Source organism: Ammodytes marinus (assembly GCF_949987685.1).
Source record: "Ammodytes marinus genome assembly, chromosome: 11".
NCBI lineage: Eukaryota > Metazoa > Chordata > Actinopteri > Uranoscopiformes > Ammodytidae > Ammodytes > Ammodytes marinus.
In genome coordinates, this window is record NC_137215.1 from 21,050,233 (window position 1) to 21,262,950 (window position 212,718).

The 212,718-nt window shown below is 41.6% G+C and overlaps 8 protein-coding genes across 8 annotated transcripts; 3 read left to right on the forward strand and 5 right to left on the reverse strand.

Annotated features, from left to right (window-relative positions):
- Positions 1 to 5,578: 5,578 nt before the first annotated feature.
- Positions 5,579 to 12,959, reverse strand: b3galnt2 (beta-1,3-N-acetylgalactosaminyltransferase 2). Its single transcript, XM_080036378.1, has 12 exons — positions 12,769 to 12,959; positions 11,934 to 12,060; positions 11,423 to 11,523; positions 9,714 to 9,913; positions 9,384 to 9,479; positions 8,860 to 8,970; positions 8,674 to 8,752; positions 7,920 to 8,103; positions 7,467 to 7,592; positions 7,154 to 7,313; positions 6,947 to 7,003; positions 5,579 to 6,571 (listed from the first exon to the last, which is right to left on the reverse strand). The coding sequence occupies exons 1-12, from the start codon at positions 12,875 to 12,877 to the stop codon at positions 6,434 to 6,436; spliced, it is 1,488 nt and encodes a 495-aa protein (XP_079892504.1). The 5' UTR covers positions 12,878 to 12,959; the 3' UTR covers positions 5,579 to 6,433.
- A 5,347-nt stretch (positions 12,960 to 18,306) lies between these two features.
- Positions 18,307 to 28,286, reverse strand: gng4 (G protein subunit gamma 4). Its single transcript, XM_080037232.1, has 3 exons — positions 28,108 to 28,286; positions 26,565 to 26,671; positions 18,307 to 18,443 (listed from the first exon to the last, which is right to left on the reverse strand). Exons 2-3 carry the CDS (start codon positions 26,661 to 26,663, stop codon positions 18,315 to 18,317), a joined length of 228 nt encoding a protein of 75 aa, XP_079893358.1. The 5' UTR covers positions 26,664 to 26,671; positions 28,108 to 28,286; the 3' UTR covers positions 18,307 to 18,314.
- Positions 28,287 to 28,934: 648 nt separating this feature from the next.
- Positions 28,935 to 88,589, reverse strand: lyst (lysosomal trafficking regulator). Its single transcript, XM_080037028.1, has 54 exons — positions 88,457 to 88,589; positions 88,202 to 88,425; positions 77,436 to 77,527; positions 70,518 to 70,716; positions 67,901 to 67,991; positions 64,816 to 66,937; positions 60,788 to 61,727; positions 60,516 to 60,677; positions 58,346 to 58,502; positions 56,582 to 56,793; positions 56,409 to 56,475; positions 55,737 to 55,846; positions 54,640 to 55,009; positions 54,390 to 54,546; positions 54,119 to 54,292; positions 53,527 to 53,687; positions 52,457 to 52,647; positions 51,550 to 51,795; positions 50,740 to 50,913; positions 49,799 to 49,948; positions 48,856 to 48,993; positions 48,571 to 48,769; positions 48,332 to 48,460; positions 47,222 to 47,852; positions 46,364 to 46,544; positions 45,663 to 45,832; positions 45,315 to 45,545; positions 44,956 to 45,122; positions 43,863 to 44,015; positions 42,986 to 43,177; positions 42,661 to 42,872; positions 42,167 to 42,376; positions 41,613 to 41,789; positions 41,381 to 41,457; positions 41,092 to 41,280; positions 40,753 to 40,898; positions 40,546 to 40,642; positions 40,052 to 40,113; positions 39,773 to 39,828; positions 39,516 to 39,668; positions 36,229 to 36,473; positions 35,211 to 35,277; positions 34,953 to 35,109; positions 34,346 to 34,486; positions 34,014 to 34,231; positions 33,694 to 33,924; positions 33,384 to 33,573; positions 32,946 to 33,082; positions 32,719 to 32,817; positions 32,108 to 32,247; positions 31,853 to 31,950; positions 31,589 to 31,745; positions 31,420 to 31,491; positions 28,935 to 31,291 (listed from the first exon to the last, which is right to left on the reverse strand). Exons 2-54 carry the CDS (start codon positions 88,280 to 88,282, stop codon positions 31,153 to 31,155), a joined length of 11,517 nt encoding a protein of 3,838 aa, XP_079893154.1. The 5' UTR covers positions 88,283 to 88,425; positions 88,457 to 88,589; the 3' UTR covers positions 28,935 to 31,152.
- Positions 88,590 to 91,972: 3,383 nt separating this feature from the next.
- On the reverse strand, positions 91,973 to 106,076 carry nid1a (nidogen 1a). The gene is made up of 20 exons (XM_080036349.1): positions 105,725 to 106,076; positions 103,598 to 103,900; positions 103,117 to 103,343; positions 102,732 to 103,030; positions 102,474 to 102,614; positions 101,492 to 101,743; positions 100,993 to 101,193; positions 100,235 to 100,468; positions 99,893 to 100,030; positions 99,228 to 99,356; positions 98,602 to 98,745; positions 97,429 to 97,548; positions 96,692 to 96,922; positions 96,344 to 96,516; positions 95,303 to 95,429; positions 95,019 to 95,190; positions 94,165 to 94,322; positions 93,957 to 94,080; positions 93,219 to 93,331; positions 91,973 to 92,560 (listed from the first exon to the last, which is right to left on the reverse strand). Exons 1-20 carry the CDS (start codon positions 105,926 to 105,928, stop codon positions 92,430 to 92,432), a joined length of 3,621 nt encoding a protein of 1,206 aa, XP_079892475.1. The 5' UTR covers positions 105,929 to 106,076; the 3' UTR covers positions 91,973 to 92,429.
- Positions 106,077 to 110,030: 3,954 nt separating this feature from the next.
- Positions 110,031 to 115,236, forward strand: gpr137ba (G protein-coupled receptor 137Ba). Its single transcript, XM_080037088.1, has 7 exons — positions 110,031 to 110,577; positions 112,189 to 112,238; positions 112,395 to 112,617; positions 113,467 to 113,613; positions 113,878 to 114,006; positions 114,404 to 114,525; positions 114,659 to 115,236. The coding sequence occupies exons 1-7, from the start codon at positions 110,194 to 110,196 to the stop codon at positions 114,771 to 114,773; spliced, it is 1,170 nt and encodes a 389-aa protein (XP_079893214.1). The 5' UTR covers positions 110,031 to 110,193; the 3' UTR covers positions 114,774 to 115,236.
- A 1,075-nt stretch (positions 115,237 to 116,311) lies between these two features.
- egln1a (egl-9 family hypoxia-inducible factor 1a) lies at positions 116,312 to 140,876 on the reverse strand. The gene is made up of 5 exons (XM_080037366.1): positions 139,877 to 140,876; positions 122,482 to 122,601; positions 117,475 to 117,611; positions 117,320 to 117,387; positions 116,312 to 116,873 (listed from the first exon to the last, which is right to left on the reverse strand). The coding sequence occupies exons 1-5, from the start codon at positions 140,582 to 140,584 to the stop codon at positions 116,818 to 116,820; spliced, it is 1,089 nt and encodes a 362-aa protein (XP_079893492.1). The 5' UTR covers positions 140,585 to 140,876; the 3' UTR covers positions 116,312 to 116,817.
- A 6,381-nt stretch (positions 140,877 to 147,257) lies between these two features.
- tsnax (translin-associated factor X) lies at positions 147,258 to 154,299 on the forward strand. Its single transcript, XM_080036248.1, has 6 exons — positions 147,258 to 147,564; positions 148,374 to 148,457; positions 148,542 to 148,656; positions 148,995 to 149,125; positions 152,851 to 152,960; positions 153,666 to 154,299. The coding sequence occupies exons 1-6, from the start codon at positions 147,549 to 147,551 to the stop codon at positions 154,050 to 154,052; spliced, it is 843 nt and encodes a 280-aa protein (XP_079892374.1). The 5' UTR covers positions 147,258 to 147,548; the 3' UTR covers positions 154,053 to 154,299.
- Positions 154,300 to 157,560: 3,261 nt separating this feature from the next.
- disc1 (DISC1 scaffold protein) lies at positions 157,561 to 200,545 on the forward strand. Its single transcript, XM_080036280.1, has 14 exons — positions 157,561 to 158,081; positions 161,755 to 162,773; positions 163,812 to 163,881; positions 165,693 to 165,849; positions 167,456 to 167,555; positions 168,365 to 168,597; positions 172,917 to 172,971; positions 174,673 to 174,775; positions 174,960 to 175,148; positions 182,316 to 182,376; positions 188,719 to 188,962; positions 191,256 to 191,300; positions 196,628 to 196,750; positions 198,880 to 200,545. Exons 1-14 carry the CDS (start codon positions 158,012 to 158,014, stop codon positions 199,093 to 199,095), a joined length of 2,685 nt encoding a protein of 894 aa, XP_079892406.1. The 5' UTR covers positions 157,561 to 158,011; the 3' UTR covers positions 199,096 to 200,545.
- The last annotated feature ends 12,173 nt before the right edge of the window (positions 200,546 to 212,718 follow it).

Consider the following 212,718-nt stretch of genomic DNA (forward strand, 5'->3'; position numbering starts at 1 on the left):
ATCCTCTGCAAACTTTGGATTATTTATCACTGGGCTGCGCTGTGTCTCTTGGTAGCACTCCAATAGATATTTCATAAATATTCTTGGGGCAACAACTTATTGAAGACCTCATTGACAATTATAAAAACAGTTGTATTCCTTTACAAGAAGAATCCCACCGACATGGCTGGTGAACTCTTTAAATGTGACTTAAACTTCATAATCGAACCATGCTTCACAATGACAGATGTTTTTAAGGAGAGAATTGTTCATGTGGTTGCAGCTACACTGAAGGTTAAGGTGGTTATATGGTCAACACAAGCAATCAAAAGACCAAAACCAATTCTTTACGCTTCCCCAATTCCCCAGCTCGTGCATCTCAACCCATTCATTCCAACTGAAGCCATTTAATCCTAAAATTTTACAAAAAAATACATAATGTATTTAAAAGATAAAAAGAAGCTGGACACTTGTTGGGAGACCATGTCAACCCCGGAAAAGTGCACAAGTGAATATCAATGACAGCAGGAGTGTGTACAGAGTGACATGTAATGTACAAACCTGTTGCACATAATACTTTTAAAATAGTTCTTGGACATGTTTGAAGCTCTACTGTACAAACAAATGAGCTAAGTCGGGCTTTTAATACACACATTTCTCATAAGCAGGATCAATGTATTGTTGGTTTGGTCTCTTCGTACTTATTAAAAATCTCCCTGCAGTTTGCGATACTCATGCAAGTGTGGTTGTGATATTCATGTCCCTGTTCCCAGAACACATGCTCTCTCATGCATTATTCTGCCCTAATTTCCCACTGGGGATAAAGAGGAATAACAATGTACTCACTTCTTTCCACCTGCACTCATTGCACCCGCATGAAACAGTCTTTGGTTTTTAAAGTGACTGTGTACTGATTAAAAGGGGCACTCCAGTGATTTAAAACATTAAGCTCAGTTGATTCATTGTGGGGAGTAAGAACTACTCAGCCTGTGAAAACTGTTGAATAATAACCAGCTTTCTAATGTCAGAGAAAACATGAATGGAAAAAAAAGAAACCACTAGGGGTTTCTCAGCTTGTATTTGGAGAATTTTATAACAAAACTCCTGTGTTACAAACTGTGAATGTGGAGTTGGAAAAGACGTGGGAGTTTATCAGGTAGGAAAGTCGAAGGAATGCAAATGCTTTCGGGTTACATTAACGTCGACACAGGGATCCTTTGTTGTAAAGGAACTTTAACCGTACTATTTACATCACCAGGATATCTCTGCCTTAGCTGCATCACTACTTTTATATAGTTGTTTATTTAGTTTATAGTTTATGTGGTTTCTTGCAAGTCTCCCAAACTTGTGCAATGCTAAATTGCTGGAGTACCCCTTTAATGTTGGACTGAGGGTAAATTACTTCTGTTAGCTGACACATTTCTTCTATATATTTTGCATCAGGTCACATCAAATGATGAGTGGTTTCAAGGAATGTCATGATTTGACCGATGAGCTTATTCAAGATCCTCTCGTCTGTCAATAATGCCTAAATGACTAACACTCAGGCACACTCATATCTGCCATGTCACTGCAGCAGGGCTAATTTAACGCCATGATTCACTCATTTAAATCACTTTGTGAGAGACAAGTGTAATTACATTCACTGTAGCCTATATTAAAGCCCTTGTAAACCCAAATCCACAACATCCTTCTAACTATGTAACTTTGGATCAGTAAGAGTCAGACATATATATCAATCCAAATTAAACCAATCATGGTAGTTCTCTGCCTGAATGTTCGATAAAAATAATGAATGTTGTCATGAAGACCGTTTGATACGGCAACGCCCACAGTACAGTAAAAAAGCTGTTTGTTTAACTAAGTTTTATAATATTTATCAACATTCATTTTCAGTCAGATCGTTGTAAAAGCTTTAAAGATGACACCCAACGTTGTTATAATAAATTGATTTAAACTATTTTAGACCAGGTTTCATAATCCTAACAAATGTATCATCACACCGATCCACAAAATCCCACATTTTACAGCTGTGTTTTGCAAATGTTTGCAAAAAGGGACAGCCACTACCGTACCAGGCTGCAACACTGCAGCTTATATGGAAAGTAGCGAGAGCTCTGTGGGTGCGATTTCAACTAGGGAGTGAAAATGTTGCCCCATTAGGGCATAGTTGTGTGTCTAACAATACCCACTCATTTCCCGGGAATCTGAATCTGTCAGAAATACTGGTTTTAGATGCCGGATGTCATGAATAAATGATTTCCTTCCCATTTTGGTGCACACTGAGGAGACGGAGGGGGGAGTGTTGGAGAAGAGTAGGCTGATTGACAGCAATGTGTAATGCTCTGGGAGGAGAGTGAATCTGGAGTTGTTTGAATGAGTATGCAGATGCACTCAGCAGAGTGTAAGCTCCTCTAGGATCTGGGACAGCTGTGCCTGATCTGAATCATCACGTTTTCACATTGACAAAACAGGAAAGTTTTAATTTTATCCATCATGCATATTAACATGGTTCTGTAAAAATCAGACACATAGTTGCTACACATGCCTGCAACTAGTGGAATATAATCTATAAAATGTAAATTTGTCTAAATTGTTACTGTGTGAATTGTTTAATTCAGAGAATCCCTAAAGTGGTACTTGTACCCCACAGGGTACTTCTGCAGTTGCAGAATATGCTACCTGATATTAATTAAAGGTGAAGTAAGCGATTTATTTATGTTATAAGTATTAAATCGCTCTTTATTCATACAGTGATCACTTACATAGTGTGCACGTTTCATAAAGCCGATTTCTCAGTCAGCTGCTCTGCATGTAATCGGCAAATACAATTCTCGGGGATCCCAAAATGGATAACCAATCACAAGAGAGAACGCTACAAACCGACACCCGTCTCACTGCCGGTGCACGTGCAGAGCAACAGACGGGTGAATGTGAATGTGCCTACAATGGCGGAGCAGGTAAAAATCCTTCCCAATGTCTGTTTTTATTATGTTTTATCACACTTACTTATCTGAGATGGTGTTAGATAACTCACTGTTTGAAGATGTCAGTGCATTAATGTGGTGACGAGGGAGGGGACCGCTAACTGCAGTCAGTGACAGGAAGTTAGCTAAACTGACCATTCCGCTTACTGAACCTTTAACTCAGCTCAATTAAACTAGCGCAACAATAATATGTGCACTTGAAGGAAATAAGGATATTAATAATTAATAAGGTATCAAATTGGTGTGATGCAAATCTTAAGTTTAATAAGCAGCTGCCCATTATGTGTCAGTTGTCACTAGTTTTAGCAAGCAGATGTTAAAATAGTTAACTATTGTAAAAGTAAATAAACAGATGAAAGTTTGTCAAAAGTAAAGAATAAATAGTTATGATGGTTAGCTTAATCTTTAGCTAAAAGTAGTGAACCTTTGACATAGATAGCTAAAAGTAAATGGTTGCAATAGCTTAAATTAAAGAATAGCTGAAGTTAGCTGAAAGTAAATAGTTAGCTATAAGTAAATAGTGGAAATAGATAGCTCAAAGTAAGGAATAACTGAAATATTCGGTGTTGACATATTTAACGTTTCTTAAACATAACAAATGGAATTTATCTAGTAGACATTTGGTTTTTCTGTTGATGTTAGGTGCTAGTATGAACTACTTCAGGAAAATAAAATTATCAAATAACTTCTTCAGAAATTGTCAGTGTTGACATATCGTGGTTGTGACACAGGACTTTCAAGATTCGGAATGTAAAATATTCTAAAACTACAACACTTATCAGAGCCTGTCTGACTCTAATGTACTCTGCAGAGGTAGAATTTGACAAGAGGTCCTTCAAAGTGACAGCTGCCCCTTATTATACCTGATTTTATTACATTTTACACAATGAAATGTCTGACAGTGTTGACTTACAGTTAAGTGGTCCCACCACTTAGAATCCTTATAAAACATGAACGTGTTGTAGAAAACCTGTTTTTATTGATATGAGAGATTATTTAGAGTTGCTTTTGATGAAAAAAATATTTTTAATCATTAAAGTACATTTTTTAATAGGTTTAATTGCATATGAAAGATTGAAACCTTCTCTTGAGGACACAATGTTTTGGACATCGTGAGAAGATAACAAGTGCCATATATTTGACATAATAATGATAAAATTAAATTTAAGGGGATAATTGTGCTCCAGACATTCTATTCTTAATCCCTAATAACTGTTTGCCAAAGCATCAAAAATCTACTTTGTAATGTCAACACATTCTGGTATTAAATCTGCAGCACGAGAAGAGTTTCAGAAAGGAGGGAAGACTCCAGATGAAAAGGACTTTATGAATTCAATTAATTCAACAATTTAATTTGAGTTCTCTTCATATTCTCAGAGCAGTGCTTGTCACAGGCTAAATGGATGATTGCACTTTCATAGCCAAATATTAATAGAGTGAAAATAAGTCAGTGGCTCAGGGAATTGTACCGTTGTCATCGTTTCGAAAAGATTACACACCGCCTTAAGGGCAAAGAGACCATTCAAAATGTGTGGGGCATTTTTTATTTATATTAAACATATGGATGAGTCAGATATTCTGGGACACCTACATGAGCTGAGATGTTCTCATTACGTTTAGTTTTGTTGTCATTTTTTTCTAGTTCTTTAACCATCCAGCTTTGGGAGCAATTTCAGGTTGAGAAATATTGATCTCGGAGAACAAAATAAATCTTGAGTGGTTTCCCCTGCTATGACTACCTTATTTTACACCTTCCAGCTCTTGCTAGTGTCAATGCATGAACAGTTTTTTCCTCCAAATATGACACCATTTCAACACAATGGTTCTCTCCACATTACATTGCATATTGGCATGCAGCCAGGGACCAAGGTGAGAAAACATCAAAAAGTTGTGAGAAGCTAAATTACAAGCCAAAGAAGACGGATAACATCACTGCTGTTTTCAGTAGAGTTGTCTTAACTTATCACGGATAAGTGGTTGATGTGATTCGATCACCTGGTTGAATGGCTGTGTATGAGAGAACAGTGCGCGGACATGCACAGGGAATAAAGCAGGGAAAGAAGGTTTGAAGCATATAAGAAATGCTTATAATTTAAACATATTACTTCAGTGATTGACAACAACATCCCCGGAGTGCCCATCAAAGTCCAAATTCAATAACTTCTTCAAAAGAAGCAGCCGGGTAGAAACTTGTGTTATTTCCACGCTTCCCTCTCGGTTCACAATAAAAGGACTCGGAGCCAAATCAGCGAGAGAGGCTGATGGGGTGCAAAATGCCGTGCTTATCTATGCAGGAGAGTGGAACAGATGCGGATATGACTTTGCTATCGTGCAGCTTGCTGAAACAGGGGAGGCGAAAGATGGAGAGAGGGGGTTCTGAGGAAGTGTGTGCTCCAATGTCAGGTAATTTGCAGGGACAGATGTTTTGGTAAGATGGACAATAAGGAACTGTGCGTCTCTCTGGTGCCGACAGAGCCGCATTAATGGCCAACACGTAGATTCTGACACCAAATCTGTGGCACCAGCGAGTTTAAAAACAACACGGAAGCGATTCGTCTCTCCTTAAGTTTTCTTTATTACCTGTGAGGAAGGTTTCATAAAACCAGTGTTAAACTTGTGAGTCTATTTCCGTCGCGTCCACAGCTTCATAAAGTTTCAAAACTTTGTTGCAAGTACACTAATGTAAATCTGCGTCGATATCACAAGTGTTAACATACATACAGTATGACGCCTAGCAAGTACAGTAAGGCCACATCACTATTTGCACAATGACAGGTACGGTAGAAATGGTGATTGTGTGTCTTAAGTGTGAAAGTTCGTCATAAACCTACAAACAGTGAAGAGGATTAAAAGCTTATGACAGTGATTTACAAAATATAGCAATGTCAAGCAGTCATCTTTAAAATCCCATTAAATATCCCTTTTGAATCAAAAGTTTTTGTTTCAAGTATCAGCGATAAGTAGCAATAAGTATAATATAACAAGTACTTAAGTGTTACAGCAATGATTGTGTGCATGATGACCATCACATGCCGGTATTGCACATGGTCCCTTATCTGTTCTCACATTACTAAAACATATTTCAAATCCACACTCTTTTTCACCATTGTCTGTTCCAATGAAGATATTTTCAATCTCAAGTTTAATAACCAGAGTTCCTGATACAAATACTGACAATATGCTACAGCTAAATATGAATTTAACCTATTTCGAAGCTGCAAATGGATTATAATGTTGGCACAGCCTTTTTGTTGATATTAAAAAGAGATGGATTCTCCAAGATGTTAAGATTATTTTTTGAGAACAGAAGTCCCAGAAGTTAAGTTAAATCACATAATACTTCATAACAGTCTGAAACGACTCAGTTTGGGTTTTTGAAGGAAACCACAGAAGCTGAACTGATGACCAGTGTTGAGTGCATTTTACCCCCAGCGCCACCTGGTGAGTGTGGTGTGAGCCAGATTTAGTTAGTGGCCCCAGGGACAACCGCAGGGGTCTCCACAGGCCCTCTTCCTGTCCCAGAGGGTGTGCAGCTCCTGGGACGTGTGCTGGGGAGACGACAGCATGTCCAGGTAGCACTCCTTCTCACACAGCCAGCCAGGGTCCTAGCAGTAGCATAGGAGCAGGGCAATTGGCTGTGTTAATATGCAAGGACCGGCCTGACTCGTGTTCCACTGTTAAAATGCACCTCTTTCTGCTGTCCTACTTATCTTGTTTCAGTCACTTTGAACCAAATTAACTTTTACAAAAGAGATGGCACAAATACATTACAGTTCTTACAATGAACATGTTTTCTTAATGTTTTTTACTATGTTAAAATGTGTCAGATATTGAATCTCTTCTAGATAAATGCTGGTGGATGGAAAGTGTACAACATGACCATTTTATCCCTGACTGATACGTTGTATTTTACAAATGCATGACATGAAATAATTGGACGCTTCAGTTTGCAAATCTGGATGTTATTTCAAGCACTTTACCTGATATTTCTGTGGTCCCACAGCTGCCATCCATATGCCCATGCTCACATCTTCTCCCTGAAACAACACATCCAGACATTTGATCATTACCACCGTACCCATCTTGGGTTTTATCCTTATGTATACTGTTATTGTCATAACTCACTGTATTTTTAAGAGTAATAACAATAAAGAAAGAGAAGACAAACTGCTCTTGTGTTACTATACCTGGTAGGCCTTCAGTGTATCTGCATTGCTGGCAAGCCACTGGACCAGGTCATGAGAGACCACGTAACCCGAGCCGCAGGCAAACGCCGGGTAGGCTGGACTAGCGTACTCCAGCTCCTGCCACTTCCCAATGCGGTCCACTGCCCAGCTCTGCCTGAAACTGGGTCAGGACAGTAGAAACATTATCATCACTTCTTTGCCTCCCTTTCGCCTGACCCATCATTGTTTTGACAAGAGCTTCCCAGTTTCTATCAACAACAGCAAAATATGAACTTTGGTAGCAGAATCGGACTCCAACTTGTAGCCTACTTACTTCCCCCACCAGAAATTGCTGCGCTTGAGACCTTTGTGGTCAATCTTCATTAATACCGAGTCCACGTCGATGTAACAATCATCATCCGTCTTCAGCAGCAAATTAAAGTCAATGTTTTCCACGGACCTGCCAGATAGAAAATTTGCAAACTTAATTAAAACCTACCATCTGATTTTTTGGCAATATCCCCACAGTGGATTTTTTACTTTCAACTCCACTGAGAGTGAAGTTGAGGAGAAAGTTAAATATACAGTTGCAAAGTCAAAGTCGGAGACCACTGCATGTTTCACTCACTACCTGATGACTGATTGCAAGTACTACCGTGCTTCTTAAAGCGAGACATTTTGAGGCAACTACGACGACACACTTTCATTTCAGGTGGCTGATTTCCTCAGAGGGCCCAGGCAATTTGGAGAAAGAAAATCGAGTCATTAGCGCTACTCGGCGGCATACCATTTATAGAACTGAAGAAGTTTGGAAGGCACGTTCCTGTAGGTGTCTACCACGTCCACGAACACCATGTCCCCGTGCCTGAGGCTCTCCTGCTTCAAGGCAGCGTCCTCCTGCCTCAGCCCCGAGGCATGGTGCTCCATCCTGGCTGGACGGCCCCACAGGAGCCCCGACAGGCCCTCTCCATCTGACAAGATGGGTGGTTGTGGTGGTGGTGGTGGCAGGCAATGATGGAGGTAATGGGGCGGAAAAAACAGAGAAAAAAAACGTAAAAAAACTGATTAATTGTAGGAAAGAGTTTTTGCCCAAAATGAGATTTAAAAAAAACATTAACTTCTTACCCACCTGAGGTCAGAAATAAATTAAGGCAACTTTGAGGGATAATGGTTTCAATCACTGACTGGTTAAACTAGTCCACCAAATCTAAACACTTTTACAAAATGGATTATCAGTTCTGTTCTCAGAGATATTATAAGGTTATTTCATTATGTTTTCCCCCCAAAATGGCTACAAATCCATTCTCAGATCAACAGAAAAATGCAAACACATGCAGGAGTTCCGATCAATAATGTAACACAACAGGGCAGAGAGGGATAACTAAAACAGTTACTTCCATTTGGCACTTACACAAGAGCCCTGAGGCAAAACAAAAAAGGAAGCTACTCTCGTAACCTGCCAGAGTGAATCAGTGTTTTTTTTTATTTTATATTTTACATAGGGACATAGAGCTCAGAATTCATTCCGTTTCTGAACCAACCATATATAGTAAATGTGAACCCTCCAGCCAAACCAGGAAATCCAAGCGCACTCCTGTGAGGCAAGGTGCCCTCTGCGATCTGCAATTAAAAGGAAAAAGCAAAAGTTTCAACCTACTGAAATGTCGCTTGACCTTAAACTTGAGAGAGAACATTCTTTATATGTCTGACAGCACGTCAGTACGTACAGAGGAGATCTTGAGGACACCTCCTCCATCACTGAGCTGCACACAGGAGGCGTTGACTGTGGTCAGTCCAGCAGAGTCTAAATTCTCCCAAACCAGAGTCCCTTCAAAACCCTGGATAAAAAAACAAAACAAAATAGACATTTCCATCTATGCACGTGTAGCAGTGTTGTCGTACGACTAATCCAACATTATTTAAACTCAACATTATACAGCACGCAGGACCGTAGCCACCACTGTGAAGACATTGATGTCATGCCCTTGGTATTAGCAAACTTGCGGTAGTTCACCTACAACATTTAACGTATTCCACATTTTAAAATGCACTCCTCTATAAGGCTGATTCCAGTATTTCTCCTACGCAATTTGATAAAAAATTAACCAAACACCCCTGGGAAAAAAAAGTTTTTGCTGAGGTTTTACTCCTTTTTTGCAGCAGTGATGTACAGATGTACTCCAGGACACTGTTAGGGTGTGATTTGCAGGTGCATTATGGCTACGGCCCTGGGCATAAGTTAAAAACTGACCTTAGGCAAGATGAACTGCTCCACTGGTTTGTACCACACCCCGTTCACCATGGTTCCAGTGCTGATGGCACTGAAGCGAGCGGTGACCACAGCCTCCTGCAATAACCATAGGAATTCATGAATAATTTTTACCCATTTTTACCTTCATCTCCTCGAAACTACAAACTGTTATGTTAAACACAAAGGAGTTCCAGTTGTGTGTATCTAACTGTGGCAGTAAACAGTCCTCTAGCTGCCCCCAGGCTGTGTAAGTAGCGAGGCACACCACAGTAGAGAAGCAGCATACGGGACACATTATGCTCAGAGGTCGGGGGGGGGGGGCTCACTTACCTCCTGGTCTAGTTGGAGAAGCTTCACCGTCACGTTGCTCTGAAGCTGGGGCTGGCTCCCAGAGGGGAACACCCCCAGCCTGGTGATCACCACCGGGTGGAGGACCTTGAAGTCCAGGGCGATGGCAGAGACGTCAGAGGGGACCAGCTCCAAGGGGTCAGACACCGTCACTATCTCCATCTCTGCATCCTGGCCCTCCACTGGCACAGAAGAAAGGCACAGATTATTGCGCAGGCCAATACACAATTTATGACGATTTCAAAACATGCTGACCGCCTGTTTTCAGTGATGAAGATTCGGGGAGAGCGCGAGTGGAGAAGATGATAAAGCTACAGCATCAGCACTTTGAGGAGCTGCTTCTTTAGGACTGCACGTCTTCAAAAAGCGGCCTTCTGCTCGTGAGTGTGGTTTCTTAATTACAAAAGAGCAGTGTATTACCCAGGAGATCAATGAAAAGATCAAGGCTGTTAAAAAGGGGAAGCAGGCTTTTTACTTTATATGCGTTCTTCTTATACGCGAGTTCTGCTGCTGACTCCAAAATTAAATACAATTAGAGTCCGGGATGCACAGACGATGAAAAAGAAGCACTTTATCAACGCAAACGTGGTTTTATCACATTGAGCCGAGCCGGATCGAGCCGCATGTTTTTACAAGTCAGTGAGGATATATTTAATATTCCTATGCTTACTAAATATAAATTACTTGTTCATTTTGATAACTTGTTATAACTAATTTCAGCAACAGATCACTGGTTTGTTCTGGGGGGGAAAAGTATAGAACTTTCTTAAATAATAACCAGTATATTTATTGTTTTATTCGTTGTAAAAAAAAGGCTTTATATCAGCCCTTAAATCGAAATAACATTATGATTTGTACTTTCTCACCAAAGCACATGAAACTGTGAAAAAAAGGCAATTAGCATTCACCTTAATGTAGTCCCAAATCCCTGTGATGAATGCAGCAAACAAACACATTTTCACAACAGCTAATTGTCCACTTAATTCACGCTATGACCAGAATCCACTGCAGCAAAAGCAGCCATTGTCTTCTCTTCCAATCACACCGAGCATCTCACACCAACGCCTGCAAATTCTGAATCAAATCACGTCAACACTTCACAACCATTGGAGAATGGGGAATGGACAGGGAAAAAAAATAAAACATCAGTTTGACCCCAAAGGCCATCGCATGAAAAAGCCTGTTCCGATTGAGTAGCAATTATGTTTTTTTTTGTGAAGCCAGCAAACATACAGAGGCAACCCGGGAAAAAGTAGTGGAACGGCTTAGAGATGGACGGGCTCTGTGAAGGTGAGAGACACAACAATTACTGTGGACGTTCATTGTGACAAGTGAGCCTGTAACAATTATTTCCCTTTGTGAGTGTGTGTGACAGCTTCATTTTTTTCCCCAGTGTCAGTACAGCAGCTCTAGTTGCGGCCACAGCAGCTGTGTTGTTGACTGCGAGAGATTTCTGCTCTGGCTTTGGGTACAGAAAGAAAGGAAGAAAAGAGCGCTGTCCTTGAGATGTGGGTGAACAGGAATAGAAGGAGCTTCACTTTGTCTCTGAACACGGATTCTTCTCATTCTCTCACTTCATTGCATTTTATTTCATTCTGCATCACCTCCACCACTACTGATAATTGCACAGAGCAAGCAGCATACAGCACACGGAAACATCTTTCCATTATACAGCTGAAAATGTTTTTTACCTGGTTCTGTGAAGTTCAGGAGGGAGCAGGAGTACGGATCCTCTCTGTCCTCCTCTGGAATGGGACATCCATGTTCGCCCACGATAAACTTCACCCCCACCCTGAAAAAAATAAGCACAAACACAATTGCATTGCATTTGTCTTGCTGCAAGTGTGTGTGTGCAATATTAGGGCAGGGCTGCAAAGATTTCTAAAGGCTTGTCCATCTATCCACCCCTGGTTGCCGTAGTAACCAAGGGTTTGCTTAAAGGCCATCACACCTTATCTGCGAACGGATTGTTGAATGAGAAGGAAAGGGACCAACAAAAAAAATAAAGGAAGAATGAAAGACAGAACAATATATTTGCCACTGGTCAGGTATAGAGATAAAAGGGGTGTTCCGATGGGACGGTCAGTTCTGTGCTGTCAGCCCCAGGTTTATATTTTTCAGCTGTATGTATCTGGCCTTGGAACAGCAAAAAGAAAAAAGCAAGAAAACAAGGAGTGAAGTTTGGAGCTGCTCCCCACAGACCTGTGCTGGAAGTGGGGGTGATCTCGGAGGTAGCCCAGCCAGGTCTCCCTTATCGCCTGCCGCAGTTCATGATGGTGTCTCGCTGACAGCACTCCCACCAAAACTTCATAGAAAGGTAACGATTCATCTGGACCGGACACAGAAATTCATGTTTAAATATTTTAAAAGAGCAGGATTTAATTTTTTTTTCTAACAAAAGGATGTGTGGTGTTTAATGGGAGGAGGAGGAGGAGGAGGGTGAAGTATGACCTACAAGTCGGCGACAATGATAAGGCAGCAACAAGAGATAGAAAAAAAGAACACTTTGCATGTTTGATTTATGCTTCACATTCCTGATTCTGGTAGATGTTTTTCCTCTCATATGTCATTTGCACTGACTTACTGTGATGCATCCTATGACTGCCCCCCAATGTCAATTGTCTTCATGCATGAAAATATGGTTAAACTGTCAATACATTTTAATAAAATAAAATAAAATAAAATAACGGGAAAACCGGGTCCCCCCTCCAGCCTCCCCCTCCAAATCAGTGATAGTCAATTTGAAAGCAGCACAGAAGAGCTCGCGCCCGTATCCCTTTTTCAGCCCGTTTCCAGGCGTTAAAAGATTATCCCAGCAACGCCCAAACACTACAGAATTGTACATTATTTCCCTACTGAAACACATGAAGGCACGCGCGCATATACACGAGCGAGCAAAAACTACCTGTTCTCACTCAAACTAACAACCACCACCGAACAGACGAAGCAAAGTTAGCTCGCCACTCAGGGTGTAGAAAAGAAAAAGTTGCGAAGGTTTTGGAGGAGGTGAAGCCCGGGGTTGTGTCTGAAAAAGTACCCGAGTGTGTGTTGTTGTCCAGCGGGGTGGAGGAGGGTCGTTGGGCCAACCACAAGTGCACCAGGACGGCGACAGCACAGGGCAGCAGAATGAGCGCTAGCCTCCGCATGGACGGAGCCCTTCACTCAGCCGGAGCAGCCTTCAGCTTTGGCGGCACGGAGCCTCTTCCTGAGCCGCACGGCACTTCACTGTGTGAGCCTCTCAGTGTGTGTGCGCTTCTTTTCAGCTCCGCCGCTCTCCGCCGCTCTCCGCCGGGCTCTCTCTCACCACAGCACAGCTTCATGTCTGCCTCCGCTGCTCGGAGAGAGACGGACCAATTGAAGACGAGGTCGAGGAGCCCTACCGCGGTGCACTCTGGGAGATGAAGTTCGACGCTTTCTCGCCAATATACATAACTATCTATGATCGGAACAGAACAGTAATAGATAGATAGATGATAAAATAAAATATGAATATATAAATAGTTAGGCCTACATGTTTGACCTCCAGACGCTCATTTGTAATTATTACATTTTTGCAATAGAACTAGTAGGCTACTAATTGTAATGTTATTTTGGGGAGTAGAACAACAAACAATACATAAATTAAATGAAGATGCCAAAAACATAAAGGTTCAATCTGAGTTTGCATTTAAATAAAGTAGCTTTCATCTTGGAATATTGAAAATAGATAATGGTTATTAAAATAATTTTTATGTAGGCCTATAATGAAAAGGTAGAAATACAATGAATAATAATAATAATTAAAACAATTCTTTCACATCTCGTTTAAAATTGAGCAGCATCATGCAGTTTCATTCTTCTCTCAAACCAGCTAAAGTTAAGGTGAGAATATAGAAGCACAATAAATAGTGTATTACATGTCCTAGAAGTAAATTGAAACATTAAAACATTGATACAAACCAAGTGTCAGGTTTTTTGTTTAGGTTTTTTTCGCTTCGGTCCACATTGTAGGCTACATTTCTAATGAAGTGAGATCATAGAAAAACATGAACATATGAATAATGTTAGGCCCCTTAAAACCCAGGTGACACGCTGAGGCTTTAAGATTAGAAACGCAACTTTGTTAAGCCTGTTGGTTTGTGCTGCACATAAATCATTTATATGGAATCTATTGTGCATGGAGAGGGACGTTTGAAGAGGATTTCTTCTGACTCTGAGAGCACCAGTGTTTCTCCTGTAGAGGAAGAGTGGGCCAAGCAAACAAGATTGTCCGCTGCCAGGATTGTAAACATTTAATTTCTGTTATTTTGAATGGTTCCACTGTTGCATAAATGTTACCTTAGAGACTACACCAACCCTTCTTTTTTTTGTCACATTCATAAATATACTCATTACAATGATTAAGTTCTCCCTCTGCAACACAGTTCTCACCGGATATCAGACCTGCGTCTATCCCAGTTGGTTGTTCATGTTCTCAACTCTGATTAAACTTTGTATGATGAAACCTGTTTTTGCTCTCCTTTTTTTGCTTTGAATTCAAAGCACTCACTGCCCTAGGATCTATATAGATATATTTTGATCTATTCAAGAAACATGTGCATTCGGCATAATATTTAAACCTACCTCTTGAATCTCTCATTTTAGTTTTTGGTAAATAAAACTCTTTACCTACATCCCCCCCCCCCAGGAAATTCTCCTTCTTATCCCAAGTGAGGGTCTAAAGAAAGACTGCAAAGCCTTCTGTGAAAAATGTGTGATTTTTTTTGACTGATGTATCGATCTGCAACCTCAATTAGTCATGGCTGAATGATCAGCAACTCAATTTAAAGTTAGGAAAATAACTCTCTGATACTCTCTGAAAAAACTCAACAAATGTGTTGATATTGACCAACCAAACCAATACACCTTGATCATACTGTTGATACTGATCAAATGTTGTTAAATCCTGATTGGTGCATGGAAGTTTGTGTCATCACGTTTCTCCCACTGAGCCCCACCCACTTTAAAGCATATTTGAAGAGATACAAATACAGAAATCCCTCATGAGAAAAAAAACGTATAGTGATCTGTTAGGGGGAGACAAGGCTGATTTCATGTAGTAGCCCATCATTCAAAGTAAGCAGCTGACTGAGAAAACAAGTGTCCGGAGCCTGAAAATTATCCACACCAAAGCTGTGCCAAGGCATTAAAATCTTTGATTACATCCTGCTCCGTTGGAATTGGTTCAGAGAAATCAATAAGGGATACGTGACTCCTCTTATCAATGTCATTCATCCAAAGTGTCCACACAGTCTTATAGAGTGTGTTCAGTTATTGACAGTTTTTCAAGCTGGACCTACATGATAGGAAATCAGCAGCTTGATTTCTTTTTGACTCATTTGGGCCATGACTCTGATTTTATTACCGGATCTTAAACCTGCAGTGTGTAGAATTTTGGGTTTTATTTCCTAGCAGATTTTGTAGAAAGTAATTATACTATCCATAAGTACATTTAATTTAGTGCATAATAGCTGAAAAAAATGTTTATAATTATAATTTTTTCCCTTAGAAAGGGTCTCATATATGTCCATATTTCTGCATATTTTGGACCAAGGCCTAGTGCCGCCATCTTGAAAGTGTCATAGTTGGAATGTCATCAGGTGCATTGTTTAAAATTTAGAATTGTTCTTGTCCTTGAAGGCCACTGTAGCTTCTGTTATAATTCGAAAGAGTTGGGGTTACCCAGGGAGTAGTCTGGCTTGACCACTTCAGCCAGCGTCTATTAAGCGCTGGCGTCGGCAAACAACGCTACGCCTCCATTGGCTGCTTCCCGGGGTTAGCCCCGCCGTAGATGATTGTGATTGGTTTAAAGAAATAAAAACAGGCCAGCCCAGTTTCCCCCCGAATAGACGGCTCTAAACGGAGTGCTTCCAGACCATACTACTTGCTGTAGTTTGGTCTGGCTTTGCGAGACTACCCAGGGAGTGTTGCATTCTAGAACTTTGTAGAACTTTCTTGATGATGTCATATTACACACTGCACCTTTAAAGTGCAGTGAGATAGTGTCTGAAAAGAGTTTCAGAATAAATAACCATCAACAACCAAACTTGCTCGGAAGCAGTAATTTCAGTCTATCTATTCCCACAATGGAAACTTTAAATATTGATATAAGTCTGGATCATCATTCATTAGGGTCTCTCGTCATGAGACCCGTGGTGTCGCCTGATGCTTTTTTTTTTTTCAATTGACAAAGACAAACCATCTGAGGTGGAAGTGATTCACACTCGCAAACCTAAAAATAAACAAATAAAATAAAACTGGCAGGAGGCAGGAACAGTGCATCCAGATGGCCTGTGGTTCAGCTTAGCCACAGGAGGTCTCCACTACACAGCACAATATCATGTTCCTCTGTGAGACCCGGAACGATTGGCAGCGTCTTTTTCATGTCGTCAGTGCGATCAGACGAAAAGACGTCAGCGAGAGACACCAGAAATATTACAGACACAGCACATTTGGGATTTGCCGTTTTCCTTTTATTCATTTGATTCATCAAATGATTTACAAAGCCTGCTATTTAAATGCTATTTATTTTTTATTTATTTTTATTTATTTTTTAACCAAAACGATAATACCATTCATGAATACAGCTGCACATTGTCGACACATCCGGACTCCAATTACGTGCAGAGTAGCACCCATATAGTCATTGAAGAGGCAATATTTCATATCATAATAGTTCTCTCTGTTATAGATAGAAATAAATCCATGCAATATTCATCTCTAGCCGTTATATTTCTTGTTTTGGATTTGGCACCATCCCTAAAATGAGGTCAGTGAGAGCGCCCTGAGGTCAGTCTCAGGTTTTTTCAGATAGGGAATAAAGACAGTAATCATCCTGAAAACAATTTGAGCCCGATAAATTGTGTTGGTGAGAGTTCAGTATCAGTTTGATTTTTAATGCGATGGCTGTTCAAGTACCAAGAGGATATTCTTTTCAATTTAGAGATGATGATGATGCAAAAAAGCCTGAACAACCGAAGGGATCATATTATGTAAACCGACCCTTACCATTATTTAAAAAAAATACTCAGATAGTATCAATAATTGCATGATTTATAAATGTGTTTTTTTTTCTTCTTCCATAGGTATCATACAAACTTAGTAGCACTACACGTCATTTAGCTGTCAGTGCTGTGCAACAAATATTCAATAATACTACTGATAATAACAATATTGATAACGACCATAACAATTCATCGTAAAAAATAGCAAATGCTATTCAACTACCATGTAAAGAAATGTTTCGACAGTGTGCTTTTTCTTCAAAAACAAACTAAACAGAGGAGGAAGGGGGAGAGAGAGAAAAAAGGCTGCGGGCCTTAAGTGTGGAGATCGCACCGCCCTCACAGAAATTGGCACTGTAACATACTGTACACTCTAAAAGACTGACGGTCCCTCTGAAACGGAGGTGGCTGTCGAAAAGGAGCAGAGAAAACATGCAGGCCTCTGGTTTGGCATTAATGTCAAAGGCCTTGCCATTCACTCTAGGACAGGCAAAAAAAGAATCAGGCTCAGGAAACATGCCCAGAAAACAAATGTGACCGTTAAGGAAGAGATCTCCTGCCACTTTAAAAAATATTCCGGTCGGGGGCTGCGGGATTAACCGATAGTGTCTCAGATTTGAAGTGGGTGGCGGGTATGAAGTGTGAATCAAAAGAGAGCTGCAAAGGTAGAAAGCACAAGAGCGGGCCTTGGGAGGAGTTGACAGAATCATCAATCATTTTTTGACTTAAGGGGTCATTTGCACAGTGATAACTCCAAATAACAAATGTACGCTGTTGAAACATCATCAGCGAATGACCCTTCCAATAGAATGACCCTTCCAATAGATAGAAGATTTATTTATTTGCAGCGGGGCTGATAGGCAGCCACCACCCTCTTATTACAAGAGCCATTGGCGTAATATGAAATAATTTACTCTGTAAAGATAAGGGTCCTGTTGGTCCGTGCTCTAATCTGAATTCGACTGTACTGCAGTACTAAAATGAGCAGGTTAATTGTTGGTGGCTCTGGATGCAAATTAGAATAGAAACAAGTGGGGGAGGTGTTGAATCTCAGTGATACTTTCAGTCAGTGTTGCTCCAAATAGTCAAACCTGTGCACTGAAAGCAATTAAAAAAATGTACTAAAATTATGCTCAAGATAATACAAAGATGGATGCTTTTTCATTCTGTCCAAGGTCAAGGGGAAATAAATGTTTAAAAAAGTCGTAGACACTGGGCAAATTTCTGTTTCCTGAGGCAGGTTAAGATCTAGCACGAGAAAAGAAAAAAGGGAAAAAAGAAAACATCTCTCTTCTCATTAAGCACTGAGCAAGGCTGTTCTCTAATAACAAAGCAATAACAAACCTATTTAACAAGACATGATACTCTCACTTGGGTTGCCAGTTTGGTAGCTGACTCCCCCAAAAACCTTCAGCCAGCAGGACAGAGCTGACCTACAATAGTGTGTCCACCTGGCAAAACACTCAACTCAACGCCTACGGCCAGTCGCTTCAGGTGTGGTGAAGACAGAAAAAGCCAGGCAACGCCGTGCCTGAACCCGTACGGTTCTACTGGCAGGTCATCAGAGGATGGTGCAGAAGAACTTCTTCTCCCGGAATGGGTTCTCAGAGGCGGGGACGGGCATGATGAGGGGGTCCTCACGTATGTGGGCGTCGCAGTACGCCATCAGGTCTGCAGCGGCTTTGGACACCTGAAATGTTCAGACAAGTAAAATGTGGTCAGACGTTCTTAATGACTGTGATACTTTATGATTGCATAAACGTCAAGGCCTGTAGATGTGTCCTTCATTATCAGCTATCTCGCCTCTATATATCAAGGCGGTGTCTGACGTTTTGTTTTCCAGTTGTTGCTGCACTTCTCTCTCCCCATTATTTTCTGACATCTCTCCCCTGTGGCTATCTAATGAATAGTAAAAAATAGTTGTATTGAAGCGCCGCACTATGCAAGAGCTGCAAGTAGATTTATGAGCTTGCACACTTTATGGAAATCCAGTCTACATAAAACCTGTGTCTCCCCTCCAACATACCATAAAGGAATTAAGAAAGTGTCTTTGTCAAGGGAAAGGGAGACAAAGAGAGATTTTGAGGAGAGGGAGGACTTTTGGATTTCCAACTTGGCACTTTTAAGCACCAACAGATTCAAATAAGCACTAGATGTAAAGCCATTATGTCTAGAGGCACTCTAGCAGCTCATTGAGGCTAACTAGAATGCTAACATGCTTACGATGCTAGCGTGCTGATTGACCTTTTTGGTTCAGCGTGTTAGTTATTTTAAAGTGCTGTTTTTGTGCTATGATGATGCAAGGTGATGCACATTTTCGGAGGTGAGAGTAGCTACTGGTGAGAAGCTGTGTGTGACTGAGCTTTAATTTTGACGGACTTGATTTGAAGCTAAACGTGCTCCTGTCCAAAATGTGGGCGAATGCTGCGTAGCTCTGCTTTCTTTAAAATTGTACGATGTCTGTGTAACCGATTTGTCGGTGCCTGTGGTAGTGCACTGATGCCTGAGCCTCGGGGAAATAGGAAGAGACAGCTGGTGGAGATGAGTGACAGGTGTGAAGGCAGGACCTTGACTAGCTGAGGGGGTGGGGGTGGGGTTGGGGGGAGGGGGGCTAACAATACTCTTCCTGCCTCAAGGCCAAAAGTTGCATATTGTATTGTTCAAAGTCAAACGGAAAGTAGGTTTCTGCAGAGGAGCAGCTGCATCAGAGGGAAGGTGAGGGCTCTGCATGGAGGACAGAGCCATCTGATCTCCTGCCTGCCTGATCTCCTCACAAGAGAAAACGCAAACAATCCATCGCGCTGCCCATAAGCTTTAGCCTGAAACATTGATTATATTGAGAAATATCCCCAAAACAGCTGATTTCTTCAATTCAATTCAGGTGCACTATGCTGTTTTAGAGGAGGGGTATTTGTTTTCATGTTTAGAGCCTGCAGTACACAATTGCTTCAGTGCAACACCTGAAACAAATGGAAACACTGGAACTAGTTCTGCATACTCACTTAAACGCAAAAGGAGGGTATATTATACTCAGCTGCAAAACTTGGTGGGAATGTTAGCGCCAGCATTTATTAGTGCAAATTATTTTGTGATATGGTGCTGAAATGGAGCAGATTGGTAATGCAATTTCTACTCAACTCATGGTGCTACCAGCGAGCACAGTACATTCTTTGTGAATCTGGCCCAAGGTATAATGTAAGGCATAACCTTAACAGCTTAGACACCTTTCCATGTCAAAATATACAGCTATTAAAGAATACTTAACCACACATTTAAATGTGTTTTTCTTGTATCTCTGAAGCAAAATCCCCTTGGGTATCTGTACTGTATCTTTTACCTCTTCTACCTGGGGTTTCTGGGCTCCCCCATGGAGTCCACAGTTGTTATTTTTTTTCTTGTGAAATACGGGAATGCTTTCAGGGCATCTAGAAAATTTTCAATTGAAAGCCATAACCTGTGATGTGGGGGTCATTGCTTCATCTCAAGGGGTCACACAGAGCAAAAAGTTTGGGAACCACTGAGGCACCTCATGCAAGTTTGAAACTAAAGTTAAGAGTCCACAGTCATGCTTAACATTTGCTGAGGACGATTGGAATGTCATTCGTTCAGCAGGGATTTGGTCATAAACCTGCTAAAACTAAAACACTCACTATAAAACCTCTTCTGAGGACCTGACTGCTTGATTTTATTAAGGTCATAGTCAGAGAACTGGTAGGGGAGAACGGGGTAAGTAGGCACACGTTTTACTCTAGTGAGAATTGCTCATCACCTAAACATCTTTCAATAGTCATTCCTACATTAAATTGAAGCTTACGGTGTTGGCTTGAAATGTGTACCCCTCACTTTTTCTATCTTATTGTAATAAAGAAGAAATTAATCATCAAAGACACCCTTACACATTGTGACAACAAACCCCATCAAGGGGTCGGTCGTCAAACACTATGGGGTTGTTTGTCACAATGTTATCTTAATGGGAATAATCTTAAAAAGAAGGCAAGAAAGTAGAACTAAATTTTAAAGTTTAATTGCATTGTTAAGTTGACAAATAGGCCTACATAACTTACTGTAGCCTTGGCAGCTGGTCTAGTTTGGGATGCACTGGGTTGTTTTGATTTTGTTGCCCTTTTTTCTTTTGCATGCTAGCTGCCTTTTCTTTCCTTCTCTGGGGTGTCAGTGAATATACAGCTTGACAATTTCTTTCGTTATTGGGTTCCTTTTCTGGCTGCAGCCTTGAGATAACATGTGACAACCAACCCCCCAAAAAATGTGACGACCAACCCAAACTTGAATTTCTTGCTAGCATCAAGGCCAACAACCATCTGACAACTAATTAGCTTGCTAACCACAATCTAAACTATAGTTTACCCTTCACACTTTGTATGGGTAACAAGTGTTTTGTTATAAACTCATTGTGTAAAAGCCTAGAAGAAAAATACTGAGGAGCTAAATATTTTCAATTTGACATGAAAAACACAAACAGTCGTCTCACCTCAAATTCAGCAGTCTAACTCCAAGGAAGACTATGTAGGTGACCTCTGATCCCAATTCTGGATATTTACATACCAAAATTTCACAGACAGCGCCTTCTGGTTCCGAGATATAACGATTGTGACAACCAACCCGTGTGACAAATTACCCCGTTCTCCCCTACATTAGTTACATTAGAAGTGAGTCATATTAAAAAGTATCCACTGACTCAGAATACACAAAATATTATAAACGTTTCATTTGAAAACAATATTTAAACTAATCCCAGCCCTAATAGCAAGTAACCAAGCCTGCACAAAGTGGATACAGGAGCAAAGGGTTTCTATTACAATTGAAGTAAACAGCTTTATTGTGCTCACAACTAAAGTAAATGCAATGATTTTATTATCACGCAACTGCAGCTTGGATTTATGGAAAAAAAATCGACAGCCCTGCAGGAGGAAAAGTGCTACTGCACGGCGTGTGTCGTGCCCTGACTGACTGTGATTACACTGCAGCCCCATGATGGAAGGAGAGTCCTTCTAATTAGCACATATCACATTCCTTTGGCTGATTGAGCAATTAATGAGAATGTGTAAATCCCTCAACCAGCAGCACAGAGGCCGCTCTCGTCACTGATACACACTCTTCCCTTAATTAAATTTAAGAGATCGCCAGACGTTGCCGGCTGTCTGCTTTCGCTTCTTTTTTCTCTGTACTTTTTCCCTGTGTTTTCATTCCCCCGGCCACGTTCTACTTCAGTGGCTCTGGGGCGGGCTGTTAATAAAGAATTACTTGGATCTCCACGTCTGAGGTGCCAAGTGGGTATTGAAGCACAAACATCTGCCTGCCTATCAATCATCCGACAACTGCTGAGGAAATAATACAGCTGTGAAATAGTGCTATAAGAAAAAAGAACAAATACATCCTCTGAGGACTTTAGTTAGTTTTTCACTTTTCCCACATTTTTTAAATTAATACATAGAATGCAATTTTTATAAGCAGACCCGAGGCCTTAATCAGTACAAATGTTTTCCATCCTTGTTGCATTCAGTAAGTTTTTATTTTTGAGCTAGTCATTGGGCTGGGAATTTGAGAGGAATTACTATTTTTACAAGAGATATCTAAGAAGTGTGTATGCTGTCCACATGATTTAAAGTTATAGTGCATAAATGTACTGTTTCAAATAAGGAATTCTGAGGAATTAAAACAACACTGTCGGAACATCTACGTGAGGTAAGCCTTCGTTGATCACGCATGGATTTTATACCTTCTGCTGAACGTCCAGGTTTTTTCTCAGCAGTGGAATCAACAACTGAACCATTTTGTGGGCGCTTCTTGGAATTTTTCTTAGCACCTGCCCCAGTGTCGGGGGGTGACACCAGTTTTTAAATGCTGCCATACTGAGCAATACAGTGAATTTTGTCCAACTGATAGTCTTAATCAACTTTTTAATCAACTCATTTGGCAATGGATTGAATGTAACCTGTCAAAGTTATGCACTATAGCTTTAAAACTTGTTTTTTTCTCACATAGTGCAACATGCTGCAGACAAATGAGACGTTCGAGGTCAATTATTCAGACTATCTTACCTTTTTGTCAGACCCTCTGTGGAGGTGAGTGAAAGCTTTTCAGATATAGATCAGACCTGACATTTAAAAAAAGATTCAAGTCTGATGTGGCAAATGTCTTCCGACGCTACGTGATCCGGACAGCTCAGCTCATTTAACATTTACAGCTTAACATCGTTTAACCATCTAACAGTTAGTTTACCTTGCTCACTATGTTGGGCATGACAGAAAGGCATTGAGCGAGCATGCCTTAGTTTTTTGTTCCAAAAATAAACATATGGCTTAAGATGTGATTGGAGTTCAACCTTGTTATGCTGGAGGCTGCTGCTATGTGGTCTTGCTCGCTGACCCATACTTCTTGGATATTCTGTTTTGTCAATCCATGATGGCGACCACCACTAGTAGTAACATCATTTTTATTATTTCCAAATCCAAACTAACTGAAGATGGAAAATGCATATTAGTGGTTCTCAACCTTTTTTTTTCTGCTCCTCAAGCTGTGTCACCTGTCAGTTTGGCACCATCATGTGAAACAGCTAGAGAACTGAATAGTGGCTTGAACGATCTGTCTGAATGTGCAACTGACGACAAAACAAAGCCTATACCCAATATGATGGCACCTAGACAGATTGGTGTCCAAATGTCCAAACTCCTTTAATAGTTTTATGGTGGCTGCATATCAGCCGGAATAATGATAATGAGTACGCCTTTGGAACCATATTGCCTTCAGCCTGTTGACACTTCTGTCTTGTGCACACACCTCTGAATTACATCCAGGTTTGTGTCTGATCACCTGAAAGTCCTCTAAATGTTGAATCTTAACTAACTGCATTTAAAGAAAACCACTGTCAATGTTACGGTGTATATCAACTAGCTATAAAACTATAACAAACACCGCTGATCACATTGAAGCTTCAAGATTACGTCATATTTGGAGAGTGGCCACAATTTAATTTAAGGGCAACAAATGACTTTTTGATTTATATGACATGATATGATATGAATCATATCCTCCTCTCATTAAAATAAATTTGCCAAAGTAATGGAAAGATTTTAATTGTTGTTGTGCCTTGTAGGTTAAATCCGGGGTCTTGGTGTTGTGTCTTATGATCCCTGATTACAAGTTGGACATAATCACGTTGCCTTTTTAACTAGAGGAGGTTGTCCGTTAAGCAGCGGTTGTTGTGCTGAGTTGGGATGATCAGGATGGTCTATGGCACGCTTCCAGGCCCCGGCTATAATGCTGAGCTAAACAGCTCCAGGGCTGTGGGCCAATCATTCCCTGAGCACATGAGGAGCATACCCAATGAGATGATGACATGGCCTTCTGAGTTTCACAAGGAAGTGGCTCATGATACGCTGTGGAGACGAGCCCACCCCTCCGGAAACATATCAATGGGAAATCATCTTTTATAGGAGTGAAGACATCACACAGTAAAAGCAATGCATTTTATAAATGGATCTGTCCAATGAATGGAAGTAATACATAAATCTCTATTTATAAAAGTATTATGACATTAATTAGACCATGGCAACTGACCTCAGCCATAAAGAGTATACGAGGCTAAAGAGTCAATATTTAACCAAGTGTTGTTAGATGATAACACATTCTCTTAATGAGGCCTGAACTGCTTCACAATAAAAGTCGGGTGGAGCTGCAGGAGGTTATTGGTATCAGGAATATGACTTTTAAATGGAACTTGGGATCATTGGCTAATTTTCTTTGCTCCAACGAGGAATTTGAACCTCCAGCTGGCGAACCCGCTGCACGCCTGCCAGAATCAAACACGGGCAACGTAAGATGAGAAGAATCCTGTATGAGAAAGACCTAAGACCTCAGAAAAGATGACCCAAATTAGATAACTAATGTCAGAAGTGGTCAGCGATCACCGCGGCCCACTGGGCTTGTCGCTAGCAGATACACAGCCGTGCACCGTCAATACCAAAGCTTTCAAGGTTAACTGAGATTCCATGTGACGCTTGTCAGAAGATGGTAAACGCTAAACTAAGAGCTGAGAAAAGCTAATTTTGTTAATATGTGTCGCAGCCGGCTGTTGTAATGAATTCAGCAGATCGGGAATGTTTATGTAAGTGAAAACAAGTTGTATAAAGTGGAGATAGGAAGAAGTGACCTCCGAAGCCCACTCCTCATCTCTGCTTGAGGCCAGCGGCTCCAGGCTACATGCTTAGCATCCTACTAGCAAAACACACCTGTTTTTTGAGTGTGAAATGGAAACAGTCTCGGTTTCTGACTTTGAATGTAGGGAGTAGACCCAGATTTTGGGAAATATGCTTATTTGCTCTCTGACAGAGAGTTGTGAAGCTAGAACAAGCTGCCGACTAGCTTTGCTTTGCTTAGCATAAACAGGTAGCCTAGCTGAGGCTGGAGGTAACAAAATTCACCTTTCCAACACACGTGAAGTTCACTCATCAACATTGTTACACCTTGGTTGTTTAACTTGTACAAAAAAAGGGCAAAAGCAGCACTCTCGAGGGGTTGTGTAGGCTACTGGGTTATATATTTAGGCCTACCTGGGAAGATAGCCTACTAGATACAAATAAAGAATAATAGAGTCATTTGGGAGCTTTAGAGGTGATAGCATGCAGATTGTGGCAGCTTTTGACAGAACCAGGATATCTGTGTTTACAGTCTTTTTGCTATGCTAAGCTAACTGACTGTAAACAAACTGTAGCTAAATATTTATAATAATAATAATAATATTAATAATAATAATAATAATAATAATAATAATAATAATAATAATAATAATATTTACTACTATTTTACCATTATTGACTCTCAGCAAAAATAAGCGCATAACCAGAGACTTCAAACTGCTCCTTTTATTTATTTTTTTAGGTTGAAAAGGTCAAGATGGCAGAAGGCCCTACATGGAGTTTGTCGCAGAGGAAGTGATGGCTGAGGCCATGTTCAGGCACAAAGCCCATTCTCCTTTATGAAGGTTTAAAAAGGTTAAGCTGGCACAATTCTATATTGTTGTTATTGTTATAAATCCCATGAAACAACCAAAATCAATGGTGTGAAAGTCTGTCACAGGACTTAAGAGCGTTTTATTATGGGACTCATTTGAACGGTGCATCAATACACATTCGGTGCACTATTGAGTATTTGGGGTGGACGTGTGCTTGACTAAAAACTAACGTGACGAAGCAATGTGTCAGCTAGTGCGAGGGTGCAGCTCATTGATTAACTTAATAGTGTTTTTGACCGGCAGTTAAGTTGAAGGCTAAGGGATGTTTTCATTCCCATTAAATTAGATAAGCCTAGTAAAATACTGTTGTCAATTCTACATGAGCGAAACAATTTTTTGAGCTTTGTTCTGACATAACAAGGATAAACATACAATGTTTGCTGTAATATAAGAAACATCTCTCACTGGTCGAAACACTTTGTAGAAATCTGAAGACGTTATAAATAAACAGCGGGTATCACATTTATTCAAAGACCTATTTCACAGCAATTGATATCAGCCAGAGAAAATATTAAATGTGTCTCAGTTTATGTGATTTTTAATTAATGTTTAGCAAAAAACTGCTATTTCAATCATATGTTGAATGAAAACATGTATATGTTTGTCTGTAAACTAACTACCAAAGACAGTAGTTGTGTGAAATGGCAATATGAGTGAGTTTTGAGACGAATGAACACATCGACTAGGCGATTTATAAATCTAAATATTAAATATAAGTCACAGTAGACACCCAGACACAAAAAACAAAAAAATGTTATGAATGAATGAATAGCTGTGTACCTTTATCCTGTCCATGCAGGCCTCCATCTTCAGCTGCTCCACAGCTTTCCTAGCGTGGGAGATGCTGGCTGTGCTGTTGTTGGCGATCCCGTCCTTCATGGTGTCTCCTGTGACGCCAGAGCACAGGCACAAAGAGGGACATAGAGTCAGTGAACATCACATTAAGTCCACAAAGCAGCATCCCCCCCGGCGGTGTCTCTGGCCCCCCCTCGGAGTGTGTGTGTGTGTGTGTGTGTGTGTGGGTGGGGGGGGGGGGGGGGGGGGGGGTTATGATTTACAGCAGCTTCATTTTCTATAAAGAAAAAGCTTTGGAGGCAGCAGCTGGACAGCGGGTTGCCATTTTTCAGGCAGTGCTCCTTCACAAATATTTTCTTTTGGTTGAGAAGTTACAGAGGCTGGGAGCATTACATCATCACACACATCTTTGGAGATGCATGTTCACCACATTAGGGCTAGGGGGCTTTGCTCAAGGGCACTTCAGCAGACGCTTGTAGCCCGATTCCCTTTTGATACGACCAGATCGAGGTAAACCATATAGGCCTACCTGCAACTTTCGGCTGGCTTGACCGCAGTCTTTTGCCCCTGCGAGCACTTCGAATTGCCTTGTGTCTGTATTGTTCTTACAGATAAATAAACTTGCCCTGGATTGCCTTTACAACCTCCAGACCGGAGCAGATCCGCCCCACTCTTCACCCTCATCCTGCTTGTGCATCAATGACACTGCAGTGTATTCAAACAGCTCCATTGCATTCAGCCTTACTGTGTATCTAAATGGCTAAACCTTGATCTCTTTTTGAGGCCCCTTGACCCCCTCACTCCTGACACACGTCCCAGTGTGGCAGCCAGCCACAGAAGGGAGATAGATGGTTAGCCTACACCTTGCCACAGAGATGTGTTTTGCAATGATGTGCATGGAGACGATGTGAAGCATTTCACTGAGGTGGGGTGCTGTTGAATCCATTCACTAACAATGTGGATATTTCTAGTTTTTTGTAGCATCGATTTGTTTATTGCATTTCAGTCGCATCAGGTTCGAATTTAACTGGATTTAAACGCATGTTTGGGAAGCAGAAGGGGGATGCGGACGGTGCATTAATTTCCCCCAATCCCACCCTTCTTGGCTCCGAAGCCAATTTATAGCCTTTAATCCCACCCTCGTATGAAGCTATCAGGCCTCTTTTCCATTTAGGTTTCCCATTGATTCGTCCAGCCTGGAGCTCACGCGGCTACACCTAGGGCTTTGACGGGCTCCACGCCGTTTTTATCCGAATGTAACGATGCTAATTGTTGATACGGATCTGTCAATACATGGGCGACTCTTTATTTCTAAGGGGGGATTCAATCGTTGACACACACCGTGCGAGTTGCGGCCCTGGTTAGAGCAGAAAACAGCAAAACCACACATCATTAAAAGACAAGACAAACGATTATGCATGAAGGAATTAGGCCTACATTAATACAAAATAATTTAAAAAAAAGCTTCGCTGCATCGCTCGGCTATGTGCAGATTAATGTGAACTATAGGCTACAGCAGCCGACCTACCTGATATGTGCCAATGGTTTTCCAATTTGGAGAATTCCGGGTTGACTCCACCCAACACACACACGCACGAGAAAAAAAGGGGGATCTGTCAAATATCAAATGGTAAGAGGAAATCCCAGCCTCGTTTCGGTCTGGAATGAACTCGAGGAGGTGAATCCAGGCGTTTTTAAATTTCTTCTCAGCGGTTCGCTCAGTGCGTATTCCGTGTAGGAAGATGATGAGATCCAAGCGGCGAGGTCTTGGCGAGCACCACGGCGGCTGGACTTGGAGAGATGTTACGCATGCAGCAGGGGGGGAAACCTCTGTATGACGAACAGATACAGGCTGTGGGGCAGGGAGCACTCGATCAGCGAACCAGGAGCTGCAGCAGCAACGAGCCAGGAGGACACGTTTCCACTGTACAAGGTGGCCCTAAACGCACCGAGGAAGGCTATTACTCAAATTTGGCATTTGCCGATTTTTACAATGGGTTATGCTTTATTGATTCACAAGGCACCCGAAATCTGCAGGCTTCCCGGTTAATTTTTACATCAGCGGGCCCCTCCCACCATCTAGCCGATGGGCCTCATCCCTCACAGCGTTTGGGGGAATTTCCATCCGGATGAAAAATACTATTTAATAATAATTACTGGAATCCATCCATTGGTATCATAATTGTTGTCATATTCGTGCCACACAGTAACCCCTTTGTGTTTTCCTGCTTGCAAATGCCCCTGAACGCACCTTTACTCTCCAACAGATACAAATAAATTGACTCAAACGACATGTAGTATTATTTCTTCAAATATTTATATATATTTATATATTTATAATATACTCATCACTTAGTTTGTCCATCCATACACGCACAGACATATATACAAACAAAAATGAAACATAAAACATGACCTTCCAGAGCCTCTCAGTCCATAGTGCCAAAACCACCAAAACCAGCCCAGAGAGGTCAAGTCAGTGATTCAATGACACAATTATTTAAGTGACCAAAGACAATGATCTTAAATTATGCATAGCTTAAGTTATCAACAGAAAAACAATATTTCCTTCTGTGTCAAAAGGCACACAAAAATATGATCCGTTTGCACTTTTTCCTATAATGCTTTTGACAATTTCTTCAGAAAAAAAGGGGATGGGTTGGGTAGAAAATAACAACAACATTCGTCCAATCATACACATGGATTTTCAAGAGAAAAGGAAGGTCCATGACTTTTATAAATGTCAAGGAGGAAATGTATGTACACATGCAGGCATGAAACGCAGTAAACAAACACAGTAATATCAGGTCTTGTAGAGGCCTTACACAGAACACAACAAAAGGCTGAGCACTGAGAAGAAGACAAGCAAGAGACACCAACACAGAAGGAATGACGTCATGATATAAGAAGAAATATTCCCTTTCTCGTAAACAAGTCAAACACCAACCGGAAAACGTAAGACATCATTTTTCATCAATGAAGGTTTCGATGCAGTGACCACATGGGCAAAAACTACTTTTTCAGTTTTTTCCTCACATCTGTGTTAAAAACAAACTCCTGGTCTTTCTTCCCATATGAAACGCGAAAAAAAAGCAACTATTGCATTTTCTGATATTGCTCTCAGGATTAGATTTATTAGTGGAATGAAAGCAAAAGCTCAGTTCATGTTAAGACCACAGATCGTTGTCTCTCCTTGAATCACATGGTAGCTGATAGCTTTAACCACCTTTTCACACATAATAACAGACAAAGTGCTGGAAGTGAAGAGGGAATGTAAAAGAATAGCTGCATGGATCCATTGGCGGGCTGAGGACAGAAATGGTTGTTTGATGTTTTTTTTACCCGGATTGATCAGTGTAGTGTATAAGATTCTGAAAATAAGCTTGTGAACCTTATCAGTGCAGGAGAAGTGAAATGCTTCAACCTCAGCTTTTTTACTGGACATGATGCTCTTCACCACACCCTCCCCAGTCCTCTACAAGCTTCTTAGCAATGCTGCACTGGTGCGAAGCCTCGTAGATCAGCATTCAGAAGATTCCTCTCAGGCTTCTTCTCCGGCTTCAGGCGTCTAATGCTGTTGATACAATATTAAGTAGTGAAAAGCTTTTAGTGCATTCGATTGGCAGAAAGTTAAAGACTGCAAAAACACAAGAGAAGCAGAGATGAGCCTCCACTGTGTTTCTAATAAATAAATGAATATCAACATCGCTCAATGCAAAAAAAGAAAGGTTCAACCAAGGCAGGCCTTCATAACAGTATCATGACATGAGAAAATGTCACACCCACATTCACACAGTCAAGGTCAGCATCATTCAAGCATGCAAAAGGTAGAACCGAACAACAGGCAACACAAGGAACACATTCCACCCAGAACCCCTCCCCCCCACACACACACACTCAATCCCTCCATTGAGCTCAGATACAAAGTGATGCAGGGCCTCGACACTAGTGTTCAGACGTGAGTGGAGTAGACAAGCCCAGCAGAGCGGCGTCTCACTCCCACAGAGCGGCACGTCTCCCGGTGTCAGACGTGAGGAGGGGCGCTACTGCAGCGTCAGCAGAACCCAGGCAACAATCTGTCAGGAGGCACGCCGCGGGAGATCTGAGCATCGCAGAGGTGAGAGACGGGGGAGGGCGTCACACTTTCAGTGTCTGGCCTTTGGCCCAGACCATAGCAGCTTACCAGGGGAAAAACAGCAATATAAACATCAGGCAAAAGATCTTTGCACAACAAAAACTGAACAGCAAGAAACAAATTTCATGAAAGACTTAACAAACCAAACACACTCAGGAAAGCATTCTGTATAAAGTGTCTGTTGCAGCCTCAGCCAATCGTCCCCCACACTAACATTCCACTTCAGTATGTTTATAAATATATATTTATATACATATAATACTATTTTCATGTTCATTCCTTGATGCTGGGATTTGCAGTGGTAGAGCTGGGGATGGCTTTAGTCAAACGTCAGGGAGGATTCTGGGAAGTTGAGGCCATGCTGACAGGTTGAGGAGGGCGATGGGCAGTCTCCTCTTGCAGGGAACTGGACGGTTGTGAACGTCCGACAGACACACGTCAGCCTGCGGCATAGCTGCTCAGGAAGGAATAGAACATGGGCAACTTCATGCGCTGCTGGTCCCGCCGACACCACGCCATCACCGTGCCCTCGCTGTTGGCTGTGTACAAGTGGTGGCCATCGCACGAGTATGTCAGGCTGAGGCACACAAGAGGGAGATAGCCTCATCAGAATTTAACTGCATTTTTTTTTTTTTTTTTGCAATGGTGGAAAGTGTCATCACAAAAAATGCAAAGAACAGTATGGGTGTAGAGCTGACAAGATACCTGATGATGGGTTTGCTTGACTTGGAAAAGGTGATCTCTCTCACTGGTTTTAAATCCCAGGTGCTCCACAACCTAAACATATTTCGGGTGTCAGTGTGAATAATTCAGTATTCAGAGAGAGAGAGAGAGAGAGAAAAATCAACAACAACAAAAATGTGTTTCTGCTCACCTGACAACACCGTTCTCCAGGCCGCCTGCGATGACATTGACCGACACGCCCTCGGGCTGGTTGGAGAACGCCACGGAGCAGATGATCTCTCTGCAGTGCACGTGGCCTATAAGGTCACCGTTCACCGTCCACAGTCGCAGGTCGCTGCCGCCGCCCACTGGATACAATGAATCATGTGTTAAATCAAAGACGGTAAAACTCAAAGTCTGGGAAAACACAATGTAATTCCTTCTGAGAGGACACAGAGCAAACCCGCTCACTCACCTGAGTCACAAACCGTTGCGATGTCACCCGTGGTCTCGCTGGCCGACACCGCTGTCACCGGGCTTTTGTGGCCGGTGAGGCTTTGCACATAACACAGCCTGAAAGGAAAAAAAATACAGAGCAGCTGAAAGACAGTGCACGCTCTAAATGTTGGAAAAAATGATGAATGTTGCAGCATAAAAGATGTGATCAAAGCATCTCACGCACATGCGCAAACACACACACACACACACACACACACACACACACACACACCTGTTGAGGTCCCAGAGGATACAGGTGCCGTCTTGGCTGACACTGATGAGAATGCTGTAGGGTTTGCAGACAAACAGGCTGGTAACTTCCCCTGTGTGGCCGTACAGGTGAACCTGAGATTCAACCTCCATCTCTGATGGCTAGGGAGAGACATTAGAGACACACATTAGAGACCATACACATAGCGGGCATACAGATCTGAACAGCTGCATGTGGCTCAGTGTTAGCAGGGATGAGGCAACTTGGTTTTTGCAAATTTCCTAATCAATCTTCAACTGAATTTTCCAAAGAGCACAAATGTATCACTACGTAAACACCACTCAGAGACGGAGAAAACAGGAAATGCAAATGCCTATTGGTGGGGACGGATGGAAAGTCTGAAAGCCTCTGTGATGATTGACTCCCAGACCTCTAATCCCACTTGTAGGCTCGCTCGGTGGAAATGCATTTCAAGGGCAACTGTGATGTGACTAATGAAGCTGAGCGATTGAGCATGGTGGGGCTGTCTAAAGAGGGAAGGGGGGGTGGCTGGGTAATGGGAGGTGGGTGGGTGGATTGGGTGTTGATGTGGAGGCGGAAGGTTAGAGTGGGACGTAGCCATGGAAACCCACCGTGGTGCTGGTGAAGCGGTTGCTGTAGGCGGTGATCACTCCACACTTGCTTCCCGTGAATAGCTGGCAGCCATCGGGCACCCAGGCACAGCTGGTCACCTGGAGGAGACATGGAGATGGAAACACGCCATACCAGAACTTAAAGCTTATCGGTCCAGTCCTAAACAATAGAGTAACACTGAAGCGAGGGCCGGTATGGTTGCACAGGATTGGAACTTAGTGCTCACCTGGTGAAGTTGCGAACACTGAATGAAGTTGATGGGCGGCTCGCTCTGCTTGCTCTTGAGCCTCAGTATGTTGTCGGCGTAGCCCCAGCTCAAGATGGCCGACCACTGGATGTCTGTGCTGTGCATGCTGCGAACGCCTACGGAGCAGAGAGGGTCAAGGGAACTCTCTTTAATTTCCACTGCAAATATGCACTTTAAAACAAGACCAAGTAGAGACTACCTATTAATGCAGTTTTCCTTTACACATGTGCTTTTACTGTTTTATTGAACTGTTTGTGTGATTTTATTTGTGTCTTATGTTGTTTGAGCCACAAACTGAATGCAATTATCTGTCTTTACATGTGAGATAATACATTTTACATTAACAAGTTAATGGAGTCAGCAAGACATTATGCATCCAGGTTGCTGCCCTGTGAACTGATTGGTGGAGCGTCCTACCCTGCTCCTTGCTGTAAATCATCATGAGGCAGAACTTGCGGGAGAGTCCACAGATGGCCCGCGTGGGCAGAGCCAGCAGCGAACCGAACCTCTCTCCGTGCGGCTGACTGAAACACACCACCGGGTCCGGAGCAGAGGGCGAGCCCACGTACTCACCCCACTTCAGACCTTTGATCCACGGTAGCGGGCTCTATTGGGGGGCGGGGGTGGAAAGGAAATGGCCAGTTGAGCAGTGCGTTATTGAATTGGGCGACACATTAAGTCAACTCAGCACACAGCAGACTGCCATATATACTTTAGAATAGATTACCGGGCAGATTATTTCCTTGGCCTGTTCTCGGGTTTCTCTGAAGGCCAGCTGAACCAGCAGACCCATGGCTGCAGGCAGCTCCCCCTCCATCAAGAGTTTGGGGCCGGCCCTGCCGACATGAGAGGCGTTGAAGAGCTGCCTGGGTGTCTGTCCGTATGTCTTGATCATTGTCTCCAGGGCCCGTCGCTGCACCGGGTCTTCTACAGCAGAAACATCCATGCCGAAATAGGTCTGTGAAAAATGTTAGCAAAACTTTAGCTCTATTGTTTTCCCAAGATTTGAATTCTTTAGCAAACGTGATGAAATAGTCAGGTGCTTACAGCCGGGTGGAAGACGTTAATGGCGTGGACAGCGGCTTTGCCTTTCTGCTTGAGCCCAAACACCAGGTCGATCCACTGGCACAGGGTCTGGGAAACCTGGTCCGACTCCAGCGCTTGTCGGTGGATCAGGATGAACAGACGTGGGTCGTTTCGGGCCCAGGGCGGCAAATTCACATGATTCACCCTCTCTCCATTTTGACGAAGACCAAAATCAAAACCTGTGAAGTGCAAATTATTATTATTTATTTATTTTTTACTCATGAGAACCTATGTCAAATGTATATGGGTACAAACGATAGGTGCAGAAATGAAATGGAGTGGAAAATAATTACCCTCTCTGTTGACCAGGAATTCTGGGAGGTAAAAAAACTCTGGGATGAGCTCTTTCACATCCGTCATGGACTCGAAGGAGGACAGACGCCAAGTGGTGTTCATGGAGTGAAACGTCCGGTCCGGGATATCAAAGCTCTGGTCTAATTAGGGCCAAAGACAATCTAATTACAGATTCCGCTCACTGATTGAAAAGATCCCCTTTCATGACCTGAGACGCCACGCCCGCTGAATACATTTACGATCACATAAAACGCCGCCTCGGAGGATCAGAGGAGAGAGACGGGCAAATGAAAAAAAGAATTAACAAGAAAGGGAGAGATAGAGAAGCGAAGGTGAAGGGCGCCGAGTTGATCAGAGAGAAGTATAGAGATGGAGTAGCTCTTTTCATGGCTAAAACGTGTGATGCAACACGGCTACAGCGCAACATGCTGCTCAGTTAGATCTAATAGCAAGATGTTTCAGAATGTTAGTACTAAAAAGCCTCAAAGCATCCACCAAGATGGAGCCGTCAGTGTGCAGATAAAAGCTCTTTGGAGATGTGTGATAATTATCTGCTGTTAAAGAGCCCTTGACTGACTAGTTAACATTGGCCAAGTCGTGACTCACCCTGGTATGCGAGGAACATCTTAGTAAACGGAGGCATTCGGACCAAGAAGTGAAGCACAGTGCCGCTGTTGGAGTAGTGTGAGCCGTAGTGATAAGGTTGGACGGGAGGCATGGGGTCGTCCTCTCGAACGCCCTTCTTGTATTCGTCCTCAAGGTACTGAACAAACACACACACACACACATAAGATGAAGTGTTTTCTTACCGGAACATCCAGCACAGTCATGGAAGACCATCTAAAATATACAACAGGCCCTTACCTTGTAATTATCCACATAGCGATCTTCCTTCTCTTTTGACTGGACCGCGATGGGTTTGTTTAAGTTCCTGCGTGACGATAAAATGTCAGCAAAGCAGCGATGAACCATATTGTTGTACAGTGACAAATTCAATACATTTTCCAATTAAAAATGATTTAGGTGTAAGAAATCTTGACTTCAGAGAGACCCTATTTGTTATCCAGTTTTACAATAACACATAAACAAATGTTATTATGGTGGGGTATAGATCTGGTGTTAACAAGAGCAGCAATTATAAAAAATATCTGGGAGCACTATATGTAATTTGTTGCGTGAATTATGCTGATTTTCAGATTCAAACTTAACTACTAACTAACTAATTTGTGTTTCTACTAAAAACTGTTTTCATGTTGTAGTAGTGTCCCAAAAAAACCTTTATATTTCATAGTGCCATTGCTGAATCTCCTCTTTTCAGGCTCTGTCTGAAACACTCCAATTGAGTGCCTGTCTCTTTAAGCCCTGACTTCCAAAAAGACCAGTCTGATCATATTGGCCCTGAATCTAACTGCCAGGTAGATTCAAGGGTATCGGGAGGTGCGCTTATCACAGGTGGAGATAGTGCAAAGGTAGGTTGGTAATAAGGGGGAGTGGATTCTCCCTGTATGACGTCATAAGGGGAGATAAATCTGACAATGGTTTTAGAAACGCAGGTTTTCAGATTTCAGGTGGAGGTGGAGAAAAAGAAAGAAGGTTGTTATTTCTCATACTTTGGGAGTTTCTAGTCACAACACGGACCCATAATAATGTTGAAAAAACATGAAAAAGAGCATTTTGCATAATAGGTGACCCAAGGACACTTAGGATCGGATCAATGATGAATGACAGAGGAGGTAAATGTTAAAAATCCTCCATAAAATGCCTTCATCTTTAAATCATCTCACAATGGCATTTTTTTTTTAATTTCCTTTTCAAAACACATAATAAATAAAAACCACAACCTTTCCAAACATATGGAACAAAGCTTCCGGCCAGCACTGACCTGTAGATGCCGGGTTCCTGCAAGTCGAGCGTCTCACTGGTGTAATCGCGCAGGATGAAGGGGAACACCGGGTACTGCATGAGGTCGTTGAAGGAGCGGCCCGCGTGCTTGTTGAGATGCGTGAGGTACTCGAAGTTGGAGATCTGCCCAGAGCCCCACAGCTGAGTGAGCGCTGTGATGTTGCCGTGCTCCAGCAGGTTGGGCAGGTCAGACGTCAGGATGTTGTGGTAGACGTCATCCCGGAACTGAGGCGGGAACAACAACAGAGAACCATGAGGTGTTTTTTTTCTTTTTTTTTTTAAAGATATTTTTTGGGCATTTTTATGCTTTATTGATAGTGCAGAGAGACAGAGGTGAAATGGGGCAGAGAGGGGAGTGACATGCAGAGAACGACCGCGGGTGGGAATCGAACCCGGGTCTGCTGCTGGGCCCGGCCCGGGAGGGGGACGCCTTACCAACTGAGCTAAAGGCGCCCCCACCATGAGGTGTTTTAATTATTTATTTTTTTATCTCTAACTCGCAAATGTAATCCGAATGAGACAGTTGTTTGAGCAAGTCCTGTTGTGTGCCACTCATTTCTGGAAAAAAAATAGCCTGCTGCCTTAAAGTTATAATGCATTACTTTTCCATATGAATGAATACATGCAATCCATTTTTCCAAACAAGTGGGCACACAAAGAGACAGCGAGCAAAATGATTGGTTATTGGATGTAGTCAGACGTCAGTCACTCAGCTACGGTCAGATCTCGTTGTGAATAAAGCTGAGCAGATACTCAGTGATCCTACCCACCCCTTATATAGGAGGTTCCAACTCAGCAACCGTGGCAGTAGCAGGCTGCAGCAAAGTTATTATGTTAAAAAAAAATTATGAACTGTTTTGTCCACTCTTGCAACACTGGGGTTTTCTTTTTATTGTCTTTAATTTAATTTGGAATGTTGTTTTAGGCCTATGTGTTTCAAGCCTGCTACTGATTGACTGAACTATTTATTCCTAAATTTGGTTGTGTTTGTTTTGTGTGTGTGGGGTACCTACTTGTATGCCTATAAAGTACAGGTGAAACTCAAAATTAGAATATCATGCAAAAGTTCATTTATTTCAGTAATTCAACTTAAAAGGTGAAACTAAAATATTATATAGACTCGCTGCATGCAAAGTGAGATATTTCAAGCCTTTATTTGTTATAATTTTGATGATTATGGTTTACAGTTTATGAAAACCCCAAATTCAAAATCTCATAAAATTAGAATATTACATGAAATCAATAAAAAAATTATTTTCAATACAGAAATGTCGGCCCTCTAGAAAGTATAATCATGCATATGTACTCAGTACTAGGTTTTGGCCCCTTTTGCATGAATTCCTGCCTCAACGCGGCGTTGCATGGATGCCATCAGCCTGTGGCACTGCTGAGGTGTTATGGAAGCCCATGTTGCTTTGATAGTGGCCTTCAGCTCGTCTGTATAGTTGGGTCTGGTGTGTATCATCTGCCTCTTGACAGTACTCCATAGATTATCTATGGGTTTCAGGTCAGGATAGTTGGCCAATCAAGCACAGTAATACCATGGTCAGTCAACCAGTTACTAGTGGTTTTGGCACTGTGGACAAGTGTCAAGTCTGGCTGGAAAAAGGAAATCAGCATATTCATAAAGCTAATCAACAGACACAAGCTTGAAGTGCTCTAATATCTCCTGATGGATGGCTGACTTTGGACTTGATAACACAGTGGACCAACACCACCAGCATGGTGCCTCAAATCATCACTGACTGTTGAAACTTGACAGTGGTCTTCAAGCAACTTGGATTTTGTGCCTCTCCACTCTTCCTCTAGACTGTGGGACCTTGATTTCAAAATGAAACACAACATTTCATTTGTATCAGTGATGATTTGAGGTATCATGTCATCTGCTGCTGTTGGTCCACTGGGTTTACAAGTCCAGAGTCAACACAGCCCTCTACCAGAAGATTTTAGAGCACTTCAAGCTTCCGTCAGTTGTCAAGCTTTATGGAGATGACCATTTCCTTTTCCAGCAAGATTTGGCACCTGTCCACAGTGCCAGAAACCACTAGTAACTGGTTGACTGACCATGGTATTGTACTGTACTTGAATGGCCACTATCCTGACCTGAACTTCATAGAGAAACTATGGGCTATTGTCAAGAGGCAGATGATACACAACAGACCCAACAATACAGATGAGCTGAAGGCCACTATCAAAGCAACTTGGGCTTCAATATCACCTCAGCAGTGCCACAGACTGATCGTCACCATGCCATGCCACATCAATGCAATAATTCATGCAAAATAAGAACCCAGACCAAGTATATAGTAGATGAATGAAAATACTTATGAAAAGAGCGACATTTCTGTATTATAAATATTTGTTTTGATTGCCTTATGGAATATTCTAATATTTTTTATTTCTGGCTTTCATGAGCTGTAAGCCGGAATCCTGTACATTTAAACAAAAAAATGCCTGAAATATATCACTATATGTCTAATACATCTAGAATATATGGAACTTTCACTTTTTGAATGAAATTAGACTTAAAAAAGAGCTTTTCCATGATATTCTAATAATATGAGTTTCACCTGTATACTTTGACTTTGAGTTGAAAACACTGTATTTCTCAGTATGGCAGCTTTTACAAACACAATGTCTGGGGTTTTCTGTCCACCTTTGTTTTAGTTGTTCCCCATCACTCTCTCCTTTTTCTTCCTGTAATGTTTCTGCAGTCGACTATTAATAAAGTCTATGCATATATTACTGGCAAAAAAAACCGAAGTACAGCTGTGTGACTGATGGAAATGTCATTAGTTTGGCAGATATTGGTCATAATCATAAACCATGATATTCTCCAGTAAAGTAAAATAATAACAGCTTAATGGTCCTTTATCCTATTATCATGATTGATTCCTGGCACCGAACACTACAGAGCTCGGGAAGAGACAGAATACCAAAAAGGTAAATTAACAAATATTTCCCATTGCAATTTCTTTTTGCAATATTTGTGATTTTGTACTGATGCTCAAAGAAAAACATGTATGAATAAAGATATATTTCTTTGTCCATCCTGTCTGATTACAATATTATCATATTCAATTGAAACGTGGTCTGAATTATCCAACTTGTAATCTTTTGGGAAGTCCAGTTATGGCTGATTAAGTCAACTCAGTTCTTTGAGCAAATTCTGCATTAATGTCAGCAATTGTTTCCCAAGTAGCTGGCTCTCCAGTCACAACATTGCTTCTTACATTTTATTTCATGTGATTTGTGATCCTGCCTTACCTTGGTGTTGTCAAAGGCTATCAGCAGGGTCCTGCCGTTAGATAGGAATATCTCCACAGCGTTGTCTCTGAGCTGCCACCAGCGCTTGTGCACCTCCTTGATCTCCTCGTACGTCCAGGAGAAAGAAGGTGCCTCCGTCTCCCCGTGAAGGCTCTGTCCAAACACATAAATACATCCGCTGTTGAGTGAGTACCCACACAGACTCACGTAACACTTTGGCATCCCGAATAATCCCCATCAGGCTTCTGGGTCTTTACCTGGTTGTCATGAGCATCGGCAACGTTGTCCTCCACAAAGTACATCCCAGACTTTCCTGTGAGACAGCACATGGTGGTGAGTGAGATTTGGAGTACTAAGAGCAATGCAAACGAAAAGCTTTGACCACTGAATGACTAACACCTGTGTGCGAGGAGGGAGAGAGCAATATTCTCTAGTGCCTCGGATAGAGCGCATTACTCTTTCTTCCTTGTGAGCAGCTGACTATATGATATTATGCATGGAGCAGCTGTGTGAGGTGAAGTGGTCCAGTGTCTTACCCAGCAGTAGCTCCCCCGCTGTCTCTCTGGAGGGGGCCACGCTGATGCATCGCCTGGTGAACCTAAGGACAAAAAGACACTTTTCTCAAACAATAAAATACACCACCTGAATAAAGCATACACACTTCTCAGTGTACACATAAGTTTATAAAATACATTTATTGTGTGCTTCCTTCTTTAGATTGCTCTGGCTTCCTGAGAGGGATATGATGTTTGCTTAAGGCTAGTCTGGCTTGACCACTTCCGCCAGCGTCTATTAAGCGCTGGCGTCGGCAAACAACGCTACGCCTCCATTGGCTGCTTCCCGGGGTTAGCCCCGCCGTAGATGATTGTGATTGGTTTAAAGAAATAAAAACAGGCCAGCCCAGTTTCCCCCCCGAATAGACGGCTCTAAACGGAGTGCTTCCAGACCATACTACTTGCTGTAGTTTGGTCTGGCTTTGCGAGACTAGCTTAAGGCTTACAGGCCAGCATAAGAGGTAAGACAATGATACCTGATGGACTCGCTGGTGGCTTTGTCTTTGACAGTGGAGGAGAAGGAGGAGTGGGTCTTATCCTCAAACAGGAATGACAACGCTGGCTTTGCTGCATCTAAACAAGACATGGAGGTCAGAATAAGAACACTACAGTAGACAACCGCACTAGTAGTAGGACAGAATTTTGTTGTATTGCGACGATTAAGCATAAAGGGGTTTCTTCACCTTCGGCCTTGCGTCTGTCTTTGAGCAGGTATTTGTTAGGGATGGTGAGGTAGCATCTCTGGAGCCGCCGCCGCTCCCGGTTGGGACCTTCAGTGGGGTCCAGTTGCCAGGACGTTGGGTACGATGTCTGGTCGTACCAAACCGCACTGAAACAGAACAAAAGAAACCTTTCAAACTCTCATATCGATTAGGGAGAGAGCTGTGGGCGTGGCTGTTGACTCTAAAGTCCTGGGTACGGCCCTTCCGTGAAAAGTTTGCCTTATTTTATTTTTAACACATTGTAAAAATCTGTTCCCTGTTCCAATTTTAGGTATGCGAGAGTAACATTTCCATGCCCACCGGTCATGAGTGAGCTGCTGTACCAGCTCCTGCCAGTGGCGGCTGGCGCTGAGGTCAGTCTTGTAGAGTCCCCTGATGTGCTGGATGACTTTCTTTCTCTCCATGCCTTGCCTCAGAGACACATTCTGAGTGATATCAGCTGCAATCTTGGATATGTCCTTGGACTTTCCGTCCAGCCTCTGGATAAGACTGCATAGAAATAATTAAGAATTTAATAGATATAAAAGCGGGACAAAGACACGATTCTTAAAAGGATTCTCATATGAGACAAAAAAAAGCCTCTACTCACTTCTTTTGAGTGTTGACCGTCTTCTTTTCCCATGCCCCTTTGCTTGTTTTCTCTTCTGCTTCATACTTGAATTTTTCCTGTATGAATAAAATTACAAGTAAACAAGATGTATATGTATTTTCTGGTTAAAAAGAAGCATTTATGGACGACCAAATGTCGAGTTTGACTGAAAAGGCTTCAAAACAGTTTTCCTTTCCCTTTAACAACAGCTGTGTGTCTTTGTAGGACCTACCTCTTTTATTGCCTTGAGCAAGTCTTGTTTGTGTGGAGAGTTGGGTGGGATGCAGCGATGGCCGCAAAGCTTGAGCGAGGTCATGAATACGCCCACGGAGTTCTGCTCGTCTTTGGTGAGGCTGTCCTTGTGATCGTGTAGCATCTCATAAAGGTACAGTGACAGCTTGGGTCCGTGCTGAGTGAAAGAGCAGAGAAAAGGAGAATCTAAAGCAAGTCGCATACAATGATAAACAAGAAACATATCTGGATAGTTGATCCGCAGTGAAAGCGGAGTGAAAGAAGACTCCCATAGCAATGTAAAGGGGGGCTGAAGAAGTAGCAGGAAAACATCCATCAGAGTTATTTTAATGCCACGGTTAGACAGATCTTTCGGAAACCTGCCTGTAGGACTGAGTGTATGCTGCCTTACTGTAAACTCACTCACCCCCTGAAAGAAGAACATCTTTGCTACATTGCATAGGTAGAAATGAGCAGAAATATGTTAATTTGGGAGTTAAAAAATAAAGCCAAGGAAGCAAATAGAAGTTGATGATGCATTTTCTTGCCACTCACCTCCAGACCAGGGCTCAGGCTCTCCTTGAGGATGTCCAAATGTCTGGGATCAAACACAAACTCCAGCGCCTCCTTCCTGTCAGACAGGGGGAGTGAGGGGCTGAGCGTGTGCACCAGCAGGCGACCGATTTGGACCCGGAAAGTGTCCCGACACGACCACAGGATCCTCCGCCACTGCTGATTGGGGGCCCCTCCTCGACCCGTGCTGCCCTGTGAGATCACAACCATTAACACCAGGTCTCGCAATTAAAGCAAAAAAAAAGAAGTAGCCTGAGGTTTCCATCTAAATGTGATCAAGTCTTTTGAAAGTTTGCTGGAATTGGTAATTGGAAAGTTATTACGAAGACAACACAGCTGATCAGTCACCTGTGTTCCATGTTTCGTATAATGTAAAAAACAACTCATGTAAGCGTTAATATTTTTTGCTCCATATTTGAGCGTTTCCATCTCCCATTTGTGTGTGACAGAAACCCAGCCAATGACTGTTGCCATACCAGGCTGATTTTGATCCCATCCATCATGAGTCGGAGGATGTCTTTCTGAAAGCTTTTCTTGCTGGCAGGCGGCAGGGTGAATGGAGTAGGAGAGTGTGGGACTGAGGCAGAGCCGCTCTCGTCCTGCGATGGATCGCCTGGATCTGGTGTGAGAAACTGTTGGTCTGGAGAGTCGGGAATGTTCAGCAGGTCAAATAAGTCCTGACTCACATCTGAAACCAGAGGCACGTTCACACAAAGCAACACATTTGGTGAATGTCCATGTAAGGAGAAGGAGAAAATAGAACAGAATAGATGGTATAAGAAGTGTTAAGAAGTTTGATACCATGGTAAATAAGTCTGTTGACAGCGAGGACCACAAGCCTCTGCAGTCTTTGGACGAACTCTGTCTCATTGGCGCGGATGGGGTTTTCCTGGCTCATCCTCCTCTGCATCATTTGGTTGAGCTCGTCGCTGGCTACAGAGCGCATCCGCATCAGGAGAGAGTCAGTCTGGGCCAGAGAGAACCGGCGCCGGCCTACAAGCAAAACATTGGTCTGCGATTAGTTGTGCGTACACGTGATGGGGGGATGGTACGCCATTTGTAAGTTTAAGTACTCTTGCTTCAAATTCAAATTAGGGTTATGCAAATATCTCATACATCATTTAATACAGAGAAGATTACAAAGATTGAGAGATCCAAACGCAATCTGTGCTCACATGCTTAGCACGGATTTAGTTTCAGCATTCAAACATGCACACACAAAAGGCACCAGTAGCGCTCAAGGGGTACTGGGCAAATTAAGCCCAGAGGTTAAGTGCCAAGGAAAAAGGTTGAGTGCACAGCAAAGAATGGAAGGCATGCCCCCATGACAGGGAGGATGCTCTCCGCTGCTACCTGCGTCGCAGTGGAGCATGTAGGATGGAGCCCCAGTGGGGGAGGGGAGAGGGGAGTCCTGGGACAGGAAGCTGAAGGGAGGGGGCATAGGGATCTGGCCATAGGAGCAGTAGTGCTGTCTGGGGATGCGGGGGATAATGGAGTCTTTCATGGCAATGGCAATGGAACCTTCAGATTTGGGATGAGGAGAGGATCAATGAACAGAAAGGTGAGAGTGGAGAAACTAAACGCCTGAAAACAAATGGTGGTCAATTCCAACTCGACATACAGGATCAGAAAAACTGCAGATGAGATTTTTATTGCCGCATCATTTTGAAATACTCACCCGCGATGCTCTTGCGCTTCTGGTATATGGCGTGGTGAGGAGAGCTGAGTGCGTTGACAGAGCTGCTCAGCTTCTGGGGTTCCTGATTGGCTGTGGTCTTTATGAACTCAATCGCGGACTGAAGGACGCGGAACTGCAACGCCACTGCCATCTCTGGGAAAAAAAGAAAAAAAGAAGAGACAATGAACTTGTCATATATGAAGTGAACCTGATGCTCTTCATTTGTGACAGGTGATGAGTTTCATGTAAGAACGACATGTTCAAACTGATTGGTGGCAGAGAATTCTGTCTTACAGTATGTACAAACGTAACTTATCAAGATGATGGTGAAGATAAATAAACTTTGATTAAGGAGCATTCGGGAAACACAGGATGTTCAGGTCTGCATGACGCAAATCATTTTGTGTAATTTCCTGAGAAATTGTAGCTGTGCAAAGGCATTTATAATTACTACCAGTATGTAGAAATAGCATTTTCGCTGATGGACTCGTTTGCTGTTACAGGTCATTTTTCATTGATGATCAGCAGAGGAAAAATGAGACTGTATCATAAACAATTAAAAGTTCCTTGTAGGAGCTTTAAATTCTTCTTTTACTCTTGGCTAACAGTTTCATCAATGAAACTTCCCATCAAACAGAACAGTAAAAAAGTAAGAGTTTGTTATTGCACGAGGCCCAATGAGGCCTGTCAAGTATAGTAACTATAATGACAAACTACCAGAAAAAGGGGCCATTTACAGAGCCTTTGTAATGTTTCTGTGTTCATAGAGTGATTGAATCAGATAGAAAAAATAAAGAAATAAGTGCTAATGGAGAAGAGATATTTTACAGAGAGCAAGTTTAGGGACAAATGAGCGAAAACCATTTGCTGTGGAAGATGGAGACGTGAGATATTTCTCAAATTACATTTGTTACATCAAATGACTTTCCCCTCTGCAGTTGTAGATAATGAAGCGACAGCACAGTTTCTTCCTGCAGCAGAGCATGTCAGCTTGACATCATCCAGAACTGCAGAGCACCGTTGATGAACAACGCTGATGTGTTTTTTTTCCGCGTGTGTATTGAATTTCAGGAATCTTGTTCCCCCCCCTCACCCTGTGTGCGACGCATTTTGCTGGTCTGCATGAAACCCAGCAAGGTAATGAGGTCTTCGATGATGCGGAAGTACTGGGACCCTGAGGAGCTGCACGAGTGGATAGTCACAGCCACTAGCAGCTGCTGGATGTCACACACCAGGAGCTTGTAGTCGTTTAGGGGAATTCTGCAAGAGGATAAAGAAAAAGAAAAGGAAATGTGAAGCACAGGAAGTGAGTACACCGCTGGTATATACTCGATCAATGAACAGCGACAGGATTAATGATTTGTTTCACAGCTCAAAAGATTCGAGACAAAACCCCGTGAACCAATGGAGGCGTTTTTAACTAATCATCCTCTGTTTTCCTGGCAGCCGTACCCGTTCTCCATGCCATTGAGGGTGGAGAGGGTGTTAAAAAGCACGTAGAGCAGCCCGTGGTCTAGCAGGATGTCTGCCAGCTTGGGACAGGCGTTGAGGAGCTGCAGCAGCATACACAGGATGTTGTGCACTAGCGAGTTCTCGTACAGGGAGTTCTCAATTAGACCCAACACTGGGATGATGCAGCGCTTTCTGAAGGGTGAGATATTTTCCATTTCCTCCAAGTCCAGACTGAAAAGAAGCACAGAAAAAGAAAAATGAGTGGTACAACGCGCACCATGCAAATCCAGTCACACAGTAAACAACCCTGCATAATGTATACTATTATTAGTTTGTCCATGGACTCACTCTTCCTCCAGGCCCACAGGCCGTCCGAAAAGCATCTCCAGGAAGCATTCGACGAGCCCCTGGCTGCCTTGGTGGATGTACAGCTGGTTGGCGAGCAGCGAGAAGCCGTGGTTCTTCAGGAATTTCTCCTTCTGCTCCTTGAGGGCTCTGCTGAAATAGGCATCCAGCAGCTAGGACAGAGGGCAGATTAATATGAGGTGAGTCATCAGAAATGCACAGCCATAGCAAATTACGTTTCCGCTGAGCAGTACGGTTTGGTTCGGTACAGTAAAGCGTTTCCACTTTCAAAAGTTGGGAAGGGTACCAGAAATAAACAACCCAGCCTTTCGTACCAGTGCAGTCCATTAGCGCTGTGTGTAGACACATCGGAAAGAGTCTTGTGTTTTGAGAAGAATGTCAGGGCTACTATGATGTGATCGTCTCGATACTTACATAGCTGCCGCGGCCAGTGCGGCTCTGGCCCCATGCTCTGGTTATGTCCATCGCAATACAGCATATACCCTGCTTACCAAGTAAGGGTATTGTCAGCAGTGGAAACACAAGCCAGATCTACAGTAGCAATACTGTAACCATTATGCACCAAACCATACCATAGCAAACCGAACTGTACTGCTCAGTGGAAACGATTCACGCTGGCACCAATTTGAGAGTACAATACTCCAACAGTACATTAGACTCACTAGAGAGGAAAATGAACCAACCTTCATGACTCCTTGCTGGATTAGGGGAGACGAGTGGTTGACCAGGACAATGAGAGCCTCTGGCTGGATGAGCTTGTCCATCACCTCCTCTAGCATGAGGTCAGGCAGCAGCAGCAAGATGCCCCTCAGAAGATCATAGAGTCCACAACAGATCAGCACAAGGCAGTCCTCAGTGCTGGACCTGAGAAACGCAGCTTAGGTTTTCAATGACTTGGCACAAAGACACATTTCTGTATTTATGAATGCAGACTAGTAAAAGAAAAATTCTGCACACATAATCTACAACAGACATTTGTTTTGATAACTGAGCTTGAACTTTCTGTTCACCCAAGTGTAATAAAACTTGCATCGTTCAGATGAGAAGCTTTTTTATCAATGAACACACAACAACCTGTTGTCCAGTAAAGAGACCTTTAAAAAAGGGATCTACTGTATTTCTATTAACACTGCCAGAGCCATTAAATAAATCTGGACACAAATAACACCCGACATGAATTCTGATGAGAACCCATTATGTTTTTTTTTCTATAAAGTTTTATGCACAGCTTAAACATTTCTCAACAAATCTCACAAGTACGGTAGTCCTAATGTCAGACCAAGTTAGCATTCTGCTGGTAGGTAGAAATAAACTGAAACGGTCTTTATCTAAGAGAACGTGTGATAGAGGTCTATATGATTTTTTTATTTAGTTACTGTATGTAGCAGAAAAAAACCCCAGATGGAAAAGCAATTAGATGGAATGCTGCAACAGACTGATAGACTATAGATTTGCAAAGGTTAAGTATGGGCAGACCTTATCAATATTATAATAACTTATGATACTGATATCAAACAAAAGGGTACTATGGCAACGCATACCTGTCATTGGACTCAGTCTTGCTGTGCGCCCTCTCGTAGCCAGGAGAGTAGGTGTAGCTCTCCCAGTCGTCGGGCACGGAGCCTCGGTCGGCCGTGCTGGGCCAGCGGGCGACTGCCAGTGAGCCGTTAGGAGCGGGGAAGGCCAGGCCCAGACTGGCCAGGTTACTGTGGCTCCTCTGGAAGGACTGGATGCCCTTCAAGCTGTCAGGTCGGCGCGGCGCCTCGTCACTAGCCCAGTCGAACCTGTCCTCGGACTCAGCCACGCCCACGCTGCCCTCAGCCAGGCTGTCCACCTCCGCCGCCTCGTCGTGGTCCTCCTCCACACTGATGGAGGGAGGGCGCAGTGGCCCGGCCTCGCCTACGTCCCTAGAGTCACAGATGGTCACGGCCGATTCGCAGCTGCTCAGGAGCTGCTCGTCACCTCCCCCGCCCCTCTTGAGCGTTTCAGTGCTACCGAGCCCCTGCTGAGTGGCAAGGGAGACCCCGTCGCCCACGCCTGCCTCGTTGGGGCTACCGTGTCCCAGTCGAGGTGTGAGAAGAGGGGAGGAGTACGGGGACGGCGCCAGACTGGGTGGCCGCAAAGACCGGTCGTGATCCCCTCCGTGTTCAGGGGAGGGGGCGTGGAGATGGCCTGGAAAAAAACAAAAAACAAAACGATTCAGCACGTATGCATTATTGGACTTTATAACCTAAGGTCGCAATGGGATTTTTTCTGTTTTCAGGGAACATTAACAACACTCACAGTCCAAATAGAAATATTGATGTACTGGTAGCTGTAATGAATAACAAGATGCTGCAGAGCTGTTCATTCACATTATTGTAAATTTAATAACTGCGCCGAGACACAGACAAATATCTTGGTATGAAGAGGGTCAGTGCAGGAAATGTCAGTTGTTTTTGTCTTATTGAATTTATTGCAATTAATTGTGGACAAATATATTTCATTTTTACAGCCCTTTCATAAAGTTATAAAGTGGTTTACAAGAAATGAAAAGAATACAATTAAATGAAAAGGTTATGATAATAAAATAGGGTTATTACTGTAAAACTGGAGTAGAACAGAACAAGACAAAATAAAAAGAAAGTGGTAAAAGAGAAATGTTTTTGAACCTTCATGGGGAGCATCGGTGAAGACAGTCGGGGAGAGTGACATCACAGAGCTGCTGGCGGACTTTCCTCCGCTGGTGGAGTGTCTCAGGTACATAATGGACTGCACCTTCTCCTGGTACAGCTTCCCATCTGACAAATAAGGAGACATCAAAAGAACTCAACGAAATGAACAAAAGAGACGAATGGCACTTTGATACAGAGAGGGGAGGCTGCTTTTAAGTTGCACTGCGTCCTCTCACCTATGTGTAGTGAGAAGTAGAAGCTGGATGGAGTGTGGCAGACGTAGGTGTTGGTGGGTGGGTGAACAGCCAGCAGGAAGTTGTAAATGAGTTTCAGCAGGTCCATGTCCGGGGGAGACCCGAGCACCTCTTGGATGATTTTGACGAAAGACATACAGACTTCCTGTGGGATGGCGGTCAGGTGTTCGTCCCGATGCTCCTTAAGGAAAAGACAAAAGCAGTTAGTAATGGACCCTGGGGAGAATCAATGCTAGTGTTTACAGCAGATTAATGAGAGCGACCTACCTGTAACACCTGGCAGGTGAGCAGGAAGCGATGCACCACTTCAGCTTTGAGGAACTGACGGATGTTGAAGACCTGATGAGGGTGGTGAACCCTGATGAGGATCTCTAATGCAGCCAGCAGTGTCTCCCACACTCCACACTGACACAAACAACACAAACAGTGAATGACAATGAGATGCAGACACAGTGGAGCTGAGAGTGCCATTACTCCTCAGCAGAGCAAAATATACAGGACTCCTTATTTTCTTTTTCTTTTTTTTTTACATAATAAATGTGGTTTGAAACTATAGTTTAAAAAAAAAACGTTTGCATTGCAAACACTTAAGTTCAACCATTAATTATTTATCAATCCAGACTGTGTGATTGGCAGAAAAGTACTGTATAATGTAAAATCAAGGCGAAAATGAGTTCAGGTCATTTTAATGTCTTTTAAATTCAGGGTATAATTTAAGAACCATGGTAGAAATTGAAATTGATGAGCCTATGAGAGTATCTCCTGAGGTGAGTGAATATATTATGACCCATCATTAGATGATGATGTTTTTACCTTTCATCCCCTCATGATGAATGGCTGTCAATTAAATAATAGACCTTGGGAGAAATTATAAGTGGGAATATTCAGTAAAGCCCTCTTTTCTGTGCTGCTGTACCATCAAGTCTGACTGGAAAACCAAATATCCAAACTTGAAAGAATATTTGAAGTTTACCTCATCTACAGTAATATATCCCAACACTAGTTTTATTAATTTTTTAACTGAAATATAAAGAAACATTTATTTATTGTCCAAAATCAAATTAATTCACCTAGTTCGACATGACTGCTCTTCTTTTGTGTGTGCTTCATGCATGTCTATTTTGTCATGTGTTGTCTACTTTTGTTAGACACTGTGTTAGGTCCCATGTCACTAATGAAATAGGATGCATCCTGTGATGTTTGTGTTCACCTCAGCCTTGGCCCAGATCTTCCAGTCCAACAGGACGTCTGAGAGAAGCATGATATCCAGCACCACAGCGACTGACTCTGTGTCCAAACGGAACTGCCCGTCCTCCCCAAGTATGAGGATGGGTGCGCTGCAACATCCATCCAGTAAAGTCTAAAAAGAAAGAAAATGGCCACCACTTGAGAAAAACTAAAATATATAATAGAGTGCAAGTCACTGTCACCAGACATATGGATAAATAAAAACCAACTCTCCAGAAATAAACGCACAAAGCAGAAGCACACAGCATGAGAATCAATAAAAAATAAATTGTAGATTTTTTGGAGTTCTTATCACTCTTTCTGCTTGGGCAGCCCTGACTGTATTAATCAGAGTCCATCATTTGTGACCAGCTGTACTGCAGTGGTGATAAATCCTGCAGTCCTTCGGGTCTCTACACTTAGGTAAGATAGAGGCATGCTATTTTATACACGGTTAGGTACATTATCAATCTGTCAGAATTCAAGTTTTGCAGCATAAATAGAAAGCACAAATTAAATAAAAAAACACTATATCACGGCATGTTCCTTTTCATAAAGGCATGATTATTTGTTTAATATCACTAATCAGTGCAGTCTTGTGCTCTGCAATACAGTATGTGGAAAGTCTAAGGTGCCAAAAGGCAATCAGAGGTGCTGCGTGACTCTGCGGGGGCTCAGTGTTTCATCAAGTCAGACAGAATCCATTTCCTGCACACAGCCATCAAATGGCTCGATTACAGACACAGCCAGAGGGCTCGAGTAACAGCAAGGCCACCAACACAGAGAGGCACCGGTGTATGCCGGGCCGGATCAGGTTCACGGTAATAAAAGAAACAAGTGCAGGGGAATATGTTTTACAGCACGGATCAGCGGAGGGCCGTGGGTGCCAAAGAGGCAGCAAAGAGGTCAAGGTGTGTGACTCACTTTCAGCATATGATATCCCACGATGCATTTGGACTTGATGAGGACCTGATGGATCATAGAGTAACCATGGTAACAGTCCATTTCGTGGATGCGGTGTTGGTTGAACTTGGACAAAGACAGCAGCACCTGCAGGGCCAGAGCCTGGGTCTTCTCACAGTCACTCAGCTCCACCGTCTGGAAGCCGCAGCACACACAGGAACGAGGGACGGGAAAGAACAGAGAGTAAAAAAAAAGTCTACATGGCATGAAGGTGGCGTGATGCGCTTCCTTTTCTAAAACCTTGTTTGACGCTGTTCCTGCTGGTTATTGTTTTTCTCACAGAAGCACACACCAACCTCATATAAACACCTAAGAATTGTCTTGTTCTGACATTGTGGTCTAACTAACACAATAATTAGACCACATTGTCAGAATAAAATGTTGTACCTTAACTTATTTTAACACAGGAAAAAGCAGCAAATTATCAGATTCTGATTCTGATTTCTGAACCATGACTTAAAAGATCAATTAAAATACAAATCTATACTGTATAAACAAGTCCTGATGTAAAACCTCCTTTCCTCTGATATCCTACCAGCAAGCATTAAGACTTTTAAATGGAATCCATTAATTTTGTATATATTTTTTTGTTGTTGTTGCAAAATTCAATTTTTTAAAATTTGTATTATATCAAAAATCTAATTGTAACTTCTCCCTATCTGGAATCTATCCATCTTAATCAGCATCATTCCAGAAATAACACCACAACTGGGTATCACAAACTCTTTGACTCAGCTAGAGAGCCATTTCAAATCCGAAGATCCACCCTACCTGGGCGAAGAGGAAGACGAAATTTCCCGTTCCACCGATCTTGTGCATGACGCTCTGCAGGCCTTGGGTTTCTGTGGGGAGCAGAGCGCGGAGAGAGTTTGCCTCCAGCGAAACACTCTGCACTTCCTTGGAGCTGAATGGCCGCTGGGTGACCACCGTCTTGGCTTGACCCTTCATCCTGATCACAGGCTCATAGATAGTGTAGAGTCTGGGGCTGCTGGGAGCATACACTACGGCCAGGCTCTCCTGCACAGAGACGCAATGTACACAGTCTTCAGGGCAAAGAATTCCATCCAGTAACTTCTAGTCATTGAAAGTTTCAGGTATTTAATGTAGTAGATCTCACTGTTGATATTCAATTAGACTCAAGCAAGGAGCCAAGCTAGCTTGGGGCTCTAATTTCCCAGCATAGATTTGGACCTGGGTATAACAGAAGTTATAAAGGTGACGGATGGAACATTATTCTTTTTTCTTGTCTTACTTTCTTTTTCTTCAGCAGAGCTATTATCAACAAAGCCATTAGCATTTAATGGAAGAAAAACTATTTTCAGCCTCACTGAAATAGTTACAGCTTAACTGTAATAGCTTTTACCATTGGGGAAAAAAAATTACTTCCTACCGTGCAGTGTCGTTAATGACAGCTAATTGGAACAGCACATTACTCATACACCGTGAAATGGAACAATAAAGGAGACATAGAAGGGAATTTGCACTTGAATCACAAAGTACAGGGTTTAACAGCAAAGTCAATCTGCTTTTTGGCTGACATGCAGAGATTGATAACTGACAGAACAACAGTGATTGTACATCAATCTTTCTCTGTTTATTTTTTTTTATTACAAGCGAATGTTTGGTGTTGTGATTGGGATGTTGGGTTATTGTTTCTAACATGTAAACAAAAACTTACGATCAAAGCTGTCGTGTCCACATCATTGTTCTTCATCAGAAGCTCTCGTACATGCTCACACTTGAGGCCTTCCTCAGTGACAAACTTGGAGAATGTCCCACTGGGCTTGCCATATTTGCAGGGCATGATGGAGGTGAGGTCGGGCCCGCTGGTGTACAGGTAGAGAGCCTCCTCAGACCCTATTCTAGATCCTGAAATATGGCGGCAAAAAGAGTTGCAATTAATGGGACAAAACACTGCAAATTTATGTTATCTAGAAGCCGGGAAAACAGAATTGGGCGAAATCCAAAATTGTCCATTAATCAACTCCAAAAATCTATTTTGAATTTGTTTTTGAATCTTGTTTTCGTGTTTTTTCTTTTCTTTATGTATATACTATGTGATGTAAAGCGTCTTTGAGTGACCTCCAAAAAAGCGCTATATAAAACCTATCAATTATTATTATTATTATTATTATTATTATTATTATTAAAAATAAACATTTGTCTTTTTTCTATCAAGAATCTATAGAGTAATAATATTTAATGTGATGCAAAGTGAGACCCTTGAGGAGCCATGATGCACCTTAATGTTTTATTTCTTGTTTTCATGAAACTGCTACCTTTGATGAATTCCAACAACAGGGGAGATGGGCTCAAGCTCATCTAAAGCCATCAGTTGGGTTCTCAGGCTGGGCTCACCCAGAGGCTAGCCACTCACAACCAATTAGAGGCAACAAGAGAAGTATTCAGTAAGAGTCCCGAGAGAATGCCGGGAATCTACAGCATGCCACACATCACACCAGCAACAACCTTTTAGGGCCAGTGGACTGAATACGCTTTTAGAATACAATCAGCCATAAACTATCAATGCACATTTATGTACAGGGTATACTGCTTATGTGGTAATCAGTCCACCACAAGGGAGCAGCACTGTGGCCTAACAGATACAATTATATAAAGGATTAAAACAGATTGCACAAATGCATGTAGAGTAAGATGATGATTGACCGAGTGGGATTAAGTTTGTAAGAGCTTATAGACACATGACTCCAGTCAGATAAAGGAGATAAGAGTTTTCAGGAGTCCCACCGTTGAAGAGAAGCACAGTGCCCATGTTCCACCGTCCGCATGGCTTCAACAGCTCCCCAGAGGACGGCATGCAGTGGCCCAACATGCAGAAGGTTTTGTTGCTGTCGGATGATAAACTGGACTTTCTGGGTAGGGTGTAGTCCAAAGAAACCTCACATTTCCTAAAACCGGGAGCAAAAATCATACATTTAGTGTACAATTGAAATATTTAATATATATATATATTTTTTTTAAGATTTTTTTTTGGCATTTTCAAATGGGGAGACAGAGAGAGAGAGGGGGGATGACATGCAGTAAAGGTTTGAACCCGCGACCACTACAACGAAGGCCGGAGCCGATATGGTACGCGCTCTATCCACTACGCCACCGGAGCACCCCGTTATATTTATTTTTTAAGGCAAACATTTATTTGGGAAGTGCAAAACCATTTTTCTACTGTACAATGCTGACTTCTGCTACAGTGACTGCGCTGATCGCCTTCTCTATAAAGGTAACAGACTATGAATAAGTACCTCATACAACCCCACCTCAAAAATACTGACCTAACCCCTTAAGAACATACTTTACATTTGTTATTTCAAATGTTCCTCACCTGATGCCACAAACCCAGACAACCACGTGGCCGTGGATGTTCTTCTTGCCCTCTGGCTGCTGGTTGTAAGTGAGGCCAATGTGCTGCCATTGGCCCGCTCTGAGAAGCTCTTCTCCAGATTCTGCCTGCGCCAGCAGCCCTGCTTTAATCTCATCATTTGGATCTATACAAATCCTGCGGGGGAGACAGCACATTACAGTACTTCAAGGTCCATAAACTATAAATACTTCATAAATAGTAACTCATTCTTGTATTCTATGCTGGAGCTCACCTGAATGTGAGAGAGCCTGTGGAGAAGTCTGCCCACACTTGAAGCATCAGCGCTTTGGAGCCCATGGAGAGAATATGTATGAGGCCTTCCTCTACTGATCTGGCTCTAGCCTGTGAGGAGCCATGGTGAGATTCAGCTGCAGGAGGGTGACTCTCTTCTGGAAAACAACAGAGACTAAAGAATCTCAAAAAAAGTTCATGTTATGGACTTTAAGCATTAACACATCTATAGTGAATGATCTGGTGCTCACCCTCGCCTTTGTCCCCGTCTTTCTCCTCCTGCTCTGCCACCCTCAGCCACATAGAGGCACTGAAGCCGCTGGCCATGTGTGGCCAGCAGTTCTGCCCTACCAGGGGCAAGTGGAGAGGAGCAATGTGCCAAGGAGAGGATCGGAGGTGACTGGGTCGATACTCGGCGTCCCCCTCCCTGCGACCAGGAGACAGTTTGCCCTTCCAGAGCAAACCAACACTTTTCCCTCCGGCGGCACCGTTCTGTCTGGAGCCGGTGGACACGCCCCCTGGCGTCAAAGCCCCGAGGATTATGGGAAAGGTCAGGAAGTGAAGAGGTTCAATATTCATGTTGGCTTTGACGATTTGTTGGATGCCTTTCAGTAAAATCACCTGGCAGGTAAAGTCAATGGGAAGTGAGAAGGTCTCAATTATTTTAAGTTTGATAAAGTAAATACTTGACAGATACAGTATGTGCTAACTCTGAAGAAAAATTAACTTGCTTTAACAGTGTGAGCCATCTGAAATAACTCAAGAGTTTAACCTGTGGTAACCTTTTGAGGGTAAATTAAGAACTGATAAAGAAGCCATAAATTATACACAAGAATGTAGGATAACACAACATCCAAAATAGAAAAACTTAGTTAGCAGTACAAAAAGATCTACACATTATAGAAGGCCACTGCATTAACTAAGATGACTCATTTTTATAGAAAGGTGATGGAGGTCACATGTCATTATGTTCACACGGTTCAAAATAAACCGCTTCTCTTCCCCTTTGGGAACCTATTTCTTGGAGAAAGGTTATTAATGACGTCTGCTGCCGGATTCCAATTAAACACTAGTGGTGATAAGTTGTAGCATCACATCTGTTCCGCGAACATTCATGTTAATTGTATACAGACAGAAGTGAGCCCATGGGAGCGTTACGTGTTGATGAGCTTTATCTAACAAAGAAGTGAGAGGAGTGTGCGACAGGAAGGATGTCTAACAAATGGGTTCTTGTTCCTGCTGAAAAATTGAATGGGCAGACACTGTGAGCACATGCTATGAGTGTCAACACTCTGAACCCAAGCTAACAGCGCATTTGTTGAGTGACTGATGTGCGTTTGCTATTTACAGTAGGTGGGGTCTTCTCCAGGAAGAGGCGAATCAATAGAGCCAGTTCCTCCGACGTGATTCGCTGGCTCACCATGGCAACCAGCAGCTCCACTAGCACAGTCTGGCAATCTGAATGTAGAACCAATGAAGAGCAGATTACGTAAACAGTCTCTCATTCACTTGGGCATGCACCAGTGAAAAGCAAAAAGACAGCATCAACATCACAGCATCACTGCCTGCTTTGATCTCAGCAAAAAATATCTCAACAAACAAAAAGGTACAAATGTGTAACAGATAGAGAATAATACATATGATATAGAGTTTGAAGATTTTGTACAAATAATCTTAAGAATTATTGATATAATTCGCAGAGTATGCACTGTGTTAGACATTAGAAACCAGTGAAAATGTGAGGAGCAGGGGAAATAAGCACTTCAAGAAGGGTACACCCAAGATAAATGACAACATCTTACAATGTCAAATAAGATGGACATTAAATATAAAATATAACTTCCATCCGTAGGGTACAGATTTTCCCATGGATTTTTTATAGTATGACGTTTGAACCCTGAGGACCCAGCCAGTCACAAAGTCAAGGGCAAGAAAAACTAAATCCCAGTGTATCCAGACACATGAATAATATCCAACGGTGTCAGATAGGGGCCAAAATAAGCCAGCGGTAATAACAAACCTATGTAGGAGGGGTCTGTTTGGCTGAGAATGTTGTGAAAGCCAGTCAGGATGGTTTTGACTCCTCCCTGTGTGGAGCAGAAACAAGAGGTTAAGAGAAGACTTAAGAACAAATACAGGCTGCTGAGGGCGGTTCAGAGTAGTACAAAGACAGGAAAAAGTGGTGGGTCTGACCTGGTCATAGAGCAAGGCAGCGTTGTGGCGGTTGGCGTGTACTGCCCCCATCAGGCTGTGAAAGACATGGCTCAGAACCTCCAGGTCCGGGGAGCCTGTGGCCAGAAGCTGCAGCTCCATAGTGCAGATCTGTGGGAACAGCAACACGCCACGACCGGGCCCGTCCGTCACCACCGCAAACTCACGCAGCACCGAAGACTCCACCTTCACCCCTAAAGATGACAACCACAGACACACACCAATGTTATGTTAAGTGGCACGGCAAATGTTCTAGCCCAGGCACACACTTGCAGTGTTGTGTTGCTTCAACAGCTTCGTGATCCACAAGAATTCCCTGCTTCAGCTGCAACCTCCCATCTTGTAGGCAGCTCATAAAAATGAGTTAGCCTCAGCCCTGTGCTCAGCATCCGAGCAGCATGGGAGTCCCCTCATGATTTACAGTAGAGCAGCCCAGCAGGCTCTCGCACAGCTTGTTGGACCACCTTTTATTAATGAAGCTAGCTCTCTCCTCCTATGCACACAGCTACACAGGTTGCCTCAATCGAAACACCCACACATCCATATAGTGCTTTCGGTAAATAGAAACTGAAAAGTGTTCACCTACAGTCATTGTTGTTCCCTAATACAGTTTTGTGGAAAATGTATACTGTATGCTTGTGTTTGGTCTAAGATTGAATTAAATTACAGTAAACCATTAATTACAGTTTGTTTCTTATGCAATTTGTTCACTGCCAAATGTAATCTTTCATTCACAAATCAGTTTAGTGTACCCTCTCCCAAAGGTTGTATATGAGATATATTTTTCAAAAACACTACTAATAAACAAAACATTGCAAAACATACATTTAGCTGCTGAAAATCCTACTTTTTTCGTGTTACATAGAGAGGTTGTTTTAGAGGAAGGAAAGAGAGGCGTGTTAACAGAATAAATTAATACCGCACTTGTTGTGGTTATTTAGTTTTTCCCGGATGTAAAATCTTAGAGGAAGTTAAAGTCTCCAATGGATGGGAATTTTATAGTCACAAGACCCAGCTCATGAGGTACCAGAGCGTAGCTGCCTGCATATGTAATACGTCTAACAATGACTCTATTCTGAAAGGGGGATGAAAAAGGAAAAAGAGGTCTAATCAGGCAACGTTCTCAACCTGCGAGACCAGAGTGGACAGGCAGAGCTGACACAAGAGGCTGTTGTGAGAAAAGAGTGCTCAGGCTCATTTCTGCCATGTCATATGTACGCAATAAGGACTAACCACTTGTTATTGCCCAATATCCTCCACAGCTAAACCAAAATGAGGATGTGGCTTTTTACACAGCAAATTGCTCAAAAACCATGACATTGATGATACATTCAGCAAGTTGTGTTAAGTTATCAATTCAACAGTGGGAGAGGCAAGAGATCCCATGGCTTAAAAATCAACAGGTTCAGAGGTTGAGACGAATACATGACCTCTCAATCCATCAAGATTAGTCTGTTGACATTTATCACCAACAAAAACAAAAAAGCTAAAGAAAACATGTAAGAGTGCATGTAAAAGTTATTTACAGTTTTCTTAAAATGACTCCAAGGATGAAAAAAGTGTAAAAAAAGAAGAAGAAGCAAGTAACGTTTAACCAGTCGAAGCTACTACTACTATTTGGAGTAGTCAGGAGTAAATGGGAGTAAGAGACTGTGTGTGTGTGTGTGTGTGTGTGTGTGTGTGTGTGTGTGTGTGTGTGTGTGTGTGTGTGTGTGTGTGTGTGTGTGTCAGTAAGTGTGGACCTACCCTCTTCCTGCTTGGCCATATCCTCAGGGTTGCTTTCGCTGTCAGCGTCGTAGCCCTCCTCCTCCTCCGGGGGCTTGACGCCAGCGCTCTGCACTTCGTCTACCTCCTCAGACAGATCGCCTGCTGGTGCCGCCCCCTCCGCCAACACCTGGAGCTTCTGACGGAGAGAGAGAGAGAGAGAGAGAGAGAGAGAGAGAGAGAGAGAGAGAGAGAAAAAGTGGTTTGAATCCAACACTGTCTGAATAGCAACCAAACCAAGATGATGGTTAACTCGCTTAAAGATAACATTAATTTCCCAAGAGCTTACCCTATCCTTTTTTTGTTTTGTTTTTGTCCCAGACTAAAATAATACAGAGAATGACAGGCAGCGGACCCACTGCTAATACAGTGAATAAATTGCCAATGAAATGTTTTCACGGGACGAAGGGGGAAAAAAGTTCAAGATTTTCGGTCATAAGACAGATATCAGCTGACTTGCAGAACACTCACACAGCCCAATTCCTTGACGTGAACAGTCAGTCATCATATGTGCAGTGTGCACGTAGGCAAAAACACTCACACATCGACACACATCTACACACACACACACACACACTCGCCCTCGTGCAAACAGTCGAGCTTTAACCAGTTTACTAGTTCAAAGAAAAGGCTTACTGTAATAAACACTTCTCCTCCTATGTACATACACAGTAATACTGTGCACTGGCAGCTTTGATATTCAATTCTAAGGGCGAGTGAACATTTCAAAGAATAGGTCTTCAGTGGACAAACTTTGTGGTAGAAGACTAATCTCCAAGCTCCGTAGCACATACTTCAAATGGTTAAGTGAACATCACACTCTGCTGGAGTCTCTGAGAAAGAACTAAGCTCTTATGAAATAGGTAAATCTATTATATAAAACGCTAAATCCTCCTGTGTTGGAACAGGCTTAGCTGGGCAGGGAATTTTAAGACTTGCGGAAAAACACGTTTAAGGCTGTGCGATATAGGAGGCAGCCGCTATAACAGGCGGGATTTCATTTTAGCCAGGAGTAAATTATTTTCAAAGTGTTATTTTCAATTATTTTTATATTCGTCTCACTTCCCGGAAACAAATAGTTGCTTGCCCTGTCCTGACCATATATGGTCCTGAAGATCATTCATTGATGTAGCTCACAGGGATAGTAACACCGCTGAGGAAGCGGGAGTCGTGTGACTGAACGATTTTCTTTCTCATCCTTCTCTTCCTTATTGTTAAAGGAATACTTCACCCATACGGAACCAGCTTTCTATCATTATAAAATCGCTATTATAATATAATGAATGAGGTTTTTCTTCCCTCAGGTCTTCCCTTGGTCCAGCTGTCCTGTTAATCCTAACCCTATATTTGACCACATGTGATGTAACACATGGTCAAATGTAGGGTTAGACAGTGAGACCATAAACCTCTCTTTCTGCCTTTTCTCAGGCTAGGATGAACCGATTTCTAAAATGTTTGCACATTTATACTACATAGGATCTCAGAGTTCAATACACCTTCATATTACCACCGGTGCAGCAGGTCTTTAAGTATGGTAGATTTGTGCTTATATTTCAACCAATGTATTCTTCATTTGTTTTTATGATACATTCACACATAAACATCTTTAAAAAAAAAAACTATTGTCAGAAGTCTGTTGGGGCTCCACAATGAGGCCATGCTTGTGTTTGCGTCCCCTGCTAGGTTACCATTATTTACGTGTGCTGTTTTGTTGTACATCAACCAGATAACGGTTGCTTAGCAACATAGATTGAGTGGTCATACACAGCCGACCTGAAGCTTGACGCAATTGCCGCTGGAAAAAGGGTTTTCATTCATTGTGCAGTTGCCTCCTAAAATAAACACCACAACTCTTTATATTCTCACGTGGTGTTTCAGCCAAAGAACGATATGTGGTGTGACTGAACACAATCTGCTTCATCAATGTTAATATCATTGTGTCGCGCACTAAAGTTACATAGGAAAGTAAAGATGGGGCAGTAGAGTAACATTTCGCCAGGATAGCCGCAGAGGAATTCAAGTGTCTGATGGCTGACATGCAATAACCTGCAATAACCTGAACTTGCCTTTTTGATACGAGTAAGAAAAAACTTGAGAATATAAAAAAAGATTCAGTAGCTTCACTCACAGTTTCTCCCAAGGCCGGACTCACCCTGTCTGACTTCTCTTCAGGGGGATCAGGGACGGACGCCACCTCCGCCAACGCCACCCTCAGGAGAGAGTCGAACAGAGGGACGGCGAGCTCAGAGTTCACCACACCTGAGCGAGAGAGCTGGTCCCTCACCTCTAACAAGGTCTCTTCCACTGACTGGAGCTACAGACCACAAGAGACACAACAGTAAAGCCAGGTTACAAGTGTTTTGTTTGTTTGTTTTGTTAATGTGGTCAAAGATAAGCTGATCAGTGACTTAGCAATCTACATACCTGATAAGAAAGCTCAGGCTCTATCCTTTGCATGGCTGAGTTAGCACTGTGCAGACAAATAGCCAGCAGGGCTTCCAGGAGACGAATACTTTGCAGCTGCCACTCTTCCTCCAGCTTCTTGGCTGGATCTTTGGTCTTTCCGTCGGCTGGACCGGTGCCTAGGGCGTCGGCTGAATCTTGCGTTGTCTCCCCGAGTGTCAGTGTGGTAGCTGGGGGAGCCGTGAACTCGGGGCTGCCCTTGCCCTTTCCGTCCCTCTTCTTCTTTGCTTTCCCATCCTTGGTCTTGCACGAAAGCTTCTGAATAACCATGGCCATGAGCCGCAGGCAGACATCCAGCCCTCCTAGCCTGAAGAACTGCCTCTGAAACAGGGGGCTGGACAGATAGATCCACCGGCACACCGACCAAACGTCGGCGGCGCGTCGCACCTGCTCTTTGGAGGGCAGGGCCACGCTGTCCGGGGACAGGTAAGGCAAACGCCCGCCGAGGGGTTCGCTGGCCGTGCTGTCGTAACCCGAGGTGTCCTCCGAGTCGTTGGCTGAGTCGCGGTCTGAATCGGCCTCTTTGCTGACGCAGAGGAAGGCCACGCACAAGAAGAGGTTGATGACGTGGAGGTGGGTCTCTGCTCGGCTTCTGCCCTGCACACCACGGCCCTTACGCCGCGGACACGCCTCCTTTAGGCCTTCGTAGAACTTAGTGAGGCTCTGCGGGCCTTCTCCAGCCCCGCGGGACCCCAGCTCCTCAGCCAGGCCCAAGCTGGCCTCCCTCTCTTCAGCATCAGCGTTCTCCAGCTCCTGGAGCACGCCGTCAGCATGCTGGTGTCCAACGCCGATGATCAGAGTCTCAAACACCTTCAGAGCCAAAGAGCGCGTCTGGTCTAGGTACACAAGCTCCGTCACCTGATTGAGCCCGTTACAACTGACGAAAAGGTCTCGGATCACCCTGAAAAAACAAAGAGGAATACAGCTATGTGTGTGGTGGAACAAAGAAAGGATTGATATGGTGACAGAAGGGAACAATGTGAATGCAATTAAACTGTCGATCTTCCAGCAATAACAATAAACGGCATCGCTCAGTCTTATGAACTCTACAGCTAGTCAATCAGAAGGAAAAGCCAATCACCCAGAACCCTTCAGACTACTTCACTTATTTAATTCCTTTCCATCAGGCTGCACATATAATTTCCCCCCTGGGCACAAAAGCGCCTTTAAATAAGTAAATCAACTTCTATTAACATGATAAATTCCCTTTGAAGGATGATACACGCTGCCGTTGCACATGAACACACCTGCTATATGTAAGTTCCCATTTTCATATTGCATTTGCTTTGTTATCTCAAGACTTTTGTGTATACCCACACGGAAAATGTTAGAGGGGATATGCGAAAAGACTCATTTCAATGTGCCTTGTGTACAATTGACTAAATTGACTTACTTAACTTACAACTGACCCTAAATGACTCAATCAAAATACAGGGTCAATTACCTCAAGGAAATAAATTGTCACCTCCGAGAGAAGGTTTAATCAACATTTGGTAAGACAGAACCACACTCTAAAGAGAGAGAAGAGCGACCATTTTACACTGATTCAAAACAAAAACTCTTTAAATCACAGCATTGTATTGGTGCTTGGTATGTTAAGGACCCGTAAACAATGTTCAATTGAGCTTTGGGCTCCGTGCCTGAAATAATACATTTCATAGATTTCATAGTGTGCAAGTCCATCATGGTGACTATTCATTAGCCTAAATATGTGATGCGCTCATCTGACAACAGTTGAAGATGACATGCGATATGTCAGATGATGTAGTCTTTAGGTAGAGAACATGTATGTTCAGTTATCTTGCAACAACAATGTCTCTTGTTGGCATGCTTTTAAATTAACGTGTACACTCTATAAAAAGGAAATGTCAAATGAAACCTCTAGTATAAGTTGATAGATTCAGGCAAAGGATAAGATCACCTAGGCATAACAAATTCTGTTATCATCTTTGTCATTCAATAACCTTCTAATGTTTATGAGACCAGCAGTTTGAGCCATCTCCTCCAAAACTACCAAAAATCACATGTGCGCCTTGGGGATCATAACATTTCTGATTTTGTTAATGTAATTAACTATGAATACACTTAAGGTGCAATTTATTTGCCCTCACAGACAATAATTTGATCTCCAACTTGACAAGCCATTCATCTTAGACCAAGGCCAGGACAATGTTTAAAATAAGGCATACTACTGGGCATGGTGGGATATTTATCTAGGTTACATAGTATAACAGTTTGAGATAAGGATGAGATCAGAAAGTATCCTGTGGAACTTATTTCAAATACCCACACATACTTTATTAGCAAGAACAAATACAATCATTAGAATATTTAAACATAAATATGGATCATGTACTGATATACAAGCTGGGAGTGTGCACTATCCGCGTGGGCATTTATGTCAGTCATACTTAAGTTAACAATACAAATAATATATTCTATTTGGGTTAGCTTATGTTGTACATATATTCAAAAAGAGTACAAAATTAAAAATGTCACTGGCCCACCAGATGGAGCTGTATAGCCTCACCTAGTAAGAGCGACAATATATGCAAGGATGGGTGGTTTCGCTCTCTTCAGAAGCAACAGCTCAGTAAGTATGCTCATATAAGTCATTCTGATCTTGCCGCGCAGTAAATTGTGCTATTTGGTTGTGTCCCATGCAAAACTGAGAAATTTAAAAAAGAGTACATCACATTTAGGCTGCATGAAGCTGTTTTTGACAACAAACTAAGCCGAGAATAATGCGATATGTCATAGGGACAATAATCCAATACTATTTCGTGCCCTCACAGTGTGGTAGACATTTTAGCCGATATTGTAGTCTATCGAGTGAAAACCTGTCCCTGAAAGCCTGACACCAAGCCAATCGACTCTTGGCTCTAACCTTATTCACATTTATATTGTATACAACAATGGACCAAGTATTTTGTTATAATTCAAAATGAATCTTAAATGAAAGTGCTATTCAAATGTCCATCCCCGTTACTACAATTATATTAATGAGTTTCCTCATGTATGTAAATTACAAAATGATTGAATGATCAACAGTAGCTTGGTGTTAAAATACATTGAAGGTACATGAAGGTGAGTTTTATCTGAATATGAAGACCTGTGCTGTATAATGATGCATTTTAAACAGTCACAAGGGCCTAGAACAGCCTCTGAAGTGTCTTTTGAAAAGGCTTGGATAACAAACATCTCAGCCGTACAAAATGAGTCAAACCCGCAGAGAGCAGAACAACAAACTCTGAATTTTAAAAAGGAACCCCATCAGTTCACTGCTGACAGGCCACCACAAAGTATCCATCCATCCATTTTCTATACCCACAGATCCTGTTTAGGGTCACAAAGAGATTCAACCTATCCCAGCATGCATTAGGCAGGAGAAAGAATACAACCTGGACAGGTCACCAGCCTTAACACATGAACAGACAAACACATTTCCACTGTTCACATAACCTGCATGTCACTGGCTTGTCTTAATGTAAACCAGTCAATATTCAGTTGATTATATCTAAACCAAAACTAAAACCTAATTGATACGGTACCATACCAATTCAATTTTGTCAGCATTTTCTTAAGTGTATCCACACAATAACCACAAGCACCTGTTTTTTCCACACCACTGTACTCATAACAGTGTTACATAAACAGTCACTTATCTTCCATCTCTCGCTCAGTCGACAAAGCTATCATAAATAATGGATTAGCATCAATTAGCAATGACGTGGAGAAACGGATCCTATTGCAAATAATGTCCAAGTGGATTAGGTGTCTTGCTTTGGCCTGCCTGATTATATTTGATGAATGCGATGGTTAAAAAAGGTGAATAATCCATTTTTGAGTGAAAGGTTTGAGCAATTTTTTTTTCAAAACAACGACCGTCATCACTTCAATTTAACAAAAGACTAATTTGAATGCAGATTGGAAACAACAACAACACGCAAAAAATGAATAATAAATAATGAATAGATGAAACAACTCACCTTGATTTGAGAAGGGCAGGCAATGTTTGCATGTAGATGACTAGTACCTCCAGAGGTAGACACTGCGAGTGATAGTTGCAGACCTGAGTACAGACAGTTGAAACGCCCAGCTGCTGGGCATGGTGGGCCAGCTCCACCCCTCTCTGCAGCACAGGGTTGAAGATGTGTGTGTAGAGCTGCCACTGCACTATAGCGTTGCCCCTCAGGGTCAGGTGGCAAACGTGGCCCGCTATCTGCTGACTCAGCGCCCAGTCCTCACCAAACACTAGCTCCTGGTAAGCCTGCAGAGCATCCCACTTCCACAGCATGTCCTCTGCACCGCCTCCGCTGGGCAGAATGCCCTGTGAGCGGTAGCACAGACTGGTAGAAACGGCCGAAGGGTCCCCGTGCTGCAGGGTCTCCTCCAGGCTCGGCAGCTGGCTGCTGTCCAGAGTGCAGATGTTACAGGAGGCAAGCTTGGCTTTCTCCGAGGGCTGTTCTCCACCGAGCTGGTCTAGGATCAGTCTGCCCAGAACACTGAGAACGTGAGACTGGTAGCTACGCAGACCTGGAGCTTGGAAGGCATGCAGCATGGGTCCTACAACTGAGCGGGGATCCATACAACAGCAGATTCCAACAGCCTGTACCCCGGCCAGTACCTGCAACACAGCCGGCCCGCTGGGAGACAATCGCTGCAAGAGCCGCAGACATTGGTGAGCGCATGCAGCAAGGCAGCAGCAGCGCTCTGGGTAACGCACCGCATCACCCTCCGTCCCGTCTTTGCCTTCTCCGTCCTCTTCAAAGGGATTGCGTCGAGCAGCCTGCTTGAAAGCAGAGACGGGCAGGCCGGACAGGTCTCTGTGGTGATGGAGAAAGTGGGAGTATTCACAGCGGCGGTGACGCCGTCGGGCGCACACCGACTGATGCAGCTGCTCTGACTTTGCCTTCTTGACAGCGCTGATGATCTTGAAGACGCCTGCGATGAGACCCCGCAGCCGCTCCGAAGCCTCGCCCACCACTTCAGAGTCCATGGCCCTGCCCAGTCCCTCCAGCCGCAGCACCGTGGTCTCGAACAGCTCCAAGCCGTGGTGCTGGACAAACTCGTGGATGAGTTCCAGTGCCTGGCTGAAGAAAAAGGGGTTGGGTGTGGAAGCCTGGAGGCAACCCAGTAGTACTTGTAGCACTCCTTCTAGAAGCTCTGGTAGCAGCAGCGCCCTGTGACGATAGCGGGAGAACGAGAAGTCCTCCTGGACTTCTTGCAGGGTCTTTTTAGGCCGCGGAGCAAACGGGTCCGTCTGTCTTTCCAAGCAGCTCCGGATTTTGAGGGTGGCCCGCAGCAGGTCCGTCAGGCTTCGTCTCAGGCTGTCCGGGAGGGTCTCGCTCTGACTCACGTCCACCGACATCAGGTGCAGGATGGTGCGTAGGAGCATCCTCTGGACCAGCGCGATGGGCTCTTCTGTCCAGCCTCCGGCAAGCTCCTCTGGCCCTGTTCCACCTCCACCTCCTCCCCCTGCCCCTGGATTACAACATTCTCCAAACTCAGTCAGGATCTCCGTGAGAGTGGGTACGACACTGACCGCAAGGCCCGGGTTGTGGTTGATGCTCATGTCAAACTTGCAAACCTTCTCCAACAGGGAAAGCAACACGTGGCAGAGATCGAAGGGCGAGTTTTCCATGCGGTTGAAAATTGATATTGCAGCGGGGTCTGTCAGGGTTTCGGTGTCCGCCATCTGGGACCCGGGGGCTCGTGGGTGGGGGTATGGTGCACTCATGGTTTCTCTGGTGGCGGCGGTAGTGGTGGTGGTTGATGTTAACTGCGAGGCCTCTGAACGATGATGTTGACAGCTTACCCTGATGGTGGAGCCATGTGACCTACGGCTTCTCGCACCACCAGGGCCCAGGACAGCTTTGTCTTCGGGGTTGGCTTCCGAATCTGAGGTAGAGACCTGGGACTTCCGAGCATCCTTTACAGAGTATCTCTGTGCTGTCCTGCGCGACCTTCGCGATTTCCAGGTGCCGCTGCCGACACGGGACCTCTTCCCAGAGTTCGGTTCATCAGTCGCAGCCTTCTGTCCTGCTCTAAGAGGGGCGGCCTTCACCTCCCGGCTAAGGAATACCTCCAGTAAGGAAGGCAGGGTGAAATCTGGCAAACGCAACAAGATATCTTTAAGTTTCATTCAGGATATACATTTAGACCTACATGGCACATATACATACATACTGTTATATTGAGTCATACCAAACTTAAGTTTTATACTGAAATAATATTGGAAAAATGTATTATCCATTTTTATCACATTTCAGGATTGGAGACTTCAGCCATTTGTAATTTTCAACTCCATAAAAAGTATATGCAAGTCAAGTAAGTGTAAGATGAGCAACATCAAGCTAAGCTGTATGACAGCAGTCATATTGTGTTTGTTAAAACACACTTGGTGAGTAGGAATTAATTAAAGCAAAAATGTCTAGGGTCCTTGTTAGAGGGGATCAACAGTCTTGTACTAAATACCAGTGTCATCCTGAGGTCACTTGCCTCACCAAACACTAGTCTTCTCCTTTTGTATGCTTATGTTGAGTCAGCATAATGAAGAGTGAGACACTGACTACAATGTTTAACAACGGATTAATCCATTTCAAAATGAGGACAGGACAGAGTGTGCGGTCTTAAGCAAGTAAAACTTAAACTAGATTAAAAATGAAAATTAGAAATATGTTAGGATCATCGGACACTATTTCCAGTCAAAACTACTACTTGCACTGCATTTACATAAATCTGCCAAAACTAATGCTCAAAACATTGCTCAAGCTTAATAAAGAATAAATTGAAAGTTGTGAGATAAAATAACTATATTAATAAACACAGAACATTTCTAGCCATGTCAATAACGATATTACTGTACAGTGCTGCAAATCACAGAAAACTGTAATGCACATAAAATGTTATACTCGTAAAAATAAAGTATGCACATTGAAATCATGAGTTACAAACCAGGAAAAAGACACAGTCACATGCCATTAGAGCTGGGCAGTGTGAGGTATGTGCTGTTAATATCAACATCAACATGAACACAAGCAAGTAATAGAAAAGGATTTTGCTGCTTCTGACCTGGGGCTTTTTCCTCCTGTACAGGGATCTTCCAGACCAGTGGTAGCAGAGACAGCAGCAAAGTAAGCAGCTCCTCGCGGCAGGTCAATTCCTGAGAGTGCAGTAAAACACACTGTGGTTACTAGAAAGCCTGCCTGCCCTCTCCCTTTGGCCACACTCTTATGTCACACCCAGACACACCCAAGACCTACTCCTCTCCAGACTCCCTTTGCCCATAGTCTCTTAGACCCCTTTTCCACCTAGCACCACTAACATGTGGTTTTAGATTTGAATACAAGTGGACGGCTCTAAGTACAGGTGGAAACACTCTCAGGACGCATTGAAGACGCATTGAGATCGGATCACAAAAACCACATTCGGAGATGGTTCACGTCGCTTGTTTCCGATGTGTCCGCATTCAAATCGTAGTATAAACAGCTATGTGACTTTTGTCCACATTAGGGACTGCCTACTCAAATACCGCCCCTTGCCTGAGCGGAAATACATTGAAAATGCGGCTGCAACTGGCGGCTGCAACCACAAAGTATTATTAGTGTCTATTTACTACTCTCAAGATTTGTTTGGGTCTGAATTAATTTACATAAAAAAAAAAGTATTCCCGGAACTAGTAATTTAACAACATGTATTTAATTAGCTGGCTAGCTAATTGGACTTCACTGCAAGTATATCAGGGAGCAATGTAGCATCTACATAACAGCCTTACTTCCAAGAACTAGGGGATCTCATGTCTATCCAGGGCATTCCTCACAGCAGAGAGAAACAACTCCTTCAAGTGTTAATTGAAAATATAAGCTCATTTCCACTCCACATCTTGCCAAAGTGTTCTTGTTTTTCCTATAATGGAAGACAAGTAACACTGCTAATGGTACGCAGATCCATCAATCATTGAATTGTCATCTGTAAGGCAGTGAAGAGAGAGAGAGAATGACAAAAGGTGTAGTTGCTTTAAAGGTAATGGGTCTGTGTTTTGTGGTATTGGCATAGCCATAACTGCCAGAAATTACCCATGAGTTAATCATCAACTGTATGCCACAAATCCAGCAGGCTTTTGTGTTAGATATTTCCTTCTATTACTCTGGTTATTAGCATGAGTCATTTTGGGTGCATTTAATTACACTTTTTGTAGCTTTAATTATAGTCAAACCAATGCAGGATTTGAGAGGCTGACTGATTTATAAACCGGCCAATAGTATTTTTTTTTTAAACAACATCTCAGTCCGGAAAGCGACAGGGTGGCACAAGGTGAGAGTTTAAGCGAGTTTACGTCTTGTATTTTTAAAATGTAATTTAATTAACATGCTCTATCACTATCAAAATAACAAATAAAATAAAATAAAATAAACGCACAGTGGAACCAAACTCCACTGAAACCAAACTCAAAAGTATATACTTTCTACTACATTTAAAATACAAGCTTTACGATTTGAAACCATGTTTTGCAGACCACAAGCGTCACACACCACAAATAAATACATGTTTATAAAATGACTTGTCTTGATTGTTACTAAAGGATTATCCAGGCCACAGCTGACGCTCACAGCTGGAGCTTGGAATGACACACTCACACATTAATGCATTAAATCTGTAACGAAAGCTCCCATTGAAAGAGACTATATAATAAATCAGTGTAAATGTAGCTAAAATATATAAACAATCAAGGCAATGGGGATTCTGACAAACACATGCCCACAGCAGCAGAATGAACAGACCAAGTACGTGCAATCAAGCAGTATATCAAACAAAGTGTGGGCGCTGCAGAGCTCATTTCCTCTTTGGTTATGGCAACCCTGCAAGTTGTATTAACAGCAGAGGCAGTCTATTAGCAATATAAGCCATATGGTGGTATAGTACTTGCGTATAGCTTTTGTAAATCAAAATCTTTCAATCAATTTTTTATTGTCTGAATATGAGAAAAATAGCTTGCTCAAAGAAAAGATTGGGAATAATGTAATTATTGTTAAATTCCAAACCTACGATGTACGTGTTATGCGTGTTTGAACATGAGATTATAAAGCATCATATCATTGCATAACTTATTTTTCACCCGTGGGTTTTATCGATCTGAGGTAATTAAATACCACTTGAATCTAACCTGCTGACATCTGCTTGATGTTTTATAATCTTTGTTGTTTTCTCTTTCTACTGTATCTATATTTTAAACATTGTCTGCATTTTCTTTTTGATGAAACAATATTTTTATGTAGCAGAGGTTACACTTGCTCAAGTGTAGAAATAGGAACTTGTCATGCTGATATAGAACAGATGCTCTGTTCAGTAGATTAATCAAAAAATGTGGCTGAGAATGAGAAACCAAAAGCAGTGGCTTTCAAATGTGGTGTGAAAATCACTGAAGCAAACCACAGTGTTAGAATATTATATATATATATATATATGCCGATAAGTATATATATATAGTATATATAGTGTCAGATGCTGAAATGTTGCTTTCGATAGCTGAAATGAAAAACTACAAACTCAGCAAACCTCCCCAGTGCTGAAGCTACAGTTTAAATGCATGTACTTTATGACTAGCTGGCTTCTAGGGGAAGACTGCCGATAAGTGTTGGATTTTTTTTCTCAAGAGGATATGACTTGGTTGGTGTTGAAATATCCTCACCTGGTCAATGATGGAGTCCAGGGTGCTCAGCAACAGGAAACCCCGCCCCCTGACCAGGTACTCTCCCAGAGCCACCATGTGACTCTCCTCCTCGTCTTCCTCCCGGGCCTCTGCTCTCTGGGCCACTGCGCTGCACAGCTGATGCACATCGGTCAGGAACTCCCGCGCCAGTGTGTTACTGGCCCCACTCATGTCTGAGCTGCAACAGATTAGGCAAGACATCAGAAGGATGTGGCACAATCACACTTGCCACACACAAACACACACAGGCTCAAAATAACTATTGTCAATTGAATTCACAGACTTAGGGTGTATTCACACATGCCGTGTTTAGGTCGGTTGAAACAAACTCAGATGCACTTCCGCCGTCGGTGCGCTTCTTTTAGGCAGGTGTGAATACAGCAATCGCACTCGGGGGCAGACCAAACAAGTGGTCCGAGACCCAGCTGAAGAGGTGGTCTCGGTACACTACCATACGCACTCTGCTGCAGTTCGTATGTGTTGTGAATTTGTCCGGACTCGTTCCGACCCAAATGCAGGAGGCACTGTGCCTTTTCTTTCTTTTAATTTTTAATAAATTGCCGTCAGCTTCACATTATGGGAAAGTGTTGTTGTCGTCATTGTTAGGACGATAAGTTGTGATTTGACCGGGAGCCCAGAACAATATATTACATTTGATCGAGAGGACGCGTAAAAATGCTGAATGTGTTCAGCGATCAGATGAAGGAGAGGGGAGCGTCTCTCGCACAGTGCCAACAGGTTCACGCTGCGCAAGAAGTGTGTGTTTTTATTTTGCTTCCCATGTACGGGACCGTCAATACTATCCCCGTGTCAGTTTGGAGCTGAGCTGCGCCGAACGGACACCCAGCTGATACACAGTTTAATCATCTGAGTGTCAGCTTGAGCCTATTCTTCTCGCGAGCCGCACTTCCAGCAACAAAAATACAGTAAACATGATGTTTCACATCGTAGGCTTCAAGCCACATAACGTGGCATTGTCATAGGGCTACATATTATAACCATATGAAACAACAATAATTTGATGTTTTTCTTCTTTATTTATAGGCTAGATGTAGGGTTTTTTATTATTTTTGAACCCCATATTATATCAATGATATATTTCGCAGTTTTTACTTGGTGCTTCCTGCTTCTCTCCACCCCAGAATGTCTGTCCAATGAATGAATGACCTCAGATCACTTGTGGTTTTGCTTCATAATGCTGGTTTACCTGCAAAAGGGGCAATATGAAAGTGGACCACATCAAACAAAAAAAAACTATTTGGTCTGGACCAAAGCAAGTGAACTAGCGGACTTTCCCTGTGTGAATACACCCTTAAAGACCAAACGGCCCACTCGAAATCAGACAAAGTCACACACTTTGCTTGTATCACGTGGCTGATTTAACTCTTCTGTTAAACACACTGACAGTCAACCCTGATGGATTCATGAAAGGTACAGATATGGATGTAAGTTTAAGGAAAACCAGTAAGTTAAGAGCTTATTCAGTCTCACATCGAACATAATAATAACATTTCTGATGTGAATTAGAATGCGTATGTGGAATTTGGTAGAAGCAGACACAGATAGCAGAAAAGCATAGTATTAGTGTTAGTTTATTTGGAACGTCACCTGTAATTGTTAAATGGGACAAAGCTGCAGTTCAATCACATTAGTTATTGTGTTAAGGTCAATTGAAAATGCCTGAAAAAGACTCACATGTTGTCAGTTTAAGCTGTTACAGAGTTTAAGCTGACATGTTGAAATCTACACAATCTCCATCTCAATAAGCAAAACCAACCACTGGTCCAGTTATGCATGTTTTAGTCTAAACTTAACATGGCATCACGTCAAATGAAGGTTAGTAAGAAGTACTTCCTCCTCCAAGCTTATGTCCACCACAACCACGTGTTTCTCTAAAATGTACCAAACAATAACTTGTAAGTCTCAACTTCAGACACACACCTCACACCATTGGCCATCAAAGAAACACACACACTTTACAGGACAATCCTAGTAACAGAGCTCGACATAAGTTTGACGGTCCCTCAGGACTGAACCAATAACTGATTCTACCAGACAGTCCTGGACCAAATAACGTTTACTAATTAAATAATGTTTATCCTCTGCTGTTAAAATGCTGCTCTGATCTAAACATATGTACTACATAATATTATAATTGCTAGAAGTGTTCGGTTAATGATGTCTAAAACAAGTATTTTGTTAAAAAAATCTCACAGTAACCAATACATAGTCGTTCTCATCTTACCTAATGTTACTGGGCCAGTTTCCTTGCGGTCATCTTGCATTTGCTCCAAGCATGACTGCAGCTCTGCTGGCTGTGTCTGCATACCTCCTCACACGACTGCTGACTGAATTTTCTGTTCTGCAGCGCAAATTCCATTAAATTGGAATTTCAAATGGAAGCTTTCCAGATTTGCAGCAGTTCAGCGTATCACATGAAAGCATGTGATGTCACATGGTGAGGGACTGGCAAGCCCCTGGTGCCCTGTAGAAGACCTCTGTAACCCACCATCATTCATGGAGTACTACAAGCCCTTGGGGGAATTTCTGTTTTAATGCACAATAGCTAAGAACAACTGGAGGAAGCGCCAAAAAGAGTGTGTTGGACTCTAATAGAGTGTTAATCCTAATAAAGAATACATTTCTTGGTATAAGCACTTCAAGATGAAACCCATACTGATTTGTTTTATACGCTGTCCATCATTTCTAATTCAATTTTCATCTCTTAACAAGCAACATAACATATCAAAGTTTCTGAAAACATGGTTTAAAATCTTGCGTTTAAGTTTGATTTGCTCCACTATGCTTTCAAAAAAAGTTCATTAAGATCTGTATACACAAACCATTGCAGCTCTATTCTAGTTTTAAAATGGGAGCACAAGGTTTCCGAAAAATAATTGGCTAAAGACATTATGCTAAATGTTTTTTTAATGGACTGGAAGAGATCATTTTTCATTTATTAAAGAGTCACTGAACATTTTCTAAGCCATAGCAGTGATAGAAAACAGCAGAGAGAAGGTACGCACCAAAAAACAGCCTCTGCTAAATAAGAGTGTAATTCTCAACCATAACTTAAAAGGAGAAGACTTCATGAGAATTTGGTCGGAAGCAGATCATGGAAGAGGAAGATGATGTTCTGAAGCGGCTGGAGAATAATGAGAAGGATGTGGCAAAAACAAATCCCTAACAATGCTTTATGCAATGCATACATGTGTTGACCCTTCCTGTACACAGCATATCTCCTTTATAAGTACCCAGTCAGGGTACCCATTATGGCGTGGCACAAGACAAATCTGAGAAATACTGTCCAAATGAAAGATTTTGAACAAACTATTTAAACACAATTACTAATAACGGCTTTTGTTTCACATGTGTGAAGAAATGTGTGTAAGGCAATACACAATAATAGCAAACAGTTTGCTGCACACGTGATCACCGATTTGAACCATATTGACTCACCCTGACTTCTACTGAATAGCCAGAATCACCATGATAATTAACTTTTGCTTTAGTCTGAATGAAATTCTGAATTTAGTCTGTCCACTGAATGGAGCTTTTTTAGGTCAGAGGTTACTCTCAAACAGACCAGATGCACATCTGCCCACATCTCTACTTAAGACTAGCAAAATATTACAATTGTTTTTTATCTTTACAAAACACACAGTATTTAAACGTTTTGGTATAGGGAGGGAAACGACCAGACGATGTGACCTTACAATACTTTATCGCTCGGTCAGGTTTGACTTCTTACTGTGCAACAGCCACTTTAATTTGTTATAAAGCCAGTGTTTGCATTGTATTATCTAAAACACACATGCAGTAAACGCCTTTAACAGCTGTGATCAAAAGGCCCATACTGCATCCTGTAAAGGCTCAAACACAGACTTAATTAACTAATGGCTGGGAGAAGTGTATTATGTGATAGTAAGTAAATTAAAGCCTAAAATAATTAAAATCAATATATATTATATCAAAGTTGAGAGTCTCAATAAGCTTTTACAAACATCTGATTGAAAATAAATGTTGATAAATATTATAAAACTGAAATCCAAGAAACAGCTTTATCACAGTTACCTTTGACAGGACTGTGTGGGCGTGGGCGTATCAAAGTGTCTCCATGGCAACATTCATTGTCTTATAGAACGTTCAGGCAGAGAACTGCAGTGACTGGTTCAAAAGACTTAATTTGTCATAAGAACCAGAGCATAAGAGTTTATCGAAATAAAAATATCTTTAATTTGGATTGATGAGATGCCTAACTCTTTTCAGATGCTTAATATCATGCAATTAACTCTCCAAATGACATAGTTAGAAGGATTTTGTGGATTTGGGTTAACAGGGGGTTTTAATGAATTAGAAAATTAAAACATATTGACATTTAAGGCTGTATGAGACATTAAAAAAATAAATAAATAAATCACACAACAGTCTTTTAAAACTCAGTATTTTCTTGTCAGATATTTAAACCAATATTCTGACTAAGTTCTTCACCAGCTGTGCGCCAGCGTCCTCCCTGTCATTTAATCATTACCACAAGACAGTGATTAGAGACTAAGTAAACAGAGACAATCCTCCTGCTGCACAAGACACATTTCACATTTTGCGTTTCCCCTCTGGTTAATTATTGTGATGTTCTTATCCCCAACTGAGTAAATGACACAGTATTCAGATCTGTTAGTTTCTGTGTGGGTTAAAGAAAAGATTCATTTTGCCAAAGATGCAGTTTTCACCAGAGAGAAAATAACACATTAAGCAAGGGGTAATATTGCAATGTTGTCTCGGTTAGCATGGCTCTAGCTCTATTAAGAGTACATTATACTATTATTTAACCAGGATTTCCCTGTGCACAGTTCACTGAGTAATATAGTGTCGATTTCACAGAGGCAAACATGGTTTATCCTTCTGATAAACTGCATCCGTATGTCTGTCTACTGCAAACAATACAAAATTAAGAATGTGCACGCACAGGGTGTGTGAATTTGATGTGATTTTTTTCCACTGTGGATTATTTACTCCTGTAGTTTGTTTGGTCCAATCTGTTTAAATAAATTCACATGTGACTGCAATGAGCTGTGACGGTCACTTGCAAATGACAACAAAGTATATCATGATAATGAATTAATTAAATATATATTTTTAGTTGTAGGCTTATTGAAGCCAAAAGAGGCTTGTTTGATAAACAATTAATATAATAATTATTCATTCATGTGCTTTTTAGACATTTAAATCAATGCCGATTGTGAAAGTTTTACGCAACACTACAATTAATATAAATGAGAAAAAAGTGTGGGGCTTATCTTTGATTCTGTTCCTCCAACATCACCTACACCTGATGGCTTTGAGATCATCAGGGTCACACGGCACTACACCAACCGAATTACAAACGGATAATATGAAATTGCAGTGCAATTGGAACATCAAAACTTTGGATCTCTTCTTTATAAACAAAAAGAGATGGTGGATGGTAAAACTTCAAGACAGTTTACAGCAGTGTAATGAATGCAGTATTTTGTTACAAACCCAGTGTATTCATTTCTATAGCATTAAGTGCTTAATTATTGCAAAAGCTAAACAAAAAAAACAACTATAAAATGGAACATCCATTGGGGGATCTAACAGAGCGAAACATTGCTGCATCGAGCTTGCTTTCAAACCAGGACCATTACTTCAGGCTTTTTAACCAAAACCCCATTCAAACAATCACTTTTCGGCTGAGGGAACACATAGCGCACGAATGCTAATGCCCTCACTTAATTCTAGGAAGTGTGTGCGGTTTGACTTATTTACTCTGCTCAGAATACAAACATGAGACACTTGAGGTGCCTAATGTGATGTCCCACAATTTTCCACCATCAATATGTAAATCTATGCAGCGAGAGTACTCCAAAAGCTAATGCACCATGATTACATAATGTCTGCAGCCTCTACTAAAAGTGGTGGGACATAACAATTATGGACATTAAACTGTCACTTCTGCAGTTACTTTTGCTTGGGTCAGGACTAGAGAATACACCCAGTCAATGTCACAACCTGACATTACTTTCATACAACCATTTAGATACTGTATATGAAGTCCCTTTATTGGTTACCCACTATATCACTGATCAAGTGCAAAACTGTCATGAGAAGTGATGTACTTTTTGAGAGTGCAATTGTGTAAGTTAGGGGTGTGAACGTTTACAAAAATGTCTAACCGTGTACAAGACGGGATTTTTTTCGTGTACACGGTTTACCGTGACGTCATTGTCCTTGTGCGCACAACGTCTTGTAGGCGCGCACGCACACACACACGCGTTTGTTCACCATTAAACACACAGTTGACATGAACTACGCTCGTTTACAAACACACCTCTTATATTAGGTCCATGGTACACACACACACACACACACACGTTCGCCTGTCATGTGTCCGCCGTCATTATCGCCCTTCATTAATTTCCTGATTAATATAGTCTATCGCAAAGTTCTACATGTCCACGTGTATGCAGGTTGAACAGGTGTTATAAAGTTCGGGCTACCTAAGCGCGTCGTTCACGTCAACCGGGCAACTTTAATCTTTAGGTTATCTTTCATCACTCGTCCGTGGCTGTGACTCGAGCCCGAGCACGGCGACTCGTGTGTGTATGCGCCGATACACACACACACACGCCAAGGGACAGACATATTCGGCAGACTAGCTTTTATCTTCCCCGATTAGTTTATTAGTGATGTAAAATCAATAAATGTGTGTCTCCAGAACATATTTAAAAACTTTGAAAAAATAAATTAAAAACTGTTTTCGTTTATTGATTTTTCCTAAACGGTTAGGATTTACTAAACGGTTACACGTGTACATGTGTATACGTGCACACCCCTACAGTTAACAGCACAGTTGTTAGAATAATAAACAAGACCTACCAAAAATTCAGTGCATATTTCTTGCTGTGGTTGGGGTGATGCTGCACATAGTGGAAGAGACAGAGGAAATTCTCCAGACCCTGAAGGGTGACCTGCCAAAGAGACAAGAGAGACGCAGATAAGACACAAGAGCAGCGACATCAATCATAGTCAGATCAGGACTATAAAGAGTACCCTTTCACTTGACAACCCAGGAGGACATTACTCAAAATTATTGGATGGTTTAGAGTCGTGCTGCATTCAATTAGATAGTGACGTCACGTAACATTAATCTCATTTTGCGGAACTATTACTTAATGCACAAAGTAATACATAAAACCACATTTCATACATTACGTTTAACCTCTGAAACAAACATGTCTTGATTTTATTTATTTTTTTTTTTTATTGTGGACAGCAAAGCACTTAACAATTTAAATCAGCAACAACAGAATACTACTGGGAAAAACAAAGACCATATTATGAATAAATCAGCCAAGGAGAAGGAATCTATCACCACCAGAGTTAGCATTGCAATGGGGACTCTCCTTAATGTAAGCCATATGGTTGCTTTTAACTGCATTTCTGCTTCCAGGGAGGTGTTGTTAATACCTTCCCAGCAGACATGCGATTCTCTAAGACAACGTCCTGCCGTCTAACGCCTCTGCTAATCTGACACCACTGACTGGTTTCATTCAGGCGATGCTGATCCCTGACTGATGTCTGGGTCACATAGCAGAAGAAAAGACACTGCACAGTACCGGGCACATTGCAAACAGTCTGACCTGTGACATTGACAGGATACTGATAGGATGGAAAAAGAAAAAATCTGTAAATAAAATGTATTTAAATTAGTGGATTTAGCTCAACTTGTTAAATCTGTGGGTTCTTTCTAAATCTGTCAAGCTGCTGTGCTCGCTCAACAGTATGCCCACTCCTTTCAATTATTAATAGGTATCACATTGTTTAGTCAGAAACTGCTATAAAGTCTGTTATCAAAAGATTATTTTATCTTTCAAAGGCCCCAATTTAAGACGCCAATTTCATCCAAAAAGTTTTTAACTGAACTGCAACAAAATGGTATGCTGAAAACGGTCAGCCTATCCATGAAATCTTTAGAAATGAATCAAGCCCAGCTTTTCAAAAATCCTCAAATGAAGCAGTCCAACCAAATAGTTACATCTCCGTTTAGATTCTACTAAAGTTTGACCTAAAGTTGGTTGGGTGAAAAAAACAAAAACAAAGCAGTTGTATTTCAATCTTGCGACCTATACACTTTTGTTCTTAAAAGTAACCCTAGTTAGTAGCGCTAGGGATCAATGAGAATGCAAACAAGAAAGCACATGTGCGTGCACACCTACAAAGTAGTCTGCCTTCTTGCCAAATGTATCATGCTATTCTACGGATCAAAAGTTAGTGGCGCTCAAAGAAGTGTAGCAAAGGAGCTGTGAAGGAGAGGACTGCTAGCAGGCAAACAAGAATGTGAACATGGCAGGGTTTAAAACATTACAAACATCGATTTTATAATAAAAGTACACATTGATTCAACAATGCGCCTATATTCCATGATGTCTCCCATATGCGTTTATGCTTTAATGTTTTTATGTTCTGTGTTTTGTATTTATTAAGATTATTTTGTTGTGTGACATTGTTAACTACTGAATGCAGAACAAATTACCCCTCGGGGACAATAAAGATTTATCAAATAAAATCATGAGAATTTCTTTTAAATGAATAAAACTTCAAATTAGTTTACAAGAAAATATCACAGAGCTTCTTTAGTTCCACTTTGCTTTGAAAAAGTATGCATCAACTAACACTGCCACTCAGCTTTACAAGAAGTCTATAACCAATACTTCTCATCTACAAAGAATAAAATACATGTGTTTAAATTTAAGCGAGCTTGCAACTTGCAACTTAGTATTAGTTTGCACCTTTGGATTCCAAAAAAACTAAGCGAACCGTTCGCATACATCTTTTGAAATTTAGATACAGTGATATCTATAACAAAGTAATGTCACATGGACACCACAGAAAAAAAATTGTGCCGCATGAACATGACTTGTACATGGACTCCGTCTACTCTATCTTGCATTACATAAACACAAGCATAAAGTGACCAAAACAAGTAAAAGTAAGTGACCTACAATAAGACTTCAATTAAACTTGTAGTGTGTTTACTACTATTCCAATTCCCTGCGTCTACTTTACATGTCCTAAAACAACTATGCATATCGGTGAAACTGATTTTCTCACTCTCCGTGACTAAAACACAAAAGGGAAATCTTTCCAATCGGTTGTTCATATGCCTGCAGTTGTCACACCTCAGTCTTTTCGCTGCAAACAGTCATGGTGAGGACAGGGCCAAAATGCGGCTCGTTATGTAAAGATACGTGGTGGTGAGTCAACATCCTTCCTGTGTTTGAACTGTCAAAAGCTGTGTTGTTTCTTTCTATATAACTTGCTACCACTATGAATAGCAGTACAAATATGCAATACTGCAGACTAAAGGGTGAACACAACACACATATTTTTCAGGTTTACTCAAACTTAAAGCCTCTGGAAACCTGGTCTAAAACAGTAAAAAAAATCAATGTATGATATCAAAGTTGGGTGTCTCAATTAGCTTTTACAAAAATCTGATTAATAATAAATGTTCATACATTATAGAACTTAGTAAACAAAACACCACTTTTTTTACTGTCTAGACTGTTTGACTGTTTTTTTGGCAACAGTAATGGTTTTTATAGAATTAATGTTCAGGAGGAGAACTGCCGTAATTGGTTCAAAATACTTATTGTGTCAGATGAACCTAAGCATAGCCCGCCTCATCTCAACCTAATTTTCCGTATCAAACGTAAATGACAATATCTTTAATTTGGATTGATAAATATGCCTAACTCTTTTCAGATTATCACTATCATGCAACTAACTCCCGAAATCACATAGTTAGAAGGATTTTGAGGATTTGGGTTTGCAGGGGCTTTAAGGCTGCAGGTGATGAAGGCGCAGAGGTGAACACACACTCACCAGGGTCAAGGAGGGGCAGAGAGGGGGACACTTCAACAGCTGAGGCATCAACCCAACCAAAGCATTGAGGGGATGGGTGGGTGGACTGGGCAGGTAGGTGGGTAGGGGTGGGTCACTGGACACCGGGGGACTGGACAACATCACACACCAGAAAGGGAAGAGGAAGAGAAAGAAATGCATGGATCATGAGAGACGGGAGAGGACAGGCGGTAAAACATGGAAGCTGACAGTAAACATAAAAATAGGTAAAAAGAAACAAATGCAGTTACAGATGACAGCAAAGATAAACAGTGGGAGTGACTGGCAGGAAATCAAAGCTTCAAGGTTGCCAAAGAAGAACTATTATTAGTTTGATAAAAAAGCCTTGGGGGCGATGCTAGAGCTGTGCACTCAAGTCTATCAAAATTAATCTCCCAAAATGAGCATCTTTAATGACTGGGTTTGTCCTTGTGTTATCAGTGTTACCTGTTGTATAGGCTGTGTTCCTCACATGGGAAAAGGGAAACCGAACGGTTCACGATAACACTCATTTCCCAGCAACTGGGTTGTTTTTTTGCCTCCGAGGCTCTAATCCAATATTACAATGCAGTCGGCACGGACCGGCCGCGATGATTTGATAATGAAGAGACTGCCAATACTGACTAATACAGCTTTGAGGGGAGGAGGGGGGTGGGGGGGTCAAAAGTTCACAAAGCTCCAACCACACATTGCTGTAAACAAAAAGAAAAGCTTTGACCTTTCCTCTGCGTCGATGAACTTCTTCATTTGTTAATTTTTCATATATACGTATACACTGGATATCAAGCTGTTGAGACAAACAGCTATGGATTTCGCTGTATGTTCAAAGATATTTTCAGGCATTTATTGACAGAAGAATAATTTTTTTGTCATTTTGGATGATACGGACTTTTCCTTTTTTTCCCCTGGGTGCTGCTTAGCCAAAGGAAAATCAACTTAGTAATGATTTTAAAATAGAAATTTTAATCTATAGTTCTTAACTTTGGAGATCGGTTTTGTGGAGCTGATAGGCTTCATCAATTATACAAATTAGTTATGCACTATACCTTTAACTTATAGAATAAGAATAAGGGAGACGCAAACATATAGAATAAGAATAAGGGAGACGCAAACATATTCATCAGAATTTCACAGAACAACAACACTCTTGCTTTTAACAATATCTAATACTTTTTTCTTGCAAGGGAAACACACTTGCTCAAACGTTTCTCTATACCCATGTCTTCTTGTTTTTGTTTTCAGAGGGTGGATTTACACGAGAGGCAAACACGTTTAAATAATGAAAGCCTGAGGGAGGTTTCCGTAAATGCCCCGACATGGTGGCTGCGACCTGTGTCTTTTACACTGCCTTTACCCAACACGGCCATCACGGGAGGCCTAGTCATGGCAGTCTGACGGCTGAGTCACCAGGACTCGCACAGACTTTCCTCTCAAGCTCTCTCTGTGGATAATTGGCAAACCGGAATACAACTTGGCAGGGACAGCGAAAGCGATGTGATCCTGTCCTCGTGAGAGAGGATGCGGGGCGTTTGGTTATGCAATGTTTTTTTTCCCCGATTTTGAAATCCCTACTGATCTAATTTGACATTTGGGTGATTAGCATCATGAGGAGCCCTTGACGTTCCACATTTCCTCACAAACTACGATTGAAAGAGCAGAGCCACTTCAAACACACTCACAGATAAACCTTAAGACGCATGACAAAATGTTAAAAAAGGCGACCATTAAAAAGCATGTGTGTGTTTTTGTCACAATCAGTGACCTTTATCCGAGCGCAGCCACTGTGGAGGAAATGAAAATGTGTTGCTCGCTTCACTTGTTTTCACTCCAGAGAGACAGCACGCAAGCTGCTGTTGGTCAAAATTACAATCCAACCAGACCGCTCCCGCCTGTCTCTTCCCTAGTGGAGTGTTTTCGAGGGAGATATTTGACTTAATAAAATGCTACAGGGTGGAAAAAAGCTGAGACAGAGCAACGGCTGGAGTCTGACTCAACTGAGAAGCAGAGGGATGAATTATTCATCCATTCAGCCAATCATTCCGAACAGCCCTGGAGGACAGAGGGAGTGGGTGTTAGGTTGAAACTAAGGACGGAACAATAGATGCACATGTGAAACAAGGCCAGTGGTCAACCAGCAAGCCTAAGAGAGGAACCTACTTGATATAATCATTGGTTCACAATGTCAGAAGAAACACAATAGAAATCATGAAAGTCGCACCACACACTGTACAATTAAACTGTTCAACAAACTTTGGTAAGAGTAGTGTGACACAGTATCACAGGACATCATTTTGCTATGTTCGGACTGCAGAACTTGAACTTCACTCAAAGCACAATAAGCTTGCCGTATTCATTGTGAATCAACTAACAATTGAAGGAATATTAATAGCAAACTACAGCTTCATCATTAGGGGTGTGAATCTTTTGGAATCCTACGATTTGATTGGATTCCGATTCTTGGGGTCACAATTCGAATCAAAATCGATTCCCGATTCAAAATCGTGTTATTGATTCAGTTCAAAGCAGATCAACATTACCGGTGGCAGCGGAATACATAATATAAATATATTTTTTAAAGTGTATCGATAAATCGCAGAAGATGGGAAACACCTTCTTTTTTTTTAAAAGATAATTTTTTGGCATTTTTGCTTTTATTAAGACAGTTTGAGAGAGACATAGATTAAATGGAGTGATGAGGGGATGACATGCAGAGAACGACCACGGGCCGCATACGAACCAAAGTGACTGACACCTTTATAGTGGCACATGGGATATGGACAGGAAGACTATTCAGGGTTTGAGATCACAAGTTATGAAAGAAGGGCTTTTGGTGCGAAACTCCCTCGTCACTTAAGGTCAGGCGTTACTCACATTGAAAGCCTGAAGGCCGAGGATGCAGTTTTAGTTCAAGGGTTTTTCCCTTTAGAAATTATTGATCTGGAAAAAGGCCCATCATTCTCCAAAAATGCACTAAAGCAGTGATTCCAAACTGCTGCTGATACAGGTGATGCACTGTAGGGGAGAACGGGGTAAGTAGGCACACTTTTTACTCTAGTGAGAATTGCTCATCACCTAAACATCTTTCAATAGTCATTCCTACATTAAATTGAAGCTTAAGGTGGTGGCTTGAATTGTGTACCCCTCACTTTTTCTATCTTATTGTAATACAGAAGAAATTAATCATCAAAGACACCCTTACACATTGTGACAACCAACCCCATCAAGGGGTCGGTTGTCACACACTATGGGGGGTTGTTTGTCACAATGTTATCTTAATGGGAATAATCTTAAAAAGAAGGCAAGAAAGTAGAACTAAATTTGAAAGTTTAATTGCATTGTCAAGTTGACAAATAGGCCTACATAACTTACTGTAGCCTTGGCAGCTGGCCTAGTTTGGGACGCACTGGGTTGTTTTGATTTTGTTGCCCTTTTTTCTTTTGCATGCTAGCTGCCTTTTCCTGCTCTATTCTTTCCTTCTCTGGGGTGTCAGTGAGGATACAGCTTGACAATTTCTTTCGTTATTGGGTTCCTTTTCTGGCTGCAGCCTTTGGATAACATGTGACAACCAACCCCCCAAAAAATGTGACGAACAACCCCAAGTTGAATTTATTGCCAGAATCAAGGCCAACAACCATCTGACAACTAATTAGCTTGCTGCTAACCACAATCTAAACTATAGTTTACCCTTCACACTTTTTATAGGTAACAAGTGTTTTGTTATAAACCTATTGTGTAAAGAAGAAGAAAAATACTGAGGAGCTAAATATTTTCAATTTGACATGAAAAACACAAACAGTCCTCTCACTTCAAATTCAGCAGTCTAACTCCAAGGAAGACTATGTAGGTGACCTCTGATCCCAATTCTGGATATTTACATACCAAAATTTCACAGACAGCGCCTTCTAGTTCCGAGATATAACGATTGTGACAACCAACCCGTGTGACATATTACCCCGTTCTCCCCTACTGCACTGCATGACCATTAATGTTTTTACGTCACAGAATTAAAGAATGGTACATCTCACATTGTTAACATGCGAACATTATCAATTCAATTTGGGGGTTGAAGGTGGAAGCAACAGAGCCCCCGTTTGCTGTCTCCTCAGTATTCACCACATTTTGCTTTAGCTCGACAAGTTTAATCTTCTTTAGACAAGGTTTGCGGGGCTTTGCCACAGGAGGAATGTTAAGCACAGAACAGAGTTGGGAAAGCTAATGACAAGTAATGTGGGAGGAATGCGTGTCCAGAGTTGTCCTAATTCATACAATCACTAGATTTAATCAGCTTTACACACACAAATCAGTTGTCAGAGATTAAGTGACAGTCAGTGTACAGTGTATAGTGTACAGTCAATGGACATTTATACTACAGCCCATCATGATACTAATAAACTTTCAAAAACACAACTAGAGTTACGGCAGTTCCTGAACAATACTTACAAGACCCACCATCACCCTGCAGGAAATTGTCTTTTAAAGTCCAGGTCATCCATTTTTATGCAAAAAGCAAAATTCACTCAGAGTTCACGTCCGTAAAAGATTTTAACTGATTGCATTCAAAGTGAAATAAGTGGATATATAAAGGCAGCAAAGATCAGCTTTTGAAATTTCCTGTTAGCTCATAATGAAACTAAAAGATCCACGAGCAGGAAAACCTGTTCTCGCTTTGCTTGGTTGCAGGCCAGGTTACCATCTACTACACTGACTCTGCTGATCGAGATTCAGAGAGTTTGGACAGCATGGGAAGTGTCCTCACAGATACTCCAAGAAACCAAACCCAAATCAACAAAATCCATCTTCCAGATGAGGCGGGCTATGCTCCGGTTCTTATGACACAATAGTCATTTTGAACCAATCAGTGCAGTTCCCTGCCCGAACGTTTGACTGTTGCCATGGAAACAGTTTGAAACAGCCAAGCCCACACAGTCCTGTCAAACGGTCTAAACAGTAATAAAGCAGTTTAACAACTAATTTTTTTATATTTATGAACATTTATTTTCAATCAGATTTTTGTTAAAGTTGAGACACCCAACTTAAATCATATATTGATTGTACTATTTTAGACCAGGTTTCCAGAGGCTTTAAAGGGAGTTCTTTAAGAAGGGAAAGACAAGGCCTGACGCAAGTAATCCCGAAATACTGAAGTTATCATACGAATGTACTTACGTAAAGTGAATACTACAAATAAAACACAATACTGTACTGTGATGAGTGAATTCCATGTATGTTGTGTTATCTAAGCAGCATTAATGGATGTAATGAATATAGCAAGAAGGTTGACTGGTGAGACAGGTTGGAAACTGAACCAGCACTCCTCCTTTACGAACATATAATGCAGATCAACCTATTCAGACTGACAAGACCCCAAAGAAATACTTGAGGCAGTAAACAAAACAATGCAAAATATTAGGCATTTCTGCTTTCTCAGAAAAGTACTTAGTGAAAATGATAGTCACAATGGTACACAAAAAGAGGAACACTAAGGCTGGACGTCAGGTCAGGGTCACATCCCACCCAATGAATCATCCCAGTTCTGTGCTGGGAATAAGGGGGCACTCAATACAAGTGAGAGAATATTCCTTATAGAAAGGCAGAGAGATGGAAGACAATAATGTAAAGAATAAAAGATGAGGGAGGTAGAGAAAAACAGCAGGGCTGCAGAATCTCATACTTTCACACAATTTTTATCTCTGGGAACCTCATTGATTACTGCAGGGGAAGGTGTTTGTTTCTCCCCCCCCCCCCATTACATCTGACTGTAAAGTGTGAACACAAAAGAAGACTGGATGCAGAGCAGAGTCTTGTCGCGTGTTAAAAACAGGGGCCTTTCAGTCGTCAGAACAGTTTCCATGATCACTTGCTGTATACAGACAGCAACTAACTAGCAGACTGTATCCACTTGAGTGTCACTTTGTGTGATGTGAACCCATCCGATTTAATCAGGAGGGAAAGCTACAGTATCAGCAAACCAGAGTGTACAGCTGTGCTCACTTAACCATCTCTCTGCATCACACACACACACAAAACACTTTGATCACTGCGACAATGTCAAGTGGAGCAAACACGTTCGTCCCAAGAGAATTGTCAAAGTGACAGAGAATGTTACCAGTTATAGAATGGCACCAGTTATGGAAAGGCAGAGCCGGAGTCCAAGCTTTAGTATTATGAAAACTATGAGAACAAGACATCTCTATAGCTGATAGCCTAACATACAGTCGCACACCAACATGATTTACAAGGCAAAGGAGCATAAAACCCAAACAAAGACACAATAACAACAGAGGAAGGAGAAGAAATTGTTATTACCCAAAAATAAAATAACCCTACAGGCTTAGCTCTAAAAAAATATATATAGCAGGTCCTTCTTCTAACTTGCGCATGATAGATTCAAAATGATGGACCATGATAAATGAGCGTGTGTGTGTGTGTGTGTGTGTGTGTGTGTGTGTGTGTGTGTGTGTGTGTGTGTGTGTGTGTGTGTGTGTGTGTGTGTGTGTGTGTGTGTGTGTGTGTGTGTGTGTGTTTTAACAAGGCAGATCCCTCCTGATCCTAATCCGAAGTCTCGTGATCCGGCTGCTGTAAGTTCTCTGACAGCAGGAGGGGGGAGAGAGAAAAAGAACTGCAGTGGGCTGAGAGACATTTTCAGAACCACTGCCATACGTCGACACAGGAACAAAAGTGCACCAACACTACACTCATAATAAGCAATCTGTAGTTCACACCTGCCTCCACATCTGCAAAGTGAGTCACTGCTCGTGTTTGATGTGATTGTGCATCATTGAAATTGTTTGCTCTGAAAAAGGGCATCTAGGGGGAACCTCCAAGATTCATGTCCCAAGCAGAATCAGAACAAGGTTTATTGCTGAGTTAGTTTACACATACGAGGAATTTTTCCTTTGTCTGGGAAACGGAATCCTTTACTTCAGAGATATTTTTACTGCTTACTGCTACCACAATGACAAAATGACTCTCTCCACCCTGTGGTTACTCTCTCAAACAGTCTCCTCCGAAAGGGGAAATCTTATACTGCACAAACAAACATCTGCAGTCCCCTTGAACTAACACTTTGGTATTCTAATCGTAAAATATACTGTTTTTCTATTCAATAATCTATGTACTACAGAATTAAAATGTGTTATTATTTTGACACATTTTTATTGTATCGATTTTTACAGCTTCAACATTTTGCAGCAGGCTCTTCTAGCTACTGGGTCACTCACTGTTTTTTTGCTACTGTATGCAAACCACATAGGCCTATCCTTTCGGGGAAAATACAGATTATCAAATCAAATCAAAGGAGCAGACAGAATGTCTACTAACAATGTGTGCTATTGTTGAATGATATTAGTCTACCTTAGTGAATATTTTATTTAGCTTAGAGTCAAGTAAAATATCATAAAAACACTATACAGCCTACAACTTTTTTAGATGCAGAAAGGAATACATATTTGGATTTAAAAAAAGAGTAATTGTTAATTATGCTGCATTCGCAATCAAGTAGGCCTAGCCTTTATAATTCTCTCATTTTAAATAATAATAAATAGACCAGTTATTCAACTTAATCGCGATGAAAATAAATGCGTGTCTCCATCAGAATAATCAGGTTAAACCTAATTGTATACAAGACTTCCAAATTCAATGCCTAATAATCCTGGGAAATAAAAAGCAATCATCACCACCCTGGCCACCCATGACAAACCCCCGTGAGGTGAGCCTGCATTACACCGGCTCCTGCCTACCTGCAGATCCGCTCCTTGCAGCCTACAGTCCATGTACTTTTCCCACGCGTATGACAGCTCAGCCTGCTGTGGACTGGCCATGTCGCCCACAACGCCAGGTCCAAACACCGGTCAGGGCGTTGAGGAAGTCAGGAATGACAGATATCTCCTTTTAGTTTCCCTCCGAATCCTCCAGGAGACTGAAAGTGCCCCAGACAGCACCGAACGAAGCCCTAACTGTTCTCCTGAATCATTCATAGCAGAGTCATGATTCACTGCGCTGCTTTGCCCACTTTTAAATTGTGCGTCTGCAGGAAAAATAAAAAGTGTAAAGGGGTTAGCAGCAACACACAACTAGCGGGACAAGACAATTTTCGCTTACGACCTCAGACACACATGCAGTTGTAGGACCTATATGACGCACCCGCACCTGACGTGAACCCAAAACTTCGGACTAAGGAGGCCGACACACTGTAGCATTACCAAAACAAAACGGGCTCAAGCAACACAGTCAAGCTAGCTAGCTATCTGCGTCAAGCGTCAGGTAGAATCAAGTAAAATATTTCCGGTAAAGGATGTTGTTTTCAGAATAAAAGCAGTAACGTGTAGGCCTACTTGTAGGACCATAGTATATTACAATCTCACTAGAAACCCCAACAAAACATTTAAATTAGATGTTGCTACTATACTATAACAAAAAAGGCTTACAATGCTGGCAAATACAATTACTTCAGGGGCAGCAATAATTATACACATGCCTACACGTTTTTAAAACCTATTCAAAACATTTATCTTCTCTACATTTAAATTAAAACATCACACATCACAAATGTCATATTTATGGGTAAACCAACATATGAATAGTAATTTTTGGTGGTAACACTTTACAAGGTAACACTTTACAATAAGGTACAAGATGAAAAAAAAAATATATATCTGTTCTGTAAAAACTGTTTATGAAATACAGATTTTAACTCTGGCTTTATATCAAAAATAAAGATTTCTGTTTTTTGTAAGATGTATGCATAATTTAGTTCTATTATTTAGTTAGATATTGTCAAAAATGCATATTTATTCAAACTTTAAAAGAAAATAGTAATACAAGAAGAATTTTGTTCAAATTGTTACCCTATTCATCTGCAGTGTCTCGCCTTCATGACAATTTATATTTTGATATTTTATCAGCATGGTTTCTTTCATACATAGCCTAATTACACATGCAAATACGATGGTGTTAGCGAACCACAAACGTCATCGTTCTTTATAATGAAAATGTCCATTAATTGATTTAATTAGTTCTAATTGAATTGCTACTAACTCATAGCTTCTCGGAAAACGTTGTAATGAGCGTTTTATTTTGAAAGTTCTTCTCGTTAGCTGTCGTTTGTGTCCTAGAGATAACTTGACCACGAAAGGCATCGAGATAGCTCTATAATTTCAACCATAATATTTACATGAATATTATATTCGTTCCTCAGCCGCTAAAACTGTTGAAATTTACAAAAAAAATTACCAAACAAAATTGATAATCCGGAACTTTAGTTATTTTGCTAACAAGCAGAACGTTAGCTGTTTTGCTGGTTGTCGCACTGTCTGGCAGCTGTCAAAACTGTGTAATGCAGAGACACCATCACATCCTTAGCTATAATTACAAAAATACACAGAAGGACCGGCTTTAGCTGCACATTTCTGACATTTACAACATCCAGTTTCGAGTGGAATAAATAATTTTCATACATACCTATTAGCTTACTACGTTTCCCATGAATGAAAGCCAGCTAATGCTAGCCTCCGTCCAGCAGAATGTGATGGGTGGAATGTGCCCTCAGCAATGACTGCCAGACAACCCCTTACGCTGAAAACCTCAGCAGATGAAAATACCGTGTAATGTCAGTAAATCACAAACATTTAAGGTTAATATGGTTGGTGATAGTATTCATTTGTAGTATTGACGGTATACGTCCCACATTTCCACGAGAAAATGTGAGTTTGAAGTCTGGATAACACCACTATGCAAAGGGAGAACACAGATAAAACACAACATCAGTGATTAAACATTTTAAATAATTTATAATAATTTATCCAAAAGACTAATCTATCTGTTTTTTTTGTGTAGAAAAAATGTGCCTGTATTGCTCAAAGACAAATCTCAGGGCCAAGACAACACATGTTGCGCTCTCAGCCGGTGACATCATCCGGCGACATCCCCACTGCTCCCGTCGTGCCTCCCATTGGGTGACACACGAATAATTCCCCAATCAATCAAAACTTTCTGTGCATGGTGCGTTTGATTAATCTCTATAAAACGGCGGGAACGGGCGGCAAAGGTAGGCTATCACAAGTGGACAGGCACAGTAACCCAGTTTGACCTCATCTAGGCCTATGCTTTTTTTTGCTTGTTTAGATTGGAAAAATGTCAGATCCATTCACACGGAAATTATCTGCATGATTGGTTAATAGCCTATTAGAAACATTCTTAATTGATGAATGTGCGTATGCTACATTCCTAGATAGCCTATAAAATAGACCTAATTCACAAGATATGCTTTGGTTGGCTTTATAGGCTAATCTAACCTAGGCTATTTCATATCAGAACCACCAGAACAGATAGGCTAGGCTCACATGATTATTCACACATCACAGCACGTAGGCCTATCTCAATACAAGTCCTGAACTGTCCTGAACTGTCCTGAACTGACACGACTGACTGTCCTAGCACAATATCTTGTTATGAGACATTAGGCCTATACGCTGAAAATCTTAAACTCACATTTTTAATGTTAGGCCAACATAGCCTACATCTTTGTTGTTTGTTAGTGTGGAGAGAATGCATTTCACAAGTAGCCTAGGCTGCATGTATGTAACAAGTCCCTAGGCTATTTAAATTATAGGCCTAGAGACACACCAATTGGCTGATGAATTAGTTATCCGATTTATATTTTATTTATCTAGGCTTATTCAGACTTACCCATTTTGTAGACGACAATAACCAGTAGATTATTTATTATTCAGTAAGGAAAATGTAGAGGCAACCCCTTATATGAATGTTGTGTGTTCAATCTGCAGCCAATATGGCAATATACCATATTCCGAGTTTATCATAAGCCCTTCAATGCACCACTGATGTCAGCAAGTGTCTCCCTTTTTTGTAGCAGCGCACACACCTACACAGTAGGGGGTTGCTGCATTTTGCCTCCTTCATATTTACAAAGCAGAAACGATATCACTTTGACACACAACATTTTGGAAATAGGCTATGTGAGACCAACAAAACCAACTGCCTCCCTTTCTTTCAGCTCTGAAAGGTCTGTCAGAGGTAGTATACCAGGGTTGATAGGGTTGCTCATGAGTCCAGTGTCCTGGGAAATTAAATCCAGCTCATGTAACGTTCCGTTACTGCGACAAGCGGTTGAGTCAGTTATTGGGTAATCCGAATTAGAAATCAAATAAATTATAACATGCAGCATAGCCTACATTTTATACATTAATACATAGGCTAATGTCAAAGAGGCTGAAGAATACTAAAATGTAAAGGTTATTTACCTAAGGGCAACAATTCATATAGAACGATATAAGAATAGTAGGATATGGATATTAGCAGGATATACATTTAAATCTTGGTTAGGTCGTTTGTTTTGTACTGTAGAAGCTATTCCCAATTGGCCACGTTTCCTTTGGCGCCACCTACCTGCACACAACACAAAATACAGGTTTGTAATGAATTCTATCTAACACTAGATGTCGCTATACTAGTACCAAAGCCACACACATACACAGCAGACCAACTTTGTTAGAAAAATGTTTATTCCTTTGCTGCCCAGCATGTATACTCATTCCACCAGATCGTCCGGACTCAAGTCATATACTCCACCATGATACCTCCACGAGACAAGCTCATCCAAACAGGCCACAGTGTAACATGACACGACTGACACGTGATGTCATTTGTTGCCGTGATGAAATTCACATTAAATTATAAATCCCTTGAGCTTTACTCTCTGTCTATGTGCACTCAGGAAGAGACAAAATAATATTGTTTATATTTACAATTCTCAAAGGCGGTTGTGATTTTGTAAAAAGGCAATGGGAAATGTAAAAATGTAAATAAGCATAACACTGAGCAATAAAGGGCACAGTAAGTTCACGTCTGGTTTTCAGTGGCTTTTTCAGCAGCTATAGTTTAGTAACGCTGAGTGGCTCCTAATTTGCGCTCAAACAGTGTCAACTCTCAGAGTGCGGACGCCTTCTTTCAGTACCCGCCGGCTCTCTCCACGCAGTCCACACCCACCGCGTTGTCGGGACACTTGCAGGACGGGCCGGTAGGGGTTGCTAAACAGAGGTGAGTACAGCCCCCGTTGTTCACAGCACAGTAGTTTTGCCCTGACAGAGAGAAACAACATACAGAATCTCATGAGTGCGGGACATTCCAGGACACTTAAATAAATCTTAAGCCACCATGGCATGGAGCAGCAGGAAACAGGCTCTTCGCTGTTTGTGCAACAGATATATACATACTTAAAGGACACACATAGCAAACTCCAGATGTTAGAGGAGGCCCCTCTCCTTCGGCTACAAATTCCCTGGCTGTACGCATGCATCCTTATCTAGAAGGGAGGATGAGGCCTGGGGCTGCACGGTTAGTCAACCTATCACTTAATGAATACTGGCTGCAGAGTTCCTCTTGTTGCTTTCGGGTTGAGGAGTGAACCTGGGTTTTCTTCTTGTTCGCAGTCTGCATTTTAGAATTATTGTACGCAGGGCACTGAGGTCCGCTATGTCCTGAAGTGTTAAGGGAGCGGATAATAAGCCCGACTCAAAGGTGAAGCCCCCACATGTGGAAGGATCAAGCTATTTCTAGGAATGGCTGTGGGTGGGGAAGCACATTAGTGCTAGATGCAATACAAAGGTGACTCCAGGGCTCAAAGATACTTTTCTCACTTATATCTGGCCTCATCAATAAATATACTGTACATTTTGAAAACTTCAAAAGCAAACATTTGAAGGCAAATTCAAAAATAATTTGTGGCCCCTTATTTACCTGAAGGACACTGGGCATAGGCGGTGGCAATCCCGTATAGCTTGGTGCGTTTCTGCGGCTGGAACTCGTCTGTCTCCTTGCCAGCATAACGGTCGACTGCAACCACAGCATCCCTGTTGTACACACAAAGAGAATAGCAATCTGGTATGTTCCTGGCTTGAGAAATGTTATCTCTCTCTCCGCCTGTGTGGGTTTTGTTTAAAGTCTGTCAAGATTGGGTCAGGGTTAGTGGTGGGTTTCTGAGTATAACTAACTGACATAGTTTGTGCGCCTCCCCCACCACCAACCTCTCAACCTTCTCCAGCAGTGCTACAGCCCTGGCAAGATCAGAGGGAGGCCCTGGGCAGGTCACTCCCAGACACTGGGGGCTGAGAAATTGCAAGCAGCTGCCACTTTTTAAGATGCTTCCTAACCCCACGTACACACAGACACACACAAATAGACATCCCAACCCCCGCCTTTTCGTAGTGGGTAACATACAGAATCAGCCGCATGGAAAGAAAGCTCCACAGGCTCCAGAGCCGGTGTGTCCGAGACTGGAGGAACATCAAGGGCTCATGCTTGAAGTGTGGGTAGCTTTTTGACCTCTAACCTACCCTCCCCTTCCTCTACCTTGACAGAACTGGGCTCTAACATGGCACCGTGGACCAGTGGAAGAAGCATCCATTATGTCCTTGTCCACATGTTGTACCCACCAGACTAAAAGCTAGACTTCAACGATAATACAAATAGTCAAACCTCCTCCAGTCAGTGTAGTAGATGTTCTTCCCAAAAGACGTGATTCCAAACGGGTACTGCATCCCCTCCATGATCTGTCTGCGGTCGCCCCGGCCAGGATGAGTGCACTCCATTTTATGTGTGCCTGCAGGGGAGAGATTACACTCAATCAGCACAAGGCAGGCATCACACATTTTATCATGAGTCATCCGTCTGAAATCTACAGTACCTGCATCAGCCCAACAAAGCATGGAGCTCTGCGAGTCGTATGTTAAGCCGTTTGGCAGGCTGAGATCGTCTTTAACCAGCACCCTCCTGTTGGATCCATCCATGTAAGAGGTCTCAATCTTGGGGGCATCGCGGTTCCAATCAGCCCAGTATAGATTACTGTTTAAAGTACAGATGAAAACTCAGTTCACTCTAACACATAGACTAAAGGGATATTTCAACAGCCATAAGCTTCTTTGCAGGAAGTTAGATGAGAAGATTAAAAGTGGAGCCAGTGGTTCTTGATAATGCTTGTGGTCAAAATCACTTTTGTAAAAATCTGTGAATATCTCACTAATCGCTGCGTGTCCATATCGCGCATGCGCTGAAAAGAAATTCAGTGTAAATACACAGCCTAGGCTCTGTAAACAGGCATGTTGCTAGCTACGGTGGGCCCCCTTTGTTAACATAGCCTTTGTTTACAAGTTTACAGACCTTAGGCTGTGTATTAACACAAGATTTATTTTCTCACACACACTATAGACAGGCAGCGGAGGAAATATTTTGACAGCAAGCGTTCTCCAGAATTTTAATACGGCTCTCATGTCTGTCCTTTAAATACAGTATATGGCTCCAGCCAGCAGCTGGTTAGCTTAATTTAGAAAAAAGACCACAAGGACAGGATCCAGAACCCCCTGCCAGCAAAGCTCACTGGTTACTATTGGATATCTTGTTTGTTTAATCCATACAAAAAGGGATAGATTTGCACAGAAAAAAATATAGAAAAGCTTATAGTTCCTTAGTGATTGGTATCTAATTTGTAGTATATGAAAGAAACAAGACAGATCATTGTAAAGAGTTAAAAACTATACACACCCATTGGGGGGGTCAGTGATGATAGCCCGAGGGTTGACAAGATCAGAATCTATAATGACTTTGCGCTGAGACCCGTCTAAAGAGGACACCTCGATGCGATCCTTCCCAGAGTCCGTGAAGAAGATGGTTCGTCCCAAGTGGTCGATGGCGAGACCCTCTGGGCTAAGCAGATCTGTTGATAGGTTACATTGCGTGAATCAGTTTATTTGCTTAATGAAAACAGTCTCCTGATTCACAATTGTCTAAAAATGAAAGAGAAGTAGTTGAGTGAACAGTAACGCTACCTGTTGTAATGACTGCAGTGGGCTCCCCTCCCTGGATGCTGGCTTTGCTGATGGAGGGGGATGTGATCTCAGTCCAGTAAACCATCTTCTCCACACAGTCATAGGCCACTCCAACGATGACCTTCTCCTGCAGATGAGGTCAACAATCAACAAACTCTGTAGTGCACTTTGTTTAAAAAAAAGTGGTCATCATGGAGATAAAAACGGGGCAGATGTGTTTTTTGTTGCTGTCTTTTTTTGTTTTTACATTAGCTGTCTAGACGTTAGTCCAAACAAACAGAGCCACACAGCAACTCAGCCAGATTCCAGAGCAGCTGCTGTGGAAATCAGCGTAACAAGAAATGCGGATTGCAATTCCAAAGGAGTCCGACTGATGTTAGCAATTAGTGTGAATGCCACCATGTGCCTCCAATAAGGTGCAGTCCTTGAATGCATGGAACAGATGGGGAAGTCGCAGAGCTAGAATGCAAGTATTATTACCAGCAAGGGAGCGACTTGTGCAAGGCTAAGCTGATGCTGTATACACCAACGAGAAAACCAAACATACTTGAGCTTTTTCTTTGCGATCGTTTTCTTAAGTATAATCGGAATGATCCGAAAGACGATGACTTTACATTGTGCCTGAGGTTATGTGCTTATTGCGTAGCTATGAGATTCTCGGATCTTACAGGCATCTGCATAACCTCAAAAGACACAGTAAAATATGACATTTAATGATATGTCATAAAATTCATATTGGGCAAAGATATTCTCATAGTCAGAAAAGTCTAATATAATCTCTCTGAATTTAATTTTGGTATTAAGAGAAAATAAAGATGTTAATAATATAATTTTATAATTCATGGTGTGAAGTCTAAACCACATGTAACAATGGGTACATTAACTGTTAGTTTAGTTAGTTAGTTAATATGTAATGCTTAATTAGCATTAACTAAACATTAACTTACCGTTAATAGCATTACTAAGAGTTAAGTAATGTAACTTTCTTGTAAGGTGTTACCAAACCACAACAAAAAAACTACAAATTTGATCTCTACTTACAGGGAGATGGAGGACGGCCTTGGCTTGGTCCTTTTTCATATCGTGACCTTCCAATGGGATGTGCTCTATCCTGCCGCTCTGGGCATACAACAGGTGCGTTCCTAGAGGCAGGGGGTGGACGTCGGGTCGAGGTGTGGGTCCGATAGGTGGTCGCACATGGCCATGGTCGAAACCTTACGGAGAAAAACACAGAAAAATGAGTGATCTTGTGGGAGGTAAACAGACCCCAAATCAGCAATGGAAATGTTTTCTGGCCAACACAAACTTCTTGGAACCCTCCGTTGGTCATGCATATCTGGACTTTTTTAATACACAGAGGAGGACATTGTGGTCTCTTGATTTACTCACACATTGGTCTGCTGCCAGGTCCAGAGCGAGACCCTTGGATCTCCTGCCCGTTTCTGTCCACACACCAGCAATATCCCGTGCTGCCGTGGCACTGTGTGGGCTCATAGGCACCATGCTCGTCGCATGTAGGGATGAACTGTCCAACGGGGGGTCGGGGACCTCGTGGACCTCCATACTGTGTCCCACCCAGCAGACTGTCTCTGTGGGTCTCACATTGTGTTTTTGTCTTCTCTGAAGAGAAGAAAAAAGAGAAATAAGCTCTACGCTGAACACAAATACCCTTCAACAATGTCTAAAACCTATTCATAAGCTCATTTATATCTCGTTTTGTCTTCCTGCTATATATTCAGCTGCACACACACTCCCACGTCCTTCATGATGCATGACAAATTCCTTTCGATATCCAAAAGAAAAATGAGAAACGGGTTCCAGCTGGCACCAATATACTCTGGAAAGGAATTCATTTCCAAAACGTTTTCCAAATGGGTGAAAGAAAATGTTGAGAATGAAAAGGATCTGTTTTCCATTTTTTACATAATTGAGTCTTCAAACAAATCAAATGAAAATATTAGCAAAACTGTTTGAGCTGCCACAACAGATCACCGAAATAAACCTGTACTAGCACAGACACTGAATGTGACTTCAAGTAAAAATCAAGTCGAGGACTTTACACTGCACTGCTCAAGCCAGATGTTGCGTGTCCTTGTCAAAAAGTGATGCCATTCTGAAGGACTCACCTGGAGAGCAGTAGGTGCCGTCACCATAGTAACCTGGCCTGCACTGGCAGGTAAAGGATCCCTCAGTGTTGTAACACACAGCGTCCTGATGGCACCTGCCTGCCTGGCACTCATCAATGTCTTCAGGCAGGAGAGAAAAAGGTTGAGAGAGGATAAGAGAAGAATCAGTCATCAACTGTACGAGCTAAAAAGTTTTTTCCACGCGTCCGATGTTTTCGCGTCCTTTTAAGGTTGAGGATTCACACTGTGAACTGACTCGGCTCGCGCCCAAGACTTTCTTTGGAGGGCAGCACTAAGCAGAGGCGTCGAAAGACTGGAAACTATAATTGAGTGCTACTGAAGACCAGCCCCAAAAAAACAAAGGGAAAAAACTACACGCCCACTCACGATCTCCACACATAAAATGCCCATCTGTTTTTCGTGTTTTACTGTCAGTCGTATTATGTAAGAAATCTCACCTCCTCCAGTCCTGAGCAGATGGTTTCACAATCAAAGCTTTAAAATCCATGTAATGGATCTGAAATCTGTACTATTTTATGTTAAAGGACATTACTAACCATTAACCAACCATTTTCAAAACAAGTCATGTGATTTTGACCAGAACCATACCATGCAGGCAGCCATTAGTTTCAACAGATTTGTGTTACCGTTGTATCTAATCATCATCACATGATGAGCTAGCTGTGTAGAGGTACTGTTTTGAAAACTTTCCTTGTAGGCCTACACAGACACTTGAGATTTGAGGTGGAATTTTCAACGTTTTTATTGCCAGAAGCTACACTAATCACATAACTTTTACTTGTTTTTCCTATCCGATGATTCCCCGACAACATTGCCCATCAATGCTAAGCTTTTTGGCAGCCATCGCTCAAATCTCAGATTTCACTTGCTCCTTGCACACATCAACAACTGTAAAGCCTGGACTGTGCCACAGTCTTGGCTTGGATTGTGAGAATGAATATGAAATGTAGACAAATAGGAATATGGAATATCACACATTTAAATCCTCACATTTTATAATATACTATGAACACTGTATTTTAACTTAGTTTAATAAGATGCAACAACTACTCATTAATGTTGGAACGTAATCTGTAACCTACAAACTGAAAGCAGTTAATTCACTTGATCATTCTTTACCACAATTATATATTTAGTGTCTCTGTGCAGTACCTTGACAGGTTCTACCATCTCCAATGAAACCTGGCAGACAAGAGCAGATGTAGGACGAGCCTCCAGTGTAGCTGCACTGAGCACGCTCAGGAATGTCACAAGTATGGGTGCCTTCCTCGCAGGCGTCCACAGGTCGATTTACCTCTGAGGAGAGGAAAAACAGTCTGTTATAGTATTTGTCTATGAGACAAAAAAATAAGATGAGATCCTGACGTGAGAGTAAGGCAAAATAAACAGAGATCACATTGAACTTTAACAGTTGTAAATTATGTTTCATAAAGTCACAGTGGGATTTGTAAATATTAATTTTTTATGTTAAGGCAAATGTTTAACATATTGGGAAATAATTTCCTTTTTGCCTAATATCGATTCCACTCTCAATCAAACAAGGGTCAGTTTAGCCTAGCTTAGCATAAATAATGGAAACAGGGCAACAAGTAGCCCCGATTTTTTTTGTATTGATTTAATAAATAAAATATGTGTTTTGTCTGTTACTATACTGGCTGACAAAAAAGCATATTTGAATGCATTGTAAAACAAGTTATGTCTAAAATGGTACATCCATATAACCAGATGATATTCCTGAACTCTGTAATCGTGCTCTGCAGCACACAAACATCACTTACCAATGCATGTCAGCCCATCATTGCCGAACTGATATCCATCTTCACATTCGCAGCGGAAGGTCCCAGGCTGGTTGTTGCATATGGCATGGGAACCACAGATCTGAGGAGTCTCCCTGCACTCATCAATGTCTGATAAAGAGAAGAGCCAATTATCATATGCTTATAACTCCCACATTAGGGCAAAGATTGAGTTTGTAGCTTAACTCTTGTAGAGTTTGAAGTCTTAAGATCTGTCAAATTAGTGTCCTTCATTATCAGATGTCGAGAGATGAGAGGAGAGAGCTTAATTAGATTTCTTAACTACAAATGTTTTAAGATGGCATCTGTCTGAAATACTTCCTTCCTTTTGCTACTGTATGTGCCTCAGAGCTCTTCCTGTCTGGCCTTGAATGCAAATGTCTTATACTCTCCTTAGAGCAAGGGGTATTTTAACCTAGTCTGAGGGTATATAGGGAACTCTGTTTACCATGTGGGAGTCCCTCTGCTAATTGGCAAGATTGCCCAGTTCCCCAGGAAGGAAGGCTTTAGAAAGTCTGGCTTAATTGAATGATAGCTTTAAACAGATGTAGTAGTTAGTGATTCAAGAAGCTGTTACGCCCTCTCTCTTGACACAAACAATGGCAAACAAAGGTCCTTTTTTGTTTTGTATATAATGTTATTCTTACCATAACATGTGCGGCCATCGCCGTTGAAGCCAGCAGCACACTGGCAGGTGAACTGATTTCCCTCACCAGGTCGGCATACAGCGTTGGTGTCACAGCCATGTCTTCCAGTGAAACATGGGTTCTCCTGTGGCTGCCCTCCTGTGAATTAAGCGTGTATTTAAAAAGAAAAATGTCACTACTACAGTATATGACAAAGATGTATGTGATTCCATGAGAAAAACGACCAAAAATAGCCCTCATGATTAGTATGACTGTCCCTGATCAGGATGTTATATTTTGTACTCAAGAAAGGAAGTGAGCACAGACTAAACAGGGAAACATAAATAATCTTCATGACCTCACCATTGACGTCCCCGATCTTGTTGCTCATGGCGAAGCGGATGAGTTTATTATTAACGTCATACAGGACGAAAACCTGGTCCACACTGAGCATCTGAGTGGGTTTGGTGTCCCTCGAGGTCTCGTCATGCTGGCAGCTCTGGAAGGTGATGGTCTGACGCCACTGATACGTCCTGGTTTCAGTGGAGCTGTCGGGCAAGTTCACTATGTAGTCCCGGGTTGAGGATGAGGTGATCACTGAAAGTTGTGGTAGGATGGTAAGAAACAAGAAGATGATTTTTCATTATTGTCTTAGGAAGTCTTAAAGCTTGAGTGCATACATGCTTCATGTAAATGAATGTCAGATACATTCAAGCCATCGTCAAACGACTAGAGACATAATTGATTAAGCCTATCAGCTCCATAAAACTCTCTGTATTTCTCAGTATTGTAGCGTTAACAAACTGGTGTCACCCCCTGACACTGGCGCAAGAGCTCAGAAAAATCACAAGACGTGCCCAAGAAAGGTTTCAGTTGTTGATTCTACTGCTAAGAAAAAACCTGGACCTACAGCAGAAGGGAAAAAAATCCATGCGAATTATTCAATTAATTGCTCAGATTTCCTCTTGGGGTCAACATAAGTTATGCACTGGATATTTCGTTAAGTTATGATTACAAAAGCAGAACAAATACTTATGTTGGAAGAAGAGTTCTGGCAAATCGCCCAACAAAGAAAACCTTGCAACAACACATTGACATTCTCTGCTCAAGCTGCATCTTACAATTGTTGCTGTACTGGTAGATCTCAGAGTAACGATCGATCCGCACGGTGGAGCCGAGAGGTACCTCAGGGACCCGGCCTTGTAGATTGGTGCTCACCACCAGGTGGTCGTGCTCATCGATGCCTTTGAACTCCTGCACTATGGTCAGTCTCTCATTCCCTGGCAGAAAGGTCACCTCAGCCTGCCGTGTGAACTCTCCTCCTACATGGAACAGAGAACAGGAGGTTAACTCTAAGACTCTGGCCGTGGATGAACTTTGGCTTTCCGCCTTCCGTCTCAGCTGAGGTAATGTGAGGGGAATTCAGCTGGACAGAGTAAAACAGCAGCTGCGTGACAAACTGCTTCTCGTAGCATTCACACTTGTTTACATAATGTATGCTTCCAGAATCTTCACTTTTTTGTCATTTTCTACCAAAGTGAAGCCTGAGAAAGTCATTTGAAAAGACTCTGGATGTCACGTTATTGTATATTGTTAGCACAGTAGACATATTTCCCTTACCAATGATACTGAAGCCATTCTTGAAACCAGGCTGCTCCAAAGCAAACGCCCACCCAATCACACCACCAAGGGCTGAGAGGGGGAGCAGCGAGGGCCCGATGTCGGAAAGGATGTCACTGATGGCCACATAGGAACGGCCATCGTTTACCACAACGTATGAGTGGAGATCGTTGCCGGTGAACTCCACTGGAGAAGGAGAGTTGCCCACAAATACTTTTCCATACATTTTCCCATTCATCCTCTGTGGCTTTCCTGCAAAACCAAACCAAAACCACCAGAATTAGTCACAGTGAAGACCAAAAAAACCATAGATTAGAGTGAAATGGCTAAAATGCAGAAGGATTTTCCCCAACATCTCCACATCTGCCAGTGCCAGCTACAAAGAAGAACAACTAACACATTAAATGCCTTCTGAATTATGCAGCCTTTATAAATGTATAGTTATATTAAACAGTTATAGTTTATTTCATACGGACCTAGGAGTTAGCTCCAGCACACAGGTTTGCAGTAATTTGCAGTAATGTGTTTTCTGGCTGATGCTGTGAGTACCCTGTTTAATCCCAGCGTGTTACTGACATTACATTGTTTTGCTGTAACTTTAACAATTCTGCAGAGGTTTTACCTTTGGTGTTTTTTCTAAAGTGTAATGATATTATTTAAACATTTGCGAGTCTCTGTAACCCTTTCAGCTACGTAAGATAGCTTTTGGCCTTTAAATTAGAAAGCGATGCCAGGCACTTAGATTTGCTTAGCTAACCTAACCTTACATTTTACAAAATACGGAAAACTTTACTGGTAAATTCATTAATCTACAATGTAAGAATGTTGCCTGATAACTAGGCATAGGCAGCATAATGACTGCTAAATAATTAAAAATACATATGTATTGGTGTTTACGGTTATTATAAAATGACATCATTCTACAGTTTCTATCTTGTTTCAAAATTAATAGTGACCGCTTGAGGCAGAAGGATAATATTACCCTCTGCCACACACTGTATCCCATTTCCATAATAGCCAGGCTTGCAGTGGCAACAGTATCCACTTGAGTAGTCCGTGCAGTCAGCAAACTGGGAGCACTTATTTGGGTTGTTTGCACATGTCCCAAGGTTGTACGAGAATACTAAAAACATGGAAAAGAACAATAAGGGTGTGTCAGAAAACAGCTAATTGATTGAATACCTGCAATTTTCCAGCAATGATAAGAAAAAACTAAATGCAAAGAACAAAATTGCCTTACCATCTACATTTATGTCTGTGTCGTCCACTACAACCACTTCTGGGTTCCCGGGCTGGTGAGGCTGGTACTGAGCTGGGTGGACTTGGATCTGCCCATCGTCATAAGGAGGGTACTCCTCTTGCTGTCCATCAGTATACACAGTACTCCTTGTGTCAGGGGCCTCCTCATAGCTGTCAGGGTTCTCCTGTGTTGTATCCTCAGGAGGTAGGTCAGTGACCTCACCTGGAGCCACGTTGCTGAAATAGGGAGAAGTTCCAATCTCGTACACCCATACACCCCGTAGGCCGGAGTTGGTCTCCCTGGAAGCAGAGAAGGAAAACAACTTTCACATTCACTGCTCTTGAAACACCATCCCACATCAACCCCAGCATTTTGGTCGACTTACTCTGCTAAAGCCCTGACGGACTCCTCGTCATCAGTGGTGGTGCGGTAGTATGGTCCTTGACTGGAAAACAGGAAACCCCGGACCAGACCCTTACTGAATCCAGAATGCATGATCACATTACTGTCTCCCACAGGTGTTGAGGCAAACTGTACCCCATTCCTTGCATACAGGAAAATTGCATAGGAGGCTGTTTCCAGGGAAGCAACAACCATCTGGAAGGTGTTTCTCTGTGTATGGAAACATTACAGAGCATGTAAATGACCAGTTCCGCCACAGATCACTTGAATTCCCAATTTTACATTATGTGTAATTTAATTTTATCCAAATAGACTTTCAGCTGGAGGTAAAGTATAGCATTATTATTCTTGCTTTAGGACCCTCTCTTTACTTGCCATGCCCTGACAGGGAATCAAACCCTTATTTCCCGTAACTAGGTCAATGGTGTTACCTACTGAGCTATCCAGCTGCACTTAATGGTTACCTTTTTCTCAATGCTATCTCCTCTGCGCTGAGGTTCATGGGTGGCAACATCGACCCAGGTGATGACCACAGCATGGGTGGGATTGACTTCATCGTCGTCGGGGAAGGCCCTGTTGATGTGCTCGGCTGCCCGACGCAGGACATCAGGACTGGAGTCCTGACGGAAGAAAACTTTCCCCACACCATCGCTTGTGTCCAGGTCCCCTTGCAGAGCTGCAATCATGCCAAATTTTGGGGGCATTTTGCCAAGATATGTCGACTCGCCTGTTGGCTCTGTTATGGCAACAAAACCATTGGTGTTGATCTGAAATTAAAAGCTCAAGTTGGTAATGGGTATAACAAGAAATGAGACGACTGTAACCGGTTATGACTGTCTTTATATTAACTAGGGTTAACTAGGACATGTAAAGAACTGTTTCACCACAGAGGCAAACCCAACCCAGTCTGACCCACTTTGATCTTTATTCTGAACTCATTAGACCAATGATCCGAAGCAGCTGCCATGTCCTACAAAAGCTCTAATGAACAAACAAGATGCATTTTAACACACATTTTACACACTAAAGGTTTAATGTGATCACATGCAGGGCTTGTTAAAAACTACAAGGGGGGCCCCGAGTCGAAAACACACACTCTGCTCATGGGGCTTCACTTCCGGACCAAGGGAAAACAAGTTCACTATTCCTGGCCCCGGCCACTCAGTTTCCTGTCCTTGCCCCTGACGGCTAGCCCCAGAGAGCCTTGAGATTGCAAGCTAATCTTCATTACAGAAACTTCCTGCCAAAATGTAAGTTAGTGCTGGGAAAATGATCAGTGATTGTGATCTCACAGATGTAGTGCAGTGAAAGAGTGAGTTCTTTATGGTAAGTGGAGACCCGAACATACTAGGACTGTGTGGCACATGAATCTCACTCAGGAGGAGATGATAATAACTCTTCCTAATGATTAGAGAATTCTTTTTTCAACAGCCTTACCATGTCTGGTGTGAAACGCATTACTGTTCCCCCGCAGGGCATAGACAGTTCAGGGGAGACTGTCTCATAACTTGACAACTCAAATCTGTAGGCCTTCTTGGCTGCAGTTGAGAAATATGTTTGTGGTGAGTGATGTCAGGGTAACGTGGATGTAGTCTGCGGTGGGGAAAATCCCCTGGAGTGATAACAATAAATGAAATATATATTCATGTGTTAACCACTTTCTTTAGCCCCTGCACATTTCCTTAGATGGATCTGCTCCTTGGGAAGGATTGGTCACAAAACTGTTCCATACAACAAATTAAAATTAACCAATTGAAGACAAAACACAAATATAGTAATACTGACTATTCACTTTGTTTTTAATTGGAACATGGAAAATTGTTAAGTTCCTGCTTTTCAATGGAAATAGCTTTTGTTTGTAATCAATCTCCGATAATATATTATCCGAATGCAGCACAATTAAAACAGAGATGCAGCACTTTTCTTTGAAAAGGAGGAATCACAGAGAATAAAGGGCTGTTTGTCTACCCAACACAATGGTGCAGCTTTCAGCTAAATGTTGCTCTTGGCTATTTTCAAGTCATTTCAAAGCACCACATGGCAACTGAAAATTGCAAATAATATCCACATTACATTTTTGCGAATTTAACAGGCTTACCTCAAACTCCCTATTTTGTATAGTTAACAGAGGTGGGTTTCAGATATGGCGGGGTGTGAACATTTTAACATTTGATTGAAATAAGACTTTCTTATTGACCCCACAGTTTTGTGACATCATGGACTCAACAAAACAGGCTTTGGGAAAGATTGCAAAAGGTTCCTCGGATAGTCACTCCGGTCATAGAGTCAACAGTAAGATGATAACCTTAGGGGAAGCTATGCGTGGACACGCGCATTCCACAATATATAACATCATCTGTGAAAAGTAAATCAACATCTGAAAAATACTCCAGAGCGACAGAAAACGTCAGAAATACCGTGCAACTTCCAGGCATTGTTTAAGGTTGTAACTACTTGCCCCGTTTCAAGTATAACTTTCCTGCATTTCTATGCGCAATTGCGCAAGATCAATTGGGCTGTCCAACCCTGACCAATGTTTCGCGTTTGTATAAAAACTACTATAGTGAATATTAAGTTGTGAATTAACTTACATAGATGCTGCCGAAAGTGCCATCATAAAACAGCACTGGGTTGTCCAGTTCAATTTTGTGCGAGTGGTCATTCCCTGCTTCCAGTAGCTGGTCTAATGCGATTGGACCGAAAGGCAAGAAATCTTCTTGCGTTATGCTCTGCACCGACGCTACAAATCCGAGAAAACTTGCACAGACGATCCATCTGTGCCCCTGCCAACCCATTGTTCGCGTTTCGGGAGCAGCTGAGCAGTCCTCTGGTTCGTCCAAGTCAGGTTCGTGGAGAGTGACGGAACAGGCTCCACTGAAGAAAGTTGAGTTATAAAGTTTGGCTGAACGTGGGGCGGAGTTGAGAGGGGCGCTGAGAACTGCTGTCATAAACCCACCAAAACTGGAAAGAGAAAATGAGAGGTAGCCTATACTTTTCTTGTCATGCTGTTTACCTAAAACAAGTTCCTGAAGTGGTGTGGCACTGCCTGAAGGCTGGCATGCTCTGGGTCAGTTTTATTGGCACTGTTTACAAGACATCTGCAGAGATGGCATTTGGCACATAATAAAAGGGGCAGGACAGGAGTTTAGGGGTTGTTTGAGGACAGAAATGGGTTCTGGGAAGCACCAAGTTCAGTTTCATATCATATCACCTTGATTGAAACCCTGACTTGCCACTCGGTGTTCCAGTATTGCCAATACAGTAGAAAGCAGCCATCCCTGTTTGGATTATAACATAGTGTAATACAGGGGCCACTGTGTTGGAGGTCCAAGTGTCTTCAGAAGGACAACACTGGAGCTGTATTGGCAGATCTGGACACAGGCCAAGGGGCCATCAGAGCATAGACATCAGAGCATGAACCAGTTACCAGCAACAGAGCCCCAATGGCCGGTTTGATTGAAACATTATGTAAAGGACAATATCACAGAGCACTGTACCATACACTAATCATTTGAGGCATGCCGCTGTGGCTATCAGACTCCACCTCCAGCTGGGATAATGAGGGGCATGCTGGTAATATGGTTCAATTTGGAGCTGTTTATGCCTCGCTATAGTGGATGTTCAGTCATCCGGCCAACACTTTGGTCCACTTATTTGAGCAACTGAACTACTGGCCACATTGGCGTGACATTTAAATGTGAGTATTCACGGCCCCCATGGTTCCTAACGATGTGTAGTGACCGCTGACCTTTTCCCTAGTGCAAATATTAGCCTAAAATATATTCTGCCAACTCCTTGGTCCATGACGATTTTTGAAAATAGTCCACTAGATTTCGATGGACAATTGTGATCCTCAGATGATAATTGATAGTGATTTTGGTGATCCCCTGACCATTTTTGATGTTAACCCGCAGGCTAAGATTTCATAACAAAAGATTTCAATAGTGAAAGTACAGAGTGTTAATAATGGAACCTACAATTTCCCAGTGGCAGAATGTAATTTGAGTACATTTAGCAACCATGTTAGGCAAATGTAGATGAGTCTTTTGTGGACACTCAATAGCTACCCTCTTGCACCACCCTGAGGCCAAAGATTATTTTTTTCCCTGAGACAGGACATACAAACCAGACTGCTGTGACATATAAAAGGGACATTTATGCTTCCAAGGGGATAGATCCTTGTGATTCTAATGATTGTATGGCCTTTTCTTTAGCAGTGGCCTCAGGGTAACATTTTTATTTTTAGACCCCTCTCCCCCTCTGGTACAGCTTTAAGATGAGTTTAACGCCAACAGTTGTGTGGTAATGGAAATTTCTAAATGTATTTGGACTTTATTTTGCTGCTAAATGTTTTGATAAAACACACAACATAAACAGCCACAATGTTATCATTTGTGTTGGCTTTTTGCATTACATGTTTCTGTTTCAAACATAACACAAGGGAAACCAAACATTTTTCAATCTGCCGTCAACTGATGGTGTATTCAAATGGTTTCAAGTTAAGACTCCAAAATAAACATACGATACGCCACAGATTAAATGTAAGATTTAGTCTTGCTCAGATCCTTTTTCATCACAGATTTTGAGCCATACTAGTAATAGATAGTGAAGATCACTAAACCTTATGTTGGTGCTAAGGCTGGTGGCTACAAGTTTTACCACCCGGGATCTCCTATGTCTATATTGCAGGAACTTTATCTCTACCACTTTGAATCCTGCCAGCCTTCCCATCTTTATGCAGTTGAACAGGGCCACCTTCTGGTCATATTATGAAGTATGCATTGGTGATTTCTGAGTAAAGATAATTCACATGATACAGTATATGACTATATATATATTTATATATATATATATATATATATATATATATATATATATATATATATATATATATATGTATTTGTTGTTTCCTTGCCATAGCACTTGTATAATATTTGAAAAAAATTACTTGTCTTTATCTATGTACGCTATCTATTTAATAAAACTGTCAATATTCACTACACTAAAACTGTTGCTACAAATTGGGTCCATGTTGGACTCTAAGTGGCTGATGGGATACGTTGCCTGGGGCCAATAATGTTATTATTGACTTGTTAGTGATTGAGTTGGTCTGTTTTCTCTGAGTGTGTAGTCGGTTATGATCTGATGAGTCTGGGGTTGGAAACTGGAGCCTGGTAATCGGACTGAAGTGCCTTTTTTGTCACCAGTCTTTTTATGTTGTTTTTTTAATTTTTTATTCACAAACAAAACTATAACTCTGGGAACAAACAAGGCATTTAATATGTTGACTTAATCTTTTTCTTCCATTTCTAAAAGGCTTTCGGCTAGTTCTCTGACAAGTCTCCAGCTTTATTATAGCAGATGTAGTGCGTGTCTTAACTCAAACCCAACATGGGAAACAATGTACAGGATGTTGTAATTGGATTAATTAGTGCCCTTTAAACATAACAAGCCACATTTCTTTTTTAAATCCTTATAATGTGGCCATATTCAAAGTGAAGTTTTACAGCCTCTTATTCAATGCTGTGAGTGCAAAGATTGATAGATCACAGCAGTCAAAGGTGAGCACCAGTGACCTCAATGCTTGGCCTTCCTCATGTTCACATGCACCGGGTCTGTGAAACAAAACAAAAAAACCACCACTCCTAACCATGAAAAACTTCACTGTGGTCTGTGTGCAGATTAGATAAGGTTCTTCATGGATGATAAACCAAATGTGGATCCTTTCATCAGAACTGAAGAACTTTAAAAGTCAGTACATTCATCACAAGGAGCACTCAGCACGTGCAAACAGTGTTTTAGGATATTTCACATTACCAACTGGGCAAAGCTGAAAACTGCCTCAGGGCCTCACCACAATGAACTAAGAGGCTGAAATTTCACCCTCGGGAACTCCTAAGAGGCCAGGTTCACTTAGTGTCATCATTTTAGTTGATACATAAAGAGTTAATCAATTAATAAAAATGCTATAGATTTAATTAACAACAAATATATTTAAATACTAATTTAAAATAAATCCTAGCCTTTGATTAATGATTTTTTTATTAATTATAAATATTAAGTGAGATCACTTCTGAAAAACTATGATATTGTATTGGCATTTTGTCCTTTTGTTTTTAAGGTTTACAGTGAGGCAAGACCGTGAGAACAAGGCAAACTGTGATTAGGTCTGTTTCTTAAACTGATAGGCCAGCCTTCTCCAACTATAGGCTATGTTTATTTTACCAGCAGCTGTGCAAAAGGATGATTTATGATTATCCCTACTTTTTAACATGCCATTTCATCTTCCTAAATGCATTTTCTTGAGTGAATATAATTAAGGGGGTACAATGAGTGATTGGAGCTGAATAGAGGCCTATGTCTATTGCAAGTGCTCAAGATTTATCCTAGTCTTTTAAGCATTTTTATAGTAGGCCTACAGTAGCCGCCTACTGTATAACCATAACTTAAAGGCTAGTTAAATACAATAGCTATTAAATCTACGAGATTGTTTCCCCGTTTTGGGCTACCTGATCATGGATTTGTAGCCTATATGTATATTTATTACATTTGTATTAGTAAAACGAAAGTAAACACAATTTGCAGCTCGGAGCTGCTCTCTTGGGATCAGTGCTGTGGTGGGAAGCCCCATCGCAGGGTTAAAGCATGGGTTAAAGGTACAGTCAGCGTGCGTCAGCTGATGCATAGCAGCGTCACGTAATGAGCGCGCGCGGGGGGGTTGGAGGTTTGGAGGCTGGTCCTCGCTCGCGCTCGCGCTGAGCTCCTGGACTGCTGCAGCTCTCAGCAGCTTCCTGCCCGCTGCCGCTGCTCCCCACAAACGGCTCTTTCTCATCATCCCTGATCATGTGCCTCGCTCTCTGGCTGTCTCTGGCTCCGAAGCAGGAAGTTAGTCTCGCTTTCCTCCCATTGCTTTTCCGTTCTCCCTCTTCTTGACAGCCCCACGAACAGCATTTTTTCTCTCTCCTCCGCTTTACCTCTCCCTCACTCTTGCTGCCGGTGAAGAACAACCGGCAAAGGCCCCTGCGCTGCCTCTTCCTCCACCCGGCCAGGAGAGCAAGTCATGGAGGCCCCGGTGGTGGAGGAGAAGGAGCCGCCGCCGATGGACAGTTCCCTGCCTCTGCCCACCCTGAGCCCGGCCGTGCCCCCCTACGTCACCCTGGGCCTCACGGTGGTCTACACCGTCTTCTACTCCCTCCTCTTCATCTTCATCTACGTCCAGCTGTGGCTGGTGCTGCGCTACCGACACAAGCGCTTCAGCTACCAGACCGTGTTCCTGTCCCTGTGCCTACTGTGGTCGGCCCTGCGCACCGTGCTCTTCTCCTTCTACTTCAGGAACTTTGTGACAGCCAACACCCTGGGGCCCTTCCCCTTCTGGCTGCTCTACTGCTTCCCCGTCTGCCTCCAGTTCTTTACGCTCAGCCTCATGAACCTCTACTTTGCACAGGTGAGTGAGTGCTGTCAGTATAGCCGTTATTCACGGGGTGTCATGTGGTGTCGACAGTGCGTCAGATAGAGATAGAAGAGGTTGTGATTTAAAGCCACCGCCTCCTCAAAAAGGTGTTCATTTATTATGTTGGGTGTTTGACCTTCACTGTGCAGCATCACACCAGAAGGCTGTTCGCGAATACATTTTTCTACATGATTTTAAGAACAAAATGTATCTTTAATCAGACAATTAACAACGCATAAACACCCCCTTCTGTCATGACCTTCAGAATAGTGCTAAGAATGATTATAAGTGAAGTTGATGTAGGCTAAGTTTTGGTTTCAGAGTATTGAAAAAAGCTAATGTTGAAAAAATAGATCAGTTAAAGATGGTTGAATGGGAGAAATGAACAGACGCGAACAGTTTTTTTTAAATACACCCTTAAATGTACATTTTGGACCTTTTATTTATACTTGTATGAATTAAGACATGTTAAGGACGCTGAATAGGCAAAACTCTCAAAACTGACCAGTGCTTGAAAAAACAAGAATGTGTTTGCCTTTAATCTCAATCAATTAACTTGTGTGTTGGGAGCAGGGTTTTTTTTGGGTCCAAATTTCATCCAATAGGCAGCTTAGATTTAAGTGTGATGTGGAACTTGAAATCTCCTGCGCACATATTTGCATTCCATATCTTATGGATTTCTCAACAGGGCCCAAAAAGTAGGTTTTATGAGAAAATGAGCAAGGTATGTTTTGTGTGGAGAAAGACATAGATTATTATTCCAAGCAGACAATTTTTGAATATATCATAAATCATCAGAAAAAGAATCAGGTTTATTGCCAAGTGAGTTTTTTTTCACACAAGGAATTTACCTTTGGTATATTGGTGCATAACAATAAAAGGACGGTAAATGAGAAAGTAAAAAGCAAGCACTGCAAAGTAAAAGAAACATCAATAAAAAAATAAATACAAATGTTGACATAGGAATGGTTCCTTGGTCAATATTTTGGTCCAAAGGTTAACAGTGTGAAGTTTACTGAACATGTGTGATGTGTGGTGTCAAAGGGAGGAGATAAGAGTCTGTAGCATGATTGGTTTGACATGTCTGGACACACTGACCTCCTGTGAACTCGGGGGTGGAAACCTTTTGTGCAATCACTGGACAGAAAGTAAAATGGCTAATGGTTATAAAATAATCAAAATCTTCCCATTTTTGGATGACTCTTTTTGTAATTTCTTCAACAAATTATCATTATATTTATCTAAAATAGTGTAAACTCCATCGCAAGTTACTTAATCCTTTTGTGGCAATCAAGGTTACAAAGTCCTTTACAGAGCAGATTAAAATGTGTACACAAAATTAAAAGTAAAAACAGCAAGAACCAGGACAAAGTGGGTTAATTACATATACACAAAATCAAAGACTGATTTTTACAGCCCTGTGCTGTGTGAATATTGTGTATTTAAAGTTGAAAGCTCTCCTGTATTCAACTGAGAGGTTCCTGTTTCAATAGAATGTCTTTGTTTTTTTTTATCTAAGTGCAAGAAAACAGAAGTGAAAATTGGCTGTTAGGTTAGCGTGACGCATTTGCATGATGCAGTCATTTTTTTGTTGTCTTTTCACAGGTGGTGTTCAAGGCAAAGTCGAAATATGCACCAGAGCTTTTGAGATACAGGTAAGACCTGGACCTTTCGTAAGAACGGGTCATGCATTAACAAGACTTTGTTATTTTGCCAATCAAAATAAAGGAACTATGGTTCTTCTAGCTTTGGTCCTTTTGGAGATTTTTCGGGTGGGAGTTAATATGTTTCATCTTTTTGCTGACCCACAGGCTGCCGCTTTACCTGCTCTTCCTGTTCATCAGCGTGGTGTTCTTGGTTGTGAATCTAGCGTGTGCTCTGCTGGCCAGGACGTCTTCTGCAGATATCCACACGGTGGTACTGGTGAGGGTCGCCATCAACGACACCCTCTTTGTCCTGTGTGCCGTCTCGCTCTCCCTGTGTCTCTACAAGATCGCTAAGATGTCACTGGCCAACATTTACTTGGAATCCAAGGTGAGAAACACTTAACCCTGTGTTCCAAATCGCAGAAAATCTTTCTTTTTACTTTTCTACATACTACAGCTGAACATCAAAGAAAGGTATGTTGTAAGCATGCAGTATGCACACAATTGGGACAGACTTATTATTGAACCTGCCTCTTGCTTGTATAGCGTATCCGTCGCATTGCTGGTTGTTTTTAAACTTTCAGTGTGCAGTGGATTGTGGGTCAGAATTGCCCAAAAAGCATGCAGATTTTTCAAACGAAAATTCACAACCGGATGTCATTTTAAGAATGCTTCATCTGACTACATGTATTGGCACATCCTAATCTTTGTCTACCATACTAAAAAGCAGGGAAATATGGGTGTTGGAACGCAGCCTAAGTGATAATTAGGAAAAGTGACAGTAATCCAAAATTGAATAGCAGTTGTGGTGACTTCCTCAGGTCTCAAAATGGCTTGTAATTTTCTGTATCTATCTGACATAAAAATGTATTGTGCGCTGCTTACAGCACCCTTATGTGAAGATGCACAACTCTGGATAATCTAAGCTTTGCACATAGTGATTGTTTCCTAGCAACGCAGCATCTATCTATTCTGCATGACTGCTTGTACTATGCACTATGGTGCATATGCAAGCTGTAAGTAGAGTATGTTTAGCTTCTATGTTATTTCACACTTGACAACAAAATGACAGGAAGTAAGTTAGGCTACTTTTTTTAAAAGAAGTCATACTCAGACACAAAGTATTGATTGAAAAAAAACTATTTAGCTCTACTTACTTTAAGTTTTTATTTTGTTTTTATATGATTTTACAAATGTTTTAATAAGACTGTCTCACTCAACTCTTCAAATTGTGCAGGGGACATCAGTGTGCCAGGTGACGGTGATAGGAGCCATGGTCATCCTCCTGTACTCCTCCAGAGCCTGCTACAATCTAGTGGTCCTGGGACTCTCAAACAAGAGGATCAACTCCTTCGACTACGACTGGTACAACGTTTCAGACCAGGTGAGCCACCAGAGGTCATAATGCCTTAATATATATAAAGGACAATTTATTGGAAATACGCTTATTTGCTTTCTTCGTGAGAATTAGACCAGAAGATTGATATCAATCTCATGTCGGAAGTGTGAAATTAGAGCCAGCAGCCGATTAGCTTAGCTTGGCATAAAAGACAGATAGTCTGGCTCTGTCTAAAACTAACTAAAATTGTTTACCATTATCTACCATAACACACAACAAATAACATGTTTTTTTTGTTTGTTTGTTCAGGCAGATTTGCAGTCGACTCTGGGTGACGCCGGCTACATCGTCTTTGGGGTGATCCTGTTTGTGTGGGAGCTGCTCCCCACGTCTCTCCTGGTTTTCTTCTTCAGGGTCCGGCAGCCTAACCAAGACAGGGTGAGCCAGAAAATACCCTCAACCTTACCAACCTGGGGGTCAGGGATCCTCTCAAGGGTCACTAGATAACTAGGAGGTCGCAAGATGATGTATAAGATACAGTATAATATACAATAGTTCAATAGTTTTCCTGCGAAAAACTGGACAGTTTTGTCGATTCATGCCTCTCAAATGTATTCACATTAAGAAATCGAACAGAAATAATCACACTGGCTGTGTATTAAGACTGGATTTATTTTTGGTCCACTCACAGTACAGACAGATAGCTGATCGTGAGGAGATATTCACTGATTTTGACAACAATCATTCTCTAGAATCGCTGACTCCACCTATTGCAGTCTTCAATTAAAACTACAATTGTTCATTCTAGTATTGTTTGTGTGGTCTCGTCTTGCAGAGTGGCTCTGGGCTTCCCAGTCACGTCTTCTCCTCCAGGTCTTATTTCTTCGACAACCCACGGCGCTATGACAGCGACGATGACCTGGCGTGGAGCGTTATGCCACAGAACATTCAAGCCAGGTAAAAAACGATGAAAAGAACAAAAAAAAACACCATTATCTAATCTTCAAAACCCTGCAGATGAAATAGAAATGTGGGAGTAGGTCTAGTGGTCAGTTTTAATCAATGCGTGTTTGTTTCTGTGATTCTCCAGTCTGGCTGCTGACGGCTACGAGTGGGGGAGCCAGAGCAGCGGCATCAGTGCCTACATCGGAGGGGAGGACAGCTTCCAGCTCCCTCCTCCTCCAGAAGAGCTCAGCCATTACTGACCGGAGTTCACGGACACTCCTGCTGACCTGTGGTTTTAAATTTGTACATTTTTGCACATTCTCTCTTAGCGACAGAGGCACTTGGGGCCGAGAGTCGCCCTCTATACATTCAGATTTCTAGTTTTTCTAGAAAGAAAAAAAATAAGTAATGAACTTTGCTCTCTGGCAGTATATGAAGGCCCACTAATGGGACCTTAATTTTGCACACTCCTTGTACAAAGACTGATCTAATTTCCACTGCTCTTAAACACTGTATAGTTTGTATTGAATACTGCTTAATATGTTTACTGACCTCTGTAATATGCACTGTATTACTATTTTATGTACTGTCTATGGACACATGGTCTTTTTCATACAGATGTGTTTATATAGAGGATATCTGTTTAATTCATATTTAAAAAAAAGTTCAAATGCTGTGAAAAATGCAGTTGATTTTTAATAAAATACTCTAGTGATCGATGGACAGCTGGTTTCTCATGTTGTGCCACATTGTGTATATAAACAAACATTTGAATAATAGATCTCACAACTAGAAGAGTTAACATCAAACTATTTGATATCAACCCTATGATCAAATGTTTACCAACTGCAGCTTAATAAACATTAAGGTTCTGCGGCCCGGAGCTATTTTGCCCTGCTCCGATCCAACTGTGAGTAAAGAAAAGCATCTCTGAACAAACAATCAGCATCTGAAAGAGCTTTATTCTTCATTACAGTAGGGAGCTGGATGCCAAGTACTTGCCTTGCTCCAGTTTGATAGGAAACAAGAAGAGGAAAAATAACTCAAACCGCTGGTGGTAATTGAGCACAGCTGAAACTGAAACTAGAGTTTCAGCTGAAAGGCAGAACAAAAGCATGTTTTGGACTTCTCCCCATTTTACAGACAAGCTGTTCTCAGAGTACACTCAATAGATTATGCACCATGGGAATTTCACGTTGCTAAAGTAGAACATTCTCACTACTGCACTTATCAGGTTTAAATTGAGATGTCTTGGAAAAAGGTCTGCATTGGTTTTAAAATGTTACAAATGTGATTACAGAGCACTTATTTGCCATCTAATTCTGTTAAAATATAGAGTGATTGATATTAAACACCAAGGCGGCGGCACAGAGTGTAGGACAGGATAACTTTAGAAATCTAATTGCAAAGCCATTTACAGAATCATTTCCTGGCTCATAATGTCATTTATCACTTGCTCCATTGACTAAAATGTTTAGATAATTATTTAAATAATATATTGTCTAAAAAAACGTGTTGATAGTTGAATTTGTCCTGTAGCTAAATGCATTTTTCTTATTATCATGGAATTTTATTTACAGTGGGTCCTTGACCATGAGGAAACATAGTGGGTGCAATACAAATTTGTCCTGCAGATGGCATCATGATACTGCTTATGTGCGAACAGAAGGAGAAGGTGATAAATTAAAAATAAATGGTATTTAGAGAGGGTATGCAGAACCCAAACACAAGAAATTATGAAATCAACATTCTCAGTGCTGCAAATGAATGGACTCAAGAAAACACCAGTGCATTTCTGTCAGAAAAAGGGTGTTTTTAATTCAGATCATTCCTCATATTATTGCAAACTCAAAGCACATTTTGCCATACAGTAGCTTATAACAGCTGATTCCATGTGAAAAGCATAACACATTAAGCATATGCAGAACACTGTACCTTTAAGGAATTAACTGCCAAAACAAAAAAACAATATGCAAAAGATGTAGGTTATCTCTGAGCTTAATTCCGGTTTGAAGTGATTTTCTGAAAAAGTCTGCTGTAACGTCAGCATTATCCACAAAAGATGTGGAAGGAAAAAAATAAAAAATAAATCCACACAATCCCTTTCAGTACAATGTCATGACATTCAAGGTCCGCTGGGTTAACCCCGGTTTGGTGAAAAAGAACAGAAATCGCTGTACTTTTGGGTCTCTTCGACACACTCAAGCCAAAGTCTGCTGTTGCCATGTAAAACAACGCTCTCGATAAGCCACTTTCTTAGGACAAAGCACTTAACGGCTGATTGTAGTGGATGCAGGCTTCCCATTAGCTGGGATCCGAGGGTTTGTCGAGTTCAACCTTTACTCCTTTTTCGCCTGCACCTGCACACAAAAGGGAACACAAACAAGAGATGAAGAAAAGAGCGTAAAAACACCCACAACTAAAGCTGGGTATAGTTCAAAATAGCAATTTTATGAAATCCATTTTAGCAAGATGACATTGGACATTATGGTAAAAAAAATAAACTTTTTATTATTCAGCCCCTTGGCATTTGAACTAAATATCAATAAATTAAATTTAAAATAATCTGAAATCGACGTAACTGCCTCCAGATTATCACAAATGCCCTATCTCCACATCAAGCATGCTGCTTGCTTATTGGCTCCCTGACGTTGAACGAAAATACTTTTTATTCGATACCGCACATTTCAAATGCTCTACATGTTTTGATACTCGTTGGCATTTTGAAAAAAAAAAAAAAATTATTTAAACTTCCATACGCCGCCCTACCGACAACCAAAACCGAATTAAGACATTCAAGATTTACCCGTTAAGTACTTTTCTTTAGCTCTGGCTCGCTCATCTGCATCGAAATACCACACCGTGATGGCATACCTGGGGAGACAGAATTACACCCATGAGAAATAGTGAAACGGACCAGATCATCTGAGTGTGTGCTGTTAAAAAGGACTTGAAGCCGACCTGGTGGCGAAGGCGGGCTGAACCTCGTGAGGGTTGCGTCTGTCCGACCAGAACAGCAGCAGACGGTCAAACCTGGGCTCTATGTCGGCAAACTGGGCCTTTCCTTCTGGGAAGATTCGAAGAAGGCCACCGTGTTCCTGGAGCAGCAGAGACAAGAGGAAACAAACCGGTTATGTCCACAAATCAAGACAAAGCGATAGCAGGAAGGTAAGGAGAGACAGTAGGAAGCAAACACTAAGTGAACCAAGCCTCTGCAGTGATCACGTTTGTGGGTTTGATTTCTGTCTTGTTAACAATTAAAAATTTAAACAAGATCACGTCTCCTGAAGACTGTGTTCATAAACAATATAAAAGATCCACTTAAATGTATCTCGTGTGAGGGTTTTTTCAGTGATCAACATAGGCTGACAATGTTAAGGAAAAGGCTTGTGCGACTCCACGGGCTAGGAGGAAAGCTCAGGATCGGAAGCGGCAGCGGGGGGCGGCTTTCCTGTGGAGGGATAGGAAGAATAACTGGACAGGAAAACTGCTCTGGCTGGATAAAGGACCTGAAGAGTGAAAATGCAGATTGCTGCAAGCGTGCCGCTTAAACTCTAACACAGCTGATATGATAGGCCCCTCTCTTCACACGCGAACTAGCAGAGCATAAAAAGGTTCACACCCTTTGTCGGAGGAGTTATGCTATTCCCATTTTTACGACTTTGAATGAAGGGGAATGCCAGAGGTGTGACAAAACTAAATTAAGTACAATAGGGTCAAAGAAGACAGGGGAAAGGCGGGCTTTTTTCTCTTCTGTGTGAGCAGCTCAGGGATTGATGATTTTAACAATAGTTCGGATATAATTTTAAAAAAACGGCCATAACTTAAGCACAGGATGATCTTCTGACCTACATCGTGCAGTCAAACTATGCTGTCACCCAAATGGACACTGACTGACATTTGAAAGATTTTTAGAGTTTAGAAAGCAAAATGCACACACTGTATAAAAAATGTAATAGAGTTGATATACCTCAGAACAGAAGACATTGAGGTGGGAACTGGTTTGAATGTGTTTCTTTAACTATTAAAGTTTAATTCTCAAGATTTTTAAGAAAATAAAACCCATTTCAATACAATTTATGAATAACCTCTCTGTATAGAGTTCAGTATTAATTATCAAACTGCATCACACCATTCCTGCACTCAAACATTTGGGAGATTCACCGAAACAAGGCATGCATGACATTAGAGGTAAGTGGCTTTAACTTCATCTTATTGATATGAGCCTAATGACTTTTCTTTCTACTATGTGTATATATCAGAGCTGGATAGGAAGTCATTATTAAAGAATCAGAATCTTTTTTTATTTTTATTGTCCATACCATTATAAACACTGGGCAATGTGGGCATACATGGAAGCGAGACATTTTCTCCTACTAAACCTTTGTTTCAAAACCCTAGTCAAATTGTTTCTCCCCATATGATGTCATAAAGGGGAGAAGCCACGCCCCCTATTACCAACCTAATTTAGCATTACCTCCACATGTGATGAGCACACAGTGAGATTCACACCGGCAGGCAGATTCAGGGGCCAATCAGAGCAGACTGGGATGTTTGGAAGGCGGGATTTAAGAGACAGGCACTAAAACGGAGCGTTTCAGACGATGAATGAATATTAATCTACGAAACAAGACATGTCATTTTTTGGCATTTCCTTGACAGCCGATCAGCTTTAAATATTGCTGTGGAGTAATAAAACAAGAAGCTGCAGTCGATGGACCGCACCCTCCAACCCCTCTGCAATGGAACCAACTCCTGTTACTGTGGCCTGTTGTATGGAAAAGTACTTGTGCCACGCCTAGCACCTGCAATTATTAGTGACAGGCTTTTTATTTAAACAACACATTTGTTATGCTGTACTGTAAACGGATAGACAAGTTACAATTAAGTTGCATTTCTGTTTCACTCACACAGAACGTTGGATGGTTGAAGCTCATGAAGAGTGTTTGGTTTCTAGTGGGTGGTGGAAACAGTGAATGTCACGAAATGTATTTTGATGTCTGACACCTTGTCGAGGTGTAACAAATAAAATCCAGCCAAACCTGACGCCCCTGGGGCGCCCTTAGCTCAGTTGGTAAGGCGTCCCCCCCATGGGCCTCGGCCAGCAGCGGACCCGGGTTTCATTCCAGCCCGCGGTCGTTCTCTGCATGTCACTCCCCTCTCTGGCCCATTTCAACTCTGTCTCTACACTATCAATAAAGCATAAAAACGCCCAAAAAATCTATTGAAAAAAAAAAAAAAACTGACACCCCTATGCCCGCTGAAAGCACTGTTCACGAAAGGAAGTCACATGATGTTTCCACACATCACAGCATGAAGCTCATTATTTACAAAGCATCTTGTGTGTCAGGCCTTGAGCTTGACCACGAGTTGAAAGTAATTACTACAACTTGCTTACATTGCAAAATTGTTACTTCCCAAGAATTTGATTCATGTTGTTTTAATATTAAGGGTAGATAGTTATGGCAGAAATAACAGGAGGGTCCCAATACTTGCTGGGAAATGCTAACCGTATGCAACCCTGAGCAAGTTAAGCCATGTCAAAATAAATGGATAGAAGGATACTATACATCTTGGTGGATCAAAATTGTTACTGTATTGCACTTTAGAGTATTTGATTCCACTTTTTTTTTCCAGTGCTATGTTTCTGAAAAGTTACATACTCGATAATTATTTTTTCTTAATTCAAAAGCTGAATAGAATTTCTTGTGAATTTGCACAGAATCAAGTGCACTGCAGTATTTCCATCGGCTGACTCATTTCCTTCCACTTTGACTTTTGCTTGCCTGCATCTTTTCCCTCCCACTAAAGGGGCTTTTCTATTTTATTTTTGGCCTGTGCACAGGGAACATTCAAAAGATGTGACTGGTCATGCTGCAGCAGAAGTGAAGAACACAACAAATCTAACCAATACTTTAATATCATAGACTTCTTAGGCTAACACTTGTTGATACATAAAGGTACTTTACACACACTGAACTGTATGGGCCTCCTGTGTAATTTGGGCTGAAATATTAATTTCTTGTGTACAGTAAACATTGCAGTTCCCTAATGCTTTTGTGCACAAGTGGAGCAGTTGAGGAGACATGTTGAAAATATGGCGGTAAATAACTGGAACAACTGAACCTGAACATTCCAAAGCCATGTCATTCTCTCATGGAGCCCCAGTATCCAGGCAACCACATTCTATAAAAGACCGCTCTTCACACGCCTAATAAAACAACCAATCAGAGACCAGGCTGGAATTATTCACACACATCCAACAGGGTCCCAGAACATGGCTCATTTGAATAATTGAAGCCTGTGTATGAACATGCAACAGCTTAGTTGATTAACAATAAGGGGAACTTGACCCAACTGGTGCAAATTACTACAAGTATCAACAGGAAGAGATTTAGTATTCACATCACAAGCCAAAACTATGATCGTGTTGAGCAAGTGCTGGGGGCGTACACACGGGATAGGTAATATAATGCAAAACACTGCTACTAAAGTGGGTCACAGGTTAGGCTGAATGCCATTTATCAGCATCTTTTGGCTATGAAGAGGCGTGGTGTGGTAACGACACTGCTTTTATAGCAACATGAGACACACCACATATACCAAGTCATTTGTTTGCTGGTACATTTGTCAAAAAAAAATAAGAACAGTACTACTGTATGTGCTGGTTATGTGAAGTGTTGGGGGCAATCAGCCTGAAAATCACGATAACACATGCAAAACAAAACAAGGGAAGAGGAACTGCAGTTACAGGCTGAAACTATTCAACAGGGACATGATGGAAATGCAGTACATTAGTAGTAGACTGCAAAATACTCTTATAATAGTGTTCGCATGCAATGGTGATTCAGTAATGTCAGTAAATAAGGTGTTAGTTATTGTGTTAGCTGATGACAGGCTCCCCATCATAATCCACTCAACTCGCTTTATTGATTTTTTTAACGACAGCTCAAAATAGTCATCCTATGTTTAATAGCACGCATGGTCAAACGACAAACACATCGATGACCTGCTTTCCACCACTAACCGGCATCCACAAGCAAAACAGAGTTTCCTGTAATTACGTCATTTTCATATGCAGGTCTGGAGGTCAAGTATGTGAGGAAGTCTGGAAAGAGAAGCCCTCGTCCACTTATGTGTCTTGTAATGCCTGCAGCGCGTCACACAAGCATGAAAGCCATCCTTCAACCTAACAGTTTAAGCTTTCTATCGTAAAGATTGCCGTTACTTCCTAGGGTGCAGCATCCTGTTTATCTTGCTCATATTCAAGAGGTGAGTTTCTTAGCTTGATAACATTGACAGCTAAACACTTAAAAAATTACAGTGTGGCTTACATTTTGTGAAGCCTGAATGTTGTGCAAAATGTCAAACCTTCTGTGGGAGTTAAAAATAAAAAATTACAGGTTGGTGTCTACAGATGTTGTGTTCGATTCATTTGGATGCATGGATATTTCATTCCAGAGCACACATTGTTTTAAGCCAAACAGAGCACAATAGTGCACAATGAATGAATGATTTGAAATGCTTGTTTGATCGATAGTGTAAACTTTCAGATGTGAGTAATAAACTAAGTGACACATCGTGGCCTTCTGTCTACTTTGAATCAACTTTGCTGCAGCAGGAACTATGTGCTGTGTGGAAGGTAGCATGGGGGGGCACTCTTCTCCCTGATAGGGCGTGGCTGGATTAGCAGGATCTCTGCATTTTAAATGGGATTAAACAGGATCCAAACAGCTCGTACTGACACGTCACCTCCATCACTGACTCGGGTGTGGAATAAAGCAGGATTGAGGTCGAGGGCCCTGACGAACTACGCTGACTTGTTGTGACATGTGACAGGCAAAAAGACACATGGCCGTTTTTTTGCAAATGATTTAGTTCTACAGCAATGGTTTCAAAACACAGTTGGATCAATATTTAAGACATGAAAGCTAATGGAAAAACAAAGACATCATTTGCTCCACATACCTTGGCAGTCCAGTCTTTATTAAGGTAATATATGCATGTGACACACCGTCCGTCCCCGTTGGGGTTATCCACATGGCGCACGTATCCTGTCCCGTTTCCAGGGTAACATGCCACCATTGCCTGAAGACGGGAAGATGATAAAGCATCATTAGTAAAAAACAGACACACCGTGACGGAATCAAAATGTGCAGATCTCCTAATGTGTCATTAAACCAGCCAACAGAGGTAACTGCATGAACACGGAAACAGAGCAATCAAGGTCAAACTCAAAAGGTGTGTGTGTCAGTGCAGATCCAGTCAAGTATGTTGGAGTAGCTCAGATTGCCTTTGTTGACCCGTGATGTGAAAAAAGCAGACTGTCTTGGCACAGCCACATCCCATTGTCCTTGTTTTACCTGCACCAAGTCTGGTTCAAGCAGTGGCCGCTTACAACACACAGCTGCCTCGTTAGAAACTTTATACTACCGAGAAAATAAACCGGAGATATCGTGCTGCACGTAGACTTCCCCTGGCCTTTTCCTGCTCTATTAAGACTCTCGTGTTGGCACTGAACCCCTATGAGCTCTTGTAAACTGCTTGGTGTAAACAGAGAGTGAATGCACTCACACGGAGCAGAAAGTCCCTCAGGGAATTGGTCACACACACACTCTCACACACACACTCCCACGTGGTGACTCGCACACTGACAGAAAATGGTTGTCTTTCCTTCCCCGAACATGACTTTCGTGGAAGATGTGATGTCAATGTTGAAGATTAAAAAGATTCTTTCTGTCCTTAAATGACACGGTTACACTCCCTAGCATATGAGACTGCATATCAGATACCACACCATAAGCACTGGCAGAATGACAAGCAACACTTGAAAGAGGAGCTGAGGCGAGGAGTGAACGTGCACAAATGCAGAGGGCAGATTCAGCCCCCATGCACCGTGTCTAAGCAGTGATATGACAAACAAAAGGCAAGTTCCTCCACATTCTTCCTTGCACTTGGATCAACACAAGCCATGGCAACATTATTATAAACACTCACGACAGACTAAACTCCTTCACCCATTGAAATAATGTGTTTAAATCTTAAAAAAGCTATGCTGGCTGCATACAAATGATAGGATATGGTTGCACTTCAAGGATTACTGAATTGCTCCTCGTCCTTCTGGAGATGTTAATTATATTGTACTTTAAAGTCGCTGTATTGCAAAATCTTTGCATGCAAAGTCTGTGGACACTTATTGAGTGAATAGAAAAATCTACGTCAAACATACGTCTAAATCAAAATTTCCTGCCCATTTGACCTGCGTCAGTCCACATTGTGCTCACATCTTTGGAGCAATGCAGGTTACCACTGGAATGCAGAGTACCAGGGCCTTCAAAGCCCCAAAACAACAGAACTGGGGGGGGGGGGGAGTTTTGCCTCTGCTGCAACTGACAAAAACTGCCCCATCGATTCTTAAAAAAGGGGGAAGGTCTCAGAAGAAACAGCTTCTGGGAAAGCACGCCGATGAGGGGCACACAAACTGACAGAATGGCTTCCTGTCGGTAAGACGCAATATAGTAAGCTTTTCTGTGTGTGTGTGTGTGTGTCTGTGTGAGAGAGAGGGAGGGGGGGGGGCACAGACAGTGAAAGCAAAGGGGTGGGGCTGGAGCAGAAGAGAAGAGTGAACTGATGTAAACTTTGACTCCTGGCCTCCCTCCAGAGGGAGCAGTTTTTTAATGGCCGTGCTACGTGCAGAGCGTGAGGAAGGTTGGCTGATCCTCCGCTATGTCACCCCTCCCAACCCTTAACTGCTCGGCTCACGCTGCAAGGCTGGAGAAGGGTAAACAGTCCCAGCCTAGTGGAAACGTGGTTGTGGGGATTTCAGATGTGTTAGGGTGGGGTGTGAGGAGTATGTGTGTGTGGGGGTTGACTGAAGGTGCGCCAGCCTTGGCACTCTGCAAAAAATTCGGACACAGCAGTTTCGCCTTTCATTTCCTCAGACTGGACAGCTGCTGAAAGTCTATAATGCTTCATCCAACTGCAGGGAAGCTTATCTCCAAGCACAAGCTCAAAAGGTGCATCCGTGAGTATGCCAGGTAAGCAAGTTTAGCAGATGAATATGCCAATAGGTCAGCTAGTCCTTTTCTAAACCCTTACAAAAAAGTAAATCAGAGCAGTAAATGTGTAAATGCAAAATTTGTATGAAGTGATATTCAACCCCAGTTTGCCTTTCACATGAAGGGACCTGCAGTAGAACTGAGACACCTCTTTTGATCAGTCCATAGGCTCGGAGCATAGACCTTGATGGAAATTGCAACATGCACCGAGAAGAAAAATCTCAGATTCTCCACAATAAAATAAATGTATATGATCATGTGTGTTCATGCCTAATATTCCCTTTCTCTTGACTGCACCATGGCATACATGATTCTATGATACTTCTATCATTCTAATTCTATGACCTAACCTCAATGAGCCACCAGTATCAAATATTCTCCATCCCAACATGACAATTTTTACACCACTGGAGGGTTTTCTTCTTTGCCATATTCACCCCTTGACCTTTATCCCCATTTGAACATCCTCTCTCCTCTCAGCCACTTATTCCTCATTAGGAGGTTGACCCCACTCGCCAGGCGAATTTACATTCCAAAAGGCATGGCTTCGGAGGCGCCTGGCATCTACAGTCAAGGAGTGAATGACATGAGAATTAAGAGGTCGTCACACTAGATCACCGAGGCCTTCAGTAAGTCAAGTTGCAACTGTTAGTGTGTTCCTACATTACCCACCATTCGCTGCAGTTGCTGGTATTAACTTTGCTTAATATTTATTTCTGATAGAGATGTTGTGAACGTTTACAAAAATGTCTAACCGTGTACACGACGGAATTTTTTTCACGTTTAACCGTGACGTCATTGTCCTCGTGCGCCCACACTTGTAGGCGCGCGCGCGCACACACGCACACACACGCGTTCATTCGCCTGTAAACACACAGTTGACATGAACTACGCTAGTTTACACACTTCTTATAATAGGTCCATAGATACACACACACACACACACACACACGTTTGCCTGTCATGTGTTCGCCGTCATTATCGCCCTTCATTAATTTCCTGATTAATATGGCCTATCGCTTTCTACATGTCCACGTTTATGCATGTTGAACATATGTTGTAAAGTTCGGCTACTTATGCGCGTAGTTCGCATCAAACGGGTAACTTTAATCTTTAGGTTATCTTTCATCACTCGTCCGTGGCTGTGACTCGAGCCCGGCGACTCCCCATTTGTGTGTGTGTGTAGACAATGTTTATGTTAAATCTATTATGGTATGTGATTACCATTAGTATTTAAATCAAAAGGACAAAATCCAGAAAAGTGTCCATTTGACTCCATACAGCTTCAAAAATGTTTCTCAAAAGGTCTGACACGTCTGTTGGGCACTACAAATGTGCCTATAATGTACTCGTCCTGTCCCTCTGCCACCTCCATCAGTCACACAATCAATGGTAAATGGCTTGAAGAGGCCCTGTGGGGTTTCCTGGTCGACAAATACGTCATGTTTACATGCAGTGTTTCATTCTTACCAACAAGCTAAATGAAAAGCCTTCCTAATAAAACATGTGCACCTAAATGTAATAGCATGAAAATGTGGCTGAGGTGTGTCTTGTTTCACCCACATGGCTTCTCTTACAGAGTTGAGACCCAATGTTACTACAAAATAAAATGTTGCTTAGTCTAGTTTTCACTTTGTTCTATTTTGGAATCAGGATCATTTTAGGTGGATAAATATTCTGACGCTCATGTTGGGCTGTTCGCTTTTTATTACATCGCAAATGGATTCAATTCAAACAAGGAAATTAGACGCTTGCTAAGCAGAGATTTGAACATCATAGGTAAAAAACTCGACCAATCAGACATCATCAACATCCCAGCCCCGCCTCAAAGGTTCCTGAACCTTTGCAAAGTCCTACCTCCAAACAGGATCTTTTTCTGGGGTAAGAAAGGTTACGGGAACTACAGTTTAGACCCTAGTTCCTGCGCTGGAAACAAGCATTTTCCTGCAAAGGTTCTAGTTCCAGGAACTAGTTCCTGCGGTGGAAACGTGGCTTAAGTAGACATGTAGGGATGTAATCACCAACTTTTTAAATTAACAACTTATCTGTTGGCAAACTTTTTAAATTATTTAGTCGATAACGTACTACAATCTCTGAACCAATGTAATAACACTACATATCTGACTAGACATGTTCCTCAAATTGCTCACCCGTAATGGGTTGGGGTTTTGAAGGAGGGGAGTTGCTCCACCTGATCACTGTGATACAATCAGTTCATCCCTGATTCCTGCACTGATGTGTGGGCCATGAACTTGGGGTGGAGCAAACAAAGAAGAAAAGCTGCAAGGGGTCCGCTAACTTCACAGAAGAGATGCTTATCCAAACACCAGTACAAACAGTGGGGATGGAGACCTTGTAGTCCAGGAGAGTGTGGGAACCGAGCCGGCCAGGGCCCCAAGCCTGGAGAGCTCACTGCTTTATCTGTCGGACAGTGGTGCTGCCTAAAGAGGAAGTCCCTGTTTAAAGTAATGACATAGTTTATTATTTTCTTCTTTACTGTAGGCTGTGAACAATAGGAGGGACGTACATAGCAGCAATGCTACCCTTCACCCTCAACGTGTCACTGTGGAAACAAAAGCATTTTCTTATATCATAATTAGGGATGGGCATAATTAATCGATTAATTGATCATTGCTCGTTAAGAATATTGTTGATCACGTGAAATTGTTATCGATCATATAGCCGTTGTGTTGCGCAGTGTGAGTCCGGCAGCACAGCAATGAGTTTCACTATGTGGCAGCACCGAAGACTGTATGGGCAGCAATTAAACATCCTACCAGCAGGGGGAGATACTTAACTAGTAGTAGGAGACAACAGAACAGGCTCAGGCAGCAGCCTGCGAGCTGCCGTAGATGTCAAAACATAAACAGGAAGAAGTTAAGGCGAAGTTTGGCATCGGACCGGACAGCTTTAGAACCAAAAATAACTAAGTTCATTAAGCATTGTGAAACCTTGTATAAGTACAACACTTAAAACCGAATTATGTACCACTTGTACATTGAAGCCTACATCCGACTCTGTTTAACGTGTGACGTTAGCGCCACTAGCATTAGCGGCTAACTTTAGCGTCTATGCTTTCCTACTTCGCCTTCATCAGGGAACTAATTTGCACATTTTAGATGATGATTAGATGAAGTAACGTTAGGTCCTTTATCACTCAGAGAAACGTGCAGTGCCCTTATGCAGTCTTTGGCAGCATCTTAGGAGGCGCATATGTGTTTAAACTTTAAAAAGGCATCGTAGCATTGGCTCCTTGTTGGCTCATAGCCTCAGGCTTTAACCAGCGCCGCATTTTATTATTATTTTATTTTAAAAAGTTGCCTGTCTTAATAGATTGTTGTTTGCCTAGAACAGGGGTGGCCACTGTTTTTCAGCTTGTGAGCTACTTTTAAAATGACCAAGTCAAAGTGAGCTACCACCTACTATTAGGGGTCAAAAGTCACGGTTCGGTACGTACCTCGGTTTTTAAGTCACGGTTCTGTTCTGTACGGTACGGTTCTCAGTTAAGAGGAAACATGTCTGCAGAATTGCAGCCTAACGCGCCCCACACACATCCTACCTCTACTGCGCGTCTACCTCGCGTCTGCGTCTGACTTTTGGTCACAGACTGTGAAATCAACGTAGAGCGAGCACACATCCAACCTCAGACGCACTGCTGAGGCGCGTCGGAGGCACGTCTGCAGCGACGCTCCCCTTCACCTCAGGAGGCTCGCCTATTTTTTTCTGAGAGCAGCGCGTCTCTCTCGCGTCTCTGTGCTTTAACTGATAGAGAAATACTCTGCTGACAGTCATACCAGCAGCATTCACTCTAGTTACACGTTTACCCGGTGTGTTTATTTCAAAATAAAACATCCCTCAGTCATATACGCGAATAATCCCTTTATTTCACGATTTAATTGTGCAATCAAAATCCGAGGGATTTAAAAACCTAATTTTCAATTAGTTCTGGCATTTCATTTTTGGATAAATGACACATATAGAGATCCAATATAGTGAAGAAATAAAAAAGATCATGATGAGCGCAACAGTTTTCCGTTGCTCTATCTGTGTCTACGGCCTTCTTCTTCCCCGACCACACCCCCCTCTCTCTCTCCCGTATAAATCAGTAAAGTGATTTTTGAAATACTCTGCTGAGAGTCATATTGACTTCATACTGGCAGCTTTCGCTGTAGTTTCACCATTATGCATCAACAAATCCTCTTTTCATTAAACTCCACGCCTTGAAATTAGAAGATCTAGCTGTCCTTAGAACGGCAGTTGTAATGTACAAGGCACATCACAGAACACTTCCGCACTGCATCCAGGAGATGTTTGGGGCTAGAGATGGTCACTACCAATTAAGAGGCGCACATATGTTTAGAAGTGCAGGGGCAAGAACGGACACTAAGAGTAGGTGCATTTCTGTTAAAGGTATCAACCTATGGAACCAATTGGACTGTGAACTAAAAACGTGCAACTCTATTAAAAAATTCAAAAGGAATTTCAAAACCAAGGTAATAGAAAGATATAAAGCGTCATTATGACTTTGTTTTTGCTTTGTTTTAGTTTTTTTGTTGTTTTTCTTTTTTTCGAATTATTATATTGTATTATGTGTTGTGTTATATTATGTTATCTTATCTTATGTTGTATTCATGGTAAATAATGTTAATAGTATATTATATTCATATTTATGGTATATTTATAATATTGTGTCATCTTATGTTAGATTGTATTATGTTATATTGTATCTTATTATATTATATTATGTTCTGTTATGTTATGCTATGTTGTGTAAGCGTAGAAAATGATATATTTTAGAGGTTAAAATATGAATATATATATTATATTTTTAGTGTATTATATTTATAGTATTATATTATATTATGTTATATTGTATTATGTCATATTGTATCTTGTTGTATTGTATTATATTATATTATGTATTTGCAGAGAGTTATATATTTGTAAACGTTAAAAAAAAATATATATATATAGGGGAAGGTGGGGTGATTTGTGCAACTTTTTACTCAAAGTGATTTTAAAGTGAGGCCTTGACAGTTATGTCTCCAACTCAAATATGTACATATATTTCAGGATGTTGTGCATCCCTGGCAATAAAAACTTTGGATCTGGAATAAACTGTTTAAGAAATATAGCTTTCGGAAAAAAAGTGGGGTGATTTGTGCGTCATTGTGTCACAATGACAAAGTCACCATCATCATCTTTCTGGCCATCTGAACTCTCATCAGTGGTGTCGTTAAGTGGAATTGAGATGTCACTCTCTTCTGAGCTACTGTAGACAATCACTTTCTTTTGGTGACCAGCGTATACAGCCATGCCACTGGCACAACTCTCAGAAATGTACTTTGCACTAGTTGCTCCGTGCTTGTGGAACCAACTGCCACCTGACAAATGTGATTCCCCCTACATTTCTGCCTTTAAATCAAGGCTCAAAACCCATATGTACACCCTGGTGTTTCCTCCCCATTAACCTCTGCACTACTTACTTACCTCTGCACTACTATCTGTGTTTATGTGGATGTATGGGCTTTACGTCTTTTATTTTGGTTATTGTTATTGTACCTTCATTGTTTACCTACTGAATGCACTATGTACAGCACTTTGGACAGTGCAAACTGTCATAAATGTGCTTTTATAAATACATTTTACTTACTTACTTACTTATAACTCACCCAGGCCCTTGCGCACAAATCACCCCAGCCCCAGAATTTTGGATAATAGGCATGATGCAGCAATTTAGGGATGACATTGTGCTAACTATATAGACTCAAAGTGTAGCATACCAAAGCACTAAAACATGTGTCAAATGTTTTCAAACGTGTCTATAATTGTTCAGACACAATAATCAAAAAACCTTGATCATGGAAATTTTACTTTGAAAGGCAAAACACAGTTTTTTTAGCTTAAATGTGCTTATATCTTATTCCTTGTGTCTCCCTTCTTTACAGGATGAGTCAAATGGATGGCTCTTCTTAAATATGTGGTCACATTTCCAATTTCTTCCACGGTTTTCTAGAAACAAGGGGTTTTGCAACTTCCAAAATGCACAAATCACCCCACCTTCCCCTATATATATAGTATATATACAGTATATGTATTTTTCTTTTATATATATAATTAATAATGGTAAATGAAGGTGTTAATAATGAACTTACTATTATTGTAAAAAGGGTCGGCATAACAAGCCTCGGCTTCAGCCTAGACCTTTTCGGCCATTATTTTTTAATTTTTTTTCTTTTTTTTATTGATCGCATGTGATGTGCTTTGATGGACCGAAATAAATATTTTTACTACTACTTACTACTATTTCCTGGTGTGTCCCCTTCAAAATAAAACTTCCAACAAGCGAAAATATGGCAAAAAAAAAGAAAAAAAATGGCAATGGGGCGCACGGATTACTGTCCAGACTCAATATAAATCATATGCATCATAGATGACATGAAAGAACTTCATTTTTAATGGGAATTATCTATGAAAATTCTATGTAGAAAGATAGGGCTTTTAGAAGCAGCGCTGCAGCAGCAGCTGCTGAGACGTTGCATGTGTGTCCGAGAAAAGTCCGAGAGAGGCAGCAGTAAGGTAACGCGACGCGCTCCAGAGGTAGACGCAGGATGTGTGTGGGGCGCGTAAAGGTATTTTCCAGTATAGAAAAGAAAAAACTGCTGCATACAACCAAAGTCTCCAATAAACATCAGCGGAGTGAGAAAGATAGGCAGACAGACTTGCCCAAATTATTGCCTAGTTAAATGTCATTCACACATCCAGTGCCACGCTAGTACCTCCAATGTCCTGCTGGAGGAAAATAGTAGCCAGCAGAGAACCAGACCCTCCTAGGGGGTTCCGGGGGCATGCCCCCCCGGGAGATTTTTTTTCACCTTTTTAAAGTGAAATGCATGAATCTGGTGCACTTTGAGAGGAAAATTAAGAGGCTAAATATGAGGAATTTTGTGTGAACAAATAATTTGGAGACACTGGGTCTGATGAATTAGAAGCAATTGAAGAAAGACACATGGATTTTCCATAAAAATATTAATAAAAAAATAAAAAAATGCATGCAGGGTCCTCTGGGTTGGGCTTGGTGCTCTTTTTCTTTAACGAGACCTATTTCTCTGTAATATAATGAATGCATTTAAATGCAGTGAGAGGAATGAAGCAGAAGAACTCTTGTCCAGCTATGCCGTGATCTTAATATAAAAAACACAAACTCACATATTCATCCGCGCCCCCCCTGCCATAACCCCGCATTTGAAAATCACTGGCTTAAGCAATTCTAATTGAAAAGAGCAAGAAATATACACAAATGCATAGGTTTATCTTAAAGGCAGACTTATAGAGTCATACAAAAAAAATCCTTCTCAATGATCACTTCTGCCCCACTAGAATATGTGGTGGTCTGTTTGTCTGAACAGTCTTCCTCTCTCTGGCTGTATTTTACATAGTAGAATTTGTCACAGTGTAGAAGCCTCAACATTTCCTTGACTTGGATTAGCTGTGGTTAGCTCACTGGCTAACAAACTGATATGTACTGTATGTCAAATTAGAAAGTGGTGTCCTCTCTCCCTCCACCGAACGTCGGCGCATGCTCACACGGCTCGTTCGCTCTTTCATAGTTAAAAAAAAAAAAAAAAAAAAAAAAATTAAATAATTTTTTTTTATAAGAATGCCACGCGATCGACCCACACTACCCGGTCGATCGCGATCGACCTAGTGGCCACCCCTGGCCTAGAAGATCTTGGAATAAAGATGTAATTGAGTAAAAACCTCTTGTATACATTCTATGGTAAAAACGCTGTATTTTGGATGTTCTGTTGGCATTTTTTAATATGTAAAAAAAGATAATGATTAATCGATAATTGCTCGTTAATTTTTCCGATGATCGATCAATTGAATTTCTTAAAATGCCCATCCCTAATCATAATAACGCATAACTCTGAAGGGTATTGTGTAAAGTCCTTGTAGATGTCAGGACACTCAGCTGGTGTCTCCCAATAATGAACAAAAGTTAACGTACAGTGCTGCTTGAAAGTTTGTGAACCCCTTGAGCCTTTTGGAATTTTATTTATTTTAAACATTAATTAATTTTTATCAATACCAGTATTTTTTATATGAAATAACAGATGTTTGTTAATCCATTCAACATTTTTCTTTTCCGGATTTCAATTGTTAAAAGAGATAAAACAAATGATTTGACAACTTTTGTATGTGCAAGTTTGTGAACCCTGAGCTGCATTGCTTAAATCGAGCAGGTAAACATAATCAGATGGGCCAAATTGAGTGATAAAATGGACCAATGTAGTGAGAGATCTTTAGGGAAGAAATTGGACGGCACTAGATAAAACAGAGATCAAACCAGGTCAGTTTAGGCTCACCAAAGTGAACCCATACAGGTCAGACATGCTAAAAGGGAAAACAATCTCAGAGGATCTCAGGAATAGAGTTGTGATGCTGCACATTTGTCTGGGGACAGCTATAAATTAATTTAAAAAAATTTGAGCTCAAGGCAGATCAACTACAAATGGAGAGCTTTAAGAGTGACTGAACATCTGCCTAAAAGTGGACTTCCTTCAAAAATATCCACAAGCACCACAAAAAAGTGATTTTTCAGTTAAAAGCCAACCCAATCATTACATCTAGTGATTTGCAGACCTCTCTTGCAGCATCTGGGACAGATGTGCATGGTTCCACAATAAGGAGAAAACTCAGTCAACATGGCTTTCATGGGAGGGTTGCTGAAGAAGCCTCTGCTCTCAAAAAAGAACAAAACTGCTTGTCACAACTTTGCCAGAGAGCACCTGGAGATGTCTGAAGAATTATTCTGTGGACAGATTAGTCCAAAATTTAACTGTTTGGTGATAACCAAAACCACCATGTTTGGGCAAAAACACAACTCTGCCTACCACCAAGAGAACCTTATCCCAAGTGAAGAACGGTGGTGGCAAATGGTCTGCAAATCTCCAGATGTAATGTTTGGGTTGGCCTTTACCAGAAAAATCACTTTTCATGTGGCGCTTGTGGATATTTTTGAAGGAAGTCCACTTCTAGGCAGATGTTAAGTCATTCTTAAAGCTCTCCATTTGTAGATGATTTGCCTCACGGTGGACCGATGGAGCTCAAACTTTTTTATATAAATTTATAGCTGTCCCCAGACAAATGTGCAAAATCAAAACTATTCTTGAGATCCTCTGAGATTTGTTTCCCCTTTTAGCATGTCTGACCTGTATGGGTTCACTTTGGTGAGCCTAAACTGACTTGGTTTTTTCTCTGTTTTACCTTGTGCCACCCAATTTCTTCCCTAAAGATCTCTCATTACATTGGTCCATTTCATCAATCAGTTTGGCCCACCTGATGGTTTTACCTGCTCAATTTAAGCAATGCAGCTCAGGGTTCATAAACTTTTGCACATACAACAGTTGGCAAATAGTTTGTTTTATCTCTTTTAACAATTGATTTCTGGAAAAGAAAAATGTTGAATTGATAAACAAACATCTGTTATTTTATATAAAAAAATACTGGTATTGCTAAAAATGTATTAATAATGGTTAAACACAATACAATTCCAAAATGCTCAAGGGGTTCACAAACTTTCAAGCAGCACTGTAAGATCAACTCTGAGTTGCTTTAAGCTTCATTGGGATGCTTGGATCCTCTCACAAACAGGCCGGCCCTACTGTCTATTTCTACTCTTACAAGTCATAAAATCACACAGGATTAGCCCACACGATAAGGGAGACAGAGAGCATCTGTTCATCTTCAAAACTCTGCAACAGTCAGTCAGGTGGTAAGTTACATGCACAAACAACAAGAGCCGCAAGAACATCTACAATCCTGTGTCTGTGTTCTGTGCAGTAACTTTCTAAGCCACTGCTCAGTCCGACTGAATGGCTCCATCATGCCGGTGTGAGAGCCAAGTGAGCTCACTCTGTAATTGGATCAGTCACCGATACTTATTTTTGCCAAAGGTCGAAGTTGAACCCTCCGGCAAATAATAACACTGGGAAAAATTGAATACACAAAAGCCATTTTGAGACAAAGGTTGGTTTAGACAGAAAAGAGGTTGCTTTGGATGAGTTATTAGACACACACGGGTATCAAATTCTGCATCAACCATCAGCTTACAGCTCCACAGGCACAGGATTAAAGTCACTAATTCTGAAAAATTACTTTCGATTAGTCTTATTAAAAAGAGTCTTCAGCACTACAGCTGTGGACAGTCAAACACAGGAGACCTGTTTCTCAAAGCTCCACTTGGCTCACAGCCAGGTCCCTGCTTAGACAGTCACGGCATAGTAAACGAAGAGAGATAAACATGTGCTCAAAGGAAAAAATAAAATGCATCTGGATTTGATCAAACTGTATTGAAAATTTCCGTTTTGCCAGTGAATACCTGTTCAGAGTATGCGAATAATCCGAAACATATAACATACAGCATGTCACATCCAACTACTGGCCTTCATGTCTCTCTCTGGTGTGTATTATACTGACAAAAGGTATTGTGAGCGTCCTCAAACCCACATGTGGATTATAACGGGGCTTTAAAAAGGTGGAGTTAGTGATTCTGGAGAATGCTTGTTGTCAAAATCACTTTGTCAAAATGAGTGAATATCTCCTCACAATCTGTTTTCTTGTGTACAGTGGGGAAAAAAGTCCAGTTTTATGAATACACAGCCTAGGTAAACAGTATGTAAACAAAGGGTGACCACCGTTGCTAGCTACATGCCTGTTACAGAGCCTAAACTGTGTATCAACACTGGATTTTCTTTTCAGCGCACACACACATCATGGACAGGTAGTGGATCGATATTCACTGATTTGGGAAAAAAGGGTGATTTTGACTGACACTACACATTTAAGAAAGGACTGGCTCCTGAGACTCACTACTTTTACATTTTTCATTTACTGGATAGATGGTGAAACAACAAGCAGGTCAAAGGTGGCATGTGAGGCGCTGGCCTTGGGCACGATGGTACTGTAGGCGGAAGGAACGAGTTGCTCACACAGACTACTACAGAATAATGTACAGTCGGCTGCAACACTCAGAGCACCACCGGCACATGACTTCCTCTAGCCTTCTTTCTCTATATAACTTTAGGATTTAGGTCAACGGTCAACTTCCTTCTGAAAGAACACATGTCCGCAGTCACTATTTGACATTATAAACAATACCACAAATAACTCAAGTCAACAATACAAAACCTAGGGTTGGTGAAGTCGTTACAATTATCCTGTTAAGGTTAAACTGCTTCTCAGTGTCCCGCAGCAAACAGGTGGTTTGAGCTAGAGATGATTAACACGGCAATATTACTCATATTCCGTGCAATAATGTGGATTTTTCAATACTGGCAGCAAGGCCATTCCAGGCAATGTTGCCATTCCAGGCAATGTTGTCAATCAGTTTGCAATTAATATCAAATTGGTCAATAAAATATAACAAAGTACTGAGAGATCAAACAATTGACAATCAAACATTTCCAATGTCAGTAAACCTGTAGATTAAGTTTCTGTTGATTTGTCAATCCTTATTTTCAGAATTGCAAATATCATATATAACCCACTTGTGAATGAATCTGGAAACATGGCACACCATATGCATTGTTATGTCTAATATAGGGGAATTGACATTTCCATGAATGTCTTTTGTTTTTTCATGTTGGAGAGTGGTGCTTGAAACAATCACAGCTGCCATCTAAATGAATGTCATGTTGTCTTATTAGTGGGGTCTATTCAAAGCAGCCTGTCAATCAAATGTACTAATTAGAATATTAGAATTGCATGATGACATTGTTAGGAGTCTGCTGGTGCCTGTGGGACTGTACTATAGTATATCTAAAGCTGGTATTTAAATTCTATACCGAGCTACCAAATAGCATGCAGGACAGTTATGTTTTACTACAACATAACTGTTTAAATGCTAGCTTTGTACACTAGCAGTATGAATGTTTATAATGCAGCCTTGGCTTAGTAGTGACCGTTTTAGAATGCTGGGCATACGAACAGTCTGTGGGGAGCAGCGAGTAGGGCTGCAGTGGCTCAGGAGATAGGGCATTTGTGCTAATCTGTTGACAGTTTCTATGAATTCAGCTCATTCAAAGTTTTATTTATTGATATTTTGTAAAAATTGTCAAGGAGCTGAAGAATTAAACTTAACTTGTGTTTTTTAAGCATAAGGTCCACTTGTTAAAACTGCCATCATAAAATCGAATCGTTCAGGCGCCAATATCGAGGTCAAGGTATCGGTATCGCTATTGAAACCTTTTAAACGATACCCAGCCATAGCAGCAAGTCACAAGCTTCTTTATTTGTTCCGTGATGATAATGTTCTAATGGCTTCAGCCAGAAGTCAACGAGCTGGAGCTGCAGAGAAACAAACACGTCCTGCTGCTTGCGACTTCCCACAATGTTATCAAGTGAAACGGGGGAAATGGAAACAATGAAATTAAACAACTATTTGGGCAAAATCATTTCCCCCCATCTTTCCAAAAGCGAATTGTGCTTACATTGTGTCGTGTCCCTTTGAGCCATTGATACGGGGCAGCCTTCCATTTGTGCAAGTCATGCTGATTTTCATTGGTCACAGTCCAGGCTTGCGTGCGTGTGTGTGTGTGCCAAGGCAACTAGGGCAGTAGGTGAGGAAGTCATGTTCTCAACAGAGTTTGACTCAGTGGCGCGGATCTACTACTGCACACCCCTGACCACTCACTGAAATAATGTGCTTTCTGAAAAACTTAGCATGGCTACGAAAAGAGCCAGCCAGGAAGAAAAAACTGAGTGGACAGTAGGAGCAGCCTAAAAATAACAGCGGGGGCAGGCAGAGCTCTGTGCCAGCAGCAGCAGCACAGCGAACCAAATACCTGAAGCAAGCAAAGGCCACAGGCTTGAATCCAATGTATGCTCTTTCATTGCTAAATCCCTTAAATGTCAAGTGCTGTGGCTAATTAAAAGGATATGGTTAGATGACAAACAGTGACTACCACGACTTAGTGAGCTTAGTGTTCAGGAGGATCTATTTTGAATGTGTATTTTGTGGTAATCTATATCAATTAAACTTAAAGAACGGACTTAACTCCGTCTATCCGGAGTCCGGACCTGACGTAGTTAATATGATCTAAAAATAAATATCTAAAAGTGTAGTGCACTTAAAACACTTTTAAAAATCTTTACAGGCAATAACTTTAGAGAAGACATTAGACACTTCAGACACTATCAGAGTGTTAACATCCACAGTCCTGCAATAAATCGAGCCTTCATGACAGCTATAATCTTTAGCTTTTGATTGAACTATTCGAGAGGCGTTGGTTTAACTTTCTAGTCATTTTGGAGGTTGTAACACAAGTCTACCTCGATTAGTATACATAGGTTGTAAGACAAAAAAATGATGACAAAAGCACATCACAAAGTAGGCTGCCTCTATAATGACAATGAAGTAGATTTAAGACCTCTCTAGAACAACAACCCACTCAAAGGGATGATTTATTTCAGGGACTGGAAAGGAGCATTGGATAAGGGACCCAGCCTAACTTCAGTGATACTGTCAGTGTCTACTTCAGGGTATTCGCCCGAGGAGAGGAGAAGGAAGGCTGAGAGCAGCTCATCTCCTCCTGGGTCAGTGTCATGTCATAAGGTCATGGTGACCAAATCTGGTTAAAAGGAGAGCAGTAAGTCGCACGCAACCCAAGAGCCGCGCCGGGCTGGAGCAGCGTGGTGGGCATTGCTCTGAGCTGACGTATAGGCTGCCTTTTAAAAACAACACACACAGCAGTTAGAGTGACAGCAACAGTTAGAAATGACCACAAAAGGCGTTAGGACAACTCTTCAAAGTTACAAATGATTTTCCTCATCTCAGCTCGAAAATGAAAACACCTATCATCATATAACACTTTCATAGAGATCACACCTCAGTGAAGCAGAGGCTGCCCACAGTTTCCTCTCCCCGCTAACCTTGAAATCTACAGGTCCTTCTCTCAACAACTGAATGCCCTCTCTAACCCAATTGTTTGCGATAGTGTAATGAATTCATCACTTGCAAGCAAAACCACACCTGTGGATGATTGAGTGACACAGCTGGACTTCATACTGCCTGCGACCAATGGCTGCAGCTCCTTCAGACACACACACATCCTGTCATTCAATCAAAATAAGAGTGAAAGTGGAATATGAAACGTAATACGCACACTGAATAAGATTGATCTGGGTGTATTCCTTTTTTCTGTTGTGTGCTTTTAGCAGCAGCACGCGTTCTTTTACCCCGTCCCGCTGTATCATTTAGTATGTGTGTGAATGCGTATACACTCAGTTAGTACACCTTTTAGTTGCTGAAACTGATCCAGCGGCCCCCGTTGAGCTGACACGATTAGTTGATTAATCAATTAGTCGATCTACAAATCTCTTTTATAGTGCACAAACAGTGGGGATTCGCTGCTTTCTCTGTCACTTCAGTGAAAGTGAAATGAATATATTTGGAGTGTGTGCTGTTGTTGATAAAAAGGGGGGGGGGGGGGAAAGAAAATCAATATGAAGACCTCAAGTTGGGTTTCAAGAATTTTTGCTATTTTAAAAAGGACCTGACGATGAAACGTTATTCAAAAAACATCTTACAATGTAACACACCCTGAAAGTCCATTGATTCCCTACCGCCCAATTCTTCTGACCCTATTATTTTTTTTTTGTAAATAGAGCCATCATGACTCATATTTTCCAGATGAAACACCTCTGTGTTTGTGTGTCACATACTTTCAGTTGCTTCACAGCAAAAAGGGCGTGTAAGAGGAACTCCTTCTTCTCTTTATGACTGACTCTAGTCTATTACTGTAAAGCTGCTGCAGACACAACTATAGATAACAACTTTATGGGTGTGTGGCCTCTTTACAACTGGCTTCAACAACCTCTCATCCCTCCCAGTGTTGATGCCAATTGCAATGTGTTCTTTAAAAAAAACAACAGAAACCTTATGAAGATCTGCACAAAAAGCTTGCTGTTAAAGAAATAATCCTATCCTGATCAACTAAGGGCATTAGCCACACTTTATCCTCGAGTTAAAGGAGATTCACTAGCTTCTTACACTCCGAGGTCAGGTCTAATTAGCAAACAGCAATACGATATTGAAAGTATGAGTGCCTTGGTGACAGAATAGAAACTGTCTAAACATGTTGTCCTAAGGAACCACGACATGCTGCTGGTTGCGCTGCATGACAGGTGTATGACAGGTGTATGACAGCAGAACAGCACAGGTTTGACTGGCTCCTGGGGGACAAGCCCTGCCACCCCAAAACATGAAAAAAGTGACGAGTGCTTGTTTACACCTTACTTACTTTTGTCCTTCCGTTTATCGTGTAGTTTCCCAGTTTGCCGTTACAATGTCTGACCAAGTCGTCCATGCGACTCATTAGAAAGCGGATCTTCTCGCAGCCGGCCTCCCGCCCCTCTATCCACGTGATTTTGTCCCCTCGGATGTCTTTAGTGGAGTCGCTTTTTTGACTGACCAGCTGTCCGTCAGTGAACTTGCCCGTTTCGTGCAGATTTTTGACATTCTCCAGAATGCCCAGTCCGATTTCTGTTCCTAAAAAGTTGTCCACTACGCAGATGCCATGCTTGTTCATGCACGGGACTATGTACTCCATGGCAAGTTTCTGAGGCGACGAGCTAGTTTGTCCGTTAGGTGTGGCGGTTTCGTTGTTGGACCCGTCCTCTCCCCGCCTGTCACCGACCACGGGGGCTTCTGTGTGTGTGGTGACCGGTAAAGAGGCACTGTCCACCCGCTCGGGGCTTATCTTTTCCCGGCATTTCTCCGGTGCCTTGTCTTCGGACGACAGCGGCGCCTGCTCGGACTTGTGTTTGGGAAGCTGCGCCTTGTCCGCCTCCTTACAAATGAGCTTGTGTGCCTTCCAGTGCTGTTTCTGGTGCTCCTTGCTGCAGTAGAAAGAGCTTCGGCACCTACCACACTTGAGGAGGTTCTCCATTTTCCCACAAAGTTCACAGTACTGTCGGTCTCGGTCCAAATCGATCTGCTCCTTCTCCATGTTTGTGGCTACAAACGGGTGCGCTGCGCCTTTAAATCCGATCCTTCACACGCGCCCTGCTAACCGACAACTTTGGAAACGATCCACTGCCTCTGCCACGCTACACCGAGCGAGACGGAAAAGTAAGACTCAAAACCTCGCCATTTTATCACTCTTACTCCCTCTTCACATCTTGTATCAGTGAAAAAAATCGACAACGTGTGCTCTGGGCCGAGCATTTCGGGCTGGGTCGTGGTGTTCGGGAGGCATTATGCTGGCTAGCCGTCGGTCCGAGTGTAGTGCATGGCGCCGCTCCGTGTGTGTGCTCAGCCTGTCTCTGGTCCAGCCTGCTCTGACGTTCGCACATAAGCCCCGCCCCATGCTGCGCTGCCTTCAGGGGCTGTCGGACAGAGGACGGTTCAGTGCATGACATGTCTCCAAACCATAGACCTGAAACCTGAAACACGTGGTGATGTGATAGTGGAGTTCATGTCCGAGCAATGGGGAGCACGTCCCTGGCCACGTATGATAAAAGTCCACCTCTGCTCAAGGAGTGCAAAAGTAATAGCATAAATGTAATTTACACTTAGTAGTGCAGCCTCGGGAATTATTCTCTGTAAATATGTTCTTTTATTTAATTTCATACAGTACTTTACACATTTATAAAAAATCTTCTAGGCCTATAACAAAAATATCTACCTCATTATATTATAATGCTATAGCCTACTTACACATTAATGGTGAGGATTTATCCAAACGTAAAATAATATTCATAATAAATAAAATGATACAACAATATTTTATTGTTCATACAGTAGGCTAGGCTAGTTGTATTATTATTATTATTATTATTATTATTATTATTATTATTATTATTATTATTATTATTATTATTATTATTATTACATAATACATCTGTAATTATAGCCTACTAGGCTATAGCAAACTTTTAAGTGCATCCCTTAATTGAGTATTTTTAGGAACTTGTTCTTTTACTTAAAAAAAGAATCTAAATACTCAATCAACGACTGCATATAAGTTAGTAGAAATGAAAAAGGACTCATTTAGTAAATGTATAGGCCTAGGCCAGCCCACATGGTATTACAAAACATACTTTCTTACTGTATTTGCCACTTCATCCAGACACTGTCTTCAAATATTCATGAAGAGGGCAATAAAGGTAGCATTATTATAAATGATTTATCCAAACTGCATGTATTTGTAAAACAACTGTGGAAATGTGTTTCTGCATCTCTGTAGGACAATCGACTTTGGCTATACGTTTCAGCTGAGAGCGTCACTGACATGTGGGTGCACTTTTTTTGTTACCATTCCTGCAGAAGCACAAAGTAGCTCCCTGCAGCTACTTTGAAATAATACATCATCTCTTGGTCAGCAATACAAGAACAGTTGTGTTGATAACAAAACACCAGATTCAATGTAGGAGCTTGAAGGGAGCACCTGAAGGCACCATCAGTCAACGTCAACGTCAGTGTGTTTGCCCTCATTCCTGGCTCGCATGTGTCAAATTCCTTTCACACAACAAAAGAATAAAATGCATAAACATGTCGCTTTTTTAATTGACTTGTTAGTAGGTTGGTGGGCAGTTAATGACGCTAATGGTTGCATTTCAGAGCATTTTAAATCGACTATCGGAATGCATAATGCAATAGGTTCTTTAGTTGGATTTTTTTGAAGCATTAAACTTATGTTCAAACCCAGACGAATAAGTCATGAGTGGTTGTCTAACACTCGCCAAGCGTATAAGGGACACGGGTGATTAAATGACAGGGAGTGTGTGTGCTGTGCAGAGGCAAAGTGCGAGCTCAGGCTGGCACCCGTCGTGTGGCACGTACACAGTCTGCAGTAGTCCCTGGAGGAGGGGTTACTGGAGAGAAGCGAGTAATCTGATCAAGAAAGGTTGCATGAAACACACTTTAATAGCAACAAATGACACGGTCCGATCTGGGTGGGTGGAATACTGGAGATGACTGGTTTCTCGCTGTGGTTTTGATTGTAAACAAAAAGTTTTGGGCTGCAGGACGGACGTCTGTGTAACTCCCTGCTGAATAGACTTATCACTAGAATATGCATAGGCCTATGCATTTAGTGTATTTAACGATCAATCATTTATGACACTGAATGCTTCATAAAATAAAACATGCAATTAGTTAAGTTCCAGGACGGGATCTACATAAAAACAAACTCTTAGTTGTGGTCGTCTGTTGTTTAAAATATTTGTAATTGCTTTAAAACTGATTTATTAAAAACAAAACAAAAACATTTCATATGTGACTTTAACCTTCAGTGCATCTTAGGCCCTTTTTGGTACATTTTGGGTTTTCATTTTACAACTGCTGAGGCAGCCTCATATGAAGCCATTTACAGCGTTCATGCAAATGGCTTCATATTTGGTCAAGGCTAATGTTTTCTGACCAATTTCTGAATTTTAACCTCAATTCATATATGAACACTCTAATGCACTGTATATTCATTTTACTCACACTCTGCCTCCATATGGCCATTTTTGGCCCCATTAACTTCCATTCAAACAACACTTTTTGATCGTGCGGCCAATAGATGATAGTAACCAAATTAGTTTTTGTTTGTTTGGCTTCCTCGCACTAATGTCTTGAACATTTACATTTTTAGTGTTTTTTAAAAAAAATCATCGGTTTTCTCACATATAGGCCCTACCATTGGTTTTAATCACAGGCTGAGATTTAATTTTGCTCTCCTCTGCTAGCCACTGCAGGCCACATGATTAAATTTTTTCAGCTAAAATGCTCTCTCTGTCTTAGTCATGGCATAGTATAGTATATATGTGTGTTTCGACAAATAAGTGTGTGTGCGTGTCTGTGTGTGTATTCAAACATAGGGGTATCTTTGCTCTTCAGACCTAAAAAGATGACGGATGGATTTACATTGAGCTGTTTTGTGAATTTAGTGGAAACGAGGGAACTGTGATACATTTTGTATTGTTATTAGTTGTATAGGTCATAGGCAAGGACACAATTCATGAAACAACTGAAACAATCATAAAAAGATTACATTTCAAGTCATAAGAGCAGGATGAATGTGTTATATTACCATATTCACAAACTTATCTTCAATTAACCATGGGATCAAAACATGCTGCTTTCATGGATTTACATTGAGCTGTATTTCTCTGCTGTAATGTCTGTTATTAGATACACACACAGGCACACACACGCACACACACACACACACACACACACACACACACACACACACACACACACACACACACACACACACACACACATATTTGTTGAAATACACAAAAACACTATTCTATGCTATTATGAAGAACCAAGACATTTTATCTTAAATAATTTATTAATGTGGCCTGCAGTGGCCTAAGTAGCAGGGGAGTGCAAAATTACATTATAGCCTGTAACTATGGCACATATGTGTGAAAATAGCACTAACAACTAAAAAACACAAAAAATAAAAAATTTGTGAAGGAACCAAAAGAATAATAAAAAAAATCGGTTTCTCTCATCCATTGGCCGCAAGGTCAAAAAGTGTGGTTTTAATTAAAGTCTGTGTGCCGTACAATGGCCCTTAATGGGTGGCACATTTGAAATCTTAAACGGCATAAAAAATAGAAATGCATTCAATTCAATATTATTGTTAATTCTTGACATCTACTACTCTCTTATAATCCCACTCATAAAGAAAAAGTAGTGACTTGATGTAAAGCAACTGGAATTTAAAGGGTTAAAATCCCAAATAAAGATACATATGGTATGGTGAGTTGAAAAAGAAAGTTATGAAAAAAAATTGGTGGGAAAATACATTCATGTTATTTTTATATAGATATCAATTCTTAATGTACCGCAAATGGCCTTAGGAATTTAAAAATCTTAGACTGCAAAAATAAAAAATGCATTAAGATCAATATCATTGGTAATTATTGACATCATTGACATCATCACCAAGAGATTGGCTTAGCTTTTCATAAACATTTTGTAGCTGCTGGTCAACTCTTTCAGAATGGAGGATATACGCCTTCTACCACCAGTAGTAACGTACCGCCTGTCTCTCAAACTCCTATTTTCAGCCTTGATCTTCTTCCCACAAGTGTTGTTGTAGATGCGCTCCTCGCCATCAACCCCAAGAAGTACATGGGAGAGGACAATTTGGATCCGTTTTCAATCAAGCTTTAGACACATATAATATCTAAACAAATTACCCATATTTTTAATCTTTCCATCTCCTCTGGAATAGTTCCTAAAATTTGGAAAATAGCTCATGTAATTCCTTTACATAAAGGTGGTGACAAAAATAATCTTAATAACTACAGGCCAATTTCCAAACTCCCATGCCTGGCAAAAATTCTAGAATCACTTATTAATAATCAGTTAAAAACATTTCTAACTAGTGCTTCCATTTTGAGCCCATTCCAATCTGGTTTTAGGGCAGGCCATAGTACTGTCTCTGCTGTGACTTTGGTTGTAGACAACATTGTTGCAGCATTAGACAAGAAAAAGCACTGTGCAGCACTTTTTATTGATCTTTCAAAGGCCTTTGATACTGTTGACCACCATTTGCTTTTACAGAGGCTTTATGACATTGGCTTTGATCAGTCTGCATGTAGCTGGTTTAAGCCCCTATCTCACTGGGCTGCGACTGTTTGCGACAAGTTGGAGACTTCATTCGCAAACGAGTCTCTAAACTGTCTCCAAACGTTCGCGGAGGTCTCGATTTCCTCGCATGAGTCGCAGAGCCGCGCAGTCCTGTCGCATGAATTTTGAACATGTTCAAAAAAAGTGTGCGACAAATCTGTCTCAAAATAGTCTCAGAGTGGTCGCATGTGTCTCAAACGCGTCGCAAACCCTTCTCAATTTAGTTTCCGCGAGTCAGAAAGTGCAAGCAATGTGAGACAACTTTGCGAGGGGTTGGCGACATATGAAACTAAATTGCGACTGATTTGAGACAAAATTGAGACGGTCGTGAGACGTTCGCGAGACATAAATGCGACCTCCTGGCAAGTGTTGGGCAAGACATTCGCAAACGTGTCGTGAGGAACCAACTCAGTGAGACTGCAAGTGAAAATTGTCGCTAATTTGCACATTTTGTCGCAATTTTGTGTCTCCAACTTGTCGCACACTGTCGCAGCCCAGTGAGATAGGGGCTTTAGGGATTATCTCTCTGATAGACAGCAGTCAGTTAAACTGGGAAGATACCGATCTGAATTCTTAACTGTTACAAATGGTGTCCCACAGGGCTCAATTTTAGGTCCAGTTCTTTTCACAATTTATATAAATAACATTGTTTCATCGCTAAAAAACTGTCAAGCCCATCTATACGCTGACGACACAGTACTGTATTGCATTTCCGATTCGGTGCACCAATCTATTGAGAACCTACAAAGCTCTTTTAATACTCTGCAGGACTGTCTAGTAGACCTCAGGCTTGTTCTTAATACAGACAAAACCAAATATATGTGTTTCTCCAGAGCAATAACTACAAATTTGAATGATTTTAATGTTTTTACAAAGAATGGATTTTTAATTGAAAGAGTCACAGAGTACAAATATCTCGGCATCTGGTTAGATGATAAACTCACTTTTAATTTCCATATAAAAAATCTTGTTTGTCGACTACGACAAAAAATTGGCTATTTTTATAGGAACAAAACCACCTTCCCTTTATTTAGTAGGAAAAGGATTATTGAGGCAGTTTTTATGTCTGTCCTTGATTACGGTGATGTGGTTTACCGGCATGCATCTCATTCATGTCTTAAACTCCTAGACTCTGTTTTTCACTCTGCTTTAAGGTTCATCACAGGAGATGCTTATGACACACACCATTGCCTTTTATATGAAAAGGTTGGGTGGTACTCCCTTAAAGAGAGACGTGATGCACATTGGCATATTTTTATTTACAAAGCCTTGACCGGGAAGCTTCCTCGTTATTTAACAGAAATGTTACAAATTTCAGATGGGCTTTATCAGACCCGCTCCACTGACATGCTCATGCTTTATGTCCCACAAGCCCGGTCTGAGCTGGGAAAGACAGCTTTTAGCTTCAGTGCCCCCGACTCCTGGAACAACTTACAGCAACAAATTAAACTAAATACCTTCATATCCTTTAATCAATTTAAACAAACTATCTTAAATCTGCCAAACTCTACCTGTAACTGTTTTAATTAGGCTATATTGTACTTTCACCCATTTAATTTCATTTTAATTGCTGCCACTCTTCACCACTATGTAAATGTTTCAATTGTTTTTTTGTTTTTTGTTTTTTCTTCTCTTCACCTGTTGTTGTGTATTTGATGTATTTGCATTGAATATTGTGTATGCATTGTTGTTTTTCCTTGGAATTTGTGTGAACTCGACGTCATTGAAAATGAGGGTCACCCCTCAATTGGTCTCTCGAGGATAAATAAAAGTTAAATGAAATGAAAATCTATCCCACTCTTATAATCTCCCTAAAAAAAAATCCAATTTATACTAATTAATGGCAAATGGCCTTAGGAGGCAGAGTGTGATTTGTTTTAAGGATGCACCAAAGGTTAATTAGTTGGGGGAAATGCTGTAATCAAACAGTATAAAAAAATGCCTTCCCGCCATGTTACTACATCTCCCATGATGCCCTGCTTTTCATTTACTACTACGCGTCTAGGTTGCGCAGAAGCCCCACGATCTAGGAGGACCACGTGAATGCCTGTCATGAAAACACAAGTAAACACGGTTTCTTTTGCAAAGTAGAGTATGCAGACATTACACGGGCTGTTTATTATCGGTCAGAGATTGTAACTTTTACGAGAAAACCGAGCGGTTTTGCCTGGTTCCCTTGAAAGACCCTCTGAATGGAAAGGAACTATTCTGCCTCTTTACGTTTGTTCAGCCAGGTGGACTGGACTTCAGCGGCTAAAACGGTTAAAATATAAACTCTAACGGAGCCTAAAATAGTCACATTTATTAATTGAATAAATTGCAACGGCAAAGCTATGAGTAAGCGGGAAGGTAAGTCAACTAAGGATATTGTTTTCTATTTGTTGGTATTGTAGGTTATCACAAGCACGCGATAACAGAGCCATGTAAATACCATGTTAGCTAAACATTAAGTCTGAGTTGCTCAGACTAGAGAAACGATTTGGTGTATTGATATTTGAACTGTCAGACCAATATATTCTTATTAAAAAACTGTTTGTCCAAGTGTATTTTGTCAATACCAGAAGTGGTGGTCCACACCGAATTCCTTTCAAAGTATTGCTCACATTATTATTAATCAGCCCATTATTTTCTTGATTGATCCCAGAGGCCAAACTACACGTCTTCATATCTAATTTAGTTTGATCAGCAGTCTCAAACTGAAGTCGGTTTACTATCCATGTGCTTCTAAAAACTGTCCAAAACGTGGATCCGCTAAAACGTTTAGTCTAGTTCACACCTATGCTCTCCAGTGATGTAGCGTTACACTTCCATTAAGGTTGTGGACCGATTTGTAAACAGATTAAAAACAGCAGAAGCAAATATATCCTGATTTTTAGTCACTAAAATGGGTCAATGCACGTTCCCACAATGCAACCCAGAGTTTATACTCCCATGTCTTTTAAAATTCCATGTCCACTGTTTGTAAAATGTCCTCTAAATATTTCAAATCTTCAGCCTTGGTAAAATGAACACTGATGACATGACATCAAGGTAAATGACCAACTAATCTGCAAGTGCAAAATCGATGCTAGCACCTTTTTTTTTATTCAACAAGGCCCCTTTTAGAGGAATTAACAGCAACCTGCAGCATCACCAAACTGTTCCTGTCCTTTCCTCAGGTGAAGGATGTCCCCGGAGAAATGCTGATGCAGGGCAGGATATGAGCGATGACTCGTCCTCACCTGTCATTGCTGCATTCAAAGGTAACTGCTGCCTCCTCACCATTATTTAATGCAGTTTTCAGTGTCTGTGCTCAAACAAACCCTTTTTCCCGCCTGCCTTTTAAGTTTTCCAGCAGGAGCTCGACACTAAACACGACAAACATGAGCGTCTTGTGAAGATCAGCCGAGATGTCACCATTGAGAGCAAGAGGACCATTTTCCTTTTACACAGAGTGACCAGGTATGTGCTGCCGGCTGTAGGAAGACCACGTTAACGGAAACACTTTAGTCTGGAAAGGATGATAGATTTATTCAATATATTTAGATTTAATATTACAAAATTGCTTAATTTGATGATTTGCACGTTATCACATTTAGTTTGAATTGATCTGTTCACCTGAAGATGTCAGCAAATCAAAGTATTTCTGCTTTGGATTTCCAGCTTTTGCTGTGTATGTTAGTAGCTACAAACTGTCCAGAATAACACAATGTAACTGCTGTCTCATAGGGGATTTAACAGTGTTTTTCACCTCGCATTACTTACTTTTTTTCTGTGTGTGTTCCTCTCTGAATATGAAGTGTACCAGATGCAGAGGTCATTCTGAATGAAGCAGAGGTGAAACTGGACGGCGTCAGGCAGAAAATCGGTCAAATCGCTGAAGAGCTCAGAGGGGAGGACCTCCATCAGTTCCACAGAGCTTTCACGCCAGGTGAGTTTCTGTAGACCTCTTTTGTTATGGAAAGCAAAAAAAGACACGTTAATAATCTGAATTTGGTTGTTTCATCATTTTGTCATATTGCAGTATTGTCGTTTTGCATGAGAGAGCGATTTTCAAAAAAAAAATAGTTCTGCAAAGACATTATTCTATTAATATAGAAATTACAGAAAAACAATTTGTCCATTTTCTTTGGCTCATTTAATTAAGCAAAGCAAGAGGAATTTAAATATATATATACAGTATATTAGTTATTGGAGAGCCTGTAGAAAATAAAGAGGAAGGTGAACATTTTACATTTATATCTTTCTATTCACCGCACTGCTGTGCGTCAATACAGACTCTTAAACTTGGCATTTGATTGAATTTTAGCAACTACACCACGTATGTAGTTAATAAAAAAAACATGTAAGAAACTATTAAATGCTTTAAACTGATATTTGTTTTTTCTCACAACCACTTAGATAGTCTGCATTTTTTCCCTACAGAGAACCAAACAATTCGCAACAGTTCAACCCAACTGTCAACTGAAATGGCTGAGACAGACATGCATACAGTGAACATGTAGCCACAAAGCTGCCTACAAATACTGTATATCCTACATTCTATATGTGCCTTTCAATATTGTAACGTAATTCCTCTTTATATTCCCCTTCAATGTAGTCTGTAAAGAGTTCTCATTGTCCTGCATAACAATCTCTCCAAGTAGCACATATATTCATTACATCACCCATTTAATCACATGCTGATTAACCCCGGTCTCTCATTCTGATTGACATGTTCTCAGACAAGGTCTCCTTTCCCACTTAAATTATTCATTCATGCAAAGATGGTTCCATGGAGTCATCATCATCTTTAATCTCCCCACCATTATACTAGTCGGGGTCAAATCGGAAAGTGGACACTCACTTGTGCATCTATCGAAATGAATCTCTTTTAATATAATAATAATAAAGTTCTGAATTAAAGTAACAAGCTCCAGCGATGGACACGAGTTAAACCCCTTAACTACACTGGGACTCCTCCTTGTTTGTGCTGGAGTTTTTTTTGCAAAGTCACAGATAGTGTGAGAGCGTGACCTTGATGCAGGCCTGGATATGATAAGACACACCCTCTGATAAAGCGTGTTTCCCGCTAGCATCAGTATCAGCTTTTGTCAGCGTAGCCAAAATGTCTGCAGAGTTTGGAGGGAAAAACATTACTGGGAGTGAGGGGTGAGCCGTTATCTGGCAGCTGGGGAAGTCATTTTTAGATTGTGGTCACTCAGGAATCACCGCTGCATCCTCCGCGACGTGACCAGTGGCAGTTCCCACCAATTGGACGCTTGATTTTTTTCTTCTCCTCGTCGTTTTTCTTTTCAACTTCATTCGATTAGGACTGGGCTCAGTGCACGAGCTCTCCAGATTTATCTTGGCTGGACGATGGAGTCTCCAAGCATGTGTAATGGGTCTGCTTTCGCCTTTTGATATATTTATATATATAAGGAGCATTAAAGATACTGTGGGCTGAATCTGAACGTAATTGCAGATGATAACAGGGCTGCACGCCCCTTTTGATAAGGGTCCGTTTCCCAGAGTTCATTGCAACTTGGTGAACCACTGTATGGTCAAACACCAAGCTAGTTCTAATCTGTAAACCACATCGTATTTGTTGTTGATTGTTAAATTAGCTGAAAACCATTAAAACTGCTCAACTTTTCCAGCTGCAGCAAGTAGAATCTCTCTGATTTACCTTCTCTTTTCCTTGAGTCATTGTTTTGAGATCATCTACAGCCATTTTATATTTCAAAAAGGTAACCACTACTTCACAGTAAATAATACAAACAGCTCCTGGCAGTATACTCAGGAACTGAGCACCGCCTGCCTGTGTGCCTGTAACCTTTTCATGCCATATCCTGTCTGCCTTTGGATTGCGTTGCATTCTCTCTAAGGCCAGTGTCACAGTTGTGCGGCCACTGGTAAATGTTTAGACTTCTGTAGTGTTGTTTTGTTGATGGAGGTAATAAAAGATCCACTGAATAAAGGCTGGGTGCTGGGCCTAAGATATATAATGACTACTGGAGATGAGGACCATAATCGGTATAGGGTTTGTTAAGTAGGTTTTCACAGACAAGGAATTTGCTTTGGTTTTTGTTCATTGCAAAACAACGCATTGCACAGTTCAAATAGTAAAACAAAGAAAAAATTAAATAAAAAGTGGTGCAAAACTCAAGAGACACATTGGGTCAGATGAGGTTCTCATAAGATTAAATAAGATTAGAAGTTCATTTAAAGCCCTTGAAAATATATGTATTCAAATAATTTATTATAATTTAAAATCCTCATAAATAATAAATAGCAAAAGTTCAAATTGTTGAAAAAAACTTCCCTGCTGTATTGTTGATTAAAAAGTAAAATACTGCAACATCCTGATTACTTCTTAACAGCATTACATCTGAAAATAAAGCCAAATAAATCATGCATATTAGACCTTTTTATTTACACAAAACAGTAAGTTATAGACAGATCATCTAAAGTCAAGCCGTTAGCGTTCACACACATCTGTACACTACAACTTAGATTACTTAATCCACCAATGCATAATTTACTGAAACTGAGTCAGTTTGCACATGATACATTTTTGGCAGCAGATAATGTACCAATAGGACCAATAAGTGAAAGTTTTTTTTTCCCATCATTAAGCTGCTTTACTGCTCGTGCACGTACACAGAACCAAATATTAAACACATTCAGTACCTCTCTCTGCTCTCAAAGCGTTGTTATCTCAATGAACACACTTCTGTCTCGCTCTGAGCTAAGAATAGCGCAGGGATGCTGCAAACGGCTCGTAAGAATGTAAACAAACATCTACATATCTTCTATTCTAACTTTGGCAGGAAATGTGTTCATTTAAGACTATGTGGCTCAGAGTAAGTGGGTTATTTTGAGCCTTTAAAAAAATTCATAATGAGTAAGCCGTTGAGGCTAAAGGTAGATAATATGTATGGGTTGGGAAAAGCACAAATAGTGGGGGACGTCCTCGAAGCACATTTAGAAAGCGGTGATATATTTCAGTTGCCAGAGTGGAACTGCTCAGCATGCCGCCTTTGGCACATGGGAAATGGCTATGCTTCTGGTGCAATTTGGCTTAAAAAAAACCCTATTAAGAGAAGTGAAAGTAATGCAGATCTTAGTGAAAGATGAACCGTTTTTTCTCCCCCGTCTCTCTGGAACACACCAGGCTCAGCTGTGCGGAGATAGGAGGCCCTTTGAAGTTCAATTGCCGCTCCAAAAGTAAACTTCAGACACAAAGTCTTCCGTCCTGTGATTATTTGATTGTTGTTTACACGGGGCCTGAAAACAAATGAGGGGTCATCTCGGACCGCCACAAAAAACGGCCACTGTTGTTCAATCAAAAGACAGCGGCAGGAAACAGGTTTTATTTGGGTCATTATCTCCATCTGTGATCTATACTGTGTGCAGATACCATGCAGTGTTTATGTACACTCTACATGCTACATTATTTTGATACAGAGACTTACTTTTTTTTATTTTCTTTTTATTAGTGGTTGTGATTTTTTTTTCAAGGTACATGACATATGCAAGTACATGTAGAAAATAAAGGCACTTACCATCATCCCCTAAGCCCACTGAAATTGAACAGCTGCAGCCTTGAAATATTTGGCTGTGCTTCCCGGTGTCTTGTGGTGATCCATTTTAATGTCATGTGTTGTGCATTAGGGATCCAGGAGTATGTGGAGGCCGCGTCTTTCCTGCACTACATCCGCCACCGCCGGCTCATCAGCCTGGAGGAGATCAACGCCAGACTGGTGTTCATGAGACCGGAGAAGGTACATTTAAAAAAACGGTTACAAATGTTGCTTTAAAAAGAAATTAATAATCTCAAATGTAGCTGCATTAAAGGAATTGTTTGACATTTTGGGAAATACACTTATTGGTTTGATCGATGCCATTCTCATGTCTGTACGCTAAATATGAATTAAGCTTAGGTTAACATCGAGTCTGGCCGTTAAAACATTCAAATCCATTGCTTCATATTTATGAGACTCGAATAAGGGAGGCAAACTGTCTGGAAGAAAAAGATTGAAAATATTGTCCAAACCGTCAAACTTTTTCTTATATAAGAATATTATAGTGTTGTGTTTAATTTGACAGTATTTCACATTTCCTTTCAAAGCAAAAGCAACATTGTTTTGCTACACTGAGGTGCAGTTATGCATTATGTGTCATTATGTCATTTTAACCACTCAGACTGTTATTTTCCAAGATGATGGCTGCCTGCTGCTGATGCCGAAAAAATTGCTCAATATGTTGTTGTAAAAGCATCATGCTGCTTGAGAAAAAAATGGAGCTTTCTGATTTGTAATGGGTTTTCTTCTGTTAGCACAGCAGCTGCACAATGTAACAATCACATCCTCTAATGAGTGTTGCCACTATCAGTCTTTTTTGTGAATCCTGCTGGGATAAAAAAAACAAAAAAACATTGTATTTGGTTAATGTTTATATTCAGTTTTCACCCTGTATGCTTCTCACAGGGCTCAGCTGAAGCCGTGGTGCCTGCTGCTGGAGCCCAGGTCCTGACCTTCCAGGTGACGCCCTCTGACTACCTGCTGGGCGTGGCCGACCTGACGGGGGAGCTGATGCGGATGTGCATCAGCAGCGTGGGCAACGGGGACATCGACACACCCTTCCAGCTCAGCCAGTTCCTGCGGCAGATCCACGACGGCTTCTCCTACATCGGCAACACGGGCCCCTACGAGGTGTCCAAGAAGCTGCACGTGCTCAGACAGAGCCTGGGCAAAGTGGAGGACGCCTGCTACGCCCTGCGCGTCCGCGGCTCCGAAATCCCCAAACACATGTTGGCAGACGTCTTCTCCAGTAGAAGCGCCGCGCTCATCGACCCCGACGAAGGAGTAGTCTAAAAAAAAAAGTCCTGTTCAGCCTGCAACAATATTATGTTCTCCGTTTGCCTGCTTTGGTTCTTTTTTGCTCCAGTTTCACAATTTTTGTATGTATTTTTAATGGGATTTCCAGAGATGTGTTTTCGTGACATGCTTGTTAATTTAGTTGTTATCATTGTAATACAAACATTGTTACAATAGACAATGGATTTATTTTCCTTGATAAAGATCTGATGACTTCAGTTGTTTTGCATGAATAAAAGTTGTGTGCCAAAAATCTGCCATGCTCGCCCAGTCCTTACGCTGCTTTGATAATGTGTGTGTTTATTTTATTTTCCTCTCTCCGCCCTCCTCTCTCTCTCTATCACGCACAGATAATCTAAGGTAGAAGCATTGGCTGCCTGCACTCATTGCATACTGTGTGAAGGAGAAACGTGACCTTTGTACATTGTACATGCCTACTGTATTCTCTGGCAAGGCCCGCTGGCACACACAGACACACCCACAACCCCTCGCCTCCTCACTCTACCATCTTTAAACAATGCTCACCTTGACCTTGATCCAAAAATAAGGCTGATAAATATTCCGGCAGAGAAGTGATATCCTCCTTCCTTGTCACTTGATAGTGTCAGTTGTCACCGTGCAAAAACTTGCAGTGCACATAGTGCAGCCACTGAGTAGAAATGACTCATGCTGTATAATCAGTAACAGCAGCTCTTATTCATGTTTATGAAATTCTGATTATTCAAACCACAACTAAACTGCTTCTTTGTAGGTCTTCCAGTTCTTAGCAGTATTTTCAAAGTTCTAAACCGAATAATTTGTTATTTAATGAAATGATCATTGAATTAATTCATAATTAAAAAATAATGTGTTGTAGTGCTATACAAAAGAAATGTGAAAATTACCCAAACCAATCACAACAGTAAAATCCTGCTTTAACTTTCAAAAATTAACAACAATAATCTAATGATATCAGTCAATGAATCATCAATAAATAATGAGAGATTAAACAGTTGTAATTACAGGGTAATCGAGTACTTTTGAGTTCTCTACATACTTTAAGTGCATTTTGCGGATTATACTTGAACACTTTTACTTGGGTAACATTTTCAATGCAGAACTTCCGCAAGAGTACTTAAACATTGTGTGGAATTAGTACTTTCACTTTGGTAAATGATCTGAATACTTCCTCTTACATACAGTTTCTGTTCTGTTGTGCTTCACATCCTGCTATTGCTCATCTGGAGCTTAAATGTTTTTCTAAGTACAAAAAATACAATACATTTAGTGTTGAGTTGGTTTTATCCGGAAATAAGCTCATTTTAAATTTAATTTCCCTTTGATGTGCTTTTTCCAGGCTGGGAGAGAAGAGGTTTGAATGCAATTTAAGCCTGCCACCTGGTGGCCAACATCGGTATTACACGTGAACAACCAGAATCCTGTCCTATGTGCAATTACATGTGAGAATGGTTTACCCAGAAAGTAAAAAATAAAAACGTTTGGTAGAAATAAGATCTACTGTTATAAAACACAGTACTGCAAACTAGGGTTATACACTTTGTCTTTTTGCATATGTTTAATTGTATTTGGTTATTACAGCTTATTAATGGGTTGTTGAGATGTACTCGGGGAGTGTAGGAAACAATCAACAATTATTTAACATCATAATGTTATATTCTGTAATTTATATTTGTAATTTTAAGGTAAATATTATCCAGACCTCAAATGTTAAATCTGTGTGAAGCAGCCTGACATCTACTGGTGGAAACAGTGTCCACACAAATTAACACAGCAGACCACTCAGTTCCATCAAGTGTCCCAGACAGCCTGGACCCTGACACTTGCTCACCTAAATGGAATGCAGCCATATCAAATGTGTTCAAATATGCATGTGATTTTGCCTACAAATTTTTGCTACAGTATTTCACTACACATTTTTAATTACCCATTTTCTTTTTGTTTGAGAAAATGTTACTATGTATGCATGTATAAAAGAGTTGGCAATACATTTAAGAACTTCCAATTGTTAAAGCTCCCATATTATACACTTTTCGGTACTATTATACACCATATTATATGGTCTTAGTGGTCCCTAATACGTTTTTCTTTAATTGTTTGCTGAAAAAAACTTTCAGATAATTTATTGTACTATGCTGATGTTCAGCTAATCTCAAAATGGCCTATTTAAAAAAAAGAGCTGCAGCTCCCCTCGTAAATAGACAATCTTTGAGCTCCCCCCGGCCCCTGTCCGGAAGCGAAGCCAGATACGCCTCGCCCTCTGTCTGTCAGGGCCGTGGACCAATAAGAAATAGGGGTGTGGGCTGCATAGTGGAAGCTTCTGGCTTTCCAGTTTGTGAGGTCAGAAAAGGGGAGAATTCTGACTGGAGTATATTGGGTGGGGGAGGGGTGGGGGTTTCAGAAAGGGGGAGAGTGAGAAAAGGAGAGTGTTATTTTTTAAAATATTTTGGCAGTCTCTAGGCACACCGTGGACCCATGGATATGTTAGAACACATTTAAAAAGTGCATTTAGCATAATATGTGACCTTTAACACTGGACCAGTGATCTCACTCTACAGTTAGGCCTACATGCGTCGTAGCAATAGATTTAATCCCTTCCCCACAGCTCTCTCTCTCTCCCCCTCCATAGTGAAGCCCTGCTAACTAAGGAAAAGACTGCACTCTGTGTGGTGCTGTCTGCCCATCAGCCAGCCTAGCTGAATGAAAGAACCATTCTGGACATGAGGGGAAGGAGGATGAAAAGACTCTGCTCTAATCGAGGTCTCTTGTCATTCATTCCCTCGTTCCATGAACAAAGGGACACTTTTAGATTTACATCGGGGTGGGTTCGGGGGTGTCTAAAAATATGCAACAAAAAAACCCAACAACATGCATTTTTGCACATTTTTGCAGTTTCAGGGGAGGGGGTTTGATCACATTTACAGAGCCTGCAGTTAGTTCACAAAACATATTTTCTCTACATGTAATATGTTTGTTTACACAACTATGGACCCTGCTGCTGTAAACAACAACAACAACAACAACAACAACAACAACAACAACAACAACAACAGTAGCTTTCTAACTCTTTTTGCAACACCTAATAACATAAATGTCTTAGTCTTTCTGGATGTTTTTCTTGTGTGAAGTGTTTATTTAATTGAAAAGTGAAAGCTTTATTTGTTGCTTTTCCCCCCAAAGAAAATGTTATACAAAATAAATAAATAACGACAATCATTATAATAATAGCCTTCTTGCCATGACTGCATGTCACGTGTTCTGATATAAACACATACAAACAAATAGCGGTGTTTATCCCGCTGATGTGTCCGCTGGTGCATGCACAACAGGCTGCCTGCTGTGGTTGTGGGTTGTGAGGCGGTCTGAAAAACGAGTGTGGAGTCAAATTCCTGAACACGTAGGAGATCCTCGCGTATAGCTCCAGCCCTCCGACACGACGCACGCACGCACGACGCACGGGCGCAGCGAATAACGGACTACTGATCAACTGACCGATGACACACAGATTTATCCCGGCTATTATTTCTCATTACCGATCTACATCGGATGTTTTTCCCTATAATTCTTCTCTCTCAAAAGGAAACGTGAAACGAAGATCATCCTTTCTTTCCCAAACCGTGTGTTTTCATGCAACTGGACCCACTTGTTTGCCGCAGAGGAGATACGTGGAATAATCTGGATTAGTAGCATCTGTAAACCTACTTTTGCCGCGAAATGTTTATAGCCTATTGGGAAAAAGGAGCGTGTAATGGTTAGGAAGCCGGTTTCACACGTTAGTTCAAAGTGAGGGGTGGGGGGGAAAAACAACAGCCTGGGTTCACTTTTCCACAACGGAAATGAGATCAGCTCCACTGCCTGGCTTGCTCCTACTTCTTCTGCTTAAAAACATGGTCGATGTAACTCCATAGTATAGAACAGGGGTCGGATTTACTGGACACTTTGAGAGGATTGATGGGAAGATGTTTGCTGGACTGATGGGGCTGGAATGTCACAGCAAGTCTCTGCTTCACCACCGCGAAGTCAAGGAAGGTAAGGAGGAATATTTGTCCCCCCCTTTTCTTTAAAATGTCTTCTTCTGTTTGTCCCATTTACCAAGCAGCACTCACTTGATCACGAAGCTTCACAATACATTACGGTAATATTCAAAAATAATAATAAGGGAAGAAAATAAGTTACTGATGAATAGAATACACTGTTAAGTAGAGGGTCATTAGGCTACATGAGAGTGTGCAGTGGTGGGTCCTATACATAGAAAAAACACTAGAATAAACAGTGTACATCCAACTCCTCCTAAACAAGAGCTGCAGGTTGACATGCTGTTGGTCACTGTTATGATAAGGTGTCACTAAATGATCAGTGTGTGACTGAAGGAAGAGGAGGATCTGTGTGTTTCAGGTCACAGAGGTCAAAGGATCCCCACCAAATGACTCACAACTTGTGGAATTTTCTTCTTCTGAATATGTAGAATTGAATAGTCTATGGTGGACACATATGAAGGCACTACCTTGTGTACAATCTTTCATGCATAAGTTTAATTGCATATTTCTTTTTTGTGACCCCTATATTACCTGTATTTATTGAAATATGTGCAAACTTAAACTCCATACAATCATGTTACTACTACTAATACAATTATATAGTTTCAAATCTTCCAAAAGTAAGGGAAATGATTCTTATCAAACAGGTTAAAAGTCATTGTCATTGTCATGCAACAAGTAGCTACACAAGCTGTAATGAGTATTGTAATGTATTATCTAGCGCCTTTTAACAGCATACTGAATTTCTGACAGTTCAGTATCTGATAGGAATTAACTACCTGAAACTTATTTTAACTGTATTAGTTTTTATATTAGTTTAGCTCCTCACTCTTATACACATTGTTGGCAAGTTAATCCACTTATTAAATTATCGAAATTCACGTACACATCAGGACGGTAGCAATGAGGCCTTCTCAAGTGACATCAAAACATGAGTGAGTTGAACAAAGTTATTAGCGACCAACTACAAATATATGAAATAAGGTTTTTTTTAAGTTTGGTGGATGTAGGCTTATTCATTTTCCAAATGTCGGGCTCTCATACTGTATGTTCTCTCCTCTCATCTCAACCATACTCAGCCGGTTTATGATCCCCATGTGACCACACAGGAAGTCTGGATCTGTTTTTATATAAGACTCTCACCAGAGGAGAGCAGCGAGCCAGTGCCATATTGTCATAAATTAAAGTTAATTTTTCTGTCAACCATCACAGGTTTCTTTCCGTATAGATACAGCAAAGATAGATAGATTCAATTCTAGGCCGCCATCTGTCAACACCACTTTTGAACACTCATTACCCCCGACTTTCACTTCCCTATTTCAATTGCCGTCACAAGTTGCTCATCTGCAGCGCTGCCTCTCAGGAGGCTGCTGACATGCAGATCTGCTGGTATGTGTGTGTGTGTTTGTGTGTTTGTGTGTGTGTGTGTGTGTGTGTGTGTGTGTGTGTGTGTGAGGGTGCTGAGCTTGTTCCTCAAAACGTTTGTGTTTTTACGAGATCCTCTGCATTCCTCTCTCCTTTGGCCGAAACGCTTTCAGCAACCAATAGGATGCAGTGTTTAACCTAAGGGGCTCTGAGGAGGGCCTCTGTAATCTCCAAAGGTAAATAATCTTGGAACCCTTCTGGCCCGAGACGTTTCACTTTCTCAGAGTTTGTGCAAAGTTTCATTGACATTAGCAAGGAGTTGCAATGTGAACCACTCCAGGGTTTCCTTTTGCTTATTTGCCGCGATTTCTGCCGGAATTCCTGGCAAACTATTTTAGCCTGGCAGGAAACGGCAAATGACATACCTCCGAAGGGCTTCGACTGAGACAGATGCCCCCCCCAACACACACACACAATGGGCCCTGAGGCATTTCCTTCCCTTTTACTGGGAAGAGCCCGTCTTCGTGTAATCGAAACACGGATACAAGGATACATTACAGTAACACTCTCTTTCAACGAGTCCCTCTCCTTTCAACTTGACTCTCCAGAGTGGGCTCTGTATTCTATCTTGACCACACCAGACGGTAGACGGTGTGTGGTTGTATTTGGTATCAGCGGTTGAGTGTTGTGTTTCTTAAATTGGTTATGGAACAGTGGCCACGTCTGCAAAGAAGCGCTAATGGAGCGGGCTTTGTAACCTGAGCTTTAGTGCAGTATAGTCCCAGTGGACAGATACTCCACCCAGGCCTGGGTACAATAGCAACAACCTTATGTTACTCTCACTTCAAAAATCCTGCCTTCCCATCCTTCTAGCGTCCCAACTCTCCCTTAAGTGGTGTCCCTTCCTCTCCGATCACATGGGATGGTTTAGGAGTGACATCACTGGAGGTCAAGGGGGGTTGAGTATGGGGCTGTGGTTGCTTTGTAGTGGTCATGGTTTTCTTCTTGCCCTGCATTCCTGCCTTGGCAATTTATATAAATATGCTCTTTGGATTGTAGAAAAATATGAAAAATATTCCCAGATTTTCCTTAGATGATAGTGACAATGATAATATGTTCTTACTAGGTACATATGTGGTTGACTATTCCAAATACAAGTTGTATGGTTAATCTTTTTAACAGGGTTTCACAATGACAGTATAGTATGAATGCTGCCTCTGTTTTCAGTACAAGAGTCTCTGTCTCAGTGTGTCTGTGTGTGCATGTAAGTGCATGTGTGTGTGTTTGTGTGTGTGCATGCATATGTGTGTGTGTGTGTGTGTGTGTGTGTGTGTGTGTGTGTGTGTGTGTGTGTGTGTGTGTGTGTGTGCGTATGTGTGTGCGTGTGTGTGTGTGTGTGTGTGTGTGAGTGGGAAGAGAGAATTGAGAGCCAGAAGTGAGAGAGAAAGAGCTGCACAGCTGTACACAAAGGGGCTCTTGATTCCCAACATTTCAGCCTGTCTGTCTCTCTGAATCCTACACATAATATCTATTAATCGTGTGAAGCTGCAGCAGGTGTAAAGCTCTGAGCACACACTGGCCTCTTTATAACACTGCTCTACTTTCAGACCAAACATTGTTTACACTGATGTTTTTATCTATCTATCTATCTTTTTTATTTTATTTTATTTGACCAAGCTGCCAATTGTTTATACTATAAAATACATGGACCCTTCTGTTTTCTAACATGTTAGCCATATCAACTCTGGGTAATAATGTTCCATTCCTCCAAATTGCTTTAATCACATTTATTTTGTAGGATATTTTGTTTGTTTTTTGTTCCAACGCAAATCACTCTACTTCCACAGTCACTCCATAACTGTCAATACCTCTGGTTTAGGGAAACATGGATACGTTTTCAAGGAAAAACAAATTCAAATGTTGCTTCAGGAAATACTGTTTATGTAGCCTACTCCTCTCTTCCACTGGGAGGGGAGTCTTAACTCAAAATGACTGTGTGGCTTTGGTATTTCCCAACAGCTGGAAGAGAACTGTGGGAAATGTCAAACTGCTGCCCAAGTTGTTTTTCATTCTGTCAGTAACACTATCTAGCTTTAAAGGCACACAACTTAATGTTGGCTTGGTTATGTAACATGTAGATTTAACAATACAATTTTTTTTAACATTCTTGTATAATTGGCACACTTTGCGTCACATTTCCTCCACACAGTTAATCCTGCCACTCCTATGAACTCACACTCTTTATCTTCTTAATGGCCATGTTGTTGTCCTGCTTAATGGTTAATCTCTTCCATCGACAGGTGGCAGAGCATCAGGGACAGCCGCCAGCTCCGGTCGTAAGAGGCTCTACCGAAGACCAGGGTACATGAGGGGAGAGCAGCCCAGGTTACAGAGCTCTACTCATGGGCAGGAGGAAGAGGAGGAGGACGAAGAAGAAGAAGAAGAAGAAGAAGAAGAAGAAGAAGAAGAAGAAGAAGAAGAAGAAGAAGAAGAAGAAGAAGAAGAAAAAGAAGAAGAAGAAGAAGAAGAAGAAAAGGAAGAAGAAGAAAAGGAAGAGAAAGTTAGGACCCCTTGCATTAGGAACGGAAAATCTGGACGTCACACTGACATCCCTGAGGCAACCAGCGCTCAGAGGAAGAGTCTGATGCCTGATAAAGTCCCTTGTAGCTCCTGGCAGAGTCAGAGTTTTCTATGCTCTGCTATCACCCGTCCTCTCTCCCCTGTGAACCATAGTGCCCTTAATGGTACGCCCAGCCATCAGGGTCGGCCCTCTCTGCCACAAAATGAACTGGGCTCAAGCCAGAGCCGGGACCTCCAGTCCTCACCGGGGGACTCCTTCAACTCCAGCTTCAGTTTCATCCGACAGTGTCTCAACTCCAGCGACAAGGCGGACAGCACCACTACTACTACTGCAGCAACAGCGTCCCGGGAACCACAACCACTAAATGAGTCGACTAAAGCCCCTAGTTTGCCTCAAACCAAACCAGCAAGCACCTCATCCATTCAGAACAATGTGTCCAAGCAGACAAGCCACGCCCCCTCGGCCCCAGGAAGCCAGGCAGAGAGAGAGGAGCTGTCGTTATGGCGGGAATGTCTGTGGGCCGGTACAGATGTTACTTCAGAGCTGCCCGACTGTGACTCGGGATCCGTGGACATAGAGATCACCTCCTCACTCTCTGTGGACTCAGACACGGCCTCTGTCACCTCCGGCTACGAGAGCGCCACGCCAGCCTGCTCCGACCAAGGCTGGGACAACCTGGTGAAGAAGTACGAGGGCGTGCTGCAAGACTGCCTCCAACACAACCGCACTCACACTAAGGTGAGCATGGTTGGCTACTGATGAGATGCATCATACAGGGCCTTTATTCAAGTTCAAGTCAACTCCAAGACCAGGTTCACAGTCAATTTGGAAAACACACTTATTTGATTTTCTTCAAAGAGTTGGATGTATAAGATTGATACCAATGTTATGTCTGTACACTTAATATGAAGATACACTCAGCAGTCTATGAACTTAGCATAAGGAAACGAGGGAATCTAAAGTACTCCAAAGCTTAATTATCTTGTTTTTTTTATCAATGAAAAGAAAAGCCCCAAATTGTCCAAATTCCAAAAGTTATTTTTTTTGGGGCTTGTTCATGTGTAATAAAACAGTAAGCCTTTGTGCTGAGCTAAGTTAGCCAGGTAGCTTTAAGCTCTTGCTTTATATATAGGATACAAACATGACAGTGGTATCAATCTTCTCATCTAACCCTTTTTGAATTAAGTGAATAATTGTATTTCCCCAAATGTCAAATGTTCTTTAAAAAGAAGAGCAAACTAGTAAATAAGCAGCCTAAGAATGTTTTTCTGTAGGTACGCTCATAGCTTAGCCTACTGAGCATCAAAAAGATTCAGACACGTAGCTATGTATTCAGTGTAAACCTTTTACTGCATGCTTCTGTAGTCCTTACTCACAAGCCTCTGTGAAAAGTAACATAGCAAAGAGTGATTTAAAGAAAAGAGGTAAAACTACCCAGTAAGTATTTCACAAGAAACTGCAAATATTGGAGAAATGTCCCAGAAAATAAACATTATAGGAAGCAGTGTGGTGTATTGTATCGAGAAGAAAAAAACCATACACTCTAACACTTCTATTTAAGATGTCTATGAGGTACAGCCTGAGTAGCAATACTTATTAATGCTGATGAGGTTTTGGACTTTGTATCCAGGCCTAAACTTGCTGAGCCTTAGTGTCACTTTGAAATGACGGTCATCGCACCCACACATTTTGTGGCAACTGTTTAAAGAGCGTTGCCCTCTGGACCGTTGTGTAATGCGTCTTGTGTCTTCTGTCCATTTTGTCCCCCTCTCTCAGATTGAGTCCATGATGTTGAAGCTGCAGAGACTCCAGCAGAAAGCCATTTTGGATGACGACTATGACGCAGGTGAACTAAGTCTTTCAGTCAAGCCGTTTGCTTTGATAAGTAGGTCATTATAGCTTTTTGGCTGACGAAACACTGTAGCTCTAGATGGGTTTATAGAGAGGATTACTTTTAACTCACTTGAATTTCTGAACATTTTTTATGCCTTTCGTTTAGTTTTCCAAATCTAATTCTTTGAATAAATAATTTTACTCCTCCTCAAGATTTTCTATTAGTGTAATGAAAAGAGGAGAGTAGAAGGTGAAAAGGGAATGAGTTGAAAAAGGTCCAGTCTTGATCAAGACATTTCTCAGTTTAACCTTTTTTGACGAGAAAATATATGGGATATCAACAAGTTGCCTGTATTGGATTTGTAGTTCACTGAATAAGTTGTGGACCAGACTAACATGTCTAATAAAGCATGTGAGGGCAGAAAGCCTCGCTTTAATTAGAGCTATGTTGTTTACTGACTCTCACATACACACATTTCACATCAGTCTTACTGGAGACTTAAGTGACTACCACTGAGACTCCCCAATGATAAATAACAATGTGGCCTATACATATTTGGCCTAGTGTCTGTTAATAGAAGACGAGTAAAAATAATACAAAGATCTCTTTCTTTAGTTGTCCACATTTGTTTTATTATAAGAACAGCGTCTGTATGGCCCTTCTTAGCTTTCTCAATCTTTACGCGTTAGTGCTCATCTCATCAGATCAGTCTGCCAAGTATAATACAAAAACAATTAATTGTGAAACTACTGAAAGTAGCACCACATTTAGCTTTTGATGTTTTAACTTTGAAGACTGCATGGGAAACAATCAACAAGTCCAGACTTTATTTTGGAGAAACTGCACTCACTGCTGACCCTGTTTGACCAAAATATTTTCTCTAGCTGGCCTGAGGAAAGTTTATTTACAAAAGTATTCTGACCCATTTTTTGGACCTTGAGACAAAAATTAATACGAACATCTGTTGTCAGCGTCTTGTTAGACTTTGAACTATTTAAACGGGGTCGATTATTTGGGCCAGTGTGTCTTGTCCAGTTTTCTGTTTGCCTTCTGATATTGTTCACCGCAAACCTCCCTCTGACATTTTTCCGACTCTGCCAGGAGAAGTAGTTTTCCCACCACTGTTCCCCCCTATCGTTCTGTCAGCCGGTTCCCTGAAAGGCTCAAGAACAGCTTTCCATGAAATGCTGAAAACAAGAACTGAGAGAGTTTATTAGATTTTCTTGCTGATGAAGATCTGGATGTTTTAGCCGTGTATGGTTTTCATGTTCAAAGCTTGAACCGCACAGAGTGGGTTGATTTTAGATTCTCCATGTGTGTTTACTGAGTCAAGAAACTAAGAGATTAAGATTTCAATGATAGTAGTTATTCTTGTGGACAGCAAGCCATTCAGAATTGACCGTTGTTTATCTCTTGAAGTGCTTTCTAGTGAAGGGATAATTGGGTAATTGACTAAGGAGTGTTGTGGCCAGTCATGTTACTACTTAGTGAATGTAGGCCACTTAGACTTTGTGACCTAGAGACAAATCCCTTATTCTGTACAGTCATAACAACACAGCCATCCCCTCATAGAGATCCTTGTGTTTCTACATTGTACTTCTCAGTTGAAACCAAGTTGCTTACAACTGAACTCAAATGTGTTGTGTCTGTTTTGTCTGTATGTGTGTTTTGTGTGTGTGTGTGTGTGTGTGTGTGTGTGTGTGTGTGTGTGTGTGTGTGTGTTTTGTGTGTGTGTGTGTGTGTGTGTGTGTGTTTTGTGTGTGTGTGTGTGTGTGTGTGTGTGTGTGTGTGTTTGTGTGTGTGTGACTGGTGTGTGTTTCCAGCTGAGCGTTTTGGGAAGAAGCTGGAGGAGTTGTGCACAGAGCGAGGTGCTCTGAAGCTGGGTTTACCCTCCAGACAGCCCAGTGTAGCTCTGTTCCTGGAGAGGCTCAAGCAGGTGGTGCACAGCGCCCTCCAGAGGACAGACTGTGGACAGTGCAGGTCAGTCACACAGCAGTGGAAACAATGATCCCATGATGCATTACTGCTGCTTATACAGTAGAGCTCACACCCTCCTGCTGTGGACACACCCAGCCCAAATGAAATAATCATGTTTTATCTTCATCAACATTATTATTACAGCAAAAAATTTGATAATGAAGTATAATGTTTCTCTTTTTTGACATGTGGAGAATAAACATGTTTAGTAATCTTGGTCACCGCAATACTATGAAAGGCTATATGAAATGTGGTCGAATTAAAATGAAAGTTTCCCCTTTTTTTCAGATATATGTCATTACTGCTTTTGCGTCATTCATTTAGACGACAGCAGAGCCGGCCCAAGCCTTCATGGGGCCCTAAGCGAAATATGATCAGGGGGCCCCTCTCCAATGTTAGCGCTGCCGAAACTATAGGCCTTTGTAAAATGTCAGTCACACACCCAGTCTTTTCCGCTCCTAGGGGGGTCCGGGGGTAGCCCCCCCCCCCCCCCCCGGGGGATTTTTTTAACCTTTTTAAAGTGAAATGCATGAATCTGGTGCACTTTGAGAGGAAAATTAAGAGGCTAAATCTGAGAAATTTTGTGTGAACAAATAATTTGGAGACACTGGGTCAGATGAATTGGAAGCTATTGAAGAAAGACACACGGATTTTCCATAAACATATTAATATAAAATAAAATATTATGGGGGGTCCTCTGGGTTGGGCTTGGAGCTCTTTTTCTTTTACGGGACATATTTCTCTGTAATATAATGAATGCTTTTAAATGCAGTGAGAGGAACGAAGCAGAAGAACTCTGTTGTCCAGCTATCTTTTTTTTCACAGACGAGGCTGAAATAGGCTATAGACTATAGGCCTACACAGTGCATGGGCAACTGAGGGTAGCCCCATTTCCAATTGTTTTTAAATAAACTCAATACACACTGTGCATGGATGTGAATGTGACATGATCAGATAATTTCGGATTACCCCAGATTAACTGATTCAATTATTAGGCTATTAATTATCTAGAACAAAAATTGTATTCCTTTTTTTGTATGATAACTTACATTTGCATAATATGATGTTAATATCAAACACACAAACTTAAAAAAAAAAAAAAAGGCAACCGCTTAGTTCGCTTATGCCTCGGGCCGGCTCTGGACGACAGAATTGTTTGTTGCTATTCCTTATATTTGAATTGAATCACATTCTGATACTACTATCACATGGTGATACACAGCATAGGAATAGCACTATTTTCTATTCCAATGTTGTATGACATTGGGGTTGGGGAGAGATGTCAGAAATAACTCTAGTAACCGGAAGGAAATCAGGTGGGGCCTCTCTCTCCAGAGAGTATCCTGAACAAATGGGACCTGAAGCTCAAACAGCAATGCCCTGCTAGTGTTTTCCATTCATAACTGTATTTATGGGTCTCTTGCTTGACTTCAGTGTTAATGGAACATAAAAATATCACATGTATTGCTTGAATCAACTCATTTTAACAGCCCCTGAAAGAGACCAAAATGACCCTCAAATGTGGTTATGAAATCAGGAGAAAAGTCATAATTTGAGATGTCATGGCGTTTTGTAGTGACTGTAGTTTTTTTTCATAACTGGCCTTCAGGGAGGGCGCAGAGCCCGATGCAGGGGAGCAGGGCTGCCACTCATTGCAGGGGCCGCTGCATCGAAGAGATCGTCTGATCCAAGAGAAACGGCTGGTGGAGGTAGAGTCAGCTCACATTATGTCACAAATGTCTGCAATGATCATGTCTGTCATGTGTGTGTGGCCATGACCTGTCTGATGTGCCCTGCAATTGAATGCAACTTTTCTTTTCTTTTTTTCGCTTTTCTGACGTTGACGTTAAAGGTGTAGTCAGCGATTCTGGATGCCATGGTTGTCAAAATCACTTTTTGTCAAAATCAGTGAATATCTCCTCACGATCCACTACCTGTTCGTACTGTGTGCCTTGAAAAAAAAATTCAGTGTTTATACACAGCCTACAATTTGCATTTTGCTAGCTATGGTGGGCCCTCTTTGTTTGCATACAATTTTTTTACACTCCTGTTTACAGAGCCTAGGCTGTGTATTTACACCAGAATTTATTTTCAGTGCTCAAATCGATTTTTACAAAAAGTGATTTTGACAACCGGTGTTCTCCAGAATAACTGATTCTACCTTAAAAATTAAATTTTTAATGGCATAATATACACCTAATGTTATTGTTAATAATTAACTCATATTACTAGATAATAATACTGATACATGCTAATATATACATATCATATTTACAGCAAGTTAATGGCAGACTTGGTAAAGTTTGGTTCAGTTTAAGTACTTAAATATAGTGCTGACTGTACTGTTTTGAAAACTTAAAGGGCTGCTATTTAATTTAATTTAATTTCTTCATTAGCCTGATCAAAACTGGAGATATCTTTCAGAACGACTTCATGATCAACAATAACTAAAACCGGTTAGCAACACCTAAAAAATGTTGCGCAAGAAACCTTATAAAATTGCTGTAACCTGGTGCAGGAGGAGATAGCAGAGCTGCAGCAGAGGCTGTCTGGACTGAGGGAGCGTGGGAGACGTCTGGAGCATGACATCCAGCAGGAGGAGCAGCAGGTGGAGGCTGAGGAGCTGGAGGGCTCCATGCTGAGAGGCTGCACCGTGGCCCAGCTCAGAGACATGACAAGGACCCTGCAGGACCTGCTCACATCTGAAAGCCGTGCCGAGATCTCCGTCTCCCCTTCGCCGTCCACACTCAGGTAAGCGTATAGCACAAATCATGCAGAATGTTTTTTTCAAGTTTTTGCTTCAAACCAAGTGTGAAATATTTTAAACAATTGTATAAAAGCTGTGCAGGTCAAAGGTGGACTCAGCGATTCTGGAGAATGCTTGTTGTCAATAGAGCTGCATCAATTAATCGACAAATCGATTATTTATCGATTATTAAAATAATCACCAACTATTTTGATAATCGATTAATCGTTTTGAGTAATTTTTTAATAAATAATGTCCAAATTCTCTGATTTCAGCTTCTCAAATGTGAATATTTTCTGGTTTCTTTAATCCTATTATGACAGTAAACTGAAATATCTGTGTGTTTTGGACATAACAATACATTTGAGGACGTCAACATGGGCTATGGAAAATTGATCAACATTTTTCACATTTTTCTGACATTTTACGGACCAAAACACTAATCGATTAATAATCGATTAATCGAGAAAATAATCGACAGATTAATCGATTATCAAAATAATCGTTAGTTGCAGCCCTAGTTGTCAAAATCCCTTTTTGTCAAAATCAGTGAATATCTCCTCTCAAATGCTACTTGTACACACCGTGTGCGCGCTGAAAGAAAATTCAGTGTTTATACACAGCCTATAGGCTCTGTAAATGGGCATGTTGTTAGCTATGGTAGGCCCCCTTTGTTTACATACCAGTTTACAGAGTCTAGGATGTGCATTATTGCCAGATTTATTTCAGTGCAGAGACAGGAATTGTGAGGAGATTTTCACTGATTTTGACAAAAAGGTGATTTTGACAACACGCATTCTCCAGAATCACTGACTCCACCTTTCAGCACTTGATTACACGCTCCCATAACTACTGGCTGCACACTTTGTCCGAGTAAAGGTATAAACATAAATGCCAAAGTTTTCCTTTCCAAACATATTTAATATAAATGCTTTATTACCCTTATAATGACTACTTGAGGCACATTTTCAGATTTAGAAGAGTCTGTTTTTCTCATTATTAATGAAATATGAAAAATGAAAGAGCTCTTGGTACTTAGCAAACACACCCACTGTTCCCTGGCACAGGAATCCTTTTAGGGAAATGTACTCATGCCACTTTTATGTGATCAGTGCCTAAAGAGAGCCCCATCCAAAACGAGGAAACAAATGCATTCACTGCAGCTCTTTGTCGTGTTGACGAATGAATGGCTTTTTTTTAGCTGCCCAGAACGTGTGAGTGCTTCTGCTGTACATGAGAAAAAGGTGCAAATGTATGTGGAAAATGTAATTCTCAGATTTGCGCCTTGGAGTGTTATGTGAAGGAACATTTTAACACCTTATACTTGTGCAACCTACACCTTGGCGTGATGGCTTTTTTTTCTATTGGTCCCTTGAGCCAAACCTTGATTGGTTGAGCCTGAAGACCATAACTGTGAGAATTATTATTATGTATCATATGAGCCACACACAAAATAAACCTGAAATATACGCTGCCAGTCTTGGTTTATTTACATGTACATCTGATTCACTCACCTCTATATCACGCAAGTCCATGGCTCTCAATGCAGTACTGCCAGTCACCAGGTGGAGCTGCTAGAGAGCTGTGAGCATTAGGGACACTTCAACAATCATCTGTCCGTAGATGTTTTTCCCAGTTGCCATGTCACGTACTTTCTTATCATTAAATGAGCTGGTTCTGGAAGACGACGTGAAAGCGCAGATCCTCTGTGCCCCCTAGCATCATTCATCCTCTAACAAACAATGTGCCACATGAATATCTCCTCACAGTCCTCTACCTGTCCGTGCACGTACAATGAACAAATCCAGTGTTAATATGCAGCCTAGGATCTGTAAACTGGTATCTAATCAAAGGGTATGTAAACAAGGTGGCCCACCAAACATGCAACGTTTACAGAGCCTAGGCTCTGTAATAACATCAAATTTATTTTCAGTGATCATACAGTACGGACAGGTAGCGGGATCGTTAGGAGATATTCACAGATTTTGAAAATAAATGGTTTTGACAAAAGCATTCTCCAGATTCTCGCTGACTCCACCTTTAATAACACACACCTTTGGAGGTTTTTGATGAAATGTAGCTCTTGTGCCCATGGAGGTTGAGTGATTTGTTTATTTTCAGGTTCAGAGAGGATGTATCAAACAGCCATTAACTACTTTTTCCTTATTTCTCGCATCCCCTGTGCCCCTCAACCCTCTTCTCTCACACCTGCTTGAACTTGCTGCTTTGAATTTTAATGGTTTTTCTCAGATGCAAATCATTACTTTGCATCATAGCCTCTGGAGTTAATGGCTTGCGAGAAAAGCACGGTGGAAAAAAAAACCTCTCTGTCTCTGCCACTCGTTAGAAAAAGACACGTAAATTGTACTTATCGCCGTCTCAGTGGCGTGACCCACCATCATCCGGCATAATTTGATATCCGACATATTCTCACCCCGACTGGAAACGCATTTATTCTCGGCGCTGATTGAAATTGCGCCCTCAGATTGGATATTCAGCTGCACATCTCCGGGTGGTGTGCTCTGGGGTCATCATGATGATTGTGTTGCAGCTCCCTTTCCCCCAAAAAAACACACAGGACATTTTATTTTCTCATATCAATGTTTATGTATCCTTATGGGTACCGGATTAAAGAAATCCACACCATCCAGAGTAGCTGCATCCCTTAAATTAAAGAAAAAGGGTGCTGTAACACTAATGTTTAGTGACAGCGTCTCAGTCTGACTCACCCTGAACATCAGCTTGAATAACATGTAAAGGGCATACTGATTTTTAGTGATATGGGACGATTGAGACATGAAGGTGACTGGGTTGTGTGCATAATGGATTTTATGCTCCTTTCTTCCAATCTACTAATTGATTTATAGCTCCGTCGCCAATTAATGGGACCTTAATAGTGTTGTCCTGTTTGCATGTGTACATACATGTGGGAAATAACATGAATGGTATGATGTTTATTTAGGCATGATATTTGAGGTATTCATCAGTGAAATATAATGGGCATGTCAATGGAAACACATTTATTTATATTTTTCTAATAGTTTTTACTATCTTGAATGTTGCTTCAGAGGTTTCAGTTGTTTTCAAGAACTGTTGAAAAACAGCCAACCTAGTACTGTATTTTAGAGTTAAATTTGAAATGACAGATTTAAGCTGTGAGTAAGGAACAAGTCATCGCAGAGCCCTTTCCCAGATTTGTGTCCTCTCGATTTCCAGTTGGAAGCAACAACAGCCAACTTTTCGGAAACAACAGTATATCAGTTTCTTGTATGACATTTTCCATTAAGAAAAAATAAACGAGACAGGGACAATAATTATATGAAAGATTTAATGAGGCGTGAACTGAACAGTTACTGGAGAATGAACCAAAGGCAGGACTGCTCCCGTGGCTTTACCACAGACCGGAGCTGGTGAAGAGTGAAGGATACTCTATTGTTACCGGAGTTGAAAAAAAAATTGACTAAAGGAATAGTTTGACATTTTTGGGAAATAAGCCCATTGATTTTCTTGCTCAAAGTTAAATGAGAAAATCAATACCACTCTCATATCTGTCCATTCGATACAAAACGACCGCTAGGAGCTCAAGTAGGAAGTCACAGCATGCGGCCAATAACCCAAAACCTCAAATGAGTTGTTTGCGCTCGCAAGTTTTGGCATGGATTAAACAAACAAGACGTGAACAAGAATGTGTGAATTAAGGTGTTTTTTTTAGTTGCTTGTAGACATGATTTTGTTAGACAGAGCCAGGCTGTTTCCCTCTGTTTCCAATCTTTGAGCTAAGCTTAGCTAACCGGCTGCTGTCCTGAGAATTTGATCCCTAGCAATTTTGATAATCTATCAACTGTTTTGTTTTTTTATACAGGAAAAAATGCCTGAAATGTACTGCTTACCATTTCGGTTTCAAAAGCAAAATCTGGAGCATACGGCCACAAGATACAGTCCCTATATGCATTTAGTGTTTACACTTTGCACACATTATCAGTTATTCATTATCAGTTATATCACAAATCCAGTTATTTAGGTTGGGCATATTGCTTTAAGTCTTTGCTGTTTATAGCCACTTTTGATTCAAGGGTGTTGACTTATCAATGAATAACTAGTGCCTACTGCTCATAAAAGATGCAGTAACTCTCTTGGTAGTTGATCAACTATTCTGTGTTAAGAAGCCAGATGAACACCGGTCAACTGGTGGAATTCGCATTCTCTCACTGACATACAGTATGCACACAGTATGATCAAACTGATACATTTCACTTGAAGCTGCCCAAAAAGAAAGAAATAAGTTTTATCACCACCATGTAACATCTTTATTTCCTTTCCACAGACTCCAGGAGCAGGAGCAGGCATTGAATCTGTCCATCAAGGAAGCTACTGCCAAAGTAAGCTACTGCTCCTCTCATTTGATTTCAGTCAGCTGAGACTATGCATGCCTACAATGACTAAATGTGTAAGACTCAATCAGGTCAAAATACAAAGTATATACTGGGTGTCAGTATGTCTGTAGCCATGTGCTTATTTATATTTGACAAAGCTGTGAACAATCCATGTCGAGTCAAATCATGTAAGGGACGTAATTTAGAAAAAGCCTATTTTTAATGACAAAAAAGCCACTGAATGAGTCATTTTACTTTAGTAAGTGATTATTGTTGTAGTTTTTATTTAACTTTTTAATTTAACAGCTGTGGTCAGTGCATTTCACTTATTCGTATATCTGTACTACGTGATATATCCGTTGAGCCAGCATGATTTGGTAGTGTTTCTACGCAATACATCGGTGTATTCCTGCATGTGAAAGGCATTGCTTGCTTCCCTTTGTGTGTGCTGTGTCTCTGGCGTTCTCTCTAGCTTCTCAGGGGTTTGCCTTTCCCTGTCACTGATCAGCAGCGTGGATCTCTGCAGCTGCAAAACGCCAGAAGCAGCAGAAATCTGTGAGAAGTGGTGGCTTAAGGATAGAGGGAGAGAGGCTCACACCAGGGGGCAGAGGGCTTGTTACCGTGTCCTTTAGAAGCCTGTCATTAAAGGGTTCCTTGATGCTGAAACTGCACCTGAAAAGGATATACAGTATATAGGCTTTTCACACAGTGCCACTTTAGCACAATCACAAGATTGTCCATTGTTAAGTTGAAATGGAAAGCTTTGTTCCTAAGCGATAGAGATGTAGAAAATGGGCACACCTGCTGTGTCATAATGATTGCTGTCATGAAAGTAACTTTCACTTTCTCTATTGATTTTTTAAAATTGACTGACGTCAACGTGAATCACCGGCCTCTCCACGAATTGAAAAGCACTCAAGAGTAGTTTCCAGTTCATGCAATGCGTCAACAATAATATAATGCCAGCCTGTTAGAATTTCTTTTTGTTGTATTTCTTCTGGGAGGAAAATTCCCCAGAGACGCGCTGCCTCCGAAATACCAACCTATTTGACAGCCCTTTCAAAGTGTTGCACAAAACTTTGTCGGGATTCGAGAAGAAAATCCAGCCCCACATCCCCTTTGAGTGGTGAAAACAGTCCCTCAAAAAGAAGGAAGCGCACCATGGGGATTGTATACGGCTGTGACTCAAAGTGAATACCTTGGAAAGAACAGAGCGGTTTAAAGGGCAGAGTGAGGGGCAGATGGGGTCCAGACAGGCTGTATCTGAAGCCATCAAATTCCTCTGTGAATACTACAGAGGCTGAGGTACCCCATCCCCGTCAGGACCGTGACATTCAGGGCCCTTTTTTCCCTCTCTGACATTCTAATGGCATCTTTTATGGAGATTTCACATTCCCCCTTGTCAGTCCACGTGAAAGGAGACGTGCTCTCTTTCATCCTAAAGGTTATAGACAAGGTAGCCATCGACGTGGATGATCTGGCCGCGTATTCAAAGCAGCAGGGTGAGCGCAGGAGGACGGAAATGAATCTGTAAGGGTCTTGTTCGAATGAGTGTCGGCAAAGAAAATGAAAGCGGAATTGGAAATGAGCTGTGCATCCTGTGGGAACCATGTGTCTGCAAAGGTTTTGTTAGTTACCACCCTGCCCCCTTCCCTCCCTTGCTCTCTCCTCTCCTCCGCTTCTCATTCTCTTTCTCTTTTCCCCCAGGTGGTCATGAGTCAGAGGCTGGGCAGCAGCTTGAGGAGGAAAGTCAGCGAGACCGAAACTCAGCTCTTGTCCCTGCATGAGGCCAAGCTGGCGGCCATCTCAGGTATGGCCCACTTCGCCCACTACACCCTCCCTACGTTTCACATCTTTTAATGTAGCCCTACCTCATTTATACTCCATTCGCAGCGCCATTAGCCTCACGTAATTGCGCTATTAACGACCCAGGCGCTCATTAATGGGGGCGGTGTATTAAGCTTAATGTCCATCCTGCCGCGTCATTGGTGCAGGTAATGACTTTGGCAGTGCCAAGGAGCTGAAGGCTGAGATGAAGGCGGTGTGTCTGGAGCGCGAGCGGCTGGAGGTTCTGTCCAAGAGGCTGCACTGCCTCAGCTCCGGGAGCAGCCAGGAGCTGGCCGGGATGAAAGAGCAGCAGCAGCTTTTAAGGCAAGAGCTGGAGCACAAGGAGGCACTGCACGGTGAGTCACTATATACCAAGGCCATGCACTCTACTGTACTGTATCAAGAAAACAAACATGAATCGTTTCCATTTCCCAAAAGGAGGAAATACATGGGCCTGTTGTGGGCAACAAAGCAACCTCATTACTGAAATAAGATCGTGTAAGAGCAAGGAATAATTCACACTATTGGCGGTCAACATTTTTACAGATGTTTTGTAGTTAGATATATAAATAGCTTAAAGGAATAGTTTGACATTTTGGCAAACAGCGTATTCGCTTTCTTGCCGAAGGGTAGAGGAGATGATCATTAGCCCCCGCACCGGGGTAGGAAATTAACTTTAAAAAAAAATCTAATTTAAGAATGTATAATACCTTTTCAAGGGCATTTTCAGATTTTCCAGGGGCATTTTGCCCCAAGCCACTTCTAATTTCTGACCCTCCTCCACACTACTGTCACATTGCACTCAATTATTTGTTTAAAATATGATCATGAAAACATTGGTAACAGTAGCTTTGAAGATATATTAAATATCTGATGGTGATCAGAAACACTCAACTGCCCACTGAGACAAGAAACATGCGCTTCTTGTATTTTTGAAAGGCACCTCTCTCCCTCTCTTTGAACACACCTTTTAAAACATCAAATGTGGCTCATGAGAGCTCTTTGAAAGAGAATTTGTCTCTTGATGTCGCTCCACACCGGGAGGAATTAGCGAACGATGACTTTCTCTCCCAAATGAATGAGTAGTGATCTGCTGTCAGCAGGGACTCCACATCAAATGAGTTACTAGCAGCAGCATTGGCAGCTTTTAAAAGGAAAGAAAAGGGTGCGATTTGGGTCTGAACTTTAGATTGGGTGGAGTAGCCAATTACCTCCGAGCCACTCAGGGACAGACATGATGTTGTATCAGTGCTTGCTTGTGCACTCTAAGACCGGAAGAAATCTGACTGTCCTCAAAGAAGGGGCTTTGCTTTATTGGAAAGTGAGGGAGTTAGGTTGGTCCAGCCTCCCAGCACTGGCAGAGAGATAAATGGATTTTGACAGCCCCATCTGCAGGGCTACTCTCTCTAGTCCATCATCAGTCACAGGGAGATTTCTAAAAAAATGTCACTCCACTCTCTGAGGGGCTGGGAGTGGAGCGCGGAGAGGGAAGGGGAATGGAGACTTAAATTGACAGGGCCAGAGCGGTTAGCAAGGAGACCTAATACTGGAGCTCTGGGAGAAGCACCTGCTGCAGCCTTGAGGCGTGCAATCAGCTATATAACGTACGCTGTTATCTAAATCAGTAAGGCCTCTGGCTGCATAACTGTCCACCCTTTGTCTTTCCTTGAATGCACTCTCTGCTGTCACTAGGGGGCACCCTTTCATTGTTGCATTCAGGCTGATTTGCATCGAGTTTTCATGGGGTAAATGGAAATGCATGGTGTTTTTGTTCATGTAAGGTCCATGATTTTACATTATTGAATGAGAAACCAATTTATTTTCCTTGCAAAAGTGGTTCGTTATTTTTTTTCCTATCAACTTTGAGCATGAACCTAATTCTTCTGCCTGATTTCTGTTCCTGAACACTCTGACTTGATAAACAGTCAGGGATAGTATTACTCTCTCTCCTGCTGTCCACCAAAGACATGTACAAGTTCACCTCAGTCTCCTACATACACCACTCGCCTCACACACAATAATATAGCTGGCAGAGACAGGGAGGCTGGGAAACCAACTTAACCCGGGCTAAACAAAGGGACAGGAATCAGGTGGGCAACGCGTCACAAATGTGTGAAGAGGCGGCAAGTTAATGATTGGTTGTGCGGCTTGCTTTAAATGCTCAAGTGGGCGCACACAATATGGCAGCCTGTGCAATTTCACAATGTGTTGCTGACACCAAGTAAGGGGCTCATTAAACTGTCATCCCATTTGGTAATAAGAGGCTGGCACGCGCAAGCTGGAAACTGATAGCCCACAAACAGCACATTAGCATTTCTTTAGCTGGAGGGGATTAGAAATTACAGTCTTCTTGAAAGTCAAGATGGCCATGCTTTTGGTTTCTCGGGCATTTCTAATACATGCTAATGACACTAGTGTCGTTTTATAACAAGAAAACCACATGCCTGTTCTTGAAGAGATCCATTGTAAAGGCAACACATAGTTCGAACCGATACCTTAACAACATGCATTCTTACTTAAAATGTGCATATCCGCCCCAGTGTACACTTTTTTATTTTTTTGTCCCTGGAGCCATTACGTACCTAATTGCCATTGGCACGAGTGCTGATGAATACCAAACCCATTATAGTCTGAGGTTTGATTCCCTGCTGAGAGTATAATTTTGTTCCCAGGGGAGATCTCGAGTGATACTAAATTTACAAATAAATAATTGAAGAGCTGAATAACACGAGTGAATGACCCCCAGGAGTGAGGACATTCAAACGAGGAGGCAGCGTCAATGTGTGTTCTTCTTGATTTATCCGAGAATTCTGGTAATTCTTATTTAATGCGATTGTTAGTATGCAGACGGTGTATTCTGTAGCAGTCAGGTAATTTGGCATCTCTGTGATAAAAACAGTGGGTTGTTTTCTCCACAAAGTTCAACTAGAACTCATTTAACCGAGATGTCTTGCAGCATCTCCACCATCTATTCTTTCTTCATCCAGCTCCTGCTATGGTATCAACTTTGTTTTTTCAGTCCTTTGCAGGAATGTAGAGCTTGTCCAAGCCAAACTCAACTGTGCATATCACATGTCCAGCAACTGAAGTGTACATCAACATACCGCCACTCTGTGTTATTAAACAAATGCAATTTCCCCTTAATGGAGTGCCAATAGTAGAGGCCAGGACATATATGATTTATTCATGATTCCGCCTCTTTTAAGGTGCTTCTGTTGAGAACATGATGGAAGGTATGACAGCTCCTCTCCTGAAGAGTGTCTGAATGATTGAAAGCGGTATAGTGGTTAAGTGGACCCGCGAGAATATTGCCTGGTTTTTGTCTTTGAAGTTTTTGTCATTGTTCATTTTTCCTGTAATTCAGTAAAGGATGTCATCCCATTGTACATTTCTCAAGAGTATTATAACGTCCGCACCCATAAGAATAACCGCAGAAACAAAGGGGAGTTGATTGAGCTACCATTACAATAGCTCCAACCACTGCTTCAATCAATTTCTTACTTTGAAATCCATACGACTCAAAAAGAGGTTGTGTTTTATAGTGTGTTGGTGTTGTCTTCTGTAGCCACACTAAAAACAGAGTAAAGCAAAGTAAGGTAACATTTATTTGTAGCTGTTTGCTTTAGCCTTGCTAGCAGCCTTGGTCCAGACTGAAATAGCTAAACATTAAAAACTATGGATGGTTTCCTAATTGACTTTCCATGTGCAGCCACCACCTTGTTGACCAATAGTAGTTGCCTACTATTACTCCTTTGTATTAGGTGCACTTTGTCTTCATAGTGCTATTTTGCAAATGTTAGCATTGCTAACAGACTAAACTTAGATGGTTGATATGGTCAACATTATACCAGCTAAACGTGCCACTGTGTCCAGATATAGCCTCACAGAGCAGCTAGCATGGCTTATTTATTTAAAAAAGAATATTGACCTGGTGCTAGTTTCCCAAAGGATATAGCGGTAATAACAATAAGACGTAAGTTAATGAAGCACGAATGTGAGCAGGTCATTTGTTGAGAGAGAGAGAGTTGTAGAGCTTTTATGGCCACATATTTTGCGTGGGTTCCTCTTTGTTGGTCTTAGAGCTTCACTGATTTGTCCATCATACATTTTTTATTTAGTAGGCCTCGTCAAAGGGAGTTTAGAGTTGCCTCAAAACAAAGTAGCCAATATACAGTAAATATTTACTGTGTGTGTGTGTGTGTAGCCTATATAGGCCTACACCTCAACACAGATTTTGTCCACACAGTACTTTTTTTGATCAAATGTTTCCCTTTGATGTGTATTCTTGCATAGCCCCACAATATGTTACACCATGCCGACTGCAACCTGCATTGCGATCCAACAGCCATAAATCATCATGGGTTATGAGTGTCTGTCCGAGATATCAGCCTATCAGTCTCTCCTCCTTCATTAGCCATGATACTGGGCTGCCGTTAAGTTCGGATACATTCATACAATGTGCGTGTCTGAATATGCTGACTGTGTGTTTGTGTTACCTGTAGTGTTGTTGCACCGGAACAGCCCAGGCCCAGCTCAAACACATTAATCACAGTCAGTGCCTGCAACTCAATTAAAAAGACACACAGTTCCTCTTCTGCCTTATTATGCGCAGGCTTTTAGGAACATGCCTATCAGGGATGCTGCGTTAGCACGGAGCTGCCTCTAATTTGTTAGAGAACACGAAAGGCCTCACAGACGCTGGGTGCTTTTATTGTTACAAGTCAGCTAAGAAATTACTGCATTATTCACTTTCAATTAGAGAGCTGTTCAAATGCACAGAACGCAGCGGCAAATCCAAACACCTTGCTATCGTTAACTTCTGAAGGCTCATTAAAGCGCATAACTTAATCATCCGGAATTGTGCATCGCTATGTGACATGTCGGCTCTATTTGCTTTGCCTCTCTGTGCCCGCTGATTGTAATCATTGCATTCATCCGTTTTGATCAACTTTAGTCATTATTTCTTCATTGGACTAATGAATGAGTGTTATGACCTTAAGCAAATGGTCTCTGTGCAGCCTCTCATCATCTTTCACAAGCTCTGTTTGTAGTCTGAATGAGGGGCCTCTTCCATTTTGGCCGTGGTCCTTGGCATCCAACCGTTGATGTTTAGCGCCCGCTGAGATGACTGGTGTGACGAGAGGCTGAGCTCATGAATTTTGAAGTGCTGGCCCTGAGAACGCCTTTGTAAGGTTTCTTCAAGAAAAAAAATTAACTACTGCATGTATCAGGGACTCACAGATAGGCTCTCTTCTTCATGGGGAAGAAGCATTTTTTTTAGTGCCGATTTTATTCGCCTGGCCTGCCAATGACGGCAGCGTCACGCAGACTTAGAGAAAAGTGGTGATCTCACCCGGTGCTCTGGTTGCACTCTGCACGGGAGGAGGCTCTGCCGCTTGATGTCTTGTCCCATTCTGTAAAGGAAAGATTATTCTCATCTGTCACGCCCTCCAAAAGCCTCACCAGTTTTGCCACCGGTTGGCATGGCGACAGGATGGCACACCGGCTCTTGTCAGCATATGACAGTATCGGCACAGAGAGAGAGAAATATGAACCAAACCGCTAACACGTTCATATCTCCCACATCTTCATCTGCCTTTCTATATCGACTGCTTCTATTCTTCAGAGTGTATTCTTTCTAAATCTGGCTCTTGCTCTGGCTGGAGCCGTAGCCTGCTTTGTCATCTTGCATCTGTACATGCTTGGTGCCATCTGAAGTCAAGCTTAATGCCCCCCATGTATTATTCAGCGGCTATCTCCTTGCACGCTGCTTAACGGAACCAGCATGAATGGAAGTTGACAAGGGAAACTCTGTCGAGTAGGATAGGATCTCTCATAGCAATTAGAGGGGTGGTAAGTGAGCTGTCTGGTCTACGGAACACCAGATCTGCTCACCAGATATGCAGTAGGGCCTGCCCCATTCCCAACGATTGAACGCATTTGGCCACTTTGAATGAAAAACGATTCTCAGGCAAGATCTCTCATTCTGCGACACACACACACACACACACACACACACACACACACACACACACACACACACACACACACACACACACACACACAAACACACACACACACACACACACACACACACACACACACACACACACACACACACACACACACACACACACATGCGACAACCAGCCTGACTATCTCCATCTCATTTCCCCCCACCCCAAAGTATGGAGAAGAATTTGTGTCTATCTGTGTGTGTGTGTGAGTGAGTGTCACAGACACTTAGCGTGATACGTTTTTCTTTTCCTCCCCGCTGTGCCTGCCCCTAGCATGTCTTATGCTGGAGCTGATGCTGTCTAATAACCACCATCAAGACAATGATACAAATTATATTTTAAACTTCAGATTGCTTCAAAGCAACCAATTAGGCCACTTTCTCAGTGGGAGTTCTAGTCGATGTGAGGAAGCTATGTGACATTACATTGGAGTAGTTTCCAATCATGTGTTTCTCCATTTCCTTAAAAAGGAGGGATGTCTTATCGTCCTGACCCCTTGTCCTTTAAAAGTGGTATGTATACTTTGAATGTAGTTAGACAAAACTCTCATGTCTGTACAGTAAACATTGCGCTACCACCAGCAGCTGCTATAGGCTCACTCTAACAAAAGACAACCATCTGCTGTCTGTAGGTTCGTATTTAGTGTACAGATGTGAGAGTGATATCGAATTTTTCATCTGACTCTAAGCTCTCTCCCAAATGCGGAATTATTTCTTATTAGTATTTGCTGGAAGAAAATAGCAATGATTGTTGAAAAGTCACTGTGTTTTTCCGATTCTTTCCTATCCTGTAAATCATTTCGGGACTTCAATTTATCTCATGGCCTATTTGAGGGGTTTTGACCCCAAGTCCAGAACCACTGCACCACAGTATTGGAAAGCCGTTATTGTGACTGGTTGTTCGATATATTTGCGCTGCAATTTGATATAAGTGCATCCCATTGTGTTCAAAGGGCGGCTGCTGCAGGGGGGCTACTAACTCTCATGTTTCATACATGAGCTCGTTAGCGGCGCTCAGATTGCCCTCCTCTCCATCCTGACTAAGGCTCAGCCAGCCTGCGTCTGCCTCCCCGGGCGCCGTTCATTGCTGGCAGAAGGGCGCAGGAAGCAACAAAAATGAGCTATATCCATCCAGTGTTATGCCCCACAGAAAATCTGGCACGATTTACAGGACCTATGCCATGCTAAAATCCCCCTTTTATCCTTGGGCCGTCTCCAATTTTATCCTTTCTAAGAGCAGTGGGAATGATCACTCCTCGATTGTGTGTTTATCTTGAGACGGAGCCAGCTGGGCCCTACAGTATATGCACGAAACTGTACTGTTGCAGCTTCTCAGCACAATGCCGTCTCTAACTGTGATGACTGCTAGAGCCCATGTACAATGTAGCTAATGACAAGTCGGCCTTAATGGTTCTAGAGCTGTGATTTGTTGCTAGGATACTCAATATAAGTAGCAAATGAAGTGCAAGTAACAAGCCGTCTTTCTTCTGCTCCTCTGTCCAAACAGAAAGCCGGCTGAAAGAGAACACTAGCAAGTATATCAAGCTACTGGAGGACAGATTGCACAGGTAAGAGGGGGTTTTGTCCTGTCTCTCCCGACTTAATAATCCACAGCGGTGAAAAGAAACACGGAGCCGTAAACAAGAGCAACAGCCCCCGAGGAATTGACTCTCACCTCCGTTTTGTCCTCTAACCAGAGCACCGTGTCCCAGACACGTCACCTCACCCGCCACATCCTGCACTCACACCTTTTTCTCATGCTGTTGTCTCCCAGAGCCACTTTCTCACATTTCACGCTGTCTCTCACCTGCGTAGTTTGTCTCCCTCACGCATTTTCTATACCTTTTGTTTTTATCTCATACCTCCACTACTTCAGCTCAGTTCAGCTCAGTTCATACCCTTTCCCTCTTCTAACGGACAAAAGTATATCTTTCATTCTGTTTTTATTGTTTCTATTTGTGTCTGTTGTGCTTCGGGGGATCGCCCAGACCCCCGCCGCCTGACAGTTACACAGCAGGATTGTGATGATCTGAGTGGCTGACTTTTTTCAAGGCAGAGGATGTGGAACTCAGTCGACTGTCGATACCATACGGCTGTTGGTGCTTCCTTATGGTGATTAGTGCTGCTTAGCCTGTCTCCTCACCAGACAGACAGCACCGAGCAGCTGCGATTCCATCGGCTACTTATTTTGCAGCATTTTGTGAGCATTTGTGTTTTACAGATGGATGAGTAGAGCTTGGAATGTTTTGGTGGACACACCATATGAGCCTTGCGTTCTTTTCACCCACTCTAATTTTTTTAAAGCTATAGTGCGTAATTTCTGTTAACCCCATGAGGAATTCAGAGTAATTACAACAACACTGTCGGTGCATCTTCATGAGATAACCCTTCCGTGATCTTACATGGATGTTATATAATGGCCTTGTGTCCGAAATGTGCTTAAGAAATAAACTTGCCTTGCCTTGCCTTATACCTCCTGCTGTATGTCCAGGTTTTTTCTTAGCAGTAGAATCAACAACTGAACAATTTCTTGGGTACTTGGTGATGGCTTGAACATACTGTAACTGACTTTTATTTATATGAAAAAGTTACACACTATACCTTTAAAGGGTTAGGTCACCTGTGCTTCCTTTGAGCCCTATATTGTCAGAGACATTTAAAACTGCTTGACCCGTGTTTCTGTGAGGGGCGTGCTCTGTGTGTTGCATCCTTGAAGAAGCAGGGTCACCTCTTTGGCTGGGAGCCAGGAGTCAGTCACACACTGCATTGCTGTTTGTTTTTGAAAGATGCACAGACTGGGGTTTGGCGTGGTCAAGGAGCAACATGGCTACCATCTCTCAGTGCCCAGCGGGGGGGGGGGGGGGGCATGCCTCTGGACCTTTCCTGTCAATAGGGCAGATGGCATGCTTTGTGTTTTGTTTGTTTGATTTGTCAGAGAGAGAGAGAGAGTGAGAGAGAGAGAGTTACAGGGGGAAACAATTCCCTTCTGTGACTTGTTACCAATGTTAAAAATAAAACAAAACTTGGCAACACTAGAGTACCAAATTTACCCAAAGAGACATTAGTCAAGTTACGTATTTTACAAAATGGGTAAAACACAGCCTACTGTATAGTATATTCTACGAGAGGGCAAGCGGTATAGGGCATGCCACTGAAGGATGCTATACCACCATCATAGAAACTCCAAAATAAATGCACACAACCCACATTTTCAAAAACAACAAAATCCTCATCTGACATTTAAGACAATTTAATGATTTATTTCTAGTTTAGACTTTTAGTTGCTACTTACTCTGAATCTCACATACCCTAATGATTGGAGGCTATTTGATCCTTTATTGATTCTGGAAAGCTGAGTAGGACTCAAAGCTGAACTTCATATCTAATTCAGTAGAATTCCCTTTTGAAAATCTATCAAAATAACCACATGAAAACCCTTGAATGCTAAAATCACTATTTATTTAGAATATATATATATATTTAGAAAAGCTTGTTCAGTCGCAGACCACCAATTCAACAAAAATACATGCTAGGCCTGTATCTCCTTTGTTCTGTGATCTCATCCTTTAGATTCACCAATAGATACTTTATTGCATTGATGTCTGAAAATATAGATCACATTAATCTAGCCACATCTTCACCATTGAAACAAAAATGACATCAAGGGACACTTTCATCGGTATTGGGAACTGTAAACCTAATTTCCCTTCTTATCACAGTCTATATTAATCGATGGACTCTCCAGCCTGGGATCAGCTTCCATAACCAGAGGCGGTCCAGATCGCATCACAAGCACGGCTGTGCAGGCTTCGGGCGAGGACCAGTTGCTTCCACTAGCTCCAGTCTAGCACAGTGACACACATTTGCCTCAATTGAATGGGCAGTTGTCCCTACACGCGCCTATAAACACACACACACACACACACACACACACACACACACACACACACACACACACACACACACACACACACACACACACACACAGACACACACAGACACACACACAAACACACCGTCATCCATTGTAAATATTATCAGTCAGCTCTAATGTACATTTACTGTTGATGGAGTGCAGTGTGGTTAGGAGGTGAGCAGGAGGAGGAGGGGGAGGAGGAGAGAGGCAGATTAGCACTGCTGAGATGTCTGGTCTCCGTGGAGACGGATGGTGCTGAAAAAAGCAATTATCTCTCCCTTGCTAAAGACTAGAACAGGATGTTAGAGCAGCGCAAATGTTGTAAGTGTGTCACCAGAACAAAAAAATATTTGATTCAGATTAGCCCCGCCGCACTGTTGTTTAATGCATTATGGAGATGTTTCATTAGGGATTGCCTCTCTTATTTTCCCTACATTTGTGCATTCTTCTGTTGAAATGTGGATGCAGTTTATCATGTTTAATGGACACGATGCAACTGGTGTAGAAGCCATTAAAAATACTCAGATGAGACATGCTCTCTCGGTGAAATTGGGAGAGGTGCCGGGAGCATCTAAACAGGGAAACTGGGTGAAACAAATTTCATTCTTTATGGGCTAAATTTTGAATGCACATAAGAGAAATGTGAAGTGTTAGGGGGAAGAAAAAAAGCAAGTGTGGTTGCTCAGCTGTCTAGCACAAAAACCTCCTCAGACATTGTCGAGCCATCCACCTCACAGACAGTTCAGTTCATCCGTCACAACTCCTACAATAGTCACCACCTTTGCATTTCACCGTGTTATCAACACCTCTACTCGGCGGGTGTTATGCGAGATGTTGCTGCTTCATGATAATGGCGAAACCTTACCATCTCCCCCTTTTCCTTCCTAAATGCGTGAATTGTAATTGTATTTGTTGCTTTTAACATTAGAAGGTGCTGACGTGAGACTGTAGGTGAAAGACCCATTATTTTTATTTTATGTCTTGGGAAGCTGCATGGTGCTCATTTTTACCCCCAAAATGCATTCATATTCTGATCCTTAGATGGCCAAAAAACTCCAGCTGTGACTACAGACAGGAGCAGTTTTTTCCTCTGTCTTTCTTGTTATTGCTATTCTTGTGTGACACCTGAAGATGCAGCTGCACATATGGCCTGACACTTTGCAGAGTTCAAGAGTATTGGCCTGATCGCTGGGAATGAACAAAACCTTATGTTACCACCATGACCAAACCACTGCTTGTTCATTCGGCGGTTAGATTTATAATCCTTCTTCTGTGTGTGTACATAATGCCTTTAGGAGAAAGAGCAGTCCTGTCAGTCAGCAGTCCCACAGGGGGGGTGGCGCTGACATGCTTGCCTGTCTCTCCTTCTTATTACTGGGGCCTTCAGCAGAACGCCCACACCCTGCCACTGTCAGATGGCAGGCCGAGCAGGCTGCCACCAATTAACCCCCCGGGCGAGAAGTTCATACCAACGGGCACCGGCCCGCCGCCATCACAGGGATGCTTAGCAGCTGACGTGTTGTCTGGATTTGCAGCACACAGAAGCCTAACCCCGATTGCTGGTTGTTTGTAAAGAATTGTGGTTGTCACTGAGAACTGAAAAATACGCTTTTGTGATAAATGAGGCCGGATTTGATGTTTCTAAAAGGAATTTATGATTGTACAACACTAAATCCCCACAGAGAATGATTCATTGGTGTGTCTGTGTTTGGTGTGTGTGTGTGTGTGTGTGTGTGTGTGTGTGTGTGTGTGTGTGTGTGTGTGTGTGTGTGTGTGTGTGTAAGTTAACACATGTGATGTGTGCCCACCCATACCAGTGTGTGTGTGTGTGTGTGTGTGTGTGTGTGTGTGTGTGTGCATGTCCCTCTCCACTTCAGAAGAGACACAGAACAATGGCATGGCTCAGTGGGTGCGTCGCCACTATAGCAGAATACAGAGGCAGCGGCGTTGCTGAGTAGCGAGGTTGGGCGAGGGCCGGGCACGAGCAATTTCTCTATTGTCTGCGCTCCAAATGAAGGTTAGAGAACGTCTGAGAGGCGTGCGTTGGCAGGGTACAGGGGGGTTGGCAGCCCTTTCAGACAGGAGATGGGCTGGAAAACAAGTGGCATTCAATTTTCAGGGGCCCCTAATCACTGAGAGGAAGGAACAGAGGGAGAGATTAAACAATATTTTCCGGGTGCATTTTGCCTTTGAGTTTGTTCGCTAATTGTATTATTTCTCAAATCTGACTGCACGGCAGGGAAGCCCTGTGAAAATACTGAATGTATTATAGAGGCTTATATGTAAGTTTATTTGTGCTTAAAGTATGAAATATTGGTGTGTTTTTTTTTGTTATCATTCTGATGTGAGAATGAATGTTTGTGACAGAGAATCTCCTTTGGGGTTGGAAAGAACTGACACGTACAGAGAGAATCGAGGACATTTCTTCCTTTTTAAGATGTTTGATGCTTCCCATACTCCATGTATGAAACTCACATCTTTGATCGCGGCATCCTGTCAGCTTTTGTTTGCTTTTCCACACAAGATGGAAGGTTGTTATTGAGGAGTGAAGTCGCTTTGAAATATGTGTGCTCTTTAGTGTGGAACTTTTGCATTCTGTGTGTGTCTTCAAAACCACATTAAAGTTAGAATCTCTAACAAAGATCAATACATTTGATCCCTGAAATGTCACTTGGGAGCGCAGTTATTAGGGAATGATTTGTTATATAAAGGTCGCAAGAAAGAAGAAGGGGCATAAATATGAACATTTGAAAGGTCAGAGGTCTCCAATGTAAGTATTTCATTTAGGAGCTTTGGGGATGGAATGAAAAAGGAGAAGGAGGTGGAAAGCCAAAAAGAGTTAAGAAATTCAACACCATTACTCTCAGTCCTTTAGAGGTACTTTTAATGTTGGCTTTTCACACAGCGACCAGCTTAACCTAAATAATGGCAACAAATGAACAGAGGACTCCACTGGTCATTTTAATTCTGAATAGTACATTCAACCCTGATGTAACTGCTTCAATCTTTCTCCTCTGTTTTTCCACACTCGGAGCCTGCGTCTGGGATTCACCGAGGTCAGCGAGAGGGAGAAAAGGATGGCTGATTGTAACTCAATGAGTAGATAAACAAAAAAGCAATCTTCTTGTCCTCCCCCTGAACTCTTGCTCAGTGACCCTGGCAGAGATGAGCACTTCCAGGCCTCTCCTTTGCTCTCTCCTTGCTGCTGCTCTTTGAAGAGAAGGGCAGTCTACCAGGAGGACGTTCACTCTCATTCCATTTTTGCCCATGAAATTGCAATCTTTGAATGCCTTATTCATCCGTCGTGGCTCTTTTGTCAGTGCTTCATCATAGAGATGTTATTAAAGATGTCCTTTACTGTGCCTGTACAACTGCTGCGCACGGTTATCATGCAGCACTTCATAGTCATGACGCGCGTACTCTACCCCTTGAAAGGATTACGCACAAACCAGGAGCAGGCTAAACAGCTGCCCCCTGGTTCTCTCTGACGTCCTAAAACACTACCCCTGTAAGGGCTGCCTGCTTCAATGCTATATGCCAAGCTAAACTAAGCTCATCGTTTCAGTCTGGCTTCGATAGTTCTTTTCATCTAAAGAAGTGAGATTCTCAATCCATAAAACAAATACATGCATAACAAATATGTATGTAACTATTTGCAGTACATGGCCCCATGTATGTTCTTGTGTTCACTTTATGGTGTCCAATTGTTTTAAAGTAGTTGACTATATAAATAAATATATAATTAGTACTGTTGTGTAGTATAGGATGCTAATAGTATCAGATCATGTAATATTTAACTATAATTTACTTTTAATATACTGTATTCACATTTAAACATATTGCTTACATCTTGTATCCTACAGTTCGGTGTTGTGCCATGTATTGTTCCTTCTTTATAATATTATATCAGTTATGATTAGTTATAGAGTGTAATGCTTGCCTTGGTCTGGTATGGTTAGGATGGTTTAACAAACCGGTATGTTCCTCTCTTTAGCTGTGGCTGTCAAGGCTTGGAGCGGATCTGGGAAGCCGACCTGGAAGCATGTCACCTGTTCCTGCGGGGCCTCCAGTTGAGGACATCCAGCTGCAGCGGAGCAGACATGGAAGACCTCCCCACTGCAGCGCTTTATCTTCAGACCCAGCTGTGCACCAAAGAAGAAGAAGACTGTGCCATGCTGACTGCTTTAGGAGGCCGCTGGTGTCCCGAGGCCAACTTACAGAACTCAGAGTTCACTAAGGTAACGCAACAATGTCTTGTTAACATCGCACAATGCTTGAGGCCTATGCATCTGTACGGGAGTGCATGAGAGAATGATGTGTGCACTGCAGACTGAAATATAGAGGATCTTGATTTTTGAAAGCTCCCTTCCCTGAAGTCTTGAGTTACAATTTCTACCCATAACCCAACCGATCTTTGCCTATGAAATGTCAAATGAGAACATACTGTTTCTTTCACATTCACTTGCTTTTTTTATTTCTGTGCTGTGAAACATGACCTCAAATAAAGTGCTTCTGCTCAGTCAGTCTTACCACTTGACTGGAGAAGACAGTTTTAGTTTTAAAATACAAGTCTGTCGACTACATTGTGATGAGCACCAGTCTTTTGCACATTTTTGCTCTGAGGTATTTCTAAATGAGGAAAATGTAGGCATGATGGAGGCAACCATTTGGAAATAGTTTGGCTTCTTTGAAGAGTTTCAGTCTTTAGAGCATATAAATTTAACTGTATATTTCTGAACGATTACATGCGTTTAGCGCAAATGCATGGTTGCGATGTGTGAGTGTGCGTGCGTGCGTGTGTGTGTGTGTGTGTTTGTGTTTTCTGTGTTGGTCTATCCCACAGTGAGTTGAAGTCCACTGCCTCAGGGCAGAGTCCGACTCATTCCCTCCTCTCTTCAAACTCCCCTCCACCCACTCAGTCTGACAGACTTGTCTGAAATAGGAACAAAGCCAACAGAGCCAACATTGATAAATAAAAGATAAAAAAAATTGCACACTTGCCAGACATGTCTTTTTCATGCTGCTATATTTTGTAAGTCTCCCTCAAAGATTGTGGTTTAGGATTTTATACGCAACATTTACTTTCAGTATGGACTGACTGCACTGCATAAGCAAATATTTATCAGTGATCTTAATTGGTGCTGTTGGCTGGATTTCCTCTTGCATATAGGATTTTAATTACCATGTTCCATTTTACTAATGTTGCACCCTCTGTACGTCTCCCCATGGTCTTGCTCTGTGCAACCATAAACACATATTCTGCATCCATGTCTTCTCTCACTGCTCTGCCTGACCACATTTTTACAAACTGCATGGGTCTATCTTTCCGCTTTCCCTTTGTTTCTCTCTGCTTCCCTTTCTCCTCCTAAAGCCCGGCCCCTCCTAACACTCCTCCAAGAACTAAAAGGTGAGACAGCCAATCATTTTCTCTCTCTCTTGTGTCCGTCCTGTGCACTTTATTATTCCTGTGTCCTCTGAGCTAGAAAAAAAACATTTAGCTCAATGCAGCAAAATGTTCTCTGAATTCACCCTAGAGGAAATCACATGGCTGACAAAATACATTTGATCAGTTTAAAATTTCAAATCCCTGATGAATATTTAAGAATATATCAAGGCAAACTGGGTTTCAGAAATTTCACAATTCTGCTCTGCACTGTTAGTATTAGTTCGCAGAAAAATACAATAAAAAGAACATATGGCAGTCAGGTACAAAAAAGCTCAGGTACTGTACATTTCTGCTGTAAATGCTCATTGCAACATTTCACATACATAACAACACATCGATGCCCTTCGAACTGACCACTTAACATGTTGTAATCACACACCTTGTAATCTCCTCAAAAAGTGAGAGACGGGAAGCAGCACAATAAGAGGACAATCAATTTGTGTCCTGCAGCTTGTTTTTTTCTTGAGTGAAGCAAACAACATAAAAAAACACATTTTCCCATTATATCTTCCTGTAAGAGAAAGTTTTCAACTTTACTTTTCTGAACAACCAAGGACCCACATATAGAAAAATTACCTTCAGTAAATTGGTTGCCTACGGTATTTGTTAGATATGAGTGTTTTCATCTCAATGCAACCGACAATACACAAACGTTTTATCAGTTGGATGCCAGAAAACCTTTACAATACCTGGAAAAAAAACACATGTGGCGTTGAATTATTTGCTTTGAATTATATTTAAAAAAAAAATAGAAGTAATTAAAAAATCTGCTGATTAATATTTGTTGGTACTCTGCTTACCATAAAGCCATAAAGTGTCTAATAGGTACAGTAATTACCTCCTTCTTAAGTGAAGAATGTAGAATTACACACTTTGAATACTAACAAAGGGAACCTGCAGTACAGATGAGCCAGTTAATCTATTTTTTCCCCTTGTCAGTTTTGGTGATGAATAATTACAACCACTTCTCATTACGATGCTGCTGCACACATACAGTACACAGCCTACATAATTGCACTTTCAATAATTCATGAGCGGGTTTTATGACTGTGTGGCCTCAACAAATGTTTCCCCTTTTGTTCCAGAAATTGGAGGAGTTTTTGTTCTGCATGGAGGACAATCACCCAGAGGTTGGTACTGCTAACACTGTCACTGTGTGCGTGAATGTTATCAGTGTGATTAAAGTGTCAGTTACATTGACGCCTAGCTTACTGGGACTGGGAAGAAATCCATTGCTTGACCTTAACTTAAACACGACCCCTGTCACCTTTCTGACTGTTTAATCAATGCTGATCTGCATGAGAAACCTCGGCTGCTGTCGCTGCCTTTTCCAAAGCTTTTACAGGGAGAGGTTTTGCTTGGCATGTATTCTTTCAGCACCTTTATTTCATACATTTACTCGTTCACATCTGCTGGCCAAATGGTAAAAGGGAACCTGTATTTGTGAAGGCAGGTACAGTAGAAAAAGCGTACACAGAATGATTGTATATTCTCAGTGTCAAACTTTACATTTCTTCACATGTTAAAGCAAGGAACATGAGGCTGTGATACGAGCAATACTTCATTGATTATAATTTGAAGGGTGATACCTTCCCAAAACCAACCGTACAACAGCAAAGTAAAGGATGGATTGGTGTTTAATATCTCTTCTAATGCAAGCTGCAAACATTTGAATGTCATATACTTATACTTACCCACTCCAACAACAACAATTAAGCAGTAGCTACTTCGTTGTTGTAATGTTTAACCATCAGGTAAGTATTTAGGTATTTTAGGATTTTTGTATTGGAAACAGCTGGAAACACTGATAAAGAAGGCATAGACAGCATTTCAGCCAACTCACCGAGCTAATATTAGCTTAATCAGTTAGTTAGCTAGAGTGGAGCTGATCAAAATTGCTCGAGTTTTGACAGTCATCATTTCAGCTGCTAAAATCAATCGCCGGCCAGAAATGAGAAGCCTTCTTTTGTACCTTTGTCTTAAACAAAGGACTCACTGTTTAAAAGAAAATAATCAAATATTTTGATGAGGTATTGCTTGACACACTTAGCAACAGTAACTAAGTTTGGAACGACCAGTTTATCCTCACGCACACGGACAGTGACCTGAAGACCTAGCTGACGTAGAATGCCTCAGACACAATGAGGTGTGATCATAGACCGTTTATAAAAGAGGGTGTGATGTATCCCTGGGTCAATTGATAGCCTATGGTGGCTGTAAAATGGTATTAGTATCTTTTGTCTTGATGGTATTGTGATAGGAGCAGTATTCTCTGGCTCGGAGAGCGTCTGACCCCTTTCTCCTTTCCATAATGACTTAAAGTAAATGATTCCCACTTAGCTGCTGCCAAGCTGCTGGCACAATGGAGATTGATTGGTGCATGGGCAAGTGTTAAAGTGTGTGTTTTAGAACGCCTCTTTTTTATTCCCCTTCTATAATCTCTACATATTGTTCTTTTTTCCTCTCAAGGTCCTTACATCCACCTCTTCATACTGACCCACACTGACAAACATGAATAGAGACATTATAAAATTGAAATGTTGACCGCTTTTGATTCTATTTGTTAATCAAGTAGTTTTGATGATGATAATAGCAGGAAACTGCTGTGTCACCAAGAGATGATTGCTTGTTTGTTTTCTATTGTGGTGTAAGTGTAGCAACTATAAACGTATTGTCGCAGTATAGGCTACAGTAAAACCACAGTCTGTGTACAAGAAAAATCAAATCAAATCAAATCAGTTTTATTTGTATAGCCCAAAATCACAAATAGCATTCGTCTCAATGGGCTTTACAGTCCATACAATATGATACAGTATGGTACAATATGACACAACATGATACAATATGAAACAATATGACACCCTGCCCTTACACCCTTAGCTCGGCTGAGAAAAAACTCCCAGTAAAAAACCCTTTACCGGGATTAAAAAAAATTGAAGAAATCTCAGGGAGAGTTGACAGAGTAAGGGATCCCTCTCCCAGGACGGACATGCTGCAATAGATGTCATAAGTAGAGAAAAATCACGAAGGATTTTGATCATTGTCCAGATGTTTAGATGGTAATACTAAAGTAAAGTGCAAATAGTGTGGATGCAGGACGACTTCAGATGCTGCCAGAGGATCCACACCGTCTATATGTTTCTTTTCAATTTGTACTGGAAAATGATATAATGATGTACAGACATCAATCAAACTGAGACTCAGAAACACTAGCCCCAATTAAACTGAACAAAGACAAAACCCTAACCCGTTATCCGCAAAGCAATAGCCTGATTGAAAACTCTTTATTTATTTATTTGTTATTATTGTTTTTACTATAGATACCTTTTACCAATGCCTTCCTTTTTGTTTTTTAAGCTGTGGCCATACAGCATACTAATTATAGGCTATCCTCATATTAGATATAATGTTTTTTCAACAACAGCACAATGAAAAAATTAAGCTCCGCTCCACATTTGAAAAGAGACAGACTGAGTACGCAGACTAAAAACAGTTTGGGTGTACTTGTGATGGAAACAATATATGCATAACATTACAGCAGTATAAAGATGAGCCATTTCCAGGAACAACTTGGAATACAAAAAAAATAATATTAAACAAAAGTATTAAATCATATATTGAATAATTTGTATTGATATGAAACAATTAAGTATGGTGATTTCTTGTAAACGTAGTGTTTTGTCTATGTAGTATGGAACTGGAATAGATCTTAAAGAATGCGTGTTGTTCTTGTCTGCATACTTCTTTTTTGAGTATGCTTAATTTTGTCACTTTTCCGCTGCTAAAACACTACAAACTCAAAACCTGCTTCTGACTAATGTGCAAAATAGAACTAGGACACAGCTGTGGCTCGCCCCTCAATGTTCTTTCGGCATTGCGCTGGCAGCACACTCCAAAAAAATAAGCAGTTTTCTAGCCTGCATACTGACTTTAATATATACAATATTTTCTGGCTTTTCCAGTGTGAAAACACTACTTTGAATTTCTAGGCTTCTTTAAACGAAACAGCTACAGACTGAGACCTTCTGCTGTCACTGCACACGTTGGTGGATGACCTTGAAAATGACATCTTTAAGTGTGGACCCAGTAACTTACTAACAAGGCATCAGTGAAAACAAAATTACTATTTAATCGGAAGCTTTTTATTGTTTGTAAAGCAATTATGACCTTAGATGTAAAACCGGAGCCATTGTAATTGCTTTGTATTGCCAGCTCTGCACAAAGTCTCTGACCTAACAGCACCCATGGGAACATGCAACATTACCTGCTGCCTCTCACTAATTATTGCTTAAATAACCACACCAGTGCATACATGAGTCTGAATATTGAATTCCTTAATCATTTGCTCTAGTTCATGCTTCTGCAGTCGGCTTTGCTTACTTTTGGTCTCATAACATTACCACTAATGTGCACCAGGAATCAACATGCCAATACACATAAGCCTGGGCTTGTATTATGCAAATTGACTTGTTGTCGAAAAATCTTATTAACATTGTCTTGTTTGTTCGTTGCAGAGGCAGCAGGTACATTACTTTGCAGACTATTGTTTTGATCACCACCAGCAGGGAATAACAGTTTTAGAAAAGGTTTTTGACAAGGTTTGTGCTGAAATATGCTCAAGAACTGTCAGCGATGTTTTCAACAGTGTCGTTCGGCACACTGAGCTTTTGTTTACCATGTGGTTCTATTGACTTGGCAAATGCTGACTGGAGGCATAGAATCAATCAGCTGCACAAACACAGCTGTCCTCTGCTAAAGAAGCTCCTAACCTTGACAAACAGACAGCTAAGTGAATCTATAGGTTGTCTGTCTACCGTCTTGTTACAGGAGGGAAGGGGGTACCAACATCATATACGGTGACAGTCCTGTGTTAATGATTTTTTTTATTTGATTTTTTCTTGTCTAAGTGCCTCACACACACACACACAAGAACATGGTGTTTTTTCTTCCGATCTTTTGTCCTGTGGGCTGCTCTGTCTTGAGTCTCACTTAATGGCGCCTTGTACACGTCGTCGCGCCCCAGGCCTATTGTTGTTGTACATTACTTTTTGGGTCTTACATCATCCGGAGAAGGAGTGTTATTCCAGGATAGAGAACCGAGACATGACTCTACAGTGATTGTTGTGACACCACTGAGCTGCAGGGAGTTGATATTTATTACCTGCGGCCACGAGTCAGATTAGACTTTCTATGCTTTGTTTGACGAGAACACTGGGTCCGCGTGCACGGCGCAGTGTGTGTCTATTTGCCTGGTAGTGAGGCAGCGTGCTCAGGCGCGTGCGTTTGTGTTTTCTGCGCTTGATAAGTGTGACGAAAACTAGGACACGATGTCTGCAAAGGGGCCTGTTCTAATTATGGCCAGTTCTGTTCTGTGAATGCTCTGCCCTACTGCACTCTGCTGTTCCGCCAACCTCACATCCCCCCCCTCTCTCCAATACACACTCAGCCTCGCAGCATCCTCGGGTGATGTGCAGCCCAATGTTGTGCCCACTGCCTCCAACACACTGGTGTGTATTGTGTACATTATGACCTTTGAGCATACCACGTTTTTTGGTGTCCTTATATTTTTTTCTCTTTCCTGAGACCTGTGTCTGGCTGATAGCATAACAACGATTTAGTATGAAAGACATGATATGACTCATTGAGAAACTCTGGAAAGCTCAATGTTGAGCTCTGACTCATGGTTATGCAGTATTTATTAAAACTAGTGTTTGAAAAATAAGTTTTGCCCTCCTGATTCATGGACTCATTCTCCAGTCATTGCAACTAAAGTAGCACTCAATGTTATATATAAAATATTAATACTTTTATTTATATATTCAATTGAAATATCATTACATTGACAAGGCTTTGATAACTTCACTCTGATAGCTGTAATACCTCAAGACCACAGTCAACTCTGTCCAGTTGCATACAGGGAAATGCAGTGTCCACTGTTTTTCGAGGTCAACCCTGCTGATTCATTTTTGACCATGCAGTCTTGTTTTCAATCTGTCTCTTGTGAGTCCCCTACCTTTATGGAAGTGCAATACTAAATTGCTGGTGTACCCCTTTGAGGAATATACTAAAGGTATAGCCATGTTGCATTCACAAAAGGTCCACCTTCAGCTTAATTCAATCAATAAACACTGTTACTAGTTACATTGATTATCACTACGTTGACATTTAGTTACACTGCCGGATTGACAAAATCAATTGTTGCACGCTGTTGTGAAATATTCTTAAGTGAACTTTAAGATTCCTTTATTTCATCATGCACAAAAAAAGATGATGTTATTGTTGCATGGCATCAATACAAAAAGGCTCCCAACGTGTTTGTAGCACTTTTTAGTATTCTTTGTTAGATTGCTTGCTGTTATAGTTTGACTTTTGTGTTTCTTTCAACACATTTGAACCTTTGCAGCTTCAACTGTTGTCCTTTCCCATCCTTTCATCCCCTGTTCCCTTCTGCTGCCAGGACGGGTGCAGCGAGGCCGAGGCTGCTGACCTGACAGAGCGCTGTGAGCTGATCAGTGACAGACTAATGACCTTGGAAGATGAATTGCAGACGGCCCTGCTGAACCGAGATCAGGCCCTTACCCATATCCTTCCACTGCTCTCTAAATATACATACATCATATAAACTGTGTACTATCTGTGTGTGTGTGTGTGTGTGTGTGTGTGTGTGTGTGTGTGTGTGTGTGTGTGTGTGTGTGTGTTTGTTTCATCTCTCTATCCATCCATCTGAAGGGCCTAGTTTCCTCTGTGGCCTTTCCCAACTGTCCCAACTCTCAAAAGTACACATCTAAACTACCTTTAGGCTGACTGATGTTCCGTGACTTTACCTTTCAAGGGAAAGAAAGAAAGAAAAGAAAATAGAAAGAAAGTCAACCTGTCTTCTCTGACATTATGGGTACATTCAGGCAGGGAATTGAAGATAAACTGGGATCAGAGGATTTCTCTTGACAGGGTGGACGTGCCGAGGGGAGAATGAAATGGTAACAGTCCAGGGAGCAAGGTTGTTATGGGGTCCTTGATGTGGGTCTGCCAGTCACCACGGGCTGAGATTAAAGTCGGCCGACACACGGGCAGCGTCGGCGAAGATAGAGGAATGTCACTGTAATGACTCCACTCCAGTCATGTCTTAATGTCCATCCTCCGTGCTGACCCTCCCTCCCTCCTTCCCTCCCCCCCTCCCCTCCTTCCCTCCCTCTCCTCCTCCTCCTCTTCTGGCTGCCCACTTCCACTCGCCCGGATCTGGCTCGGAGGAAATTACAATATCCATGATAATGACTCAAATGAAACTGTTGAGCAGCCGATTACAGGTCACAATACATCATTTTCCACGCTAATTAGAAAAGCTGATTGGAAATAGATTAGTGTGTTTTTCCTCGCTCCACTTTTCCCCTCTACACTGCTGGGCTTATTAAGGCGGACAGAAAAGGGCAATATTTTAACGTGGCGGGGATGAAGACATTTTGCATCCTCGCCTGCTCTCTCTTTTTTTTTTTTTACTTTAAATGTATTTATTAATTCCGTGCCTCGCAGTCTTCTTTTTGTTAACACAGGCTTCATTGTGCTTTCCTGATCGGATGAAAATGTTTATTTAGTTTTAGGATCTGTAAATTATACAGTACGCCTTTCACTCTCTTGCTGGTGGGGCCAGCAAGAGAGCAAGAGAGATTTTTTCAAATCCTATTATAGATTCATGTCCCCCGCTGTGCTGTCAAGGGCCAGCGCAGGCTCCTCCAGTCTTTTCATGATACCAATGCGGCCTGGCAGTCGGAGATGGACACAGATTGGCCCGCGTCTCTCCACCTCTCTGTCTTTGTGTCCTTAGCTGTCATTCATCTCAGCCCCCCCCTGTTTGTTTGAAGTTGACGCACTCATGCAAAAGCACCGCGGACACTCGAAGACGCACTGCAAATATTGTTGATGGTTTTGCAGAAATTGAACAGAAACCGAATTCGGTCGGATGCTGCTGTTGCCATAGTGACAGGGGAAGATCAAAACCTCCACTCGCTTAAGGGTCTTAATTGAGTCCCGCTCTCAATGCGAGGCGGTTGGCCGGGCGACCACAGAGACTGGAAATAGAAAAGGAGAGATGGGATGGACAAAAGTCCTGTCGATATGTGCGGTTTAACTTAAAGGTCTTCAACGTCACCAAAAAACTGTCATCGAACCCTTCTGCAGTATTAATGAGAAGCTCTTTTAACGGCTGGTTAATTATGAATGAGGACAATCTGTGTCCATTCAGACAGTAAAATGAGCCATCAGGCCCCATCTGCCGTCAAAGCCATTCCTTTGATTTGCCACTTAAACTGGACACTCACACAATTAATATGAGTTTCTAAGCAGGTTAAACAATCCCCCCACTGATGACAGCCTCTATGCCATTTCATTGACGGTTTATGAATAATTTATCGGGACAGTCTGTTTGCTTGGGTCCCCGCACCGCCGGCCGGCCACACGGGCGAGATGAGCTCATGAATAGTGAATTGGATGGGGTTAAATTGGGTATGACTTGATGATCTGTCCCAGTAATTCGTTCTGTGGGCCAAACGGTTGGATTGATGACTTCATCAGGTTATGGCTGTCCTACTATTTCCATTTACCGTCTAGGGCCACAAGTGTCAGATTTGTCTGCCCGCATGCCTTTTAAAATGTACATGTTAATGTTTGACTCAGCTTATGTCTACAGCATCAGATTCTTCCTTAACTCGCACTGCACAGTCATTGGAAAAGGAAGTTCAGGAAGTAAAAGCCACTTTACAGTCCATGCTCGCGCAGCTCAAGGAGGAAGCAGAGGAGGCACACGAGGTGGAAGTGAGTGAGTTACAAGATGATGACCTCATGGAGAATGGGAGTGAGGAAGAAGAGGAGGGTGAAGAGGAGGAAGAAGAGGAGGAGGAGGACCAGTACTTCAGTGACAGCTGGGGCATTTGAAATGGATGCTTGTAGCGTTTTTATGACCACTTACACACACACAGACCGGCTCTCTGAGAGCCTGACCTCGGCTTTGCAGCAGGAGTGACCCCAGATCCATTTACAGCCTCTGTGGCACTGCGGAAAGTTTCCAGTGCAAAGCCTCGGAGAATCTGTCTAACATTTGTATTCAAATGGGAAAACGAACGATATGAAGGAATTTAATAAAAGAAAATGCTAAATATAAGACACTTTAATGCAAACTTAAGACATTCCTCAAACCTGCCAGCCTAAGTTTAACAAAGGAAATCGACAAAGTGATTATTTTTTCAATCAAAATGTTTTTGTATGCAGGTTTTTTTAGGCCATGTCTTACTCGTGCTGAGCGATTAGGTGAAATTAATTTCTGTCCAATTTTACTGTATCATTATCAATTTAAGGCAATTATTACGTTTTTCAGTTGCTGTGATTTCTTGCCATTTGCAAACAAGTTGTGTCTCAGGAGTTAGAGGTGAGACTGTGTCGGCAACAAGTGAATGTTAAAGAATTATGGTTAACAGTAGCACAAGAAGAGTCATTATATCAGTGAACAAACACAGAATTGTTTTCTCCAGCGTTCGCTCATACAAGCTAACATTATCCACCATAAGTGACAGTAAAGCTGTATCACCAAAAAGAATGGAACAAGGGTGCGTTCCTTATGAAATTCAATTTTTAAGTTTTTGAGTTATTTCTCCTTTCAAAAGTAAATAAGTCTAGCTTTAAAATTCAGTGACAAAAGCCGAAAAGAGAGGCAAATCTGATAGTAAACCGTAGCCGAAAAATCTCTCAACACAGCCACCTATTTGAATTTTGACCCAGAGGACAAAGTAGACAATCCAGTGTTGCACATAAAATAAAGCGTTTGATACATTTTTTGTTGTAGGTCAGCTTGCCACTTTTTATGTGTTATCCGTACGACTGGACTTCAATTGCATGTCATTTTGTCCATGAAATAATTCATTTGTGGTGCTACAGAATGTGAGCTAACTTGAACACTTTATTATATTATTTTTTTTCTTTGTGTGGAAAATGCAATATTAATTGAAGAGAATGTTTTTTCCCTCTCCGTATTAAAGGAGTGTATCCTTGGAGAGGGGCTCTGTATTTGAAGTATCTGTCACACTATTCAAATTGTGTCTAATGCATGTCGGAAATATTGAAGGATAAAATATCAGTGGTCACGTAAGTTCGAATTTGCATCTGCTGTTTGTTTTTTCTCTAAATTGATTTTATCTGCCACCATTTCTCAGCTCAGAATATTCTTGTTCATTCCACTGGGTGTCACTTGACTTTTTTTTTAAAGTTTTTTTTATACTTTCACCTATTATTCAGTTTTTATTTAATTTTGCTGTGCAGCTTTAAACTCGTTGTCGTCATATTTTCATATTTATTACTTTTTCTCGCGTTTCTCTAATTACAGCATGTACCATTCAGCCAAATGTTGTGTCCTGTTTTTTCTTGTATGGAGTTACAGCCCCTTAGGTGCTTTTCCCTCAGCCTCAAGTAAGCTGTGCGGGCATGCTGCCAGGCAAGTGAGGGCAGTGGTGACATGTAGGAGATATCAATACGGTAATAAAGGTCCTCTAGTGAGGTCTTTAGGGGATACATGGGCTTCTATTGTTATCTCTCCTCAGCAGCAACGGTGCAGCTAATTGGGCAGCAGCCTCACGTAGGACATGGCGGGGTAAGTGGAATGGTATGGCTTTGTCTCCATCTGATTCAACCCTGTTTTTTTTTTGTTTTTGTATAGCAGGGGGCTGTTAAAGGATCCTTGGAGGCGTGTCTTCAGTCCTGTGCTTAGTGCTGTAAACACTGTAAACACAGCTGGGGGATTTTCTACATTAATAGCTACAATGGGCTTTTGTCACATTACAGGCAGGTTGCAAACCCTTTGCCAGGCCAGAAGTCTGCTGCATCCATCAGTTTCAGGCAACAGTGCAGACACAGCCTGGCACACACTAACACACACACACACACACACACACACACACACACACACACACACACACACACACACACACACATACACACACACACACACACACACACACACACACACACACACACACACACACACCTTACCTTCATACATCACCACCTCATAATTGTATCTGTGTGTGCATCACACTGTGCCCTGCGTGGTTTTATGTCATGAACAGGCATTACAATAAAAAAACACTTTAACCCTACAAAACAATGTATAGTTAGTATGAATGTCCACTGGCCTCAGAATTAACAGTGTTACTGCTGCGGGTACAAGTCTAGTTAGCCAAGCATGCTCACGTTGGCAGCTGCACACTGTTTATTCCACTACTTACAGTTTTGCTGTTGCATTTTTGTTCTTTGACACAAACATTATGTTTCACTGCAACCACTGAAATCCTCTTATATCAAACACATGGAAAATTCCAAAGATTGACAGACTTGCCATGCCTAGTTACGGTTGCTAAGCTGTGATTGGTCAATTGCTCACAAGATTTGGCGAATGGTTGGTTTTGTTCATGCAGCACATGGGCTTTTCTTGATTGAATGAATAAATAAATCATTCAATAAATATAGTGACAGGAAATTTGCCAGTGAGCTGAGATAAATTGGTTTGTTTCCAATACAAATGGATTCATTTTAAACCATTTCATGTGTCACTTTGTTCACTGCAGTCTGGGCTGAGTCTGCCATCAAAGTAATGAAGAAAATAAACGATAAAAGGAAAATTCATAAAGCATCTGGAAATGACAGGCAAAGGCTTGCAAATGCGAGGGATGTTGTTTTAGCTCTTGTTCCCAAATGTTTCTCGGGATTCATGGGGAATATTTCATGACTGAATATAAATAAATGAATGTGTTTTTGGAGTGAGCCTGTATCAGGGGATTGGGGGCCTGGGATCTGGATTTGTTTATTTGATTCCCTGCTGAGTCCTTACTGTATGTTGTCTGACAGGTACATGTACAAACTCTCTGAACCGTGGGATAATCATAGATGGTGCTGCAGATTTCTCTCTCGCACCACTTCAACTACAGACACACACCACTAATTAATGCAAATTGAGCTTTCTACTTTTCCCCCCCTCTCTGTTCATGCCATGTGCATCCCCAGAGATGTACGCTCCTCTGAAACTGACACCTTTTTGCGATGTGTGAGAGACTGCATGTCAGTTCTGGTCATTGAGTCAGTGAGGTTAACTCTCCTGAGAGGTGCATTTGTACAGAGCTAAAAACCGGACACTGAACTCATCGCTGTCTGCATGTGGCCTTTTTATTTCGACTCTTTCCAGTGTTTTTAGGAGCTCATTGAAATCCCCCCTCCCCCCCATGCACTTTACTCAACTGTTGAATGAATTCATCTGAGCAATTAAACAGGGAGGGAATTCCTGTGGAATTAATAAGCCTTTCAAATCATTTAATTGTGCGTCGTGCATAACTCCAAATCTGCATGTTTCAATGTCGAAAAACTGTAAGGGAAGTATGGCACAAATGGAAACCAGAGCGGACTGTGCAGAGATAACAGGAAATAGCCTGCCTTGTTTTCTTTTTTTTCTTCCTGTGGTTTGATCCTGACGCTGGAAATCACACTTAATTATAAACACTGTGCCGGTGGGAGTTGCAGTCTTCACAGAAACAGACCTATTTCCATCCTCCATATATACGACCATGAGAAATCACAGGATTGGAGGAAAATGCACTCTGAGACACAGGCACATGTCTGCTTTCATATACAGTACTTTGATATATCTCATTTACACGATGGCCCTTACAGAAATTACATGTGGGCCCAAGTGTGAGCCTTTCGGGAGAATCACAGGAGTTGGAGAGAACAGATGATGAAGGCTTGTGTAGGCCTACCTACAACACGTGTTTTGTAAATATTACTCATTAACATAGCCTACTTGGTCATTCACACTGAACTTGGATTAATTAGCCTGCATGTGTAAGACCCCAATGAAAAAATTACAAAAATCCACATTAGGAGATATTTAAATCAGTGATGACTCAACCATCTGATATTTAACAGAATAGCGCCACTGTGACAAAGATAAGCTCCGACAGCCACACTCCAATTTTATGCTAAATTTCCCAGGACAGACTTCACAACAGCGATTGAACCAATCCACGTTTTATCTGCCATTTTCTTGAAGCTCTTTCCCAGATGCCAAATTCTCTTTATAACATAAATACGGCACATTTCAAAGTAGTAATATTGACTCAAATGTAGGCTACTTCTAGAAGGCAAAATATGTGTGGATAATTGTCACATGCTGCGTGTTAAACCCCAGTTTGAAGTGTAACAAGCGCTCATGTCGGACTGCTCCAGAATGGTTTTCTCAAAGGCAATCGCTTTAAAAGCTTAAGCTTGCTCCCAAAAGCCATCCGGGTAATAAGATGAAGGCCAATAGAAACTCTGTGTGACACACCATCAAATCTCTTTAAGAAGATGTCCAGGATCACTGTCCAACCATAAACAACACTTACCACATAACAGTTTTTTAAGTGGAAAAAAATGGGTTCGAGCGAAAAGATGTTTGTGTTGCTATCTATCACGTTTGTCCTATTAATAGGAATGGGATATCCTCTTCTAAGTGTTACCAGCAGTGGATGCAACACAGAATTGATTATTTCTTCGATGTATAAACTGAGAAAACCATATTGTAAGTAATGTCTCCAGAGAGAGAGAGCTCCTCCATTTAGATCTGCGGCAGAGCACTTCCTCCAAGAAGCCCTAGAAGCTGGTTCACCTTGTATAACATCCCTAGGGGACACGGCTGTCACTGGAAAGCTGAAATATCATGCCAGCTCTGCCCATCCTTCCCACTTAAGTCTCAAAAACAGGCATGTACCTCACCAGGGGGAAGACAGGAATCGATGGATCTGATGGATGGAGCTGGCTGCCTTCAGGAGAGGGGCTGGGGGGGGGGGGGACAGAGGGAAGGGGAGAGACTTAACCAGAGCTCTTTGGCGTGGGAGGCTCTGGTGCGGGGCCTTCTTCCCTTTCACTTGAGCTGCCAGTCTGACCTAATGAGGCTTAGAGGAGCTCCTGTCCTGCAGGGGAAGTGGTGGTGTGAGATGCTGCCTCTCAGCACGTCTATCTAGACCCCAGGCCGCACCCATAGCGAACCAGCCAGGAACCCAGGAGATGTGACGGACAAGCACAGTATGGGCAGTTCTCTTCGGCTGAGGTTCTGAATCTAGGACTGCTGGTTATTTTGGTCTTCCGAGCTAGATAACTGTTGGTAGTCCGTAGGGTGAAAATCATAGATAGTATATGAAATGGATGTAGCATCCAGGCATACCTCAGTTAATTCAACTGCATCAAATCGTCCTGGCTTATGCGCATCGCCATCTTGTCAGATTTTTACTCTGCCTCTGTTTTGGTACCACCTCTTAGTGGCCACTCAGTGAACAGAATGTTTTGTCACTTCAGCATTGGATGCTGGTAGAACTCGCTGTGGTTGGGGCTTGGTTAAAATTAGTCTTAAAGAATGATTAAGGATGCACTTATCAATATTTTTTATATCAAAAAGTAATCAAATGACAATGTGTAATGTGAAATGTGTTGCTGGTAGCGATGAACCCTCTGAGGATTGTCACACATATTCAGTGCCTCTTTGCTTCACTAAGCTTTATGTAGCGTCTTCAGCCGATTGTTTTGGTTTAACGGTCCATGCAGCTGAAGAACCTGATATTTCCCTTGGGAGCTGGTGGAGACCAAAACAGCTTAAAAGAGAGTGAAAGTTGGAAATTGCTATCTGTGTGCCTGTTAGCCATGGCAACATTACATTTTAATGATACGCCAATATTTTGTTTGCAGCTTGTTGCCCTGCCAGATCCACCAAAGCAGTTTTAATGACTAGGATTGTAACTGCTTTATGTTGCAGGATGGGACCCATGTGGGTTTTTGAGGTCATATGCTATGCTATGCTCTTGGTTTAATGCTGGAGTTGCAGATCGGAAGCCATTTCCCCATTATTACTCCCAAAATAAATGTGAGTCATATGTTTTATCCGGATTTAGTTTCTTAGGGAAACCCTTCAGGTCAGGTAGATGATTTTTAAAGTGATACTGCCCCCAAAAGCACTTTAAACCCTCAAGGCTTTAAGGATGAACTAAAAGAGTTTCTAAAGGAGCTGTTCTCTTCATCATGGATTCATGTCGTATACGATGGATTGCAATGTTGGCAAATTCCCACAGCAGAAACATGTTCTTACATCAAGAGCATAGTCCACTCCTCCAGGGATCTTTTGTACAGTATGCCAAGTATAGTTCCAGTCACCTTTCAGCCAAAATATGGCTAAATGCAGCACTTTCATGTGACACTATTGCCCTTTTCAAGGGGCGGAAGCAGACATAGATTTGAGGTAAAGTATAACTTTAAGGCTAATTAACCAACAATGTGGAATATAAAAATCACTGCTTACCTGTACATTGCTGGCTATAAAAAATAATGTATTTACAGCAAATTCCACTAAATGAAATGTCATCACAGGTTTTATAGACTGCTTCTATGATTAGTTAAGATGGAAACTCAATCCCATTAGAGATGGACCTCTCTGACCTCAATATTCAACCAATAAATCAAGTGTTATTACATTGCGTATGATTCTTCTGTCTACCTTTATAAATCCTCACATGTCACAATTCTGCCACATTTTTCACCTCCTATGCCGAGCTCTGTGACCTGATATAAATGTAATTAATGTGAGGTATTTATCTTACATAATTGATAAAAGGTTGACACCTGACTCCGTTCATGTGGTCCATCCAGATGAAAGGGGTCACTGGCTGGGTCATGCTGATCTGACATCAGGGAATTAATCTGTCTGTCTAGAGATTAACAGTGCATAACCTTGTTGTGAATGAAAGTGCTCAGTGAAATAGTTACCAACCAATTTGAGAATTCAGTTTGCGGGAACAAACACTCATCACACAGAACAACCGTCTCTATGTGTTTTCACTAATGTCACACTTGTGCACACACACACACACACACACACACACACACACACACGCGCGTGCACGCACACACACACACGCGAGGTTCAGTATGTCTGACAAGAGCACAAAATACTATTTATAGCAATTTAGCCTTGAGGCGTGCAACTTTTTTATAAATGTGTCAAGAGCAGCTATGTGGGCCCTCTGAAACTTTACCATCCTTTTCAGCGCTAACACAACAAACAGATGATGAAGAGCAGCCCAAGGACATTAATGCCATTTGAAATTTAAAGTGGAAGGAGGGTGAAAAAGAGAGGAAGAAATGGAGAATGACAGAGAAAAGGACAGATAGTGATGCCAGTATTCCTGTAGGGGACGATGTAAATCTATGAAAAATACAGGCTGTGTCACACATCACAGAATAAAAGCAAAATCCCAGTTTGCCTGTTGGAATATGCAGCACTTCCCTGCTAACACCAATAGTTATGAAATGTTTTGCTGGTATACAGGAACACTTGTTTTCCCCATGTATTATTAATCATATTGTAACAGCTACATATCTTTGGGATTACAGCTGTTTACATACGCCTGACAATCAACCGGCATCAAATTATCCAATGCAAAATGAAATGGAAGTGGTTAACCTAGATAAGCAGCCTCACAAATACAAGACGGCAAGATACATTTAAATGCACATATTTGATCACAAAGTTTGAGAGTGGATTAAAATCACAAACAAAATGCAGCCTTCAAGTTAAGCGACTTGTGCGTGTGTTTGCTTTGTGCAGTGGATATCTTAAACTGACTTTAGATCCATCTGCTGTTTGGAGATGTGTGCTCCTGGACACGGGGGGCTCTGTATATTTACAGAAGAGCTCGTTTAAATATTCTGCTCAGATTTGACCTCAGGGGTGATATTTTGCTTGAGAAGACAATCTCCCAAGCACTTGATTTTGTTTGGAGGGAATTTGCTTTTCTTGGGGATACAAGAGGTACATGTAAATCTCAAGTTGGATGTTAAAAACAAAAAAAGAAATCAATGTATGACCTCAAATAGCATCAAACAAACAAAAAGGACATCGTTTATTTATCTAATTTAGCCAAGTTTAGTTTAATCGACATGACAGTGTTTTTCTGTCCTGCAGTGGTTCCTCATCGTATATATTAGTTTGCTCCAATGACTTTCACAGCTGTATAAATACCCACAGGGGCGCTGATATGCAAGGAATGCTGATTGTCAGCATGATCTGCTAATACTGTGACAGGCAGAAGCCTCCTCAGCCAACAGGAATCAAAAAGACGTGTCTGCTGTATATCAGTTGTTTAATCCTCTGTTGTTTTATCCCTCTGTTTTTCAACTCACAGTCTTTTTTATTTATTTTTTATATCGCAAGCTGCACGGGTAGGTGTATCTCTCTCTCCAAGTTCGTACAAATGTCAACTTTTACTCAATAATATAATAATTGGGGATTTTGACAAATTTAGCACAAATCTCCCAGGCTGCACAGATTAGATTTGGGAGGTCAAAGGTCAAGTTCAAGACTCTTGTACATGTATTTTAAAAACGCTTGGAGGGATGTTCGTCATATTTGACACGGACTCACAATTGGACTCGAAGATGAACTGTTTAGATTTTGGAGGTCAAAGGTCAAGGTAACTGTCACCTCGCACATTGTGAGCACAATATCTCAAGAACGCTTTAAAGAGATTTTCTTCAAACCTTGCATAAATGTCTACTCTGATTTGATTTTGGAGGCAATAGATAACATGTCAAGGTCACTGTGACAGCATGGCTAACCATTGCAATATCTCGAGACAATTTTGAGGGATTTTCGTCGGCACAAACACACACTAACTTTTTTGTCCAATTTAGCACAATCTTAACACTTGTAGTTCGAACTGATTTGATTTTGGGGGTCAAAGGTCACCGCAACCCTTCATATTGTGAGGTTGCAGTGACATTGTACAAAATGCAGCTTTTTAGGAGCTTAATCTTCTTCAAAGCATTGCCTACCACCACTCTCCTTTTACAATTTGGCAATTGTATGCCTTGAGGAAACGGTAGTTCTAGTTATTTGTGATATTGGACTGTACATTTAAAACTGATTTGATTAGATGTGATTAGAGTGGCCCTTTTATGGATTAGGTTCAATGCACGCATTCCCACCCATTTTATACTAATGCATGTTCTATACCATCTTAATCTGAATTAACCTCAATTTAACCCCGAGGTCACATACTGTATCATAAACTGGTTGCGTGTTACACTGACATATTAATCCAGGTGTTTATGGATATTTAGTAGGCACTTTACATCCTAGCTGCTAGTCTTTATCTTCTTATATTGACATAGTAATAGAATGAAAACGCAATCAAGTATTACATATACTGTTCCAATAGAGACATTTAACAGAATTTTGATATACGTCAGAAGGACAGAAATATGCCAAGTTGGACATTTTTCTCAAAATGATTTTATATTGCATTAATGGCAGTAGATGGGTACTGCATAACATTAAATAACTGTTGATCACCTGGAGATACACTTCTCGAGAGTCGTGTCATAAGGATTGGTAGCTGCTCTTGAATGCAGAAGTTTAGTTCTGTTTTGACACATTATCTAATTCACTTTGATCCCCCAACAAACCTGGCAGGTATCCTTAGTATTCATAGTTTTATGATTAAATATTAATACGAGGAAATAACTTGTTCACAAACATCACTTGGTTCTGACTTTATAACAATTCAAACAAAATAGGCTTTGAATGAAACAGTTTTTAATTTGAAAGTGGAAGCTCAGTGTGGATCTCAACACATACAAATCAATAAGCTGCTTAGCATCATAGCATGTAGTGTATGTAGGCCTGTCAACTGCCATGCATGTCTAGATGTTTGTGATCCATCCTCTGTCAGTTGGTCCATCACTTTGCTCAGATTGAAATCGCTCAAAAATTCAAATGATTGAATTCAATTCAATAGATTAGATATGGACCTCCATGTTTAGCTCAGGATGAGCCATGTAGTCGCCATTTCATTATAATAACTACAAGCGTCACACTTGAGCGGTGGCGCAATCATTGTCTTTCCATCTACTTTCATTTTGTGTTAAAATGTATTTTTGCGACCATATACCTGCAAAACCGATGATATTCCCATCACCCTCAGCTATGCTGCTTGTTGGCAAAAATGGTAGCTTGCTAACATGCTAAAATAAGATAGTCAACACTGGAAATTAGATGTGCTGAAAACCAGCATGACAGTAATTTCATTGTGGTAGCACACTGAAGTTAGCGCTCACTAACTGTTGAACTGTTGTCTTGTTTTGAAAGTTTTTTTTATATACCTAAAGGGAGAATAGAGATCAGATTATATCTATCCTTTTTTATGATCCCCAAATGGTAATTCTGATTTTATCGTTCTTCAAAAACCTTAGCGGTTACCAGATACAAAGGTTCTGAGCAACTGTTCGTGGCAGAAAACCAATCTCCTAAAAATGACCTCAGTTCGACCCAAATATCTGCAGCATCATGAAGAAAATATATAAACTGCACTTTGTCCCCATATACCACATTGACCTTGTCCAGTCTGGGACATCACAAACGATCATGAATTAAGACCACAGGATTTCAAGGGGGAAAACAAGCAAACAGCAAACATGCAATGGTGCTAAGAGTTAAGGCCTTTGAGGTTTATTAAGATATATCTGGCAAGCTAATAATATGAAGCTGGCACAGAGGCAGATAGTGGAGAGAGCTGCCATATCCTGCTCTGCAGCCAGCCCACTGCAAAGCCATGAGGTCACGTTGTTGGGTCTCCCCAGGAGGTTTCCAAAGCAGCCATTGCTCCCGCAGTTAAGGAAGTGAACTTGAGAAGCCCTTTGTGTATCTGTCTCTGCTTGACCCTGAGGTTATGGACACACAGACACAGGGGAGAACGTCTACAACTGAACTCTACCTCCGCTGGAAATATTGCATCCTATTTTTCCTTAGCAAATTTTGTCGAAATCTTTATGCTCGAATATCTTCCCATGGGCTTCATTTATTACAAAGTGAGAAGGGGAGAGCAATTTTTTAAATTGGAAATATGTAAAAACACACATATACACACACGTACACACACGCACCTACACACACGCACACGCAATTCATTATTCAGGCTGAACCGAATTAATTTCGCACCCAATAGAAGTTGTATCTGATTTGTGAATTATCTGCAAAGGGAAAAACGGCCAAATTGCAGCTTTCCTGTTGTTTTTCTCATTGTTTTGTTTGCAACATATGAACATGAAGTAGAGAAATCAATTGAGCCCTCCAGCATTCATGAACTGTCAGCCCCTGTGAACATCTTGTTATTGGTGATAAGGGAAATCCTGGAAAAGAGCATGAACAGTCGCCTTGGGAGTCTTAGCTATGCTGCCTTCCCTTTGTTTTAGTTGCCATGGCACTGGCTCATCCATTTCTCACATTTTTCTCCCTGGCATTTCACAGTCCCGATAGTGTTACTATGATAACCCACACACTCGGTAAGGCCTCCTCCATGTGAACGCCCCTGTGCAGTCTCCAGAGGACACAGAGTGCCCCATCAGCAGCACCGGGCCATCTACAGGCACAAGAACAAACCCGCCGGGAGTGTATCTGTCAGCGAGCAGACTGCTGGACAGGTGAAAAATAACCCCTTCTGGTTGGTCGCTCTGAAGGGACAGAAAAATAGGAACCCCCACGAGAGAAAGACAATCATTCTTCCTCTTTTTGATGGCTGCTCGCATCGCAACCGCCTGCTTGTCGTGTGTGTAATATGTTTGACCAAACAGTCAGAGGCAGCTATAATAGGCCAGCTCATTGTGTGAAGGCACAACTAGACTCTGTGATCTCATGACATTAATGCCGTGAATACTGAGGAAATGATACTGACACATTACATCTTTCAGTTCAATCTATTTTTCTCTCTCTTTCTCCATTCATGCATGAATACATTAAATGCTTTAATGAGGAAATTAGACACGGGGGTTTGGCAGCACCTGTAAGGTAAAAATGGATGACAAGATGGTTAGTTCGCCCGCTGAAAAGGTGTCCCGTTACTGCCATACACACAGCCTGGGCAGCTCTGCCAGAAATAGTCTTGTCTCGTCTCCTTCCATCCGTCAGCGATGTGGTTGACTGCCTCACTATAAGCAATTATCGCTCCAATTGGGTTTAATGACACCGAGAGGGAGCCAGATCTGCAGCTTGGGGAGCAGCTATGTGCTATTTATAAAATCTTTTGAAAAGACACCTGATGCTGCTCCATCAACGCTGTAGGGCTCCATCCAGCGAGAGCCAGTGATTGGCTCAGGTGTTTCTCTAACCACACCATGACCTACTTCTGGGGCTGGTTGGACCTGGACATGCATGGAGTCACACCACCAGGAGGGCTGTTCTCATTGACTTCCTTTTTATCTGCAGCATCACCCGGAAATCATGCTGATGCTTCACATCAGAGATAGGCATTCACCTGCTGTTCCTTTCCAGCTTGGTCAGGGTTTTTCCCCAGTATCCCACCACACAAACCGATCCTCAATTCCTTCAAAGTTGAGTCCTGCTTGAGTTGCATTCGGCTAATTGTTCTCCCGTTAAGGATATTCCCCGTTTGGGGAGGTGTCATCCATCTTAGTCGGTCACAGCTCGCTCCAGCGTGTTGGCACATGACAGCTTCAGCATGTATCCACAGACTGATTGATATCTCCACTGGCACTCTCACTCAGGCATAATGGAAATGAATGACAGCACGTGCGGAGCGTCTCTCCGGCTCTACATGCTACATTAGTTTCAGCAGGCGGAGGTTTTTGCCAGAAGCACGGCTCCACTTCCTCTCCATGCACGCGCCACCCACAGAATGCACTTTGGCAGCTAAACTTCCTGTAACATGACCATACTCGCACTTGTGTTTTTATGAATGCACTTTTTGGAGGGTGTTGTGATGAATCAGCATGCAGCTGGGCTCTAAACAATGTGTTTATTGTAGAGTGAGTTTGAGTCCTTGTCATCCCACTATATTTCTTCTTTCATTGCAGTTGATTTCATTCAGTAATGAAGAAACTGTGAGACTGAGAACAGCTGACTCTACTCTAAAAATCATTTTATGGTAATTGCTTGTCATATTAAATTAAAGCTGCTGTAATCAATACTTTATATTAACAATTGATCTAATTACTATACATATGCGAAAGTGTGGTGGCTCACAGTGAGGATCCCTACAGAGAATAATGGCCCTTAGGGGTTAGGGTTAGCTTTACAGAGCAGTTAACATCTTTCTGCACATTGGTTTGTTTTCACGGCTGCATCTTTAATTTTTTGTTCAGGTTTCACTCTTAATGCTCAATATACCTCAACCCAAGCAGAAACCGGCAGCTGTTTTCATCTGTGATGATAGACCAACTGGAAGGAAAGTGTATATTGGAGTTACATAATACTAATGAATGTTAACATGACTATTTATCTGCTGGCTTTGTAAATAAGCAATTGTTGTGAACAAGTTATACCATAAAAAAAAAGTTCAATTGTGGATTTACAATTTGTATTTGCTGCCGCCTATTCTGTTAATGCACTTGTCAACGGTACGGTACGTATGTACGATATTCCAGTGATATTGTTCTGGAATGAAGTTTATGTTATACAGTACACCAGTGATTTAAATGTAA

Bases quoted from the DNA above. Each gene is read 5' to 3' on its own strand.
- b3galnt2 (XM_080036378.1), bottom strand. From the start codon at position 12,877: ATGCGGAGGCTAGCGCTCATTCTGCTGCCCTGTGCTGTCGCCGTCCTG. The intron at 11,524-11,933 runs GTCTGTGGGGAG...TATTTTTTTCAG, and splicing joins CACCCCCACTTCCAGCACAG to GGTGGGGGTGAAGTTTATCG. The intron at 9,480-9,713 runs GTAAGTGAGCCC...TGGTTATTGCAG, and splicing joins TTCTCCAACTAGACCAGGAG to GAGGCTGTGGTCACCGCTCG.
- gng4 (XM_080037232.1), bottom strand. From the start codon at position 26,663: ATGAAGGACGGGATCGCCAACAACAGCACAGCCAGCATCTCCCACGCT. The intron at 18,444-26,564 runs GTACACAGCTAT...TGAACATTTCAG, and splicing joins CCTGCATGGACAGGATAAAG to GTGTCCAAAGCCGCTGCAGA.
- lyst (XM_080037028.1), bottom strand. From the start codon at position 88,282: ATGGCCAGTCCACAGCAGGCTGAGCTGTCATACGCGTGGGAAAAGTAC. The intron at 52,648-53,526 runs GTGGGACTCCTG...GCCATATTTCAG, and splicing joins CACTGTGCTTCTCTTCAACG to GATCTAGAATAGGGTCTGAG. The intron at 39,669-39,772 runs GTAAAGACCCAG...GTGTTTGGACAG, and splicing joins CCGATGCTCATGACAACCAG to AGCCTTCACGGGGAGACGGA.
- nid1a (XM_080036349.1), bottom strand. From the start codon at position 105,928: ATGGGTTGGCAGGGGCACAGATGGATCGTCTGTGCAAGTTTTCTCGGA. The intron at 103,031-103,116 runs GTAAGTCGACCA...CTCTGCTTCCAG, and splicing joins TCCGTCAGGGCTTTAGCAGA to GGAGACCAACTCCGGCCTAC. The intron at 99,357-99,892 runs GTAAGAATAACA...TCTCTTTATCAG, and splicing joins CGATGGCCGCACATGTTATG to ACATTGATGAGTGCAGGGAG.
- gpr137ba (XM_080037088.1), top strand. From the start codon at position 110,194: ATGGAGGCCCCGGTGGTGGAGGAGAAGGAGCCGCCGCCGATGGACAGT. The intron at 112,618-113,466 runs GTGAGAAACACT...CAAATTGTGCAG, and splicing joins ACATTTACTTGGAATCCAAG to GGGACATCAGTGTGCCAGGT. The intron at 114,007-114,403 runs GTGAGCCAGAAA...CTCGTCTTGCAG, and splicing joins GGCAGCCTAACCAAGACAGG to AGTGGCTCTGGGCTTCCCAG.
- egln1a (XM_080037366.1), bottom strand. From the start codon at position 140,584: ATGGAGAAGGAGCAGATCGATTTGGACCGAGACCGACAGTACTGTGAA. The intron at 122,602-139,876 runs GTAAGTAAGGTG...TCCCGTCTTCAG, and splicing joins CGATAAACGGAAGGACAAAA to GCAATGGTGGCATGTTACCC. The intron at 117,612-122,481 runs GTATGTGGAGCA...CTGCTGCTCCAG, and splicing joins ATAAAGACTGGACTGCCAAG to GAACACGGTGGCCTTCTTCG.
- tsnax (XM_080036248.1), top strand. The intron at 148,458-148,541 runs GTAACTGCTGCC...CTGCCTTTTAAG, and splicing joins TGTCATTGCTGCATTCAAAG to TTTTCCAGCAGGAGCTCGAC. The intron at 152,961-153,665 runs GTACATTTAAAA...TGCTTCTCACAG, and splicing joins TGTTCATGAGACCGGAGAAG to GGCTCAGCTGAAGCCGTGGT.
- disc1 (XM_080036280.1), top strand. From the start codon at position 158,012: ATGTTTGCTGGACTGATGGGGCTGGAATGTCACAGCAAGTCTCTGCTT. The intron at 162,774-163,811 runs GTGAGCATGGTT...CCCCTCTCTCAG, and splicing joins ACAACCGCACTCACACTAAG to ATTGAGTCCATGATGTTGAA. The intron at 196,751-198,879 runs CATATCCTTCCA...ACTCGCACTGCA, and splicing joins ACCGAGATCAGGCCCTTACC to CAGTCATTGGAAAAGGAAGT.